General features: G+C 41.3%; 43 protein-coding genes across 43 annotated transcripts; 21 read left to right on the top strand and 22 right to left on the bottom strand.

Annotated features, from left to right (window-relative positions):
• Positions 1-22,465: 22,465 nt before the first annotated feature.
• On the top strand, positions 22,466-24,113 carry K441DRAFT_567085 (uncharacterized protein; the record flags this gene model as incomplete). Its single annotated transcript, XM_067643780.1, has 6 exons — positions 22,466-22,674; positions 22,891-23,114; positions 23,177-23,478; positions 23,531-23,693; positions 23,841-23,851; positions 23,892-24,113. 6 exons carry the CDS (start codon positions 22,466-22,468, stop codon positions 24,111-24,113), a joined length of 1,131 nt encoding a protein of 376 aa, XP_067502610.1.
• Positions 24,114-32,153: 8,040 nt separating this feature from the next.
• K441DRAFT_661864 (uncharacterized protein) lies at positions 32,154-32,768 on the bottom strand. The gene is made up of 3 exons (XM_067648950.1): positions 32,549-32,768; positions 32,286-32,500; positions 32,154-32,234 (listed from the first exon to the last, which is right to left on the bottom strand). The coding sequence occupies exons 1-3, from the start codon at positions 32,598-32,600 to the stop codon at positions 32,217-32,219; spliced, it is 285 nt and encodes a 94-aa protein (XP_067502609.1). The 5' UTR covers positions 32,601-32,768; the 3' UTR covers positions 32,154-32,216.
• Positions 32,769-33,108: 340 nt separating this feature from the next.
• K441DRAFT_147048 (kinase-like protein) lies at positions 33,109-34,547 on the bottom strand. Its single transcript, XM_067640170.1, has 3 exons — positions 34,332-34,547; positions 33,396-34,265; positions 33,109-33,335 (listed from the first exon to the last, which is right to left on the bottom strand). The coding sequence occupies exon 2, from the start codon at positions 34,196-34,198 to the stop codon at positions 33,497-33,499; it is 702 nt and encodes a 233-aa protein (XP_067502608.1). The 5' UTR covers positions 34,199-34,265; positions 34,332-34,547; the 3' UTR covers positions 33,109-33,335; positions 33,396-33,496.
• Positions 34,548-37,175: 2,628 nt separating this feature from the next.
• On the bottom strand, positions 37,176-41,343 carry K441DRAFT_661861 (P-loop containing nucleoside triphosphate hydrolase protein). Its single transcript, XM_067648949.1, has 3 exons — positions 40,979-41,343; positions 38,591-40,924; positions 37,176-38,544 (listed from the first exon to the last, which is right to left on the bottom strand). Exons 1-3 carry the CDS (start codon positions 41,309-41,311, stop codon positions 37,270-37,272), a joined length of 3,942 nt encoding a protein of 1,313 aa, XP_067502607.1. The 5' UTR covers positions 41,312-41,343; the 3' UTR covers positions 37,176-37,269.
• Positions 41,344-41,440: 97 nt separating this feature from the next.
• K441DRAFT_697296 (HIT-like protein) lies at positions 41,441-42,658 on the top strand. Its single transcript, XM_067652962.1, has 2 exons — positions 41,441-41,629; positions 41,679-42,658. The coding sequence occupies exons 1-2, from the start codon at positions 41,518-41,520 to the stop codon at positions 42,452-42,454; spliced, it is 888 nt and encodes a 295-aa protein (XP_067502606.1). The 5' UTR covers positions 41,441-41,517; the 3' UTR covers positions 42,455-42,658.
• Positions 42,659-43,088: 430 nt separating this feature from the next.
• K441DRAFT_567191 (uncharacterized protein) lies at positions 43,089-44,872 on the bottom strand (the record flags this gene model as incomplete). Its single annotated transcript, XM_067643786.1, has 5 exons — positions 43,089-43,969; positions 44,018-44,315; positions 44,458-44,505; positions 44,560-44,703; positions 44,756-44,872. The coding sequence occupies 5 exons, from the start codon at positions 44,870-44,872 to the stop codon at positions 43,089-43,091; spliced, it is 1,488 nt and encodes a 495-aa protein (XP_067502605.1).
• An 865-nt stretch (positions 44,873-45,737) lies between these two features.
• On the top strand, positions 45,738-47,362 carry K441DRAFT_661858 (uncharacterized protein). Its single transcript, XM_067648948.1, has 3 exons — positions 45,738-45,906; positions 46,005-46,441; positions 46,572-47,362. Exons 1-3 carry the CDS (start codon positions 45,835-45,837, stop codon positions 46,876-46,878), a joined length of 816 nt encoding a protein of 271 aa, XP_067502604.1. The 5' UTR covers positions 45,738-45,834; the 3' UTR covers positions 46,879-47,362.
• A 646-nt stretch (positions 47,363-48,008) lies between these two features.
• K441DRAFT_638586 (IF-2B-domain-containing protein) lies at positions 48,009-49,905 on the bottom strand. The gene is made up of 2 exons (XM_067646545.1): positions 49,170-49,905; positions 48,009-49,118 (listed from the first exon to the last, which is right to left on the bottom strand). Exons 1-2 carry the CDS (start codon positions 49,722-49,724, stop codon positions 48,168-48,170), a joined length of 1,506 nt encoding a protein of 501 aa, XP_067502603.1. The 5' UTR covers positions 49,725-49,905; the 3' UTR covers positions 48,009-48,167.
• A 123-nt stretch (positions 49,906-50,028) lies between these two features.
• Positions 50,029-52,296, top strand: K441DRAFT_567282 (uncharacterized protein; the record flags this gene model as incomplete). The annotated part of the gene is made up of 3 exons (XM_067643792.1): positions 50,029-50,459; positions 50,514-51,892; positions 52,163-52,296. 3 exons carry the CDS (start codon positions 50,029-50,031, stop codon positions 52,294-52,296), a joined length of 1,944 nt encoding a protein of 647 aa, XP_067502602.1.
• Positions 52,297-52,920: 624 nt separating this feature from the next.
• K441DRAFT_687892 (uncharacterized protein) lies at positions 52,921-55,910 on the bottom strand (the record flags this gene model as incomplete). Its single annotated transcript, XM_067652134.1, has 8 exons — positions 52,921-53,852; positions 53,911-54,287; positions 54,359-54,510; positions 54,567-54,706; positions 54,761-55,270; positions 55,325-55,652; positions 55,702-55,727; positions 55,820-55,910. The coding sequence occupies 8 exons, from the start codon at positions 55,908-55,910 to the stop codon at positions 52,921-52,923; spliced, it is 2,556 nt and encodes an 851-aa protein (XP_067502601.1).
• Positions 55,911-57,386: 1,476 nt separating this feature from the next.
• Positions 57,387-58,550, bottom strand: K441DRAFT_566618 (uncharacterized protein; the record flags this gene model as incomplete). Its single annotated transcript, XM_067643753.1, has 1 exon — positions 57,387-58,550. A coding segment is annotated over one exon (1,164 nt), but the record flags the coding sequence as incomplete, so codon positions are not given.
• Positions 58,551-59,497: 947 nt separating this feature from the next.
• On the top strand, positions 59,498-60,791 carry K441DRAFT_661853 (uracil phosphoribosyltransferase). Its single transcript, XM_067648947.1, has 2 exons — positions 59,498-59,767; positions 59,874-60,791. The coding sequence occupies exons 1-2, from the start codon at positions 59,585-59,587 to the stop codon at positions 60,384-60,386; spliced, it is 696 nt and encodes a 231-aa protein (XP_067502599.1). The 5' UTR covers positions 59,498-59,584; the 3' UTR covers positions 60,387-60,791.
• Positions 60,792-63,828: 3,037 nt separating this feature from the next.
• Positions 63,829-64,929, bottom strand: K441DRAFT_430506 (HET-domain-containing protein; the record flags this gene model as incomplete). Its single annotated transcript, XM_067641635.1, has 1 exon — positions 63,829-64,929. A coding segment is annotated over one exon (1,101 nt), but the record flags the coding sequence as incomplete, so codon positions are not given.
• Positions 64,930-65,837: 908 nt separating this feature from the next.
• On the bottom strand, positions 65,838-66,845 carry K441DRAFT_566962 (uncharacterized protein; the record flags this gene model as incomplete). The annotated part of the gene is made up of 3 exons (XM_067643774.1): positions 65,838-66,155; positions 66,209-66,555; positions 66,608-66,845. 3 exons carry the CDS (start codon positions 66,843-66,845, stop codon positions 65,838-65,840), a joined length of 903 nt encoding a protein of 300 aa, XP_067502597.1.
• Positions 66,846-67,766: 921 nt separating this feature from the next.
• On the top strand, positions 67,767-68,907 carry K441DRAFT_566615 (DOT1-domain-containing protein; the record flags this gene model as incomplete). The annotated part of the gene is made up of 2 exons (XM_067643752.1): positions 67,767-67,888; positions 67,944-68,907. The coding sequence occupies 2 exons, from the start codon at positions 67,767-67,769 to the stop codon at positions 68,905-68,907; spliced, it is 1,086 nt and encodes a 361-aa protein (XP_067502596.1).
• Positions 68,908-69,451: 544 nt separating this feature from the next.
• On the bottom strand, positions 69,452-70,941 carry K441DRAFT_661849 (uncharacterized protein). Its single transcript, XM_067648946.1, has one exon. It carries the CDS (start codon positions 70,790-70,792, stop codon positions 69,596-69,598), a length of 1,197 nt encoding a protein of 398 aa, XP_067502595.1. The 5' UTR covers positions 70,793-70,941; the 3' UTR covers positions 69,452-69,595.
• A 703-nt stretch (positions 70,942-71,644) lies between these two features.
• Positions 71,645-72,792, top strand: K441DRAFT_723745 (uncharacterized protein). Its single transcript, XM_067654099.1, has 3 exons — positions 71,645-72,181; positions 72,237-72,453; positions 72,507-72,792. The coding sequence occupies exons 1-3, from the start codon at positions 71,993-71,995 to the stop codon at positions 72,533-72,535; spliced, it is 435 nt and encodes a 144-aa protein (XP_067502594.1). The 5' UTR covers positions 71,645-71,992; the 3' UTR covers positions 72,536-72,792.
• Positions 72,793-76,226: 3,434 nt separating this feature from the next.
• K441DRAFT_146766 (HET-domain-containing protein) lies at positions 76,227-78,634 on the top strand. The gene is made up of 2 exons (XM_067640169.1): positions 76,227-76,639; positions 76,691-78,634. The coding sequence occupies exons 1-2, from the start codon at positions 76,422-76,424 to the stop codon at positions 78,372-78,374; spliced, it is 1,902 nt and encodes a 633-aa protein (XP_067502593.1). The 5' UTR covers positions 76,227-76,421; the 3' UTR covers positions 78,375-78,634.
• On the bottom strand, positions 78,468-79,021 carry K441DRAFT_430985 (uncharacterized protein; the record flags this gene model as incomplete). Its single annotated transcript, XM_067641641.1, has 2 exons — positions 78,468-78,560; positions 78,788-79,021. Coding segments are annotated over 2 exons (327 nt in total), but the record flags the coding sequence as incomplete, so codon positions are not given.
• A 499-nt stretch (positions 79,022-79,520) lies between these two features.
• On the top strand, positions 79,521-81,986 carry K441DRAFT_638561 (uncharacterized protein; the record flags this gene model as incomplete). The annotated part of the gene is made up of 3 exons (XM_067646544.1): positions 79,521-80,000; positions 80,050-80,907; positions 80,960-81,986. Coding segments are annotated over exons 1-3 (2,295 nt in total), but the record flags the coding sequence as incomplete, so codon positions are not given.
• A 36-nt stretch (positions 81,987-82,022) lies between these two features.
• K441DRAFT_484796 (ankyrin) lies at positions 82,023-82,244 on the top strand (the record flags this gene model as incomplete). The annotated part of the gene is made up of 1 exon (XM_067641918.1): positions 82,023-82,244. A coding segment is annotated over one exon (222 nt), but the record flags the coding sequence as incomplete, so codon positions are not given.
• Positions 82,245-85,992: 3,748 nt separating this feature from the next.
• Positions 85,993-88,452, bottom strand: K441DRAFT_146653 (uncharacterized protein). Its single transcript, XM_067640168.1, has 7 exons — positions 88,291-88,452; positions 88,117-88,173; positions 88,022-88,066; positions 87,962-87,967; positions 87,805-87,882; positions 87,429-87,728; positions 85,993-87,378 (listed from the first exon to the last, which is right to left on the bottom strand). The coding sequence occupies exons 1-7, from the start codon at positions 88,292-88,294 to the stop codon at positions 86,222-86,224; spliced, it is 1,647 nt and encodes a 548-aa protein (XP_067502589.1). The 5' UTR covers positions 88,295-88,452; the 3' UTR covers positions 85,993-86,221.
• Positions 88,453-88,656: 204 nt separating this feature from the next.
• On the top strand, positions 88,657-89,751 carry K441DRAFT_678349 (uncharacterized protein; the record flags this gene model as incomplete). Its single annotated transcript, XM_067651147.1, has 4 exons — positions 88,657-88,738; positions 89,043-89,156; positions 89,206-89,373; positions 89,432-89,751. The coding sequence occupies 4 exons, from the start codon at positions 88,657-88,659 to the stop codon at positions 89,749-89,751; spliced, it is 684 nt and encodes a 227-aa protein (XP_067502588.1).
• A 1,532-nt stretch (positions 89,752-91,283) lies between these two features.
• On the bottom strand, positions 91,284-93,029 carry K441DRAFT_566815 (uncharacterized protein; the record flags this gene model as incomplete). Its single annotated transcript, XM_067643768.1, has 3 exons — positions 91,284-92,485; positions 92,541-92,702; positions 92,759-93,029. 3 exons carry the CDS (start codon positions 93,027-93,029, stop codon positions 91,284-91,286), a joined length of 1,635 nt encoding a protein of 544 aa, XP_067502587.1.
• A 561-nt stretch (positions 93,030-93,590) lies between these two features.
• Positions 93,591-94,846, top strand: K441DRAFT_661840 (uncharacterized protein). Its single transcript, XM_067648945.1, has one exon. It carries the CDS (start codon positions 94,032-94,034, stop codon positions 94,494-94,496), a length of 465 nt encoding a protein of 154 aa, XP_067502586.1. The 5' UTR covers positions 93,591-94,031; the 3' UTR covers positions 94,497-94,846.
• Positions 94,847-96,912: 2,066 nt separating this feature from the next.
• K441DRAFT_661838 (AAA ATPase) lies at positions 96,913-100,102 on the bottom strand. The gene is made up of 6 exons (XM_067648944.1): positions 99,988-100,102; positions 99,902-99,929; positions 99,789-99,844; positions 99,464-99,713; positions 97,907-99,398; positions 96,913-97,851 (listed from the first exon to the last, which is right to left on the bottom strand). The coding sequence occupies exons 1-6, from the start codon at positions 100,038-100,040 to the stop codon at positions 97,265-97,267; spliced, it is 2,466 nt and encodes an 821-aa protein (XP_067502585.1). The 5' UTR covers positions 100,041-100,102; the 3' UTR covers positions 96,913-97,264.
• Positions 100,103-107,573: 7,471 nt separating this feature from the next.
• K441DRAFT_706255 (S-adenosyl-L-methionine-dependent methyltransferase) lies at positions 107,574-109,426 on the bottom strand (the record flags this gene model as incomplete). Its single annotated transcript, XM_067653647.1, has 8 exons — positions 107,574-107,844; positions 107,952-108,556; positions 108,609-108,631; positions 108,695-108,814; positions 108,870-108,888; positions 108,947-108,969; positions 109,072-109,163; positions 109,320-109,426. 8 exons carry the CDS (start codon positions 109,424-109,426, stop codon positions 107,802-107,804), a joined length of 1,032 nt encoding a protein of 343 aa, XP_067502584.1. The 3' UTR covers positions 107,574-107,801.
• A 476-nt stretch (positions 109,427-109,902) lies between these two features.
• Positions 109,903-112,304, top strand: K441DRAFT_661836 (pisatin demethylase). Its single transcript, XM_067648943.1, has 5 exons — positions 109,903-110,178; positions 110,320-110,516; positions 110,575-110,936; positions 111,011-111,644; positions 111,698-112,304. The coding sequence occupies exons 1-5, from the start codon at positions 109,971-109,973 to the stop codon at positions 111,815-111,817; spliced, it is 1,521 nt and encodes a 506-aa protein (XP_067502583.1). The 5' UTR covers positions 109,903-109,970; the 3' UTR covers positions 111,818-112,304.
• A 934-nt stretch (positions 112,305-113,238) lies between these two features.
• K441DRAFT_661835 (aldolase) lies at positions 113,239-114,404 on the bottom strand. The gene is made up of 2 exons (XM_067648942.1): positions 114,142-114,404; positions 113,239-114,060 (listed from the first exon to the last, which is right to left on the bottom strand). The coding sequence occupies exons 1-2, from the start codon at positions 114,228-114,230 to the stop codon at positions 113,619-113,621; spliced, it is 531 nt and encodes a 176-aa protein (XP_067502582.1). The 5' UTR covers positions 114,231-114,404; the 3' UTR covers positions 113,239-113,618.
• On the top strand, positions 114,356-116,119 carry K441DRAFT_723687 (NAD(P)-binding protein; the record flags this gene model as incomplete). Its single annotated transcript, XM_067654098.1, has 5 exons — positions 114,356-114,409; positions 115,310-115,405; positions 115,459-115,604; positions 115,670-115,819; positions 115,897-116,119. The coding sequence occupies 5 exons, from the start codon at positions 114,356-114,358 to the stop codon at positions 116,117-116,119; spliced, it is 669 nt and encodes a 222-aa protein (XP_067502581.1).
• Positions 116,120-116,457: 338 nt separating this feature from the next.
• On the bottom strand, positions 116,458-118,017 carry K441DRAFT_661832 (uncharacterized protein). The gene is made up of 3 exons (XM_067648941.1): positions 117,460-118,017; positions 116,821-117,392; positions 116,458-116,766 (listed from the first exon to the last, which is right to left on the bottom strand). Exons 1-3 carry the CDS (start codon positions 117,695-117,697, stop codon positions 116,578-116,580), a joined length of 999 nt encoding a protein of 332 aa, XP_067502580.1. The 5' UTR covers positions 117,698-118,017; the 3' UTR covers positions 116,458-116,577.
• An 84-nt stretch (positions 118,018-118,101) lies between these two features.
• Positions 118,102-119,436, bottom strand: K441DRAFT_678340 (uncharacterized protein; the record flags this gene model as incomplete). The annotated part of the gene is made up of 1 exon (XM_067651146.1): positions 118,102-119,436. The coding sequence occupies one exon, from the start codon at positions 119,434-119,436 to the stop codon at positions 118,102-118,104; it is 1,335 nt and encodes a 444-aa protein (XP_067502579.1).
• Positions 119,437-120,064: 628 nt separating this feature from the next.
• On the top strand, positions 120,065-121,134 carry K441DRAFT_638532 (uncharacterized protein). Its single transcript, XM_067646543.1, has 4 exons — positions 120,065-120,215; positions 120,267-120,496; positions 120,563-120,678; positions 120,750-121,134. Exons 1-4 carry the CDS (start codon positions 120,117-120,119, stop codon positions 121,022-121,024), a joined length of 720 nt encoding a protein of 239 aa, XP_067502578.1. The 5' UTR covers positions 120,065-120,116; the 3' UTR covers positions 121,025-121,134.
• Positions 121,135-126,787: 5,653 nt separating this feature from the next.
• On the top strand, positions 126,788-129,555 carry K441DRAFT_661830 (FAD-binding domain-containing protein). The gene is made up of 2 exons (XM_067648940.1): positions 126,788-129,037; positions 129,102-129,555. Exons 1-2 carry the CDS (start codon positions 127,284-127,286, stop codon positions 129,193-129,195), a joined length of 1,848 nt encoding a protein of 615 aa, XP_067502577.1. The 5' UTR covers positions 126,788-127,283; the 3' UTR covers positions 129,196-129,555.
• Positions 129,556-131,874: 2,319 nt separating this feature from the next.
• K441DRAFT_567161 (C4-dicarboxylate transporter/malic acid transport protein) lies at positions 131,875-133,193 on the top strand (the record flags this gene model as incomplete). Its single annotated transcript, XM_067643783.1, has 5 exons — positions 131,875-132,233; positions 132,301-132,594; positions 132,656-132,698; positions 132,751-132,990; positions 133,044-133,193. The coding sequence occupies 5 exons, from the start codon at positions 131,875-131,877 to the stop codon at positions 133,191-133,193; spliced, it is 1,086 nt and encodes a 361-aa protein (XP_067502576.1).
• Positions 133,048-134,947, bottom strand: K441DRAFT_661825 (uncharacterized protein). The gene has a single exon (XM_067648939.1). The coding sequence runs from the start codon at positions 134,709-134,711 to the stop codon at positions 133,350-133,352; it is 1,362 nt and encodes a 453-aa protein (XP_067502575.1). The 5' UTR covers positions 134,712-134,947; the 3' UTR covers positions 133,048-133,349.
• A 245-nt stretch (positions 134,948-135,192) lies between these two features.
• On the bottom strand, positions 135,193-135,989 carry K441DRAFT_566744 (uncharacterized protein; the record flags this gene model as incomplete). Its single annotated transcript, XM_067643764.1, has 2 exons — positions 135,193-135,834; positions 135,891-135,989. The coding sequence occupies 2 exons, from the start codon at positions 135,987-135,989 to the stop codon at positions 135,193-135,195; spliced, it is 741 nt and encodes a 246-aa protein (XP_067502574.1).
• A 1,502-nt stretch (positions 135,990-137,491) lies between these two features.
• On the bottom strand, positions 137,492-138,533 carry K441DRAFT_661823 (uncharacterized protein). Its single transcript, XM_067648938.1, has 3 exons — positions 138,351-138,533; positions 138,229-138,298; positions 137,492-138,141 (listed from the first exon to the last, which is right to left on the bottom strand). The coding sequence occupies exons 1-3, from the start codon at positions 138,356-138,358 to the stop codon at positions 137,947-137,949; spliced, it is 273 nt and encodes a 90-aa protein (XP_067502573.1). The 5' UTR covers positions 138,359-138,533; the 3' UTR covers positions 137,492-137,946.
• A 973-nt stretch (positions 138,534-139,506) lies between these two features.
• K441DRAFT_566774 (RhoGAP-domain-containing protein) lies at positions 139,507-142,249 on the top strand (the record flags this gene model as incomplete). The annotated part of the gene is made up of 3 exons (XM_067643766.1): positions 139,507-139,698; positions 139,746-140,001; positions 140,055-142,249. The coding sequence occupies 3 exons, from the start codon at positions 139,507-139,509 to the stop codon at positions 142,247-142,249; spliced, it is 2,643 nt and encodes an 880-aa protein (XP_067502572.1).
• Positions 142,250-144,009: 1,760 nt separating this feature from the next.
• On the top strand, positions 144,010-144,903 carry K441DRAFT_459921 (uncharacterized protein; the record flags this gene model as incomplete). Its single annotated transcript, XM_067641765.1, has 1 exon — positions 144,010-144,903. A coding segment is annotated over one exon (894 nt), but the record flags the coding sequence as incomplete, so codon positions are not given.
• A 71,227-nt stretch (positions 144,904-216,130) lies between these two features.
• On the bottom strand, positions 216,131-216,280 carry K441DRAFT_567257 (uncharacterized protein; the record flags this gene model as incomplete). Its single annotated transcript, XM_067643790.1, has 1 exon — positions 216,131-216,280. A coding segment is annotated over one exon (150 nt), but the record flags the coding sequence as incomplete, so codon positions are not given.
• Positions 216,281-223,555: 7,275 nt separating this feature from the next.
• Positions 223,556-223,900, top strand: K441DRAFT_566738 (uncharacterized protein; the record flags this gene model as incomplete). Its single annotated transcript, XM_067643763.1, has 1 exon — positions 223,556-223,900. A coding segment is annotated over one exon (345 nt), but the record flags the coding sequence as incomplete, so codon positions are not given.
• A 12,935-nt stretch (positions 223,901-236,835) lies between these two features.
• K441DRAFT_567445 (uncharacterized protein) lies at positions 236,836-237,060 on the top strand (the record flags this gene model as incomplete). Its single annotated transcript, XM_067643798.1, has 1 exon — positions 236,836-237,060. A coding segment is annotated over one exon (225 nt), but the record flags the coding sequence as incomplete, so codon positions are not given.
• Between the last annotated feature and the right edge of the window lie 9,172 nt (positions 237,061-246,232).

Here is a 246,232-nt window from a genome sequence, read left to right as displayed (position 1 = left end):
GGTAAAGTTGATTAGTATTATAATATGGCATAATTACGTCAATACGATATTATAAGCGCATGATTATTACTAACCGCTTATAAGCTGTTGTGCTATATATAAAGTATGACCTTTTATCTGCACAAGTAGTATTAATATACGTTACTCAGTACATAGGTAAGAACGGTCATGCCATAGAGCTTCCATATCCTTCTATAGATAGTATATAAGGATTAACTATAAGCCTGATAGTATAAGACGTTACTGCTTTAACGAATAGAGGATAAGCATGTGAAATAAGTGACTATAAATAGGAGGATTAAGCTGTATAAAGACAATAGGTATGATTAGTAGATTATAAATATATTAAGAACTTTAGAAAGTAATTGTAGTGATGAGGGGTAGGAATTTACTTTAAATGGAGAAAACTATATAATGATAGGGCAGAATAGGGTGCTTAGGATCGTGAGTCCTAGCAGAAGGCTTAGTAGAATCTTAGTAAACGTTTATGCAGAATATGGCCATGAATGCGTAGATTGGTCCGCATATATTTTTAAAGTTTGTCTAATTGGTATTTATACTCATTAGTGACTCTAATTACATAAGGTTTGTAGAAAGTGTTCAGTGTACGTTTATAGCTGGGTGTTGTAGGGGTGATCCTCTTAATTAGTGATAAGTATGCTCTTAACGAGCCGCTAATGATCTTGTAGCCTAATGAAGCCTCCCTCCAGAGTGATGCTAGCTTCTAACTAAAAAGAATGGGATAGGCTCTTGGCTATAGAGTTCATTACTGCCTAAGCTTAAGTATGTAAAGAGTTTAAACCAAGGCTATTATAGAAAGAGCCGCCTCTAGAACGAGTCTAGGGTCTTATGTGTATTTAAGTAGAACGTGATTTTAAGCCTTTTATATAGCTAGTTTATATGGTAGCTTATATGACTATAGTGCTCTATCAGATATATTCTTTTGTAGTGCCGTCTAGCTACTAAAGACCTGGTCAGCTCTTGGCGGGCCTTTCTTAGATCACTATCGGTTTGTGGACTGGCTTCCCCCTATAATTGGGATCTTCTGTTTAATTATTATACGAGGGCTTAGTAGGTTATGTTTAAGTTTTGTGGTTTATTGCTTAGTGTGGTCTTAACCTTGCCGTTTTTAGGTTCTGCTTCCGCCTATATTATTAATATAGAGGCTTCTTTAACAGGTTCCAGCTTATTTATTTCTAGTTGCTCTCTATGTCCTCTATTTATAATAATAAGGTATAGGAATTATGTATATATCATCCTAGTCAGGTATATAACGACAGCAGTCTATCTACTTTTATCGAGTAGAGTAAGGTATAGGATAAAAGTATGGGGCCTTAAAGAACGGGGGTTACGACAATAGTAAGCTAGTATATGCCTGAATATAAACGCGTAATAAATACTTAGGCGCAGTTTAAAGGTAAAGACTGTAACTAAATCTCGTGCATGACTTAGAGGCCATCTCCTAGCACGTAAGTAATTTGCCTTTTTAAGCGCCCCTTTAAATATTATAGCCGCTAGTACTTATAAATAGGGCCTTAATGTAACTAAAGTTTAACGCGTTTAAATCCGGTCCTTATTAACTGCAGATCGCTATTATAGTACTCGCTAAAGAGCTTTGCCCCCTTATAGCGGCTTACAAAGGCCTTACCTTCTTAATCTAGCTACTGTAATGGAGCTAGTAAATAAGGCGGAGACATAGCTATTTTATAACTAAGTATTGGACTATCTTTTATTAAATAGAAGCGTCTAAGGTCCTCCTCGTCCATAATCTCCTCCTTCCTCCTTTATGGCTTCCTCCCCTATAGCTGCGGCTGCCGCTATAGCTGCCTTTCCCTTAGCCGTCTTCTGCCTTTTTCTTCGCCACTTACTATCGTTTCTATATCTCTTTCCGTTTTAACTTGCGTTTTTAATAGCTAGCAGCCTATAATTCTTAGTTAATAACTTACTGCTCTAAAAATAGGCAAAGCTTATCTTCTATTACCTAGGCGCCGTCTATATTACCTTTTAGTCTTATATATTAGTCTTCCCACTCTTTCTACTTTAGCTTATACGCCCTCGTAGTATTCTTTAAGCGCTAGGCCTTATAAATATTATATAGCCGCGCCGTCTAGGCCTTAAATTCGTTCTAGAGGCTATAGAAGGAGGCTAGGGGGGCTTTATTTAACCATAAAGTAGACTATAGGGTAAGAAGATTCCTAAAAAACTCTATATCCGTAAAAGGTAAGAAGGAGACGCATAAGCGCGGCGTGGGTAAATAAAGTCACTAAATGCGTAGAACGCGTAAATATTAAAGAAGAAGAAGAAGAGGGCTCTATATTATATAATTAGAATTATAGTAGGCCTTTCTATATAAAATCAGAAGCCCTATAAGAGCCATCGCGAGCATAAGGATAGGAAAGGGTTGGAAAATAGATTGTTAAGGCGACAGTGAGGTTAAAGGCGCGCTAAGGCCCTCTATACTAACCTAGTACTAACCTAGGCCTTAAAAACGCGTCCAAAAAGTAGGGGCCACCACCAAAGGGGGGGGGTAATATTTAAACGATATGTCGCGGACCTTAGGGGGGCGTGCGTAACCCAAGGTTATACTAAGCTTAACCCGGACCTCTAATACCTAAATCTATTATTATCTCTAGTTCTTCCCCTATTCTTACTAGTTAGCTATATACCCTTTAAAAGTTGGCTATAAATATTATATTTACCGCGTTAAGTTTAATTCTTAATTATCCTAGTCTTAAGCTTACTATAGCTGTCTATAAGGGTCTTCCTATAGGGCGTTCTCTCCCTTATATCCCCTATAACCCTTATATCCCTATATAGTTTGGTAATATTACATAGCGTCGCTTCTAGCCCATTAAGGCTTGGGATAGCTAGCCTAGCCCCCTAGTATTAAAGGTAGGAAACGCTAAAAAGGCACCTGCGCCCCCCTAGCTTATCGCCTATTATTTCCATTTATATAACCTAGCGTATAGTTATTCTCGTAGCTATTAAGCCCTTACCTTCCATCTCCTGTATTTAATACAGTCTTCTCTCTCCTACGCCTTATATATACTTTAGTAGCAGTTTACGCATTTTATTTAATCTTAATTTAAGTAGTGTCTTATATTATAGGGGCCTATATAATGGCCGTAGTATACCTATACTGCATATATAAATTGGGTATATCCCTATTATATATAGCGATAGCATTATTTTAGGCGGAGTTTATAGTTATAGAGCCTTACATTATATATAAGGCCATTTATAATAATACCTTTTTAGATAAAAAGTTTTTACATTCTTAGTATATATATACTAATAATAAGGGAGCTATACGTTTAACTAATATCTCCCTAGTAAGTCTCTGGCGACCCTTATATCCTTTTATTATTCTTATTATATATTTAGTTTACATTTTCCTATTAAAGCTATTAGATTTAGGTAATCTTAAGTCCTAGTATAAGGCGTTCCGTTTATTTTACTATCTTATATATAGTTGCTGTATTATCCGCCTAGCGTCCTTTTTCTACCCTAAGGCTTAGGGGGACTACTAGGACTTTAATTAGGTAATCTTTATAAAGCACTTTTATGCTAATACGTTCTCCTAGCCTATCCCCTACCTTTATAGCTCGTTCCTTTGCCTATTAATCCCTTAGGGTAACTCTAATATCTCCGCTCCTAAGGTATTAGACTATAATAGCGTTATAAACCTCTTTATAAATCTTCATAAGGACTTCTGTTTCTAGTTATCCCCTAAGCCCCTTTACTTTTTCCGTATTTAGTTATATTATAATTATATACCCAGTTATTATCTTTAGGGGGGTAGGTACCCTATACTATAAAAGCGCAGCTACGGTAGCCTAGGTGCGGTTCGCTAATAAGAAGGGATTTTATTTATTTTTAATTTTGCTTAGCCGTTAGAGGATTTAATTAAGGGTTTACTAGAGAGGCGCCTAAGGTTTACTAAACTAGCAGAGCCATTCTACTAGCTATATTAGTTCGTTATAGCTAACGGTTACTCCCCTATAACTATAAATACTAAACGCGTCTAATAGGCTTTATATTTTATTAGATGCCTTCTTAATAAAGGTCTTCCCGCTTTATAGTGTGGTATTTACCCGTTCTTATTATAGAGGTCTATTACTAGGCGTAGTTCTAGTAGACGCGCGTAAATGCGAACCACCGTCGCTTAACGTATGCCTCCCCTGCGATGTATATATCTTAGGGGGATTCTCTAGGTGTTTTTCAGGGTTCTTTTAGTTGGTTTTGGTCTTTTTAGGCCAGGTGCAGCAAGAGCTCTAGTTTTTCTATATATTTACCCTATAGATATAATATAGACGTATAAAGCCTAAGGGCAGGCTTTTTTAAAAGGGGGGGGGTAATATTACGGCGCTAGTGGAAACTAGTAAAAACTAGTAGATTATCCCTTCGGCTGGTAAATTTAGTCCTACGGTTATCGATAAGAGCCAACTAATAGAATTAATAGGATTAAGGCTCCGTGATGAGAAATATAAGGTCGTAGAAGCTTGTTAATTTTCATATATAATTGCTATATACATTTAATCTTTAGAGTTAAGTCGCTTAAGATAAGGTAGCTAATACTCATCTCTTCTATAGAACGGAATTTAACAAATAGAGCAGCTAAATATAGTCCTTAGAGCTCTACGAGGCCTCTTCCAACTCTTACTATTACGAGATCTATAGGTCGTGTTTTCTAAGAGCTTTGAGAGAGCCTTCCTACGTCCTCTATGCTGCGTCTAAGTCTTTCTACCTACCTTAATACAAGTAGAGTAGAACTTCTGCTTTATAAATAGCTTTATAAGCTTATAATTATTGACGGGGTACCATAAAATATTACTTATAGAGTTTCTTACTGGCCTCTCTTAATTATACGGCCGTAGGTAAGTTAACTGCTTAAAGAGAGCCTACCGAAGGTCCTTCTAAAACTACTTATATATATCGCGAGTATTATTAGAGGAGGTATAGGAGGAGAGTAAAAAGCAGTTAATAAGGATAATATTAAGAAGGAAGTGCTATAAAGGCTTCTAAGTCTTTATATAAGGCCACTAAGTATTATAATAAAATCGTCTCTAGTTAGCAAGATTAACCTCTAGTATATAGCGATTATAGTTGTCTATAAAGGTTAGAATTAATAGATCTTTAATAAAATCGTTTCCGAATACTTTGCGCGTTTATTTGGCAGAGCTAGTAGTAGCAGAAGGACGCTTCTAAGGGGTAGTAATATATTTCTATCCTGGTCGCGATATATAACATTAGCGAGAAATATAACTAAAAAGAAAGGTGTAACTCCTACCGTTATTAACTATGCTTATAAAAAGGACGACTTAGGTGTTCTTTTAAGCAAATTCCATTACTTATAAGTCCTTTAAGGTAGCTCCGTATAAAACACCCCATGGTAGCTGTGCTATATAGTAAAGCTTAAGGTAAGAGAGTCTCTTATTAATCTGCTTGGTAGGAATCTTCTTTCTATTCCCTTTAGCGTTAATTAAAATATCGCCTTTAGAACTACCCAAATCCTTACGCTTTATTTTAGTTGTTTAAATAGTACCTACACCTCTAATTCCTAATTGGTAAAGTCTAGTAAGAAGCTTAACACTTATAAATAGATTATTAAGCTAAACAATATAGCGCCCGGGGGGGTAGAGAGGCTTATTAGTATCCGCATTGCGCTAGGAAAGTAGATTAAGTATAACTGCCTACGTCTTTAAAAAGCCTTCCTCCTTTATAAATATAGTATCAAAGTCTACTAAGCCCTTATTATTACCTTTGGCGTACTATAGCCAATTAAGAACGTAGCCCTTATTAGCCAGTACTTAAACCTTAAAACCTTCTGGTGTTAGCTTTAATAAAATATTACCGATTTTAGAAGCGCGTCCTATAAAGCATTATATCGTCTTATTAACTATAAGGTGAGTTCCGGGGGTATAGAGCTTGCAATATCTTAATCGGAGGTGCTTAGAGAGACCGTTAACTCTATTAAATGTAGTATAAGGAGTAGAATCGTCTTTGGCTAAGGCTCTATATATCTAAAGTAGCGATTAAGCTGCTAAAATCTTATAAGGCTTATGTAGTTTTTAACTATATAGCCTACGCCAGCTGGCTCTAAATTACCCCAGTAGTCCTTAATGGAAGATTCTATAGTAATGCCTATATAAATCAGCACACTAAAGTACGCGTATAATTCCTGCCTATTTGTCGGTTTCTACTTACAGGTAAACTTAGCTTCTTTCTCTGCAGGATAGAGCTCTGTATATTTATTTGTCTACTCCGCAAGCTTATCTATTATTTTATTAGTAAAGAACAACTTAAATATAGCTAAGGTGTTGTGTTAATCGAGGTTTAGAGGAAGATTTGGGGTGCTATAGTTGTTAAAATTCGCGACGCGTAAAGACTTAAAGGAGGGCAACGGCCACGGCTATGGGGGAGGTTCTTTTGCCTTTTAAGTTAGTGGAATTAAATATTAAGTCGGTGGAACAAAGTCTATATTATTAGAAGTACGATTAGTAGGCATGGTTAATTAATGTAATTAATTGAATCTATATAGAATATACGCGTACTTTTGGTTCTGGTGTTTTGATATTCTACGCACGGACCAATTATCGTAGGACCCTACCAGCCGAAGGGATAGCTAATGGATATCGGTAGATTATAGCGGATAGTTATAGATAGTTTTATATAGTTATAAACAATTGCCGTTACGTGACTAGAGGATTGTATATAACGTTAAGCGGCGCCGCCCTCCGTCTCCTTTCCTTTCTTTAGCTTTAGATCCTCGTTTATAGACTACTAATTATATAGGCTTGCGCGTCCCTCTTGCCGTACTCGTGCCTTAATTAACTGAGTCGCTAACACTAGTATTACTTGCTATTAGGCTAAGGCATCTATAAAGGACTATTATATTACGGTTAACTGTTCCCTAACTAGGGCTATAATACTTATAGTTAACGCGGGGTATTTAAGCCCGTTTGCTATTTTAATAGTAGTTGTTTTAATATAACGTAATATAAGGGTATAAAGAGACTTTAGGGAAGATTTAAAGGAATAATATAAATTCTATTTAAATCTAAGGGTATATAGCTCTTGCTAATAATAGGATATTATATAAAAAAGAGAAAGGAATAATAAGAGAATTATATAATTAAATAGTTAGGGGTCTTAGTGGTTAATATATGCATATATACGCACACGGTCTTTAATAGACTTTAGTAAAATTTAATTAATTTAGTAGAACTTAGTAGAAGTCGATTAAGCTGGCAGAATTTAGTAGAAATTAATTAAGCTAATAAAATTTGGCAGAATTTAGTTAAAGCGTTAGAATTTATCTGTTAAGTATTTTACTAAAACATTCCTACTATAACTGGGCTAGTCCTATTATAAGTATATAGAATATATACGGAACGCTAACCCTATTCTTTACCCTCTCTTTATAATAACCTTTTACTTCTTTAACTACTAGGGTAAAAATAGCGCTAAGAGCTTTTTATCCTTTTAGCAGTTAGAGGACTACTATAACCTATATATCTTCCTTAGTAGTATTAAAGTACTATAACAGCCGTTAAGCTATTATACGCAGTTTAAATAAAATAAAAAGATATTTTAATAGGTAGGGATCTACTTAAAGGAGAAGACCTATAGCGCTTATAAGTAAAGCGTCTAGTATATTAAGCTTAGCGGCGTTAAGGAGACCTAAATTAGATAGGTCGGACGCTAAAATATAAACGCGATAATAGGAGCCTACTTTAGCTATCTACTTATTATATCTATACGGTCAATTATTAGCTTTCTAAAGAAAGGGCTACTTTTTCTCCTATATATAAAAGGTACTAGAGAATGCCCTTTATTTAAAGATATAGCCTAAAAACTAATATTTAGCTAAAATATATAGAGACCTACTACCTAAATAGGGTAGATAATAAGGTTATACGGCTTAACTATAACGGAACCTTGTAGTAAGGACTACGGTAGGCTCGTTATTAGGCTAAGTGTATAGGAAATGCAAGTACAAAAGTCAACAACGTAATAATAACTGGTGGAGTGGTTGCCTAATAGATTAACTCCAATTGTATTCTAAGAATTACTATAAGGAAGGAACTATCTAGGTAGGGATTAAGGGTCCTTAAATACACAACCGTACTCCTATAAAATCCTTCTTATATATAATATACGTATACTCTATCTACTCTATTATAGATCCCGCAGATCCTATAAATTATATAGATTACCTTACGTAACCTTAGTTACTATTCCTCGTTATATAGTTCTATCGGCTCTATCTTAGACTGTACTTAAATTAACTAACTAGCTTCTTCTAACTCCTTTCCTAGTAGTTATAATATTGTACTTAAAGCGTCCGTAACACCATCTCTCTCCTCTTTATCTTTATTCTTAAAGATTTAAAATATCTCTAAGTTGTTTACTAGAGGTATAATATCCATCGGATTAATTTAGTTAATATTATTGCTTATTATACCTAAAGTAATTTCTTCTTCCTCAACTGCTCGTCGTGCTCGCATTATTGCTGCAATATTATCTCTTAGTAAGATTATACCGTCTCTATATTCTCGCTATTCGAAAGAGGGGTTAGTTTATATTGCGTTGGTGAACCTATCTTTATAACAACCGTCCTCTTACTTAAAGTATACTAAAGCAAATATTCGTTTATCCTGCGACGTTCGCTCCGTCTCTAATGCTAAATATATATAACCTATTACTTTTAATAGTTATCTAGTTCCCTAATTAATTAATTTTAGGGTCTTATATTTAATCTACTGCTACGCGGCTAGATAATAAACTGCCTATTACTCTAGCAGAACTACGCCGGTCTTATAACGCAGAATAGGAGGCTGCCGATACTTAGTAACGGGCCCTTAAGTCTCATCTTGCGGCGTCCGCTCGGTTAATCTGTCTTAAGAAGGTGCGTAAGAAGGTCCGTTTTAAGGAGTAGAAACTTATAAAATAAGGTTTATAGGAACTTAGTAATAAAAGAACGGATTCTCCTCTAATAGAGAAATAAATAAATCTAAGTAGTTGAGCAACTAATCTTCCTAGGTCCCCCTTAGGTAACTCGTTCTTTAGCAATTCTTTTTTTTAATACTACTTAACCTAATCTCTTTTAATACTCCTGTACCTTTTCTATAGTATTCTTTAAATTTTCTAGTGGCTTTTAGGTAGTCTTAGTATAGCCTATCTACTTAACCTTATACTATGTTTTATTATTAACGTCCTTATAACTAATAATCTTTAAAACTTGCTATTTATTTTCTTCTTATCCTTTATATGTGTCTGCTTTATAAACTAATAGCTTAACATTCCTATATACTAGCTCTAGTATTACGATATACTATATAGGGTAAATCTTTATTTTAGCTAGTAGGTTTAACTTAAACGTAACTAGTAAAATCCTTTATGTAATTTTGAAAGGTCCTAGTCTAACATAGTCTAACTTCTTACTTAGTCGTTAACTCTTAAAATTTTTGTATAGTAGCTATACTTTATCTCCCTCTTTAAGATCTAGTCCCTTAGATCTCTTAGTATTATAGTACCTTTTTATTCTCTCTTATATTTTCTTTACTAATTCCATAAAGTCTATATAAAGATTTATTAACGTCTTTATTCTTTCTTTAGCTATACTACTCGTTTTTTTTACTTATCTTAGTAACAACGATATTCTTAGCTTATATCCGTAATTTGCCTTAAATAGTAATATACCTATTCCTTCTTAAGGTATTGCATTATATGCAAACTATATAATTGGTAATAGTAATACCTAATTGTTCTGTATATAATTAATATAATACCTTAAATACTACTCTAGTGTCTAATTTAATCTTTCCATTTAACCGTCTGTCTGCGGATAATATATAGTAGAAGTTACTGCTTAAACTCCTTATTCTGCTAAAAATACCTCCTAAAATACTGCTATAAATCTTAGATCTCTATCTAATATAACCTTACTTAGTGCTCTATATCTTGCAAATACTTCTTTAATATAGATTCTAGCGACATCTTCCGCTAAGATTTCTTCTATACATGCTATAAAGTATCCCCACTTTATAAGCTTGTCTACTATTACTAAGATTGCGTTATAATCTTGTCCGGTAATAGGATCTCTTAATTTTAGTAACTTAATAATAAAGTCCTATAATATGACCTCCTATAGTCTCTCTGGTATTTTAATAGGTTGTAGCCCTCTATATAGCTTATACCTTATTAGTTTATTCCTTTAGCAATCTAGATACTTTTTTATAACCTTTTTAACTATCTTCTAGATTCCGTTAATAATATACTCCTCTTAGAGTCTTAACACTAAGCCCATAGCTCTATTGTGTCCTTAAGTTAATCCCTTATAGAATTCTTCTATAAATTGCTCTGCTATGCTTCTTAGGATATACTTTACTTCTTAGTTTTCGTATATATCTGACTATAGATCTTCTAATTATGCTTCTAGAATTCTTTATACCTAAAAGCTTTTTAGTAACTTATAAACTCTTTCTAACTTATTATTTTCCTAAGTCGCTGCAATTTTTAGATAATTATACCTAATTAATTTATCTATATCCCTTCGCAGTAAAGCCCCTAATAGCTTTTTGTTATTCTGTAGTTTAGCTTTATAGCTTAGAGCGTCTACCCGCGTATTATCTATACCCTTAGTATACTAAATCTTAAAATGGTATTCTATAAACATCTCTGCCCATCTAACCTGTCTTTAGTTAAGTTCCTTTGTTATTAAGAATCCTATTAGGTTCTTATAATCCGTCTTAACTATAAATAGTTTCTCTATACCTTATAAAAATGCTCTCTATTTCTTTAATACTATAACTATACCTAATAACTCCTTATTATAGATGTTATAGTTTAACTCTAGTAGTGTTATCTTCCGACTATAGTATACCACTAGGTGCTATCCATCTTAATATTTCTATATAAAGTATGCCCCTAGTATATAGTCTAATATATCCGTCTCTATAACCGTTTCTAGTCCTAGTTAATAGATCTTAAGAACTAGCTCCTAGGTAAATAACTCTTTAACTTTCTTAAAGAGTTCCTTCTATTCCTCTCCCTATACCTATAGTTCTTCTTTCTTTATTAATCGCGTAAATGGCTTAATATCCTTTAACCACTGCGCTATAAACCTTCTACAGTAATTGCAAAATCCTAGAAACGATCTTAACTACGTAACGTTCTCTAGTTCTTGCTAATTTACTATAGCCTTAATCTTCTTTAAATCTATATTAAGTTGGCCTAATTTAATAATAAATCTAACGAAATTGGTCTTTCTAGTAAAGAACTCGTATTTCTTGATTGCTACTAGCATCTATTCTTCTTATAGTCTCTTTAAGACCCATTTAACGTATTCCCCGTGTTCTTCCTTAGTTATTAAGTAGATAATAATATTATCGAGGTATACTATAACAAATTTATCCAAGTATTCTCCTAATATATTATTAATACGCTTCTAGAACGTTACTAGTGCGTTTATAAGCCTAAATTGTATAACTAATAGTTTATATAGTCCTTCCTTTAACCTAAAGGCTGCCTTCTATTTATCGCCTTCCTTAATTCTANTCTAATAGTACGCCTATCTTAGATCTATCTTCGTAAAGATTTACGCATTACCTATCCTGTCTTAGATCTCGCTAATTAAGGGTAAAGGATACCTATCCTTTCTAATAATGCTGTTTAACTGCCTATAGTCGATATATAGCCTTAGTTTACCATTCTTCTTTGGTACAAATAGTACTAGATAACCCACTAATGACTGCGATGGTCTAATATATCCCTTTCGTAGATTTTTTTAGATAAACTCTTTTAATGCTCTACCTTCTTCTTTGGTAAGCTTATAGATTAGAAAGAACCTTAGACTTATTCCTAGTTCTAATTCTATCTTATAGTCCTATACTATATACTTTAACAGCTTTTTACTTTCTAGTAACTATAGTTTCTTGCCGTACTTATAGTATTTCTTTAGTATATAGCCTAAGCCTTTTTCTATTTCTTTATAGGTCGCCCCTACTTAGTACTATACCATCTTAGCTTATTATTATATCTTGCGGCGTTAAGTATTTCTAATATCGACCTGACCTATAATCCAATTAATCCTTAGATTGTATTCCTATAACTAAGGTATACCTAATACTGCCTTATCCCGTCCTAATAGTAGGATATTAAAAGATATCTTAATTCGTCTTCCTTTAATGGTTATCTAAATAGGTCCTGTTTTAAGATTAATAATGCCTCCTCCGTAGGCTATTAGATCTCCTAAAATTGTTACTAATAGGTAAGGTTCCTCCTTTTGCCTATAAGGTAATCCTATTCTCTTAACTACTGCTAATAATATGTAGTTTCGCGTTGCTCTACTATCTATTAGCGCTTTAAACTGCTAATCTTACCATTTAACTCGTAAATTTAGGTGTTGTCCTTAAATTCCTTTAAGGGTCTAAGGCTTTACTACTGGCTCCCTTTAGTCCCGTGGGCCTCTACTTTTCCTAACTATTAGCTACTTAATCCTTACGCATTTAGCTCGCTCTTTAGCTAATACCTAGTTCGTTTTTTGTCTTTAATATACTATAAATACGTATTCTCTGGGTATTTCTACTACTATTATCTATCTAAGCATTCTTCTATAAGGAATCTTCCTAGTTAAAGTACTAAACTTCCTTCCTCTTAAACCTTTGCTGGATGCCATCCATGCATATATTTAGTATTCCTATACTATCGCTTATTTATTATCCAATACATCCTTATAGGGTATTTCCGATTCTTTTCCTTTAGATTCTTATGCATCTCATATATATTATCCATATATATAATCCATAATAGCGTATAGTGTACTAGGTGCTTTAGGTTAACTCTTAGCTCGTCTTTATCCCTAAGTTTAAACCTTTATCGTGCTGATCTAAACGTTATAACTTTGTTCACGGGTACTAAGATGCGTCTTTTACTTCTCTAGTCCTCTGATTATTCCTCTAGATCCTTTAACGTTATAATTAAGGCTCCTTTAATATACGTTATAGCCTTTTCTATAATTAGGTGGTCCTAGATAACTCGTTTATCTAACTATATATAGAAATCTTCCCACTTATTATTGTGCCTTTACCTATACTACTTTTAGTATAGCTACTGGAGTATATATAGCTTGTCCGTAAGGAAGTATCTTCTTATTACTATGTTATAACAGCCCTTTATATATTGTTCCTTGAACCTAGTTAGGATCCCTAAATCCTCCTTATTTTCCAGTTTAGTAAGCTACTTAGCTCTTAGTATACCTGCCCTAGGCCTATTAGTGATTCTTTATACTAGTGCTCTATCCCTTATACGTCCCAATATGCTAGATCTCTTATCTAGTTTCTGTTCTTGCTATGCGATAATTCTTTACCTAAACTCTTCTATAGTTTCTTTTAGTTTGCGTCTTACGCTTAAATCCTTAAAGTCTTCGTACTTCTTAATCTTGGTATTAACTTTTCGATCTTTAGTCCAAATACTATATTTTATTAGTAAGTCCTTTAGGTCTATATATTTGTCTTTTAGTCTAATTGCTGTTTGCGCTATAGATTCTCTAATTTATAAAGAAGCCTCTTACCTCTTATTTATAGGTGTCTTAATTTATACTCCGAATTCTTAACCTTTTTAGATTCTTAATCCTGAGCTTGCTTCTGTCTTAAGCTTTGCTCTAGCCTTAGTTTAACTAGGCTTACTTGGTGTTCTTATCTCATCTTAAGAGTCTTAAATCTCACTTATCTTATCTTAAGAGTTTTATGCCTTACTTATCTTGTCTTAAGAGTCTTGTGCTTTGAGGAAACTTCGTCCTAAGCTTATTTATATATTACTAAACTAAGCCGTTACTCTACTTTATCGGTTATCGTCCGTTATAGGTCCTTAAGCTTACCTTATCTTGTCTTAAGAATCTTAGTCATCTTATATCTTATCTTAAGAATCTTAAGCCTTTAGCCTTTTGCCTTTATTAAGTGCCGAAGTGGTTTACTATCCTACTTCTCTTGCGTCTTATAAAGCGATAGATATCGTATCTAGTGGGGTCTTAGTCCCTACTAATGTTCCCTATTCTATAGTGGAATTATCCTTTACTTCTAGTATAACATCTTTAAGGTTTACATGCTCCTAGTAAGCCGCCTTTATTACCTTATCGTTATAAAATATTTCGCCTACGTTAAATTTATTATCCTTAATGTCCGATCTACGAACTAGTTTATTAGTTCCTCTATATCCTGTAGGTAATAGCTCTTATAGCTAATAGCTTGCGCCGTACTTAGCGTCCTTATAAATTTAGCATGCGTTATTATAATAAAACGTAAAACTTTTAATTAAACACTCTTTTATTCCTTATAGCATATTGTCGTCCCTCTATACGTATATATTGTCTACTAGTCTTATACCTTTTACTACGTAATAACTCTGCCCACTTCTATAGTCTCTAACGTAATAACCCTATTTTCCGTAATTTATATAAGCTCCTTCTTTAAACCATTTTTCTTATTATGGAGTTCGCCTAAATATCTTCTGCTACTAAGATCCCTAATTTAGCCTCTGCTCCTTAGACCTTTAATCACTTAATCCTTATCCTTTAGGTTTTTATAGTTTACTCCATCTCTTATAGGCTTCTTTAGTACTACTTAGGTCTATTAGCTTTGCGCCATACTATAGTTTCTAACTTAGCTTTTATTATTACGTGCTTTGCGCCTTATATAACTATAGAACTCTATCCTAGCTTCTCTTAGCCTATTCCCTTTAGTAGATCTAATTATTAATCTTAATCGCCTAATCTATTAGTTCCCTTAGGGTGTCCGCATCTTCTATTAGGATAATTACGTCCTAGACTTTAGCCTTAAGTCCTTATTTATACTATGCTATAAGCGCCCTATTATTCTACTCTACTTACGTTACTAATGTCTAGAACTGCGTTATATACTTAATTGCTAAGGTTTGTTACATAATGTCTTAGAGTTTTCTTTCCGCCGTAGTTACTACCTCTAGGTCTCCGAATATTTGCGTAAATCGCTCTACAAATCCGTTTTAGCTTAAGAACATAAACCATACCTCTTAGTTAGTGGTTATTATACCATTTACTTATATCTCTATAAGGTAAGGCTTAAACTATTTAAGTGCCCTTCCTGTTAAGAATAGTCCTATATAGGCTATTTGATCCATAAGTATTACCAGCTTTACTCCTTCCTATACTACCTTAAAGTACATTTATATAAGGAATCCTTTAAGCTTTAATCTCTCTCCTAAGTATCTTTTAATTAATAGTAACTTAACCTTTACTGCGCCTATCCCGTTAATCCTATTTTCCAACATTACATTATTTTCTATTAACTAGTCGACTATCTCTTATAGCTATCCAACCGTTATAGGTTGCTATAAGTTAGTGTCTGCTATACTAGTGTCGTTACCTAACCTCAAAGTAGTTGCCGCCGTTAATGGCGTTATAGTGGCTGCTTTTAGTGGCATATTGTTCGACTTCTTGTATTAATACTATAACTAGGTAGTAATTGTGTAACAGAACCTTATAGTAAGGACTACGGTAGGCTTGTTATTGGGCTAGGTGTGTAGGAAATATAAGTATAAAAGTCAATAACGTAATAATAATTAGTGGAGTGGTTGCCTAATAGATTAACTCCAATTATATTCTGAGAATCACTATAAGGAAGGAACTATCTAGGTAGGGACTGAGGGTCCTTAAATACACAACTATACTCTTATAAAATCCTTCTTATACGTAATATATATGTGCTCTGTCTGCTTTATTATAGATCCCGTAAATCTTATAGATTATATAGATTACCTTACGTGACCTTAATTACCATTTCTCGTTATATAGTTCTATTGGCTCTATCCTAGACCGTGCTTAAATTAACTAACTAGCTTCTTCCGACTCCTCTCCTAGTAGTCGTAACATTGTACTTAAAGCGTCCGTAACATTAACCTTATAGGCTTAGGATTTCCACACCTTCTTTACGCGCTTAGGGTAATTCTATTATAGGACTTAGTAATCTTATATAAGTAGTTCCCGCTCTTCCCCTTATAGAAGGACTTCCTTTTTAGCTATAACGAGTATTAAAGGCTTACTACGTAGGTAGAAAGCTCGCTAGCTAGCCTAATTACGCCAAATAAGCTAATAATATAGAAATACTAGCCCGTTTATAAGGCCGCAATTTTTAGAGATAAAGGGGGTTTAATTACGTATATAGACGATTTTAAAACGCCTTAGCAAGATAGAAAAGTTATTAGTATTATTTATACCTATGTAAATCTAGTAAGGGAAGACGGGTATCTAGATAAGGCCTATAAAGTCTATATATCCGCCTCTAGACAGCCCTATATTTATATCTATGTCTATACTTATACCTACACCTATATCTGCACTTAAGACTATTTCTAAATATATTAATAGCTAAATTCTATCTTTAAATAAACCTTCTCCCGTATATCTAACTAGTCCTCTATTAAAGCCTACTATAAATAATTAACTATCTACTGCCGTGGAGCCTACTTAGCTATCTACTATAATATTTACTATATCCCCGCCATAGCTGCGGTAAACTAATACTTAACCTCTTCTATTTATCCTTACCTTATAGGCGCTGCTAAGGAAATATAAAATGCTTTAGGGCGGTAATTTAGTATTCTAGCTTTAGGCTAAGTGGACTTTAGAGCTAGGGGGCAGGCCATTAATTAAAGCTCTTAATCGTTACTAGGGGGCGCACTAGCAGGTTAATAGCGAGGCTATATTTTATAGCTATCGCTATAAAATAATTAATGATATAAAATAGCATGTAAAAGACAGTATAGTAAGAGATAAGAAATAGGTTATTAACTAGCTAGAGCAGCTATAAGGCTGGCGTTTTTTTTTTAAATTAGCTCTATAAGAATATTTAGGGTAGAAAAGGCTTCCTTTTAAGTAGTATATAATATCTATTTTATTATAGTAACCGAGGCGCCTTAATATAGGACTATACTAGTAACTAAGGCGTTTTAATATATAACTATACTATAGTAACCAAGACGTCTTAATATAGGAATAGAACGCGTTTAGGTGTTTTAAATTTAGAGAATATTACACGACTGCCTAGAAGTACCGATTAAAACTTAAATTATATACCTTTTCGTCTAAAATCGCGTGCGATAGTACTTAGGGGCGATCGCTACGTGACCTTATATAGGGTTCGGGCGCGTTATTAAGGGGGTAGCCCTAACCTCGTATTAACCTAGGTCGTAACCACGCTAAATACCCCCCCCCTCCTAATTAACAGATATCGGTCTATTGCGGCAGTAGAAAAGGAAGATACTATAATATTAAGTTAGTAAGTATACAGCCTATAAAGACTCTAGTGTCTCCCTTATATACGCGTGTAATATATACCTATTTCTAAATTTATTTTTTATTAAAAGTCATAATATTGCCTTTAGATCTTAGTATTTACCCTATTACCTTTTTAATATAGCTCTATATATAGGCGACTAGTAGTACGCCTTTATTAAAATCCTTTTTATAGCCGGCGCTAATAAGCGTAGATACGCCTACTAAGCTAATTACTCTCCTAAGGCGATTTAATATATTTAAAAGAAAATAAGGCGCTATAGAAAGATAAGGCTTAGTTATAAATATAAGTTAAAACGTATACTAAGCGACGAGATAATTCTTAATTCTTGATAAACGCCTAATGCGGTCCTATTTAAGGTCTATATAGACTAATTCCGCTAAGTTAAGTATAAAAACCTCTAAGGGAGACGTAAGTGATAATACAGCGTATACCCCTCTAAGTAGCGCGCCTATGCTACATTAATAGGAGAAAAAGTACCGTTAGGTCGCTGCTCTAAAACTCCTATAAAAGAGTGTCCTAATTACCTATTATAAGCGAGGGTATAAGTACCAGCATAGTCCCCGTCGTGGAGGTAATAAAGGGAAAGAAGCCCTATACGAAGTTAAGCTACGTTTGCGGTGCATCTACGCCCGAGGAGATAATTAAGAGGTCGACTATAGTGGTGTTTGTAATCGAGGTAATTGACGGGGTAAAGCTTAGCTTCTTACTCTCTAGGCTTTATAGTTTCTTGCCGTACTTATAGTATCTCTTTAGTACATAACTTAAGCCTTACTTAGTCTCCTCGTATATTACTCTAACTTAGTACTATACTATATTAGTAGCTATTTATATCTTATATTATTAAGTATTTCTAATATTAACCTAACCTATAACTTAATCGATCTTTAGATTATATTTCTATAACTAAGGCATTTCTAGAACTGCCTTATTTTACCCTAATAGTAAGATATTAAAAAACACTATAATTGGCCTTCTTTTAATAGTTATCTAAATAGGTCCTATTTTAAAATTAATAATACCTCCTCTATAGGCTATTAGATCTCCTAAAATTATAACTAGTAGGTATAGATACTCTTTCTACCTATATAGTAGCCCTATTTACTTAACTATTACTAATAATATATAGCTCCTTATTGCTCCACTATCTATTAGTACCTTAAACTTTTAATCTTACCAATTAACTTATAAATTTAGATGTTGTCCTTAAATTCCTTTAAGGGTCTAAGGCTCTACTACTAGCTTCCTCTAGTTCTATTAGCCTCTTCTTTTCCTAACTGCTAGCTAGATCCTAGTTATACTTAGTCCTTCTTTAACTAATACTTTATTTGTTTCTTTTCCTTAATATACTATAGATATATATTCTCTAGGCATTCTTCTATAAGAAATCTCCTTAATTAAAGTGTTAAGTTATCTAACTTTTAAACTTCTACTAGATACCAACTATATATATACTTAACGCTCTTATATTTTTGCTTATCTAGTACCCAATATATTCTTATAGGGTATTTCTTATTTTTTACCTTTAGTACTTAGTATATACTATACTAGCTATCTATATATATAATATATAATATATTAGGTGCTTTAGATTAACTTATAGCTTATCTTTAGTCCTTGGTTTAAACCTCTACTTAACTTACCTAAACGTTGTTATATCTTTAGCTAGTACTAAAATACGCTAAGTACTTTTTTAGTCTTCTATTTAGTTTTCTAAGTCTTTAAACGTTATAATTAACGCTCCCTTAATATAACTTATATATCTTTCTAAAATTACTTAATCTAGTATAACCCTCTTATCTAACTATATATAGAAATCTTCCTATATATTATTTTTACGTTTATTATACTACTTTTAGTATAGCTTATTAAGTATATACGCTCTATCTATAAGGAAGTATCTTTTTATTACTGCTTCGTAACAGCCTACCACGCCTAATTCGCGTTTATATTAGCTTACCGTTACTTTTAAATTAAGGATTAGGGAGTGTTCGGTTGCAATCTGAGGTTGCTCCGTGCTTTCACCGGCGTCAACTAGTAGATATTTAGTGGCGCTTGATCTGGTAGTCATACTCGATCTGATCTGAGGCCGAGTGTTCGGTTGAGCGCTCCAGAAAGCCTCAGATGAGAATTAAAATTAGCGAAGTCTCTGCACATTAATCGCCACTCAGCCAGACGTCGCATAGGGCCTGCAGTTGCAGCAGCAATATCGTCGGTGGGGGTGGTGGGGGCATACTGGGTAGGGTGGACGGTCGGGCGCATGCATGAGCAGAGCTCCAGATTCAATCTGGAATCTGGAGCTGGAACTGAGGGCTCCTTATTGATCTGACGCCAAGAGCTTCAGTTCAACTACTATATACGGTATGGCGTGCGAATTTGACGCGCTTGCCGATCTGGAGGAGCTTCAGATTGAAAAGTCGTCAGATACACCGAACACTCGCCTCCAGATCGCTTCTGAACCCCGAACCGAACACTTCCTTAGTAGAGAGTTATATAGATATATAAGGTAGCTATATACCGCGGTAGCTACTAGTAACCCTATATTATTAGAAAACCTAATAAATAATTTAATCCTATCTACCTTTATTCTAAATTTAGCAATATATCTTATATAATAGTATAAGCTATATTCTGCGGTATAAAAAAGGGCCCTCTACTATTCTAGAATAAGGAAGAATAGGGCAATATTACTGTTTAAGGCTTTTTATATTATATCTATCTAAAGCTTAAAGAGTTCTATAACTTCTATAACATTAAATATGCTATATATTTCCCTAATTATAAATTTAAAACTACTCTAATAATTATATAAATAGATAACGCTCCCTACTATAAAGCTTGTATTACTATTACCTAATTCCAGAAAGACAATATTAAGTTACTTAAGTAGCTAGTAAATAGCCCAGATTTTAACTTAATTAAGGGCGTTTAGAATTGGATAAAGGCTTAAATAGCTTAGTAGAAGCCTTGCCTAACCTTAAAAGAAGTAATATAGGTAGTAATTTAATCTATATAGGAGAACCTAGAGGCTTACTACTTTAAGAACCTAGTTGCTTTTATACCTATATGCCTATAGGCAGTAATTAAAGTAGAAGGTGGACCTACTAAGTAATAGAGGATAGTAGAAAGCTTAAAGGAGATATTTAGACACTCATTTAATTGCTAAGCGTTGATTTTAACACTTATTTGGCTACTGTGACTTTAGAAATATTCGTATATAGGTAATCTACCATACAATCATTGATTTTAAAAAGCTTTATATATTTTTGATATTAAGGTTTTATAAAGCTCGCTGCCAGGACGGGGAACCTCATACTAATCCGTATGAGGATCTCCGCCCGAGAGGCGTCACTAGTAAGGCGCTAACCAACGGATGCGCCTGGGTGCTGTAGATGCAAAGTAGCAACGGCAGCAGGATGAGTGGGTGGCCTAGATTCTATGGCTAATACACGAGTCAGCAATAGAGCCACCGGAGTCACCGATTGGCCTCACATCGCGCACTGATCCCCCGGCGCTCTATTCCTCCTCAGCCGCAGTTCGAATTGGGTATAGATCTGGAGCTCCAAGAGTCAAAGCAACTCCAATCCACCGATCAGAAGGCCAAATCCAGATCCAGATCAAACCTGAATCCAGCCAGGAGCTCCAAATAGACCCCGCTCCAATCCCTTCACTGTGTTGAACGATCCGATCACTTTCAAGGAGGATGGAGGAGCCAACTGGAGACTCTGGGTACCAAAGGGCCAAAAATTACTAATGAATACAACTGCTGTCGATGGCGAGAATTACTTAGGACACTTTAGTTACAAATCCTAGATCTACAGAAACGTTCTCAACAGGCAGTTTTGCGCGAACAAGAGAAAGAAAGAGAGGAGCGAGAGCAGAGGGAGAAAGAGCAGGAGCAGGAGTATGGCCGGCAGTAACAATGAAAGAAAGACAATACCACGGCACGGTGTCCGGATTGGGGGTATTCCCTTGACATGGATTATCTGCAGGCTTCTCTTTCAGGTCAAGGCTATCCCTTCCAACGGACAATTCGTCCTACGGTTATCGATAAGAGTCCCGCCAATAGAACCAATACGATTAAGTCAAGACGCCCTGTCACAATTGTGCGTGCGCACGGATCACCTAGCGGTAGGACGCTACCGTTGGAAGGGATACGGAAAGCAAGACATGTGAACTATACTTGCATAGATGGATGCGTGCTCAAGATGGAGGCCCGTGCTTAGCCAATTACTGTTCCGAAAATCCGATTAAGCGAGCCTTACCCAGCATCAAATTTAGGTGATGTAGTGCACGGGCCACAATCGCATCCACACCATCAATGCAAGGGATACTCGTCGACAACAGCTCGGCTACGAAGGAGGGAGACACTCGCTATTGGAAGAAGTCCATTGGCTGTTCGGCCTCGGCTAACGTGACGCCCATTTCTTACCTTATCGTTCAATTGCCCCGCAGGAGATAGCCATCCCTTTGTGTGGCAATTTTTTCATGGACTTTTCGTATATGCACGCCTCATAAGCCAATCTAGACGCTCTATACCGTATAGAGCTTGGTGTTAAAGCCTCTGGTTAGTGCGGTTGCTCGGCAGCAAGGGCGCTGGCGCCTTATTAACGCTTGGATATCGAATAACCGCTGGCTGAACCGTTTAACCACTTATAGCACTTAATATACCTCATTTAACGTATACAGCACGTCCTCCCTTATAACCTTAAGCTGGTCCTTTACCGGCTTATCCTTATTAACGTTAAGAATGTGTATAAAGTGGACAGGTACGGGGGAGGAATCTAATGGAAGATTTTCCTATATAATCAGCAGCTGGTTTAATGGAGGAAGGGTAGAAACCTACAGTCATGACGTCATATATCGCGACTTTTTGCTTAACTTCCTCAAAAAAATATATACATAGGTGTTTTTAATGGTGGCCTTCTGCAGCATCTCATCGGCATCGCAATATTGACGCGTTTTGGTGAGGCTTGCTAATAAAATCACGCTAGCTAGGGTGCCTGCAGCATGCTAACCCAGGCAGGAGTATCTGCTTCAGCCTTGGTAGTCCGCAGGTACGGGGTTAAGATTACAGCTATAAATTCGCTGGCTCAGCCTTTACCTAGTCCTCGGTTTTGCTCAAAGTCAGTATGGTTGAGCGCGAGTATTCCCATGAATGTTTTCGTGGATGGCAACAATTTCCAAAGAATTTGCCACTGTCTCTCCTTCATGTCGATCCTAATAGGTACTGCGAACGGCTCTCGCAAGACTCTGAAAGGCTATTCGTTCCAAATGGGAATAGCCGGGTGTGGGCATTGGTAATAGATGATACCGTAGTTAGCAAAGGTTATACAGACCGGTGCCTCTGTTGTTCAGGATAATACTATGCCTACAGGAGAATTATCAACTGACGTGAGCGAGGTTAGATGGAAAACGAAGCGTGCAGCATATCACCATCAAGGATTCTTCCCAACTTGCTTCTCGACTAGAAAATCCGCTGTCTTCAACGAGTGTTTTGTATGTAATTTCCTGAATTTTCTTGGCGTAATAAAAATTTAATAACAGTCAACCTTAGCTTTATTCGCCAAAGCTTTTCCTGGGGCCGACTTCTCATATCGGAAGAAATGTTAAGGAAGTTGTTTACAAGCCAAAAGGTGCACCCGAACTTTCTCGATGTTGTACACGTCTTCGGAGAAAAAACCGAGCCTGTCGAAGAGAGTTTTTCAACATTCTTCTACCACCCATTATCACAGTACAGAGTGGCTTTTTCGGAAAATCTATCTGAGAACGAAGGCTACGGTAGGCCGCCCAGACCCAACCTGTCTTACGAAAACCATTATTCTCACTAAAACGACTCATAGCCGTCGGATATAACATCAAATTTGTTGCAGGACATGGCAGGAAATTCCTTAAAGACCCGTATTCAGTCAGAGAAACGGGGGTATTCCAGTTGTTTGCTAATGGCTCTAGAACTACACAGCAGTGCAACTGGGTTTTTATTCACGCATCAGATGCCCTGGAGGAACGGCTAGGCGAGGTTTTTCGGAATGCGAAAGAGACAACATGTGTGCTTCAATTCCAGATTCACGCCCTTGTACTTCTCAGCGTGTCTGAAAATTGGCGACCCTACACAAACTACCTTGAGGAATCGTTCCAGAAGCTTGTAAGTATCTAGAACTCAAATACCCAGAAGGAGAATAACCAAGTATATCAAGCTGGAGCGGGGGTTTTACACCAATATCAATCGTCCAACTACAGAAGGTGGTATCGAGGCGGACTTTTCTGACATACGCAACCTGCAATTGCTGACCGATAAACTACGTCGACTGTGTCATATATTGCAGCTGAATATAAACTTAGGAATGCAGTTGAAGAGTTGTATGGGGTGTATGATACAGACAAGCTCTTCAGGAGCCTCTCTATCCACCTCGCTAGATTGGTTTAATTCTCAAATGGATCTGTACCTGTCGCAACACAAAACTCATCTTGCGAGAATCGAGTCATTGGTATCGCGAGCCCAGGGAGTGTCTTCTCTAGTAAGTCAAGCTACGTATCACTTAGCTATCCTGCTAATAGGGGTATCCACAGATACAGAATATACTGGATATTCGAACTGCCGAAAGTAATAGTCGAATCAACAGCGCAGTTCACGATATAACAGAACAGGGTATCCAGGAGAATAAGCTTATCAAACGACTTACTCACCAGTCTACTCAGGATACTCGAGTGATGAAAGTGATAGCTTTAATATCTGCAATCTTCTTGCCAGCTACTTTCGTTGCTGTAAGTAATTCCTGAGGATATATTCATTAAAGGTGTTAAAACCACGTGGTAATAGACTCTTTTTGGATCGAACTTCTTTGGTTTCAAGTCAGAAGATGGTCGTAATTTTTTAGCAGTCGCAGAGAATGTTTGGATTTATATTGTCACCGCAGTTGCAATGTCAAGTCTTGCTGTTGCTGCATGGTTCTTATGGCTGAGAAGGAGTAGGGCTGTCAGCAAAACTTCTGCCGGACTGGACGTCGAAGTATTGATTTGAAGAGCTTTGAGGAACCAAATCGGGATATGCCTGTAGGACGTCATGGAGTCTCTCAGTAAAGGACCCCCATTTAAATAATGCTCAATCTGAAGAAACATTAGATGTTTGATGCGATAGGGTGATTATTGGAGAGCTTATTATGGGCGTACATACAACCTTCTCGTCATACGATCGATGAAAGTGTGTCAAGAATCAGTCTTTCCGGATAGGATCCGGATAGTAACACTTGACAGTAACTTTGCTCTCCAAATCTTCTGCCAAGTTTAATTCTGCCGGCGTAAATCCGTGGCTTAGAGCTTATTTTTTAGTGTTCTCTATACGCCTTTACGCCTCCCTATCTCCCTGCCTCTACGCCTCCCTTCCTCTAGCCTACATATGTCTCTACGTCTCTACGTCTCTACGTTTCCGCGTTTCTATGTTTCTATGTTGCTATCTAATAAAATATATAAAGAAACGCGTAAGGAGATATAAGTAGAGGCACGAGTAGAGGCGCGGGCAGAGCTAAAAGAGAAGTAGGAAGTAGGAGGAAAAGCAGAGAAGTAGAAAAGGGGCAGTCTAGGTAGAAAGGTCGGTTTAGGTAAATGGTGCTTAAGCTTTAACGTTCCCTTTTTAGCTACCCCTTTTAACTACAACCTCTGCCTCTACACCTCTACAACTCTCTACCTCTGCCGGTGTCTCTGCCGGTGTCTTTACCGGTGTCTCCTCGTGTCTCTACTCGCGTTTCTACTCGCGTCTCCGCCCGCTTACTTGTATCTTTCTTATATAAAAGCATAAAAGCGACCAGAGACAGAGATAAAGATAGAAGTATTAGGGCTAAATTTAACTACCCATAGGCAAGGGGTAGGTGGGGAGGCTAAAATAGGTTCTAAGTAGTGCCTTAGCCTCCCTTACCAGTGATTATATTGGACTGGACTGGACTGGATTTAAGCTCAAATCCAGTCCATCCAATTCTTTTAGAATTTGGCTCCTGGAGCTCTAAAGGAATCCAATGCAAATATATACTATAAATAGTAAGTCTTGGCACGATTTTGGTGTTGATATTAAGACGGGTAGGTAAGCGAATGTACTAAATCTAATGTAAAAATAGCCTATATTACATCCAATCGAGCTTATCTACTGCATCAACCTTAGCAATATTGTCGCCGTTGCCCTTAATTAGAGCCAGGGCCTCCTTAGAGCCCTCCATACTATTATTAGGAAGTTCCGCCTATGCAGCAGTAATTACAGCGACATCTGCAGTAGCACGAGCCTTTGCAGCTTCTGTTAGTGGTATTCCTAATAAAGCCTATAGTTCGCCTTCTACCTTACTAATATCCTTATTATTAAATATATCTTTCCGCGGAGGCCTAAACAAGTACCGAAGGACCTTATTTGCCTTAATTATATCTATCTAAAGTTAAGATTGTCGGTCTTTAAGGAGGATCTTATAACTGCTAAATAGGCGTTCATATTTATCGCTTATGGGAGGCACTATAAGGATATTAAGGGCGAACTAAGCAAGGTTAGGTTGGCTAGTATAGCAATCCTACCAGTATTAAATTACGTTAAAGTCTTCGTCGTCTTTAACGACCTTAACGTTCATATTAAGGTACTCCTAGAGGTTGTTTATTTCCTTTAGTAACGCATCGTCTTCTTAATAAATAGTCTTTAAGCGTTTATAAGTCTAAGCAGATATATAGACCTTTAACTGCCTCCGCCGCGGTACCTACCTAGATAATAATTCTTAATTAAGCCCGCGCCTGCCTTTGTATTTAAGGAAGAGATCCTCTACTAGCTTCCTTACTTACGGAATCTAGTACTTCTTAACCTTATAGTTATTCCATTTCTCTTTAAACCACTATATCTTAAGTATTGGATTAAGAATAATTGCGGCGTAGTAAGCTGGCGTATTATTAGCGTACTTATAGTACTTTTCGCACTTCTCCTATGCTGTATTAGCGCAGCCAGATAAAATCTTATAGTTTTAAGCCTTAGCTTACTTTTATTTTTCAGCTGCCAGCTTAAGAAACTTCCGCTTTATTTAATTAAGCTCTATTATAAGCTAATCTAGAGTCTAAAAGTGGTTAGTAAGACCCGTACGATTACCTTCTACTATAAGAGTAGCCTTATAGAACGTCTTAAGGTAGTTATATAAATATTTAAGTTCTTTCCAGTAACGTGGTTAGAGGAAGTTATTATATATAAGCGCCTTTAAGCTAGCAGACGGCGAATAGTTGTTATAAAACTTAATAATACGCTCTTTATAGTTTAGAAAGCGACTAATAGCTATAAAGAGGGAGTTTTAACGCGTTTGGTTATTTTAAATAAGCTAGTAGATTATTAGTATAACTTTTAAATATTGCGACTATAGGCAGAATATTGTGACTATGGGCAGAATATTGCGACCGTAGAGCGGCAGATATAAAAATCCGAAGCCGCAGCCAATTAGGAAGCTAATATTATTACCTCCGGCATTCTACCGGTTAGTAAATAGCATAAATACTTAACACTATAAGTCTATTACGTACCTCTAAGCCATTAAATTTTGCTAAATTACTACTAATTTAAATCTTTTTAAAGAAGCTATAATACTAGGGAGTTATATAAATATACCAAATAATATTATAAAGCTGACTAACTACTCCGCGCTTCCTCTAAAGCTTATATACCTTCTTAAAGTCCTATTTATAATAGGTAGTTACTAGCTCCTTATAGATTTTCTTAGCATCCTTTCTAATAATAAAGGCCTGCGTATAGAGATTTATAATATAACCAAAGCAGCGTAATCGTCGTTCTTTCCGCTTCTTTACTAACATCTTTAGATAGAGGACTTAAAGGATTACGTTAATATAGGTATCGTTTAACTCAGCGTTATTGGCCATAAAATACCTAATATTGCTACTAATTTAATACTCCTTAAATAGAGTAAGTAGGGTAACCGCTATATTCTTACTACTATATTTACTAATTACCTTATAGAGGCCTAGTATTATATGCTAACGCTTGCCATACTGGTTAATAAAATAGGCAGCAATACCTAGAATTATATACCTATTTAGTAAGGTTTAAAGATTAAAGGATATTAATATAGAACTATAAGCTACGTAGAGTTCCCTCCTTAGTTCCATTTTCCTTTATTTAAAAGCTGCAATAACCTAACCGCGTATTGTCTTCCTAGTCTTTAGTAGGAACTTTACAAGCCCTGGATAAATATAGAATAGGAGCGTTCGGAAATACTCATTTTTAAATTAAAAGAAGGCGATATAGCAGCTAACAATCTATTAAATTAATAGGTGTTTAAAGGCCTTAAAGTTTCATTATAGATTAAGAGACTTTACCTACGGATATTCCTTAATCGTTAGCTAATTTAGTGAAGGCTCTTTTAGTTAAAGCTCGCCAGAAATACGGTTTATATAGTAGTTAAATTTAAGGTAATCTAGAGCAGTAGTTCTTCCAGATAACATAACCATAAACTCCTGCTAACGCTTTACCTTCTTATATAGGTAGCAATAGAAGTACTACGTCTTAGTAGTATTATCCTTCTCCTATATATCCTCCCCCTACTTCCAAATTAGTGACGATCGCGGCTTAGTATTCTTTGGTCCCTTTATTAAGGCCTTACAGCGAATATACAGCTTGCCCTGTAGCTTAAACTCTTTAACCTCCGCCTGGCCCTTAGCCTTTTCATTAAGCCATTCCGGTGTAAGGACAATGTTGTTAGATATAATAGAGGTACGGAGTTAAGGATAAAATCGCTCCATAGCGGCAGCAGGTAGGTAAGAGAAAATAAGGTTAGACAGCAGAAGCAGTAGCAACGACGCAACAATAATAAGCTGTCCTTAATTCTATACTAATAATACACGCGTTTTTTGGGGCAGACGCTTACCACTAGAGCTAATAATTGGCTCTACTAGTCCTTAATATCCGTATTAACACATTTTGGTTTTTCCTCCTTTAACCTCCTTCCAATTTAGGTATAGAACTCTTCCTATTCAGGTATAGAACTAGAGCTCCAAGAGCCCCAGTTTGACCAGATCCACTTTACTCCGGATCTAAAATCACTAGATCTAGCTCCAATACGACCCCTAGATCCACATGGAGCTTCAACATTACCCCAGTCCAATACAATCACTGTCCCTTACCGCTTATTAGGCCGCTAACTTAGTAGAACATTCGGACAGCAAAGCTACTACCAAGTATTACTATCCGGATCCTGTCCGCAGTCCTTTTATGTAGTAATCTATTTGGACTGGAGCCGATTTGCATTAGGTGTGGATCCGGTGATTTCATTAGTGGCGTGGAGTGGATTTTAAGGCTTTGGAGCTCTTGGAGCGCCAGTCGTATATCTAATTAGAAGAAGGTGGCTATAGAGGAAGGGTTAATAAGGTATTAGAGCGTAGTTGGGCCAATCGGTAGAGCCGTATAATAACTCGGTTTTCTAGAATACGAGCGTCCCTATCCCTTGACACGGTAAAATTGGGCCTTACGGTATCGATAAGAGCCCACCAATCAAACCAGCCAAATCGAGCAGCCGTTCTCAGAAATACGAAGCTTTTAATTTCATAGCTATTCGATATATAGGCTTATTCTTTNGAATTGANTCGCTCGATATAAGGTAACCAGCACTCGTCCTTTCTGCAGAGCGGTATCTTGCAGATACTACACCCAAAATTGGTCCTCGGAGCCCGTTTCCGCCTCTCCCATTCCTTACTATCGCGTGCTTGCATTATAGTATTTGGTAATAGCTCTGATAGAGCTTTCCGACGCCCTATATGCTGTACCTAAGTATACCTGCGAGCGTGTTAGCTGCCATACGCGTAGGTGTTCCTTTTCCTCATCTGGCGGGTACAACTTTGCGTGCTTATTTGTCTACTCTACAAGCTTACCCATAATCTCATCTATAAAGTATAGACTAAATAACTTAAAAGGATCGTAAGTATTAACGTTAGAGGGCAGGTTTGGTGAGCCATTCGTCCCAATTGTTAATATGGAGAGGTTCGAATTTGGGCAACGGCCGGGGCTTAGGGCAGGATTTTTTTGCGATTCTATTTGGAGGAATATTATATTAAGTCTTCTAAACAAGGCCCGCATTAATTCTAGTACGATTAGAAGGCATGGCGGTGGTGTAATTAATGATTGAATTCTATATAGATATGCGCGTTGTTTTGATCCTGGTGTTTGCGCACAGACCACATCCTCTAAGGGCCCTGCCGTTTTAAGGGATACGTTACCTCAGCGAGCTCAGACGTGATTTTTTTAGCTAGCGTCGGAATAACCTACGCCGTCTTCCGAATTGCAAAATCACGTCTGAGAGGGTTTGGCGAGTTTTGTTAAAAACGTAAGCAAAATCCGTAAAACGGATATTACGGATATCTAATTTATTCATTCACATAACGCGTTATTATTAAACCCCATAGTCACATTTTTTTTAAGACTTAGGGCTTCTAAATGGTATTAATTTTATTATACGGCTATTGCTTAGTCCTGACATTAATTTCGTCAAAGTTAAAAAACGCGTTGTTAAAAGCGTAAGCATATATTATATCTTATTAAATAGTCTACTAATATAGATAAAACTATATAGATATATAGATATCTACTACTTAAAGCTATTACAACACCTAGTAGGTGCTATAGTTGGGTCCTTCCTTAAAAATATCCTCCCTTGGCCCGGAGTGTCTCTGCTACTACTAGGGGGCAGAGCCTCGTGCAGAGCCTCGTGCAGAGCCTTAGTAGAGCTTCGTGTAGAGCTTAATGCAGGGCTTCGTGTAGAGCTTCGTGCAGAACCTTAGCAGAGCTTCGTGCAGAGCTTCGTGTGGGGCTTCGTGCAGAGCTTCGTGCAGAGCTTCGTGCAGAGCTTCGTGCAGAGCTTCGTGCAAAGCCTCGTGCAGAGCTTCGTGCAAAGCTTCGTGCAGAGCTTCGTGCAGAGCTTCGTGCAGAGCCTCGTGCAGAGCTTCGTGCAGAGCTTCGTGCAGAGCCACGTGCAGGCGTACAGACGTGTAACTGTGCAGACGTGCAGACGTTCGTACGGGCGATTAATTGCAGAGACGTTTGTAGAGACGATTGTATGGGCGCTCGTACGGGCGTTCGTACGGGCAATTGTAGAACCTTCCTAGTATATTAGCGCTGCGTGTTAGTAGAGCTTTGGAGCTCTATATAGGGCTTCGAACAGAGCCTCGAGCAGAGCCTCGGGCAGAGCTTCGAGCAGAGCTTCGAGCAGAGCTTCGAGCAGAGCCCCGAGCAGAGCTTCGAGCAGAGCTTCGTGCGGAGCCTCGTGCGGAGCTTCGTGCAGAGCTTTTGCAGAGCTCCGTGCAGGTCTCCCCCTGAGCTTCGTTCCGCAGAGCTCTCGCAAAGCTCTACGCAGAGGGCTGGCGGCGTGGGCGTAAGCGTTCAGCGTTGGTGTTTACTGCGCGGCTCGGCGGTGCAGAGGTAGAATTAGGGCCTCTACGGCGACGAATTCCTCTTAACGTCGCGCGCGTATAAGGAGCTGAAGATCTCATAGCTTTATAGAGTAGGCTTTTCTCTATAATTTGGTGTAATTTTTATGTCGACAGGTATTGTGGGAGGGTAGATCAATTTTGTCAAAGTTGATGAGGTCTTCTCATATAAACGATGTTTAGGTTTTCTACAAATCTCGCCAAAGTCCCTCAGACTAAGAAAACGATTGCCGTCCTAAATCAGCTTAGCGGACGGTGCGGATATTCCTATATCCGCACAATCGATTTCTTAGTCTGAGCTTCTGAGGTAAAGGGATACGATCTATAGAGCCTGCTTATTTCCTTTCTTTCCTAGTTAATTAATTAGCGGCTTAATTTTGCCTTCCTTAATTACTATAGAGCGATTCTTTCCTATACGCGCAGCCGCACCTACTAATAACGTTATCCTTACACTAAAGTTAATTAATCTAAAGGCCGACGACCCTAAGGAAGTTCGTAAGTTTTAGCTCTACGGTAGATAGTATATTTGGCGTAAATCTCTTATAAAGTGGCCGATGTATACTAAGCAACGAACGTTACCGAGGACGTTTGGGGCTTTGGCTTTAAGGAGGAGTTTAATATAATTAAAGAAGAAGAGACCGGCTCTAAGGAAGAGTCTATATAATAGGGTAGTGGTTATTAAAGAGGATAAGATTATAGAGGAAGGTGGTGAGGAAACTAATAAGTAAATCTGATAATCTTTCTTGGTAAGTCTAAACGCCTCTTACCCCTAAGTATGACACTAAGGTCATGCTAAGACTTACTATAAATAGTGTATATCTACACTGGAGCTCCATGGCGCTCTTGGAGTCAAATCGTCTTTTTGGTGGATGGAGTGGATTTGATCTCGGATCCACGCCACTCCAGTCCAAATAGATCACTGCTTTCGTGTGCATATTTTGTTATTTTTGCACTTTCTCATACCTTTTCGCTCTTGTTTCGTTTGTCCATTGTAGGAAATTTCATTTGTTACCCCAAGGCATCATATCACCATCTACCTTTTCATTCCTAGTGAACGGTTTTATTTCTCGGGGGTTTTTCATAATAGATTATATTAAATTTTACACCTGAGCGGCCCCAAAGGGAAAACCACGTCACACACATTTGTCCCATGCGATTCCAAAGAAATAATGCCCGTGCTAACAAAACAAACCCATTAATGGCCGAACACCCACCCATTTATAAATACAGATGACGAACTTACTAAACGCTGAACTGAAAACTTGACAAAAGCCCTCTAACGCACCACCAGAGTACTATGATGCGTGTACTGTATTTTCAAAGGAAAAAAAACCTCCGTCCACCGCCTGGAATGCTTAGGGTCATGAACTTAATCTAAGTCTTGGTTTATCTTTCTTGTCTGTTCTCTAGATGTTTTCCACTCGTCATAGACATTTATGAATTTGCTCAGGAAGTTGTGCGAATCTGGCAGTGGTAAGTTTCGTAAGGATAAATTCATGTCGTCGAGAAACGGACTTGAATGTGATAGTAGAAACATCTTGACGGTGTAGAGTCGAACTCACCATTAGTGTTACTGAACTTGAGTCTTATTTCCTGATTCGGTTTGTAGTCATATGAAGCTGAAACAGAAATGTTGGTTGGGATGCCTTGAATAAGTTCTATCTCACGGACTGAGACATTTTTTAGTGTTAGAAGTGTATCTAATATGGTATGTTCAATGTTATGGGAAACTAAGTATTCTTAGTGAAACGTCTGTAGAGCGGCCACATCCACCATACCGTAAACAAGAAAGAGCTTCGAAAGTGCTGCGGCTGTAACGGAAATCCTCATATTTAACGGCGATGGGGGACTTCTTGATGCTGGTTGTGTCCTCTGAGTAACATCTCTATCGGTCAAGATCTGAACCTGAACATTATCTATTTGAATAGGCTCTTTTCTGAAACAAAGCAGCCGACAGAAGAACCCCCCATTTCTGTCAAATTGGAGTGAACATTTATCGATACTAATCATTCCCTAGTTAGATGAAACACGTAAAGAAATATTGACGGAACAGCATTTCCTTGCAAAAGGAACTCTCAAACACGACCAGGATCGGAGTGGGGCGAGTCTAAACTTACGAGCTATGAATTGATAGGCCGGTAAGCGCAGCCTGGAGGCTGGATTTGTCTTCGGAATAATGAGCACGTTGAGTTGCTATTGTAGGGAACAGGGCTCACCCTTTGAATGCCGCAGCGAATATCTATCCTTGTGGTCGTCCCTGAATACAAGAGTAAATTCGTTTGAATTAGCGTAGGGTAGGAAGAACCCTATTATCTCGCGTCCGGGATCTCTTGTACGACAGCTGAACTTGCTACGATATACTGTCCTATAGTGAGCGGTGTACAAACCCTTGTATCTGGCCTTGTTTGATGCAGTAACTAACCGCAATATTCAAGTGCCACCTCGTTCCTTTGCTCGTCGTGGTGATATCGTTTTAGAGTGGCTCGCCCTGACTTGCCATGTTGGTAGAAAAGAAGTGCACAGCGGATCTCTGTGCTACCAGTACCCTGGATAAATGATGCGTATCTAGAATGATTTCGTTAGCCGAAACATTGCGAGAGTCGAATAGTGATATATGATGCTTACATTATCGGACAAGGCTTTGGGGAGTCTCCCGGAGTAGCCATTTCACGAATGGATCTCCATATGTCTGGTTCGCGGGTGGATTCCCCATCAGCGTCCGACGCTTATTCAATGAACCGTCTTAGATTTTTCGATACTTCAGACGCTGAAGGCCTTCCTTCCATGGAACCGAGCATTTGTTCCACAAGACCAAAAAGGTCCTTGGAATAGAATCGCTCCTGCCAAGATGACAACTTTTCACCTTTTCTGCTCTTACTCTTACATACTAGATCCAGCAAGTCATTGTGCCTCGTGCTAACACTTTGCTTTGCTTTCTTATTTATGTGAAAACACTCTGATTTGATATAGACAGCATCTTCAGATTTTCTTTCGTTTCGGTAGTTCTTGAGACCGTCCCTTTTTTGTAAATCGGAAGTGGCAATTTCCGACAAAATACAGCCGAGTGACCATATATCACATGCTGGCCTATCTAAAATAGTCTCTGGGGATGAATATACTCTCCCGGCCTGTATGTCTCGACCTTCCATGTTCTCCATATCAACTATGAGGCGGGAGCATCCGAAATCTGCGAGTTTCCATGTGCCGTTATGAATGAGAATGTTTTGTGGTTTGAGATCTGTATGGACTATGTTGTTATCTTCATGCAGACATTCAAGAGCCTCGGAGATCCCGAGGATTTGCTTCCATATGTCTTCAGGTCTAAGATCCGGAAAATCGGCCATGAGCAGCTTCTCAAGTGTGTTCTCAGCATATAGAAAAATTATCGAGAAGGAGTCTGCGTGAATGAAGGCGCCAAGTGCGCGCATGAAACGGTCGTGGCTATTCTGGTTGAATCGCAGAAGTATATCCCACTCCGCCCGCGCATAGTTGAACCTTGTGCTGTCAAAAACCTTGCGGGCAAAAACGAATTGCTGGAGAGTATTGTAAGTGCGTGCTAACCTGGGCAGAGTATTTGGGACATACTTCTTCCTCCTTCCATCCAGATCCTCGATATTCCGGATACGGGAAGGAAGATTTGTAGACTGTGCCAAATTGTCCCTCACCAACTAGGTCCTTGTTGTCGATTGGCACTATTTCCTTCGACTCATAGGCCATAAGGTCCTGCGAAATCACTAAAGCCCTGACTTGGAATCTCCACTGATCACGTAGAATATTGTCTTGAAGGAATGCCGCGCCGCTTAGTGGTAATAGAAACTCGAGATCCTTAGCTTTCAAGAAAACGTTACCATCTAACCTAACGTTTTGTGAGATGAATTTGCCAATCAAGGTGGGCCTTCTTTGGTATATTAACAGTGCGTAGATTAATAGGTAGTCGTCTAGTAGTTTGCATTCGATATCCCTAATCTGGTCGATTCGATTATCAGTCCCATACTCAGTGCGAGAGTGGCGCTTGCAATGTTCGCAGTCACAGAGGAAGATATCTCTGGCTGGAAGCTCATTAAATGCTTTGCGGATAACGCTCCGGGGAAAATAGAATTCCGGGGCGCTGGGTGGATGACTCCTGGGCACAACCCTTTTCTCGTACAGGGCCAGTGACGCCCGTACGCACCACGGTTCCTCCATAAAAATCCCGGCTCTTGAGTACAGTGGACGTAAACGACATTCTTCACCAAAGTTTGATTGTCAACAATACAGGAGAGGAGCAAGTAGGTGAGGCTAGTTGCGAGCACGGCAGTATATATTCCGGAGTTGCAGGAAGTATTATCTTCGTTCTTATTAGGTGTTGTGAACGCTCGGGTTGGTGATACGAGTTGAGGGCTGTGCTGTGGCTTGAAATTTGGGCAGCGTGCGAGGAATGTGAGCGGGTAAACCGCGGCCTGGCCCTAGTCGTGGAGCCTGAGACTGCTGATCCTTGCGTTAGAGCCTCATTAGGCGGTGGGGTATTTCAACGCCAAGCTCCGACAAGAGTGATGAATAGGACTGGCAGGAGAAAGGATCCGCTTTTTGCCTCGAAGTGTGCTCCTATGAACGTGGCTGGGCCGAGTCGGCAGCTCAAGTGTTGAAGTTGATTTGACATTTGGTCCGAGAAGAAGTTGTGCAATGAAGAAAGGTTGGATGCCATTTAGAAGAAGATTGATATCTGTCATTCCAGATTGTGAAGAGGCTTGGCCATTGCTAAGCAAGTCTAGCTACATGTCATAACCTTTCAATCGGGTGCGGGGCTGCAGACTAGTCAGAGTCTGCCTCGAATCAGACTTGCGAACGTGTCTGATCAAACGATTGTCCCTCCCGTAGTTAGTGCATGGAAATTTTTAACCCTAGGCCAACACTTTTTCCAGCCTTATACGAGGTCTCATTAGGAGCAGTGGCTTCACGCTCCTGACACAAGTCATACGAAATATGACATGGCGTTTGTTGGATGCTAGGTGACAGAAATTGAATCAGTTATGTGCTAGATGGGTATATGGTCAAATGTGTGAGAAGCTCTGTTGGGACTTGTCGCATGATGTTTTGAAGGGGATCGGCTTCTTGCATTTACTAATGTTTCAGTTAGATTGAAAGGCTTGCTATTTACCTTTGATGGCTGTTGTCGTTTTTTTCCGAGGCTTACCTTGTGTCGACCGGCGGTTACTGTCGGCTCTAGTCGGCCTGGTGTCAATCACTACTATATTAAGGATAGATAGGGGTATCAGTGACCCACCTCGTGTATAGAGGCTCCAAAAGCCTCATTTAGACAGAGTTCTCATCATTGACTTGTCCGTTCGACGCCTTGAATGCATGCTTTGCCACCGCCACTAGGCCATTCCACCTAGACTCTTCGTTATTCTTTCAGTGGTCTCTTGGGATAAACTTATAACCTTGCATTCCTTCAGTTGTCGACTTTTAATTACCGTTGGATCAAGTTTGTTCAGCCTAGCTTCCTCTTTGTCGGTCTGTTCGTTTGTTCCCCTGATTGCAGCAATTTGAGCAGAAACGATGCCACCGATACACACTCTTAAAATCATTTTTAAACCGGTTGGGCGGCCACCTTACCCGGAAGGATAAGGCAGCCCAGCTTTGAACAAGCGATCCGTTGCACTAATTACTGCATGCCTTATTGAGATGTTCGCGCTAAGTCGGGCTTTTCCGGGATGAGGTGAGCGACTATCCCTTAACCCGCTGGTGTCCAGAGCTTATCGATAAATATTTGGACCGTGCGCGAGAACCAGACCAGAACAAAGGCTACGCAGGACTCAATTTGGCTGCAGCGTATTTAAAATACCGTTCTACAGAAAGGGTAAATGCTGGCAGCCTTATATTGATCAACTTAACTCCCTTGATTAAATATACATACACGTTTTCTATAGTGATTATTGAATATCACTAGCTTCAAATATCTGAGCACTGGTAATTGATCCTAGCCGCCTAATTGGCTGGTCCTTATCGATAACTTCTGGACGAAGATCCCTTAAATCCATAAAAGAACCCCACTATTTATATTCTCCAATATATATTGTGGACCCATCGGAAACTTCTTGCAGTGATCGGAGACTTGAAATAAATAACCACCTTAGAATTTTCAACCTTATTCTAATTCTGAAAAGGTTAGATATTCAAGCCCCTACCGTCCCACTTTTGTGAACGTTTGCCTACCTATCCAAGCCGTCCAGTTCAACAAGCCGCCTCACTATATCCACCACGTCACTGTCTCCCAAATCTAATGCAGGGTCATCGATTTTTCGTGCTAGCACCTCATCAAGCATCGCGCGAAGTCGGGACACCAGCACACCAACTCTTGCCCAGCCGCGCAAGCGAAGCCATCCATCGACTACCAAGCCACGGCCTAGCGTGTCAAGACTGATTGAGCCGGAAAATAGAAGCAGAGCGTACGCGTTAAATGCTAAACCGAGAGACAGTCAGTGTATTTCTCATCACTCGCCACCCATAGGGCCCGTGATTAGTGCTTGAAAAGGTCATGAAAAGGGATACACTCACGGGTCAGATCTCGAATGAACACCTTGCTCGTCGCAATCTTGTTGAAGTAGCTCATGAATTTTGCATTATTTGGGAATGTTTGCGCATCGAAAAGTGTGGAACTTGGGTGCACAAAGACTCTGCCATTATCCTGGTTGAAATACTTGATTGTCTTCGCTTCGGGATCCAGCTCGACAGCTCCAGATACTGAAGCCGCGAATTTCTTGTCCGGAAGCTCGATACGAGAGATCTGGGGATTGAATGCACCGGCAATAAGGGCACGAAGGAGAGCATCGTTTGAGTTGTAGCGGTTGTAGTTTCCTTGGCTAGAAGCATCGATGGAGGAGTAATAGGGAGGTATAAAATCGGTCTCTTTGAGCGATGAGAGGTATTGAGACCGATTGGAGGTGATTTCATGTAGGGTTTGTGATGAAAGAAAGTTCTGGTCACACCAGGAGCGGAGATCGCGCGAGCTAATCCCTTTGCTTCGCATGCCGGACCATTGCTCATAGGCCCGCAGGTCAGAAATTAAGTCACCTTGGCCTTCTCCAAAGAATGCCCGGGCAGCCCGGGATTCTTCACGTTTGTCTCTAGGGGAGAAAAAGGGGCTACGGAGCGTGAGTACCGAGGCAATTGTGAGTGTAGCTTCGAGGCAGCCGAATGTCGCACCGTAAATAATAAGTTTACTACAGCGGAGATCTGCAGGAATCATTGAAAGATGGCGTCCAAGGGCTGTTAGTTCATCACCATCAAGTGCACTCATTCTAGTAAGAAGATCGATTGCGCCTTCCACTGCGGTGCTGTCTGGTGGTGTTAGTGCACCAGCGAGGAAGCCGGGAACGTCCCGGACTCCCATGGCTCTAACTGAGAGGCACATCTGTTCAAGCGGCACGCGGCGGATTTCGGGGTCTGGCCTTTCTAGCATCTTGATTTCTGCGTTGCGAGTGTAGAGTTTATAGCAATTGCCAGCGCGGACTCTGCCTGCTCTGCCACGGCGTTGCTTGCAAGCGGCCTTGGATGCCCAAACTTCCCCAAGCTTGACTAAATTATTTTGCGGATCAAAACTAGTCTCTTTAACGCGGCCAGTGTCTATCACAGCAACGATATCTTCAATAGTGATTGAGGTTTCTGCGACGTTCGTAGTTGCAACGACTTTCCGTTTGCCTTTTGGGGGTGGGGGAAAGACTCTCTTTTGCTCAGCGGGAAGAAGCGATGCGTGAAGAGGAAGGGCATGGAGATTCGGAATTTGGCGGAGTGCCTAGAGTATCTTAGCTCGCGTTATGACAGCGATCGTTGAAACTTACCTGTAATGTCCGATCGATTTCCATAGTACCAGGTAAGAAAATTAAAATACCACCACTTTGACCTCCAAGCTGGGTATCGATGTGTCTTACAGTCGCTGCAATCAAATCGTAATTGATTCTCATGCCAACACTATTCAACGCTCCTGCCATGGACTTCTGCACATCTGCTTCATCATCTAATTCGTCGTCTCTGTGAGCATTGAAACCTGTCATACGAATAACATCATCGACGTAAAAATCCTCAACAGGATAGGTACGCCCCTGAATCTCGACCCTGCCGACAGACCCAACGCTGCGGAAATATGCTTCGAAGACATCAGCGTTAAGAGTAGCACTCATGAGAATGACTTTTAGGTCCTTCCTCCTATGGAGAATATCCCTGAGGAGGACGAGGAGGAAGTCTGTATCTAGGCTGCGTTCATGGACTTCATCCACTACAACGTGGCTGACATCAGCAAGAGTTGCGACAACATCGTCGGGACTACCACCGGACGCCTGTAGTCGGCGAAGTAGCACACCCGTAGTGACAAAAGTAATTTTCGTGATACCGGTTTTCTGCTTAGATTCTCCCCGGATGACATAGCCGATCTCTTCACCAACGACGGAGCACCTTTCGTCCGCCACACGGTCAGCAAGCCCTAATGCTGATATTCTCCGCGGTTGAGTGCAGATAATATTTGCCGCTTCACCAAGCCTTTTCCCGATCAAATCATCTAAAATAAATTGAACAGATTGTGTTGACTTTCCTGACCCGGTCTCTCCAGAAATTATGACAACTTGGTTGCACTCCACTGCACGAACAATAGCTTCTCGGAGCTTCCAGGCCGGAAGAGCCTGACGCACTGCCAACATTCGTTGCTGAGCTGGCAAGCTCTGCCTTGCCTGCCATTGTGATAGCATTCGGAGGCTTGTATCCGTGCTAGGGTGCCAGTTCACACGCTTTCGCGACCAGTTCCTACTCTCCTTTTGGTGAAACTGTCTTGTATGAGCGCCATCATCTGCTGCCGATAACCCAGAGGACACTTCCGTGAGCCTTCCGGGACGTTCAATGATGTTTGGAATCTCCCGTTCTAGCCAGTCAACCAAGTCGAAAAGCATTTGGGTGCCCAAGAGGTTCGAAATTGCGTGCACAAGAGCTTTTCTGATTATGCTAAGACGGATATACGCTGGTAAGTCGGCGTGGACAGATATAGTAGGCGGAACGAATGGATAAGGCCCAGAAGGTTGTCGTGCATGGAGTACAAATTGCTTTCCCAGTTCCAGAGAGACATCAAGCCGTATATGACAAATACCCGGTGACGGAGATTCGTATCTATCATCGTATATGGCTGCAAGAGTTGTTTGTTCTTCTTCCCAGGAATTAGACATGCTATCTACCTTTACGTCGGGGGTAGTATTCGTATAGTCCTGAGTTATATTGCCATCCCAGTCCGTCTTTTGGAGCAAATTAGCTTGCAGGACAGCAGCAGCCTTTGATTCGTCGCCGCCTTGGGCATCTAAGGCCTCCTCACAAAGCTCGGCGGCATAGCCAGCACTAGCAAGGCGCTTGATGGTGGCTTCTCGCTTGATATTTCCACTGGCCATACTTATTCCAGCCACATATCCTTCAGGAAGGCTCCAACTAGGCAAGTCATCCTCTGGGACATGGATTAGAAGCCATTCGAGGATCTCGTCACGGTCTTTGCACAGTTCTGCCGCTTCTTCCACATGGCTTCTTCGAAAGCCTAAACCGGAGACTTCCTCGATGATGCGATTTCGGGCTTGTGGAGTAAGCTGCAAACCATGGGGATTCCACAGCGCGTCTCGCCTAATCAGTTTCTCGACCTCCATCCGAGTACGTTTGCCTAGCTCAATTCTCGGCACTCTGGTCCAACCTTTCATTCCGTTTCCTCCACTCCCAGAAGATGTGCCGGAAGCTCTTCTTGGTGCGCCAAGCTGGCTTTGCTCTTTTGCAATCTGCTTTTGGGCGTCTTCTCGTTGTTTTGCAGTAACTACTTTTGCTTGCTCCCTTTCCTTCTGCGTTAAAAATGGATCAGCTTCATACATCCAAGCTTTCCCATCTTTTGTATCCGCCTTTTTTAGGTCCTGGAAAGCTCCTTTCCATAAGTCTCGATAAGTAGGTGGCATTGCCATATGATGATTTTTCATGCTGGATACACGGAAAAGAGCGTATGCAGCGGCAAAATGGCGGGCCTCGACTGCTGTGGGTCGAAGGGCGAGATCCACATGGCTATCTGGAAGCCTGAAAGGGGGCAGAGCAACAGTTTCCTGGGTCTTAGGATTTGTCGCTTTTAGGACAACACTGGAGGAGAAAAGCCCAACTTGATTTTTATTCTATGATTGTATCTTAGCTAAATACAGAACTAAAAGTGACAGTTAATAGCAAACCATTTGATAATCTGGCTTCGCCCATTTCTGCTTCTGACAATGCTCAGACAGCAAATTAACCGGCAATTTGCCTGTCCACGAAGCACCTCCGATTAAAGTTCTGGTGTCCGGCTTTTTAGACACTTCCTCAGCCGGCCCCGCAGCGTCCTTCGGTTTCCCCTTCCCTTTGATATCTTGGCCATCTTTTGCAGCATTGTCCACTTTCTTGCCTTTCTTCGGATCGCCTTTGGCGTTCGAGAAGACTATGAAGCTCGTGTCGTCAACATTAGAAGATGAAGCAGGGGCGGGCTTTTTAGACCCGCCCCCTCGTGGAGGATGGGGATTCTTCGGCATCCTCGGGTTTGTGTAGTGCTGTTGCGATGAAGTGGCTTGTGGGTAGAAAATCTGATAGGGCTGAATTAGGCTTGCATTTAGCGAACGTCACTTTGTGGCTAATGCCGTACTGTTGACATGCGTCTCGCAGCTACCTTGAAGCTCAAGAACTGCTGTTACCCGTTACTGCCTCATACTAAAGGCTGTTAGGATATTCACACTTCAACATGACCCCGCGAGAAGAGCATGAAGATGCTATCACGGCGGAAGAAATGACTACCACAGTCGTTCCGGGTCCTACAAGCCGTCGACCGCATGGACAAAAACGCCCAAACGCCTGTATGGTTCTCTCTTCCCTTCCAAGAACCCGTGCTCATTTGATTGACAGTTACAGAGCTCATGAAACCAAAACAACCCAGAACCCCTCCCACTGCTCCACCCAACCCTCCTACCGCAAACCGACACATCTTCAAGTCTCGCAGTGGCTTAGGTGCCTATATCGACTCTCCCGCTTCCTTCCCTCCTAGCCGTGTAATCTCGCACTCAGACCAATTCGTTGTGATCCATGATCTCTACCCCAAATCTAGCGTGCACCTTCTCCTGCTCCCGCGCGACCCTTCCATCTCATCTACACACCCGCTGACCGCGTTGAGCACTCGCCCCGAGTTCCTCTCCGCTATACGCGCTGAAGTCGACAAGCTAAAAGGCCTCGTAGCCTCCGAGCTGCGGCGCCGCTATGGCGCCTTCTCCGCCTCGGACAAAGCCCGCAACGATGCGCTGGAGCAGGCCATGGAATCCGACGACCCGCCCTCCGAAGCCGAACTCGAGGCGCAGCTGCCGCCTGGCCGCAACTGGGTGGACAGCGTCATGGCGGGCGTGCATGCGCATCCCTCAATGTCCCACTTGCACATTCATATTATCTCATGCGACCGTTTCTCGCCGTGCTTAAAGAATCGGAAACACTACAATTCATTCAATACAGGCTTTTTTGTTCCCATTGAAGATTTCCCCCTCGATGACGCGGATGTGAGATGGCATCCGGGACGTGAAGGCTATTTAAGAGAGGATATGAAGTGTTGGCGGTGTGGACTAAATTTCGAAGGAAAATTTGTGAGGCTGAAAGACCATCTTGAGGAGGAATTCGAGGTGTGGAGGAGGAAGTGAGAGAGCTGATAGAGATTCAGGTTGTGGCAACAAGTATTGATGAGGCGTTGCTGCCATAATGAAGTAAAATAAGATATCCTGTAAGCTATTTCAGAGGAAGGTGGAAAAACTAGAGCAAAAATCGGATGGATATGCTTCGGTAGCTTTAGAGAGTGCCTATAAAAGCGGAGAGCCTTTGTGTCAATGATCGTGGCGTGAATACAGACGACAACTGAGGTTGATAGAACTGCTTTAGAGGACCTTTAGATCAGTAAACAATGTCTAGATTCATTTTCTAAACCGCTAGATTCGAAACTGGACTAACATGTTATTGGAAAGCGAGTATCGTATCAGTCTCATGGTCAGAATATAAACGCATATTACAGAGTACCGAGAATCTTAAATTTTAGAGGTGTTGCCACCGCGCTATCTAAAACAAGTCCCGGTATATGTTACAATTGAGCATAGAAGCACTATTCACTACCCCAGAGTAGAGGCTATCTTTCTCGTGCTATGCACACCACTCAATATCTCATTTTTACTAAACGCAAGTCAGATAGATTTAACATGTCCAAAAAGGTTGCCTGTCCATTTTGATAGCGTGTTGAAGGTACCCATGCACTACGATTGGTTTAATGCCATTTCCATAGCCTCTCTAGCCACGGATGACCGTTGTCTTCACAACGTTTGTATCCAGCGCATGCAACTCAACCGGAAATTTGCATTTATCTCCGAAAATACAGTTCTTACCACCTTTAACACCAGGTTTTGCTTCCGGGGCCGGGCAACGATGACCGTAGATGCACTTGACATCTTCGCAGGCACTGCCATTCTGGCAAGGTGCCATGCGTGCAACAAGCCGCAAGGTTGCTACTTCGGTAGGCGTTGGGTTGTATCGATGGACGTGGGTGCAGTTGTCGCCAAACGGGCATTCACCACGCAAAAAATGGACATTGCACATCTTGATATTCTTAACCCGATTCACCTCTTCTTTATCATAATTGCGGACGGGGGGGTCAACACGTTGACCTGCACGATTGCGGGATATAGTGGCTGGATTGTCATCGCGCGACAAGGCCTCATATGTAGGGGATGGTGATTGGCCTGGCGGAGGAGGCGCAGCGGCTTTTGTGGCCCAAGTGGACTGCTGAGCTGCCTGAAGCGTAGGAAATTTTTCGACTGGAGCAACTGTGGAGACTGAGGGAGTGGGTGTTTGCTGTTGAGTCGTGTTTTGTGGGGCCCCAAGGCCTAGCTGGGCCATACCTCGAAGAGGTGGTGGAAAAGGTGGTGGGAAGCCGTTGGGGACATCAAAAACGTTGATTTTGCTGCTGCGGAAAATAGTTTCGAATTTTTTGGTGTTAAATGGTAGCGCAGAAAGTTCTTTTTCGAATGGCACGCCTTCAAGTAGCGTAATCCTATCAAGGTATAATTGCTCTGTAGATAGCTCTTCAAGCACCCGAGCGTAACCATTATCGTGAGAGCAACCGAAAAAGATATGACGACAACGGACGTCGTGTATGTAAAGTTTGAAGGTTTCTGGCAAAGTTAGGTAAAGCAATCTTCAGGATGGTGTCCAACTTATACCAATCAGCTTCTCATCTGCGCGATCTTTACCAGGACCGACATCAACAAAATCAAACAAAGTTCTGCCGCGGGTGAAACCACGGACAAAATCTTCAACTTGAGTAATATTATCGACAATACCAGCCCGAACACATATATTGGCGAGCCCTTTGACATTGGCGTAGATGCGAGCCACAATTTTGACATCCGAGGGAATCGATGGCATGTAAATTTGAATATACTCGCTGAGGAGTGTTTGAAGATGGGCCGCAGCTTTCTTGCCGCCTGTTTCAGCGGCCTTGAGAAGCTCGTCTTGAAACTAATAGAGACAATTAGTATGCGTTTCGAAAAGAAGGATTGAAGACTTTGACAAAGGTATGAGAGATTTGACCACATCTCTGAAAGCACATCTCAATGGTTTGTGCAATGAGAAAAAAGCATTAAATCTCTTTGGCACTTACAATCATCCCGTCAGCATCAATTAGTACAATCACGAAGGGATCGCGCTCCTAATAAATTTGTTAGAGTTAATTCAGCTTATCGGAAAACTGGATTATATGTACCATAAAAAGTTGCATCTGACGCATTTTGTTTTCTAGTTCTTTCTTTTGGCGTTGAACAGTGCGATTATACTCGCGTTCACGATCATGATCTTCGCATTCCTTTTTATGTTGCTCACTTAAGTAGTCATAGCGATGAAGAACCTCCTGCATGCAGTCAGTTGGAGGGCTCGGTGGTGAGATAGAGGGAAGCTTTGACCGTGATCAGCTCATTTCTAGCAGCATCAACAGCAGCCAACTGCTCGAAGCGAGCCCACAAGGAGGTTGATGTGTTAGGTTCCGTCATATTACTTGGTAAGCTTGGAGCGGGCGACATCAGGAAGACTGTACTGATGGGAACACTTCACAACTAAATAGGTCGGAGTGAGTAGGAACAAAGATGGCGAGCTTTGAAATGGAGTGAGAGATGGCTGTCGTAGATAATAAAAGCGATGCGGCGAAAGAAGGTTCTAGGTAGTTAGTGAGGCAGCGTATGGCTGGCACAGCAGCGTTTCGACAGGCGCGGGCGCAAAAGGGGTTCGGTGAAGGGGCAAAGGAGTGGTGAATGGTAGCACACAAGGGTGGAATCTTCACGGGTAAGGTGGCTCTATGATTTGCTGTGGTAGGTGAATTTAACGGTGACTTGCGCCGCTTGGAGCGTATTTGTGCAGAAGGCTTGTGTGAGGCTTCAGAGAGGCTTTAAATAGACTGGGAGCACGCCTTTCCACGGCACAGGTTGCGGGCCTCCACGGACGCCTTCAGTGTGTAGCCGTGTAGCTGTGTAGCAGCAGTAGTTATGCAGCTGTACAGCTTTGGGATTGGCTTTGTCCGGTGAGGCAGTAACCGCGAGAAGGCCAGGCAGTGACTAGACTACCCGTACCGCTGTCGCAAATGCTTACCACGGGTACAGGCAGTGACTACACCACCCTGGCGCATCCGGTTAAAAAGCGCGTTTTGATCTTGGCAATCAAACGGCACAATTTTATACCTTTAAAGTAATAAGCACGACCATTTTAACGTAGTTTAACGTATTTTTGGGCATAAATCCGCGCTATTTGATCTGCGCGATCAACACGCGCTTTCAACCGGATGCGCCAAGGTGGTGTAGATGGTGAATCCTTGTCCCAGCTCCACCCTCCACCCTAGCCCTCTTTTGCACTCCCCTAAACCTTGCTACTCCCCATTGCGAGCCTAGCCTCCATCCAGGGTTAAAGCCACGTTCATCCCAATACAAATAACACCACCACGCTTTTATTGCGACTCTCCCTCAACCTCAATATTCCCCAATATCTGCCCGCAATGGTCGCCTGGAAGCTTTCCACCCTTCTTCTCCTGTCTCTCCGGGCATTCAATGCCTTTGCCCAGGTCGATGTAAGTTGTCGCACACCACACACGCACATAACCGTCGATGACATCAATTCAACCTAATCTCTCCGTATGCTCCCGCTGACGCTTATCGCTCTCTACAGGCCTCAATTGAGGAAGAGATCGATGAAGATGTGGCCCAGACGCCTAATCTCAAAGTCTCCGTCTCCGCATCCTTCCCGCAATCCGAAATCTTCGGTGTAAAGCTGATCAACGGCCACCCAACCCAAGCCGTCATCTCTATCGCCAACTCCGAGCCGGGCCCGGTTTCTGTTGCCCTTATCGGCGGTTCCCTTTATTCCATCCAAGGGATGCCGCAGATCCTCCGCAACCTCACCGCTCAGCGCTACAGTATCGAGGTTCCAGCTGGCGAGCAGGAGTCGGTCACCTACAGCTTTGCAACAGAGATGCACCCGCAAGACCTGCGTCTACAACTCGTGACAGTCCTAAAGGATGATAAGGATGCTTTCTACACGATGCAAATCTTCAACGAGACTGTCAGTGTTGTTGAGGCGCCTACCAGCATCTTCGATCCACAGATGTATGCAATAATCCGTCCCTTCCATATCCCGACCCTTCCGTGCCGCGCTATCCCCCTTTCTGTTGCCCAAACTCGTACACCGCCAATTTAACCATCTGTAACACAACCGAGATAACTTACATATTTACAGTATCTTCCTCTATGCCATCCTTCTCGCAGCCTTCGGTGGAACCGTCTACTTCATCTACAACACCTGGATCACGACCCTCTTCCCGCAGAAGCGCCGTGGTGGTAAAGGTGGCGAGCGCGCCAAAACTTCTTCCCGCGGTAGCAAGAAAGTCGACCCAGCCGACCAGGCTGGTGTTGGTGCTGATGACCCGGCTGTCACGACCGGAGCTAAGGCCTATGACGAGAGCTGGATCCCCGCGCAGCATCTGCAGCGTCCTGAGGCGAAGCGCGTCAGGAGCGGAACCCCAAAGACTAAGATCAGGGCCTAGGGGGCAAACATAACGGTGGTCGGGGAGGAGGCGAAAAGGAGAGGGAGGCAGTGTGTTTGAATAGACACAATAGACAAGCTGGGATGGGGCGAGGATTTCTAAGCTAAAGTTGTAGTAGAGGATCCAGATTTGGAGGCGAATGGCGATGATGATTCAAGAAATTGACTCATTTGGGTAGCCAGGTGACTTTTCCGCCTTGGAGCATACTTGCGTATATGCATGGCGAATTGATAGGGCAAGGTTGGTAGGTCGGATGGGAAAAATGTAGACTTCATCACGTGAGCCTCAAAAGTTGGCATTTTTGTATATTGCATGTCAGGACGGAAAAAAAGTGTATGATCTGGGATTGCAGAGTTCAATAGTCAATGCCGTTAGTCTGCGAAGCAGCTGAACTTTGAAAGGAGTGAATTGAGGGCTCGCAGCGTAATCGCTGACAATCTAGTGGCAACACCGCTTTGATTCATCGAAAAATTGAAGAATTCAGACAATTAACAGTCCGAACAAGTTATGGGCTGTTCGGTTGCAAATCGCCTCCATTTCATAATCTGCGCTTTTTAGTGTCGCCCGTTGTGTAATTAGTGGCGGCTATTACCGTGGTTCATTTGTAATTGAGTCGATCATTCGGTAAGGCTCCAAATGAGGCTCCAAATGAAGCTCCAAATGAGGCTTCGCACAATGGGTGATTGACGCCGGTGAGCGGTTCGAGTGAGCCCCTCTCTGCCACCAGGCCTCTATCGCAACTCCCTACTTTGGTTTAGTAATGGAGTCTCCTCTTCGGCCAACGCCCTCTCTGCGATCGACGTTTTCTACGCCTCGCCCACCTCCCGTACGAGCCGTAGTAGAGTTACAGTGACGCCCGCGACGCCCCAGAAACAGGCTTATCGCGATCACGAAGGTTAAGATAATGGTATTATACAAGGCTTGTAAATGCGATAGCAGTATCGCAGTCGGGGCGTGTGGAGTCGCTATATCACAAGAAGTCGTCACTTTGGCGCGTATGCGAGAGCTCTGGATTAATATAGAATATGGAACAGGAGCTCGAAGCTATATATTGAAACGATGCCATGAGCCTTATTTCAACTACTGTATACAGTATAGCTTGCAGATTTGACGCGCTTACCGATATGGAGGACTTTAGATTCAGATCTACCGAACAACCATCTTATATTTACATTTACAATATGAGCCTCCATATTGAATATGGAGGTTTCAACCGAACGGCTTCTTAATTTGCCCATCTAGGGTCATCTTACAACAGGAGCTCTCATTACCATTACAAAGCTATACAATTAAGTATTCGTGCTAATCCGGTGTACGACCGGCACTGAACTCGGTGGTAAACTCCCATATTCGGTCACAACCATCTTGATATACTCCGCTGGTGTCACATCGTACAAGATATTCAGCATCTGCAAATTAGGCTCCTCACGCCACCACTTCAATACTTCACCCTTTCCCTTCTCTCCCACCTCTCCTGCGGCATCAGCGGCGTTCTCGGAATCTGCAGACTTGCCCTTGAGACCAACCAGCGCTTCCCGCTCCGCCTCCGATAGCAATTCTTCAGCGGGGGCAACTTCGTTCCCGACAATGCTGTCTAGAGCAACCCGCTCAGTGAATTTCACACTCTCGCAACACACGATGACCGGAATGTCGCGCTCATGAGCCAGCATTGCAACGACCGCGGTCCCCACGCGTGAGTAGAGTCTCCCGTTACTCATCATAGCATGCGCGCCGAGGAAAACCTTGGTTGCTTCTTTGACTGCGTGCGCAGCTGCGCTGACAAGGCTATACTGCACTTGGAGACCATGCGCCGCAAGATTGCGGGCGAGCTTCCGACCTTCAAAGAGAGGCTTGGAATCAACGATAATTACGCGGAATGGTGTTCCCGCCTTGTGCGCCTTGATGAGTGTGCTTTGCACGATGCTGCTGGAGGCATAGGTCAGGATTACGTCACCCGCTTGGATTTTCTGGGAGGCGCTTGCGGCAATCAGCTCGTCCGCGGCGGTGATCCGTTGAAGGATAAAGTTGTCGATGGAGCTGAGGAGATGGGATTTTGCGTCTGATTCTGTCACTTGGGGGTCGATTTTGATGATGACGTCTTTGAGCCAGCGGATTGCATTGCCCATGCTTATGCTGATAGGGCGGCAAGATTTAAGGTAGTCAATTTGGGGAGAAAGATGGTGGGCTGTTAAATGTCTAGCTAGAGAGTTGCCGGGTGGTGTTGTGTACGATTCGATCACCTGGGATTATTAATAAATGAGCGGGTAGTGGGGTATAATTGACGTCCTTACACTTTTAAATGCCAATAACATCGCAACACACCGAGCAGTGCTCCCGCAGACTACATAACTGCTCATTTGGAGACCTAGAGCAAGCACAGTAGGATGAACCTCTTTTACAGCACCAGCTACAGTATGCTGCCTTGGCTGACCGTACAAGTGGCCGAATAGACCAACTTGCTTGGTATCTTTTTTTAGATCTTTTGGCGGGGTGGCAGTTTGTGACCCCCTTCTTCGAAGTGGCATAGGCCGAGATTTCTCAGACTCTTTCGGCGGTTGTTTCGACTCTTTCTGCGCTTGCTTGGACTCTTTTGGTCCCTGTTTCGATTCCTTTGCAGCAGGTTTTGGCTCTTTCGGAGGACCAGTGGCTTTTTGCTGAGCCCTTTTTGCAGCCTTTTCTGCTTTAGCTCTTTTCTTTAATTCTGCGCCTGATAGTGTAGGAGGTGCTGCCGGTTCTGGTCCGGCCGTCTTCTGATTTTCACCCTGGGACTGCTGAGGCTTTTGACCTGAGTCATTTGGTATTGATGTCGGTAACTCCTGGTTACCACCAGACGGTTGATTGCTCATACTGCTCAATGTACTTCTCTGGAATGAAGTGTCAAGAATAAATGTCAGATAAAGGCACCAAGCTGGTGCGGAAGCTTAAACCTAAAACTCTCGGTATGAGCCTTTGAAGATGTTCAACTGGGTAAATTCCCAGAAGTGGGCAGTTCATCTGATGTTCAGATCATGGGATTTTGGACGTGGGATGAATATGACTGATTCGCAAAAGAAAAATTACAGGACGGATTCCCCACGGTCTCTGACTCAGCTGTTTTTACCTATTAGCGCCGGGTAACCTTAATTCAGAGCCGCTTCATTGACTTCAACAATGGCAGATCGAATAACCTCTCTGATAGACCTTCCCCTAGACATTCTTGTTCTTATATTTCCATACCTTGATGCTAATAGCTTCCTCTCGCTCTGTAGCACCTGCAAAGCCTTGCAACAGTCTTCTATCCGCTTGGATAGTTCGTTCTGGAGCCAAGTCACCCAATGTACCTTCCGTGTTCCAAACCAACCAGTTGTGCAAGCCGATGGAGAACGATGGCAGAAAATGTACCGCAGGCTACTAACCCAAAGTCGCGTCTTCACATGGGGTAATAATACGCATCTTTGTTTGGGCCATACACCTGAGGGACACGACGCCCACATGGCACCGCAGATGCGGCGCAGGTGGACGTATCGAGATTTTCACGTATCCTTCCCAACTGAGATGGAGAGGACAAGGGAACTAGGTATCATTGCTGACATGCAGTGTGGGTATGTTACTATATCCGTGCATTTCTCAGACCGAAGGACTAATCATATATGCAGGGGCTGGTCCACCACGCTGCTAACTTCAAAAGGTTGCCTCTATACGGTTGGCGTACTAGATGGCTTGCATGTTGCCCGTGATCATAGTACAGACGGGCCTCGACCTCTGCAATACCCTCCCAGCTTCCCACAAGTCAACGAGAGATACGAGCCTTCTGTTGCCATCCGTCAATTCTCCTCAGGACGATCTCATATTCTGGGCCTCTCTGATAGTGGTAAGATTTGGTCGTGGTACGCTGCGTATCAGCCGTCGCTCCAAGTCAAATTCTTGCATGTCGATGTCAACGAGACATCGTCCAGTTCAGGCACCAGCCAATCTACGACAGAACAGAGGCGGAGCACTGGCCGCGTTAGACAGGTTATAGCTGGATGGAGTAAAAGTTCAGCATATATATATGGGACTGGAATAATACTCTGGACTCCCGTTAAGCGGAACGATGGCGAAGGGGAAGTGGACACTGTGCTCGTAATGGAGTCCGTAGTTCCAAAGACAGCATATCAGCGTCAGAGAAATTCCTCTCGCGGCTTCAAGGAAGACGAAGCTCTTGGAGAAGAAGTTGGCTCGGTCGTCAATTACATCGTGCTGGAACACTTCGTGGTGTTTGTGACCGATATTGGAAAGGTTTTCACAGCTAAGATGACCTGGGATGGCGATGACGGAAGTATTCCAGAAATCCTGGAGCTTCGAGTATTACGCAATGACGCAGGAACCACCTCGGACGTTCAGGGATCATTCCGGTCATTTGCAGTATTTAAAGGTGGCGAAGTTATTACGGCTCATCAAGATTACCTCGAAGAATGCTGGGAGCGCCGCTACAATGATTTAGATCAGAACGAGATCACGGGCCTAAAGTGGATTCCCGCGCTTCAGCATAACAATGTTATTTCAGTTGCGTTCGGCGACTACCATTTCCATGCACTTCACAGTACTGGTCGGATCACCTCATACGGTACAGAACCACAAGGTTGTGGTGCACTCGGCTTAGGCGGTGATGGCGACCCAGAAGGCAGAATCAGAGGGATTCGGTATGTAGGATTTAGCCGGGATGGCAAACTCCTTCCACATACTTACACTCATGGTCGACAAGTATGGTTCGAACCCGAGAAGAAGCAGTGGATACGATTCATGACCTCTGGAGGTAAAGATCCAGAAGAAGCAAAGGAGAGACTTCGCATGACGGTCACAGATGCGAACGTGCAGGGCGAGATTAGCGAGTGGTTTGAGCAAGAAGGCAAAGACTGGGATAAATATCCAGACTTCAAGGATGCCGACGAAGACGGACTAGGCGCCTACTTCGCTCTAAGCGTCAGTGCCGCTGGCTGGCATAGCGGTGCACTGGTCCTAGTCAACGAAAGTCTCGCAGCTAAAGTAACAGATCGTTGCATTGTAGCAGACCCAGACACAGCGGAGCTTGGCCAAGTTGAAGGCGAAACTAGTGTCCCGGGGAAGCTATCATCATCCCCTGAACCAAGTTCGTCTCAATCTTTAGGCGCTATTACTAGTACGCTTCGCTGGGTTAATAGTTGGGCTCGTTGGTTTTTAGGCTTACCTTCGTTTCCAGATAACTATAACGGGCTTCCTGCGGCAAGGCTTGCTCCACGACGGCTCTTCACCGAGCCAACGATGCACGGTGCGTCTCCGGGCAAAGGCTTTAAATACATCTGGGCGGAGCGTTCCTTTCCTAGGTTGCGGCTTGCTGATGGGACCGAAATGCCCGGGCAGGTTCCCTTCTCGGAATGGAGATTTGGGAGGCCGGACTGGCAGCTGGACGTAGATGTCTAAGCCTTCAAGTTGATCAAAGGGACCAGCACTGATTATTATTGCATTAATAATGTCATGCAGCAGTATCAGCATTGCTACGGAGCATTCATGTTGAAGATTAGTGTCTGAAATTTTATGAGCGGATGATATTTGCCTTTCTCGCATTATTTCAGTAATGGTTGAGGTTAGGAACAGCTAGGTTCATGCCTTTCAACTTCCTGAATGCCATGCCAATCATCATGAAACCAACAAGTTTGCATTCGACCGACCCTAACCAAGTTTTACCACCAAACCTTCAGCTCAGGTCATGAGATTGTAACTGTAATTGAAATATTTAGATATTATCGAATACTCCCTTTCCATAATAGAATTCTGGGGCCTAATTATACGAAACATTGGTATCCTGGTATTCCTACTATCCACTGCATTACCGCCAGTTTTGATTCTCGTGAAACGTGCACTACGCGCAATCGCAGGAGTGGTATCATGAACATACAATGACAAAAAAAACCGATCGGTTCCGTCGAGACTGAGAACCGCCCTGACCAAGTCCATATTATCTTTCCAACCTTGACAAAAGAAAAAGTTAATCTGCCTCAGTCACGGCAAATGGCACCACTTTCCTTCCACTTGTATGGAAGGGGCTTAGACGGCACCCTGCAATACCGGGTTCTCCTTCCCGAGCGTCGTATGATGCGATGTCGCGCCACCGTTGACACCTCCATTGTGCAGGGAGTAGTTCTGGTCATTCAATGCACGCTCAACCTGGTTGCTGAAGCCATTGGAGTTACCGTAGATAGGGTCCTGAGTGCCGTAACCACCAATATTTCCATNCCCGCCAGTGTTTCCATGACCGCCAGTGGTGCCTTGACCAATCTGGCCCATGGCAGTGTTATGTGGCTTCCGGGTAACAGATTCAATCTTCGGGAGGCTGGAGGTCTCCTTTGCCGAGCCAATGCTGAAAACTGGGCTCTCCCATTTACCACCCTTAGCAGCCAGTTCCTTGAACTCGGTAGCCTTTGACGAGATACCACCTGGAAGCGAGATGTTCTTGAAAATGGAGTCGTGCTGGGTAACAGCAACATTGACCCTCTTCTCCTCTGTCTTAGCCACCAACTCGTCCTTCTTCTGCTTACCTTGCGTGATCTGCTTGTTTATGGCGGTGAGATAACATTGGTAAATGTTCTGAATATTCTCGGGATCCGGGTTGCGCTTAGCATCTTCCGCTGCACGATCCGCTTCAGCCTTGACTTGGTAAAGTAGGCTGTCAAACTGGTTGACATTGTCCTTGATCTGCCTCTCCAAAATTTTCTGAAGGGCTGGTCGCATGACCTTGAGCAGAAGTGGTTTGAACAGGCTAAAGAGCAACTTGTGGTTGGATTTTTTGAGTTTGATGGATAAGTTTTTGATCTCAACGTTGACTTTTTTGACTTTGAAGAAGTGGATCTTGTCAGATGGGTCGGCTGTCTCCATCTCAACCTTAAAGCTTAAACCATTGCCGCCCATGAAGACATCACATACACCCTTATCGGTAATGGAGGGGAAGCCCTGCTTCCTCTTGACATAGTAAGACACATCTGCATAACACGTCAATTTGTGAACGAGCAGTGGTGGGACAAGTGTTCATTAACATACCTCTAAGGTCCATCTGAACACCAGAAACTGACAGCATGACCTTGCTCTTGCTCTTATTAGTAATCTGCTTACGGCCCCAACGCCAGTAGTTGTCGCTGCCAAATTCAAGAACATTGGGAGCCAAGTTGTCACTCTCAATAACCAAGTTCTCGACGATGGCATCCATAGATGGATCGGTATACTCGATACGGGGAATCGGCACATAGCGAACACTCTCGAAAATACCCGGAAGGATCACCTCAGTCAAATCCTTAATGAGATGAGGCTTAAAGGCCGCGTTGCTGTTCTCGTCATTGCCAAGGTCAGAGAACAGCTTCTGCAAGCTTTGGGTGAAAGCCTTATTTTGCGGGTCGGCATCAAATTGGTTACCAATAAATCTGAACTCGTCAACAATGCGGTCGGTATGGCCTCGGTAACGCTCCCGAAGGAGAACGTGTCCATGATAAACCCCTGCTGCTTGAGACATCTTCGGATGTAGGCGTCGATCTGTTTGAACCAGTTCTTCAACTCAGGGTCTTGGTCGGCATCACGATAAATGGCATTGATAGAGTCAAATAGATCGTCAGCAGAGGTGCTGTTGGCGAAGCGCTCGATGAGTGTCTATAATTCAATCAGCATTGACTGGTTGTTGGATGTAAAATCTGAAGAGAAAATACCTTCAGGTCAGCTTCAGCCATCTGCAAACTATCATCAGTATGAGCACCTTTAACGGCACCTTTACCATGGGCGGCTAGAGTCTTCGAATGGCCAGTATACTCCTCGGCAAGCCCAAGGAGGGTGTCAATGGCACGGAGATCTGAAAGTTGATTAGCCTTATAAATGAATAATGATTGCGTTCGTTGACACTCACAATCTTGATGACCTTGAATTTCCACAACCATCTTCTTTAGGCGCCAAATAGTCTGCTCACGACGCTCTTTAGGCACCTTGCTGCTGATGTAATTTCTGACCCTCTCACGCTGTTGCCGAGACTTGTCTTTGTGTTCCTCGGGAACGTTGTCTGAGACCTGATTCCTGAGCTCGCCAGCAGCTGCACCAGCATCGAGGCCTGAGTAGGTACCTTCCTGCTGGTCACGGAGGGCGAGGTCGGCAGCATCAGCAGGGTCGCGAGAACCAGTAGGGTGGCTAGCCTGAGTAACATCGCCAGCAACTTTCTGAGCATCTCCCTTGCCGAAAGGGACTTTGGATCTGAGCTGGTTGGTGAGCTTGTCCCTTGAAATATGCGGTACATTATGCCAGGTGTCGTCCTCTGCGGGACGATCGATCTGCGCGAGTTGCTCATCAGTAGGGTTAACGCGGTTGGCAGCGTTCTGGGCGGCGTCGCCAGCCATGTCTCGAAGGAGGATAGTCGCATCGCTCACTATGATGTCATTAGCTCGTAATCTTGAAAACCAAAGCAGTTAGTAAAACATACACAGCTTCCGGAACTGTCCATTGGATATGATAAGCGTGCCCAGTGTTCGAAGGCCCTCCAAGGCTTCATTGCCGTGTTGCTTCGCAGTTTCCTTGTCGATGGGCGCGCCAGGCTTTGTCGCGTCACCACCGCTAATCTGCTGTGTTTGCCATATGAAGTCCTGGAGGAGATTGCCCTCGTTCTTCATGAGAAGAAGGATCTTAGCTTTCTCGATAACATCTCTCAAATCACCAACGAGCTTCTGGCCTTCTGGCGAGAGCTTCTTTGACGGAGCCGAGAGCGGCTTTGATGCTAGGGCGCTGTTTAGGGCGATGTCGATTTGCTTGTTCTGGAAACATGTTAATTCAGGTCAATTGAACTCGTGAAATCTTCCTTACTGAAGGAATTTTGCCATTGGCAAATGCTATGAGATTGAATTGTTAGCTCCAGGTTCTGTAGCGAATTGGTGGCGTGACGTTAGGAATCATAACATCAAAAAAATTGAAGGGTACTGACCAGAGTAGATGCCATAGAGCTGTAGCTTATTGTTGACATCCTTCTCCTTCTGCTTAACATCGGTAGGACGGTTGACGGCCGTCGACACCATGATGAGGGTATTTGACTGGTCTGGGTATCAAGTGGTGAGTGTATGAGGAATTAAGCTGCTAGGGTATCACAAAATGCAGACACAAAACCAAATAATTGATGAATGGTTAAAGAGAAGAGGGGAAGGTGAAGATGAGCTGGAAGCTTTATTTGGACGCAGCAGGCGACACAGCAGGCGACACAGCTGCAAGCTGCAAACGTCATAGCAACTTCACCACCGAAACGGCTGCCGAGATGTCAAAGTTCCCTCAACACCTGTTTTGTCTACAACACCTGTTTTGTCTACAACCCCCTTCCCTGTACGGATTGCTAGCGGCTTGGCATATAATATATGAGAACACTCACTCCTTCCGTACAGAATGTGCCTAGACGCTAGCAATCCGTACAGGGGAAGGGGTTGTAGATCGTCCTCGAAGCTTCGTCGCCCGTTGAAGCCCCATTGAAGGCCCATTGGAGGGCCTCATCGAAAGACCCATTCAGGATTCGACAAGGGAGCTGGGGGAGCTAGACTTTGGTCGAATTCGGGAGCTATGGCCAAAAATGTGCGCTCCCTGACATGTCATGACGCATTATTGTGAAAAGCACCAACCTGGAGGATCAGCGCCATTGCTGTATCGTACTCCAGACGTCATCGTTAGCCACACCCGCCCATTTCCCGTTTCCTGCGTAACATTGCCCTTTGCTGTTCATGCCAATGCTTCCCGCCGCCGGCCACACAGTCGATCCATGCTCATTCGCTGAAGGAAGTCATTCTGATAGAAATTTGGCATCGCTGGAGATCCATCGCGTTTCAGCTGTCGTGGGAATCTTGCACGCGGTGAATTAGTCTTAGAGCTGTCGTTGCAGTAACCTGTTTGTTCACGGGCAAGCCACATGTTGTCGCGTTGCCTTGGCACCTGGGGCTGGACTGCACTTCTGCAACGCTAAAGGCGCCCTGGCCGCTGGTGGCGTTCACAATCATATGCACAGATCAAATCGTCAGCGGGGATGTTGTAACAATGACGAAAGCTATTATGGTCTTTCACATTTCTTGCAAGTCACTGTGATTTTGATACCTGATACACATAATTTTATTAGATTCCAAGGCTAGCTTCCTTTCCATAGACGAAAAGGAAATCAAAGGTGAGCGTGGTGCGCTTAATATTCAAATTCCAGTCCTCTCCCGCCATGTCCAAAGCATGCCATGGTCTAGTGTCGTGGTCTAGTGTCACGCGGGACTAATACTCATAAATGTTGAAAAAGGTCAAGTGCTTGAGATATCTGGGGATATTATGCATACCATTTAGTGCAATTAAGCATTTCTGCCAATCTACCAAAGGCCTTTTCAGTCCTCTAATTGCCTGCATGACATCCCATCTAATACTTTATATCCTCTCTAAGTAATACATCCAAGATTTCCAATCCGTCTTCTGGCGTAAAAAATCCTGCGACGACGAGGTACTCTCATAATCGTACAACTCTATATCTTTAAAATCGCTCAAGTAACGCAAGCGACCGTGTCCCAACCAACAGTCCATCTCACACTCCCCATGATGATAATTAAAATTCCTAACCCACTCAGCACACTCACTCCCCCATACACATAAGCATGTCTCCTCCCAAGCCCATTCAGCTCCGCAATCCATGTACTCACAGTCGTAAGGCAACCACAGAAACCATCCATGACACCCTCTAAGACCTGGCACCCGACCCTGCCCCCTCCCACACCGGCAGTATTATCCAAACTCACATGCTGCAAGTCGAATGCCATGCCCAGCACCGCAGTCCCGAAGATGTTCACGCCAAAGGTGCCCAGTGGGAAGGATGGCATGATACCGTTTAATTTTAAGCTAGCATAGAAGCGCAACAAGCAACCTGCAGGCGCAAATACGAGAGCAAAGACAGCTTGTCCGCGCCATGTCTCATCCGCCCAGTTGCCCTTACTATCGGGCCCAGACGGACGATCGGGGGGCCAGATGGCCATAAAGACGGCGCCCAGCCAGGCACCCCATGCCACAACAACTACGGCACGGTCAAGGATTTTGCGAAGAAGAACAAAAGGGAAGGTGGGAGTTAGCGGGTTTAGGAGGATGGCAATGTGCGCACCGAGTTTGAGGCCTGAGAGGCAGAGTGCCAGGGTCAGGATAACAACAGCGAGGAGGGCCATGAAACTATACCCACCGTTTCTCAAAATCGTCGATGTAGTAGAAATATGACCAGCAGAGGAGGGGTAGTGATGGTTTACAGGCGTTGGAAGGTTATTTGATAGTGCGAAGAAGACATCGCGCATAAAAGACGAAAAGGACGTGAAGGAGCCGCAGAAACCGGTTGCGAGGCCAACGTAAAGCGGGATTGTCTTCTTTACTTTGACGTGCGCAGCTTTTGCGGCCGCTTCACGCTCGGGAGGAGATTCTTCGTCGCTCAGACGCTGATTTTCTTCTATCCCGCCGTTGCCCCATTCATCGCGGAAAAGCCGTCGGTCCTCAGCCAGGAAGCCCATGAACAGCGTCCCAGCGAAGTTCGCCCATAGGACGCTCGTCACTACCGGAGCACCCGGGTAAAATGTCAACCACTGAAGGCCGAGTCGCGCCAATGTCCCCAATATCGAGAAAAAAACGAGATACGAGACGGTGTATAATTGGGTTGCAAATCGCGACACCTTGTGTTTCCGTGGAGATGGTTCTATTCCCCTAGGTTCCCCAGATACGGATGACCCGGATTCCTCGTCCTTTGGAAACAGCCCTGAAGAGTGCTGATCTTGAAGAGGGGGGGGAGCAGCTACTTCTGAGAGGTTCTGTTCGGGCCCGAGTCCCGTTGCCGTATTCCTACGGCTTGAAGGGGCCTGCTGCACACTGGCTCTCTTTGACTGGCGTGCATCTCTTGACTTTGATCTCTCCTGTTCCAATGAGCGATGATGATATAAACTTCCCTCCTTCGGATTTTCGACAGGTGATGGGCCCGCGAATTCATTCAAATTCTTGTAATTATCCGGGATAGTATACTCTTCCCCATCATGCTGCTCGATCCTTGACCTTGAGTGATCCGTCGTCGCAGTATTTCTCCGACTAACAGCACTTATGGCACTGCCACGCCTCTCGCGGCGAGCATCTTCCAAGTTCCTAGGACGATACGTTGTAGCTTCAGTCGGGTTCTCGATTGGCAGCGGTACATAGAGCTCGTTGAAATTGTCGTAGTTTGTCGGAAGTGTGTAGTCGTCTGCCAACGGATTCGCGCTCTGTGGACGGGATCTAGATGCGAGAGACCTGTCAGAGTGAAGTGATGACCGCTGTTGTCCGTAATGGCTCTCTCTTCTGGTCTGGAATGCCTCGTTGCCGTCATCCATGGCGCGTCCGTCAGAGCCCCACTTACGGGATCGGGATAAAGCTTAGCATGCGTTGTTGGAGTCGGACAGAAGGCTAGGGGGAATTCGATTTGAACGAAGCGCAGGAGCTCGAGAAAGGAGCGAAGTGGTAGAGGAAATAGTGGTAGTGACACGGCTTTTCCTTTGAGAGACGCATGGCGTGCAAGGGCGCTCCTTGAGCAGATCTGCTTTGTGACGGGATGACGGGCCCCACTCCTATACCCCACTTCCGACTTCTGCTACCAAAACTCTCACAGCTTGAGGGGCCCGAGATCAATATCCATATCTAATAATTTAATCTCTACAAACCGGCCTTTGCATCCTCATATTCCACAATGTCCTCACCACTTCCTCCAAATGTCCACGTCTCTAAGCATCCATGTCTGCGAGCCAAGCTCTCCCAACTACGCTCCCAATCGACCAACTCGCGCGACGTGCAGACGCTGGTCCACGAGATCGCGCTGATGGTGGGCTATGAAGCTCTTGCACAAGGCCTAGAAACGAAGGATGATGGAACCGTAAGCTTCTTTTGCTGTCCGAAACTCCCAAGCACTCATCTTCTCACCCAGTTCCAATTCTCCTCCACACCGCCTCCCAGCTCCCCAAATCTAACTCTAGACTAAGGACCACTCGCCGCTCTCGTACGAATATACCCGCGTGACTATCACACCTTCTTCGATCTCTCTCGTTCCCATCCTCCGCTCCGGCCTCAGCATGATCCCCGCTCTCTCCTCCCTCCTCCCCTTCCCCGTCCCAGTTCATCACCTAGGTCTCTACCGCGAGAAGACCACTCTGCAGCCTGTGGAATACTATAACAACTTGCCATATCACCGACCCTCAGCCTCCAATCCCTCAGCCTCAGGTCCGGCAGAGCTAGCAATTATTGTCGATCCCATCATCGCGACAGGGGCTACTGCGTGTGCGGCAATCGAAACGCTAAAGGATTGGGGCGTCAAGAAGATTATTATGTGTTCGGTCTTAGGGAGCGAGATAGGGTTGAGGAAGGCAGCGAGCGAATGGGCAGAGGGTGTGGAGATTTGGGTTGGTGGGTGTGATAAGGAGATTGACGAGAGGGGGATGATTAAGCCGGGTTTAGGAGATGTCGGAGACCGATTATATCTAACTATTGGAAAATGATAGTGGGATAAGGAGGAGAGAAGAGGGCATGGATGTTGGAGGGTGGTCTATCATGCCACGGAAGACGGATATGTAGTAAGACGGAACGGCGGAGGGAATCCTTTCGCCAGACAATTAATCTAGCCTACGTTGGATGGATCAAGTCACGGGAGAATGGAATCTCAGGATCTCGCTACGGTAATTCAAGAGCATTTGGATTGGAAAATAATTAAAGAGAGCTTAAGACGCCCGAACTTGAGAGAAGGAAGCAAAACAATATACTGTCCTTAGGACTGCGTGCTTTCTATCTACAGCCAGAGCCTATTTTCCATTCCTGATTAATCTACATTAGTTGTAATTGCAAAATGGCAGACACTTCAGTTGTGCCCTCAGGCAGTTCTCAATGGGTTTTCGATGCAAACAGGCAAAGATCACTCTTCACTAGTGCTCTAAAAATATATAAGGGAAAACCAATGGGTTGAGTGAAACAACAAACCATATCTACTTTAAAAGGGTAGAAAAGGACTGGATTGAGGTAAGGTAATGTCAAAACCTAAGCTCCTTCTATAAAATACATAACCCCAAGCCTTCTGCACATGATAAGAAAACGAACTCGTTCAACACCACTACAGTACACTTTTTCTATTTAGGTAGCAATGCCATCTGTAAGCTTTGCAGTGTGAGGAATTGAATGAACGACTTGATTGTGAATGTAGCTCTAAAACCTCTATATATACACGAAGAAGGTGGAGGTAATAAAACATAATGGGGTAATAGGTAACTGAAATGGGAACAGTGATCTGCAAGCAATATTGATCTGCAATCAATATATAGGGTGGCGTTGACGCTGTCTTGGAGCCTTCCAAGCGGTGATCTTGTGTCTCAGCACAGTGTCGGTAGTCGGTTACACCATCCCTACCTCCTGCTGCAAATAGCTCAACTTGAGCGCCCAGGCGACTGAACAACTCAAATTCCATCCTTTCGCCAGCCTTCGCTTTCAAATTTGATAATAATCTCCACCATTGAGTAGAAGTCGGCATTTGTGATGCCGTTGGTAAGAAAGAGGCCACCAAGCTCAGTAGTTGGATCGTTGGCGCCGTAGAGGCGAACGTTTCGCCCTCCTGAGCGGACTAGGAGGGGCATGATGGAGGTCTGAGGTTCTGAGACTTCAGAGGGAGGGTCGGGGACGCAAGTGAGTCAGACATGGTGGATGCAAGAAAAGGTCTGAAGACGGCAGTTCCTTGGTAGCGAAGAGTTAAAGGAAGTGACGAGATTTAGGGATCGTTCGGTTGCGCACTGACGCCAGATCAGAATCTCTGTATCAGTGCGTCTTTTAGTGTTGACCGTTTTGTAATTAGTGGCGGCTACTACCGTGGCTCAGTTGAATCTGTAATTAAGCTGATCGTTCGGTAGGCCTCCAGATTGAAGCCCAGAATCTGACGTCACACAATGCGCGATCGATCTTGATGAGCGATTTGAGTGAGCACTCTACTGCAGCCTCTATCGCGACTTTTTACTATGGCTCCTCCTTCTCAATCGACGCCCTCGACGCCCTCCCCCAGCTTTCGTAGAGGCCGAATTAGAGCTACGGCGACGCCTGCGACGCGCGGAAGCAATATCATCGCGATCGCGAGAGCTAAGATGAGGACGTCATAAAAGATATACAAGCGCGACTGAAATAGCGTCGCGATTGGGGTGGGTGGAGTCATTATTACAAGCAGTCGTCAATTGGGCTTCAGATTTGAACTGGATTTGAAATGAGGAGCTTCGAGCTCCTCATTGAACTAACGCCAAGAGCCTCAGTTCAACTACTACATACGGTATAGCTTTCAAATTTGACGCGCCTACCGATCTGGAGGAGCTTCAGATCAGAAAGTCGTCAGATCAACCGAACGATCGCGTCAGAATCTGATTTGAGCTTCAGATCAGATTCAATCTGAAGCTGCAACCGAACGACCCCTTTAGCTAAAATCTAGTTGTTAGCTTCCTCTCGGCAAGCGTTGGTGCGGAGTACCACTGAAAACTGAAACTCTGGGCAGAAGACTTCTCATTCACCAACAACCTCGCGCGCTTTCGAATGCACGCTCCACCACACCCCAAAAGCCTTCAAAAGCCTAGGAGTTTCTGAGCCACCCCTGTGAGAGTTCAGAAAATGTGCGGCCAGCGTTCCGCGCGAATTCAACTCAACTCTCCTGGTTTTCGGTACCTGAAACGCAGGCTAGGAGCGTTGCGATGGAGTTCAAAGCGAAAAGCCAATCAGGAATTGTGGAGGGACAGATTGCGACTAATGATGAGAGATACTACTACTGCCCCGTCTGCCAAGGCCGTTACGAGCGAAGCAGCTCCTTCGCATCGCATCTTTTTGTCTATGGAGCAGAAGCCCTATCGGTGCTCCACTTGCAGCTGACTTCGCCCTTGTCACGCATCTTCACCGCCATCGGCCTCATTGCCCGAGCCCTCTCCCAATCAATCAACACGCCGTCTTTCCTTGTGAGGGTTGGGGGTGCGATCAGGTGTTTGCATCTAGGAAGGCATGTAGAGAACACAGGAACGGGCTGGAGGGTGCTGATTGCCGCCAAAAATGCCAAGCGAAGGAGGCGGAGGTGTGGATCACCATTGCTGAACGACTCACATGGCTTTTGATTCTTCGAAAACCATGTTTTCCGTATTCAGGGACACCCTGAAAATAACATACAAGACGTTGAGTCTTCGCGAGGCCTTTATAAACGCCATGCGGAGCGCGGTCCAGACACTGCCAGATGGAAGGAAAATAAACGAGAGGTCACCTCCTAAATTTACGATTTTGGAATGTGATCCCAAATATAGCTTTTACGCCTAGATAGTTCTTGGCATCATTATCTCTTAACCCGCTGGCGTCCACGGAGTAAGTGGTCCGTGCAGAACGCCGAATCTAAATCATGCGAAAAGTTGATTACGTTGATTTAATTGGCTGATTCTTATCGATAATGCGTGGACGAAATTCAGCGGGTTAAGGGATATGCGGTTAGACGATCCTGATTCTTCGAGGCTTGATTCCTTCGAGTAACTTAGTGAACAACTGAACGCCCTTGGAGTGAAACCCGGTCTTTATGCCTATTCGTTCGTAGACCTGATATTTTTTATCGACGCACCGAAGTACTAGAAAAAAGTACCATCTCGGCGAAGCATCCTCTGAGACTGAACTGATGAGTAGGAGATGCACTGATGTGCCAGGTGTAAGACTAGAACAGCCATGCTGCGCGTACCAGGCTGCACTTCTATCTCTGCGGAACTGACACTTTTCGCCGTCTTCGAACTCGATATCAGAGCCGTCATCACAGGCTAAAGCCCCGGATAAAATTCGCCCAGAAATATCGATATGCCCGGAGACTAACTCTCCCAATCGATCAGAACATACCGGGACACAGGATATATCAATGATCTGAGCATCTTTCTCTGTGCTTGATTTCCAAAGCACATAATTGACAGGCCCTCCCAGGGACGCCCATGACCAAGTAGGCGCTCGCCAGTTTCCCAGCTTGTCGATTAATTCATCACCAGGTTGCCACATGAGATCTTCAACCAAACTATCTTCCCATAATCCGGCGACATACCGTGTTTTCCTTTGCTGCTGCATTACTCTAGCAGCTCCGGATAGAGCCGGAAAGATGTCCTTCGCATATGTAAGCCGGGAGCTAGAATACATTGCGACCATACTGCGCCACGTGGCCTGGATAGATAAATCGCTAGTGTTGATCGAATCAGACGGGGACCCCAGGCGTAGCCCTTGAGCGAGCGAGACCCTAGCACTCCTTGACAAGCTCGGCTTGGTGACCTTGGGTGAGCATTCACACCGTTTCATCTCCGTGCACTCCCAAACCAGCTCACTGTCGGTGTACTGGATCACCCGTGGAGACAGAAGCCACTCTTGGAAAAACCATGCGCGGTGAAAGAGAGGCGAACGATTGTCGTCATGAGGGAGAACGGGCCGTGTATGCAAAATATATTCAGAACCATTTAAATCGTCAAACTTGATCCGGCGAGATATGTATTTCTCTGCACCGACGGAGAAGCAGCCGTCGTTGTCACCAGATGCTCTTGATGCCGCGATGGTTAGAAAGCCGTTCTGATATATTGAAGCCATCTTGGAAGACTCCATTCGCCAGTCCTTATCATCATCTTGAATGATACAAAGCGAATCTATCCAGATGTGACGAATGCCCAATTTCCGGCTAATAGTAACAGCATCCTGAAAAGTCTTCGGCAGTTCATTGAACGCTATTCCTTCCTTATGTTTGTGGATATTGAGCGAGGTTGTTTTGATCAATGATGAAAGCCCCCAGCAGTGAGAAAGGCAGGTATATCGTCCCAACTCCCCATAAGACTCATATAATCTGACTTGGCCTTTTTGGTCACATTCGCCCAGGTCAAGTACTCTTTTGGGCAGACAATTGTCTGTTTGAGGTGGGCATGATGAGTGGCTGTGGCATTCCTCCAGCCATCCAACTAATTGGCGGTAACTTGACTCAGAGTTAGTGCCACCGGGTACATCAGGGCTCTGACTAAGATATCTCAGATGGTAAGGTGCATCTACATATATTCAGTAATAACTCGAGGTTAGTGGATTGGTGAATAGTTAGGATCAAGGGAGCAGAGGCTAGAGGCGACTAACTTAGCGGTTGGAAAACTTCAATAGGTTTTCCTATTATAAGGCGACTAAGAGACTCAACACTTTCAAGGCGTATCTCATGATTCAGTTGATATCGTGGGAAAGGAGTTGACCAAATCAAGCGATGTTCATGACGAGAGTTAGCGGATATTTCAGGCCAATAAACTTTTACTAGACTCCATATCAGATGACACACGCCACAGCCTCCCCTGGCGGACTCAGATATTGCGGACAATGATAACTCTAGGAAGAATTTATTAATGCCTGGATCGCCGTTGTGGCACAACTGGCATACTGGCATGGCTTATATGGGGTAAGCAATGTCCCAATAGTTGTCAAAAAGTCTGTGACGCATAGAAGTGCGGAGAAAGAGAGAAAGCTAACAAGAGGTGTCTTCTAAACACGAAATAGCGAGGGAAGTGGAACATAAAGTCTGAAGGGATGAAGAACTCAAGCTGAAGGTTTAAACTCTTGGGGCGGGGTACTGCCTTCGGGTCGCTTACTAGGGTGTCGGGCAAAGCTAACGAAGTGCCAGGGGCGTCTGAGGGTTACAGGTGTTTCATATATCCTCTCTAGCTGAGCTATCTTAGGGCTCGTGCAAAGATCACTCTTCACTAGTGCACTAAAAATATATTTAAGGGAAAACTAATGGGCTGAATGAAACAACAACAAACCATATCTACTTTAAAAGGGTAGAAAAGGATTGAATTGAGGTAAGGTAAGGTCAAAACCTAAGCTCCTTCTATAAAATACATAACCTCAAGCCTCCTGCACATGATAAGAAAATGAACTCGTTCAACACCACTACAGTACACTTTCCCTATTTAGACAGCAATGCCATCCCTACCTCCTGCTGCAAATAGCTCAACTTGAGCGCCCAGGCGACTGAACAACTCAAACTCCATCCTTTCGCCAGCCTTCGGGCCACGAAGAATGTCACCAACTATATCAGAGCCGGGCGGGAAGTCATGCTCGAAGATAGGCTCGCCAGCACCCTTCATATTGGCTATAACAGCCTGCCTGAAGTGCCAACGTAGAACCTGATCAACAGGTCGTTGAGGGTTATTAAGAAGTTCTTGATCAAGATACCTGCCGCCAAGATTTTTTGCATCCGGCATAAAGAACACGATCTTGTAATTGTCCTAAGATAATTATTAGCTACTGTATCTTTATAGGAAATATAAGGCATACACACATCAGGGTTAATTGAGAAGTCATAGTTGTCAAATTTTTTGTGTACAGAAGCGTCAAGTAAGATCCCATTCTGCACAGAGTTAATGGTTCCTCCTTTTTTCGGCGGAATCGTAATCCAGCTGCTGTAGCCATAGGTTTTCCAGAGCCCCTCATAGGCCAGCGGAAAGATATGCGCTATCTCAAAACCCGAATAGTAGGGTTTACCATCAAATATGGGCACCACATCTCCCGATACGGCGCATCGACAGTCTCGCGAACGGACAGCTTCAGAGAAATCTTTAACACGGGTTCCGCTATCAAGGGAAGTTGTACGGACCATCCAGCTTTCATCGGTGAGCTGGTAGGAACCTGTTTATAACTTAGCTACTAACCATAAAAATATGATTATGTATACGCCTACCTGTAGCAACAATGTAGTACTTCCCGGGTTGAAGCGGATGGTTATCCTTTTTAATCATAGTACCGTCTCCATCCCACAGAGAGAATTCGCTTTCAAATTTGATGATAATCTCCACCATCGAGTAGAAGTTGGCATTTGTGATGCCGTTGGTAAGAAAGAGGCCACCAAGCTCAGTAGTTGGATCGTTGGCGCCGTAGAGGCGGACGTTTCGCCCTCCTGAGCGGGATAGGCGGGGCATGGTGGGGGTCTGAGGTTCTGAGACTTCAGAGGGAGGGTCGGACGTGGTAGAGGTTGGGGACGCAGGTGAGTCAGACATGGTGGATGCGAGAAAAGGTTTGAAGACGGCAGTTTCTTGGTAGCGAAGAGTTAAAGGAAGTGACGAGATTTAGCTAAAATCTAGTTGTGGAAGGAATGGTCGAAGATGGCAAGGTTTAGCTTCCTTGGTGTCGAGCGGAGTATTACCTCAGCAAGCGTTGGTGCGGAGTCCCCTGCCCCACGCGAACCCTCGTGGCGACTTTTGGTGCCTGCGCCTTCTGCCTTACGGCTATCCCGTCGCAGCCTCCCGTTTCTTGTTTGCTCACGAGCCGCCATTCTTTCAGCTTCATCCCCCTCCATCCATCTTCGATACCCACCCCACTACACTTTGCTGAGCGCCACCATTCCTTTGGACTCTACACATACTTTTTGTAATCTCTTACCGCCTAGCCTATTATGATCCTTCCTCATGTTTAACTTTAAACCCAAAATTCGCACCGTGTCAGTCCCTGTCAAGAAGCAGCCTACCAATCCGCCAGCGCCTCAGCGCAAATCCAGTTCTACCCCGACCTCAAACCCGCCTGCTTCGACCAGTTCGCAGCCGAAGAAGCCGGCCAGGGCTCATGTCAACGAACAAACAAACGGTCACAGTGTCCCCCCTCCAAAGAAGACACCCGAGAGGCAGTCACTAGCCGTCAAAAATCCCAATCGCAAACGCAAAGCAACTACACCCTCTACTCCACAATTCGCTTCTAGTAGCAGTGAATCGGAATCAGACGATGACGACAGTATCAGGAAGAGACAGAAGACAAGCAGCTCGCTGGAACCGGACTTTAGGAAAATACTAGAGCCTGATCGGACAAGGAGTCTTCTGGATGCTTCTAACGACGGAGATAAACTGGCTATGATCCATGGCGCGGATATGACCTGTGGGGATAGCGCTAAGGATTTTGGACCTGCTTTTACAGCTTCCGAAGGAAGCTTTGTCGTTGAATTGCAGTATCCAAGCACATCGCCGCCGGAGCGGTAAGGCTAACCCTTCAATTTACCTTGTATGTTCTTGATGCTAATTCACTCTCAGCTTCGAGATAGTAACAGCGCGAGACTCTCAAGGCTGGGATCCACTTAAAGACATCGAATACACCATCGAAGAAATCTGCTTGAACTACTTCCCCCCAGAGCAGTCTCTTTCTCTTCAGGATGAAGCAAATGGGCCCGTTCGCCTTCTCAAACGAGCAGTGACTAAAAACTCTCCATCCGATTACCGTAAAGCACTCGACGACTTCAACGCCTTGGTTCGAAAGTCTCTTAGCGACGGCACTGTTTCCAACGTCCTTGACGGCATGCATGCCCTTCCTTTATCTCTAGTCAAACGCATCCTTGCACAGGTCTATTCTCGCACTGTCTCCCCGAAAGCGCATTTACTCCGCCGCGTTAAGGACAAAGGCCAAACTTACGGAGAATTACTTCCCACGTTTGTGCATACTGTATTCCAGCAAACCCACCTTAACTCGAAATCTGTCTTTGTGGATCTTGGTTCTGGCGTCGGTAATGTGGTTCTGCAGGCGGCCCTGCAAACCGGAGCCGAAAGTTGGGGCATCGAAATTATGCAGAATCCCTGCGAGTTTGCCAACGCGCAAGCAGAAGAGCTGAAGGCGCGCGCCCGTCTGTGGGGCTTGTCAATGGGACCGGTCAACCTGCTCACCGGCGACTTTCTCGAGTCCCCAGAAATCGACCGCATACTGCAACTCGCCGACGTTATCTTAGTCAACAACAAAGTTTTTCCTCAGCATCTGAACGTTCATCTCCTTGACAAATTCCTGGATCTCAAGGAAGGAGCCAAGGTCGTCAGCCTCGAGAGCTTCACTCCAGGATCCAGGCAGGGCGCTCGGAATGAACAAAACCCGTCTAGCTTATTTAGCGAAGAAAAACACGAGTCCGGCACTTACAGCGTCAGCTGGGCTGGCGAGAGTGTCGACTACTACATCGCCACCAAAGATTCCACTAGACTCCTCAAGCGTCAGAAGGGCTTACCGTTACGGTAGATGTAAAGTTGTTGTGAGAATTGGCTATAGTTTACCACCACTCTTTACTTAATTTGGCCGTCTGTCTTAAATAGAAAATTTAAGAACGATTGCAAGACTGGAGTTTCGGTCTATGGCATGTGGAAATGGGAAAGGAGTATTATCAGGCAGTGTAACTAGAAAATCGACTGGGATCTCAGGGGACCTGGTGAATCTATTCTGAGCGGTGTAGTGGGACTGGATACTCGCATCTTGGGTGGTTGGCGGCGCTATTATTATCGGTACTTTAGCATGCACACGATCATTACGATTCATGTGTACTAGTGTAGTTACACTAGAAATATTCACAGCTGCGGCACGTATAGGCACTTACTGGAGAATGGCTGCTGAATCCTATCTATCCCGTATATTCTCCTTCCCTTTGTTAGTAAATGCCTCTCTATCAAAAACCATGGCTAGTTATGATGTCTTGTACTCTCCTCGGTGGTTCCATTTTGAATAATGGTTCTAGAGCGTTATATACGCGTCCGGGCATCGCTGGATCTTGATACAGTCATATTATCAACGGGATCACAATCCATACTGCATGTATACATATATGCTACAATTCCAAGTGCCGAATACAAACATGCTCCAAGGTGGTCCCTTGAGTAATTATTCCCAACATGAAACCAAAAGCACGCTCTACGACATAAGCATCTGCACTTGCTCAGCACTCACCCCTCGTCGGCGTCGCATTCGACGTCCTCGGATTCAGAGGTGGTCTCGTAGCCGTACTCGCTGTCTTTCCCGTCCCATTTGGCCTGACGCCCGCGCCAGGACCAGCAGCCTTCTTCTGTGCGGAAATACCACTTCCTCCCGCTTTCGCCCCAGCACCTGGTGCGCTCGCCCTCCTGGGCCCCGCGACTGGCCTCTTCGCTGCACCCCTCTGCCCTGCCGTCTCCAGCGCCGCGTCCGCCTCGACGATCTTCACAGCGCGCGAGATGGACATGCTGTACGCGCCGAACCACTCGCTCCAGCTCTGGCCCTGCCCCCCACCACCACCAGCCGAGTTGCGCCGTGGCGGGCTCCGCGGGGCGTCCGCACGCCTGGCATCCAGGAAGCCCCGCGCGACAGCATGCGCGGACGCGATGCCACTTTGGATGTTGCGCACATCGGACATGCTGACGGAGGCGGGGAGCGGAATGCGATACGAGCCGCTAAGCGTGACAGCCTTGCCGTCCTTGTCCCCTTCCACGGCCGGGCCGCTGAGCCTAGGCACCTCTTCCACGTCGTCGCCACCACTGGCAGTCCGTGAAGGCCGCCGTCTGGAGGGACGAGACGCAGTCGCCAGGTCGTGTCGCGCGGAAGCCAGTTCGCCTTCGAGACGCTGCAGTTCTGCATCGTTGGCCGCTTCGGCGGCGGCGTCGGCGGCGGCGGCATTCGCGGGTGCTGGGTCGGCCGGCTGTGCCTGCTTGGATCCTTTCCGGCCTTTTCCTCGCCGTCGGGGTGAGCGGCCGGGGCTGGTTTTGTATAGTTCTTCCACCCTCGCTTCTAAGCCCCGCACACGGCTCTTCAGGGCCTCAAGCTCGTGGTTCACTGCGCCTTCCCCTTCATTATTTGCGGCGTTGCTGGGCCCGGGCCCAGCAGCACCATCGGCAGGCCGGTCTTTGTTCAGCTTTCGAGGCCGTCGTTTTCCGTTCGGGCCAGTGGTTGCGGGAGCATTAGGGTCTTTAGAAGAAGAGGGTTCTGTTTGAGAATTCTGGCTTGATGTTGCGGCTATAGAGTTTGACAGCAATACACCGCCAGCGGAGCTCTCCTCCCTTGCTGGAGCAGGTTCTCGTGCCAGTTTTCTTGGTCGCCGATGTTGTTGTGGGGTGGATGTAGTGGGGGTTGCGGGGCCTGGGTACTGAGGCTCAATAGACATTTAAAAGATAATCAAGACGACTCAATTGAAGACAGAAATGGGGTTGAAGGGGAGAGTAGGAATGGTGTGAGGTCGCTGTTCGATATGCTGATACTGGGAGCTTGACGTATTGTCGAGATGGCGAGAGTGTAGCTGAGGTGTTGGATGGAGATGGTTGTTGTAGTGGCGTTAAACCACTTGTGGCGTTCTCCAAACCGCCGTTTCCCGATGATTACCCGCAAAATGCACCTTCACGCGAGCAGGAGCATATATCTTCTGGGTCTTGTATGAAACTTTCTGACCTTGATTGATTGAGCAGTCATCTCTCCATGCTAATATTCTCTAACGGGTCATCAATCACATCTATACCTTCGTTGTCTTCTCTCATACCCAAGCAGAACTTCTCAAACCAACCCGTGAATGAATATCGTACCCAACAAGTAAGGAGTGTTCCCTGCCCTGAAGTTGTTCGACTTTCACGTTTGGCGGGGTGCACAAACGCTAAATTCGCCACATGTGGCTGGGGCTTAATCGCCGCCACATCGCTCGGCGCTATCCAACAGCAAAAACAACGCTTTCATCCAACATCTCAGTTACGCTCTCGCCATCTCCACGTATGTATGTATGTATATTCCGCCATCTCCGCAAGGGTCTGGCCGGTGCGGGTCGGCCACCCTCCCTGCTAGCACCAGTGGCGTACAAACCTTTTGCGCTGCCCAATGCAGGCTAACTCACTCATGTGACTTAGCGGGGGTGGCTGTGCCGGTAGTTTGGGCACTTCTGATCGCATGCAACACGTCAGGCTTGTTAATACTACCCATCAGAACTATCCAACTCACGCAAGATCAAATTTCTATATACGATTCTTATACTATGTCCTCGTACCGCTATTCTTCGCTTTTGCCGGGGCCTGACAGTATTCGCTTGCTTCGCCTGATGCCACATGAAGACAAAACTGCCCCTATACAATGCCAGCTCGTCAACTACTCTCTACAGGAATCGGGCGGAGGGACTCACCTGTACGAGGCTTTATCCTACGTATGGGGCGATCCAAAGGAAACTTTACCCATCTCAATAAACAAACATAACTTGCCCGTCACGGTAAACCTTTACACGGCGCTATCCCATCTTCAAGATCGCTGTTTTGAACGAATTATATAGGTAGATGCTATTTGCATCAACCAAGCAGATAAGAAAGAGAAAGGACACCAGGTTCAGTCTATGGCGAAGATCTATGGCCAAGCAAATCGTGTAATCGTTTGGCTTGGAGAGGCGGCGGACAATAGCGATCAAGCGCTTGAAGACATACGTGTTACTGCAGAAGGTGAATTTACAAACTCATTGAACAATGAAAAGAGTCAGAAAGCAATTCTCAAACTACTTAAACGACCGTGGTTTCGGCGCATCTGGGTAAGAGAGCAGATACTTAACAATATCCGCAGAGGTTATTAAAAGGTCGATCTAGGTACTTCAGGAAGTCGCCGCAGCTCGACGTGTTCTAATTATGTGTGGCCTTGCGGAGATAAACGGGTACACCTTTTACTCAGGCTTTAATAAATTAAAGCTTTCCTATGGAGCTCATCCAGGCTTGCAGGGTCTAATCCGTTCAGTAACTTACGTAATAAGGGGAGCAATCTTCCGGCCAAAATATGCAACAAGTTCGTTAGGCGGAGTCTCTCTGGGTAAGTTAATAGATATGTACCATACCCGCGAGGCTACTAAGCGCCGCGACAAGGTATATGCCTTATTTGGCATGAGCTCTGATGATCCTAGCGCAGCTGGTTTATCGCCTAACTACGAGGTCCCATAGAAGAAACTCTTGCAGCAACTTGTCGAATTCCTTCTCTATAAAGAGGTCTATATAGAAACTTAGGACGAAAAGGAGATTGCAGTGATTAAAAGCAAAGGCTGTATTCTCGGCCAGGTGTCCTCGGTAGAAAGTGACAGTGCTCGGTATAATAGACAGCACGTAACTATTATTTTCAAGAATAAACCTAGGTCGTTGGAGTATAAGAAGAAATAGGGCACTCAATAGACTCTCCAGGCCTCGGCAAAATCTATCCAGCGGGGCGACCTCGTCTGCCTTCTACAAGGGGCTTCGGAGCCGACTATTATTAGAACATGTAAGGATAATTTTACTATTATTAAGATTGCAGTTGCTCTTTAGCAGGGCGTACGAACGGAGAGTGGATATATTAAGCGTCAAGGACCCTTGCCTTCGACAAAAAGCTTCCCACGTGACTTTCTACTAGTGTGGAATTGGGAAGAGTCAGCGGGAATGCGAGATCGAGTAGGATATAAAACTCCGATAGAGGTAAATACTCCAGTGCCGGAGTATTTAATGGCAACTTCAAACAAAGCTGCTACATTATATGACGTGGCATTAATCTTAGGAGACTTGGAAGAGTATAAAGAGGCAAGAAAGAGGCTTCAAAAAGCAATAGAGAGCCATAAGGGGACGCCTATAAAAGAGCACCCATATAAACTGGCAGACATAGAAAACCTTGCATTAATATACAAGAAAGACAAGCAATGGAAGGAGGCTGAAAAGATATTATTGCAGATAATAGAGACAAGAAAGCAGGTGCATAGGATGGACCATTTAGATACCCTAAGCAGCATAGCCAACCTAGCGTCAACCTACATAGATCAAAGGGACCTGAGTGTAGTGGAGCTAGAGACGATAAAAGATCTAGTATATCGGATAAGAGACAATATCCAGATCCCAGAAGAAGAGATGGTCCGGGTTACAAGGTCATTTAATAAAGAAATACTAACACTTTTACTGGACCTAAGAAGGGACAACATTCCAATTACTAAAGAGGTGGTCAAGGCGGCGGCAGGGAATAGGGGGAGTGGCAAAGAAATAATGGCACTTCTACTTGATCGAAGATGGGGCGATGCCCCAATTACCGAAGGGGTGGTCGAGGCAGCGGTAGGGAATTGGAGGAGTGGCAAAGAAATAATGGCACTCCTACTTGATCGAAGAGGGGGCGACGTCCCGATCACTGAAGGGGTGGTTAAGGCAGCGGTAGGGAATGGGGGGAGTGGCAAAGAAATAATGGCACTTCTACGCGATCGAAGAGGCAACGTCCCAATTACCGAAGGGGTGGTGGCCCAGATTGCAATGAATTTTGACAAAGAAATGATGGCACTTCTACTCAATCAAAGAGGGGGCAACGCCCCGATCACCGAAGGGGTGGTGACCCAGATTGCAAGGAATTGGGGGAATGATAAAGAAATAATGGCACTTCTACTTGATCGAAGATGGGGCGACGCCCCGATTACCGAATGGGTGGTGGCCCAGATTGCAATGAATTTTAACAAAGAAATGATGGCACTTCTACTCGATCGAAGAGGGGGCGACGTCCCGATCACCGAAGGGGTGGTTAAGGCAGCGGCAGGAAATTGGGAGAGTGGTAAAGAAATAATGGCACTTCTACTCGATCGAAGAGGGGGTGATGCCCCAATCACTGAAGGGGTGGTCAAGGCAGCGGCAGGGAATTAGGAGAGTGGTAAAGAAATAATGGCACTTCTACTCGATCGAAGAGGGGGCGACGTCCCGATTACCGAAGGGGTGGTTGAGGTAGCGGCAGGGAATTGGAGGAGTGGCAAAGAAATAATGGCACTCCTGCTTAATCGGGGGGGGGGCGACGTCCCGATTACCGAAGAGGTGGTAGCCCAGATTCCAAGGAATTGGGGGGGTGGTAAAGAAATAATGGCACTTCTACTCGATCGAAGAGGGGGCGACGTCCCGATTACCGAAGCGGTGGTGGCCCAGATTGCAAGGAATTGGGGGAGTGACAAAGAAATAATGGCACTTCTACCCGATCGAAGAGGGGGCGACGTCCCGATCACTGAAGGGGTAACAAATCTTGCAAAAGTGCCTCAAACGTGGTTTCGGCGGAGGAGACTAAATGATGTTTAGTCAGCTCGGACCTAAAACTCCTCTCCTCTGACCGAAATCACGTCTGAGCTTGCTGAGGTAACCGTCATATAATGCACACTCTATGATTAGCTCTTATGGGCTTGTCAGGACTTCTAGCCTTAACTAGTATATTTTAACGGTATAAATAAAAGACGTTATTCTTACTCATTAAATCTCTATTTTATAATAGTGGGATGATTTGCCACTTTATAGAGAGAAGCTTCTAGAAGCTTCTAGATCTATGGCAAAATGTCTACAGTAAAATCTCTTTAGTACGATACCGTTTGTTCGGCCAAGCGTATCGTAATACCAATGGTATTGTTATATTAAGAGTCACGTGTTGGGTAAATAAGTAGGAAAAAGAGGAGCTTAATACCCAAAAAGGCTGAGGATGTCTACCTCGCGGGCTAAATAGGGCCCTCTCCCATACAAATTCTCTACTGGTTATACCGATATTGGTGGTAGGTGCTTAACGATATTGCCAAAAGTCAGATTATCGTAATATTACACCAAAAAAGGCTTGATTAAGGGGCGTAGATCGTAATGTAGAGGTTATCGTTATATACCCCATATCGTATTAAGGAGATTTTACTGTATACGTATCAGGTAGCTCTGTAGACAGCCGTAGACAGCCGCATACCTCCCCAAGGGGGTGAAAGGCGTAATGGAATCCAGCCAGCCAGCCAGCCACACCCTTGTGAGTGTCTACTTTTTGAGGATGAAGTGGAAAGTTTGGGCGGAGGCGTTTCCGCCAAGGGCGCGAGGAGAAAATCCACTCATTGACTTGCCATGGTAGATGGGAGTATGTGGCGCGTGCTCATCGGTGTATTAATGAACGCAAGGTGTTTCCGAGACACACCCTTGGGGTATGGCCGGAGCGGGTCGGCCACCCTCCCTGCTAGCACCAGTGGCGTACAAACCTTTTGCGCTGCCCAATGCAGGCTAACTCACTCATGGCACCACCGATCCAAACAAATGACGTGCTATTCCCACTTAGCTTTCTCGTCTTGTCTTCAACTTACTCCATTCACTCTTGCAGCTCTCAACGGCCTCATTCCCAGTCTAACCGCTGCACTCGGTGCTAATCGAAACAATATCCGCCATTTCGCTACAACCTATCCCTTGCAACGGTAAGGTCCCGCGCGTAGATGGCCCGTGCGCGAACAACCGTTTTCAAAGTAACGCGTATATCAATTACATCACTACCATGCCTTTTAATCGTGCTAAAGTCGATAAGGTCCTTGTTCGGAAGACTTAATATAAGGTTCCTCCTAATCGCATTGCTAAAAAATGCCCCCAAAGCCCTTAGTCCTATTGATCTAATTGGCTAGCCCTTATCGATAACGGCAGGGCCCATTTTACCGTTGCAAGGGATAGTCTTGCGAATGTTGCGATAGTCATCGATTGCTTTGAATCTAGGGGGAGATACCTCTGCATCTTCTTCGACTGCGGCTGCGACTATACTGAGGAACTGTCGAACTCACACCATTTCTATTTGAAAACGCGCTACCCTCTTCGCGCCTTGACATCACCCTCACAAGGCAACGAGGCGGCGCGGCTGTGCATTCGTGAACGGACGTTGAACTCCTTAACAATTTGGGGCTGAGTGCCTTCACCCTCATGCGAGCAATAAATGTCAGCGAAGCCTCAGGAGCTCCAAAATTGTCTCTTTCCAAATCGCGCCCGTTGTAACGAGAATGTGGGCATCCGAACAGATCAAAAATGCGGTTAATCAACGCATCCACCCGCAGAATCCACGAGTTTCTCAGCAATGACAGCGTTCCCGATTTCGCGATTCTGTCCCACACATGGGGCGGCGAAGAATGCACGCTCCAACAAATGGAAGATCCAAATGTCACGTCGCGAATAGGCTTTGCGAAAATCAAATTATCGTGTGAACAAGCTTTACGCGACGGCCTGCAATGGGTCTGGGTTGATACGTAAGTTTTGCAGGGAATTTAAGGAGGGTCAGGCTAATGGAGGTGGTCCAGCTGCTGCATCGATAAAACTAGCACGGCTGAGCTTTCAGAAGCTATTAACTCGATGTTTCGGTGGTATCGCGATGCGAAAGTGTGCTACGCTTATCTTTCCGATGTGAGGGGCATTAATGAGTTTCCTTACAGTCGATGGTTTACGAGAGGTTGGACTTTGCAAGAGCTCGTTGCGCCGCCAAATATTCAATTCTACGATTCGGATTGGCACTACATAGGCTCAAAGCTCAAGTTGCGCGGTCAGCTCTCAGAAATCAGCGGGATTGAAGAGCAAGTTTTAAGGTCCGGCAAATTCAGGCATATCAGCATAGCGAGAAAGATGTCATGGGCAGCGAAACGACGAACCACCCGGATTGAAGACGAAACCTACTGCTTGCTAGGCATATTCGGAGTTAGCATGCCTCTGCTGTACGGGGAGGGTAAGAAAGCCTTTGCAAGGCTTCAGGAAATCATGAAGATTTCAGACGACCAATCTCTCTTCGCTTGGGGACTCGCCGAGAAGCCTCGAACGATGCAACAATTCCTGCACGAGTGTGCACCGCAGGACACCAGAGATCTGCACGGTCTCTTCGCCGACTCACCCTCTGACTTCACCTTCAGTGATCGCATCAGGGTGCTAGAAAATCCGCACCCCGTCATTCCACCAACCGTTTTGGGTGATGGCGTGCGCGTAGAGCTCCAAGTGTTGCAGTTGGAAAAAGAGCCACTCCAATTCGCCGCGCTCTTTTGTACAATGGAGGGGAACTACGAATCGTATCTAGGATTCCCGCTAAAACGCTGGGGTCAACAGTGGACGACGCGTGTCAAAGAGCTATTGCTTATTCCAGCGCGAGATCTGGCGAGGGGTGGGAACCCGTATCGCCAGCCCTCAGTGTGTTTGATCAAGCAGCCCTCACCATTCTACGTTGGGCCAGTGCCGAAGACCGTCCTCAGATTTATCCGTCTTGCCGACGCTTTCCAGGACCATTACCTCTTGGAGGAAGTTGTGTGCTCAGCCCATGCAACTTACTCACCCATTGACCAGATAATTACATTATCAGCCGATCTAGACAAATTACATGCTGCAATGATCTTTACCCCGCGAAGAGACCACAAACATTTCTTTGGTCTCATCGACAAAACCGTTTCAATGAGACTTAAAAAGGCCCGAGACTTAAGTTGTCAAGGCCGTGCATGCGGCATCGAGATGTCAACCAATAAGTTTCATGGGGGGGCTAGCATCACCGTTACTCAGCCGTCGTTCGCGATCATTGTCGGCGGCACACTGACAGCTCCCTGGATAGACTGCGTCACCATCCTGAGCGATACTAATACGGACGATGATTTCCACGCTTTCCTGGATACCAACAAGAAAGAAAACCTAGCAAGAGTTTGCACGACCAGGAGCCGCTTGATATTAAAACTGAATGAGCAAGAATCAATGAGTGGGAAGCGCAAAGCACGCGTAGTGCAGGCAATCGCGCATTACAAAAGTCGGCACCGGGGAAGCTATATAAAGGATTCCGAACGAAGGCCGGGCATGGGCTGGGAATTGATATATAACGAGAGGAACATCTTTGTAGATGCAAGCCTGCAGCTAGTGAGTAAGAATCTCGTTGAGCGCAGCCTGTTCTTGTTCCTAGAGATTGCAGGGAGTAAGGAACAGTTAGGGAAGCCCCAAAACACGAATTGGTGGTTATATTGATAGAAGTTGATGGATAGCCAGAAGGAGATCATGAACAATGTCTTGCTTTCTTCGTGTCCGAACAGCTATTGCCAGTATAAAGGCCCCAAGCTTCCCGGTCTCCTCGAGCGCTTTTAAGCGTTCTATCCGTGCCATAATCTCCATGACTTCTTTTTTGACAAATTTCCACAGGATGAAATGGTCCGCCTGCTCCAATCCCATGGTGTCTTTCTTGACACCTGGCGTTTTTGTCAACCGATAGAGGCTGCGTGCTAATCGCTAGGTATCGCCTGCACCCTAAGCGCGTCCGCAACTCATCGCTTGGAGCTGACTCGACGCCTAGAACACCAAACTATATACGGTATAGAGCTTATTGACTGGCTTTTTAGGCGTACGACGGTGCGCGGGAACTAAAAGTGCATGAACCTGAAGACACAGTGGGATCTACCTTGACTTATTGTTTTAGCCTGCAACTGCCCTAACGCAAGCTTGTACTGATCAAGAGGGCCATCCTTAGTACAGAGCTTCTGGACCTCAGCATACCATGGCTCGTTGGAATTTCCTTCTTCGAGACGGTATCTTAAGGTGGTAAAAAGGGAGTAGAGGTTCGATGCTTCGATAGCACACTGAGCGCGGTCTTTTGGGGCGTCCTTAACATCGTTGAGATACTCTGCTCGTCAGCTGCAGAATGGTGGCGGTAATGCTAAGCGGATCCATAGCATTGTGAGCGGCGGCGAAGTTTATTTTTGTGGGGAGGGCTGGAGGCAATAGATGGACGCGCTGTCCACGCGCCAAGACCTGCGCCAGGACAGCGCCGCACATCCATGGTAGATGGGAGTATGTGGCGCGTGCTCATCGGTGTATTAATGAACGCAAGGTGTTTCCGAGACACACCCTTGGGGTATGGCCGGAGCGGGTCGGCCACCCTCCCTGCTAGCGCCGGCAAGGTATAAGCGCCTTAATGACTGAACTTATATCATTCTTTGTGTTAGTTTTGTATAAGCACGTGACACAATACCTGGTACGCGGATGCTTAGCGTTAATCCGTGGCGCAAGCAATGAGGCGAAGCGAACGCAGCGACACGCTATTCAGCCTTGCTTTGCTCAATGAAAATCTGCGCGATGTCGCCCTCTTCTTTCAGCAGAGCGGCTTGTCAACCGAGTCTTCTATCGTGCCTTTATTTATCGCCGCCGCGCCTCCGTACCTCCCCACCGTATCTCCGCGCCTTTCTTCCACATGGACCCGCTTGGTGTTATAGCTAGCATTGTTGCTATTCTCCAGCTCTCCAACAAGGTTCTCGGATACCTTAACGACATAAAGGATGCCTCGAAAGACCGGGCAAAATGCGCCGTCGAGGCTTCGAGCCTCAACAGTCTTCTTGTCAGTTTAAGGTTCCGACTTGAGGAGGGAAGCTCCAATGAATCGTGGTATACCGCGGTTCGAGCTCTCGGAGTCGAGAATGGGCCGCTCGATCAGTTCAAGCAAGCGCTTGAGCAGCTGCAGGCTAAGATGACTGGCGGAGGCAGACTAAAAAAGGCAGGCGACGCGCTTGTGTGGAAGTTTAGCAAAGAGGAAGTTACTAGCATATTGGCCAGGATGGAACGCCTAAAGACGCTGGTGGAGATAGCGTTACAGATGGACCACTTGTAAGTCTCCGTAATAGCGTTGCAAGACAACATTGCTCATGTGTCTAAGCAAACTATCTCAAGCAATCAAAGACGACACGGCCTTCATTCGGAACCGCGTTCCCACAATAGAATCTAGACTTGATACGATACGGCAAGACCAAGACCGTGTACGGCACAACAAGCTCATGGGATGGATATCACCAACGGATTTTCCGGCTCTGCAATCTGATTTTGTAGGCCGCAGACAAGAAGGGACAGGTCAGTGGTTTCTCGACGCCCCCGAGTTTGCGAGGTGGCTTCATGGACCAAATGAGACGCTGTTCTGTCCCGGGATCCCCGGAGCCGGTAAGACGATGATAGCAGCAATCGCAATCGATCACCTTTTAAAAGTAATACCGACCGGTGCCGTTGGAGTTGCTTATGTGTATTGTAACTACAAGGCACAGGTGGATCAGAATGCCGCTAGTCTACTAGCGGCCATCCTTAAGCAGCTAGTGCAGGTCCGACCGTCCATCGCGGAGCCTGTGGAACTTTTGCATAAGCAGCATGCCGACCGGGGGACTAAGCCATCACTTGAAGAGATCTTCAGGGCTCTTCAATCTGTTCTTGCTACTTATTCAAGTGTGTATCTCGTGGTCGATGCTCTAGACGAGTGTCTGGACAAAGACGGCAGCCGTCACCAGTTTCTTGCCAAGCTCCGAGATCTACAAGGCAGGACAGACCTACGTCTAATGGCCACTTCGAGATTTATTCTAGGGGTTGAAACTGAGTTTAAGGGGATGCCAACATTAGAAGTACGCGCAAATCATGAGGACGTAAAACGATTCGTGGCAGGCCAGACTTACCAACTTCCGAAATGTATTCAACGGGACGTTAAGCTGAAGGGCTTAGTGCAAGATAAGATTGTTGAAGCAGTAGATGGCATGTGAGTATGTCGCGCGGCTCGTGGAAGCACTTATGGCTCACAATGCTGCTAGGTTCCTTCTCGCTCGCCTCTACACCGACTCATTACTGGACAAGGATACTGTTAAGGCAGTGAAGTTGACTTTGAGGCGATTTTCTAGAAGCTCTAAAGATTCTAAAGCACTCGAGCAAGTCTATGACGAAGCGTACGACGAAGCGATTAAGAGAATAGAAAGCCAACTTCCTGGAAAGCGGGAACGAGCAAGGAATGTCTTGTCCTGGATTACATACGCACAGAGACAACCCACTACTGCAGAGCTATGCCATGCTTTGGCGGTAGAGCTAGGCGAAGAAGAGCTGGATCCGGACAACATTCCCAATGTCGAAGATATAGTCTCCGTGTGTGCCGGCCTTGTTACCGTGGACGAGGAGAGCGATATTATCCGTCTGGTACACTACACTACCCAGGAGTATTTCGAGCGGATTATAGAAGAGTGGAATCCTCGCGCACAGCTAGATATAGCCTCAACGTGTCTTACTTATCTCTCCTTCAGTACCTTTAGACGTGGCAGCTGTCCTACTAATCAAGACTTCGAGGGCAGGCTAGAGCAAAATGTATTCTTAGACTATGCTGCTCGGCATTGGGGACAGCATACACTAGCGGTTCAAGATCAGGTGTTTGAACTAGCTTGTTCTTTTCTTCGGCGCAGCAGCTCGATTTGCTGTGCTGTACAGGTTATGTCGATTTCAACTTACAAATACGGCATGTATTCTCAAAATTATCCCAGAGAAACAACAGGATTGCACTTAACGGCGCAATTTGGATTGCTTTCTCTATCAGAGAAGCTGCTATCTAAGCCGGGGAGAAATATCATTATCTCAGCAGACCCGAGAGACAGCTACGGACGGACGCCGCTGTTGCTCGCGGCAGAGTTTGGATACGGTGCGGTAGTGAAGCTACTTCTCGACAAGGGCGCCGATGTTAACGCGCAAGGTGGATACCACGGCAACGCACTCCAGGCGGCTTCATACGGAGGCCACGTGCAGGTCGTAAAGCTGCTGCTTGACGAGGGCGCCGATGTTAACGCGCAAGATGGAGAGTACAGCAACGCACTCCAGGCGGCTTCATACAGAGGCCACGTGCAGGTCGTAAAGCTGCTGCTTGACGAGGGCGCCGATGTTAACGCGCAAGGTGGAGAGTACGGCAACGCACTCCAGGCGGCTTCAGCTAGAGGCCATGAGCAGGTCGTAAAGCTGCTGCTTGACGAGGGGGCCGATGTTAACGCGCAAGGTGGAGATTACGGCAACGCACTCCAGGCGGCTTCAGCTAGAGGCCATGAGCAGGTCGTAAAGCTGCTTCGTCGACAAGGGCGCCGATGTTAACGCGCAAGGTAGAGAATATGACAACGCACTCCAGGCGGCTTCATACAGAGGCCATGAGCAGGTCGTAAAGCTGCTGCTTGACAAGGGCGCCGATGTTAACGCGCAAGGTGGAGAGTACGGCAACGCACTCCAGGCGGCTTCAGATGGAGGCCACGAGCAGGTCGTAAAGCTGTTGCTCGACAAGGGCACTGATAATTAACGCGCAAGTTGGATACTACGGCAACGCACTCCAGGCGGCTTCATATGGAAGCCACGTGGCAGGTCGTAAAGCTGCTGGCTTGACGAGGGCGCCGATGTTAACGCGCAAGGTGGAAAGTTACGGCAACGCACTCCAGGCGGCTTCAGGCGGAGGCCACGAGCCAGTCGTAAAGGCTGCTGCTCGACAAGGGGGGCCGATGTTAACGCGGAAGGTGGATACCACGGCAACGCACTCCAGGCGGCTTCAGGCGGAGGCCACGGAGGCAGGTGTAAAGCTGCTGCTCGATAAGGGGGCGATGTTAACGCGGAAGGTGGATACCACGGCAACGCACTCCAGGCGGCTTCAAGCGGAGGGCCACGAGCAGGTCGTAAAGCTGCTGCTCGACAAGGGGGCGATGTTAACACGCAAGGTGGATACCACGGCAACGCTCTCCAGGCGGCTTTAGCTAGAGGCCACGAGCAGGGTCGTAAAGCTGCTGCTTAATAAAGAGTCCGATATTAACGCGCAGGGTGGATACCACGGTAACACACTCCAGGCAGCTGCAGCTGGAGGCAACGAGCAGGTCATAAAGCTGCTGCTCGACAAGGGCACCAATGTCAACGCGCAAGGTGGAGAGTACGGGCAACGCACTCCAGGCGGCTTCAGGTGGAGGCCACGAGCAGTCGTAAAGCTGCTGCTTAATAAGGGGGCCGATGTTAACGCGGAAGGTGGATACCACGGCAACGCACTCCAGGCGGCTTCAGGCGGAGCCACGAGCAGGTCGTAAAGCTGCTGCTCGATAAGGACGCCGATGTTAACGCGCAAGGTGGATACCACGGCAACGCACTCCAGGCGGCTTCAGGCGGAGGCCACGAGCAGGTCGTAAAGCTGCTGCTCGACAAGGGGGCCGATGTTAACGCGCAAGGTGGATACCACGGCAACGCACTCCAGGCGGGTTCGGCTAGAGGCGACGAGCAGGTCATAAAGCTGCTGCTTAACAAGGGCGCCGATGTCAACGCGCAAGGTAGAGAGTACGGTAACGCACTCCAGGCGGCTTTATACAGAGGCCACGAGCAGGTTATAAAGCTGCTGCTCGACAAGGGCGCCGATGTTAACGCGCAAGGTGGAGAGTACGGCAACGCACTCCAGGCGGCTTTAGATGAAGGCCACGTGCAGGTCGTAAAGCTGCTGCTTGACAAGGGCGCCAACGTTAACTGCCTTGGTGGTTCGTACGGGTCCTTTTTGAACCTCCTTGCCTTCAAGGGGTATACACATCTACTGCGTTTGGTCTATGAGCAATACCATGCGATCCAAAACCTTGCGGATTCCCATGGCAGAACTGCTCTTCAGCTTGCTGCAAGAAGTGGACACATTAACACCTTCGAATATCTCCTCAGCTTAGGCCTTAATCCTAAAACTAAGGACGCGAAGGGAGATAGTCTGCTCCATTATGCTTCTTCGGGAAGCTCATTACAGGTTCTAAACGTAGTGCTCGGTAAGGGTCTTACGTCCTCGCCGCAGAGTGGACACTGGACTCCCCTTCACTGGGCTTGTAGGACAGGAAACCCTAATATTATTAAGCGACTAATTAAAGAAGGTTTACGCAGTGAATGTGTCACTCTCCCTCAACCAGAAGGGCAATGGAGCCCTATTTCTATTGCTATCTTCCATGGAAATGGGAAGATGCTAGGAGAATTGCCTGCATCCTGCAGATCTCTGCTAGGTGCAGGGGCTGATTCAAGCGCTGCAGATGCCGTGCAACTTAACGGCAGACGTTATAGTGGTTATTGGTGCGATGGATGCCTTTATGTAAGTAGGTAGCTGGAAGCGGTCGAAAAATTCTCATATCGAATAGGACATCTACGGGCCACGCTTCCACTGTCGCGACTGTCGCGACTGGGATTATTGTTTCATGTGTAAGCCTTTTCTCGACCACTTACATGAGAACCACTCGTGGGAATATATCGAGTCTTCTGAGGAGTCTTCTACATAGGAGCATATTAATGTATATGGGACACCAAATGGCCAAAGACTAGGAAGATGGAGTCTGCGGAGAAGCAGCCTTCTATGCTAGCCAGTTCACGTCGATATAACCACTAAAGTTAATAGGAGGAGCCTGCGCTTCCAGTAGTTAGCATTCCCTGGCATTTGTATAATATTTTAGAAGCCGTATCTATTGAGCTGTCTCGCTGTAGTGAGATCGTTGCCAGCTATCGCTATATATAGTATACTCCCAGCATGTTAACACAGGTTTTATATTTAAGGCCTTCCATCATGAGGAATCTAGAGGTCAAAATGAAGCTGCAGTCTATATTAACAAAAAGCGCATTAACAGGCCTTAGAGAATAGGAATTAAATTCAGTACTATACTAATATAAGCAACAGCACCAGAAATAAACCATGTTACGTAATAATATTGATGTCGAGTCCTTTATTAAGGTACGTATACCTTGCCGGCGCTAGTAGGGAGTGTGGCCGACCCGCTCCGACTATAATAGAATATACACCGCCCTGGCGCATCCGGTTGAAAACACGTGTTGATCTTAGCGATCAAACGGTAGAGTTTATACCTTTTGAAGTAATACGCACGACCATTTTAACGTATTTTTTACCTTTTTTAGGTATAAATATACGCATTTTGATTAGCGTAATCAACACGCGCTTTCAACCGGATGCGCCAGGGTGGTGTACACACATATAGGAGGGGCGAAATGGCAGGGTCTACAAATCAGGTAATGCTCAGCTAGTTAATATATAGTTAATACATCTTAGTATGGTTTAAAATCTGTGGGGAGAAAGGCATGCTAACATGTGGTCAACTTTAGAAAGGTCATCCCTTGTTTGGAATCCCAATAAAGGGCCTCGGATGCGAAATGCCTTTCATTTATGACATTTCGAATGTTATTGTAGAATGTCTGTAAGCCCATACCACTTGTTTGCACGTGATGACTGTTAGAGAAATATGCTAGGCAGACAAGGCAGGCTAGGCAGGCTAGGCAGGCTAGGCAGGCTAGGCAGGCTATTCCTTCCGCAGGCAGAGCAATGGCATTCCATATTAAATATACTATTGGAGTTTGTCAGGATACTGGATTGGATTCTAAACTACTTACGCGCCTGAGCAACTAGGATTCTATAGGAAGATTTCAACCTGCCCCCTCCCGAGTTTGCGCCGATACAAAAACACGACCTCCTATCGCCGCAACAGGGAGACAAACAGGTCCAATTTGTTGGCCAGGAAAAGAGACGAGATTCGGAACCCGAGGAACTTTTCGAGAGACAAGACTAAATTTGATAAACGCAGAATAAAGACCAAACATGTGTGAAATAGAGGAGATCGAGACAGGAAACCTAGAATACCTCAAGGAAGAGAAGGGGGAAGAGAAGGTACCGATTACACAGGGGCAGAAAACAGACTCCAATGTGCAAATCTGTCTTGGTCTCCGTATTCGTACTCCGTGATAACCAAGTGGAATGATGATTTTGAGTGTTCTGTCGATATATGGTCTAGTCCTCGGACGTGCGCTGCATGCAAGCCCGGCCTATTAGTCCAGCATGACGAAAACTGGAAAGGACTAGATATCATGCAACCGTGGAACCCGCCGAGAATAAATGATAATAGTGTTGAATCGGATTGACAAGCATACAAATCCTGGACGCAAACCACGCGCCGCCTATAAATACGCAAAGACGGCACAACCATCTCATGCAAAGTGGCCATGACCATGAAAAGAGGTGATAGTAAGTCCATCACGCATATTCAAGTAAAAGCAGACACCTAAGAGGCTATCGTGCGGGCACCCTGATTGCCGCCTCTTCGGTTGTTTTTTGACTTTTGAGGAACGGTGCTCCAGCCATCTTCCTCAGGACCTCCAGTGGTGGAACCAGCCGGTGCGGCAGGAGTGCCGGATTTACGTCTCCAGGCGCCCTCAGATTTATTTTGTGGGGGGTTGCGAATCACCTCCTTCGGTTTGACTGCTTTGCCCTCAACAATATTTCCGTTAGCTGGGGGGTCGACAGCATCATCTTCAGCTTCAGCGTCAGCACTTTCGTTATCAACATTTCGTAAAATTTCGTAATTCAGGCTTGCTGATTTCTCCTCTGTGCCGTTCTCTTTAGATGCTTTGGAGGGCTCTTTGGGACTCGTGGGTGTGGCTGGGGCTGCTTTTTCTTTTTCAGATTTGGTAGCAGCATCCCTTGCCTTCTTTTCTTCGCGTGCCTTATCCTCTTGCTCTTTCTTCTGTCGCAGGGCAAGTTGCCGCTTCTCCTCAACCTCTTTTTCTCTCGCAGCCGTGTCGATAGGGCGGGCAGCACCGAATGGGTTAGACTTCGAGTCAGATGACGTGGACGCAAGAGCGGGCTCTGCCTCAGAGACAGTACGCTTCGCGAGGTTAAGCCTTGGTCGGACAGCCGGGGCCGCCGGGGTTGGTGCAGGAGACGACGGCACACTGGTATCTGGAGTAGCAACAGGAGATTTAGCTGAAGCATCCGGTCTCATCTTCGACCGCCACTGATTGTCAAGCTCTGGTGCCGTAGGTTGCCGCTCGTAATGTGACTTCTCTTGGAATTCGCGGCGTGGTGGGCGTGATCCATCTTGAGATCGACCTTCACCCCATGCTGGAGATTGCTTCCGCTCACCCCGAGGAGCTTCACGCCCTCGGACCCTACCACCATCTCGCAGTGGTCCGCTTGGCGGGACTGGTGATAATGGACCCTTTCTTTCCCAGTTGCCGAAGTCTCGGACTTTGCCGTCACCTTCGAAAGGAGGCCGCCTGCGTTCACCACGTTCACCACGTTCGCTTCCGCCGTCAGATCCGGTATCAAAATTCCGGTAGCCTCCTCGGTCAGAAGCTCGACGTCCAGTGTTTGGAAGGTCGGGTAAAGGCCCTTTCCTAGTCCAGTCGTTAAGCTCACGGGCTTCAGGACGGTCCTTGGCTACAAGAGTTTAGTCAGAGCCTTCATAAATATAAGCCCATCTGACTTACGTGGCTCAGCGACGCTGACACGAATGTTCCTGCCTTGAAACTGAGTACCTCCTAAGTCTAATGCTTTCTTCAAGCCGTCTAGAGTTGCAAATTCGACATAGCCAAATCCTTTAGGCTTACGCTCCAATTTGTCCTCAACTATGCGAACGTTGGTAACCTCACAGCCACTGAAGAAGTCATTGATATCGCCTTCCGTCGCGTCAAAGGACAGATTGCCAAGATGGGCGGTGTAAGGGGGTTTTGACGGAAGAGGGAGCTGCTCTCGCACGGCATATCCACCGAGGCGGTCACCACCGCGATCTTGACATAAGGTTAGCTTATTAGACAAAAGTCAGGGTGGTGGCCCATGTGTTGAAGAAAATCAGCCACTACTAACCACCAAATCCACGATCAGAACCAAATCCGCCAGCGGAGCTGAATGCGCGTCTGTCACCTCCATAACCGGTACGGGAATCTAATATCGTAAGGTCAGCATTTTACTGGCAGCGATACTCCCACCATTGGAGGGTAAGGTAGGGTTCGAATTGAAATACCTCCGGCTGCGAAAATGTTAGTTTGGGGTAGGCCAGATAGTCACATAGAGGATAACTCACAAGCAACGGGCATATCCTCCATTTCATCAGCCCAAGAGCCTAGAGCTGAAAATTGTCAGTTGAGAACGTCTACGAGCGCGAAGGGTGGCGCATACATTGATCGCCCAGGAAGTCCCCCAGGGACATCTTCTGGGTCTTTGACTTTGCAGGAGCTATATAAGAAGAGGTCAGTTATAACTCTCAGGCCATATGTGCCGTCAGGCACGGTGCGAGGCATTTCTATGCGGCTGACGTCCGCCTGGCGAACTTCGCATGGAGGGAGTTCGTACCCATGATTGCGAGGTGCAGTCAACGCGCTGATCGAGAAGCGCGCTGGCTGAGAAAGTACTGAGAGACTAATAGGCTCTCAGTGAGGTTGTTGAATGAAGTTTTGCCGGGTGGGTTGTGTGTGTGGAGTGGCCGATACTTGACCGGGCCGTGTCTTGGCTTTGGTTGAAGTCGTGAGGAAAAAGTGTTTGTAGTTTTGTGTAGTCAGCTGCGCTTTGATGCTAGCTCGCCAATTTTACCGGCCGACACTAAAGGACCTATCTCCGGCAACCCTCACCCGTTGCACACAACCCAACTCTCCTTTGCATCACAACACGACTTATTTTTTTAGAAAAATATTAATACAGTTTTCGATTATCAGACCGATCATGGGGGGCCGGGCGACCGAGTCTCGAATTACTAGGCCAATTGATATTCTGAGTGCTGCTCTGCAAGTTGGAGCATTTACCGGTGTGTTCCATCTCTCCTTTTTCTACCATCTAATCCGGTTTGAGGCGAGTCTTATGCGTTGCTTAATACGAGAGCTATTGTGTGCATAACAAAGTATATCCCCTTTTCAGCCCAATAGTCTCTGAGCTTCTAAGCGCCGAACTTGTCACGCATATTCAATGTGATTTTATAATTTGCGATGCCATGTCACACTGCTGCCGAGACTAATTATTGGAAATGTCTTTCTTTCATGCCATTGCCACTGGCGGAATCTGATTGACTGAGTAACGCATTTGAGAAAAGAGGTGTGCTGATAGCGCTGCAGGTGGTGCCGGTTTAGTAGTTGGAGGCGTTTCGGGTGTTGTGCGCTCAACAACGCCTGTGCTTTTTGCTGCAGCTTCCGGTATTCAGTGGTTTGCTCTTGGGAGCACTTTCTGGGGTAATTTAAACTCTGTATATTCGTATACTTCCACTGACTCCTACTCAAGCTACCAGGGGCATCATCCTTCAGCGCCAAGGTATCTACGATTGGTTCGAATATAACAGAGGTGCACGACTTCAGCCTCGGGATGTCTTTCCTCCAACTCCTCAGGAAAAGGTCAATGCAAGCGCCATTGCTGGTAGCATCACGGGAGGCGTGCTTGCACCACTAATCCGTACGTGCATTTATTTAACTAGTCTATCGAGAGGTCGCGCTCTAATACACTCTTAAAGGCGGGCGACGAAACATGATCCCTGCGGTTATTATGTTTTCGGTATTCGGATATGCTGGTCAAAGCATCTACAACGCCCTCGACGCTAGAAATACCCAAGAACAGAAAGAAAAGCTGCAGAATCTGAATAAAGATGAAAAGGAAAATCTCTTGCATCGAATTGCGAAGTCCCGTTGGAGTCCGATGAAGGTCCTATCGGATGAAGAGTATGAAAACATGCTCCAAGAGAAACTTCTTCGCATTGAAGCCGACATAGCTCTCATCGACGAAAACATTGAGAAGCTAAAACAACAACGAAATCAGACTCCGAAAGATGGTTAGGCCGACCATTAAGAAATTTTCAAACGCAGCACTCTGGCAAAGTTCGAATAGCGAGTCTCTCTATCCCCAGACCTATAATCGCCAACATCGAAGAGACTTTTACTATGCTCTGGCCAACGCCTGGTTTAACCCTCGACTAATTTCCATGCAAAGCAGAATCGAGCTGTTATCCAGCCAGTGAACCCCGCGGAAGTCGAATGTCGATAGAGTAGAGTCAAAAGCAATCAAAATACGAGCCCGATAGAAGGCTCCTCCCGCTGCCTCTAAATCCTCTTCATTTGAGTGGAGAGGGTATACGCTGGATAGGGATGCGGGACTTTGATCATGCCGGTAGCTCTTTCAAGACCAGAATAAAATATTAACCTTGCTCGAAATTAATAGTAAATGGGCAAGTTCATAACTGTATCAATACCGTACGGTAGGGAAGATTTGGCTGAAACATGACGTATCTCGATAAATTTCAGATGATACGCTATCTTTAGGGCTCTTGTATTACAATGTAGAAATAGTTTTTACCCGTGTCCGAACGTGATGCTCGTAATTCCAAACCATTCCCTGTCATCACTGGAAATACGGGAGTACAAAATGACCTGTAAACTCACTTCCAGGAAGCCATCTAATCAGGTTCCACAGACCAAGTAACCCTTGTACGCCCAAAAGTCCAGATGCAAGGAACACCCGCCTCCTAGTTTCACGCACCCGACCAAACCCCACCCCCAAGTTTCAGGAACCCTAAAGAACCTCCGCTCCTTCCCGAAGAAGCTTCCACCCCACTTTCACCAGCACAGCAGCGCCCCCAAAAGCAAGCTTTGCCCGTGTTTCGGCTTCCCGGCTTGTCCCCAGCTCCAGCTTCAGCCACCAGCCTCTCTCAAGGCCACCCTAGCTCGGGGAGCTCGAAGAGCTTTCGAGAACAGCCCGCCAGACGGTCTGGCGGTTTGAGAATCCGGAGAGCAGCGGCGTCTGGGCGCCGGGGAAACTGGGGAAGACCTCGGCTAGCAGCGACAGCGATTCATTCCGCGCAGGGAGAAAAGTCGGCATGGTGAGGGGGATGGACAACCCCCAAATGGCTTTTTGTCGAGTGGGAATCCATCACGACGGGTTTCAAATATTCTCACGTCACTATCACAGGAAATGGCACTGCCGCAGTCGACGCGAATGCTCCTCGTATCAGGTCACAGTCACAATCACACGGTTTTTCTTTTTAGCCTTATCCATCAATACCGTATCCCTTTTCATTCCGATTCCCTGCCACCCACCCTATAATCCACAAACATAGTACTGCGACCTCAACACCAAAAATCCAGCGCTTCGCTAAACAGCAATCGATGCTAAAAAGCGGCAAAAGCTTTCCATCCAAAGAAGTAATAAAAGCCCAAGAAGGAAGATATAGGTCTGCTTGATTCCCTCAAATAGCTAGGCCGCCGACACCAAACATAGTCCCCATCCACCGCGAATATGAAGCCCAGTATATCCTCATCGCCCAAAAAAGCCCCCCTTCCCCACGATTCTTGAAGCTTTTAGCGTTTCGCCTGCTACAACACTCCTCCGGGCAACTGCACCGCTCCGCCTCTACTGCCCCCATCCCACCCGAAACCACCCTGGCCTCCTCCGCCAACCGCCTGCGTGGCTCCACCACCGCCGACTGTGCTTACGTGACCTTCTGCCGGCGCGGCATGCTTCCTTAGCATGAACATGGGCTTGCGGCCTTCCTTATCGAGCTGTTTGAATAGTATCAGTGGCCGCTCATTTAGCCCTAGACACCTCTCCTGATCTCCATGCACAATGTATAGAGCGTACTGCCGCCAGTCTGCCAGAATATTGTATTTTTTGAGCGCAACGGGAAGCACTTTGTGGCAGGGGTCGTCAATGGATACCCGGAATGATTTGAATATTTCGACCTGTGGGTTGCTGGAGGAAGAGCTGTTTACGGAAGCGGAAGAGGGTGTGGAGGCTTGAAGGGTTGTCGAGGAGTTCAGGGTGGTGCCTGAGCCGGCAGAAAGGGGTGCATCGCGATCGCGGTCGTTTGGTTCGTTAGGTCCTGCGGCGGAGCGTAGAGGCCGGGAAGAGAGAGGGGCGGGGGTGGCGTTGCGGATCTCGCGAGTATCGCGGTCTGGGACCGCGGTTGAAGTCGTGGACCATGTATTCGATGAGGGCCAGTTCCCATGGTCGTCCGGGTGTGCACTTCGGGGCACTTCAGGGCGGGGGAAGGAGCGGGAGGAGCTCTGGGCTTGCGAGTAAGCTGGAGAAGTAGGTGAGTGTTGAGAAAGTTGATTCGGCGACATTTGGTTTTGCGATCCGCCCGTCATGGAGGCAGTAAGGTGAGATGAGGCAGCCATAGCGGCTGCTGAAGGATCCAGGGAGGAGCTGTCGACAAGAGTCCGGCCTTCGTGGATAGTTGGAGAGGGGTTCTTCGGCGCCGATCCGAGGAAAAGCTTCTTTGTAGAAAACTTGCGCGAGAGACTACTCGCTGCTCTTTCTTGCTGAGGTTGCGGTGATGTTAGGTGGTCGTCCGGCATTGGTAATGGCTGTGACCTATCCTTTACCATCCGCACTAAAGGTAGAAACTCCTCCCTTAGCTTCCTATTCTCCTCAGCTACCCTATTTAGGTCGTCTTTTAAATGTCTCAATTCGGCTTCTGCAACGTGTATCCGCTCATCACGCGCCTGTATGATATGAATGATGCGGGCAACATCTTCCTGTGTAGGGGCGACATCCTGTACTGAGGTATCTGCGGCTGGAAGGGGATGTTAGTGTTTTGCTTCAGTTCAAATGAACCTCCATATCCTTACAGAGTGGAATATAATGATCCGGTTCTATGACGACGTTCTGTTTGACCTTGATCTCATATACCGCTTTGAGAATAGTAAGCCGGTGGCCCACGCTCGTCATGCCCATCTCTTTCAATTCGGCATGTTGGAGAGCAACCAGAGCATCGCCTGTGATTCCTTCGTCTGCCAACAGAACCGTTAGCCTCCCGAAAGCGGCCATACTTTATTTATGAACCTACCAATGAACGTCTCCGCATACTGTTCCAACCCTAAGCCTGATATGAAGTCCGCACATTGTTCCGCCGTCCACACTGTTATGAGGCCCGTAGGCGAACCATTGCTATCCCTTGAATGTGTGAAAGTTGTCGGCGTGTGCTCTGTGGAGGGAGGACCTGAGTCTGTTGGAGAGCTCTCAAAGTCCGGCGGGAGTGTCGGCGAGGTAATGACGCTGCGCTCATACTCATCGTCGGCGTCCGAATCCTCATGATATGTCGACTTGTACGCAAACATGGGCGGGCGGTCTGCGGCTTTCGGCGGCAAGGTGTAGTCGCTGCCAAGGCCAATGGTGGTGGAAGGGGAAGCTCTTCGTTATCACGGTGCTAGATCGTAGTCGGGCGGTGCAAGACCTGAATCGTAGTTGCGTCGTGATGCCGGACCCTGCTGGGGCGAAGCGAGATTGAGGCTTGTTTTGCGGCCCTGACACCGGTCGAGCTGGAACTTCTGGGCAGCGGAAAGGCGTCGATGTTCGGTGTCAGATAGAGGGGAGTCAGGTATGATGGTGGCGGGCGACGTGGGATGTGCTGTGTGGGAAGCGCCGTGGGAAGAGTTGGCAGGGCGATGGGCCGGGAGGGCGGCTAAGAGGGACGAGGAGGGGGGATTGAAGAGGTGGTAAAGGACAAGGCGGACTGAAGAAGGCGGCAGCTTGGCCAGATCGGGGGAGGGCGGCACCAGAGGGCGGATAGAGGATTGTCTGGTGTTGAGGTTACAGTAAGAGATCGCCAGTGCCCTCGTCGCCTGCGTCGCTGCGCCTCCTTGCTCTGGGCGTCTACGAAGCCAACCGCACGGCTTTCATGCTTTCACGCTTCATGCACGGGCCACCATGGAGAAAGATGCAACAATGTATCAATAGTAGCCTTCGACCACTTGCCAGGAACCGCGCATGCTCTCACTATCGCTCGCTACCTCTATCCAATTTGTGAATCGAAGGGCCCCCTACGGACACTGCAGTCAGCTTTTAGCCCTACAAGTCTTATTCAGACCTCCAAAGCCTTCGAATCAGCGACACTCCAGGAATCAGCAAACACCGCCAGACCTATCACCCGTCAGAAGTCCGGGTCCGCTGCGACATTCACCGGACCAATCCATTCACCACCTACATCCTACCCATTAACTATCCAATCCTCGCCTCCAAACCTCTCATTACACTGCCACCCGCCAAAACTCGACCCCACTAATTTTCGCTACTGCCACGACTTCACCCACCTACCATAGCTATCAAGGATCACGGCCATAATGCCCACGGACCAAAAACCCCTCACCCTCCCCTCCCACGCCGCTACGAACTCGCCGCTCAGCCCCCCCGTCCAAAATGCCCTCTATAGCGCTCTACTATCCTCCTCCGGCATCCCCACAATCCAGCAAACTCTGACCCACGAACTGCAAGCCAGTGGCTGGACTATGAACTTGCGCACGTACATCCAAGCGCTTCTGCGCTCCGGGGAATGCACAACGTACAACGAGGTCATGAAGCGGGTGCTCGAGGAGACGCGAGGGGCCGAGTCTGAAGAGAAGAGCAATGGGACGACGAACGGTATTAATGGGAATGCACATGGGAAGGAGAACGGAGTAGTCGAGGGGAAGAGCGTCGAGGAGGGCGGGATCAAGATTCCCGAGCGGGCAGTGAGAGAAGGTGTCAGAGTGGTGAGGAGGGAGTTAGAGAAGGTGTGTGATATCACTGTTGAGGGAGAGGAGAAATAGAGGACTTGGTGAAGAGATAATATCGATAGATTGGGAGGTCAAGGGGCCGGTATTTGTTTACGAAGAGGTTCTTATTAGTGCTATATAGGATCTTCGTGGGATAGGCGTTTTGTGCCTGGACGAGTTGGGAGACTAAGAGAAGGATTTAACTTTGATTGCTGCATAGCGAGGACTAGATTTTTGGCGTTTGAGGACGTACCCAGTGGGATATCCATCACTGAATACTACGGCGTTTACATATCTCATTACTAGAGAAGAAGGCCCTACAAAGAGATGCTTTACGTTTTACAATATATCAATGCTCCATCCAGTCTCAATTCATCTTTAATATCGAAAAGGCAGACTGCAGAATACTATGATAATATAGTAAGTAGTCAAATAGATGCGTTATGATTCCTTATATCAGATGCTATAATAAAATTAGAAAGCAGCTTCTTGACCAATTAGTCTACCTGCTAAGATTTTTTAAACTGAGGCGTATGAAAGTGCTCTATCCTGGTAGAACCCATTTACACACTAGAAAACAGTTCTAAGTAAAATGTAAGAAAAAATACGACCAGCCCGGAACATCATATATGGAGTTTGGAAGATGAGCTAGATTTATGAAGCACTCTACCACGAGATAGATTCTTGAACCCACATAGAACAAGCTCCATCATGCAACAATGATCAAACAGAACGAATATATATAACGAAGGTGCCGACGAAGACCTAGGCCACGACGCGTCCGAATAACCTGAATAGCAGGTAACGGCAAGTGATAACCCCTGAAGTTGCCTTGGCCGTGATAGAGACACGCCAAAAAAGGATTCCCAATTTTTGATGTAAATGGAGTATTCCACGCAACAAGGTGAAGACTACCATAAAGGAGGCCGGCGAAAGTAAACCCAATGGGGAGTTGTTTGTTGATCGCCTCTTTTAATTATAGCGAAACATAAAGTCCGAAATGCGGCCAATTTCTTACCCGGTCAGTTAAATTCTCCTCGTTGAGATAGAAAGGTATATCGGAAAATAACTTTGTGTTAACCTAGATATGCATTGCACGCAAAACCACAAAGCTTGGAAGCAGACAATAGTTTTGGTTAGGCCATCGGCTTGCTTTTATCTGTGATTTCCTCTTCAGAAGGGTCCGGAAAGTGGCTCCTTTTTGCCAGCAGCTGCAGGTCGGAAGTAGTAAGCGCAAGAAGACTTCGGTTACCAGGGAAAAGAATTTGCGGCGCTCGAGCAATATCAACAGCGTAATCTCCCATTACGGCGTAGTAGTAGCCATGAGCCATAGTCCATGCATATCTTTCTGCGGAGTCCGATGTTGGAGGCAGATGGAGAATCTTCCTTGATTTATCCCTTAGCACGTCAATTCGGGTCTAACTGTTATTGATAAGATCCAGCCAATCAATTGAGGTGCATTTAACGCCCGTACTCAGGAATACGAAGCTTTTGACAGAGGCCAAACCCCATAGTATTTTAATATATAAGCTCAGTGTTTAAAATTGAGTCGCTCAATATGAGGTTACTAGCACTTATCCTTTCTGCAGAAATTCTAGCACGATTAGAAGGCATTGCGGTAGGTATTTGGTATATAGATGTGCGTTGTTTTGAAAACGGTGTTCCCGCACGGACCACTTACTCGTTGGACCCTGCTAAGGGATAATTAGTAAAAGTGAACAAGTGTCAAGGCTGGGATTGTAAATGTCGCCCCGGACTACCCACAAGATTCTGAGACTTACTTCTGCTTCCTTGTTTTCGGTAACCCTATTCCGAAAGAGCCCCCTGAACCGAGGATACACTTCTGGAAGGACAAAGGAGGGGGGTGGTCCAAAAGCATCGTTGATACTAACATATCCCGAAGGATTCACTATGTTAATAATAGACAGTCCAAGTGATCTACAACATAGCGTCAACTATGATTGCACCGCATGGGCTAGATCATATACCATCTCTGGGGCGGATGTGCCCATTATAAGCCAATCAACCTTGCGTCATGTTTGTTGAGAGCCTTCTCGTATACAGGAATGTTCAAATGTATAGCAGTCCACGCAAAAGTATCATAGTGACCAGGGCAACTCGAGAGTAAGCCAAATATGCCGCCGTGACTAGGCTCCGGGCGCCATGGTGCGTGTGGTTAGCCGGGAGGCTTCCAAAAGGAGCGAACATCTCGCGGATAGTAGTGTTCCAGTCTAAGCGGCTCTCATGGGATGCCGGGCTACAAAAGTGTATTCGTCAATATACTACCTTTTTACCATGATATGCGTCGCGAACGACGAGCAGATACAACTACCTGCACGAAAATGGAGGTTGGCGGCACATCAGACAAGCCCCGCCTTTGTCACAACCACAAGAGAACACTTCGTTAATATATGCATCTTGTTGGTAGGGGGGGGGGCTGGGGCATCCACAGGAGCTTCCTTAGGTCACGTGATCATCGCTTAGCTAGTATATAGAGTCGTCCCGAAGGGACGACTCCACCTTATGGAGTCCACACTTTCATACACCTGCATTCCCGTGTGACACATCTCATTCCCTAGCTATCTGCCCGAAAGAGGCCTACGCACAATTCAAATGGAGATGAATCCGCAAACGAGATAACCCATCCTTACATGCATGTTACCCATTTTGAGCGGAGTAAGCGCAGGGTTTTAAGGGAGTAAAACAAGAATACGTTCAGCCCTGTCTATCATTCATGATCCCGGCCACACACCATAGAAGAAAGCAGCATACCCCATGCAAGGACATCCATTACCCAAGAGCTGAAACTTTCATAGAGGCCTTTAGTTGTAGAGATCCTCATCCTCACCAGCCGTACCGAAAGTGTTAGTGTTGCCATTCTGCACAGCATCCTCGTCGGGGAAACGGAAAAAGCTGCTGCCACCGGAATTCTTCATACTCTGAGCAAATGCCTCGTATCGGCGGATTTCAACGTCAGTGACAGAGCGACGGGCGGACCGCATCGCTTCCTCAAAATGGGCCTTGGTAAGTTCGGGAACGAGGTCTTCTCCCTCACCCTCGTCCATTTCAATGTCCTCGCCAGCTGCCTTACGTGCATTAGTGCGCTCTATTTCCATAGAAATAGATTGTTTGATGGCAAGCTTAACTGCACGCTGGGTGACGAAGCCCAAATCGGCACCGGAGAATCCGTGAGTATTAGCCGCAATGTACTCGAGGTCAACGTCATCAGCGACAGGAGTCTTGCGGAGCTGTGCCCTCAGAATGCCGACACGAGAAGCCTGATCAGGCAGAGGAACGTAGACAAGGGTGTCAAGACGTCCTGGACGGCAGAGGGCATTGTCAAGCTGCTCAGGACGATTCGTCGCGCCAATAACGAACACGTTCTTTTTTGACGTCATGCCATCCATTTCTGTGCGCACGTTAGTCTTCGACCGATCAAGATTTAATGATTCAAAGATTCTTACCAGTTAGAAGCTGATTGACAACACGGTCCGATGCACCACCAGCATCTCCAACAGATCCTCCGCGTGACTTCGCAATGGAGTCCAACTCATCAAGGAAGACAACGCAAGGCGCTGCAGCGCGAGCTTTATCGAAAATGTCTCGAATGTTTGATTCAGATTCACCGAACCACATTGACAATAGCTCGGGACCCTTGACAGAGATAAAGTTGGCAGCGCACTCGTTGGCGACGGCCTTGGCGAGCAAGGTCTTACCAGTACCTGGCGGACCATAGAATAGTACACCTCGAGACGGAGAAAGGCCGAACTTGAGGAACTTGTCTGGATGATCCACGGGATACTGAACGCTCTCGATGAGCTCGCGCTTGACATCTTCCAGGCCACCAATGTCCTCCCAACGGACGTTGGGAACCTCGACAACAGCAACTTCGCGGAGGGCTGACGGATTCGAAACACCGAGGGCAAACCGGAAATTCTCCATAGTCACACCTAGGGAGTCTAGGACCTCGGCGTCGATCGTGTCCTCATCTAGGTCAATGAGATCCATCTTCTCACGAATTTGCTGCATGGCAGCCTCAGAGCAGAGCGATGCTAAATCAGAACCGACGTAGCCGTGCGTCTCTGCAGCAATTGACTGAAGATCAACATCGTCCCCAAGTTTCATGTTCTTCGTGTGGATCTGGAGAATCTCTAGACGGCCAGTAGGATCCGGAATGCCAATGTCAACTTCACGATCAAACCTTCCAAAACGTCGGAGAGCAGGGTCGATGGAATTCGGCCTGTTTGTGGCGGCCATTACGACGACGTTGGAGCGTGCCTTCATGCCGTCCATGAGTGTGAGAAGCTGGGAAACAACACGTCGTTCAACTTCACCATTGGTCTTCTCACGCTTGGGGGCAATCGAATCGATCTCATCGATGAAAATTATGGCAGGCGAATTCTTCTCAGCCTCTTCAAAGGCCTTCCGAAGATTTGACTCAGACTCACCAGCCATTTTAGACATGATTTCCGGACCGTTGATGAGGAAGAAGAAGGCGCCGGTCTCGTTAGCGACAGCACGAGCCATCAGGGTCTTACCAGTACCAGGAGGTCCGTACATGAGGATACCTCGGGGGGGTTTGATACCGATAGACTTGAAGAGTTGTGGATGCCTTAGAGGCAGCTCAACCAACTCTCGAATCTGAGCCATCTGTTTTCGGCAACCACCAATATCGTCGTATCCCACCTCATTCAAGTTACCTTCCTCATCTTCACGCTGAATTGGCTCGCCTTCGCAGTGGATGACTGTGTCCTGTGCAACAATACCAAATTCTGGAGGATCTACCTCTACAACCTTGAATTCAACTTGTCGCATACCGCCACGAGCGGTAAAGGTGTCGCCTTGCCGCACTGGCCGGTAAGCTTCTCGGAAATATGGAGCGAGGAAAACATCAAATAACGAGCCTGTAATGCCTTCAACAGTATCTGCGATAGGAAGAACAGCGATGCGCTTGGCCTAACAACACAGTGTTATTAGTACCTGTAGCTGCATAGGATAGCGTTAGAGAATAAGGTGCATACATATTTAATATCCGGGCATGGATGAACTGAGATGATATCACCATGCTTAACCCGAAGGTTGTGGCGGACAACTCGGTTTATCCGAGCACTGCCGTCATCCAAATCATCATCCGCAAGTACAATCAAGACGGTGTCTTTCCGCTTCTTTCCCTTAACCAGTACGGTATCACCTCGGAAGAGCTGGAGGGTTTCCATGGTGTTATTTGACAGGGCAATGATAGAGTTATCGTCGTTGACGGCGTCCGTAACGCTGTAAATTGTCAGTTAACTTGGTAAAACCCAAAGATGTTCGCTCCCTTCCACAGAGCTCATTGAAAGTACTCACATCAAGGAATTTGGCTTCTTCTTCTTCTTGAGGATAGCAGTTGCCGTTTCGTCGATCTGTAAAGGATCAGTATACTCAAATCCGAGGGTTTGTATGGGCAGAGTTGAGCGTACATCTTTGTGTTCAGCTCCAGAAGGATCACTACGAGCAGTTAGTATCTGGGAGTTCAAGTTTGATGATAAGAAATGAAGCTGCTTACTTTGAAAGGTTGGGCTTTGGTTTATGAGCTGCGTGATCTGGTTCAGCCGACATGTTGGGCGAACGAATGTTTGGAGGTCGGAAAGGAAAGCGGTGACAGTGTCAGTAGGTAGAAGTGCTCTAAGGCTTAGAGGCGATGAGTTCAGAGTTACTCTGAGGCGTGCAAATGATAGGAGATCGTGGTGGAGGGAAGAAGGCCAGGTGGATTTAAGTAGAGGTGCGTCGGTGATGTCGAGGTGAAAGTCAGAGCTAGGTTGCAGTTACGCCTAAGCACGAAACGCTATGGCCACTGATTTCGCCTCAACACCAGAGAGAATCGGATCGAATCACCTGGATGTTTACCCTGCTTTGCAATCCGTGATGGCGAACACGCCTGCTGGTAACCTTCATCACACTTTTCTGATACCTGTTTTCACCTCAATGGCTAATTTACGACCACGATGCCTAGTGAATGCGGATGCGTTGTGCGGATTCGCAGACATCAGTGCCGGGGCCCTGATGCCTTGCCGTTTAGGCGTTATTGATTCTGCATATGCGATGTGTGCCTTTCGCCTATTTCATAACTCTCGATACACCCGATGGGCACTTGTTCATGAAACGCAGGCTTGGAGAGCTCCCATGCTATGGGCATTGTCGACTTCGGCTCTTTTTCCCAGCCTTATCTAAGCTCCAAACGGATACACAAAATCACAGCAAGTGAGCGGCGACCCTTAGACACACACTCATTAAGTTTTGCCTTATAGGACTTTCTAGCAGTTGAGGGTGTTGCCTCTATAGTATCGTACATTCCCTATTCCTGGCCTTAAAGCTTCTTAGAGGCTCGACTGCAGGATATAATTGGCTCGATCCATGGTACCAGAATTTAGTATATGCCCTAACGTGACACATAGGGTTTTGCTCGGTCCCTAAGTTTTACTTAGTTTAAATATTAAAATTCGCTAAAATACCAATTTAGTAGTAAATAACTAGTAAATAATTAGAGCTGATGGGAGTCCATAGTCTGCTTGGCCATTAACAGACCCGTACTAAGGATCCGTGTATAAGAGATAAGGCATATCCACCCAGGCACCCCACACACTTCTAGCCTGAAAAGGTTCGGCCCCCTTCTACTCCGTTTGTCGAGATTGCTACTTCTCGCTCTATCTAGATAGCCCTAGAATTACAAAATACCGAAGCCCTCTTTAAGACTACTTTATGCTCACGAGCACAATGTCAGCGAATTTGAGTCTGTTTAGCCGACTTAAAACTAAAGCGGTAAGTGCTGCTCCTGGCTATAGATTATACTTACCTAGGGGTAAGATAAACAGTTTAATTAACCAGGATACTGTATTTGACGAGCTGTTAAATATTACCAAGCACAATTAAAATAACATTATAGACTATATACTCAGAAAGGCAAAAGTCCTATTCGCACTTATAGTTCGAACTTATTCTATTAATCTTACTCCAAGTTTGCCTTAGTTTAAGTTAATAGATAATTATCTACTGTCGATCTAGATCGGGTTTCCTTACTACCGTCTTACTACTGTCTTACTACTGTCTTTAATGCCTAGTACCCTACGTCTTACCACCTATTTCTATTACCTATTTTGTCTTAATTACCTATAGTATTTAACTTAGTTGCCTAAACCTATCTTATGTATATAGAGAGCTTCTAAAGCCCTCTTTAATAGACAGAGTTCTTATTCTTTTCTTATAATCGGTATATGGACTACCGATCGACATCTGCTAATCCTATAGGACGGACTCTATTACCAAGCTAAGTCTCTAAGTGGTGCACCAATAGACGACTAAGTGCTTAGTTGGTTCTCTAAGAGCTTAAGGACGGATACTAGGAGGTATAAGGTGTAGATTAACTGATTTTATAATTAACAGTAGGACTTTCTAGCTCCTGTTTTTACTAACTACAAGATTGTTTATCCTCTTTATAACTAATACCCTTTGCCCTTTATAATATATAACCACCAGCTAAGTAAAGGCGCGAATAGCTTCCTTACTTAAGGACTTATCTACTCTAGTTACCGGAGGGTTATTTAGGGGCAATTAGGCAGCACTACAGGCAGTTACTTAGTCGCTATTAAGAAAATAAAAAACCAATATAAATTAATAGAGAAGTGGGTATAGGTTAAAATAGCGGCGCTCGAGTTGGTCTAATGCCTTAATTACAACCACCTTATTAACTTTATTAGCAGTTATAGCTAAGCCGGAACCCATTACTTAATATTTAAATAGGCTAATAGAGGGAATCTAAAGGACTTTTAGAAAGCTAACGGACCAATAGAGCCCTCTTAACAAAGCACTATTATATATACTTTTAAGCAGATGGTAGGTCTGGCTAGAGTACTCTATAAACTGCATTTATAGGATAAATATAGGATATACTGCCGTTACGGAGACTTAAAACCTGCAAACATTGTTTAATTAAAGATCCCAGGTGGCCATCTACTTAGACATCTTTGTATTACCAATATAGGGGTAGCTAAAGTTAATAACCGGGCTATATTTGTAAGACTAACTTCCGGTACCTTTAAATTTAAATTTTGGGTTTCTCTAGGTATACTAACTTTAAGGGCGTACGATATATGGTCTATCGGCTGTATCTTATTAGAGTTTGTTATTTGGCTGCTCTATAAACCAGACTGGCTTGTAAAATTTAACAATACGTTCTCCGGGATATTCTTTACCAGTAAATTAATAAGCGATAGCGACCTCTTAGGGGTCGTTCGGTTGCAGCTTCAGAACAGAACCGATCTGAAGCTCAAATCTAATTCTGACGCGATCGTTCGGTTAATCTAACGACTTTCTGATCTGAAGCTCCTCCAGATCGGGAAGCGCGTTAAATTTGAAAGCTATACTGTATGCAGTAGTTGAACTGAAGCTCTTGGCGTTAGTTCAATAAGGAGCTCAAAGCTCCTTATTTTAACTCCAGTTCAAATCTGAGGCCTTGTATACGCGCCTAATTGACGACTGCTTATAATATGGCGACTCCACCCACCCCAATCGCGACGCTGTTTCAGTCGCGCCTGTATATATTTTATGACGTTCTTATCTTAACTCTTGCGATCGCAATGATATTGCTTCCGCGCGTCGCAGGCGTCGCCGTAGCTCTACTTCGCCCTCTACGGAAGCTAGGGGGCGTCGATTGAGGAGGAGCCATAGCAAAAAGTCGCGATAGAGGCTGCAGTAGAGGTACTCACTCAAATCGTTCATCAAGATCAATCGCGTATTGTGCGACGTTAGATTCTAGGCTTTAATCTGGAGGCTTACCGAACGATCGGCTTATTACAGCTTCAACTGAGCCACGGTAGTAGCCGCCACTAATTACAAAACGGTCAACACTAAAAGACGCACTGATACAAGAGATTCTGATCTGGCGTCAGTTCGTGTAACCGACTACTGGTACCATGCTGTTGTTGACCCAAAATCGGACTTGCTTACTACCGTCTCACTACCTTAGCTGCTTACCCCCGTATATCTTACCATTCAGCTACTTACCCTTGTATACCTTACCCCCTTTCATCTTATTACTTACACCTTCCTCATGTATTTATACCGCTCGATTTCCATAGATTTACAATCAAGTCGCTCACTCAATTCTTCCATACTGCAAAGCTTACAGTTCGCAACCGAACGACCCCTTAAACATATTAAAGAGAACACGCTATAGAGGTTTGGCAATATATATAAGCGAAGCCCTACAAGAACTCCTTAAATTTATAAAAGGTAGGCTACTAATTCCTAATAAACGGCCAAAGTAGAAGACCCTAGACAATAATTTAGGAGGGCCCATTATAGTCGAAAAACTTAAGGGCGAAAAACCTCTAGGAACTAAGATACCACGGGCCAATTCCAAGCAACTTCTTAGGCAGCTTAAGTTAATCCAAGATAACAAGGACCTGTTGTACTTTTTTTACTACGACACTCCTAATAGTCAGGATGCCTACTTAAAGGGGCTACTACCGCAAAGACCGTTAGTATCCCCAGAAGTCAATCCTAGGGGACAGGATTCTAAACTAGGTTAGTATCTACAAGTTTATAATTACGTCTAAGAAACGGCCGAACCTTTTTGGCCTTTACTAATCTAATATATAGAACTTAATAAGGGTTAAGCTAGTACTAACTAACTAGTATATAAATTAGCGATTAAGGAAGGACTAATAGAAGAGGTAATAAGTAAACTAGCTAACTTAATTTAATAAATCTAGTATCTTATAGAGTATCTGCGCGACTCTTAGGATGCAAATCCCAGTAACGAATTTGCTCTTAAGCTATTCCCTAATATTACGTTAGCGGATGTTCTACCGCAGTAATAGAGACATCTTAAATAATCGACACTCCTAAAGTTCGACATCACCCCGAGCACTACGGCTCTCTTACAGTGACCGAGCAGCCTTGACTATTTGGGCCGTCTCTGTTACTGTAGTGACTTCTGCAGTGATAGAGACGCCCTAAATCGACACTCCTGAAGTTCGCGCGGCTCTCCTACAGTGACCGAGCAGCCTTGATTTCCTTCCAATGCTCGGCGCCGAGTCTCGTTGCATCGCCACAGAGCCTTATAAGCCCCGTTGCATCGCCGCAGAGCCAGGGGTCTTAACGATTAAATCTTATCGCGATTAGATCCGATTATGGTCTTATCAATAAGAATTCCAGAATCACGATAATTGAATCGCGATCGCGATTATTCTTAGCATTCCCACAATAAAATTCTAATTCTAATATCCTTATATTTTAAGTTCTATTCGTATAAAATGGCTTTTAACTTAAATTTATCCCTTCTTACTCCATTAATTACATCCTTAAAAACCCAACACTTTTATAAAAAGACATCTCTAGTTTATAAATATTGCTGTAACCCATATAAGGATAAACCAAAGAGAAAGAACGGGCGGTTATTATACTACTATAGGATCTATCCAGACAAAATAAAAGAGAACGGTTATCTCTTAATAACTAACCTTTAGAACCATCTTTTTAGTAAGTATTAAATTAAATATAATGCTTGGGAAAATTATATAAAAGGAGAAACATATTAACGGCTTGCTAAACTCTATACTAAAGTAATATAGTTAGATGTTTATATAACTAAGATTAAATCTATAGTCCTAAAGAAGATCCTAAATAAGGATATTCTAAACCAGGTACTTATAAATTTAATTATTATATAAAACCTCCCCTTTAGTATAGTATAATGGCCAGAATTCTATATTCTCTATAGAGCCTTAAATCCAGAATTAATTAAGCCTAGTATCCTTCTAATAGCGCCTATAACAGTTATTTTATATATTAAGGAATTATTTATAGACTAGAAGGATATTATATAAAAGAAGCTATAGTTAGCCCTTACTCGGATTTGTATCTTAATTAATATCTAAATATCTCTAAATAATTACCTCCTTCTTATAATCTGCGCTTACTTTATAGATAACTAAGAAGAGCTAAGAAAATCTCTTTTTACTCTTTATATAGTTTTAGGACATAATAGAGATAACTAATAGGATACTCTTCTTCTAGTCCTTTAGGAATACGGGATTATATATAAACTTAGAGCTCTTATTACAGATAATTCTAAAATAAATAACACTCTCTATTATACAATCTCTAATTTTATAACTCTTTAGAATATTTATTAGGATCTATCTATCTAATAAATTTGTTACTAATGGTATATTATTAACCTTACTATCTAGGACTTTCTTTTTTAAGGAGTAATTAATATTTCTATAATTAAGTTATATAAAAAAGATAAGATAAGCGGAATGGATTTTAATAAGGAGGAAAGAAAGAAAGAAGAGTAAACTTTTTGAGCTATAGGAGTACTTGGAAGGCTCTATAATATTACTATCTATAGCTATACTTCTGTGGGTCGTACGGCTAAGTTTAAGTAAATTATTAGAAGGATAATTCCACTAAATAATTATACGAGATAGAATTTCTAGTTTAGCCTTCTTAATATAACGCTTAAAGTGGAGTTAAAAGTTAATAAGTACGTAAAGAAGAACCTAAAAGCTTTTAAGGTAATGTACTTTTACTACAGAACTAGGTAAACCTTTATATAATCTACTCCTTTTTAAAACTTTTCTATTAAGCAACCCTTAAGACATAAGGTAATTTTATATAAATTAATCGAGTTTTTCTTACTATAGATATTCTTCTTATATATATTAAGCGTGCTTTTATTACCTATAAGAAGAATAAAGACTTAGTTACTTAAATTTAACATTACTAAGAAAAGTATACTTTATACTACCAGTATACGGATAATTTACCCCTCTATACTGCCGCACTTATTATTTATCTTACCTATTATATAAAATATATTAAAGTAAACTAGAAGAAGGCCTAGCAGACGCTAGCCTTATAAAAGGTTAAAGAGTTTTAGGGGTAATGTAGGGAGACTTATTAAGCCGAAATACTATATAATTATATTAAAAGCAATCTTCTCTAAAAATAGAAGCCTTTTAATAAGTATAATTAGATTCTAGAAGGGCTTAGAAATAACGTTAAAGTAAATAAAGATAAAGATAAGTATAATAATTACTATTCTAAAGTATCGTACGATATTTAAAGCCAGTTAGTACTTTAGTGGTGGTACTAGAATCAGCAACGAAAGAGATAACCCCTTCTTTCACGATTTATAATTAAAATTCTTTTAATTTTTGCTATAAGCGATAAGCTAGAGAGGGTATTTTCTAGAGGACGTTGTACTATTATATAGGAAAGAATATTACTTGGACTAGAGAATATTAAAAGAACTAAGTGTTTAAAAAGCTAGTATAGAAGTGGTATCTTAAAAGGGTAGAAATAAACCTTTATATAAGGTAATATTTAGGAAGGCTTCTAAGAATAGTTCTTGCGGCTTTAAGTTGCTAGCAGGCAACTTTTAACGCTAAGGACGGCAGAAAACGGCAGGGTAGGTGGAAACGAGGTATTACGGGTGAGCTTTGTGACAGCTGTATATATATAAATTAGTATAAATACTCAGGTAAGGGTCTTATTAATAAAATAGCTATGGCTTAACTGTGGCTTAGCTGTGTGGCTTAACGATTATCGCGATTCTACGCACGATTCTTAGCGATTACGATTATTTTATCGATAAGAATCCCGTGATCGTTAAGACCCCTGCGCAGAGCCTCATAAGCCTTATTGCATTACCGCCGGTGCCCTTGGCCTAATTAGGCAGTAGAAGGTCGCGGGTGTAGTTCCTATTAGTAGCGTGTTAAAAACATTTAAAAAAAAGGTTATTTCCTATCAAATTACGTATTAGTAGGGCTTTGAATTGATTATATTGTTCTCATCTTATTTTTAACGCTCTAAGTTATATTAAACCTATATATTTATATCATGGCTCAATGGGCCACTTAAGAACTTTGGGAAAAGTGGTGTAATTATATTAGGCTAGCTCTAAATTAAATTAAAGTAATTGCAGAACTTAGTATACCACTGCGCCGCGGAGACTTTGTATTATAATACCTGCAATTTAATTAAATTATAACCCCTTCCAACCCTTATAATTGAATATTTGCACATACAATACTACGCTAAGGCTTACGATGCAGGTGCAGATCACGACTCAAGCATGGCTTAATTATGCTGCAATTGATATACGGCTCTAAGATCAAGATCTACAACACTAAAAACAAGCTCCAAGCCACTGATTTTACACCGGCAGAATTGAATTTGGCAAAAGATTCGGACAGTAGAGTTACTGCCAAGAGTTACTCTTCGGATCCTGTCCGGTTTCCAAACTGGTTCGCTAATGCTTGAACAACCATATGTGAAACTTGGCACAGCAGTGGGGAATAGTGTGGGATTATTTTATTCAGTCTGTGCGGGCGGTCTCCTACCGTAGACAAAGCGACTGGAAAAATACGTGTCAGTCATAACACAGTCATGTTCAGAGATGACCTCGACTGGGTCACTCTTGTCAGGAGGAATATCATAAAGGAAAGCCGAATAAGCACTCACATGTTCCAATAAGCATGGATTTCCGGATTCATAACATCCTTCCTCGCTTGTGCCACCAACACCATCACCTCCTCTTTCCTCCACCCTAGAATCCGCGTCAGTGGCGCCAGCGCCAGCGCCTCTAGAGCCTCCAGCGTGTTCTCCCGACTCCACAGTCCAATCAGCTTCATCTTCTCATCCTTTGGCCAGGTATTTATAGGCCACTTATAAACCTCCTCCCGCGTATCCACGAAACGAGCATCTATCATGCACTTTTGATGATTCGGCGCAGCTAGCACTGATCTTTCGATCTTGTCGAACGCTTCGCAGACCACTGACCACCACCTCGCGAGGGCGCAGGACGGAGGGTTCATGGAGAAGGTATCATCGTCGCAGTCGAGGCTATCTACATCTTGGCACTCGAGCCATCCGCCAGGCCGTAGCCACTCGTAGGCTGTCGACATGAACTTCGGCCAGTCTTTGAAGGAGCCGACCATCATCCGTGAGTGTATGAGGTCGAATGGTTGGTGGAAATGCCATTCATCTTCTTCCATGTCATCGACGAGGAATTGTAAGTTTGGGGGAACGTCGGTAGGTTGGATGGGTGAGAGGTCGGTGCCTATGACCTGGAGGATTTTCAGCGACTGTGAATAGTTGGAGGGAAGGCTTTTAGGCTACCTGAACTTCTGGGTGTGAATCCGCTGCAGTTGAGAGCTTTAGCTATGGATGTGTGGTTTTGCAGGGGAGCGATATATTGTCCATACCATAATCAATAGCCCAAATTCCTGTGCCGGTGCCGACGTCGAGGCAGTGCTGGACATTTTTTGTCGGTGCGAGATAGAGCTTGCCGTCTAATGTTAAAGAGAAAAGAGTACTTTGCAAGTCTGCGAATTAAGTTAACAAACGAGTCCAGTGGAGATTTAAAGACAAGCAGCTTACCTAGTCTGTCTTTCTCGGACTTGGAGGCTTTGTGTTAGCGCATGCACGGTAAATTATTATTTAGGGCTAATTATTACTTCGTCATTCGGTATAGAGTATTCTGTAATAGACACATTAGCGGCCCTCGCACAAATTCGGTGTCTGCAAGTAACGAGTCTCGAATTGAGGAATTCTGAGAGAATGAGTCCAAAGGGATACTAACTGCCTTCCCGGTAAGAGTGATATGTCCTTCCATTCTCCAATTGGAAATGTTGTATGCTCGACGTTAAAGATGCTGTCCATGTAGACCCCGCGCTGGTTTTGAATTCAGCCACAAAGCAAACAAAGCTTGTACCAGTAAGGACCTACCCAGAGGCAGAATAGCCCGAGTCTCCGTCACTCTGCGTCGTCGTTAGGGCTTAATGCAACGCGATGCGTGCTAGGCGCCTGAGAGGGTTTCTTACTTCATACTCTAAATTTTGGTTGTGCTCAATTTGGGAGATTTCAGGTGTGCTCTCGATTCCTGAGTCGGCGTGCAGGTCGTCGGCGGTAGCAGTTGGGCGCGAAGACGACGCCATAACGACGACAAAATCCAGGAACCGACTTCACACAGATCAGGGCCAGGAGGCTGTGAACATCGCATCCACATATAACACGCAGCCGGACCGATTATTGTAATCGGCCATGTGCGTCAAAAGTGATCTAGCACTCAGTTGGACGTGCTACGCGCATTGCAGGGTTCAGCTTTCGTGGCCCACATCTGGGGTTCTCGGCCCGCGACACCATTCGAGCGAATAAACCCCCGCGCAGAGCTGATAGGCCCGCCAGCGCTGGGACAGCTAGCAACTAGGGATGGCATGTCACCACTAACTATCAACAGTTCGTGATCCGCGGCATGTGGCCTGTTCACTTTATAGGCGAAGCTCCTTGGCCTCTCTTCACCCCACCAGGTCCTGATATCGCTTAAGCATGGGTAGACCGGCACGGCTAAATGTTGCAGCAAGATAGTATATCGTATTTATTGCCTTCGCTCTCTGCCGACGAACCACCCCACCACGACGTGTCCCACTCCAATATCAAGAAAATACCGAAGCCATCTGCATCCCAAACCCTCGGATTACAATGTCTCAGTTCAGCATCGCGAGCTTGGAGTACTGGCACCTGGGTGTACTTGCTCTCGTAACGTATGCAGTGAGGCTGTATGGGCAATACTCCCGTTTAAAGGATTTCAAAGGACCCCGAACTACCGGGTTCTCAAGTCTATGGTTGATCAGTGCAGTCAAAGGCCATAAGACACATCTGGCGTATGCAAGCGTTAACGAGAGGTTCGGTAAGTTGCTACATCTCTGCTACTAGCGCGGTTCGGAATACGGAATCCTAGCACTGGATATAGATGATTGCATCTCCCTCCTGTACAGGGTAGCGCTTTGCAGATAAACTCTAAGAAAATGGCATTTCTCATTGTTTGCAGGCCCAGTCGCTCGAATTGGGCCCAATGATCTAATAACCAGCTCGCCGGAGCTATTATGGCGGATGAACGGTGCCCGTTCAACATATACAAAGGGTGAATGGTATTTGAGTACACGGATCCAACCTGGACATGACAGTGTCTTCAGTGGGATAGATGAGGACCACCATACGAAAAGAAGAGCTCAATTGGCCTCGGGAGTAAGTAGAAACAACTTCGCCTCTCTGCGATATTTGGGTATTGATCAGGACAATGCAGTACTCTGGAAAGGAGAACCCTGGGCTTGAAAACGACATCGATACTCAAATCCTAAATTGGATACATCTAATCAAAACGAAATACATAACTACCTCAAAATCCTTTAGACCCATGGATCTAGCTCGTAAGGCGCAATACTTCACACTGGACGTAATCACCCAGATTGCCTTTGGGGAGGCATTCGGCGACTTGGTAAACGACGAGGACATGCACAGGTATGTTCAATCGACAGAGGAAATGCTGGAAGTAATGGCTATTTCGGGCGCAATTCCCGCGTTGAGATATATGTTCACCATTGAATGGCTCGGGAATCTGGTTTTCCCATCCGATAAAGATAGCACGGGTATTGGGAGGTTGATTGGGTAGGTAGAAACGTTTATAGGTTGTGTAGTCGGGCAGATACTCATGAGTACTTTTGCTAATGCGCATGGTTTAGAATTGCCAAAGATCTCATTAGCAAACGCTTCGGTCCCAAGGCTGTCTACCGGCAAGACATGATTGACTCATTCATTCGACACGGCCTTAAACAGGACGAATTAGTGTCCGAGTCCCTCCTCCAGGTTCTTGCAGGTTCTGATACCTCCGCCACTTCCATACGCGCCACAATGTTGTACTTGATGTCTCACCCACGCATCTACCGAAAACTCCAGGCCGAGATCGACGCCGCGGTTAGGGCAGGAAAGGCACCCAGTCCAGTGATTAAAGCGTCTGAAGCGGCAGAGCTTCCATATCTCCAAGCCGTCATCAAGGAGGGTATGCGCATTTGGCCTGCAGTCACAGGAATGCTACCCAAAGTGGTTCCTCCCGGAGGGGACACTGTAGAGATTGATGGCAAACAAGTGTATCTCCCTGGAGGCACTAATGTAGGGTATTGCGCCTGGGGTATCCACCATAACAAAGATGTTTTTGGTGAAGATGCGCATGTGTTCCGTCCGGAGAGATGGCTTGAAGCTAGGGGGGAGAATCTAGCGCGTATGGCGAAAACGGCCGAACTAATATGGGGATGGGGCAAGTATCAGTGCTTGGGGAGACCGGTTGCTACAATAGAACTGAATAAGGTTTTCTTTGAGGTATGTCCACGTCTAGACGGCCATATACAAAAAAGGGTCCTGACCAAAAATAGCTACTCCGAAATTTTGACTTTTCCCTTGTCGATCCTGCGAAGCCATGGAAGAGCGCCAATGTTGGATTATGGATGCAGTCTGAATTGTGGGTGGAAGTTACAGAGCGTTCAGCAACATGACATGAAGCCGTTCCAGCACGTGAGAATTTCAGAAGCAATCAAGTATAATTTTCATCGGTTGGTCTTGTAACTGTGAACTCTTTTCCAGAAATTGCCTAGGGACTTATGAAATGTTGCCTCTCCGGCATAGTCTGAAAAGCTGGGTCATCCTTGATGTGGCTGAGAAATTCGGGTTAGTCTGGAAACGTGGTAAACCCATTGCCAGCATAGAAATCCTACGCCAAACCTGAGAGGCATCGGTCCTGATGTCTGCTGGAGAAGTAAATCGATTCCGCAGTAAAGGTGCGGTGTGTTAAAGTCCGCTTTTGAGCGGTCAACGGGCGCTCCAGGTTGCAGAAGAGCTGTCAGAGGTGGCCATGGTGGTTGAGCAGCCATCATGCGTTGGTATTGTTCGACCAGCGCAGTGATTGGATCTTGTCGAACATTGTTCGCTATAGCAAGAAGAGTGGTGTAACTGATGTCAAATATATTTGACAATAAGGCGTTCTGCACCACATCTGTCCTTAACCTATAAGCGAGTGGCCCTATGTAAATCGAGACCCAAAATACCTGAAGCCCCTGTCGTACTCGGCTTGCACAACTAGGCCTGACGTGCTAAGGCAGATCTCGAGCCTGTCACTCTCGTTGGCTCCTTTGTCGGCAAGTTTTTGGCCCGCCTCTTTGCTTTCCATGTTGAAAATACGTCTGCAGACGTAGAGGATGCTGAGACTATCCCAGCGACCAGAGCGACGACTTCGATGCCAGGCATTTGCTATATTTTGAATAAGTGACTGAACTTCAGCTGGAGGTAGTGAGCTGCATTGGGAGAACCGGAGGGAAGGTCGAAACCCGATCGTGGTTTGCATTGTTACGAGGAAACATAATCTAGGAGCTGGGAAATGTAGAGCCGCATGGCTGTGTCGAACCATTCTCACCGCGTTCCTCCATTTTCCATACAGGCATATTAGACTTCGTGGCTTACTGGGACGCGCAATCTCATGAGTGTGTGCATGTCAGGCATGCACCCTACCCCGGAAAAGGAGAAGCCACGGTGACAGTTAAGGGATGATTATACGCGAAGTACTGGTTAACGTTACTTTTTTTGGCATCAGTTTCTACACCATCTTGGCGCATCTGGTTGAAAGCGCGTGTTGATCGTGCAGATCAAACTACACGGATTTATATCCAAAAATACGTTGGAATACGTCAAAATGATCGTGCTTATTACTTTAAAGGTATAAAATTGTGCCGTTTGATTGCCAAGATCAACACGCGCTTTCAACCGGGTGCGCCAAGGTGGTGTATTGTTTGACAAATTAGTTAGTACTTTAGGTATTATATTTCCGTACGTACTTGAAGGGTTATTACAGCCAACAGTCGGAGACCGGTAATAAGAGACCGATAATGGGAAACCCGCCACCGAGCTACTTCTAAGGCGTTATGGGAAGCTTATCAATTTAGTTTATCAACATGAAATACGCCCATGCTATACTCATGCCTTGCCAACTAAATAACATACATCCATCCGCCACCCCATCAGTTTGACCACCTCCACACCTTCTTCCATTAGCGGCGTCAAGGACAACTTACTTGCTCACGCTTTCAAGTGCTCTAAATAATCATGTAACACCAACTTGTTGACATTGACCTTTGATACCCCGTGTTTAATGCACCTTCATTGCCTCCTCACTAAAATCATTCGTGCCATAGAAGACTATCCATACCTTTCCGGCTGCAAATTTCCGTGTTGATTCCAACCGCAGATAGTCTAGCTGCGGTCCTCTAGGCCCATGTTCGCCATGAATACCTTAAAATGCAGGTGCTAGAAAGCCCACACCCGTGTCCATGAACTCGCCTGCCTCTTTCGGAGTCGTAAGCATTCCTTCCAGATCCTCAGTATCAGTAAAGCTATCCTCTCCACCCCTATCCTACCCGGTTCTACTTTCGTAGCGATGCCTCTATCGTAGCAGTATTTAGCGAGCTTCTTTATCTTTGCTAGGTTCTCCGCTTTCTCGTAATGCGACATGCCGACCATGGTGGAATCAAAAGGCAGAATGCCGGCTGCGTACCGTATCATTGCTTCATCCTGGGCATAGTCGGAGTGAACAGATATAGGGACAGAGACTCGTGAAGCAGCTTCAGCCGCAGTGTGTACGAGGAGGCCATTAGAGAAGGTAATGACCCAGGGAAAGACTTGAATAATGAGGGGTGACCGCTTTTGTTCAGCTGCTTTGATGCATCCGATTATATGCTCAATGTTATAGCTAGAAAATTTCCTAGTCAACGAATCATATTGAAGGAACCACGATGCTAAGAAAGAAAAAGGGGAGGGTAGAATTCCATACACAATTGCAGCAATCACACCGTACCCGCTCTTTTCTGCATCTTCAAGAACACGAGTCGTCTTATTGCCTTTTAGGGTATTGATAGGCATCTTGAGAAACTAAACGGCAGGATTTCCTGCGTCCATTGCCCTGTCCATGGCTGTAAATACCAACTGACAGCTTCCAGGCTTACACTCAGGCCAGAACGAGAAGCTAGGGCGGCCTAGAGGGCAAAATGGCGCCGAAGCAGGTTCGCCGAAGCGTCGGCGCGCCCCGCCCCAGCCACGGTGTACCCCCCTATACAGCAACCCCGCGAATAATTCGCCCCACAAAGCTATTCTCCCCACCTCTAAGGAAAGACGGAGGAGTTCATAGGGCTTTAGCGGAGGTATGATGATGGATTGCTGAGTCGTGTGGAGTGAAGGAGCAGAGGGAATCTCTCTCGTGAGAACGTGGCGTGAAACCGCTAAGGAAAACCAGCCCAGCCTCGAGGTCGTTTTTTTCATCGCCAATTGTCGAACCCTATTGGCCCAAAAAGACCAGTCCTGTTTGAGCCGTCCTATCCNTTAACACGTCAATTCGGGTCCTCAGGTTATCGATAAGGAGTAGCCAATCAGATCACTTGAATTCGGTGCCCGTACTCAGGAATATGAGGCTGGTGATATTCGTAATATTTCATACAAAATTGATATATAAGCTTAANCTTTGGAGTTAAGTCGCTCCATATGAGGCCTCCAGCAGTCGTCCTTCCTGCAGAACGGTATTTTACATATACTGCAGCCAAAACAAGTCCTTAGAGGACGCGCACGCGTTGATTTGAAAACGGTGTTCCCGCACGGACCACCTACTCTAAGGACCCTGAGAAGATCCACAACCACACTACCTCAGTCAACCTTATCTTACCTATTCGACCGCAAGACCTCTCCACAGATTCAAACCCTTACCTAGATGGCCCCATAGGCATGCTAAGCGCCATCTAGGTAAGGGTTTGAATCTGTGGAGAGGTCTTGCGGTCGAATAGGTAAGGTATGGTTGACTGAGGTAGTGGTGTGTTTGTGGATCTTCTGACGTAGGTTCTTTAACGCCGTATGGGACGGCTCAAACAGGACTGGTCTTTTGGGCCAATACAATGGTCTTAGAAGCAATGCCCTACCTATCAACTCAGCTAGAGCCAAACTAAACCTGGCAGATCACTCTCGCCGGAAAAGTAATTGCCATCACAGGAGTAAATCAGGGCATTGGACTTGGAATCGCAGAAGTATGCCTCGCCAACTCTGCCAAAGTAGTACATTCGCTCGACCTCATGGACCCCAGCGAAAACTTCGCAGCTATACAAAGAAATACCCCAATTTCAAATACATCCAAACCAACGTGACGGAAGAGCCGAGCGTCGAGAAAGCCATCGACATGATCGTTGAGAATGAAGGCAGGATTGACGGCATGGTCGCCAACGCCGGAATGACAAAGCGTCAGCCAGCGCTGCAGTTCAAACGGAGAAGCTGTTCAACCTAAACGTGAGGCCTTCCCACCCTTCTCACTTGGACCCAAGACCTTACTCAAATATTGACATCTTCTCCCAGGTCTTCGGCGCCTTCCCCCGCGCCCAAATCGCGGCCCGCAAATTCATTGCACTTGGCATCAAAGGCTTCATCGTCTTCGCCGCATCCATGACATCCTACCGCCCAAATCGCGCCGCGCCGTCCGCACTCTATGGCGGCACCAAGGCCGCTATGCGCAACATAACGCACACATTCGCCATGGAGGGGCCAAGCATAGCATCTGGGTCAACTCCATCTCTCCGGGCTCCGTGAAGACCACTATGGCCTACTACGTCGAGAAGGCGCCCGATTGGGACCTCAAGATGAGCTACTATGGCGGTATGCCCCGGCTCGCAATGCCGCAGGAGCTCGGGGGCGCGTATGTGTATTTGTTGAGCGATACTGCTAGTTATACGACGGGCATTGATATTCCGATTGCGGGGATTGTGGGTGCATGGTAAGGGGCTTCTGTTATTGAGCGTTTTGTGGGGATTTACAGGTGTCATCTGGATGGGTATACACGAACTCATGATATCAATTCAAACTTAATTTTTGTCGAGTAAGAGGATATATTTCGTATTTTTACCTATTTCGTTCTACCAGTTTCTCAAGATGTACCCTATCCTGAGTACGTATAGATAATTCACCACGCGTCAACGCCAGATAAGAGTTCGTCAGACACATTCAGAGTTTCGTTGAATTATTATCTAGTAGTGCGAGCCTCCCCATGATTTTAAGGTACATGTAATAATGACAACACTCCCAGTGCGGCCAAAAGACGGTCAACCAAAACGAGACACCCCCCCCCCCCCGGGTTCCAAACCCCAATTATAAAGAGAAAAACAAACGATCTCAAGCGCCAAAGCCTCTCCGGTGCGACGCCCTATAAACAGATATTTCATTCGTAGCCTAGGTATGCTTAATAGCCGACAGCGCTGTAATGCGATTGGCGGTGATTGGGTTGCTGGTACAAGCTAGGAGCGTACTCCGACTCCTGGTACATAGTGTTCCTTCGCTCCTCTTCCGGGAGCAACTCTTTGACTTCCCAGTTGTTCTGCTTGATGCCGACGCTGAACTCGAGATCTTCGCGGGTGATTGAATCCCAGTACTGTATAACGCAGGTTAGAATTATACATGTGTCGGGTGAAAGGAGGCAACAAACCTTGTAAACCATCATAACACCAAGGAGATTGCAGATAGTAGCAAAGAAGATGCCGTCTAGGTAGTGTTGAACGCCATTGCAAATAGTGTCGCTAAACACGTAGAGGATGACCTGGCCGATGACGAAGAAAAAGACTCCGAATGCAATATCGCCTAGCGGCCAGCGATCTTGCAAGGTGTTTACAACGAGGATAACCTGCATGACGACGTAGATGAGAATGAATATGCCATTTAAAAGGTAGAGCACCACAAACAGCCCAACGGTGTTTGTAGGTGAAAGGCCCGCCCATCCTTTGAATGTGAGTAGAGACACTGCTCCACTAATGACGAATATGCCAAGTGAGCATAGTCGAAGAAGCCAAACAGAGAGCGGTGTACCATCTTCGTAGAGCTGGAAACCGACGAAGCCGTTGATCAACAGGCAGGTGCAGAGTGCGGAGGAGAGGCCGTTCTGAACTGCGGCGAAGTAGGGGAATACTCCAGACCCGGGAGGAACAACACCAGAGTCGAGTATTAAGGAAAACATTGTTAGGATCATGTAAATGTAGAAGAACGAGGTGATTTCTTTACGACCTATATCCGAAACTTGTCAGCAAGCTTGAAACCTTGGAATTCGAACACCTAAACAGCCTTGACGTACCAACAGCAGTGAACTTAGACCGCACATGAATAATCATGATAGAGGTCATTACAAGAGCAAGAATATGCATGAAGTCGGCAGCGCCTTGGAAGATTATGGTATTGGCTAGCTCAATCGACCGGGAGTAGCATGAGGCCTGGATCCCTGTGGTGCCTGCTATACTCGACGTCGGCCCTACGAGGGAACACAGAGGAATCGACGTCTTGTCGCATATTGTGTGGAAGTCGCCGAAGCCCATTTTCAGCGTAATAGTGTCGGCGTGTAGTGAGGAGGAAGCGGGATGGAGGCTGTGTAAGGCGCAAAACAAGGACACTCAGCGGCGGCTGAGCCCCGTATTGGTGTTGAGGACTGAATGCGTCCGAAGTGTAAATTTGCGTTGGTGGGAATAAATGGCTGTTGAAGAGCGAAAGAATGAGCGCGGGAGCGGGTGAGAGGTGGCGACAGGCTGGGTCTTGGTGAGTGTAGTGGTGATAGCGGAATGTTGTTTCACTTCTAAGGAGTGTTATGCCAAGCCGCGCTTGCAGCTCCATCGTCAAACTAGTCAGAGGTATCAACCCCCCGACTCTTTCTTCCAGAAACTTGAGATTTAGTCATTATTCCCCTTTGATTTATGACCAAACCCCTCCCCGCTAACATTGGTATTTACAGATTCCGCGCTATTATGGAAGGGAGTGACTTATAGGGGGAAGCAAGAGGAAAACCCTCGGGTGCAACCCCTGGCTCAAAATACAATGGTAGAATGGATATATAGTGCTGCCATTCTTCGGAGTATATCCGATGCGGCTTTTGTGAAACTGCAGCTTCCCACTGATTCTCAAACTCTTTGCGGGTTGAGCAGTATATCCGCTGATAGGCTTCTCGGATGCTTTCGCCATTCCTGTGGTATTCGACTCCCCGACCATTCTTAGACCTTGCAAGATGTTGCCACTTCGGGTCTTTTGGAGTTCGGCCAGATCCCAGATTCTGCCACACATTGACGCTAAGACTTGTTGTACTCTCCCAGTCTCCATTGTCGATTTTCATCTCGAATTCAGTGGGACAAAATGGGCAGCCCCCATATCCCCCACCCCCGCCATAACCTTCAAGTGCATCCATGTCATTGACATTCAAGTGGCCGCAGCAGCGGAAACCGAGCTTGCCCATGAATTTCCTGACACACACAGCGGAAACCGGGATATTGGGTAAGAACATCGTACGCTGGAACTGAAATCGGTAAGTCGCACGGAGCAGTAGCCTATCAATGACGATTCGCGGTTCGAAGGTGTAGTGAAGAATGACTTTGGTCATTGAACCGATAGAGTATGTCCGGCTGCCAGAACATTTCAGAGATTCTACGCAAATTCCGTTCAAGAATTCCTGTCTTTTGCGATGGAAGTGCCGGTCCATTACGAGCTGAACTTCGTCAAATCCAATAATGTAAATAGGATCATCCAGAGGGCCATATCGTAGCTCTCCAATTTGGCGCCTCGTCTTCCACCATCGTGCTATAAGGAGACCTTGTTGCGATGGGCCTACCCAACTTCTTCGATGGATTTTCATGCATTGATTGCAACGCCACCAGTCAACTGGTGAGAAATCTGGCAGAAGAACGTCAAGGAACTCTAGTTTTTTATACCAAGAAGCGGTCTTCCCATGATAGTTTGCCAATGCCTGGGTACCAATGGCATGGGCTATGTCATGGCAGGTAAGGGTGAAGGCAGCTTCGGCTTCTAGAGTAAGATAGCTTGCAATTTGCTGTAGTAGCTCCAGGGGTAGAGTCTGAATCTTGGATTTGCGGTAATTACGATCATCTGCAGCGGCGACTTTCCATCGAACGCGTCTACTGCGAGACCATATTGATGGAATGATCCGAGAAAATCGTAAAGTATGGGTGCTAAGAGGTCTGCTCAGGTGAAGTTGTTGCGAGCGCCAAAATTTGTGCTCATTACAGTCTTCTGAATGCGTTCTGCAAGGCAACCTTACTGATATTTGAGCCATGGCAGCTGAACTTCACACGGAGCGGTGTTCAGGGGAATGAGTTTTCACAATTTTGGGAAATGGTGAAATGATAGCCTTTTCGTTCAGCTCAAGATACGCAGCTGCCTGCTCGGGTGCACCGTGCATGGCTCTCAGGGGGCCTAATAAGTAGCCGAAATTGGCTCGTGCGGTAAAAAAGCCACGCAGGTTAATAAGAGTGTAAATAAACGAATATTTTACGGGGAAATGGACCAAAATAGTATTTAGTATATTTATTATTATTATACTAAAAGGCTATACGATGTATATAGAGCAGACGGCCAGATGACTCAATATTGAGCTTAAAATGTATACATTTTTTTGGTGGTGATGCACGAGCCAATTTCAGCCACTTATTAAGCCCCCTGAGAGCATGGTAGGACGCCTGACGCCATAAACGCCCCCACACTGAAGACCTCGCTTGTTGATTCTGGATCTAATCTAATCATTACCCCTGCCTCTCACCTTGCCATTCCGACCTCGCAAGTAGCATCCCCCCAAGTCGGCTTACTTCATCGGATCCTAGCATTGTATGCATTTAGGTAATAAAGAGCAATTCTGAGTCAGCACTAACCAAACATTATACTAATCAAGGTCTTCATATCTCATAGAACTGTCTGCCAATTTCTTTCCCCTCTCCCAGATCCTCAGACTTCACCACAATGGCCAATATATCATCTGAGGTGCTTCCCCTCTTCAAAACAATACAAGAAAAGTTTCCTTGCAAATCTCTAGGAGATGACAGATGGTATTTAGTTGCTGTGCGTTGCATGCTCTACAAACTTAAGCACACACAACTAAATTAAATTTAGCTGGCCTCCTTAACCGGGGGCGGAAAGCCAGAACTCGCTGCAGATCTCTATCTCTACCTCACCCGAGAGTCAGAGCGCGAGAGCCCAGAGTCACGGCAGGCATTAATGCGCAGGTTGAGAGAAGCACTTGTCAAATGTGTCTCAATCATCGGTGTCTGCAGGCCACTCGAAGCTATCTTCTGCATAGATAAAGTGCAGAGGCCGGAAGACATGGACTACTCGTTCTCACGGTAAGTATATAGTGCCACTGGAGCCAACATTTCTGTAATGCCTTCCAGCTAAGGTGGCTTAAAAAGTGAAAACTGGAAATGCGATGAGGCAAACCACGAGCGTGGAACGGCATGGCTCAGTCGCATATACAGCCATGACTTCGGGCTGATTGATGAGAAGTTCAAGGCTCACAAAGACTTTGGTGCGTTTCCTTCGCTCAGTACCATTGGTTTTTTTCGCGCTTTGTTATAAAATCATCTGACTCGACCATAGGCTGGATAAGCAGAGAAATTACTTACGGCCTCTACTTATCCGATCACACTATCCTTAATGATATTGAGACCGAACTTGTCGTGCTGGCGGGTATCATGATTCAGAATCTGCATCATGAAACCGCGTGGCATCTTCGCGGTTCGAGACGCGTAGGGATGAGTGCGGAAGATGTGGAAGCAGTGCAGCAGTGTGTAAGTGTCAACCCAATTCCGACTTCAATAACATGTTTATGGTCCATATTCTCTGAATTATACTTCAAGGGTAGAAGTAGCTAGAAGTTTTAACTCACTTACCTCCACAGATTGAAGCTGTTGCGGGGTTTGCAAGCATAGAGCTAAACAAGGTTCCGCGAGTTGCAGATATCGAGCACGAGGTGTAAAGATGCAATTCGATTATGGGAAATAGACACGCTGCATTGTTAAATAGATTTAGAAGTTCTTCACAGGGAAGGCTTTTTCTAGCGATAACCGCCGAGGCTGACGGCTAACTTCAACAAAACTTCATTTTCGAATGACAAAACCTTTTACATAAGTTCATTACTGACCATCAAAACCGTAATGTCTTCCTCATTTGAGGCCTTGAGAACCTTCACAATTACTCTTGCAGTTAAGCAGCAAGCGTAGTACACACGCTACCCTCCGGCTGTTTTACTCCTATAATTTTCGGTTTGGGGTTAGCTTTGTACAGCAAATCCTGCTAGTCCTCCAAGGTACACTCATGACTTCCCGGGACCGTTAGAATTTGCATGTCTAATCTCCGAACGGTCTTTGTAATTATTTTCGGGTGGAATGACGCTCTCCGCAAGCACGAACCATCCTCCTTTCTTCAACTTGCCACTCTGCAGTCGATTCTTGAGGATTTTGATGCAGTATTCATCATTCCAATTATGGAGTATGTAGTACATGAAGTAAACGCCAACAGATTCTCAGCCATCCAGGAGGGTTGCGGGGCAAAGAAGTCACCAGATTTGAAGTCGAGACGGCTGGACCACATGAAATATGAGTGATTCTCTTTGGCTTCTACCAAGCTTCGCTGAATTTGACCAGGAAGATCTTGAACGGGAAGACGTAGGTTTGGATTTTCCTGAGAAATTGCAATGCTTGTGAGCCTTTCCCGGAATATATGACCATTGAGAATAAATTAATTTCTTATCTTCAGTACATATTGACAAAGGATCGGAAAGCAGACTTACATCAACCACAACAGCATCTTTCGGCAAGCTTGCCCAGTCAAAACCATTTACGACATGGCTAATCAAGAAGTCCTCTCCGCTGCTCCAATACCTCATTGAACCGGCAAATGTTTCCATTCGCCCTTTGGCTTCGTCAATTCCAGAAGCATACCATTCAAACATACCTTTCTCTGTTCCACACGCAAGCTGGAGGCCAGTATGATTTGGGCCTTCAGCTTCAGACCATTTTCTGAGAGCCTCGACAACTTTAGCAGTACTAGGAAATACTCCGTCAGTGTTGTTGCTAGCAAACGCACGTGCTAATGGGTCCTTGAGTAATAGAAGAGAAAGTCCGGTGTGGGAAGCGTGGCCGGGGCTTGGTTCACAGAAGATATCATTTGTCATGCCATATCGTGAGAACCGTCTTCACAAATCCTACAGCGAGCGGTTTTGCTTGCAATCTCTTCGAAAGCTGCACTTCCAAACGCCGGAACATTTTCGTAGAGCTTGAAGCTAGAAATGGCACGCATTACCAGTGATGTAACTGGTCTGGTTCGCTTATTGGTTGGTTGGTTGGAAACTGCTTCAAAATCGCAACCGGTTCGGAGCTTTGATTGGCTTGCAGCTGGTTGGTTTCGAAGCTCTCTGATTAACCGGGTAACCAGCTAAACCAGTAGGGTTAGTATAGGCCTTTGGCGGTGATAATTTGGGTAAAAGCGCACGCCACATAGGGGAGCCGAAGCCACTAAATCGTTAAGATCTACCACCTTATTTCCGGATACTATTTTAAGAGTTAAGCTTTGTATTATACGTCGCCCATTTCTACGCGTTACCTCCTTCTCGTGTCGCCTTACTGCCTTATCCTTATTGCCCTTATTTCTACCTATCGCTAATTTAATGGAGGCCTTTATTGTTTTAACCAGTCGATCGTTACGTAGAGGAAGAAGCAGCCCTATCCCTTAACCCGCTAACGTCTATCTAGTCCGTGCGGAACACTAGACATTCCTAAGTACGGCAATTTGATCTTATTAATCTAATTGGCTAAATCCTTATTAATAACAGATGGACGTACATCGGCAAAATATGGTACCCTACCAATGGCCTCAATGGTTGGTGGTTGACGCAATTGGCGCGCAGTTGAGGGCATTTAGCAACTCAACCGACTAGCCTATGTCGTGTTTTTTTGACACGCAGCCTGCGCGCAGCCTGCGAGCAACCTACGCGCAACCTACGCGCAACCTGCCAGCAATCTGCGCATTTGGCAACCATAATTATATTTACCTCTTTTATACTAATAGCATATTTTAAATAAATAAAAGCTACTTTAAAGCTATTTATAAGACTAGCAAAATAAATATTATTTTAGATAATTTAATATAATATAGCGATGGTTCTCTTCTACCTATCTACCTATTGACTTACNNACCTNCCTGCATCGCCTACCTNTCTANATTACCTACCTGTCTNNATTNCCTACCTATCTANATTNCCTACCTGTCTGCATTGCCTACCTATCTACATTGCCTACCTGTCTGCATTGCCTACCTGTCTATATCGCCTACCTATTTACATCTACCTACCTATCTATATCTGCCTACCCGTTAGCATCTACCTACCTATCTGCATCTGCCTACCCATTAGCATCTCCCTACTTATGCCTACCTGTTTGTGGTACCTTAATTCAATCAATCAATCGAATCGTTTATAGCGTTCGCTAGCTAGTCGTTGTCGTCTAGCTCTTGCGACAGTCGTCTGGTTCTGGTAACGGTCGTCTAGCTCTGGCGACGGTCGTCTAGCTCTGGCGACGGTGGTCTAGTTCTGGCGACGGTCCTCTCCTACCTACCTACCTACCTACCTACCTACCTACCTACCTACCTACCTACCTGCCTGCCTGCCTGCCTGTGTCAGTGTATAATTTAATTTGGGGGAGGGGTTGGCCTAATTAAAGGCCCTAATTACATTTAAACGGGTGCCTCCCTAGGAGGCCTTAATTTAATTCGGTAACAGGCCAATATTAAAGCTCTAGTTTAATTCGATTGATCAATTAATTAAATCATTCGTGGTATTTACTAGCTGGTTATTTAAACGGTCGTCATCTAGTTCTGGTAACAGTCGTCTAGTTCTAGCGACAGTCGTCTGGCTCTAGCAACGGTCGTCTGGCTCTAGAAACGGTCGTCTGGCTCTAGCAACGGTTGTCTGGTTCTGGTAACGGTCGTCTAGTTTTGGTAACGGTTGTCTAGTTCTAGCGACGGTCGTCTAGCGACAGCGACGGTCGTCTGGTTCTGGTAACGGTCGTCTAGTTCTGGCGACGGTCGGTCTGGTTCTAACGACGGTCGTCTGGCGACGGCGACGGTCGTCTGGTTCTAGCGACGGTCATCTGGCTCTGGCGACGGTCGTCTGGTTCTGGCGACGGTCGTCTAGTTCTGGTGACGGTCCTCTGCTGGCTGCCGTTCTGGTGCCTCCCTAGGTAGGGAGGATGTAAGGAAGGAAGGATGGATAAAAAAAAATAAGGTGGCTACATAGGAGAGGCTATCGGGAATATAGCGGGGACCCGATGCAGAGCTTCGTGTAGAGCCTCCGTACGCAGAGCTTCGCGTAGAGCCTCGTGCAGAGCCTTTGTACGCAGAGCTTCGTGCAGAGCTTCGTGCAGAGCTTCGTGTAGAGCTTCGTGCAGAGCTTCGTGCAGAGCTTCGTGTAGAGCTTCGTGCAGAGCCTCATGCAGAGCCTCTGTACGCAGAGCTTCGTGCAGAGCTTCGTGCAGAGCTTCGTGCAGAGCTTCGTGCAGAGCTTCCGTGCAGAGCTTCGTGCAGAGCTTCGTGCAGAGCTTCGTGCAGAGCTTCGTGCAGAGCCTCCGTACGCAGAGCTTCGCGCAGAGCCTCGTGCAGAGCCTCTGTACGTAGAGCTTCGTGTAGAGCTTCGTGTAGAGCTTCGTGTAGAGCTTCGTGTAGAGCTTCGTGTAGAGCTTCGTGTAGAGCCTTGTGCAGAGCCTTTAAGTAATAAAACTGTGTAAAAATTCATTTGCGTAATTAGCATATAACTTTACCTTAATTACATGTTAAGGAATATATAGTTAGCTTTTAAAGTTGTTAAATAGGTTAACTGCGTGTCAAGGAATATATAGTTAGCTATTAAGTAGGTCAACTGCGTGTCAAGAAATATATAGTTAGCTTTTAAAGTTGTTAAATAGGTTAACTGCGTGTTATTTGACTTTTGGATNTGTNAAATTGGTCAATTGCGTGTNAAGTTGGTNAATTGCGTGTCGAGTTGGTTAAATTGCATGTCAATTACGCGAAACGCGAAAACCAAAGTCTACTTGAATCTCATCCTGCGAATATTTTCCCGATGTAACGTAGCGGGTTAAAGGATAAGTAGTAGTTATTCTACGGATAAGGCTCCTACCGCCTCTTAAAAAGCGCGCTAGCTAGGGCTCTAGTAGTTAACGAATAAAGTGCTAAAAGATAAAGCCGGGTAAAGCCTAGGCAGAGCTTCTTACCTATCGCAAAGTTAAGTCTAACTTAGATTCGAAGCCTCTACTAGGGCAGGCTTCTATAAAAAGTAAAACTAAGATCTATAGCTAGTGGTATAGGCATAGCGATGAGGTCGGATAGAAGGCGAAGGCCCGTAGAAAGTTGATGAGGGTAATAAGGGCGATAAGGGCGATGAGGAAGATACTCTTAGATATATCTTACAACTTAATACTATACCAAGCCTTACAATATATCAAATATTATCTGGTTGAACTGGTTGAACCGGTTCGCGAACCGGTTCGGAGCTTTAAATGGGCTATCGGTTGGTTATAGAGGTCAAATTTGTAACCAACCAGACCAGTTACATCACTGCGCATTACGGAACCCGTATGATACTATTCGACAAGGGTTATATCAGTGATGTGAGACTAAATGTTGACAAGGAAGGAAGATCCCTTGGCCCCATAACATTCTCGATCACGATTTCAGATAAATCCAAAAGCGCTTGTCGAGCGGTATGCACTCGTTTCTCGGAAGTCGGTACAGGAAATTCTGGAGCTGCATTTGCATTGATCGAGAGAGAAGGTAGTTTGTGTTCCTCGAGATATACATCAATGACCCCTAAATCTGCATTGCCAGTTTGGTAAGGGACTGAGGTGGTGGAACCATTACACGACCGCGTTGGGAATATTGAAGTCAATGGCGATTTCTCGGTCTTCGAGAAACTCTTGGCCCTACCCTAGCTTCAGCTACATGGGGTCCGTTATGTATAAGCGCTAGGAACAAAACCATGTTTCGGGCCTGAAAGATAAGTGTAGTCGTCATAATTAGCAGCAAGCTGTGCACCACAGAACAAAGGACTAGTCCTGTTGAATTTGATAGGGCTGACTTACGGCCATGTCTCACATGCGGTACAGTTGGGACCGTTCGCACTTTAATCGGGCTAATAATCACGAATCCTTTCTTCGGATCGATCCTTCGGAGCGATCCCTCGGTTACTCCACGGCTGCAGGGGCGACTGCATCCCGCGTCGTTGGGCAATGGTTCGCTAGCGTTACATCGGACCTTTATGAGAAAAGGGCCAATCGGTGGGCTGGTATGATGAAATACGCTAACCTGTATGAGGAATAAGCAGCTGCGTTCACAGCCACCACAATTCAGGGGTATGAACCACAAAACCAGTCACGGCAGCCGCAACTCCCACCAACAAAGTTATAAAAATACCCCTAGCTCTGGTCGTTCAAACGCCCACCGTATCCGAAGGCGCTCGTCTACACTATTCGGAACCTACTTAGAGGACCTTTTCCTGGATACGGAAACCACCCCGCTACACCGGAGCCCATAGCCACCGCCCGCCGCAAATTTTCGATGGCAGGACGTCCAATCTCTGAATCGCGGCATAGCAGGAGCGCCTTACGGCGCATTGCAGCGCATTGCCCCGTTAAGAGCTTCATCGCAATCGATGGCGGGGAACCCTTGAAGACCCCACCTACTTAGGCTGCAATCACAAGATAGTCAAAAATCATCAGACGTTGGGTTTAGGGACAAGGAGAGCATCTAATTTGATAATTGGACAGCCGTGAAGGCTCAGGCTGAGGGGCGAACGTTAAGCCACGGCCAAGGCATATTTTTATAACCGACTCAGGAAAACCGTTCATCTTAGCTGAAAATAAGGTTGGGGCCAAAGGTCACGCTATATAATGCTGACAAGAGGGTTGCGCCGAACTGGTTGCAGCGAATGGAGAGACAGCCCCAAGAGCGGAAAATTCCCTCTCAGCCAAAGGAATAACTGAAGTATAACCGTCGCTGCTTCTCTGCATTCTTCTGCTTCTACCTTATCTTGCGTATTTCATAACTCTCAATTATTCGCCCCTATTTCTTTTCTCGTGAGGCGAAATGAGGTCTCTTATCATATTACTGACTGTTATCGCGGCACTTCCCGCAATTGTTCTTGGCTCGGTCAACTACACCTGCTTGCCCACCCAGGACTGTTGGCCTACACCTTCTGAATGGCAAGCATTCAATCAAAGTATTGGAGGCAATCTCAAGATCACCCATCCCAGAGCGGAACCATGCTACGATGATGCCTCCAGCGAAGCGTGCAAGGATGTGGCCACAGGGTACTTGGCTTCCAAATCTCGAGCATCACAGTATGGAGCGATGGAATATCTCAACTTTGAAGTCTGTGGCTCCGATCAATGCCTACTAAATTCACTCTCCCCATTAACCGGAATCTATGGGACATGCTCGCTTGGACGCCTTTCCGCTTACTATGTCGAGGCTCACCACACAAATGACGTGAGCGAGACATTAGCCTTCGTTCAAAAACACCAAATCCGGTTATCTATTAAGAACACTGGTCATGATTCCTTTGGACGAAGTAACACGGCCAATTCCCTTGCTTTGTGGACCTACAACATGAAAGACTTGGGTTACCACAAGGAATTCACCCCATCTGGCTGCAAGACCCACTACCAGAATATTGGTGAGATCGGAGCCGGCATTAGCGCTGAAGAAGCTTACACATTCTTTGAGACGCTCGGGTTCCATGTAACCATCGGCGCCATCGGTTCGGTTGGGATTGCTGGAGGATTCGGTCAAGGCGGTGGACATGGCCCTTTGGGACCTAGTTATGGCCTTATGGTCGACCAGGCCGTGGAGTTTGAGGTTGTAACAGCGGATGGGCAACTTCGTCTCATCAACGAATGCAACGACCCGGACCTATTCTGGGCCATGCGCGGCGGAGGTGGCGGTACCTACGCCGTTCTGACACGCTATAAATTCCGGCTTCACCCTGCCGTACCCATTAATGTTTACAGCTTTGAAGCTCAAATTTTCGGGGCAAGCCTAATTCAAGATTTTACGAAATCGATGGTTCATCGCCAAGTGGTCACTGCACTGGCAAAAAACCAAACCATCTGGTCGGATAACCACATCGCTGGTTATAACTTCATACATCCTAACAGTATCATTTCACTCCAAATTCTTCCCAGCAATGACACAGAAATCCTCAAGAACTTAACCGCAGATTGGCATAATTTCCTCTCTAGCCAGCCAGGCCTCATCCCTAGCCAAAACAAATATCTCGCCTTCGACAAGTTCTCAGACTACGTTAAATTTACCCTGCGGCCCTCGATCGCTAGAAATGGGATTGTCGGCATTGGCCTCGCAGAATCAGGACGACTGATGCCTCGCGAACTCTTCTCAACAGACTCGGACATTGAGAATCTCGTCAACGCATTTCTCCAAGGCATGCAAGCCAGCTCAACTCTCGGTGCGGGACTAGGCTCAGGGACCGGCCAGATCTACGCCACTGGCCCATCAAACCAGATGGACAACAGCAAAACGGGCGTGAATCCCGCCTGGCGCAGGTCCCTCTGGGAGGTCATCTTCGGCGGCGTTTGGCTAAAGACGGACCCACAGGAGAAGCGGGACAATGTTCAACACACTGTCGGTGAGGCCATCAAACCGATGAAGAACCTAACGCCTGGCGGAGGGTGCTACATGAATGAAGGAGACTGGATGGAGCAGGACTGGCAGCAGACTTTCTTTGGCGACAACTATGCACAGCTATTGGAGGTGAAGAGGAAGTATGATCCTACCGGTTTATTCAACTGCTGGAAATGCGTTGGGTTTAATGGAGAAGATGAGTACGTGATGCTATGCCTCTTCAATACCTTAGCTTCTACTTCATGTTTTGCTAATCCCCTTTAGTCCATTCTACTCATGTTATGGCCAATCACACAACCCACCAACACCGTCAGAGCCTCTAGGAGCTCTGGAGCTGGTCCAACAAATCGAGTTGTAAGCAGGCTTGCCGCTAATGGATCTGTCAACGTAGACCGTGTATTTCTAAAGAAACTCCTGGAGAGAAAAGCCAGGTGGACGGAGTAAGGAGCAGTTCTCCAATTTTATAGGATTTGGCGCATTTGTCACAACTTTCTTCCATGTATTTCTCTTTTGTGTTTGATCGCACGGCTGCTGGATCCGCCAACGCATCTTATACCCCAGCCTTCATTATTCTCTGTACATGTACCATATTTTCTCCGCTGCTTTTATGATATCCAACATCATTCTATCACTTTTATTGTTGAGGAAGGTCGTCAAAGGTGTAAAGGTAGACCGTAGCCCCTATTTTAAACATGAAAAACTAAGACCTGTGCGTGAACACATTGGAGCAGTGAGCCGTTCTTGAAAAATGATGCAAATGACACTAACTTTGACAAAGGAAATGATCAAAGAAAGTCCAGATCAAGGGAAACGTAGCCAGCATGAAAGGCTAGAAGAGTGCAGAAAACGGTCTTCTATTCATCGTTCCCGGCCTACTGTTGTCCGTCTAAGTTCTTACTGGCTATAAGCTAACTACAGAGGCAGAAAAGCCAGCTTGGTAAGATACATTTAATAGAGCCTCCAGAGCCCTCACTAATGCCTTCTTTCCTTTCTTGCCACTAACGTCACTACCAAACGTTCTACCTTTTTAAGCCTCTGTAGGTGCGTAGGACGAATTTAGCTATATTTAAATACTATGTTAGGTGAATTGGGGTTAAATTTTAATAGGCAACGTTAATATTTGTATATAGAGAGGTGCTGCCAAAAATCCGCAATAAAACACTACGAAGTCTGTATTAATTGCCTAATCAGGACAGCTAGCTGACAGCGTGACAGACAGCGTACGTTATCTTGCAGTCAGTGGACAGCGAGCGACCCAATTGACGCAGTCAGTCAGCTGTAAAGGCTGAAGCTCGCGGCTAGCTGACTGTTGGACACACTGACTGCACGATGGAGTTCAGGCTGGGTGTTTTGGATACTCCGAGGCTGACACCGCACTCAACGCAGGGCGTACGGAAGGGCTCTACATGCTTACCTTTAGATGGGATGATGATGGGAGTAAGTGAGGACTCATTTTGGTCTACGAGCCAGAGGTAGAGGGGGTAGGGGCACCGGTTGACAACGACTGCGTTGCCCATGCCAGTTTTTCCAGATGACTGGATGAAAGGAGCCCCGGTGGCGGCCGAGGTTGGGGGAGAGTGCTTGGGATGAGCATTGTAAGTACGATGAATGGTGTGATGACAAGATTGGAAAGCATTATGGGTAAGTGAGAGTCTCTTGGTTGAATAAGCGGTATGCAGGGTTGCATATAATCAATATAATCATGATCAGGCTCCCGATTCTGATTGTTATATAATCGCTGCCTTTGGTTCTAATTGATTATATTGATTATACACTAATTATACATTTAGGAAGCTCGTAGCAGAATCTTGAGGTAGTAGAGAGGCTGCCGCCTTGATCCTCTTGTCCACCTGCTGCCTCATCTGCTTCCTTATTGTCCATCACATTACTGCCTACATCGCCCGCTCATCGTTTTATCAGTAGATTCCTCAGGATCAATGACTTCGACGGCTACATCTACCGTTGCGTCGCTTTTAGGTGGAGACTTGCCCGCGGGTGCGCGGTGAGGGAGGCATCGCTTGTAGGTAAGTTATATTAGAAATCTGAAGAGCGCGTTGATGCACACGTGTACATTAAGCTTTTCCGAAGGCCTGCACGGACGTATTTTGTACCTAATGTACAGTATCCTGGCGCATCCTGTGGTTAGCGCGGCGTAAAATCCGGTTAGGCTGACGGACGGAACCAATAAATCAAAGCCAGTCAAAGCCAGCGCCTGGAAAAAAGCTTCCAATAAGGCATTGTTCTATGCGCGGTGCCATTCGCGTAGTGCTTACCACACCATATACATTTTGGATAAATGTCTGACGCCACTCGCGGAAGTAAGATGGAGAAATAACTTGAGTGCACGCCTTGGGAGGGTAGAGGCGTTGAATAAAGCTGACTCACGAGAATTTTCTGGCCGGGAGCGTGATCAGCTAGTGCAAGCACGCGATCCAGACTCTGTCTGCGTCAGAATCTTAAAAAGAGTGATAGTTATTGAGACTTTGCGAATAATTATTTGAGGAGACCCCGAACACTTTTCACTTGGTATTCTTTGCTCTTGATCCCGTTTGTCAAGCTAATCACCACCACGCATCTCCGTTACTTGCATCTTGTATTCCTCACAATCATCTCCGAAAAGTAGAGGATTCTAAAATAATAATAAAAAATAAAAAATCATCACGCGTACAACGTAATTCGTAGTCGGAAGAGGAAAATAATCATTCCCAACCCTCGGATTTGCATCTACTTCGCCACCCAGAATGGTGCACAACCTCTCTCGAAGCTCACACGCAAGAAGCGATTCTATCAACATTACTATCTCACCAGCTGGTGCAAACGAGGCTGAAGACGAGAAAACAACCCCAGACTCCCACTCACCTCCTCCGCTACCGCTCTGGTTAATCCGCGAAGACCACGGCTGGCGGCGTTTGATCCAGAACTTCACTCCATCATGGGTACGAACTTCCCCTTCCCCAACCCACCTTAAGACGGCACCCAATGAGAATTTGCATTCTCTAGAACGAGAATCTAATCCTTATCCTAGTTCTCCATCACAATGGGCACAGGCATTGTGTCACTTCTCCTCCACGCTCTCCCTTTCCCTGCCCATGCCTCTACCCTGCACACCCTTAGTGTAATCATTTTCGTCCTCAACATCTTCCTCTTTGCTCTCATCTTCACTGTCTCGGCGCTACGCTACATCCTATACCCCGCAACGTGGGGTCTGATGATACGGCATCCCGTGCAATCACTGTTCCTAGGCACCGTGCCGATGGGCTTCGCAACCATCGTGAACATGTTCGTGCTAGTTTGCGTGCCATGGTGGGGTGGAGCTAGTGTGAATGTTGCATGGGCGATGTGGTGGGTGGATGTGGCGGCGAGTGTTGCGTGTTGTGTTGGGTTGCCATTTATGATGTTTGTATCCCTTCCCTATATCTATCTCGAATATAAGAGCTGTGAGAAGGTAGCTCACACCATTTAGGATGTACGTGCATCCGACAAGCCTGTCAACCATGACAGCAGCATGGCTTCTCCCAATTGTGGCACCCATTGTTGCGGCGGCGTCTGGAGCTGTTGTGGCGTCTGCGTTGCCGAATCCGCAGCATGCGCTTTACACGATCGTAACGAGCTATGTGCTTTGGGGGATTGGTGTGCCGATGGCGATGGTGACTTTGGTAATTTATTTCCACCGTCTAGCCATGTACAAGCTTCCGCCTAGGGAGGTGATTGTGAGCGTATTTCTGCCTTTGGGTCCAATGGGTCAGGGAGGTTATGCGTAAGTATCTGGGAATATAATGCAGTTTGTGGACGGAGAAGGGACTAACGGAAGGTACCAGGGTTATGCAACTGGGTAAAATGGCTTTGAAAACGTTTCCAGAGGTAAGCATAGAAAGTTACGGCTCTCCTGAGTACAGCACGCTGATAATATCAGACCAAAACCCTCCATCCGATTGCAGGAGAGGTTCTATACGTCCTCGGCTTCGCAGTCGCCATCGTTCTTTGGGGCTTTGGTCTCGTATGGCTGTTCTTTGCCATCGCCTCAATAAGTCGTTCAAAATTCCCATTCAATATGGGATGGTGGGGATTCACGTTCCCTATCGGGGTGTTTGCTATGTCTACGGTCACTCTTGGGGAAGAACTTCCTTCGGCATTTTTCAGGGTTTTAGGAACGGTATGCGATAGTGTCCATTCTAGGTTTGTAATGCCAAGTTAACGTTGTTTTAGATATTCTCGATTTGTGTCATGTTGCTTTGGCTTCTAGTAGCATCGAGTACCGCTAAGCAAGCTCTTTCCGGGAGGATGTTCGAGGCACCTTGTCTAAAGGATATTGAAAGATCGTGCAGAGCAACGGAGAGGCAACAACAGGGCGTGTGAGCTAAGTTATCTGTAACCAGACCAACGGATATGGTGGGGTCCTAAGCACTGGATCCAAGGGGGGAATCTCCGAAATCATCTAGGTTTGTCAAGCCAGGCGAATAATAACAGATTCCGGCGAACAGGAGAGCAAAGCAAACATTGGAAGAGAACCAATCAGTTTAACTGGAAACCATCGACGTCCAAATCAGGTTCCCTCTTCCAATTTCCTGTTCCTGTCTTTGTCCATCCGATCCCATGTTCTCGGAGACTTTCGAAATTCTCATCCACGTCTTCAGAAAGAGAGGAGTGGTGACAATCGGAGCTCACAAATTCGCCGTCATGCTGGAAGTCGTATAGCGCGAGGAAGCGGGCGATGGCTCTGTACGACTCGTTCCACTCCAGCCACAAATCGCTGAGTTGCGCTCTTCTGATCCTTTTCGGGTCTTCCAATAGCTTACTTTCTTGTCCCGGTGCAAGCTGAAAATGAAGAGACTGGAGCGTTCTCACTTTCTGGAGAGCTCGTATCATAGTGACAATATTAGTGCTGAAAGGAAATACGGCGATGAAGGAAAATGAGCGGATGTTGCAGCAATCCCGAACTTCCTTACATAACCTTACTAGTAAGAGGTACAATATCTTCGGTGACTGCTTCAGGTGGTATTCGTAGGTGCTGTATGCTGTGACGGAAGAACCTTCATTGTATCCCACATGAATCCAGGGTCGGATGTTGATCAATCCGTGACCACATTGGCGACCGCAACCTTCTGTATGTCCATGAGGTGTCTCAGTCTTGAGTTGGCGAAGCTCGAGGTAGTGACATTTCATCTCGAACGCCCAGGTATCTGCGCTTAGCATGGACGTGTCTAGAAGCCCAGCCAAAGCCGATGGTGGTGCAGCTACTATAAGCCGGACTGGATCCATACAGGAGAATATTTGATTCCAGAGGTCGGATATTGTGTAATACAAGGATGCATCTGCTCTGGCGATACGCCGCAATTCGTATTCCTTGTTTGTGTAGACCACAGCGCTTTCTATGTGCCGCTTGAGGCCATAGTCAGAAACAAATGTTGCAAATGTCTGAAAGGTTTTCGGTAGCTGGGGAAACCACTGGGTGAGTGGAGAGGAGCGCAAGAAGTGGTCATCGTCTTGGATACGGCAAAACTCCACTAAGAGATCACCGGAGCCTTCTTCAAATGCAGAGCAAGTACTGCTCTTCAGTTTACTCATCATGCTCTGATAGATTTGCATTTCATGGGCGCTCAACGTTCCAAGTTGGCTTTGCATGTTCTCGAAAAGTCTGACGTCAACTAGAACCCACTGTGGGTCGCTTTCTAGCTCAATCCGGGAGAACCGGAAGAGAATTGGGATTGTAACGTTTCTCCATCTCCAGGAGACTCGTGAAAGTGCCTTGAGGGATTGGTCCTCGGAAACAGTCAAGTTATCGGATGGTTCATGTGTGAATTTCTTGACTGAAGGAGGCTCGGAGTCTAGGTAGGACGCAATCTGGATGAGCAATTCGTTTGGAAGAGCATCCATGAGAAAATGTAAGGGCTGTTAAGTCTGGGTGTTGAGTTTGTTGATAAGCGGAGGCTTCCGAGGCTGGAAATACCAAGCTGAACGGTAGTTTTGAAGAGCCTCGGGTTACTCTACTATGATAAAATTTCGGGCATACACTGAGCGCGAGTTATTAGAAAGGAATAGAAGGAAGAATGAGAGAGCATTGATAACTAGGGACAAGAATAGATAGGTGGGTGTAGAGAAGTCATGGTTATGGAAGAGAGGGGAAGCTACGGTGGTGAGCTTTGTATGTCACAGGGCGCACTTCAATCTAGAGCTTTTGGCCACATTCGATCGCTTTATGTGTATTCTAACAACTAAAAACGGTCCGACTCAGTAATTCAAATGGCGGACAACTGTCCTGGAGTGGATAAACGTCTCATAGGTGTTTAGGAAGAGTGATATCATGGACATTGATACTTCTCATTGGTATGTTTGATGAAAACCTCCCATATATACCTCAAAACCCGGATCTGACAGCCCCTTCAAGCCATGCCACTCCCGCCTGTACCCCGTCGACAATCCTTACCCTACCCCCATCTTCCTCTCTCAATTCCTCCACACAAGCCTCCCTAACCATTTCATTCATTCCTGCCATTCCCGCACATCCCAGGCATATTGCGCCAACATTTCCTTTCCTTAAAAGCCTCTTTACTGCATCTTTCATGCGCTTCCGCACCTCTTCGGCAGGCGCATCATGCAAATCCGTCGCATTCAATCCCGTTGTCTCTACGCCTGCAAACCTTTTGCTCGCCTCGTGCCTGGTCCCAAGGAAATCTACCACGGCCTCCGACAGTATACCCTCCCATACCTTGCCCGTGCTAACAATACCAAACTTCTCATCTGGCGCGATAATCTGCAGACTAGTGCTCACGCTCGCCTCAAATATGCCCGTCACCGGTCTCCGCGCAGCCTTCACCTTATCCTGCGACTTGAGCGTCGGAACAAGCGGGTGCTTTGAATAGCAGGCGACGAGGAAGCCGTCGTGGTGGTCGAGAAGCGGAATCAGCTCCGGCAAGCATTGCTTCGCGCTTTCTGCGGCATCGTCTTCGTCGTTGATGCTCTTCGGTCCAGAAGAAGCTGTGAAAAACGTGTGTGAGGTCTACTAGATTAGTATTAGTTTGCTGTTGTGATTGTCTCGTGAAGGTGCTGCTGCACATCTTTGAACTCGAGCGAGGTGACCAAGGGCTCCAGTCCCTTGGTCATGGACTCCGTGGAATTCGGGTTTATGATGAGGATGGAGCGTTTTTCACGCATTTTGCTTTGTGGACTGGTCTACAGCGTATGGGTATGGGCGCGACGAGGGTTGGTGAGTTGCCCAGCGAAAAGTAAATTGGAGAATCTGCTTGTGTTGTGGCTGTGCAAGTGATGTCATTACAGGGTTTGGGTTGGAGATCTGAGCTTGGGGAGCTCTTCGTTATTGCAATGCTGGCGGTCTTATCACTTCTTGTGCATTTACTTGTTTATGCAATTTGAAGAGGGGTCAGGATTGAAAATAGTCAATCTATTCGTTTGAAACCATCCCTGCCATTCGCCACACTGCGCCAAAACGGCAAGGAGCTACACCTCTCAGCAAGTAGCCGATCGCCACGAATTCTTGCCATGGAGTTCAGAACCATTTACACGGTTGAGCTGTTACCGGAATAGAAAAGAAGTTATGGATGGGTGATCGTGTGCGTCGTCGCTACGGGGTATCAAGGTTCAGGAACATGTAGGTATTTCCAGGTATCTAGAGATGTGAGCTGTGTTTTCATAGATCTGAAGGCCTGCTATAGCATACAGAAATAGAGGATTCATGGAATGAAGAAGTTTTAGCGAAAGCAGCTAAATCTTCCCATACTGAAGCGGAACGGCGCGCGTCGAGCACCATGTTTATCAACGATAATTCCGCCGCCTGAGAAATAGTTAGCAGGTGCAAATCGTTTTAGATAGAGATAGCTTACCAGCATGCTTTCCACCCCAGTGCTTTGTCCACATAAGCCCCATGATTTCTGACTGGTGTATTTAAGGTTTTTTTAGCAATTTTGTGTTTGAGGTTGAAGATTTGGTGAAGGTGTTATTTAGCAATCAGATGATATGGGAGAGCTACGTGAACTGGGCGACCAGAAGCTGTATTTATTCACTTGCCAAGAGGCGTCAAGCAGGTTGCTCTTGCTCTGATGTCGTAAGGCCAAGATACCAAGGAGGCCAACGACCTTGTTAAGCATAGCACAGCCATAACGCCACCCTTCTAGAATTTGGTCGAAGAAGTCTGTTTGATGCGCAGAACTCAAGCGTGGGTATTTTATGGATTGGATTGATCATGCCGAAGCTATTTGAAGCGTGCTCAATCTCGGCTGTGGTTTTTAAACCGGAATTCGTATCGTCGAGGAATTCGGATTTCACGAGCTGTCTGATGATTTACGGCTTCTCCTTTGATTGGGCGCGAAGGAAGTTGCTCTCGTGCTGGGTTCTAACTAGGTTTCTAGCTATGGGTATTTGAGCAGCATTGCAGCATTTCTTGGAGTGGGCCAAGCACAGTACGTTTTGGGAACATGGGCTTTCGACCAGCAGTACATTTGCCTCTTCTGTCAATGCGCAAAGCACTTTAGAGTTAGCTATTTGCAGGATACGGTTGCTACTTTAATATCTCGTGTGTTTAACCGCCAGTCCCTTTCAAGGCTGCGAGTTTTATGCAATTCTTGCTGCAGGGAGCGGCACTTAGTTGAACCCAGCGGTAAGACCCCAATCCGACTACCCTACCTAATGATATGGTTGCGGTACATTGCAGAGGACTATACATCAGGAGATGATTCAGGGTTAAGTGTAGTTTTTGCAGTAGAGAAATTATTTAAGGTATGGCATGCTCGTATTAGACCGTTTGCAAGACCTGAATAGAGGTACGCGTGTCAATGCTCTATGTTTGGCGGCCATGAGAGGACAAACTCAAAGAGGAGAGTTGGAATTGGAGTGCAGGACCGAACATCCTGCTTTATACACGTAGACCCTAGATACACGGAGAAGAGAAGTATTTGGTGGTCTCCGCAGTGCGCTGAGATGAGCAATGGTAAGTTTTGAGAGAAGCTGCCAATTTGAGATGGCTTCCAAGACTCCAGACATCCCTCAATGGCCCGTATGACGCAGAGCCTTTTCGTGCGTTATTCGAGGAGACAACGTAGCGTAACGTCTGCAAAAGTGATAGGCTAGATGCAGATTGGAAGAGAGGCGCTTTGCTCTACCTTCCGGGAAGACCTCCGGTTTGTGCCATGGTAGCGTTCTGTTCCTGGAACCTATCTCCTAACCGCTGGGATCCCTTCAAATGCTTATCCACACATCGCATAACACAGCTCTCTTCCCTTGACGCAAGCGATTTGCTCTCAAACGTGTTGATGCAGTCGTCGAAACAACGTTGGACGAGGTTGGAGTACATCTGCATAGCCCAGGTGCGTCAGTGTCGTGTGCCAATCGAAGAGCATCCGCCCGAGGACATTAGCGTCCTTCAATGAAATTATCTTACGTTCATAAATTCCTTCATCTGTTTCCTCTCCATCCGGTTCTGCAGCTCGCGCTGCTCTTGTGCGTTGAGACTGCGCAAGTGGTCAATATATTTGCGGAGCGCAAGGAGAGAATTGAGGTCACCCGTCCATCCTGAGTTTGGGAGAAGATTTTTGGTGGTTAGAATATTATGTAAAGACAAACGTTCAAGCTGCAGAGAAAACGTATTCGTCGTTCGAATCGATGGGTGTGAATTGAGCTTTGTTTGGATGGTAAATGGAGGAGAGCTTTCTCATCCGAAAGCTCCTCTAAAATTCCGGTGCGAACTGACGTCTTTGCCTTGCCTGTGCTGGTCGGGCCGAAGGTAATCAAGCCACAGCAGCAACGCATCTTGGCCGCAACGCAGCTCTGGCACCACTCTCCCCGCAATAACTCATAGTGCTATTCAATTTTCAGCTTTCTCCAGCCCTCTCTAGCCCATGTATCTGTTCAGGGGTCGCACATTACTTGTACCTACGCAAGCGCTGAGTGGGAGCTCTGCGTTTCCTACCCTTGACCGCGGCCAAGCTCGTCGACTTTATTATTAGACACCAAACAGAAAAAGCAGCTTTCTTTGCTCATACTCTGCAAAAAAACAATTGCGGGCTCTCCCCCGCACAGCTCACTGGCTGCCCTCTCTCGCGCTCTTGCATCTGCACTCTTCTTACCTCTCTGGGCTGACCGTCTGCCTTGAAATTGCTCCCCTCGACCAGCCGCTGCACTGCCAAGGCTGCGGTCTCACGCTCGCACCTGCCACTGCTTTCGCTCCTACGGCCCCGATCATTGCCCTTCAGAGAACCCACCTGACCCTGCATACCTCTGCGTCAACTCGAGCCACAGCTCCCACGGTCAGTCCCTCTTCCAACTCGCACGCTCCATCAACGTCGCTGCAGCCTTTGTGTCGCATCCCTATCCCCCGCGTCTTTGCGTTTCGCACAAGCTTTCTCGACAGCCGCTGTCTTGTGCCTGTCAACCCCCCAAAACCAGAACTCTCCTCTAAAGAAACAGCCTTCCAACCTACCTTCGTCGCCAGCTTTTCGCGCCCCATCACATTTGAAAGGCCCGTTCTCGACCGCAGCGCACGTGAGAATCGCTGACAACTACTGCACGCCTGCGTTGCTGCGCTTTTCATCGCTGACGCCTGGCTATTTTCGGACCAAGCTGTACGAGAGACGATAAACCAGTTAGCGGAGGCGATTGCGCGTGTCCCGCCATATAACGACGGCCGAGGAGCTGTGACGCTTTCTCGTCACTCTCCGTTATGGCAAACAGGCCTCATGCTCTTACTTCGACGCCGCGTGCAAGAAACGTTGAGCCTCAGCCTGCCCCGATGGCACAGCCAGCCGAAACAGCTTCGACAAGACGCGACCTAACATCGTGGTGGAAACAATTTAGCAAACGTGGGAACCCTAAAAGAGAAGAAGAGAAAGGTATATACATTTCGTCTGAACGTGTTTCTAGCGATTCTGCGAGTGACATGGTGTTTGTCGGGGCTGCCAGATCATTCTGATAACGCCCGGCGCTATGCACCATTCCATGGGCACCCAGTCTCTCAATCGTCCCACCAAACATGGGCTAATCTCAAATTTCTACTCAATAGATCGTGTTATTCCGGGAATTTTTGGAGTTCCTCTTGCCACGAGTATAACATATGCAAATGTCGCTATATCTTTATTCAATGATGGAGGAGAGAGCTACATCTATGGCTATGTGCCCATTGTGGTGGCCAAGTGTGGGGTGTTTTTAAAGGAGAAAGGTTAGTCAATCAGAGTGCTACGGCGATAAATGCTAACCATGTCCGCACTTTAGCAACCGACGTCGAAGGTATATTCCGCCTTGCCGGTTCGGAAAAGCGTATCAAAGAATTGAAGCACCAGTTTGACACACCGGATCGGTTTGGTAAAGGCCTTGATTGGACTGGGTACACTGTCCATGATGCCGCCAATATTCTTCGGCGGTACTTTAATCAATTGCCGGAGCCTATAATACCCTTGGACTTCTACGAGCGCTTTCGCCAACCTCTCCGCAACCACCAGGCCGAGGCAGTAGGCCACATAGATGGCCAAGCTCCTGCGATTGGAAATTTTAACTTCAGTGCTGCTATTGGGACTTACCAGGTCCTCATCAAAGAGCTCCCACCTCTCAACCGTCAACTTCTTCTGTACATTCTTGATCTTCTCGCAGTTTTTGCCGCCAAAGCCGATATTAACAAAATGACAACGTCAAATCTGGCGGCTATCTTTCAACCGGGAATACTATCACATCCGTCACATGATATGGCACCTCAGGAGTATCGTTTGAGTCAAGACGTTTTGATATTTCTAATTGAAAATCAAGACCACTTCTTGATTGGAATGGAAGGAACTGCTGTAGATGAGAGAACAGTCAAAGAAATCGAGAGTGGCCCCTCTACACCACAAGCCAAGACACCAACAACCGCTAGCCGAAACAAGACAGCTATTGGTCGATCGGCTTCGAGTTCAAGTGTAGGAGCTGAGAGTGTTCGTAAATATGGAGATATTAGGAGGAATGTGTCTGTTTCATCCCGACGTTCTAAGCATTCAGCTGCCCCTAGCCCAGTCACGCCATCGTTCGGCACGCCTACTGGATCTGGCGTTCAAAGAAGCAATACTGTACCGTCTAAGAAGTCGCCGGCTATACCTCCGGCGAGATTCTCGCGTGAGAAGCAATCTGATCCGCCGACTCCATCCGAGCTGACGAAGCTACAGCCAGAGATGGCGCCACCACCACCTGAGTCAACAAAACCATTACCTGAGTCTCTAGGATCACCACCCGAACCCGTAAAACAAGCATCCGAGACGACAAAGCCGCCATCGGAAATGACAAAACCGCTTCCTGCCGCCCCTGCGCCTGCTTCTGAGGTAAAACAAGTGGTAGCTGCTGTCCTCCCTCCACCCCCTGAGGTAGTCTCTCCATCACCAAGTGAAGAAACCACACGTCTTGCAGCCCCCCCTGCTGTCATTCAAACTACTGGGTTGATGCCCACACCTCCAGCAGAGAATCAGGCGCAACGAACGGGTTACATCACGCCGACAAGAGAAAAGTCGGAGTTCACTGAAGGATCATTTGCAGGAGAGCCTACAACTCCGATTGGCGAGCCAATTTCAACTACTCCCCGAACGTTTACTCAGATTTTTGGCAAGCCGTCACCGCAGAGTGAGGAGAAGAAGGACGTCCGTCGACCGAATAAGCTTCAGAAGCGTCGCATGCCTAGCAGCGCGAACCCCAGTGCACATAGCTCTACGCAATCTCTGGGCGGACTTCCGACAGGACTAGAAAGTCATCCATCTCCATTACCTCCCGGACTGAGTCCTGGACTGGCTAGTAGTTCTCGAGAGCTCCATAGCGACTCGGTGCCCCTGAAGCCATCTGGAGCAACTCTGAAGCCCAGTACGTCACCATCTGCGTCCTTCAGGTCACACTCGACAGCAACTGAGTACTCTGAAGCGGAAGGGGGAGATGATGCTCAAGGGCAGTTTGATACAAGCGACAAGAAGGAAAAGAGACGACGGAGGCCGCACAGACACGAAGTGGGCAAGTTGACTCCCACCGGGAGCGAGCCGAACTTTGGATCGATTGCTGGAGCAGAGAAGAGCATGACGTCGATCGGTAGCGCAGGGCGTGGAAGGAAGAGTCTACAGCTCGACTCCACCTATGGGTCAGAGACCTCCAACCTCACACTCGTACCTAGCGAAATTGGAAACGGCAGAGAATCGGAGAAGAAGGGGCCAATCAACTGGTTCCGCGAGAAGATGCACGAAAGAAAGGAGCGCGAGGCTGAGAAGCAGAGGGCGAAGAGCCCACCGGGGAGCACTGTGGACCTGACGGGCTCGTCGCATAATCTTTCTCGGCCAATGGAAAGGCTGCCTGCTCGGGGAAAGTCAATGGACGTTCCACGGGTGACGAGGACAGAAGAAGCGGTGGAGTCGGCTCCAGGCGCAGCCATCCCCCATGCACATAATGCAAATAAAGCAAAACCGTAGGCGTTGGTCATGTTTCGATTGGAGTTCAGGGGATTGGGGGCCAGTCATGTTCGTCATGATGTGGGATACCTGTTGTGGTTGGATGAAAAGAAAGGGTTTTAAGGAAAGGTTTGGGCTTGGATATCAGGCAGTGGCGCGGGGGGTTTTTTTCCCAGCCTTTCTTGTAGATTGAATTTCTCGTGAAGAATTGGTACCTGGAAGCGTAGGACAAATACGACGTTTTTTTCTATACTTTTTCTTAGGGCATTTATAGCAGTGCGAATTTCATAAGGCTCTTATATATCTGTATCTCATTGGCTTTCTGCCCCCTTGAACCCGGATATTCGGTTTTGCGTTATCAGAAGAGCGGTGGTTCATTGGTACGTTGGGGATGGGGATGTTAGGAGTGGCCTCATAGCGGAGCAGGTGTTCTGGTCATAGGCTGCCCACCACAAAAACGAGCAGATGGGACGTTTAGGGATAGCGGCGACATAACACAATGAGCTAGTGGGCGGCGGCTCGGGATGCGACGGAAGCACGCGCCAAGCGGCTCTGGAATAATCCACTGATCCTACATCTATTCTTAGGTGAATCATCAGCCACAGAATTTTTCCCAAAGCGGCAGCACGCTCCACTCAAGAGGTCAGTCAAACCAGGCTGGACCGGCCCGCTTTGGGGATTTGTGAAGGCCCATCTGCACTAGAGCGGTCGAGCTATTGGACATGTTCTCTCCCTGCATGCTGCCTATTTGATTCGCGGTGGTGGCTTATAGGCTGTAACACTGGTGAGTTCGAGTTGTCTTGGTCGTGGGACGTTCGTGGAATGGTCTGTCCTGGACATGACCACTTACTAGCTTGAGTTGGACAGCACCCAGACATCTTGCAACCTTTCTAGGCGATAATGACTGACAACACGTCATGTGGGGATTGACGCGAATTCGGGCGAGTTTATGCGAACTAGGCCGGGTGAGGTGCTCGGCGGCAGGGTTTGCCCCTGGCGGAGGCATCAGAACACGCAAGATCGGCCGTGGGCGGGTTTCATCGCCGAGTTTCGCCTTCTTTTATGCAGCCGACGCACGAGGCTGGGGCCAACAATCCGGAACACCACTCGCCAAAGACCCAAAACCGCCCAAGCTGTTGACAGGCTTGACAGGCTTGACAGGCTCTGTGAGGCCAGTCGGGACCACTGGCACAGCCCGGTAGGCCTTGGAAGAGACCGTGGCTGCTGTGTTCCCGTCACGGGGATGGCTGATCTGACTGACGCTCGCAACACCTCGCAGCTGTGACGGCGGCTGTTGAAGGCCTTCCCAATCCGCCCGCCGTGCTGCTTCGTATTATCCCCTCAGTCCACCCTCAATCCAACCCTCCTCCCCCCTCTCACTCTTTCTCTCTTCTTATTTCTTCATTCTCGCCCTCGCACTGCCAGTTCCATCGCCCCTTGTACACTCCCATCTGCTCTTCTCTACTCTCCTCCACTCTCGTTTTTGCGCATTGAGACCAAGCCTTATTTGATGAAGAACCCCTCCAATCGCGTCAACTACATCGCCTAGGCTTTTTCCACCGAACATCCCTGCTGCAGACTCAAGCCACTGCTACCGAATTTCTGAACGTAAGCCCACTTTAACAACTCCAATTACTATTCATAAAAACACGCCGTGCTAATGACTTTATGACTTTGTTAGAGCGTTCGCTTCCTGAAAACCTGCATCCAAAACTTTTGAGTTTTCCGTTGAAGCCTGAAATCAGAATCTTCCAATCACATCACTGGATACAGCCTTGACGATGCATTCCCTCCGCAACATCCTCCTCCTTGCACTCCCACTTGCGGGTTCCGTGCTGGCTCAAAATCAACCTAAACCCAGCCAGAAGAGAGATGCCTATGTCAACCCAAACCAGGCTTTTCAGGACCTTCTGAACGCTCTGCCGGAAGAATCGTTGCACGCTGCCTTGCACAACCACCACCCAAAGTTCCAGGACGGAGTTTGGGAACACGACCGTAGTGCCGTGGAGAATGTCCATAAAGAGGATCCTCCTCTTGCTGCCAAACTTATCGCTGCCGCAAAGGTCGGGCTTATGAGAAGACAAGCAGCGAACGGGACCTCCTCAGCACCTCCAGCCGAATCTTCAAATGCCGCATCCTCGAGCGCTCAGGCTGAATCGAGTACCGCTGCTCCGGCTTCCACGTCTTCCGCTCCACCTCCCGTGGTCGTACCTGTCGAAGTCAGCACGACAGACTCAGCTGGCAAGCCCACCGTAGCCTCATCCTCCATTCTCAGTGCCGCGACTGTAAGTGTAGAAGTCGCCGTCACCACAACAAACTCCGCTGGATCCACTTATGTATCCTCGAGCAACGCCCCTGGAGTCGTCTACACAGCCACCGACTCCGCCGGCTCGGCGTTCGTGACAACATCCGCAGTAGCATTTGCTCCGACGCCAGGGCAAGTCGTGACGAAGACGGACTCCAAGGGAAGCACGTTCATCACCACGTACACTCCTGGCGGCGGAACGGTCGCTTCCATCTTCCTGATAACTACCACCAGGTCTGACGGGACGCCGGAAACACTCACGAGCTACGCATACGTCGGTGCGAGTGCCACTGACACAGAAACTGCTGGACAGCAGGCTCCAGCAACCGGAACGCAGTCGTCGAAGCCTGGGCTCCAGACAGGAGCCGCTGGCGTGTTGAGTCGGAGATGGGGTGTTGAGGCTGTGGCAGTTGTAGGAGGTGCAGTTGGCGTGGCGTGGTTTATATGAGCGGGAAATCTGGAATGCACATGTAACAGCAATTATCACGACGTCAACGAATTTCATTTTGTCAAACAACCCTCCTTCAGCCACCCTCACCCTCCTTCTGGAATCCTCGCACCGCTCCTTACCCCTGATCGCTTCCCCTCCGCAAATCCAACACCGGAAGATTATTACCATTCTGCTGTACACCATTGACTCTTTCACCACTTCCCACCTTTATCATCGCGGCTTCATCAAGCGATTCAGCGGGAGGAATATCTGATTATTGTTATTTTTGGATGAGCGTAGTACGGACTGCATTTACATGCAAGCACATCAGTTTGTCCCTTTCCAGCACAGCACAGCACAGCACAGCACAGCGCGGTTCGGCGCAAACATTTGATTTTTCGGTTCGGGTTCTAGGATCTGCATAAAAGCCATTCGAGACTTACACTCGTCACGAATAATTTGGCTTAATTGGATGGACCGGGAAGAGAGGTTTTGGGTGCGGAGATGGGGTTTAGTGGCCTTTGAGTTTGGCCAAGTTGCTAGACGGCTGAAGTGGATCTGGAGATTGAACGGGGACGTGAACGGGTTATGTGAACTAGGGGGGTAGCTTGGGTTTCAGTGTACGCTATTACCATATAACATGAAAGAAGTTCTGCATCATATCCTCTCCGTTGCCGCGCCTCAACCCAGCCCAGCCTAGCTCAAGCTGTTGGAAGCCGTCGTATTCTGCAATACGGTCTTATTTCGATCACAGGGCTTGCAGGCATGTTTTTGTTAGTAAGCTTGCTGCTTCTGTAAGGCTGGTCGCCCTGGGTTGCCCTGGTCACCCCAGATGCTCTTATCCTGACTGCTCCCCCACTGGTTGCTCGCTCGTATCCCTCCTCCGATTTCTAAGAATATCTCGAGTCGGCCCTAACTAGGTGCTTTGTAAACCCCGCCCTAACGAGGCGGAACGCCCCGCGTGCAAGAACTACTTTGCTCTCGATCGCTCAAAGCCCGCACACATGTGGACATCCAACCCCATAACAGTGGCGGATCTTGTTTTAGCTCCATTCGACAGTGAACAGCCACTTACCAGAGCCGAAGCCCGCGATCAAGTCTTTTATTACGCTGTTTTCAACGCCGGTGATTTGAGGCTAGAAATCACTTATCAGTAATGTACGAGAAATACTTTGACAGAGATCACCTTACTAGCTCGATGCGTAAATTTCCATATCCCTCTATCGTTCGTCTGTGCAAAGAAATCTTCTGCAAGCATTGCCGTGGCACTGATGACGAATTTGTACATGCGTTAGGTACTTAGCAAATCTCGAAGCGCCAAGAAGTTAGTAGTGAATGGGTACCTACCTAGTATTATAATATTAGTTAGCATCACTGCGCATTCAGATTTGATTTCAGCTGTATACTTACATGCGCAATTCTGCTATTAGTAACATGATCCAGCGTTTCCTAATTACTAAGTTCAAATCCAGTTGTTCATGTCTTGCCCGTACAAAATTCCAGCATCTGTCGAACTTGTTAACATCAAAATGCTTAGCTCGATACGTAGCAAGCTCACTATAGTCCTTATCGTCTGATTGCGATTTATATGTCGGGATATTGTCCCTTCCGGAGCAATAGTGCAATACTCGATTTTCGATCTGGACTTGAATACAATAATGTCGACTAGCTCTTTAATAGATGTCAATATCACGCAACAAGGGACTACAATCACTGGCGCAGCTATTAAGATCATAATCTTATACACAGCGCGTCTTCACAAGGTATAATAGCATTCTGAACCAATCCGTGAATAATAAAGGACGTATCAAACCACACCCTATATAGTAATTATTACATAGGAGTCATCATTTATCAATTAGATCTTTATCCCGACGTACACACCAGGCCAATCTACTTGCAAATATCAATCTCAGAGCCTCGACGCTAATAACCAAGCATGAGCCATCCGCTGCTGCAACGACATTTGTCCACGTATTTAAGAAGGCCACGGTGCATTGGAGATAGGTGGCGAGGGGTTATCTCATGAATCAGACGCTCCGCAAAAGATTTGTTCCGTGACACGGGATAGCGCATAGACCCTCCTGCTAACTTCTGGACCAATTAGAACAGCGCACTAATTCCAGCCCCCTGCGCACCCCTGTCACCTGACAAAATCCTCTGCGGAGCGTCTGAGTTGACTCAGCATGCTCAGACTAAGAAACCGATGAATATCCGCTGCGCGGATAATCGAATATCCGCAAGCTAACCTATTCGATAGATCCATCTGTTTCTTGGTCTAAGCCACTTTGGCAAGCTTTTGGAAGCTAAGCCGCTCTGTTTATATAAGGCAATCTATTAACTTTAACGAAATTAATATAAGTAACCACCACGTCTATTATCCTATAAATACCTACGTTAGAATCGCCTTAATTAGCTCTCTAATTAATGGATTTTCCAGAACCAACTGCCAGCCATAGGTGCATCCAAAAAGCGTTAAAGAAACCCCTCTACTTCGTCTAGCGGGAGCTAGTCTTCTTAAACTTTCAATAATAAACTACCCTCTCTATTAACTAACACCGCTAGAGGATTAAGAGATATAGCGGATATAGTACCCAAGGGCATTAGCGGTCTTATCCTACCCCTATTATCTCCCCTATCGTCTTCCCTATTACTCTCCTTAGCTTAAATACGGTCCTTAATAGCCCACTTACCGCTACCAAACTATATAGATCCCTAAGAGGATAAAGAAGTAGGAGTTAATGAAATACCCGTAATATCCGCAATATCCGCTAATAGGATATCCGCTGCAGAGAAGGTCCAGGTAATTATTAACCGTCTTAGGCTATGGCGGATGTCTATAGGAGACCTAGCGCTTAAATAGATTATAATGGCTGAAGGTTTACGTAAGGCACTAAAGAAAAAAAGAGTAAGAGAGCTCCTTAGTAAACTCCTAGAGGATGCTAATATCCTAGATATCTATACTAAAGAGATAGAGAAACGCGGTATAGCGGGTGCTAGTATTACTCTTATTATCTAGGGAGAGCTTAAAGAGCTAAGGGAGAAAGAGTTACTGTTTGGCAGCTTTAACCAATATACGGATATTAAGCAGCTTAACCTTAGGCAGTGCTATTAAGCTATAAAGACTTACGCACCTATACTAGAGCATATAATTATAGTATATTAAGAGGGTTAATATAAATATTCTCTGTATAAAGGCCGTGCGGTTCTAATAGCTTTTACGCTTATATTTAGCCTTTTATAAAACTCCGCAAATTATATCCTACGGCTATTAGGGATATATCTCCAAGCTAACAGCGTTAAGCGCTGTATGCTTTCTATACTCTATAGGCTTAGATTAATTAATAGTTATACTACTTTAAATTGGCAGAAGGAGCGGGTAGCCTAGGAGTTAAGGTTTAGCCTATAATCTCCGTGATATGGATATACACTAACCTATATATAGGTAAAAATCCGCTTAATAGGTGCGGCTTCTAATACGATTGTCGTCTATAATAACTTTAACTACCTCTAATAAGTTTAGTATTAAACACTTAGGGATACTAGGATATTCTATTCGCGTATAACTAGTAAGCTTATCTTTAGCGTATATATACCTAATAGTGGGCTTTAACAGAGTATACTTTGTACGGATATTTAATTAAGTTCTTAGATATTATAGAGGCTCTAGGTAATCTATAAGACGAGATATAGAAGCAGATCTTAATAGCTTTAATCTATAAAGCTATTGTAGAAGCGTACCTAGGCCTTAATATATTACTTAGCAAAAACCTACGGTTTAAACATCTATATATGCCTACTATTAATGTAATACCCGCTGCGCAGACGTCTAGGCTTAACCTAGGACCTATTATAACTGGAGAGGCCTCTATATCTAAAACCTATAAGGTACTAGATAATATCTTTCTCTATTAAATAAATCTATAACATATTAATAAAGTATTTAAAGAGCGACTGTTCCTAATCTATAGTAATTAAAAGACTATAAAGCTTATTTGGTTATATTAGGGAGAACGTACCAAGTTAATATCCGCCTATAATAGCCTGCGTTAGGCTCTACCTATTTTAGCTCTTTAGCACCTAAAGCTGAACTACCTATATATAGTTATACGGTATTACTATGGTGGCGAATAATCAGCCTAAGAGTACTGTAACGGAACCTTGTAGTAGGAACTACGATGGGTTCTGTCAATAGGCTAGGTGTATAGGAAATGCAAAGATAGTAGTTAATAATGTAATAATAACTGGTGGAGTGGTTGCCTAATAGATTAACTCTAATTATATTCTGAGAATTACTATAAGGAAGGAACTATCTAGGTAGGGACTAAGGGTCCTTAAATACACAACCGTACTCCTATGAAATCCTTCTTATACGTAATGTACGTAAGGTACGTAAGGTATGTAAGACGTTCTTTATAGATCTTATAGAGCTTATAGAGCTTATTATATGACCTTAGTTACTATTCCTCGTTATATAGTTCTACTAGCTCTATCCTAGACTGTGCCTGTATTAACCAACTAGCTTCTTCTAACTTTTCTCCAAGTAGTTATAATATTGTACTTAAAGCGTCCGTAACACTATCTCCCTCCTCTTTATCTTTATCCTTAAAGATACCTAGCATCTCTAAGTTGTTTACTAGAGGTATAATGTCCATCTAATTAATTTAGTTAATATTGTTACTTATTATACCTAAGGCCACTCCTTCTTCCTTAGCTAAGCGTTAGTCTCGTACCGTAGCTGCTATATTATTGCTAGGTGAGGTTATGCCTTCCTATTCTTATTACGCGAAAGAGGGATTAGTTTATGTTGCGATTACGTTACCTATTAGCTAATAACCGTCCTCCTGTGCTGAGTGTACGCGAGCGAACATGCGGTCCTTTTATAATGTTTATTCTGTTTCTAACGCTAAGTATACGCGTCCTATTATCCTAAATAGTCTTTAAGTACCCTTATTAATTACTGCTAGGGTTCTGGGTTTAATCCGCGGCTATAAAGCTTAATAGTGAATTGTTAGAGGCGCTGGCTAAAATCTATTAACTTTAGCACGCTAATAAGCTTTATTTAACTCGCATTCGTAATAAGGAGCGTTATGCCCTTAAGGCTTATTAAAATGCTTATGCTTGTCTTCTTCGTCTTAAGAAAGTTTGTAAAAAGGTTTATTTTAAGGAGTAAAAACTTATAAAATAAGGTCTTTAGGAGCTGGGTAATAAGAGAACCGACTCTCCTCCTATAGTAAAGGGAACAACTCCAAGTAGTTCGGCAGTCGCTCTTCCTAGGTCCCCCTTAAGTGACTTATTCTTTAATACTCCTTTCTTATTAATATTACCTAACCTATTTTCTTCCAATACTCCTATACCTTTCCTATAATATTCTTTAAATTCTCTAGTGGCTCCTAGGTAGTCTTAGTATAGCCTATCCACTTAACCTTATACTATATTTTATTGTTAATATCCTTATAACTAATAATCTTTAAAACTTACTATTTATCTTCTTTTTATCCTCTATATATATCTGCTTCGTAAACTAATAGCTTAATATTTCCGTATACTAGCTCTAGCATTATAATATGCTGTATAGGGTAGATCTTTATTTTGGCTAGTAGGTTTAACTTAAATATAACTAATAAAATCCTCTATATAATTTTAAAAGGTTCTAGTCTAACGTAGTCTAACTTCTTGCTTAGTCGTTAACTCTTAAAATTTTTATATAGTAGCTATACTTTATCTCCCTCCTTAAGATCTAGTCCCTTAAATCTCCTAGCATTGTAGTATTTTTTTATTCTTTGCTATACTACCTTAGCTATTTCCATAAGGTTTGTATAAAGATTTATTAAAGTCTCCATTCTTTACTTAGCTCTACTACTTATTTTCTTTACTTAATATAGCAATAACGATATTCTTGGTTTATACCCGTAATTTGCCTTAAATAGTGACATACCTATTCCTTCTTATAGTGTTGCATTATATATAAACTATATAACTAGTAATAGCGATACCTAATTATTCTATACGTAATTAACGTAATATCTTAGATACTGCTCTAGTGTCTAGTTTAATCTTTCTATTTAGCCGTCTATCTGCGGATAATATGCGGTAGAAGTTACTACTTAAACTCCTTACTCCGCTAAGAATACCTCCTAGAATACTGCTATAAATCTTAGATCTCTATCCGATATAATCTTACTTAGTGCTCTATATCTTATAAATACTTCTTTAATATAGATTTTAGCGACATCTTCCGCTAAGATTTCTTCNNTATATNCTATAAAGTATCCCCACTTNNTAAGCTTATCTACTATTACTAAGATTGCGTTATAATCTTATCCGGTAATAGGATCTCTTAACTTTAGTAACTTAATAATAAAGTCCTATAATATAACCTCCTATAGTCTCTCTAGTATTTTAATAGGTTATAGCCCTCCGTATAGCTTATACCTTATTAATTTATTCCTCTAGTAATTTAGATACTCCTTAGTAACCTTTTTAGCTATTCTCTAAATTCTATTAATAATATACTCCTTCTAGAGTCTTAACACTAAGCCCGTAGCTCTGTTATGTCCTTAAGTTAGTCCTTTATAGAAGTTCTCTATAAACTACTTTACTATACTTCTTAGGATATACTTTACTTCTTAGTTTTCGTATATATTTAACTGTAGATCTTTTAGCTATGCTTTTAGAATTCTTTATACCTAAAAGCTTTCTAGTGTCTTATAGACCTTTTCTAACTTATTCTCTTAAGTTGCTATAATCTTTAGATAATTGTACCTAATTAATCTATCTATATCTTTTTATAGTAAAGCCCCTAATAGCTTATTATTATTTTGTAGTTTAGTCTTTCTACTTAAAGCATCTGCTCGTGTATTCTCTATACCCTTAGTATACTAAATCTTAAAATAGTATTCTGTAAGCATCTCTGCCCATCTAACCTATCTTTAATTAAGTTCCTTTATTATTAGGAATCCTATTAGGTTCTTATAATCTATTTTAACTATAAATAGTTTCTCTATGCCTTGCAAGAATACTCTCTATTTTTTTAGTACTGTAACTATACCTAACAACTCCTTATTATAGATGTTATAGTTTAACTCTAGTGGTGTTATCTTTTAACTATAATATACTACTAGATGCTATTTATCTAAATGCTTTTATATAAAATATACTCCTAGTGCGAAGTTTAATGCATTTATTTCTATAACTATCTCTAGTCCTAGTTAATAGATCTTAAGAACTGGCTCCTAGGTAAATAACTCTTTAATTTTCTTAAAGAGTTTCTACTATTCCTCTCCCTATATCTATAGTTCTTCTTTCTTTATTAATCGCGTAAGTGGTTTAATATCTTTTAACCACTGCGCTATAAACCTCTTATAATAATTGCAAAACCCTAGGAATAATCTTAACTGCGTAACGTTCTCTAGTTCTTGCCAATTTACTATAGCCTCTATCTTCTTTAGATCTATGCTAAGTTAGCCTAGTTTAATAATAAATCCGACGAAATTGGTCTTCCTTATAAAGAACTTATATTTTTTAATTGCTATTAGCATCTGTTCTTCCTATAGTCTCCTTAAGACCTATTTAACGTGTTCTCCGTGTTCTTCCTTAGTTATTAAGTAGATAATAATATTATTGAGGTATACTATAATAAATTTATCTAAGTATTCTCTTAACACATTATTAATACGCTTTTGGAATATTGCTAGTACGTTTATAAGCCTAAATTATATAACTAATGGTTTATATAGTCCTTCCTTTAACTTAAAGGCTACCTTTTATTTATTACCTTCCTTAATTTTAATCTAATTGTTACGGACGCTTTAAGTACGATGTTACGACTACTTGGAGAGGAGTTAGAAGAAGCTAGTTAGTTGATATAGGTATGGTCTAGGATGGAGCCGGTAGAACTATGTGACGAGGAATGGTAACTGAGGTTACATAATGAGCTCTATAAGCTCTGCGAGATCTATAATAAACGTCTTATATACCTTACGTATCTTATGTATATTACGTATAAGAAGGATTTTATAGAAGTATGGTTGTGTATTTAAGGACCCTTAGTCCCTACCTAGATAGTTCCTTCCTTATAGTGATTCTTAGAATATAATTAGAGTTAATCTATTAGGTAACCACTCCACTAGTTATTATTACGTTGTTAACTATTGTCTTTGCATTTCCTATATACCTAGCCTATTAATAAAACCTATTATAGTTTCTGCTACAAGGTTCCGTTATATAATTACTACTATAGTTACGGTATTAAATATAAAGAGTTAAACAATATGCTACTAAAAGTAGCTACTATGACGCTATTGACGGCGGCAACTATGTTAAGGTTAGGGGGTGATACTAGTATAGCGGACACTGACTCGCAGTAACCTGTAACGGTAGGATAGTTATAAGAAATAGTTGACTAGTTAATAGAGAATAATGCAGTACTTAAATAAAGGATTAACGGGATAGGCGTAGTAAAGGTTAAGTTACCATCAATTAAAAGATTCTTAGGAGAGAGATTAAAGCTTAAAGGATTCCTTACGTAAATGCATTTTAAAGTTACGCAAGAGGGAGTAAAGCTAGCGATACCTATGGATTAAATAGCGTATATAGGATTATTCTTAATAGGAAGAGCACTTAAATAGTTTAAGTCTTACCTTATAGAGATATAAGCAAATAGAATAATAACTACGAACTAAGAGGTATGGTTTATGTTTTTAAGCTGGAACGGATTTGTAGAGTGACTTATATAAATATTTAGAGACCTAGAGGCAGTAACCACGGCGGAAAAAAAACTCTAAGATATTACGTAGTAAACCTTAGCAATTAAGTATATAACGCAGTTTTAAATATTGGCAATATAAGTTAAGTAGAATAATAGGGCGCTTATGGTATAGTATAAATAGGGACTTAAGGCTAAAGTCTAGGACGTAATTATTCTAATAGAAGATGCGGACACCCTAAGGAAATTAATAGATTAAGTAATAAAGATTAATAATAGGATCTACTAAAGGGAATAGACTAAGAGAGGTTAGGATAAAGTTCTATAGTTATATAAGATGTAGAGTACGTAACAACTAAAGCTAAGTTAGAAACTATGGTATGGCGCAGAGCTAATGGACCTAAGTAGTACTAAAGAAGCCTATAAGAGATAGAGTAAGAAACTATAGAAACCTAGAGGTTAAGGATCTAGTAATTATAGGACTAAGGAGTAGAGGCTAAACTAGGGATCTTAATAGCAGAAGATGTTTAGGCGGACTCTATAACAAAGTTAATGGTTTAGAGATAGAGCTTGCATAAATTGCGGAAAATAGGGTTACTTTGTAAGGGATTGTAAAGATAGTTAGAGTTACTATGCAATAAAGGGAACCAGACTAATAGTAGAAGACATATACGTATAAAGGGATGATAGTATACTGCAAGGAACAAAAGATTGTTTAATTAGAAGTTTTGCGTTTTGTTATAACAACATATACTAAATTTATAAAGATGCTAAGTATGGTGTAAGCTATTAGCTACAAGAGCCAGAGTTAAGAGGACTTAAAGGAACCATAGAGTTAGATAAAGAACAAGATCGACTCTATAAGCTAGATTAAGATATTATAGTAACATACGGACAACGATCAGCAATAATAATAATGGAGTCGGAGTACTTATTAATTAACAGCGATGAGGATAGTAAAGGAACTAACTGGGGGTATCTAAACCTTAATAACGTAATAGAAGTAGAGACTAAGACCGCTATAGAGCAAGGTTTAGTAACGGGCATTATAACACCGTTGGATACGGCATCTATTGCTTTACGAGACGGAAGGAGTAATATCTAGAGACGATTAAGTAAGTAGACGACTGCTAGTGCTAGCTTACCACTTGATAAAGGTAAAAGGCTATAGGCTTAAGATTCTTAAGACGAGATAAGAGACGACTAAGATTCTTAAAGTGAGATAAGGCATACCTAAGGACTTACGACGGACGAAAACCGATGGAGCAGGGCAGTAGCTTAGTTTAGTAACATACGAATGAGCTTAGGACGAAGTTTCCTAAAGGCATAAGACTTTTAAGATGAGATAAGTGAGATCTAGGACTCTTAAGATGAGATAAGGACACTAATAAAGCCTAGTTGGACTAAGGCAGGAGCTAAGCTTAAGTTAGAAATAAGCTTAGGATTAAAGAATCTAAGGGACTAAGAATTTGGGGAACGAATTAGGATACCCATAAGCAAGAGGCAAGGAGCTTCTTTATAGATCAGAGAATCTATAGCGTAAACCGCGATTAGACTGGGAGATAGATATATGGACCTAGAAGACTTACTAGAGGAACACAGTGTTCGGCCTAAAGATTAAAAAGTTAATACCAAGATTAAGAAGTAAAGAGACTTTAAGGATCTACTTGTAAGATATAACACAAAAGAAACCATAGAGGAATTTAGAGCAAGAATTACCTTATAGCAAGAACAGAAACTAGATAAGAGATCTAGCACATTAGGACGTACGAGGGACAGAGCGCTAGTACGAAGAGTCACTAATAGGCTTAGAGTAGGCACACTAAGAGCCAAGTGGCTTACTAAACTAGAATAAGAAGAGAATCTAGGGATTCCTACTAGGTTTAAGGAACAATATGCTAAAGGCTGTTACAATGCAGCAATAAAGAGATATTTCCTTATGGATGAGCTATATATACTTAAGCAGCTGTACTAAAAGTAGTATAGGTAGCGGCACAAGGATGAGTGGGAAGATTTCTATATATAGTTGGACGAAAGAGTTATCCAAAACCACCCGATTATAGAAAAGGCTATAACTTATATTAAGGGAGCCTTAATTATAACATTAAAGGATCTAGAGGAGCAATTAGAGGACTGGAAAAGCAAAAGACGTATCTTAGTACCTGTAAATAAAGTCGCAACGCTCGGATTAATATGAGAAAGGTTTAAACTTAAGGATAAAGATAAGCTAAGAGTTAACCTAAGACACTAAGCATATTATATACTATTGTGGATAATATACGTAGATAATACGTACAATATGCATAGAGCACTAAAGGATAAAAATTGGAAGTATCTAATAAGGATATATTGGATAACGGATAAGGCGAAGTACCAAAATGCTAAGTATATGCATGGTTGGCACCTAGTAGAAGTTTAAGAATAAGGGGACTTAATACTTTAACTAGGAAGATTCCTTACGGAAGAATGCCTAGATGGATAATAATGGTGGGAATGTCCAGAGAATACCTATCTATAGCATATTAAAGACAAAAAACGAACTAAGTATTAGCCTAAGTTAGACTAAGTATAAATAGGATCTAGTAGCTAATAGTTAGGAAAAGTAGAGGCCTATAGGACCAGAGGGAACTAGTGGTAGAGCCTCAGACCCTTAAAGGAATTTAAGGACGACACCTAAATTTATAAGTTAAATGGTAAGATTAACAGTTTAAGGTACTAATAGATAGTGGAGCAATAAGGAACCATATCTCGCTAACAGCAGTTAAAAAAATGGGGTTACTACATAAATAGAAGGAACGTCCTTACCTATTAATAACAATTTTAGGAGATCCAATAGCCTACGGAGGAGGCATTATTAATCTTAAAACAGGACCAATCTAGATAACCATTAAAGGAAGATAAATCGAGATGTCTTTTGACATATTACTATTAGGGAATAATAAGGTAGTACTAGGAATGCCTTAGTTATAGGAATACAATCTAAGGATTAATTAGATTATAGGTTAGGTTAATATTAGGGATACTTAACGCCGTAAGATATAACAACAAGCTAAGTTAGTATAGTACTAAGTAGGAGCAACCTATAAAGAAACGGAAAAAGGGCTAAGCCATATACTAAAGAGATACCACAAGTATGGTAAGAAACTATAGTCACCTAAAAGTAAAAAGCTGTTAGAGTATGCAGTATAGGACTATAAAATAGAATTAGAACTAGGAATAAGTCTAAGGTTCTTTCTAATCTATAAGCTTACTGAAGAAGAAGGTAGAGTACTAAAAGAGTTTATCTAGGAGAACTTACAAAAGGGATATATTAGACCATTGTAGTTATTAGCAGGTTATCTAGTACTGTTTATACTAAAGAAGAATAGAAAACTAAGACTATATATTAACTATAGACAGTTAAACAGNATTACTAGAAAGGATAGGTATCCTTTACCCTTAATTAGCGAGATCTAAGATAGGATTAGTAATGCGCAAATCTTTATAAAGATAGATCTGAGATAGGCGTACTATCAGATTAGGATTAAGGAAGGCGACGAATGAAAGGCAGCCTTTAGGTTAAAGGAAGGACTATATAAACCACTAGTTATGCAATTCGGGCTTACAAATATACTAGCAACGTTTTAGAAGCGTATTAATAATATATTAAGAGAACACTTAGATGAATTTATTATAGTATACCTTAATAACATTATTATCTACTTAATAAACAAGGAAGAACACGGGAAACACGTTAAATAGGTCTTAGAGAGACTACAGGAAGAATAGATGCTAGTAGTAATTAAGAAATATAAGTTCTTTACTAGGAAAACTAATTTTGTTAGATTTATTATTAAACTAGGCCAACTTAGTATAGATCTAAAGAAGATTAAGGCTATAGTGAATTGGTAAAAACTAGAGAACGTTACACAATTAAGATTATTCCTAGGGTTTTGCAATTACTGCAGAAGGTTTATAGCTCAATAGTTAAAGAACATCGAGCTATTTATAAGATTAATAAAGAAAGAAGAACTATGGGCATAGGGAAAGGAACAAAGGGAACTATTTAAGAAAGTTAAACAGTTGTTCACCTAGGAGCCAGTTCTTAAAATCTATTAGCTATAGTTAGAGATAGTAGTTAAAACGGATGCATTAGACTATACACTAGGGGCGTACTTTCTATAGAAATATAAGGACGGATAGCACCTAGTGGCATATTATAGTCGGAAGATAACACTACTAGAACTAAACTATAACATCTATAATAAGGAGTTATTAGGTATAGTTATAGCACTAAGGGAATAGAGATTATTCTTATAAGGTATAGAAAAACTATTTATAGTTAAGACGGATTATAAGAACCTAATAGGGTTCCTAATAATAAAAGAACTTAACTAAAGATAAGTTAGATAGGCAGAGATGCTTACAGAATACTATTTCAAGATTTAGTATACTAAGGGTATAGAGAATGCATAAGCAGATGCTCTAAGTAGAAAGACTAAACTATAAAATAATAATAAGCCATTAGGGGCTTTATTACGAAAAGATATAGACGGATTAATTAGGTATAATTATCCAAAAATTATAGCAACTTAAGAAAATAAGTTAGAAAAGGTCTATAAGACACTAGAAAGCTTTTAGGTATAAAAAATTCTAGAAGTATAGCTAGAAGATCTATAGTTGGATATATACGAAAATTGAGAAGTAAAGTATATCCTAAGAAGTATAGCAGAAGAGTTTATGGAAGACTTTTATAAGGGACTAACTTAAGGACACAACGGAGCCATAGGCTTAGTGTTAAGACTCTAAGAGGAGTATATTATTAACGGAATCTAGAGGATAGCTAGAAGGGTTACTAAGAAGTGTCTAAATTACTAAAGAAATAAACTAACGAGGTATAAGCTATATAAAGGGCTATAACCTATTAAAATACTAGAGAGACTATAGGAGGTTATATTATGGGACTTTATTATTAAGTTACTAAAATTAAGAGATCCTATTACCGGATAAGATTATAATATAATCTTAGTAATAGTAGATAAGCTTATAAAGTGGGGATACTTTATAGTATATACGGAAGAAATCTCAGCGGAAGATATTGCTAGAATCTATATTAAAGAAGTGTTTATAAGACACGGAGCACTAAGTAAAATCATATTAGACAGAGATCTAAGATTTATAGTAGCATTTTAGGAGGTATTCTTAGCGGAATAAGGGGTTCGAGCAGTAACTTTTACCGCATACTATCCGCAGATAGACGGTTAAATAGAAAGATTAAACTAAACACTAAAATAGTATCTAAGGCATTATATTGATCACGCGCAGAATAATTGGGTATTACTATTACTAGTTATATACTCCCATATTTGTTATACCTCCTTTAGCCACTTAATATAGGCTATTTCTTATTGTTAAAGCGGGTATACAGTACTAAGATCTTAGGCTTAGTATGTTAACGTGTTGTCTATATTAATAAGCTTATTTTCCTCCCTACCTTCTAGAAGGAGTTTAAACGCGTTTTTATATATAATAATATACTATTAAGCTTTAAAGGCGCTAGGGTAGTTTTATATAATCTAGAAGTTATAATATTATAGCTTAATATATAACTCTAGACGCCTATATTACCTATTACTAACTTACCTACTTAAAAGCTAAAAACCCTATTTAATATAAAAGAGATTATTCGTACTAATTTAATAGCACGAGTGAGTCGTGTCTAGGGGCACGAAATACGTATAGTATTGTATGCTCTTTTAGATAGTAGTAACTGTCAATTGTATAAAGTAGACTACGTAGTCTATATACTAATGCGCCTCCCCCCTAATTAGTTAGTGCTTTAGATATACACTAGACGCGTAAGTAAGTAGTCGCGCACTAAACGCGTAAACGCGTACTTGGTGTACCAAACGTATAGGCACGCGGTTAGTATAATAGGTGCTGTAATTATATACTAGCGGTACTTAAAAAATAAAACCAGCTATATATAGCCTCCGTAATTACTTTAATAAAACTATAAAACACAAAGGAAAGTATATAGGAAATCCCTTCTAAGGTGCCCTCTAGGCTGCCTTTTAAATAGTACTCCAAGCTAGTTATAAGTTAGATCTTAAGGGCCGCCAAGGCGCTAGTGCTAAGCAAACTAATGGCGATTTTCTATCCCGGGGATGGAAAATCGTAATTAGTTAATTTAACCACTATGGCAGAATAATAGGCCGTATAGGCCGTAGACGTACTATAGGTACTCTATTAGTCTCGTTCCACTATTCTATAACTTTAAGGTTAAGCTTATTTGTGTTAATTATGTAACGGCGCTATCGCACGTTACCTGCCAAATTCTGCCATATTCTGCCGACCTGCGATTGGCCCGCCCAAAGCTAGCGCCTTGGCGGCTCACCCTACATATTTGTTTACATCGGTCCTGGCGACCCCTTTTCCTTCTCTTTAGCTTAGTATCTTTGTAATATAGATTTCGTTTAAGCTTCGGTTTAGAGGCATTTGTTTAAGCCGTGACATTATACTAAGCTCTCCCTACCTTGCCTGGGAAGGCCTTAATAATATCCTACCCCAAAGAAACTTCGTCTGTAACGACGCATTAACGCGCTATACTTAGACACTAAAACAACTATACATTGCCTAGGAAGGCCTAGATAATATCCCACCTTATAAGCTAGATAGGACTGGACCTATACCCCCGGAATTAAAACCAAAGCGTACGATACTAACGAACCTTAGGAAGCTAACGATGGCACCTAAAGCAAGCTTATCTAAGAGAGCTGCCTCTACCTAAGAGGAACCTAAGATCTAATTAGGATTAGAAATTAAAGATAATAATAACGTCGTAGACGTACGCGAGCAGATTTATGCCCTCGTAGCTAGCTAGGAAGCCGATCGTCTTAAAGCGAGAAATATATAAGAGACCCTATAAGAGATCCTAGAAAGCCTTACGGCCCTATAAAATAGCCCGGCTTCCCCTTCTTAAAGCCCTAGCCAACCTATTTACTCCACTAAATACAATATACTAAGGAGTATAAATATAATAATAAAGCAATTAAAGTCCGTTAAGCTCTCTAACCCCCCACTACTATCTAACGGGATAGACCCTACCTTTAAGAATTAGAGGATTTAAGTACGAGGAAAGCTCTGCGTTAACTATAACTATTTCCTTTCTAAAGAAGCTAAAATGCTCTACCTCTTTAGTTAAACCACTGGGGACGCCTAACGGTACCTTTAAGCTAAGTTTAAGGACGACTCCCCTGTCCGATTTATATCCGTTAATAAGATAATATAGTACCTAGCGGCTATTTACGTTAACCCAAATAAAGTACGGGATGCCCGTTATAACTATAATCGCCTAATAATAAAACCGAACTAACCCTTTGCTAAATTCTAGACTTAATTCCTATACCTTATAGGAGAAGGCCAGGTCCCCCTTAAGAACTATCAATTAGACCTATATAATAAGCTAACAATCCGGCTATAAGAAAAGATCGCTGTAACCTTAGATAACCTACTAACCTATAAAAGACTTATAGCTTATTACCTATTATTAGACTTAGAACTAAAGCGGATTAACGCCCGCCCTAATTGGCAGAAGCGACTCTGTAATAATTAGAACTCACTAGCTATACCTATAGAAGCTAGAGCAGGAAGATAAGTTACAACTGCTCTTTTACTAAAGGCGGTTATAACTACGCACTAGCGAGCCTCGCCTGACTAGTTATATATTACGCCATCGACTAGTATTCACCGTAATACTCTAATTAACCCTGCCTCGGCCACGTGCTTTAACTGCAATAAGTAGGGTTACTTTGCCTTATTCTACCCAGAGCTAAAAGATATAGGCGATATTAAGGAGATAGAGGAAGGAGAAACGTTAGATAAATTAGGAAAAGAGGAACCCTAGGGAAAGACTCCCCCCTAGGGTACCCTATTAATCTTAAAGAGATTAATCTTAGTTAGTTAATGGGTAGAAAGCATTTTACGTTTCTATATATAGTATCTTAAAATAGATATAGAGTTAATACAACCGCCCTTATTAACACTAGAGCAAATGGCTTCGCCTTTATAAATACTGCCTATATAAATGATGTTGCTAAGTTTCTAAATATAGAAGCTATCTAACTAGAGAAGCCTATCTAGGTAAAAGGCTATAACGGCTAAGCCGGTTGGCCCGTTACCTACGTTTTAAAGTTGTATATCGCTCTTAACGGATAACGCTAATATGGTATCCCCTTTTGCATCCTAGACCTAGGGTCTTATAATATAATCCTTAGACAAAAATAAATGTCCTATTTTAATATCTGGTTAAACATGCGATAAAGACGGTTTATCTAGCCGGAGGATAGACTAAGGTTGCCCTCCTTTATTAGGGAGATCTAAACTAACCGCAAGACACTAGCCGTAAGGGCTAACCCTACCTACTAGTAGGATGTCCGGGCCTATGACCTAGCCTTTACCTAAGAAGACGCCCGCCGCAAAGCTGGAAAGAACTCTATATTAACAAAGATACTCTCCTAAAGCGCTACGTTTAAAGAGGACTCTATATATAGAAGTGGGACAGATAGTAACGTAGACAACGTCTAAATTGCATGGATCTAACCGGTATAGAAAAGAACATATTAATAGGATATAAGGGATAACCTTTAAAAGATGCAATAGGAGCTAAAAGGGGTAACGATAACGCTAGTACCCTAGAAGTCCCTAAAGTTATATACGCCCCTATTATTAGGCAACCCCCCTACCGTAGATATCGCCGTAATTAGCGCTATAGCGTTCCACTTTAATATATACCGGAAGGATAATAAGGTCTTTATAATAAGCCTATATAAGATTAACCAAATTATTAATAATAAAGAGGAAAGGCTAGCTGAGGAAACTAATAAGGAACTAGTTAAACGCCTCCTTCCTACCATTTATATAAACTATAAGGATGCATTCTTAAAGGCGGCCTTAAATAAGTTACCCCCCTACCAGATATACGATTATAAGATTTAATTAGAAGCCAATAACTCACTAGGCTATAGCCCCCTCTACTATTAATTAACGGATAAGCTAAAAGTAATAAAGTAGTACTTAATTAATAACCTGGATAAAGGGTTTATTAAGCTAAGTTAAGCCCCTTTTACTTCCCCTATCCTATTTATAAAAAAGCCTAATAGAGGCCTTTGTTTTTATATTAACTATTAGAAGCTAAATGCTATTACTTAAAAGGACTAGTATCCTATTCCTTTAATTAATAAGACCCTTATATATCTAAGCTAGGCAAAGATCTTTACCAAACTTAATATCCGTTAAGCTTTCTACCAAATTAGGATAAACCCTGTATTTAAAGATTTAATAACGTTCCATACCCATTATGGTTCCTATAAATATAAAGTTCTTCCTTTTAGACTAATAAACGGACTAGCTACGTACTAAAGGTATATAAATGACGTTCTTTTTAATTACCTTAATAAATTCTGCACGGTATACCTAGACGACATTCTTATATACTTAGATAACGAACTTAAGCATTAAGTTTATATTAAGAAGGTCCTAGAGAGACTATAAAACGCGGGCTTATAAGTTAATATTAAGAAATGCGAGTTTAGGGTAAAACGTATAAAATACCTTAGGTTTATTATAACTATAGAAGGAATTAAGGTTAACCCTAAAAAGGTAGAGGTAATCCGTAACTGGAAGCCCCCTTATACGGTAAAAGGAATCTAGTCCTTCCTTAGCTTCTACAACTTCTACCGCTGGTTTATCTATAACTACGGAATTGTGGTAAAACCTCTTATATAACTAACTAGGAAGGACACGCCTTTTATCTTTAATAATAGCTGTATAGAAGCCTTCGAAGAGATAAAGGATTAACTTATCTCTTCCTTAATCCTTTATTACTATAACCCGGACCTTAAATTAATGCTAGAAACGGATGCCTCTAATAGGGTCGTAGCGGGAATCCTATTACAGTTATATCTAGACGGCGAATGGTACCCTATAGCTTTCTTCTTAAAGATAATAGACCCGGCTAAGTGTAACTACGAAGTACACAATAAAGAAATGTTAGCTATTATTTAATTACTCTCCTAATGGCGCGTAGAGCTTAAAAGTATAAATTCCTAGATTAAAATATATATAGATTATAAAGCCCTAGAGTACTTTATAATTATAAAGTAGCTTACTAAATAACAGGCCTAGTAGGCCGAAATACTCTCCTAATTCTTCTTTATAATTATATATTATTCTAGCAAGTAAAACTCTAAGGCTAATACCCTAACCTAAAGAGAATAAGATGTAGGACCCTAGGATAAGCTAAAGACCCAATATTGGACGCGCGCCCTCCTCTATCTAGAACAGCTTAACCTACGGATCCTTAAGGAGCTAGACTCCTAGTAAAACGAGCTAGCACTAATAGAGGAGTTCTTAGATAAGCTAATAGGGCTAATTAACTGCCTTTTAACTGTAAACCGCATGGCTAACGCCCTAAGGGCCCTCCGCGAATAAGCTATAAAAGGAGACCCTAATTTTAAGATAGAGGAAGGATTGCTCCTATACCAGAAGCGGCTTATAGTCCCTAATATTAATAATCTATAAACTAAACTAATTCGCGAAGCTTATTGCTAAGTCTCTATAGCATACCCTGGCAAAAATAAGACCCGTAAAATTATTAACTACTGCTACTATTAGCTAAGAATAGTTATAGATATTAATTAATATATACGGAACTGTAAAGACTACTAGAGAGCTATAATCCTACGGGATAAGACCTTAGGACTACTTAAGCTACTCCTAATACTAGAGCGCCCTTAGTAGTATATTTTTATAGACTTTTACAAACTACCTAGGGACCGTAACGGATACGATATGGTTATAGTTATAGTCGACTGCTTTAGTAAACGCCCGTTTTTAATTCCCTGTTATAAGAACATTGATGCTAAAGAGGTAGCCTGGCTATATATCTATTACGTTTACCAAATCTACGGACCACTAGATACTATTGTATTTAATTATAGGCCATAGTTTATATCGGCCTTCTAAAATGAGTTTACCCGGATCTTAGGTATTAAGCTAAAGCTTTCTATGGCTTATTACCCCTAGACAGATAGTTAGATAGAGATTATAAATTAGTACCTAGACTAGAGGCTTAGGCCCTTTGTTAACTATTTCTAGGATAACTGGTCTAAACTACTACCCTTAATAGACTACGCGCAAGCAACCTTACCCTATAACTCTATAGGGTTTACCCCGATTTAGCTAGAAATGGGATACTTACCCTATATAAGCTTTAACTAGAAAAGGCTAGAAGAACCCTAAATTATATAAGAGAAGCTATTTTATACTAAGGCCTAATAGTACGCTAAATGATTAGAGGAGGCTTAGACGGTAGCCCGTAAGAACCTAAAAAAAGCTTAGAGGTTAATAGAATAGTAGGCAAACAAACACCGTTAAGAGCCCGATTTTACCCCTAGTAATATAGTCTGGGTTATAATAAGGAATTGGAAGACCAAATGACCTAGCCGTAAGCTGGACTACCAGATAGCAGGACCGTATAAGGTTTTTAAGAAGATAGGCAACTTATATAAGATAAAGCTCCTAGATTTAATTAGGGTTTACCCTATCTTTTTGCCGGATAAGTTACGGAAAGCTATAAACAACCTATTGCCTAAATAAAAGAACGAGCCTCCCCTACTAGTTTAAGTAAACGGTGATAGCGAATAGGAGGTTAATGAAATACTAGCCTATAAGATAGTATGGGGAACGCTAAAATACCGTGTCTAATAGAAGGGCTACGATCTTGACCCAACCTAGTACCCTACGTAAAACTTTATAGGCTGCCCCTAAAAGCTTAAAGAATTTAATAACTAATACCCTAATGCGCCTGGGCCCCTAAAGTACCTAGACGAATGGATGGAATACTAGTATAATAAAGATAATAAGTTACCAAAAGAATATAGGGACAAAAACGCCCCAAAGCCCTAATACAGCTATCTGCCAAATTCTGCCATATTCTGCCGTTTTCTGCCAGTACCGTAAAATATTAGATGTCTAGGAACTTTAACCGCCAGTTAAAGTTGTCTAATTAGTTAGATCCGTGCTAAGACTTTTAGCGGCTACTCTTTCTAGCCTAGTGCTTCTACTTAGCCTATAATCGCCCTTTATACTTAGTCTGGACGTACTCTTGTCCCCTTTATCTCCTTATCTTATATTTTGTAATCCCACGTTTATAAGCCTAGTGCTACCCTATTTCTAACTAAGCCTAAGGGTAGGCTTTCTTCAAAGAGGGGGGTGATGTAACGGCGCTATCGCACGTTACCTGCCAAATTCTGCCATATTCTGCCGACCTGCGATTGGCCCGCCCAAAGCTAGCGCCTTGGCGGCTCACCCTATATATTTGTTTACATCGGTCCTGGCGACCCCTTTTCCTTCTCTTTAGCTTAGTATCTTCGTAATACAGCATTCGTTCAAGCTTCGGTTCAGAGGCATTTGTTCAAGCCGTAACAAATTAGGGTTTTAAGGGCTTAATACGGCTTTGCCTTAGTTATAGCGTCTACTAAGTTATCTCCGCTACTAATCCATTTGACCTTCGTAATCTTACGTCGTTTATAGGCCTAATATAAGCATATTAGGTCGACTATAAGCCTCTTCTCCTATATTATACCTAGTTTGACTAGGCAGTTATAGAGGGACTTTAAATCGGTGTATAACACTAGGGGTAGCTACTTTAATTATAGGATCTTCTAGATCGTCGATTTAATTACGGCTATTATATTAAAGCTATAGGCTAATATATATAGTTTAGAAGCTAGTATACTACGGGTTACTTATTTACATTTAATTAAAGACTAATATAGTATATTTACGTCTTAATTATAGTCTATAAGTATAATTATAAAGCCGATTTGCGATAATAGGTCCCTATTATTAGCGAAGGAGGCGTCTATAAATACTATTACGCTAATAGAATTTAGGTCTAGCGGTATAAAAGTAAGTCCTCTTATCGTGTTATTAATTTGCCATTAAATGCGCTTATTAAGCTGCTTAATATTTTCTTCTTATAGATCTACTACCTAGGCTATAAAGGATAAGTTATAGGCAGATTTAGGTTGGCAGACTATAGCAATATAGGCGCCTCTTGCACGCTATATAGCGTATTAGTCCTTTATATTTATAGTCTTATAGGTCTCTCTATAGGAACTAGTAAGGTCTATAGGCTTTACTATAATAAGCTTTAGGTTTTAAGCTTAGCGTTCCTAGGTTAGCTAGATTAAGTTGCCCTTTTATATAATTAAGCCTCCGTTAAACTTAATTGGAGTTTACTTAGTTAACTACTCTTACGTCTTTGCTAGGAACTTAGCTTCTTATAGTTTAGTCTCCTCTACGTCTATAAAAGTCTAGTCCGCTAAAAAGAGAGTATTATCTATTTAGAGTCCAATAATACTAAGGCCGTTTAATAGGGTATATAGGAGGCAAGGGTTATAGGTTAACCACTCTATCTTAAGTTTACTAATATAGTATTAGTAGTATATCTTAAACTAATAGTTTCTAGCTTCTAGTACTCTATAAAGTAGTTTTATAACCAATAAAATTATTCCTAGTTATAAATTAAGCTTAAGCGGTGGTTATATAAAGATATCCCTACTTAGGTAGGTATTAGATTATACGTAGGCTTATAAGATATCCTATAAGTAGAGGGCTATAGGTTTTATTTGCTGTAGTCTAGGCGTAAGCGTAAGTATAATCCGTTAACTAACCCGTTAAATTATAGGCGATTGTATAAGGACTAAGTCCTTTCCCTAGTCGTTATAAGCTTATATAATAAGTCTTAACTTTTTAAAGGCTTTATTAGTACTAAGGTGCTTAATTTTATTAACAAAGCGTAAGTTAAATATATAGACGCCTTGCGGAACGTCTCTCTCTATTATAACTATAAAGACACCCTTTTTAAGTAGTCCGTTAATCTCTTTATATTATAAGTCTATAAAGGGAGTTTCCTATACTAGAACTAATATATCCACAGGCGGAGATTGCCTTGCGGATATTCCTGCAGAGGTTAGGTAAATCTTTATTATAGTATTCTTAGTTATAGGGTGCTTTTAGGGGCGTTCTTAACCACGCTTTATAATAGGTATAGCGGGTTTAGTAGGTTTCTAGGGGACTTCTAGAGTAGGTAAGGGTGCTTCTAGTTTATCTAATTTAGCAATCACTTCTAGTTTATCTAGTTTAGCGGTTACTTCTAGTTTATCTAGCTTAACGTTATAGGTATCTTTAGGCCGAAAGTAGGGTTTTACAGACGTGCTTCTAAAGCTAGTTAGCCCGCTAGGAAGTTATATATAGCACGTCTCGTTTTCTACGGCTAGTAGACAGTAGGGTCTATTCTAACTACTGCTTTTACGCTATATAAGGACTTTAGAGTTAAGCGGGAGGTCGTGTACTAGGGTTATATTAGGTCTGTTACAGTAGTATAGGGCGTTATTAATAGTTTATTTAGCCCGTAGCTTAACTATCTCGGCTATTACCTTCTATATTATAGCTGCTCGCTCTATAATAAACGGGGCAGGAGGGTCTAGATTACTTATCCTTAGGTAGGCTCTATAGACTAAGAGGGTAGGTACTAGTCCATCTGGGCCAGCGGTATTATTAATAGCTTTTACGGCCATCTATAGAGCCAGTTCCTTTTAGATGTCCTTATATTCGTCTATAATAATCTAATAAGCTCTCTATAAGGCTAGGTAAGCTTACTTAATAAGCCTAATAGACTAATACGCCTTAACTAGAATAGCTTTTGTTAATATAGCTATAGCCGTAGTATACTACTAGAATTCCTTACTAATAAAGTTCCTACCGGCGTTGTGGATAATATACCACGGGAGTTTAACGTATATGTTAATCTAGCAGGTCCGTAAAATATCCTAGGTATACTTTACGGATATATTTTATAACTAACAGGCGGCTTAATAGCGGGTTGCCTTATTAATTATACATAATACTAGACTGCCGTTAATATATATAATATCCACGTATACTAAGTAGTTAAAGTTAAGGTCCTTATAAAGGGTAAACTTAAATCTACCTAGGGAACGTCCGTATTTCTGGCAAAAGGAGTAGTATTTAATTAGGTGGTCGATTGCCTTCCTATTAACGTTGTCGTGTCCAAAGCGTTTAAGGACTCTATATAGCTTTTTAGCTAATAAGTGGCCGAAACGGCGGTATAGGCGGTGGATTTTAGTACTAGTAAGGTAGTATAGGTTATAGTTAAAAGATTCCTAAATATAGGTCTATAAAGTCTCTCCCTATATAAGGAACGGGTATCTAAAACGGTATACAATTAGTAGGGTAATATACTTACTTCCTAGGGTAGTTACGGGGCCAATTACAGTATCCATAACGTTATTATAGTAGACCTATAGTCTATCTATATCCGCAAGACAGAGTAGAAAAGGGGTGTCCGCTCTTACTATATAGAAGTTAACTAGGCTAATTAGGGTCTTAACTATAACTAATTTAATTAATATGGTTAAGCCAATGCCAAATTAGACGTTTACAGCCCCAGTTTACGTAGTATTAATATCCGTATTATTATTTATAGTGGTCTTATATATAAGGTATTGTCTATAACCTATAGTAGACTTCTTAGAGGCACCTATATTAATTATTACGCTATAGAATTCTTTAGGGGTATAGCGTTCTATAGTAATATATGCAAATAGGTCCTATGTACGGTCTGTAACGTCCATAATAGGTCTAACGGGTATGCTTACCGGCCGGTTTTTGGGTGTAATTAAGTGTATAAAGGAACGGTTGGCTAGTACGGTCGTAATATTAAAGGCTTAGCTGTCCGTAAAAGGTCTAAAAGTGGTTTGGAACGTCTCTAAGGTCCCTTATTCCTAAGTATCTATGTTAAAGTTAATTATAAGGGCTTCTATTAACTTACTAAGAGACTCCTCTACTTTCTTTCCTTCGTACTCTAAGATAAACTAGTTAATCCGTTTATTAAATCTCTTCTTAGACCTGTTATATTCTTCCTAGGTATACCTTATAGACTAATATCCTTCCTTACTACACATAAAGCACTTTTAACTAGTTTATCTATAGGGGTATACTTTCGTACGGGAGTTGCTATAGGGGTTACGGGTAGGACCTAATCGATACGGGTGCTGCTGGCGGTAGCGGCGGTCCGTAAAGTAGGCATCTAAGTTAGTTTATAGATTTTATAGGTCCGTAATAAAGGCTTAAGTACTACCTAGCGGGTTTAAGGCTTTATACGTTGCAATAGAGGACCGTAAATTGTTAATAAGGCTAGCTATAGTGTCTGCGGGCTTATAATAGGCGTATTTATAGGGTTCTATTTCCTAGTAAGCCGTAATAAGTTTATTATATAGGAAGTTATCCGTTTAAAGCTTAATATTAAGACCGTGATATAGGTGGCGGAGGTCTTTAATAAGGATTTATAGGCACTCTATAGTTGATTTTTTAGTATTCTTATCTATTACAGTCCGTAACTTAGTCATATTCCATTGGGTAAGGATATTACGCTTATATTCTAGTCCTTTAAAGTAGTTATATATGGCTTTATATAGCTTATTAAAGGGGACACTAAGGGGGTTACTCTTAAGGTTAATATAGTAGTAGTTAAGTGCTAGGCCATATAGTATAGTAGAGTAGGCTTGGCTAAACTTCTATTTAGGAATATTAGCCTTCTAATAAAGGTCCGTAAAGATAGTTAGTTTAAAGTTAAAATTATTATTTTTACCGCTATACTTAGATTCGTTAGTATAGAGCTTGGCTAGGTTGGCTATCTCCTTACCGTAGGTCTTTACTTAGGTAGGTTACAGATCTATAACTTGCGGATCTGTGGCTTATAGATATGTGGTTTGCGGATATATAGCTTATAGATCTGTAACTTAAATAATAGGGGTAATCTAGTCCGTATTTTGGTTTATAGGGGTATTATAGTCCGTAACTTAAGAGTAGGGTATATTTTAGCCAATAAGGTTAAGTCTAAAGCCACTTGGGTTTATAGGACGAATTTAGTTAAGTGGGTTAAGTATAAGGCTAGTAATTATATTAAGTTTAGAAGAAGTAAAGAGTTCCTTAGTTTCTTGGAACTGGTCTAGGATTTCCTCTTTAGTCCATTCCGTTTAGTCCTTCTTATGTATTATATTATATAAGGACTATATAATAGTGACTCGTTTATTCCTTTTAACCTATACGCCTTAGTTACGTAAAAGGGTTCGTAGTTTACGGATAGTAGTAGGGTTATAGGCTTTAAAAATAGCTTCCGTAAAGTCCGCAAAGTCTTCCTAGTATTGCTCCTATAGGTCGTCGTTTATAAGCTTAAAGTATCTATATTTAAGGATTTTAAAACTTATATAGTTGTTAACGTCATTTGTAGATGTAACGTTAACTCCTTGTCTCTACTTCTTTTAACCTTCGCTGACTTGCTTACTAATATCTGCTATGCTATATAGTGTAGTACGTAGCGGGTAGAAGGGTCTTATAGTGGTCCGTAAGGGCGATTAATGTCCGTAGCGGTTTGTAGGAGGGTAGGGGTTTCTATAAGGTCTTGTAATGGTCTATAAAGGCAATTAATAGGTCCATAGTGGTTTATAGAGGGGTAAGGGGTCTCTATAAGGGGTTTAGGAGAGGTCGGGGTATTAGAGGAGGGTGTAGTAGGAATAGGGGTTCGAGGTTTAGAGGAGGGTAGGGGTTTCCGTATGGGTCTGTATTCGCGTCTATAACTTTTAGTAACCGTACTAAGACTTAAATAAGTATACAGGGTTGGAGATAAGTCCGTAATCCCCGACTTCCGACCTTTTAGCAGGTCGTACTAGGAGTCTAAACGGGTGGTCGCTGTCGTATATATCGCTCGGTGGGAGGTGTCAAGTAATTGCTAATCTGTGCGCGCTCACTAATCAGTATTCGTATTAATTTAATAGCATGAGTAAGTTGTGTCCAGGGGCACGAAATACGTATAGTATTGTATGCTCTTTTAGACGGTGGTGACTGTTAATTGTATAAAGCAGACTACGTAGTCTATATACTAATGCGCATCCCCCCTAATTAGTCAGTGCTTTAGACGTACACTAGACGCGTAAGCGAGTGGTCGCGCACCGAACGTGTAAACGCGTACTTAGTGTACCGAACGCGTAGGCACGCGGTTAGTATAATAGGTGCTGTAATTATACAGAGATAGAGGCTTAATTAACAATAATTTAAGAGAAGATACATTAGTATTAAGATTCTTTACTAGCTAGTATTTTTAATACACTTAATTAGTTTAAGAAAGGTTACTAGTTAATAACTTATATTAGGGTACTTATACGCTAATAAGTTACTACTCTTTAATACTAACTTAAGGAGGCTACTAAGCGTAAAAGTTAAAAAAGAAAGTATATACCTAATAAAGTTTTAATAATAGCGCGTAAGGTATAAGAGTTAGTTAACCGTAAGCCTATTAGGGGGTAGGAGGAAAGTAAAAGTATTACTAAGAGGGCTTATATAGGTAGAATATAGAAGAAGTATAGTAATTATAGAGAGCTAGGGTATAATTATATAACATGTTTTATATATAGTCTTCCTTTAACTAATAGTTCTAATTCTAAATAATACTATAAAGTCTAAGACTTAATAGTAACCTATTATAATGTATAATAATTTATAATGGATAATAGGTAGTTATAATTTATTAAAACTATAACGCGCCTATTAAACTATTACTAGTAATATATTAGGGGTTCTTGAAATACTATTTTTAATACCCTTATATAGCTAACTATATATATAATCTTATTTATGGCTTATAACGGGCTCTTTATATTATTAGCGTATATAATAGGATAAGAGGTATTTAGAGAGGTGTTACTTAAGGTAGGTAACGACGACTTCATAGCGCCGTAGTACTCGCTATAAGGTAATACACGATATATAACCTAGTATAATAAAATTATATAGTATTATAAAGTATAGTATAATACTATAGCTTATAGTACTATTATAATATATAAGAGTTTTATATTTAAAGTTATAGAGTAGTAATAGGGCTAGCGACTTAGTAGTGTTAGTGACTTAGTAGTAAAATACATTACTACTTTTATATAAACTAATAATAAAAATAGTATTTAATAAATATATTAAAGAGATAGTAGTAATAATTAAAAATATTACTAATAAAGTAGTACTATAGATATAGCCCTTAAGTTATAATAAAAAAAGTTAGTTAAAAAAATAAAGTAACGTTAACTAAAGTAAAATAACTAAAAAGAATATATAGTTAATATAATATAAGATTTAATTTACTGTCTGACCTGGTCCCCCTATGGGGACACGCAGACTAATTCCTATAGGAAAAAACCTCCTTATTTATAGAGAAAAACCCTATTTTTTAGATGTACAAAAAACCTCTAAGGGAGACATAAGAGGTAATACTTTTAGGTAGTATCCGTATTACATCAATAGGAGGACAAACACCATTAGGTTACTGCTTTAAGACTCTCCCCTTGCGTGGGAAAGTGTCTAAAATACCTGTCTTGCCCCGTCTGCCATGAACCATTTTTGCCACGTCTGTGTATTGCCTATATAAAGTCGTGTGCTTGTCCCTAGCTCCTTTTTTAAGTCTCCTATAAATATCTCCTAATAATAATAACATTTGCGTTTACGCTCCGCCTAGGCCTGTATACTAAGGTCTTTTATCTATTCCTTTATTAAAAGGTTTCTATAATGGGGTATATATAACTTAGTATTGCTTTTGCCCTAGGGCCTAAACCTAGGCCTTTATACCTATTTATAAGGTATAAAAGGACACTCTAGTATTTAATAGGGGTGACCAGTCCCTATAACTAGATATTTAAATTGCCAAGTAATATTAAAATAGGGGGCCTCTGCTACGCTTAGGGCGCGGATTGCTTATATATGTATATATAGGTACTATGCAATGTATATAGTATTTGTAGGAGGGAGGGGGTACGCCAAAGGGATGATTGCTTGTTAATTTAAATGACTGAATGTGTATAATAGACATAGTAGCTATGTTTAAACTTTTTGCTAGGGCTTACCCCCCAGTGAAAATTTTTCATACTACTACCACTATGTCGCTGCGCAGGCGCTGCGCAGCCGTACACACGTGTTTGCGTTTGCTTTGGTAGTCTATTGACACGATCTAAATAGAACATCAATAGTAGCTGCTAGGTTCCTGGGCTCCACCGCATAGGGGTGCAAAGACCAATTTTATTAAGCCCTAGTTAATATAATATAAATAAATTAAAAAAATAAGAATAATTAAAAAAGTACTAAAAAATAACTATAGAAATTAAGTAAAGTAAGTTACTAAGTCGTCTAAAGTATTATAAAGACTTGTTAATTAGATAAGAATAAAAGAAAACTAGCTTTTAATAATTATACTAGTTATATACTACTTAGAAATATAATAAAAGATTATAAATCTAGTTAAAAAAAGTAAGCTTTTTTTCCAATACCTTTTTTTTTTTTAACTATTTAAAATAGACTTAAAAAATATTTAGGTAGTTAAATATAATAATTAAATAAATTTACTACCAACAATAGAAAAAAAACTAAAGATATTATATATATAGTATTACTTTTTAAATACCTAGTTTAAATAATATTATTAATAAAGCTTTATAAGTAAAAATAGTTTAGCTAATAGTCTACTTAATAAATTTTTTTAATTAAAGTCTATATTTTAAATATTACTTAGCTTATTTTTATAAGTTAACTATAGTTATACTATATAATACTAATAAATACTAATAGTAAAATTATAAATATAGTTATAGCTTAATAGCTTAGTTACTTAACTAAAACATACTAGGTTTTACTACTAACACATATAGGGAGTAAGAAAATGTACTTTACTAAGTATACTTTTTATTATTACTAAGAAGATTTATAAAATATAAAACTATAAGACTAGTTAAGTAACTAGCTTTTTAATATTAAACATCTTTAGTACTTTTAATAACATCTTATACGTATATTTACTATATAACTTATAAAAGAAATAAGCTAATAAAAAGACAGCAAGGTAAATTATAAGCTTTTTTAATAATAAATATATAAATGTTACTATTAATAGTTTTTACTTAATAGAATATTAAATAAACATAAGTATACTTTAGAGTTTACTACTATTACTTATTTTTTACTTTTTTTATAATATTAACTTAATAGATAAGTATATTAATAATAATAATAAATTCAATTTACCGCTTGTCCCAGTCCCCTTAATGGGTCCACGCAGGCTAATACTTTTTATAGGAAAAACTCTATTTAAGAGAAAACCCGATTACGGGCCGTGTTAGAGAGATGATAGTGTTCCAACATCGGGACGCTGGCGACTTGCCTTTTACCTAGCTAGAAATCTGCATTTTAAGCCTACTGGCCGCGCTTTACAGACAATCTTATACTACCCCTTTTTCCCTTATCTCTCTACCCTTACTTTTACTAGTTATTTAAGCTTTAAAATGGCTAATATCCACTTATATCCTTTGCATTTATTACCTTTATAGCCTAGAACTGACTTAAAGCACCTAACTGTATTAGCCATTTTACAACTATTTAGACGTTTCTTTTATTGCTTAAGACCTTTATAGGTGTTTTAAGGCACATTATAATTATAAAGTCTGCCCTTTAATATTATAGACATTGAAACAATATATAATGTACTGTCTACTTTGTCTAGCCACATTTATACTATAGGAGAATTTCCAGTACTCTAATAGATACAAGCCATATATTAAGCCCTATTACTTCTATATAAAAAAAATAATGCTATAGCTTTTGCTTTTATTAGATCTTTATATAATAAAATTGTTAGTTTCCCCTATAGGGTCTTCCACGTAATTTTAATGCGATTTTTAACCTTTACTTGCCATTTTTAGCGCTATTTTAGGTTTGCCCATTTTGCAATAAAAGTAATTTCCTACCAGTGGTGTTGGTGACCTCCTATGCGGTGGCGGCGTTTTATCTACGCTTTGTTAACACTTTACTAACTACACTTACAGGGTTTCCTTGCAGCTTCCTGCTCCATATAGTCCTTTTAATATATAAAGAACCCCTATATCTCATTTTCATAGTCCTTTATATAGTCCCTAAGCGCTTTTAATAGTACTAATAGCTATCTTATTTTCTACTAGCTCTTTATTAGTATTTTCTATATACCCTTAAGTGCCTTTACTAATTCCTTTTTTACCCTATTAAAAGCTATTTTAACAGCTCTTTAGAGGGCTGTTATTTCAATATAAAATTAGATTGGGGGAATAGCCGCTTCCTTCTCAATTATAGCTCTTAATGTTTATTAATATACCCCTATAATCTTATAGAGGCATTAGTTCTAGACTTTTTATAACGGTTTAAGCAAGCTTTTTACTGGCATTTTATTATTGTCTTATACTCCCTATACTTAGGCATTATATAATATTATTGGTTGAATGGTGGCTATATATAGGAGGCGCGAGCGGCGCATTAATGGGCCCTATATAAATATAATAATCCTTAATATTACTTTAAAGGCTATTAAGCCTTTAATTGCCACCTTCTTAGTCCATTTTTTTAATTAAAGCTTAGGGTCTACCTAAATCCCTAGGATTTATATATTAGTTTTCTTAGGAGCTGTCTTATAGCTAGCAATATACACTAAAGATATAAGGTCTGCAATGGCGTGGCGCTGTTGCCTTATAAAGTATATAAACTAGTACTTTTTAAGGGCAAACGTCGCGCCATATTGGTTTACCTATTTAACACAGCAGTTATAGGCGGCCTTTAATTGTCAACAGTTCTTAACCGCAAAGTCCTCCTATATAATAAGGTTTATATTATCTATAAAGCCAAACCCCAATATACTATTATTAAAGCTTTAGAATTTTTTTAAAAGTTTTAATATAAAGAAAAGAAATAAAATTAATAATAGGGGAAAACCTTAGGGGATGCCTATCTATATCTAGATCTAATTACTTTTATATCCTATAAACTTAATATAGGTTTTGTATACTATTAAGAAACTTTATATAAAGTTTGTAAATTACTTTAAAAAGCCTTTTCTCTTTAAGATGTAAAGAAGCCTTTTATAGGATATATAATCATATACCACTACTATATCTAGGCTTAATATTAACACAACGCACCCATAGTATATTTGCCACGTTGTTTGTATATAAGAGCTAAGCAGTCCTACTACTGACAGTGTAGATTGCTTATACCTTCCTCCCATTTAATTCTAAGGGAATAATTTATACATTTTTACTGCTTTTAATATAATATTGGCTACATGCTTTTTTAGAACTTTTGCTAGCATATTTTCAAAGGTAACTAGTCTATAACTACTTAGGAGGGAATAGTCTTTTTTTCCTTCTTTGTGTAATACCACTATTATAATTTTTTTAAGGCTTTCTAGTATTATCCCATTAATAAAACAATAACTAGTTATTTTTACTAAGTCCTTTATAATTACTAAAGCAATTACTTTAAAAACCTCATTTAATATATTATTTAGTCTTAAAGCTTTTCTATTTGGAAAGCTTTTAATTAGCCTATTAATTTTTTCTTTTAGAATAATAGGACTAATATTAAATTCTCTTTGTTTTATTAGTGCCTTAATTTTAATATTACTAGAATCTACTATATCAGTCTTAAGAAAAAACTTTACTGCAAAAATATTAATTTTTATAATATTATTGTCTACAAAAGGGTCCTTAATAGACCTCCTAAGGTCTAATAATTAAAGGTCCACTTTTACTTTATTTATTTTTTTACTCCATTTTAATAAAATCCATAGACCTTTATTATGGGGTTTTAACTAGTCATTAATAAATTCTTAAATAAAGCGCCTCTAGTTATTATGATTAATTCTCTTAGTTTCTTTCTAAAGTTTATTACTTAGTATTAAGTATCTTTACAAGTCCTGGGGGTTATTATAGTTTTAATATTATTATTACGCCTAACAGGCACTGGCATAAAGTTGTGTAGTATATGGCAATTATTCTCAACAGGCTTACTGGCTAAATTATATTTATAAACAATATTCTTAAAGTATTTATTTAATCCCTTCCTGAAGGGCTTTAAGGAGGTCTTTAGATATAGTTTAATTAAGCTCTTAGATGCTTTAAAGGAAGCCCTATAAGTCTAGTTTTTTTTTAAAAATAAAACATTAATATTCCACTAGTAAATAGCTAGCATTATTAATTTGGATATAGATGGGTATATAGTCTCTTATAAGGGCCTATTCCTTAACTATACTATAAAAGTTGACTTTTCTATATAAATTTGGGGATATAAACGTGAGGTCAATTATATTCTCCTATTGCCCTCTTTTCTATATAGGCTCTCCTCTTAGTATAATAAGTATAAAACCTTTAGCATCAGTTTCAGCTAATAAGCATTTTGCTTGTTTTTCACTAGCTGTATATTTTTTACTTCATATTAGGTGGTGGGCATTAAAGTCGCCTAGGAGTATGATTTCTCCCTTGGCCTCTTTAATAGCCATTTTAATCTTTAGCCATATCCTAATCTAAAGGCCGTTTTTGCATAGGTTATAAACATTAATAATTATTATTTTTAGCTCCTTTAGGCGCACCCAAAGGGCTATAATAAAAAGGCCATATTATTTATATTTCTAATGCGCAGTATTAATATCCCAGCTAATTATAAAGCAGACCTTTGTTATAAAAAGGGCATTATATATAAATATAAATCCCTTAGAGCAGTATGTTGATTTAGTATATTTATTATATACTAGCTCCTAGACTATAAAAACTTAATAATTTATTAGCATGATACTATTAAAGAAGGGGCAATATGCTCCTTGGTTTATATTTCTATAGTTATACTAAATAATTATATATTTACTCATTTAGGGTGGGTATAGGTTTATTTATGTCTGTATCTTATTCCTCTTTATTCTCGCTAGTAATTATTATTATTTTATTAGCTTGTAGTTAAAGCCTTACTTATAAACTATTTTTTACTTACTTTATTAATAAAAGATGGTTTACTTAGTCTTTATTTAAATGGTTAATCTTAAGTCCCTAACAATTCCCATCCTTTTTTCTTATTAGTGATAATTATAAAATTTCCTAATATTAGGGGTAGGTGTATTATTATTTCTGTGGCTTTTTATATATAGAGCAACTATATAAAAAAAGCTATCCTTTTTAATTAAATGCCCTTAAAATAACTCTAGAAAATCTTGCACTCCTTTCTTTGTTATATTTTATATACTTTACCATAATTAATATAGAAGTCCCGTCTTAATGGTAGGATATTAAAAGACATCTACGCGGAGGAGCTCTTGCTACACCCGGCCCAAAAAGACCAAAACCAACCAAAAGAACCCTGAAAAACACCCAGAGAATCCCCCTAAGATGCATGCATCGCAGGGGAGGCACACGTCGAACAACGGTGGCTCGCACTCGCGCGCGACCGCTAGAACTACGCCTAGCAATGGCCCTCCATAATAAAGATGGGCGAATACCACACTATAAAGTAGAAATACCTCTATTAAAAAGGCATCTAACAAAATATAAAGCCTATTAGACGCATCTAGTATCTAGAATTACAGGGGAGTAACCGTTAGCTATAACGAACTAATATAGCTAGCAGAATAGCTCTGCCAGTCCAGCGAACCTTAGGCGCCCCTCCAGTAAACCCTTAATTAAATCCTCTAACGGCTAAGCAAAATTAAAAACAAGTATAACCCCCCTTTACCAGCAAACCGCACCTGGGCCGCTATAGCTGTGCTTTTATAGCACAGGGAACCTACCCCCCTTAAGTTAATAACCGGGTATATAATTACAATATAACTAAACATAGAATAAGCAGAGGGGCTTAGGGGATAATTAGAAATAAAAGTCCTTATAAAGATACGCAAAGAGGTCTATAACGCTATTATAGTCTAATACCTTAAGAGTGGAGATATTAGAGTTACCTTAAAGAACTAATAGGTAAAGAAACAAGCCGTAAGGGCAGAAGATAGGCTAGGAGAACGTATTAGCATAAAAGTACTCTATAAGGATTACTTAGTCAAAGTCCTAGCAGTTCCTATAAGCCTTAAGGTAAAAAAGGGACGCTAGGCGGACAATACAGTAATTATATAGGAAATAGTAAGATAAACGGAACGCCTTATACCAGGACTTAAAATCACCCAAATCTAATAGCTTTAATAGGAAAATATAAACTAAGTATATAATAAGAATAATAAGAGGATATAAGGGTCGCTGGAGACTCGCTAGGGAGACGCTGGACGAACGCATAGCTCCCTTATTGTTAGCATACATACACCAGGAATGCAAAAACTCCTTATCTAAAAAGAAATAATTATAAATGGCCTTATATACAACACAAGGCTCTACAACCACAGACTACGCCTAGAATAATGCTATCGCTATATATAATAGGGACACACCTAATCTATATACGCAGTATAGGTGTGCTGCGGCCACTATACAGGCCCCCACGATATAAGATATTACTTAAATTAAGACTAAATAAAATGCACGAACTGCTACTAAAGCACACATAAGGCGTAGAAGAGAGAAGACTGCATTAAATACAGGAGACGGAAGGTAAGGGCTTAACAGCTACGGGAATAACTATACGTTAGGTCATACGAATAGAAACAACAGGCAATAAGCTAGGGGGATGCAGGCGCCTTCCTAGCGTTTCCTACCTTTAACACTAGAGGGCTAGGCCAGCCATCCCAAGCCTTAACGGGCCAGAAGCGACGCCGCGCGACATTACCAGACTAATTAGGGATATAAGGGCCACAGGGGACACAAGGGAGAGGACGCCCCGTAGGAAGACCCCTATAGACAGCAACAGTAGGCTTAAGACTAGGATAATTAAAAATTAGACTTAATATGGCAAATATAATATTTACAGCCAACCTATAAAGGGTATATAGCCAACCAGTAAGAATAGGGGAAGAACCGGTAATAATAACAGATTTAAATATAGAAGCGCTAACAGGAATATAAAACATGGGAATAAAAAGCTCTATATAAAATAAGTAGTAACTAGGGTATAGACACAAGAGATAGAAGCTCTAAATATCCTAGAGAAAGTAAAAATAGAAAAAGCGAAGAATGAAGGAGAGTTGAAGGACCCTTGCCGGGGGTCCGCCACCTATCCATTATATAGTATAACTACGGCAACACAAACCACCGCCTCGCAAGGCCCCTACTAGACAGTCTAGACCTAGAGAAACACTATATCCTTACTATACAAGAACCGTATTACAATACCTTTATATAATTAACATACTGCCCCTAAGGATTCCAGCTCCTATATAAACCAAAAGCAGCTATATACATATACTTTATAATTAGTAAGGCTATCAGCCTATCCTTATAGTTATAGCAGGCAGTTAACCCAGATATTATAGTTATAATAATCTAAACATATAGGGGACCGGTACAAATTATTAATGTGTATAACCCTAGGGTCGAAGGGGTCCCATAAACAGAGAATATTATATTGGTAATAAGCTTACTAGAAACCGAAGGTACAGAGTCTATCCTACTAGGAGACATAAACCTCCACCACCCGCGGTAGGGGGGTATCCATATTGCTATAGATTAACAGTTAGAGTGCCTACTAAGAGCTATAGATATCTAGGGCCTTAAGCTAGCTACCCCCCTAGGAGCAATTATATGGCAATAAGGCACTACTAGAAGTACAATTAACCTTATATTTATAGACGAAGGCCTATACTAAAGACTCAAAAGGTATAACCCTAAAGAAGAATAGGCACTTACCCTAGACTATATCCCTATCCAGATATAGCTAGACCTAGATACTAAAGCGCAATTAAATAGAAAAAGATACGCAATAAAGAAGCTTAAGATAGATAGTTTCCTTAATACAGTTAAATAACAACTCTAAGACCTAGAAGAAATCCACCCAATACCAAACGAGTAAGGCTTATTAGCTACCCCTAAGGAAATCAACCGAAGACTAAAAAGGATCCAGGCAGCGATTAAAAATAGGCTAGAAGAGCACTGCCCGATCTCAAAACCGGGCCCCTACGCGCGACACGTATGGTCTATATAATACGCAGTTCTAGTTGCCAGCCAATAATAAGCAAGAAGGAAATATATAAGCAGCCACAACCTTAAAGACAAGAGACGATATAAAGACACAAGAAACTAGCTAAAGAATACCCTAAAAAAAGAAGTAAGGAATAACTGGAGACGGTTTATAAATAAGCATACTTTTAACCCAAGCCTCCCCCATAATAAGGGCCTTTAGGCTATAGCAAAATGGGCAAAAAAAAAGGCAGGGCGCCTAGCAGAAGACCCACACCTACCACCCCTACAAAGAGTAGGAGAATTATAGGCTATAAACGACAACGATAAGAAGGCAAAGATCCTTATAAAAAGGTTCTTCCCCTAACCGGCTCTAGCAGACCTTAGTAATATCACGGGCGAAACACTAGTAACTTGCCTACGGGTTGACAGCGACATAATAATAGAGGAAATGGCTAGAACTATTAGCCGCCTTTTAAACAATATAGTACTAGAACTAGATAGGATTCTAAATAAGGCCCTAAAAACCTATAGGCCACTTATAATACCTTAGCTTATAGATATAGCTAGAGTATGCTTTGCTATAGGCTACTACCCACGACTCGGAAGATCTATAACGACGGTTGTCCTACGAAAAGAAGGCAAAGCAGATTACTCAATCCCAGAAAGCTACCGCCCTATTACCTTAGAAAACACCCTTAGTAAGATCTTAGAAAGGGTAATAGCGGAATATATAGTAGACACGGTAGAGAAATACGCCCTACTACCATAAAGCCAAATAGGGGCAAGAAAGAACCGCTTAACACTATTAGCACTTACGCTACTTGCTACTACCATTAAATCTATATAAGCGATGTAAAAGGACTTCGTAGTATTAATGCTTAGCCTAGATATTAGTGGTGCCTACAACAATGTACCTCACGAGCGTCTTCTATATATCCTTAGGGCAAAGGGCTTTCTAGAATAGATTATACAATTTATCTAAGGGTTTATAGGCCAGAAAGAAACATTACTAGTCTTTAGCGGATACTAGAGCCCCCCTATCGCAGTTACAATAGGAATACTACAAGGATTACCCCTCTTACCTATACTCTTCCTTTTCTTTATAAGTAACCTACTTGACTCCTTTAAGGAAGGGGCAACCTAGGGGATAGGCTTTATTAACGATATAAACCTAATTATATACGGGCCAACAGCCGTAAAGAATTGCAGAACACTAGAGAAAGCCTATAATACTTATATAGAATAGGCAAAACGTTATAGAGTCCAATTCTTACTAGAGAAATACCAGCTAATCCATTTTATAAGAAAACGCAACTAATCTGCAGATCTTTAGCATATAATTCGCATTTAAGGCTTTAGGGGTTAACCAGTTTAGGGCCTAAGGGTATTAGGAGTATAGGTAGATAGTAAGCTCTAGTAGAGCGTATATACGGCATAAGCGGCCTATAAAGGCCAAGCACAGTTTATCGCTTTATCTAGGATTGTTAATTCTATATAGGGTCTATACTTCCAGAGGTCACGCCTACTATATATAGCAGTTGTCCGGCTAACCATAATATATAGATCCAGTATTTAGGCCATTAGAGAAACTAAAAAGGGCCCCCCTAAATTACTCCTTAAACCACTTTAAAAGGTCTAAACAGCCTACCTTTAAAGTATTACAGGCGGGTATAAGCAAACGGCCACAGTACTACTTAAGAAGGAATCCAATATTCCCCCCCTACAGTTACATATTAAAGCCGCTATAATATAAAAAACGCAAAATAAACGCAACTCTAATATTATAAAGTATATTAAGACACACCTAAGTAAACTATAGAGGGACCCTAGGGTGCCCCGTAGGAGAACAAACCAATAACCCTAAAGTAGGGAAGAGATATTAGAGAAACAGGTAAAGAAAGCAGAAGAAGAATAATACCGCTTTAGGGCCCAGGCCTATATAGAGGAGGAAGGGAAACGTATAAGAGGTCAGTAAAGATAACAGCAAGATAGAGAAAGGAGCTAAAGTAGAACACGTAAGAACGCCAGGAAACTATCTACCGTAATACAATACTAGTTGGACCAACGCTAGAGAGGTAAATAGGAGTTAAAGGTATAGAGGCTAACTCAGGCAAGACGAACCTAAGCCATAGCATAGTTAACGCCATAGGGGGTAAATACCTAAGGGCTCCAAGAAGGCCTAACAAAGGCAGAAAATATAATAGCAACACTCTTAAGAACAGGAATAATAGGACTAAAAGATTGGCTTTACTGGGTGGGTGTCCTAGTAGGTAGCCTAAGATGCGAATGTGGCTGGCTAAGACAGACACCAAAACACGTAATACTGCTATGCCCCCTACGCACTAATTAAGAAATAATGCTCTTAGTAGCTGGCATAGAGAACTATAATATACTACTCTTAATATAAAAAGGCCTTAAGGCGGTTACCCAGTGGCTTATTAGTTAAAATGTGCTAAATCAGTTCCGGGTTGCAAGGGAAATAGTAATAAAAGGCAAGGGGGCGAGCAGTAGGTGCCCCCTAGTAACTCTACAGTAGTAGAGTAATAGTTTGTGATACTAGCGCGTCCGTAGGCTTGTTANGGCAGCAGTNGTTCCNAANGAGGTNAAANAGTAAGGTAGTANAGCACNATAGGCGACTCGNAGGCGCTAAGTAGGCGAGTCCCAAAAGGCGGGGAGATAAATCATAGGGTTTTCTCATTTTTCTTAAATAGAGTTTTCTCCCCACATGTAAATAAGGAGTAGTCCGCGTGGGCCTAATAGGGATCCAAATCGGACGTTAAGCAATGAATTATTATTAATTATTAATTAATATAGGAAACCCTTTCCTTAGGACAATCTATAGTGCTATATAATCTTACACATTGTCCGCATTTTATTTGCTTTCTATATATAATTTACATATATCCCCATTAATTATATTAATAATATTACTTTACTATTAAATTGTTTTTAAATAGCCTAGTCTTAAAAAACTGGAATTTAATGACTATCCTACTTTTTATAATTTTTTACTAGATTACCTAGGTTAAAACACTAATTATAAGTGTTCCTTTAGTCTTCTTAGGTTCTCTTTAAACACTATTAGGGTTTACCTAGCATTTTTCCTGCGCTTTAAAGGCGTATAGCCATTAAATCCAACTAATGGCTATTTTAAGTATAAAGTATTTTATAGCTTTACAGATGGATTAAATTAATTCTAAGTTATTTATATTCCTTTTATTATTAATTGGGGTCTTAAATAGAACCCTAGGTACTTTTAAGAGGTAGTCTTTCCTTAATATTTTAAGTCCTGGCGCATTTAGTCTATTTAATATTTAATCCTTTATTGTTTGGGAGGGGATATAGATATTAACATCCCCGCTATTAAGGGTGCGTATAGTATATATACTTGGTATTATTCTCTAAATGGTCTTAAGGAGCTCCCTTAGTTCTTAGCCCTAAGGCTCCTTAAACCAGACCCATACAGTTACTCTCTATAGTACTATAACTGTATTTACTATATAGGCCGCCTATATAGTAATAGTTGCCTAGGTCTAGCCCTATACTGGGGGGGGTTTTAGGCCTAGTGGTCCTCCTTTATATATTTCCTTTTAGATTTTTATAATACTAGTTTTAATCTAATTAAATTAGGCCTTAGTTTCCTTCTCTTAGGTTATTTATAATGCTAGACGCGTTAAGAGGGCTTTAATATATCATATTACCTCTTAAACTGTACTTAATATCTAGTATTGTGGGGTTTTATCCTCCTCTTTTATAAGATTATCTTTAATTTATCCAAGTATTTCCTTTAATTTTTGCTATTGCTAGTTAAATTAGCAACTGTCCTTTTCATGTTATTGCCCGCCTAGTTCGTGGTTCAGCTCCTTTATGTTGTGACTTTTGTGGCTCCAATAGGACACTTATGTTCCTTTATTGTCCTTTATGCTTTGTAAATAAAAGTGATATAGTTTTATAGGTTTCTTAGTGTGGGGAATAGGATTCCAATATTGGATTGCTTTATTAGGTGGTTTTAGGCTAGTTTCGCTGCTAATGCAGCTTTTTTTTAATATTAATATTTATAAGTATATTAATAAGATAAAAACTATGTTAATAAGTTATATAAATAATATAAATATTTTAGTATAGAGTAGAATAATAAAAAAGACGTATAAAATACTAAGTAAAATTCTTTAAAAAGTATAATAATAGACTAGTACTTATATATTAGTTTTTATATTAAATAAGTTTTAACTAATTTATTTTATATAAACTTATAAGTATATTAAAACCTAATAACTAATTTAAACTAAATAATTTTTTTTATAGTAACTTATAAGTACTTTAAGTTAATAATAGATTTTAAGTTATATTTAAAAAAAACTATATAAAAGAAATATAATAAAAGATAATAAAGATAGTAACTATACTTAGCTACTTTAAAAGCTCTACTTAAAGTATAAACCTTACTAATATATAGATAATTTATAAAAGTACTAACGTATTCTACTATTAAGCTAGCTACCCTATTAAGCTAGCTAGAATTTTTTAATAACTATTATTAATATAAATTTTTATTACTATTATAAAGAGAATTTATATAAATTATACTTACCTTAGATTTAGAAGACTCTTATATATCCTTTTTATACATTCGCGCATTATACCTAGTCCTCCTATAGTTTCTATAGTAATATATACCTAGCTAAGCCCTTTAGTAACTATTACTACTATAAGCCTTCTTTAATAACTAAAGCGCTATAGATGCCTTAGTAGCTACCTACGCTACCCCCTTACTATACTCTATTATACCGCCCTATTAAATCTACTTCCTTTTATATAATTTCCGCTTAGTAAATACCTTTACTTACTCTTTAAGCTTAGTAATACGGGAGCTTATAAACGCGTTTTAGTATAATATTAATTTAGCTCCTTTAATAAGTTACGTAAACCTACTCTAAGTTATTATAGATAACCTACTAAAAGAGGCATGTATAAGCTTTAATTATAATGTAAATTTAAGTATCTTACTTAGAGTCTTTAATACTTATAGTGTCTAGGGTATATAGTTATCTAGTAGGGTATATAACTATACTTTAAAGTAACTAAGAACCTCTATAGCGTCTAAAAATATAAGTCTATATGCCTAAAAGGCCTTTTTATAACCCTCCTCTATAAATATATTAAAAAACGCGTCTTTAAAAGCTAGTAAGAAGCCTTCCTTGGTAATAAAAAAGACATAGTAATGCACTAAGTCCTAAATACATTAGGAGTACTTTAGCTTTAATAATAAAAAGTAAACTATATTTAGTAGCTATAATATTATTATTCTTTACTTAATGTCCGATTTGGATTCCTACTAGGCCCACGCGGACTACTCCTTATATATATATAGGGAGAAAACTCTGTTTCAGAGAAAACCCTATAAACCATCTCCCCACCTTTGGGACCTGCCTACTTAATACCCGCTTAGCACCTACGGGTCGCCTGTAGTACTCTATATTCTTACTTTCTAATCACCTTAGGAACCACTGCTGCCGTAACAAGCCTATAGACGCGCTAATATTATAGACTTGCTTTATTACTGTAGAGTTATTAAAGGGCATCTGTTGCCTGCCCTGTTACCCTTTGCCGCCATTTCCTTCGCGACTTAAAACTAATCTAATACATTTTGGCTAATAAGCCATTTAGTAGCTATTTTAAAACCTCTTTATATTAAAAGTAATATATTATAATTCTTTATATTAGCTGTTAAAAGTATTGTTTTTTAGTTAATACACAGGGGGTATAACAAAATGACATGCTTTGATGTTTGTCTTGGTTAGCTATATTTACACCTTAGGCTACCTATTAAAACATTTACCTAATAAAGCTAGTCTTTTAGCCCTATTATCCTTATCCTTAAAAATATTGCCATTATATTTTCTGCTTTTGTTAGGCCTTTTTAAAGCCCTTAAGTTTTTACCCCCTATAGCGTTAATTATGCTATAGCTTAGATGCCTCTTATCTGCGACTGTTTTTGTACCTTTGACCCTTATATACCTCACTAATATTTATCTAGCTAATATTATATTGCCATAAATGGTTTCCTAATGCTCTTTTATACTTTACTTTAACTCCTTTTTCTTTCTTACTATTATCTTTATTACGCCTAGGCCCTAACCTAGTGCCTTTTTTTTAATTACTTTTTTTACCTATTTTGTTAAAATATTTTCCCTATTTTAGGGTTACTGGTTTATTCTTCTCTAGGGCGCCCTAAAGTCCCTCTATAGCTTATTTAAGCATACCTTAATATATTTTATAATATTTAAATTATATTCCTTTTATATCCTTTATATTATAATAGTTTTAATATATAAATATAAGGGGGGAATATTGGCTTCTTTTTTAAGTAGCGCTGTGGCCATTTACTTGTACTTACTTGTTATATTTTAAAAATAAGCTGTTTAAACCTTTTAAAGTAGTTTAAAGAGAAACTAAAGGGAATTTTTTCAGTTTCTTTAATAGCCCATATACTGGATCTGTATATTATAGTTGGCTAGACAACTGCTATATATAATAAGTATGACCTTTAGAAATAGGGACCCTATATAGAGTTAATAATTTTAGATATTGCTATATACTATACATAGCCCTTATAGGCCATTTGTGTTGCATATTTACTCCACTAAAGCTTACTGTTTACCCACACTTTTAGTACCTTTAGGCCTTTGACTAGTTAACCTCCAAAGCCTTACATATAGATTATATACTAAAAATTTGCAGTTTAGTTATATTTTCTTGTAAAGTAAATTAGCTAGTATTTTTTTGATAAGAACTGGACTTTATACTACTTTGCTCTTTTTATATAGGTGTTATAGGCTTTCTTTAATGACTTGCAGTTCTCTATAGCTATTAGCTTATATATAATTAAATTTATATTGTTGACAAATTTTATCCCTTAGGTCGCCCCTTCCTTAAAAGTGTTAAATAAATTATTTATAAAGAAAAGGAAAAGTATAGGTGAAAGGGGTTTTTTTTATGGGATTTTTGTTGTAATTATAATAGGGGGGCTTTGGTAGCCATTAAATACTAATAAAGTTTTTTTTTAATTTATAAAGCTTTATATAATTTATATAATTTATTTTAAAAAGCCCTTTGTCTTAAAAATATATATAAAGCGCTTATAGGGTATATTATTATAGACGCCATTAATATTATAAAGTCCTTTTAAATAGTCTATATGGTTTTAATGGTGCTAATAAGTAAAATAAATACTAATAGTATTAAGCGCTTCTTTCTTGCCCTTATTTGGCTTTATAGTAATAAAATATATTCTTTAGCTATATCTGTTATATATTTTACTATTACCTTTTTTAGGATTTTATTAAAGGTGTTTTTTAAAGTAATAAGTTGGTAGCTCCCTAGGAGTGAATAATCTACTTTGCCTTCTTTACGCAGGATAATTATTATTATAGCTCTTTTAAGTCTTGGGTAGTAGCTTATTACAAAATATGCTCTAGTTATATCTGCAAGCTAGGGTGTTATTAATGGTCCACAGGTTTTTAGGACTTTGTTTAGGATTTTATTTAGTCTTAATACTATATTATTTAAAAGGCGGCTAATGGTTCTAGCCATTTCTTTAGTTATTATATCGCTATTAACCCTTAGGCAAATCACCAGTGTTTTATCTATAATATTACTAAGGTTTACTAAGGCCAGTTAGGGGGAAAATCTTTTTATAAGGATTTTTGCTTTTTTATTATTATTGCTTATAACTAGTGATTTACTTATTCTTTGTATAGGCAAAAGGTGGAAGTCTTTTACTAGACGTCCCACCTTTTTTTTAATACCTATTTTGTTATTGTCTAAAGGCCTTTATTATAAGGGAGGCTTAGGTTAGTAATATATTTATTTATAAATTATCTTTAGCTATTCCTTACTTCTTTTTTTAGGGTATTCTTTAGCTAGTTTTTTATGTCTTTATATTGCCTCTTGTTTTTAAGATTATAACTACTTATATATTTCCTTTTACTTGTCATTAACTGGCTACTAAATCCGCACACTGTATAGACTATATATATTGTATATAGGGGCCTGGTTTTAAGACTAGGCAATGCTCTTTTAGCCCATTTTTAATTACTACCTAAATTCTTTTTAGTCTTTAGTCAATTTCCTTAAGGGTAACCAATAAGCCTTACTTATTTAGTACTGAGTGGATTTCTTTTAAATTTTAAAGATATTGTTTAATTATATTAAAAAAACCATTTAAATTAAGCTTCCTTATTGCATATCTATTATTATTTTGTTATATTTTAATATCTAGATTTAATTAAATTAAAATAAGGATGTGGTTTAAGGAGAGTGCCTATTTTTTTTAGGGGTATACTTTTTAAGTCCCTAGTATAGGCTCTTGTCTATAAATATAAGGTCTGTTATACTTTTGGTGGTACTTTGTTGCCATATAATTGCTTTTAGGGGGGTAGCCAGCTTAAGGCCCTTATTGTCTATAGCTTTTAATAGGCATTTTGCTTAACACTTAGCAGTTATATAAATGCCCCCCTATTATAGGTAGTAAAGGTTTATATCTCCTAAAAGGATAAACTTAGCATTTTTAGTTTTTAATAGACTTATTACAAATATAATATTGGTTATCTGTAGTACCCCTATAATATTAAGGTTATATATATTAATAATTTATATCGGTCCCCTATATGTCTAGATTGTTATAACTATAATGTCTAAGTTAATTGACTGCCATAACTATAAGGCAAGGCTGATTTATTTACTGACTATAAAGTATATATAAGTAGCCACTTTTAAATTATATAAGAGCTGGAATCCTTTAGGGCAATATGTCGATTATATATAGGTATTGTAGTATAGCTCTTATAAAGTGAGGATATAGTGTTTTTTTAGGTCTAGGCTGTCCAATAGGGGCCTAGTAAGATAGTAGTTTGCATTACTATAGTTATATTATATAATGGTTAGGTAGCGGACCCCCGTTAAGAGTCTTTTGCCTTTCCTTTTACATTTAAAACTTTTGTTTTTACTTTTTCTAAAGTATTTAAAGTTTCTATTTTTTATATTTATTCCCTAAATACTACTTATTTTATATAAAATTTTCCATTCCCATGTCTTGTGTTCTTATTAGTCCTTTTATATTTAAATCTATTATTACCTTTAACTTTTTCTTTGTTCTTGCTAAGTGGCTATATACCTTTTATAAGTCGGCTTTATATATTATACTTGCCGCATTAAATTTAATTTTTAATTATCTTGGCCTTAAGCTTGCTGTGGCTGTCTATAGAGGCCTTTTAACTAAGTGACCTTTATATCCCTTGCATTCCTTAGGTACCTTATGTCCCTATTTAGTCTGGTAATATTATATAATATTGCTTTTGGCCTGTTAAGGCTTAAAATAGTTTAATATTAAAAGTAGGAAACACTATAAAGGCACCTGCGTCCCCCTAGTTTATTACCTATTATTTTTATTTATATAATTTAGTATACAGTTATTCCCGCAGCTGTTAAGCCCTTGCCTTTTATCCTTTATATTTAATATAGTCTCCTTTCTTTTACACCTTATATATACTTTACTAGTAATTTACACATTTTATTTAGTTTTGGTTTTTATAATATTTTGTGTTATAGGGGCTTGCATAGTGGCCATGCCATAGTACACTTATACTGTGTATGTAGATTAGGTATGTCCCTATTATAAGCAGCGATAGTATTAATTTATATATAGGTTATAGTTATAAAGCCTTATATTGTATATAAAGTTATTTATAATTATTCCTTTTTAGATTAGGAGCTTTTGTATTTTTAGTGTATAAATACTGACAATAAGGCAGCTATATATTTGTTTGGCGTTTCCTTAGTAAGTCTTTAGCAACCCTTATAACCCCTTATTGTTTTTATTATATACTTGGCTTATGTTTTCCTATTGGAGCTATTAAATCTAGGTGATTTCAAGACCTAGTATAAGGCGTTCTGTTTGTTTTACTATTTCCTATATAGTTACTATATTATCTATTTAATAACCCTTTTTTATTTTAAAGCTAATGGGGACCACTAAAACCTTAACTGGGTGGTCTTTATGGAGTATTTTTATGCTAATATGTTCTCTTAACTTATCCCCTGCCCTTATAATATATTCCTTTGCCTATTAATCCTTTAAAGTAACTTTAATGTCTTTATTCCTAAAATAATGGACTACCACAGCATTATAAACCTCTTTATATATTTTTATAAAGACTTTTATCTTTAATTGGCCCCTAAATCCCTTTGCTTTCTTTATATTTAGTTATATTATAATTATATACCTAGCTATTGTCTTAAGGGGGGTGGGTTCCCTCTATTATAAAAGCGTAGCTATAAAAACCTAGGTATAATTTGCCTGTGTAGTAGGGGTATAATTATTTTTAATTTTATTTAGCCAATAGAGGATTTAATTAAGGGTTTGCTAAAAGGGCACTTAAGGTTTATTAGACCTATAAAGCCATTCTATAAGCTGCGTTAGCTTATTATAGCTAATAGTTAATTCCCTATTATTCTAGATACTAGACATATCTAATAGGCTTTATATTTTGTCTGATGCCTTCTTAATAAAGGTCCTTCCGCTTTATAATGTGATATTCGCCCGATCTTGTTATGGCTAGCCATTATTAGGCGTGGTTCTGACGGGCGCGTGCGACTACGTGCTGCCGTCGTATAACGTGCGACTCCCTTGCGATGCGTGTATCTTAGGGGAATCCTCTGGGTGTTTTTAGGGGTCTTTTTATTAGATTAGTCTTTTGGGCTAGGTACAGCAAGAGCTCCCAAATTTTGTCTTATAATTTTTAGTAGCTATAATATATATAATAAGTAGGTAGGTATATAGAGCGTAATAATTTTATTTTTAAGGTAGTAATCCTTAAAATCCTAGTTAAGGTAGCTCTTATAGCTATCTAGAATAAATAGCTAATAAGCCCCTACCTAACGCGCCTTTATATATATATTAAAGTACTTTAACTATATAAGACTAAGCGCGTTATTTATCTAGCCGTTCTCTAAGACTAAGAGCTTCTAATTACGTAGTATATTAGTCTCCTTATACTATATAGAGATGTAAACACGCCCTTTATAAATAATAAAGGGCGGAATCGCGTAGCCTATAGCGTAGATACCTTAGATAACGGTAACCTACTTATAATTACCTAGTTAAATAAGATCTAGCCTTCTATATCTCTCTAAACTAGTAATAACTTTTATAGACCTATTATACCTATTTAGAAGCTAGTCTTATTAAAGTTATATATATCCTTATTATAGACGCTATAATTTGTCTTAATCTTATTAATAAGCTTAAACTACACGCTAATTACTTTAGGATCCTCCTAGAGTATTCTCTAGCGGTTCTTTACTTAGTTATATACTATTTTAAGCTTATTTATATACTTTACAAATCTCCCTAACTAGTTCTTACCTATTAGCTCTCTACTACGTATAGCTAATAGTTTATCTGCTATATTTTTTACTTTATATAGCTAGAGCGCGAATCCTTGTAAATCTAGGTTAAGAATATATTAGATAATTATCTACTCTTTAGTTATAGTAAGCTTCTAGCAGTTTAGTTAGTAATTAGCTTATATAAGGATTCCGTTATATCTTATTTAGAGAGTTATTTAGGGTACGTTAAACGCGTTAGCGGCGTAGCGTAAGCTTTTAAATTACCTATCTTTATAAGCCTAGAGTATAAGCTCTATCTTACCTTCTTTCTAAGCTTTATCTATTTATAAGTATTAAAATATTAGTAGTAGTTCTTTAATTAACGTCTGATATAGATCCTATCTAGGCCCACGCAGGCTACTCTGTCATAGGGAGAAAACTTATAATTTACAGGAAGAAAACCCTATAAGTCACCTTAGTAGGATAAAAAACCCCGATTTGCCATATCTGTCCGTAGCAGCGGCCCTGTAGGCCTATGTACTACGTCCTGCCTCCTTGGATGTTTTAGCCTCCTTAGGAACCACTGCTTCCTTAACTAGGACATGCAGTCCTTACTTAATTAATTGCCGTATTTTATCGTTTCCTGTATCTTGACCATCCCTTGTGTGCTATCTCTTGTTTGACCATTGCTATATACGCTATGCCTCTACCCCCCTAGGGCTACTAAAGGCATAAGGGGGATTTATCCGTTCTAACTATTGTCCTAATACCAAAAGTAAGCGGGATATATATGTGTATATGTACTCTGGGTATCTTTTATGCCTAGGCCCTAGTCGCTAGGCCCTCTTTAAGGGAAGTATTAAAATATTACGCGTTATAGTAGTTAATAATAGTTACTAAGAAATTCTAGCTAGCTTAATAGGGTGACTAGCTTAATAGTAGAATATATTATACTTTTATAGATAATATATACCTACTTTATTTAATTAAATGCTAGTATAAAAAAGAAACTATATAATAAAAAAAATACTTGATATTTTATAAAGTATTTAGGTAAAAGTAGTAAAAACTATTTATAAAGCCTTTAAAGCTATATTAAAAGTAGTACTAAATATTAAAATTTTTTTTTATAAAATAGTAGATATAGAAACGTAATATAGACATTATTATATAGCTTTTTTTTGTAAAAATATTATAAGTACTATAGGCTTTTAATTAAACGTAGTATAATATATAATAGCTAACGTTATTAGAAGATATATTAGTTTATAGTAAAAGATTTATAATAATATATAAAGTAAGTAAGGCTAAAGTTTTAATACGTAAGAGTAAATTTCTTACTTTATTACTCTACTATAAAGGCTAGGCCTAAAAACCTATATTAACCTAATAGCTAAAAAGATATAAGAGAAACAAAATAGAAAAATTATAAAGAATAACACTTTTAGTATCTATATAGATAATAGTAGTATTAATAGTAAAATTAGCTTTATAGTAGTGTATTTATTTATATAGTAGACCCTTACTCTATTATTAAAATTAGTTTTATTATTAATAGTCTATAAAGTAGAGTTATAAAGTATTAGCCTAGTATTATAAATTACTTAAAAATATATAAAATAGGGTAGTAAGTAAAAAAAGATTACTATATATATAGATAACTAGACTATTACCTAGTCTATAACTAAGTTTAAGGGATAATTAGGTATCTATATTTTTAAAGATATTATAAGATAAGTTTAGGAGTTTTAAAAATTAGACTAGCTAGTAACTATCTAGTAAATACTAGCCTATATAGGTGTTTTAAAAAATAAAGTAGTAAATAAAGCTATTAAAAAAACTACTAAGTAGAAAGGAAATAACTATAGAGGCCTACTAGTAAACGTACTTTTTAAACTATATTTACTTAGGTTAGTACTTAAAAGATAGTGTAAGATATAGGTAGAACTAGTATAAGAAGATAAGTAAAAAAAAGGAGTTTAAAGGTTAAGTAGTCTATAGGTATATTCTAGTACTTATAAAGAAGGTGTTTAAAACGTACTAAGGCCTTAGTAAACGGGAAAGTATACTACTAGCATAGATATAAATAGAAAAGATTAGACTTAAGGACTCTCTCTTTAATAGAAGAGTATTAGGTGTTATAAGCTCGCGATATAAATGTAGAGAGAAGTAGTAAACTATTATTTATGTTTTTTTTTTAACTGTAGAGCTTATAGGGACTTTTAGAACTGGATTTTCAACTATATACTAAGACGATAAAACCTCTAGGCTATCCTAAATAAGCTATAGTTAGCTACTAAGGCTATTAAGTATATAGAACAGACGCAGATTCTTAGGTAAGTGGGGATTAGAAACGTATAGACGATACTAAGCACTAGGAGGAGACTGTAGGTATAGTAGACGTAATATGTAAGGTAAAGGCCTCTACAAGCCTAGAAATATAGTATATAGTTAGTAGAACTATTGTCTAGATAAGCGTGCGAGGTAAATGTAGATAGTGGTTAAAGGGAAACGGCCGGCCTCTAGGGTTACCTTAGCGAGCTTAAACGCGATTTTTTAGCTAGTATTGGAATAACCTATGCCGTCTTCCGAATTGCAAAATTACATCTAAGGCAGTTTGGCGAGTTTTGTTAAAATTATAACTAAAATCTACTAAGTAGATATTGCGGATATCTAATTTATTTATTTATATAACGCGTTATTATTATAAAAAGTTTATATATTATTTTTAAGACTTAGGACTTCTAAATAGTATGAATTTTATAATATGGCTATTACTTAGTCCTAATATTAATTTCGTTAAAGTTAAAAAACGCGTTGTTAAAATTATTATTATATATTATATTTTATTAAATAGTCTGTTAATATAGATAAAACTATATAGATATGTAGATATCTACTACCTAAAGCTATTACAACACCTAGGAGGTGCTATAGTTGGGTCCTTCCTTAAAAATATCCTCCCTTAGCCTAGAGTACCTCTACTACTACTAGGGGGCAGAGCCTCGTGTAGAGCCTTAGTAGAGCTTTATATAGAGCCTTAGTAGAGCTTTATATAGAGCCTTAGTAGAGCTTTATATAGAGCCTTAGTAGAGCTTTATATAAAGCCTTAGTAGAGCTTTATATAGAGCCTATGTAGAGCTATATTGTCACAGTACTGCAATAAAGTAGACTAAATAACTACGTTGTGGTATAAAGAGGAGAAGAGGGTGGAAATAGGGTATTGTATATAAATAGTAGGGCCAGCTACTAAGGTACTAGTGGTGGACTAGCTAATAGTAGAAAATAGTATAAGATAGTATAAAACAGTATGTGTTAGGTTAGTGCCGTAACAGTACTCCTCTCCCTTAGATGGTTTAGTCGCTAAACTAAATAGATAACTCTAAAATAGGCAGTGTTTAGGGTCGCCTGTTTTTTATCGCAAAGATATTAGTTTCGCTTACCGCCCTTAACCAAGCCAATAGTAATTTTCCGTGCTAGGCATAGAAAATCTTAATTGGTTAATTTAGTAAGTAAGGTTAGCAGAACTCCACACCGCCACCCAAATCGATCTATATGGCGTTTCTTAGCAAGAATCTAGCCAATTAAACAACTTTAACCGCCGGTTAAAGTTCTATAACATCTTAACTACTACAAATTTTAACACGGTGGTCAGCTATAACCTCGGCGTGACTTTTCCTTATCTTATACCCAGTCTGGGGGTCCTAGCTTCTTAGAGTATTGCTTATAGAAGCGCTATACAGCCTATTTGCAACCCTTTAGGTCTTCTTTTAGCTGCCAGATTATATCCTTATAATATTTCCATTTAATCTTATAAGTTAGGCCTTAGGGGTCTTCGTTATATACATTAAGGATTTTCTTAAACTCCCATTTATCTTCTATGTTACCGTTATTATCTCTCTCTACCACTCGTCCTTATATATTGCGGCGTTCTATAATATTAATATTTACTTAGCCTGGGATCTCTTTAGTAGCCTAGAGGCGGACCTTAAATATATAGAAGGATTTATTTACTCGGATGTGGTCCGGGAGGTCTACTATAACTACCCCTTAATATACTGCAAGTACGGGGTACGGGCCGTCCTATTTATTATTCCATTTCTTCTTAGGTCTATTTATCTTTATATTTTCTAAGCTAACTATAACTATATCGCCTTCGTAGAATAACGCGCTCTCATCCCTACGGGTATTAGTATTATCTTTATAGCGTTACTATAAAATCCGAGCTAGGGCCTTAAGCTATGTTAATATTCGCTTAAAGCGGTTAGCTATAGAGTCTGCGCGGAAGAACTCCTTCTTTACTTATACTGATAGTGTTAGTAGGCAGGGGCTAGCAGGCTTAATTCTGAGGCGAGGGTTAAAGCTATAGTTTGCAAAAAATAGGGAGATACCTATGCTCTTATTAACTTGGTTATTTGTAGCAAACTTGGCAAGCGGTAGGTAGTTAACCTAGTTGTCCTATATAAAGCTAACAAAAGCACAAAGGTACTTATTTATAGCAGCGTTAATAATTTCGGTTTGGCCGTCTATTTCTAGGTGCTAGGCTAAGCTTAGTCTTAGGGTTGTCTTAAGGCGTTTACTTAGTCGTCGCTAGAGGTCGCTAATAAATTATATACCGCGATCGGAGATAATTATACTTAGTATACCGTAAAGCTTATACACATTATTAATAAAGCCATTAACTAGCTCCTCTATTAAGAGTCCTATTACTAAAACAAGGTGTTATATTTTAGTTAGGCGGTCTATAATAATAAGGATATGTTTATATGCCTTGCCGTGGCGTTAGTATACCGGTAGCGTTATAATATAGTTAATTAAAATATCGGTCTATAGGCGAGCGGGTAGTTCTAGTAGCTTTAGGAAACCGGGTGGGGCAGAACGGAGGGTCTTAGTGCGAAAGTATAGGGCATAGTCTTTAATAAAGGTAGCCGTAAATTGGGAGATTCCTAGCTATTAGTATGTTCGGTTTAAAAGGTTAAGGGTCTTAACCCGGCTAGGGTAACTAGTGGGGCCACTGCTATAAAAGTAATAGATAACTTCTAGGCAGAGGTCTAGGGCTTTAGGGATGAAGAGGCGTTAGTGGAAGTAGATCTGTTTGTTAACAATACTATATTTTAACTTATCGCAATAAAGTAATTTCCTAATTTTCTTTAGCTAACGGCGAGCTTTCTAATTACGTAGGGCCGCTACTATATCTCTTACGAGTTTATTCTCCTAGTATCCTAACCAGATTAACTTATTTAGTAACTTTTTGGCTATTTTAGGGTCTAGAGCGGCTATAAACTCTATATCTTTAGAGTTACAGGACTCGTATAGCAATTCTTCTAAGATTATAGGGTTAATTTTCTGGGGCGGTATAACGACTTGGGCTTAGTAGCGGAGGTATTTATTATTAGTGTCCTTAGGCCTTATTCCTGGTAGCCGGCTTAAGGCGTTAGGGAGTATAGCTTTGCTGCTAGGTCTATATATAATTATAAAGTTAAACTATAAAAGGAACTCTGCCTACTAGACTTAGCGNTANTTTAGCTNCTTANTAGTTATAAACNTCTANAGGTTNTTATANTNGGTAATAATTTTAAACAGCTCCTTAGTCCCTTATAGCTTAGGACGCTATTCCTCTAAAGCCTTAATAATAGCTAAGAGTTCTTTATTATAGATCTTATAGTTATACTCTAGCGCAGAGTGCTTTACGGAGAAGAATACAACCGGTTTTAATTTACCGTTATTATTATACTAGGAAAGGACTCCGCCAGAAGCCTAATTTAATACATCTATCTCTGCCACTGTCTTCTTTGTGTAGTTATAGTATGCTAGTACTAGTGCTAAGGTAAAGGCTCCCTTAAGGGCCTTAAACGATTTGGCTTATTTTAGTCCCTATAGCCATCTAATGTCCTTTTTTAGGAGTTTTGTCATAGGTATGGCAATAGTAGAGTAGCCTTAGATAAATTATTAGTAGAAGTTCGCGAAGCTAAGAAATTATTATAGTTCTTTAATTAATATTGGGTCCTTCTATTCCTATAAGGCCTATACCTTCTTAGGGTCCATAGTTATGCTATTAGTTAAGATAATTAAGCCGAGGTATTTCGTTTTAGTAGAGTAGAACTTAGACTTATTAATATTAATTTAAAGTCTAGCATTACCGAGTCTTCGGATGACTTTATTTATATACTTAGTATACTTAGTGCGTGTTTTAGAAAAGATAAGGATATCGTTAAGGTAGGTAGTATAGTAGTTGTTAAGGGCGTTATATAAGATATAATTAATATAGTTCTAGAACGTGGCGGGTGCATTATAGAGGCCGAATAGTATAACTAGTATCTTATAGAGTCCGAACCGGGTAATAAATGCTATAAGCTACTTATGGCCCTCTGTAATCCGGATTCGGTTAAACGTAGCGATTATGTTAAGTTTAGTAAAGTACTTAGCACTATAAAGTGCGTTAAGTGTCTTATGGATTAGTAGCAGTGGGTACCAATTCTTAATAGTGACTGTGTTTAGGCCTTAGTAGTTATAGTAGATTTATATACCGCTACCGGGCTTAGCAGTAAGGAGGAGTAGTACGGTAGCTAGTAAGGTTAATTCGCGGATAAAACCCTTATTTAGCATCTTATTAATCCACTTTTTTATATACCTAAGTTTAGCAGGTAAGAGTAGTCTATTTTTATAGTATGGGGCCTAGTTTCTGGGGATAATCTTAATTTTATGGTCCTATGGTCGGTAAGGGGGTAGCTTATCTATATTTTTAGGGAGAAAGTGCTTAATATATTCGCGGAACTCCTTTAGTAAGCGTTATAAAATGTCTTCTTAAGTTAATCCTAGTTTGCCTTTTAGGAATTTTTTAACATTAGTGTTGACTATCTTCCGGCGTAGAGACTTAGGCTTAGTTTTTAGGTTTATCTTAAGGAAATTATAAAAATAAGGGGGTAGCGCTTTACGGGCTTCTTCTATTATATAGTCGCCCTCTACTAACTAGCAGAAAGACTTTTCTAATAGGTTCAGTACTTCTATTAGGCCTATAGGCAGCTCTTTAAGTAGCTATTAGTATTCTTCTTATTTAACTAGTTCTACTAGCTCTACTATATAGATCCTTATTACCTTTACGCCTTTTTATTTATAGAACTGGGTAAAATTAACGGCATAAGTATATCTAATGTTGTCCAGTTTGGGGCGTGTTTGGTTCTCTAGTACTATAGCTAGGCTAGCGCGGCTCGGTCGGCCCTAGGGGGCGGAAACGCGGCGGCGGCCCTATACGGTATGCGCGGGAGACGGATATAAGGTTAGGCGTTATGGGGGGGAGGTCTTAATTGCTCTGGTTTTAGTCTTAGCTATAACGCCTTTAGCTGTTATACGCGTGGTTATATATGCGTATAGCAAATAACTTAGAGTTAGGTGTCTTATTAGCTGGCCTAGGTTAAGCGGGTATATATAGGGGACTTATAGTTCTAGTAGTATTTATATTCTTAGGGGCGGGGCGGTATTTTTTAGGGGTAAGGTAGTGGTTTAGTCTTCCAGAATCTCTGTTTTGTTTACTATGTATATTAGCTTACTAGTATTAGGTACCTCTTCTACTATTAGCTAACGGTATCTAAGCGTTAGCCGTGTAATACGTCTATATAGTGCTACTTGGTTATAATTAGGGATATACTATAGGAGACAGTTATAGGTATAGTAATTAGAGTTAAACTTAAGCCTTAGAACGGGGAAGTTTATACTTAGGTTATACTTTTTAAGCTAAGGCATTTTAAGAATTACTGGTATTAAGGGTAATAACTTTATAATATAGAAAAGCATAGATTCTATATAGTGGCCGATTATCATTTTTACTATAAAGTAATAGGTAATAAAGCTGGATTGGAGTCCGTTGGCAAGGCGGAGTGGTTTTAGGACTAGGAGTCTTTTTATTATAATATTATGCTTCTTTATAAGCGAGTCTTCGTCTATAAACGCTGGTGCTATACTACCACTATTAATAAGGCTTACTGTTTTAATAAGAACTTCTAGGAGTAGGTTACGCAGTAAGGAGAGGTAAGTTTAAATAAGGATAGAATTTCTATCATTATTTGCTGTTCTAAGATTAAATGGCAGCCAGCTTAGAATAAGGTTTAACTAATCTAGTAGTATAGATCTAATCCTTTTATCCTCCTCCCCGTATGGTTTTAACTCTTAAAGGCAACTTAGTCTAAGGGTTGGCCTTTTAATGGCTGCGTTATAGGGCTTGGCTATTAGCTGTAGTTTTAGCTAATATATCCTAACGTATTAGTCTCTAACGGTGTATATATACTAGGGGGTACTTCGCTAATAATATAGCCGGTCTTGCGGTTGGTAGTAATATAGAGTACTTATCTATAGTTCGCGTACGGGACTATTGGCTAGGGCTACGTTGGGGAAGGGAATTGCGGGGGTGGGTTTTTGTATCCAAACCTACGTCCTTATCCGCGGTTACCGCCTTAATTACTATCCCCTCTATTAAAGAATCCGCCGTGGCTAGGGGGGGGTTAGCGTGGTGGCATTAGAAGGGGATTTAGGTTTTATTAGGGGTTATAAGTATTTTTCTAGTGGCTAGGTTGGCCACACGCTATACAAAGTCTATTATTTATATAATATCTTCGGATATTATTAGGGAGGCTATTACTACTATTACCGAACTTAACGGCGTCTAGGTTTATTAGGTCATTCTATAGTAATATAAGTTAATAGCCGCTAGCGGCACTTAGCTTAGCGGTATTTAACTTAGTATAGTAAGTATGGTTTTATAGGTTATAAGCGAATATATCCATCTACTTACTCCAGCCTTTATAGTTAGCATCGCCAATCTTATGGCTAAGGGTAAAGGCTAAGTCCTTTATCTTAGAGGAAATATTCTTCTTAAGCAAATCCACTTTTTGTTCCTCAGTTTTGTTTACTTTAATTATTAACTTATTAAGCTTTACTTTCCAGGACTAGTAGTTACGCTCGCCTTAGCTTAAGGTATCTAACTTATTTTTAGCCGCTTGGGTTATATCTATAGTCTTATAGTGTCCTCTTATATATATAAACATAGACTCTTAGTTAGAAAAGGTCTATTTGCTTAGGTCATTTGGGTATATATATAGCGTATTAAGGCTATATTTAACATAATTATAAGCCTTATTTATTAGTATGTCTAATATATAGAGGATTTCGTCTATTAGGGTCTTAAAGCACTTTACATCCCTCCAGAAAACGCCTTAGATTTTTATTTCCCATATTTTAAAATTTTCTTACTTTTTAATTAGTGATCCCTTGCTATTAAACGGGGTTGAATTTTTTACTTTACGCTTTTTTCTATAGGGCTTAGTTAAGAGAGGGAAGCTAGTAGTAGGGTTCTTATTAGCAATAGTCTTAGTAAGTATAGTAATTTAGGAGCTTAAGTTTTATATAGTCTCGGTGTATGCGAGGGCTTACTATTTGTATTACTTAATATATGGTTTAAGTATCTTAAGGGAGTTAATTCTGTGTTGAGCTTTTTTAAGTTGGAACTTTATAGCTTAGCCTTCGCTATAGACGGCTTAAAGGCCGTTCTTAATACTAGTTAAGAAAGCTGCACATATAGAGAGTTGCTGAAAGGTTCCTACTACATTAAGGTTCTTTAAGTATTTAGGACCGTTTCTAATTGCCTAGGCAATATTAGTATAGGAGGTGTTAAGGAGGCGGGTAAGCGCTTCGCGAGGGTTTGTCGGCGGGACGTCGTCTATATTATAGTCGCCCATTTTAGGAGATCTAGGTAAGGCAATCGGAATCTTATAAGGCTAACTGTGATACTAAGGTTGCTGAGACTGTACTAAGGCTATACTAAGACTGTGCTAAGATTATCTAGGACTATGGTATAGTATTATTAGTTGCGCCGGGTCGCGATTATACTAGGAAAATAGAGATAGTAGATTGGGAAAAATAAAGATCGTAATAGGGTGCAATTAGAGATACTATAAACTGTTATAGTGCTGTAATAAAGTAGACTAAATAACTACGTTATGGTATAAAGAGAAGAAGAGGGTAGAAATGGGGTATTGTATATAAATAGTAGGGCCGGCTGCTAAGGTACTAGTGGTAGACCAGCCAATAGTAGGAAACAGTACGAGACAGTATGAAACAGTATACGTCAGGTCAGTGCCGTGACATATATATAGAGCTATGTGTAGGCGTATAGGTATATAGCTGTGTAAACGTGCAGATATTTATACGGGTGATTAATTATAAATCCGTCTCTAGAGTTATAAACATTCTACTAAGCTACTACTTAGAATCTACGTTTTTCTATAGCCTTTGCGGAAAACTAACTGTTTTGTTTAGTAATTTATTTTCTTTTCCTAACCCCACCTTTTGTTCTTTTTAAAGTTCCGCGCCTCCATTAAAAACGCTATCTAGTTTTTTAACCTTACCGCCTCTCTCTTTCTTGCTTGCTCTTCCCTCCCTTTCCTCCTTCCCCCTTTTAACCTCCGCGCAAGCGCTTCTAATTATGCGCCCGTGCCGTGCCGCCTTCTTCCTTTTGCCTCCTTTATGTTCTTAGCCCGCTGTAAAAATACAGGCCTATCTTTCCCGTACTACACTGCCCTTAACGCCTAGTTTAACCGCTAGGGGTTCTATTTTGGGCCCCCCCTAAGATAGATAGAGATATATATATCCTTTACCCGCTATTCTACCTATAGTCTTTAGTAGTCTTATTTCCTTTTTTATTCCTAACCTTAAATTCTAACCGCTTCTTTTACTTATTCGCTATCGCGATTTCTAACTAGTTAGCCCACCTACTATCCTTCTAATTCCTCTGTCCGCGTTTGTCCCTTACTGCTTCCGTTCTTCTATACCCTAAAGATAGCTTCCCTTTAGTAGTAATAGGCACCGTATAATACGGCAACGGCCGTTCTATAACGGTCTCTATATCCGTCCCTATATCCGTTTCTATATCCGTCCTTATATCCCTTATTAATCTATATTTGCTAGAGAAGGTAGATATAGGGCCCTTTAAAGCTAAGCGCTGCTTTCCTAACGACCTAGAGTTGTAGAGGTAGAGGGCCTTATTAGCCTTAAAATTATATACCTTTTAGCCGCTAGATGACCGCCTAGTGATTGCAGACGTAATGGGCCACTATTATGATCGTATTATGGTGGTCTAGAGATTGTAAGTAAGTACGCCCTTGCCTATTCGTCCAACGTCTTTTACTACCCTTCCCTCCTCCGCCTTTCCCCTCGTTTTTAGCCGCCTTTTTCTCGCTAACCCACGCGCCTCTTTATATAGATTTATTAGAGACGTCTTATAAGTAGACCTGGATAGTATCTAGCTTAACTTATACCTCGCGTTTAAAACGGCTAAGGATTATTGCTAAGTATTTCTTTAGGCGTATATTAAGAACATAGAGCGAAGATATCCGGTCCTTAAACCGTAAGAGTATAAATATAGGCGGATGGTGAATACGGCTTCTTCTGTTACGTAGTTCTAGAGGGCGCTTATCGCTTAAGCCGACTCTATAATCCTGCTAGAAAAAAGGCGGTAAGATTTTAAGAATAAGGCTCTCTGGAGACTGAAGTTTATTAACTATATTAAGCAGTATGCGTAAGGGCCGATCTTTAAGATATCTAAGGTCGGTTGCACTGACGAACCCCACGCCCCTCCTCCCTATCCCCCTTCCCCTTCCTCTTATTCCCCTCTACAGATCCTCTGCGTAGGTGCGCAAAAAGGTTAAAATATCTATTCTAACCCCCCCCCCCTCTTTTAGTGGATCTACGATGGCCTTATAGATAAGCTTGATCTTATGGTTAATTAGACCTTTAAAAAGGTTAAGGCGATAGCTAAAGATATTATTATCGTCCTTAATACGCTATAGGAGTGTGCTAGGGATATTAATTGCGAGCCTGACACCTAGCTCGCGTTTTACGCCATCCTCCTAACGGTGGGTATTAGCGGCTTTAGGCTAGCCTCTATAATGCGCCTCCTATACTAGTAAGTTAGTTTAGTGGTTATATAAGACCTAAACAACCAAACGAGGATAAGGCTTATCGCTATAATTGTAGTTAAGAAGAATAAGAAAAAGTGGGCTAGCTGTAGCTCTAGAGCTAACGCGTAAGCCCGACCCTATCCTTACTCTATATCTTTAGGAACTCCTTGCCCTACCCTAGTTACTTTTCCTTACTTACCTTCTCTATTCTAACAGGATATTCTTTTCTATTACCTTTGTCCCGTATTTAAATATATGCCTTATTAGCCTTATCGCCACGCGCGCGATTATAGATAACACCTTTAAGCCTAGCTTTAAGTCTATTAACGCGCTACTCTATTAACCCGCCCTTAAAGGAGTAGACTTCCTCCCGCTAAAGTAGAAGAAAGAGATACTAAACTGGCCTATTTTTCTACTTACTTACTTAAGTTTTAACTATTTATGGCACCAAATATACCTTATAGCCGGTTTTTAGGAGGACTTACGCCTCTATACGCTATAGGTTGGCGTAGGAGCTAGACTTAATAGTAAGAGAATTTAAGGTAAATATATGTATATGTATATGCATATATTAAGCAGTATATTTCCCCGCCGCTTTCTTTCTTAACTCCGCGAATAGTAGGGATGGCTACTAACTTCTTTAAACCGCTAGGCGTTCTCTCTAATACGCTATATAACTATATTTTATTTAATATAACCTAAGTATTTTAAGGTAGCTATTAGACTAAATACGTCCGCGAGGATTTTATAGGGTTAGCCTTTAGATCTATAGCCGGATGGAATAATGCCCTCTTTTAGCGCCTCCGCAATATATCCCTATAGAGGGACGTAAATACTCCTATTAGCCTAAGTAAGGAGGACTTATAGGAGTTTAAATAGTGTAAGGATATATGCGATCTTTATGGAAGCTTAGAAGCGGTAAAGTAAGCAAGAGATTATAAAGCAGCAACGGCGCTTAACGGGCAGCTCCGCTATATTATTAAGATTTTATTGTCTCTAAAGGTATAGGAGAAGAGGGCGGAATACTTTAGTTGTGTTAATAGATTAAGAGCCCTAGGTTTACTAACTATAGGTATACCTACTATATAAGCCGCTAGATCTACTCTTAGCGAAGGCGCTCTAGGTAAAGGCGCTTTAGGTAAAGTCGCTTTAAGGAAGCGCTTTTATAACGCGGCGGCTGCGGTTACTTAGTTTCTATAGAGTTATACTTAGGACGTTAATAAACACTAGCCCTTTAAACAGTGTTTAGAACGGTTTATAAACCTATTTATTAGATACTTAACTTACTAGCTAAAAGCGGACCCGTCTTTAGATGTAGAAACTTTAGAGCATAAGGCAGATAATATAGGTTAGGTAATACGCGAAGAGGATAAAGAGGACGAAAAGGACAAAGCGGGCAACGTAGAGGGTAAGTAGGGTATGCTTTTATTCTTAACTGGAATAAAGGGAATAAGGGGTTATAAGGAATAGCCTAGGTGCCTTCTTAGCTATAGCGTCTATTGCCGCCGTAGTAAACTTATAAAGCACTATAAAAAGATTTATATTAAAAACGGGACATTTAAGCAGCCCTTTTAGTGCCCTAAATACTGCCGCTTAGAGATAGGGGATTCTTAGATTAGCGGGGGCGAGTCTATATAGAGCAACTATATTAAAACGGTTTATAACAAGATTTACGCGCCTTATTTCCCCTCCTATTTAACCCTAGCTAAGGACCTATCTAGATATCTTATCTATTTTAGCTCCTTTTTTCCTAGGTAAGGTTTTATAAGGCATTTTAGACTAATTTATATCCGGAAAGAAGGTATATTTAAGCAGCCCTTCTTATATCCTAAATGCCGCCACTAGGAAAAGGAGGATATTTAGATTAATGGACTCTTTATATAGCCTGGTTATGTGGAATTGGTATATAGTAAGGTCTACGTGCCTAATTTTCCGTCCGGTCCGTCTGGTCCGTCCTATTTGCCTAGCTCGCCCTTAAATAATAGAACTTGGAAGACGTTTAGTAGGAAGAAGTAAAAGAGGGATAAGGGCGGCGCTAGTGGCAGCTTAGCGGAAGCGATGATAGATATAATAACAGATACGGCGATAGATATAACAATATCTGGTACCTAAACTCTAGCGTCTTCCGTAGACTTTAATATTCTTTTAAGAATTAATCCTTGCCTACTAATAGGTGAGATAGAGGTAGAGAAACGGGAGAGAAAAATAAAGAGGTACGTACCGGCGCCTGCCTTACCGTCTATATTAAAATAGTCCCACCGTATAAGTCCTTTAGCGTAGAGACTAAGCTTAATTAGGACGATTTAGCCCTAAGATACTAGGTAGTTAATATGTTATATAGCACTAAAATTAATCTAAACTAATACTATAAAATACTTCCGGCGGAAGCATTTCTCTAATATTAAGTAGGGTGAATAGATTAAATGTAAAGTCTATAAAAACTATGCTCTTAGTATATACGGGACTATTTCCTAATTTATCCTTTAAAAGCTTACTAGTAGCTATTAAAGCTAGTAAAGGGCTTTTCCTTTAACTAGATACTAGTCGTTACGTTAATCGGAGTTTACGTAATAAGTAGCCTATATAAGTAAGATTTAAGAAGGAGAATAAACTGGCCTTAAATTGCAGTGAGCGGTTAGACCCGCAATGTATAGCGGCTATATTTAGGTATAGGAGCGGTAGTAAAACTTAATAGAGACGTTTTGAGACCTTATAGAGCCTCTTTAAATCCGCCCTGTTTGCGACCTATACCGATTAGCGCCGAAGCTTAAAGTGTGCAAGAATTGGCCGTACCTTGCTGACGATTAGCAGGAGTACCTCTGTGGAAAGTTTATCGAGTATCTTTGCTGATAACCACCCTAAGTTACTGATAGGGTAAAGGGTAACGTCCGTCCCTGCGTTGTGGAAAACTCACCGTACTGGAAAATATAAGGGGTACTTTGACTTTATATAACTATAACTCTACGTATACGTCGTGCTTTACTATATATAAGTCGTATACTATAGCTATTTTGCAATATTTGAGACCCCTTATATCTATAAGTTACGCTTATATTGTCGCCTTTGCGCCTTATTTGCAGAGAGCCTCCTTTTAGGGCGTAATAATGTCCCTTTACTATAGCACTACTATTAAGCTTTTACTACTTATAAAACTTATAATAGGGGTCTTATCCGAGCCTAAGAACTTTGTTACGATGTTAAGAAGTTATTATCAGCCTTATATCTACTATAGTACGCAAATTTATATAAGGTCGCCACGCTAGTCACTACCTTTAATTAACGCGATTACTAATTCCGGCTAGTGTAAAACGACCCTATATATTCTACGTGATGTCTAGAAAGTAATTTACTTATATTAATTAAGCAAGTTTAAGCCTGTGGCTATGCGGAGTGGGCCAACCTTAGCCCTATAGCCTTGCGATCTAACTTAACCTTAATTATGCATCTGGTTAACTAACTTAACTCTCTAAAAATGGCTATAGAATTCGCTACCTTATAAGGGTCTGGTCGGTGCGGCTTGGCTACCCTCCCTGCTAGTGGGGACGAGCTTAAAGTATTTTACTGCACGCATTAATTACCTGCTATAAATACCGCTAATTGTGCTGCCGCTAGATGGGTCCTATGCTAAGATAAAGTGCGGGCGTTAGTAGAAGGTAGCTTTGTAGGCGAGTGCGTAGTAAACCCACTCTAACTTACCTTAGGCAACAGTCTTGGTAGTGAGCTTTACCTAAAATAGTTAAACGCTATACTTAAACGGCTATATAAGGAGAGTGTGCTATTGTAGCCTACTATAATATTCCGTATAGTAAAGTATCTCGTATAGATTGGTTTATCTCTTTAGTCACTCTCTCTAACTAAGCACCTCTACTATAGTAAGAAGCGCTAAACTATTAATAATATTATAAGTAGATGAAGCCTATATAGACTATACCTTATAATTTGAAATTAAATCGATATATGCGTCGGTTACTCCGCTAGATTTTTTAATACAAAGTTACTTATATAACTTGCACGTTAAACCTCTGTCTTACTACGTAGTTACTTTAAATTAACCCAACTCTAACCCTTTTGCACTTGCTATCTATACTAGTCGGCCTAATAACTAATATATAGTACTCCTTAATATCCAATCTATCCCTATACTTGTTAGACTTCTTCCTAACAATAATATATTATTCCTTAAAAAGATCCTTATTCTCCTTAATATTATATTATATCCATCCTCTTTTTGTTTTGCTAAAATCTAAAATAGTATAATCTTTCCTATCTAGTTCCATTGTATAATCCCAAAACTCCCCTATATTGGTAATTAGTATAAGTTTGTGCCCCTTATTAAACCGGAGGTTATTAATTTAATTAACTTTGCTAAAAGGGATGTCTGTAAACTAAATGCCTCTATTATATGCTATTTATAACTATAATGGCATATTCTAGTTTTTGTATATAATCCGCTCTATTTTATTATTAGACGTCTGCCATAGGAGATTCCTATAAAGGTACTGCTAAAAGATACCGTATCTGCTTTAATACCTTAAAGCGTCTATAATGCGGGCTTCTAACCTAGATATTATAATAGCTCTATTAGTCTTCTCTAAGAGGTCGCGCTTTAAGTAGTCCTTAAAAAAAAGTGAATAAATTCTATAGTACGTTGGTAGCCTGACTTAAGAAGCCGGTTTGGGAAGTTTGGGTTAAGTATAAAGAACTTCCTTTAAAATAAGCTAAGGAGCAAAATATCTATATTAGGAAGATGTTGGTATATTAGATATTGCTTAAGCTCTTACCTATTTAGTTTAGTAAGGTTTTTGTAGTAAACCCCTTTACCATATTCCTAGTATGTCTAATTATTACTAAAATAGATAGTTCGTTATAATAAAACCCTTTCTTACATTACCTATGCTTATGTGTTAAGCTGAGCCTTCTCTATATTATTGTTAAAATAATCTATACTAGTGTAGATATAGAATTGCCTGCCTAAGGCATCTTAAATAAAGATATACTTAGTGCTTACGTTCCGCTTAAGGAATTCCGCTTTTGAATTAATAGCTAAAGTTATAGCAATTGTGCAGTAAGCCAAAGAGTAGACTTTTTGTATACGTCCATATTCGCGTTTCTAATATTCTTTATTGTTCTGGATTACGCAAAGTGAGTTAATCTAGAGGTATAGTACGCGAAGTTCTTAGGTCACTTTAACAGCGTCCTGGAAAGTTTTTGGCAGGTTAGAGATATTAAATCCTCTCTGCCATTAGATAATGTTATTCTAAGTTGTGCAAAATTGTTTCTTATCTTTAATTGGAAGTTTGCCCTAGTAATGGGATAAAGCAATATATTTTCTTTTGTCTATTTACGTAGTATAATTAAGACGCAAGATATTAGGATTATAATCTAGATTATCTATATTACTAACGTAGAGGAGTCTTGTTGGCAATTCTGTGTTAGATTTAATATAATACTTGTTATAATTATGGGATTTATTATACTAACAAAGCCATATGTAAAGTAGTGCAAATTATATAGGACTTTTAGCTTTGGGTAAGACTAGGAAGCTAATCTAGATGCCGTTATTAAGATTAACCAAATATTCTATATGCAAAGATATATAGTAAGTAATAGCCCTGCCTAGCGTATATAAGGAGTTAAAGACACTAATTTAAATTAGAACACAACTGGAGAATGCGTAGCCCCCCCTCTTCTATTTTTAATACTAACTATTCTCTAACTATTTGAATATATGGTTCGTTATTATTGTAATAGCGTTTAAGTATACGGAGGAGTAGAGCGCAGAGCTAATAACTTTTTTTAGCAGCACGGACTTTAGAAAGATTAACGTTACGGCCAGCAGCTATAATGGTACTATAGTAGGTATAATACTAGACCGGAGCAAGCTAGCTTAGTAGTATACTAGATAGCAAGCTTTTAACGAAATCCTAAGTAAATATATTGTTAAAGGTATAGAACCAGTCGTTAGGCTATATCTATATTAGTACTAGTTTAAGCAATTATATATAAGGGGCATTCGCAGATCTATATATATGCTACACTAATAAATAGAATAAGGTTAGTAGTAGCCGTATATCTTAGTATTCGCAGGTCTACTTATAAGCTATACTAATAAATAGGACAAGATTAGCAGTAGCCATATATCTTAGTATTTATAGGTCTACTTATAACCTATACTAATAAACAAAATAAGGTTAGCAGCAGCCGTATATCTTAGTATTTATAGGTCTATTTATACCCTATACTAATAAATAGGATAAGGTTAGCAGTAGCTGTATATCTTAGTATTCGCAGGTTTACTTATATGCTATACTAATAAATAGGACAAAGTTAGTAGTAGCCGTATATTTTAGTATTCGTAGGTCTATTTATACGCTATACTAATAAATAGAATAAGGTTAGTAGTAGCCGTATATTTTAGTATTTGTAAGTCTACTTATAAACTACACTAATAAATAGGACAAGGTTAGTAGTAGCTGTATATCTTAGTATTTACAGGTCTACTTATATCCTACACTAATAAATAAAATAAGGTTAGCAGTAGCCGTATATCTTAGTATTTATAGGTCTACTTATACCCTATACTAATAAATAGGACAAGGTTAGCAGTAGCCGTACATCTTGGTATTTATAGGTCTATTTATATCCTATACTAATAAATAGGATAAGATTAGCAGCAGCCGTATATTTTAGTATTTATAGGTCTACTTATACGCTACACTAATAAATAGGATAAGGTTAGCAGTAGCTATATATCTCAGTATTTGTAGGTCTACTTACTTCCTATACTAATAAACAGGATAAAGTTAGCAGCAGCTATATATCTTAGTATTTATAGGTCTACTTATACGCTATACTAATAAATAGGATAAAGTTAGCAGTAGCCATATATCTTAGTATTTATAGGTCTACTTATACCCTATACTAATAAATAGGACAAGGTTAGTAGTAGCCGTATATCTTAGTATTCGCAGGTTTACTTATATCCTATACTAATAAACAGGACAAGGTTAGCAGCAGCCGTATATCTTAGTATTCGTAGGTCTATTTATATACTACACTAATAAACAGGACAAGGTTAGTAGTAGCTGTATATCTCGGTATTTATAGGTCTACTTACTTCCTATAACTAAGTATATTAGTAAAATATCTAAAATATACTCTAGGAATATTTACACTCTATCCCTACACTATTAGCTAAAATAATATTGTCTAGTTGCTATTAAACCCTACTATAAATAATTTATCCTCCTATGTATTTTGACCCATATTGTCCTCTAAAGCTTTAATTAAATCTGCGGGATGAGCTACATTTATTACAGTGGCCGTAACTTAAGCGCCTTTATCGGGCGCTAAGGATGACGGCTCTATCTATACGGCTTCCTTTATTAGTTAATTTTGTTTTTTAGATTTTTTAAGCCCAAAAAGGTTCTGGAGATATTGACGATAAGTTATAGGCCCCTCTCTTGCTGTTAATACCTCTGCCGATGGCCCGGAAGGTGTTAAGTCACTAAAAGAGTTAGTTTTGCCCTTTAATGCCTTTCTATATCTAAATAGTTTAGATATTTTAATATTTGCTTACTTATAACTGTTGGTCCGTAGTTATTAGGGCCCTATAGCTGGGCATTATTTCTAGACAATAAGTGTATAGGATGTATTGGATTGTACTTAGCAGAAACTAGTATTGCGTAGGCATATAGAGAAAGCCGAGTGTATAAGTTTGTTATAATATACGGTAACATAATATACGGGGTTTTGCTCGAGCCCTAGGTTTACTTACGCTAGTAAACTGCCTACTTTTTCCTAGTTATTTACTACGTTAAGGTTACAACGGGGTGTTATTATATTGGGCTATTAGGGCCACGTTAGACTAAATTTGTATATAAATACCGGGGAATGGCGTTTTGGCGGTACTGATGCTGGCCTATATGTGCATTACTAAGCTCTGCACTTTAACGTGTTCTACTAGTTATTTAGCTATACTAGTTATTTAGCCACCCCACCAGCACTAAGACGCGTCTTTGTTATATATAAAGCCATATAATTTATTAATGTTCTAAGATTTAGAGAGTAGTTAGATAGATCTTTTAATTAAATTTAAGGCGTTATAGTAGAATAACTATATAAAGACGCGTCTTAGTGCTAGTAGGGTGGCTAGATAACTAGTGTAGCTAAATAACTGGTGGAATACGTGCCTTTGAAATTTTTGCTTATTAAAAATAAGGTAATTTAAAGATTAGAATCCGTAGTAGGTTTGGCCTAATTTTTCTCCTTACTTCCGGTCCTTAGCGCTTTTTTATATTATATATATAAACACCTTACGTATAACGGTGCGCCTATTACTAGCGCCTTTATTAGCTTATATAGGTATATATTAGACCTAAAACTTTGTCAATTTTACTGACTATACTCTTATTAATAGTTTATTCTAAAACCTCTCTTTTTAAAATTCTAATACTTTTTAGTGGATTTTAAAGGCTTTATATAAGCTGTAGGCTAGTACCTATATTAGAGGTGCTGCTTATATATATTAGCCCCGCAATTATTCCGGACTTAGATTAGCTAACCGTTTTCACTATATAAATATATATTTAAGCGCTAAGCTAAGCTAAATATATATAAAGGCTTAGGACGGGCAGTATAATTAGCAGTATTTATAGCAGGTAATTAAAGCGTAAAATACTTTAAGCTCGCCCCCGCTAGTAGGGAGGGTGGCTAAGCCGCACCAATTAAACCCTTGTAAGGTGGCGAATTCCGTAGGTGTTTTTATAGAGTTTAAGTTAGTAATTAGAGGTTAAATTATAAGGCTCTAAGGCTGAGGCTGGCGCGCTTATTAAGACTTTATACAGCTATAAGTATAGCAGCTACTATAAGTAAATTACGCTATAATCTATTTACTCGCTCGTAGAGATATATTTTAAATAATATATTTGTATTATATTAGGGGGTATAGGCCTAAGGAGAGGGTAATCTCGTCTAGCCTGCTATATTGCATAGTAGGTTCCCTACTACTTAAGCAGTGGTAGATAATTACATACTTATTGCCCCAAATAACGCGTACTATTAGAACCTAATAGTATGAGGCCTACGCCTAATAACTAATATAAATGTAGGAATATATGTCGTCTCTTTACGCCCGTAGGGTATTGTTAATAAACTGTTTAAGTAACCTAGAATCTCTAGGTAATATTAAAGGCTATTAACAACGACGACGTAGTAGGAAGGAAGGGAGGAAGCTGGAAAGCGTTAATTTAAAACCTATTAAAAACCCTGTGGGAAAAATTGTTAGGAAAGACTACTTATTAATAGCTGTAAAAAGACGCGACGCGTAACTTGTTCGCGATCCTCTAAGGGGTAAGACGTTTTATCGCGACGATAATATAACGCCGTACGGCATAGCATTATTAAGGCTATAAGATAAATGAATAACAAATTCTCTATTAAATAAGCCTTATTTTAAAGCGAAAAGCTAAAAGGCTGATTGTAATAGATATTGATGTTACTGTTTAGAGGAGGCGTGACTTCGCTTTAAATAGACATCTTTATAATTAGGTAACTATTTGCACTAACTAGGATTGTAAATCGCTTTAGCTAGAGGTAGTGACCAGGGTAGCGACTATGTATGAATTTGCGCGCTATAGCAGATATAAGGCTAATAATGACTTTCTACTATTGTAATAAGGCTCTAAGGTTTAGATACAACTCTTATATATATATAGTAAGTGGTAAGAGCTTAATAGTGGTGCTATAGTAAAGGGATATTAGTACGCTATAAAAGAAGGCTCTCTATAAATTAGATAAGGAGGTGATAATGCGAACGTAATTTATAGAGTAGGAAGGGTCTTAAGTGTTATAAAGTAGCTATAGTATATAACATATATATAATTATAGTGAAGCGCGATATATACGCAGAGTTATAGTCGCTTAAAGTTAAAGTACCCCTTATATTTTCCGGTACGGTGGGTTTTCTACAACGTAGGGACGGACGTTAATAGATAAAGTAGTGAAGTGTAGGCCAGATAGATTCACTCCGAGAAAGACTAGGTAATGGCTAGAGTGGGTATAAATATAGAAGTATAAACGCCAGTACTATAGGTGACAATGTTAGGTAATAAGTATTGAAATCGTAAAGGGAGGAGTTAGATAGATGGATTCTTACGCTCTATACGCGCTAACGTGTATTTTCGGATAAAGATACTTCGGCAGCATAAAAGGACTTAAAAGTTAGTTTACTTAGATGCTGCGTAGCCGAGGATCTGAAAAGTCATTTGGATTATTAGGAATATTAAGAGGACAAATAGTTAGGATATATTGAACTAGTAATTTAGAATAAGAACTCTGTTTATTAAGGAGGGCTCTAGAAGCTCTCTATATACCTAAGATAGGTAGTAAAATAAAATGATAACGACGTCGTCATTTAGTAGGTCATAGTTAATGGAAATAGGTAATAAGACTTTTAATAAGATATTTAGTTATAAGTTAAGGGATAATTGAGATAAAGCTTGTATAGACGATCTAGGCTAATAGATAGTAGTAGATAGTGGTAAGGAACCTCGATTTAGGTTGACAGGATGCCCCTACTAAGCCTATAGCAGAATAGCTCAATCTTAGTAATTACCTGTTTTAAAGGGTTTATGATTTCTACTCGCACAATTATAAGCTTATATGATTATTCTCTAGTTTATTTATGACTGGTAAGTATAGATCTTCTCCCGCTAGACTATGTGTCTAATTAGTTAGATAAATTGGCTAACTATTATAGGCCTAGATAGAGCTAAAGATAACCTTATATACATTTCCTTAATAAGTGCGTAATACTATAGAGTAGTACTAAAGTCGCCTCTAGTTTAAAAAATAGGCAATCCATCTATATAGGACACCCTAGCTATACGCGTAAGTACCTCACTTAATAAATAATTGGTAGGCTCTTTGGGAAAATAGTCGCTTCTCCTTAGCTTTTTAGGTTCTGGTATTAATCTATACTACTTGCATTTACCCTTACTCTTAGGGTAGCTAGGCTGGTGCTTGATATTCTTAATGCTAAATATATATTCCTACTCCTTGTGTGCCTTATTGTAGTTTATATAATAATTAACGTTAAATGCGCGGCCTTAATAATCGAACTAGCCCTTAATTGCCTTGTGGAATCTTTTAATCTTAATAGCGTTTCTTAGCCTAGAGGGTGTAATACCTCCTTCTATTTTTAAGTGGCCAGTCTTAATTAAAGTGGGGAGGTTACTAAAGATATATTTGATGCAGGAGATATAGTAGTATTAATTCGGGTTTAGACGGTACGTGCTAGGTTAGTAGATTTGCATACTTTGTTTTATAGGGGAAGCGCCTTAGCTTTACTATAATGCCGACCTGTAAAGTCCTTTAAATTAAAACGAAAGTAAGATATAATATTAGGCCTGCCGGTTAGCCGCTATGGCAGACAATCTACAGCCTAATAGTGACTTCTTTTATTAGGGACATCTTTAAGGACTAGGAGGTCCCTAATTTTAGCTAATCTTTAATTACCTCTTTTATAAAGGATACTTGCTCTATAAATTTCGGCTAAAGTAGTTATAATAAATTTAAGGCGACACGCTTAAATGCTAAGTTACTCCGTAAGTTCTTGCTAAGAAGGGCTTATGTGTTTTTACGTGCTATACCGTAAGGTTATGCGTATTGGATTATTGCAATACCGGCTTGCCGAGGAATTGATTGTCTAAGAATGCGCTTTTTTATACACGCTTTTACCTTATCGCTTCTATTTTATATCCTAATATGGCTTTATACATCCGTAGCTTCTACCTTCTTTATAATTGCGACGTTTATATATAACGCTGTCTTTAATCTTATATATGTAGTCGCGATATCTTTATAGCTTGCACCGCGTCTACTTGCGGTTATAGATACTAAAATTACTATTAGTTAGGACTAAAAGCAAGGATACTAGTGCCTTTTAGGGTGGTTAGTTGTTTATTATACTTAACTATATGCCTTATAAGTTTAGGATACGCCTGGGATAGTATGTTGTCTAAAGCGCAAGAAGTAGCCCGGCCGCAATGATCTAATTTTAATATTTGCTTTTTATTCCGCCGACGTCTGGTCTACTAGACTAGTTAAAGCCGGTAATTCTATTCTAGCTATATGCGAGCTTCTACTAATCTAATTAGGTGGAATCGCTTTATAATAAAAGCTGTAGTAAGTGAGACATCTAATTAATCTAGAGACTCTATGTTTGTAGATACTGTGTTATTAGAAGAAAGAGTTTTTGAAAGTTAAATAGCTGTCAAGCTGCTCCTAATTAATAATAGTAGGAAGATGATTTTAAATATTTAGGCGATCGTAACTATTTTTCCGGAAGAAAGTCTTAAGTCTTGCTATATTTCCCTTGTCCTTTTTATATGCTAAATGCAGTACTTTAAGATTAACACTAGCAGTACCTCTATACTTAATCCTCCTCTTTACTATAAATCTTCGTTCGTGCTTGAGGAATTGTGCCTTTTATATATCTATATGGCCTATTCGATAATATTTGCTACGGGAGAACAGGTTATTTATTATAACTTGTATAAGTTTTCACTAGGCTTTAAATATTATCCTTAGAACCTAATTCTAGGACCCTCTATTTTTAGCTAACCATAGTTAGGGGATCCTAGTTATATCTAAAGAACAGCTACGTCTGGAGAATTATTGGATATTTAATTGGCCCAAAATGACTGGTCCTCTTGGCAGCGCTAAATAGGAGAACTATATTTAGAGAATAGCTATGTCTGGAGAATAGCTACGTCTAGAGAATAGCCACGTGAAGGGTAGCCATGTAAAGGGTAGCTATGTTTGGAGAATAGCTACGTAAAGGGCAGCTATGTTGGAGAACAGCTACTAGAGAACAGCTATGTTTGGAGAATAGCTACGTCTAAAGAATAGCCACGTCTGGAGAATAGCCACGTCTAGAGAATAGCTATATTTGGAGAATAGTTATATCTAGAGAGTAAGAACGCTATGTTTAATATGTCTAAAACAGTTATATTTAGAGAATAACTAGTCTAATAAATGGTTATATTTAGAGAATAATAGTCTGTAGAAAGTTATAACTAGTTTAAATCTTACCTATTTTGCCTTCTTTCCACCGCGCCTAATATATCTCATTACCATAGATTTAAACGCGGTACTTTTGTTAATATAGCCTTAAGAAGAAGTTTGTAAAGCGCCTCTAAAGGCAAGTATAATATGAAATCTATAATCTAATATAATTAAAATAGTAGAGGTTTTGTATAGAATATAATTAGTAATTTAAAACGCCTGTAGATAAAACCTTTATAGTATCTAGAGTTGCTTTAGCACTCTCTTTTATAGTTAAGCTCTATTAAGAAGTAAGTGTAAGAATACTTTATATGTGAGATATAAGGGCGTTACTTGCGAGATATAATCTATAGTTTAGCGCTAGACTTCTGGAGGAAGGACTTCTGCGGCTGCTGGGACTTAGTGTCTTTTGTTCTAAATGGGAAATTGGCCGGAAAATCTAGCTCTAGGTAACTATTACGTGGATCTAATAGCTTACCTTAGTAAGCTTAGACCGTAGAATTAATTAGCGGATATTGCTAACCTTTTTAGTCAAAAAGTTAATTCTATAGTGTGGGAACTATAAAGCTTATTAACCCGAGTTTATAAGTAGTTTATTACTTTTAGGTCCTAAATTTTTAAACTTTAATTACAATTAACTACTCTATTGTATTTTAAGTAGAGGGCTCTATATTAAAGCTCTGCAGTCTAAGTATATACTATTTATAACTAATATAATCTTAATTGCGAACTATAAAAGCTATATTAAAAGTCTTTAACCTAAAAGCCTCTATATTAAAAGCCTCTAAGTAAAGGCCTATTAAGTATAAACTTGGGTTAAAATTTTCGTTAGCGGACCCCCGACGATCTATATATTGCTTTTAGTTTACCCTATATAAAAAATAATATGGAGACCACGTATTAGGAAATGGAGGTTCCTTTATAGGTAAGGTACGCTTGCTTTTTTACCCTAGTTTGGCTAAGACCTAACCTTAACCTCGACTATAAAAGGCCTTCTCCCTCGCTGCTTTTACTTTTATGCTCTATCTCCTCTTTTCTTTTCTGCTACCGTGCTACCTTAGACTCTAGCTGTTAGCTGTAAGGTATTTTCTATCCCCTTAGCGTCTATATAGGTACTCTACCCGTCTTCCCTAATCTCTGCATGTTTTATACTAATGATTACCCACTACTGTAACTCTTTGGCCCTTTTTATGGGATATATTTATACTCTCTCCTAGTATTAACGCATGCTTCGGTCCTACTATATTCCTCCTTTCTTCTCTCTTCTCTCCTCTCCTTCTGCCTATGTTTTCTACTAATTAATGCACCGGAATAACATTTCTATTTATCCTTTTCTTTACCTCTACCTCTAGCAGTGTCTTAGGCGTAACTATAATGTGTGACTTAATCCCTGTCGGAATAGCTATAAATAGCTATAAGGCTGTGCCAAGAACCGCCTAGTAATGGATTATATGGGTTATAGCTACTGCGAGCTGTGGGACGCGTTAGGTAGTGTTATATTATAGCGTTATAATAAAGGCGAAGCTAGACGCTAAAGTGGGTCCTTAGCGAAACTATAGGCTGATGCTAGTTACTTAGCTTAGTTAAAGCTGCGCCGCTAGAAGCTAGAAGCCTTTGCCCTTTTTAGCGCCTTCTTAACTTAGACCTAGACCTTACTCTTCCCTAATAATTAGAGGATTGTATTGCGATTAGAGAAGCCGCTAGGCTTTAGTCTAATCTAGCCCCCTATTTAGCTAAGGAGGTATAGGTTATATAGAAATATCCTTTATATAGACCTAAGACTTATAAGGCGGAATCTGGGGGTAAACGGCCTATTTAGTAGTATAGCCTAGCTTCTAGTAGAGCTAGTGTTATAATCTTGCTCTTAGCTAACAAATACTAAAGAAAAATTCGCGTATTTGATCTCCTAATGGAGACGGACTTTATATAGTAGCTGTATTAGCTAAAAAGGCGTAGTGAGATAGATACGGGCGTGATTGCCTAATCTACTCGCGCTATCTGCCCCCTTATGTTATTTATAATATTTGGCTATAGGCAAGGGTGAAAGCGAGGCTTTTGCGTATATTTGGGGGGCTAAGTAGCGGCTGTAAGCTCTATAGAGTGTGACTAAGGAAGTTCTTTGGATCTAGGGAAGAGATTTAAGGATACCCTTATTATTTGGAGTGTCTTTTAATGCTTATAGTAGAATTACGGCACGCCCTTTTTATCTAACCCTAGGAATTATGGTCTCGCAAAGGATCTAGCGCGAAAGATCTAGCTCGCTGGTATAATTAGGTTAGAAAACGGATATATTAGCGTTAGCCCTAACTCTAAGGAATAAGGGTAGAGGAGGCGCTTTGCCACCAACCTCCTTAATAAGGAGGCTTAGTACGATGCCCCTGTTAGAGGCTAAATATGCTAGCTTAGTTAGTTAGGTCTTAATTGCAGTTTCCTAATAGGCGTTAATCTTATAATAGAGTTTAAGCCCGTATAAGCCTTTATATATTATAAATGGTAATTGCTAACAGAGTGTAGATTACACGTTTTGATTTGCTATTAGGCTAGTAGGGTTATTTTAGTATAGATGCTGCGGATATAAGCTAGTGGCGAAGAGGGGACTAGCGTAGACTTAAAAGCCTAGCGTGACCCGTCCTTTAGGGCCATTAGAAAGGTATAAGGCAATAATAACTCTAATAATAGTAGCAGTAGTAACTGTGGCATCTTTTTAACCCCTTCGTTTTTATTTAGAAATTTCACTTAATAATATCAATTTCTATACTGCACCCCCTAAAAAACTGAGGACTTTTTAGTATTATGCAATTATAGCTTTTAAGGCAAATGTAAGCAACACACCTAAAAAGAGGAGGATAAAAAAGGGGAGAGTACCTCGCTTCCCTCTAAGAGATAATTTTATAAAATATTTGGGCTGGTTGCGCTTAGGTAAGTTCTTTTATATTGCCTTTTTTAAATATTTTACCTAATAAGGCACCCGTAGATCTTAAGGCTTTTAATAAGTATGAAGATATTTACAAGAATGAAAGTAATAGCTAAGACGCTGGAGGAAGTAATTAAGGTAATTTAGCAATTATCCCCTCCCTCTTTTTTTAATAACTATAAATATATTTAACGGCTAGTAGCGAATCTAATATTTATTAAAGATAATATAGCTAACCTAGACTTAAAACCTAAAGGTAATGGAGCCGGTAATATTAGTAATAAAGCTGATAAGGTTAGTAATTAACTAGCACCTTATAAGCTGGGTATGCACTTCCCCCCTATATAACGGCCTTACTTAATAATTATTAGGTAATGGAAATGACCGCAGCGATAAGGATGATAAGGATGAGGAGCTACCTTCTTTAGAGGAGCTGGAAGATCTCTTTAGCGCATCTATATATAACCATCTTAAACCTATAGTAGAAGACGTTAATGAAATGGATAGCCTAGCTGAGGGAATTAATATTATAACTGTCCCCTAGGCTAGATAGAAGTTGGAGACCTATATAGCGACTAACTAAGACTCCTTAATAGCCAATAATGTAGATAATATTGGTAAGTTATAGATATTAAAAATATTATTACTATAACCTAATAACCATTATATGTAGATAATCCGCCTATTAGGGAGGAGGGTAATTATAAGAAAGGGAATGCGGGAGGCGAATTATCCTTTATACTAAAGAAGCGGAAGCTTAATTAGCTTAAGCGGGACGACGTTACCAATTATAATTCTAATAACTCTATTAAAGAGAGTAGCGGGGGTGGTGAGGGCGGCGAGGGTGGTGATAGTTTACGTCCCTAGAAGTAATAAAGGCTACCTACCTATTACGAAGACCTGCCTTCTAGCCCTCCTATCCCTGTCCTTAACCTCGACTCTTAATACCCGTAAGTTAACTAGTAAGTGGTATCTACTCCGCGGCCCGCTAGCCCTTTGCTTTAGGAGCCTACCCTTCTCTATAGCATTAAACCGCCGTATAACGAGGCTAGCAATTGTACTTATAACGAGGACGAGGACGAGGATGGTAATAGTGGTGGCGTTACTAATAACCGGAGCGACGTTTTAAACCTAGAGCCTGCTATAAAGCGTTGTACTAGGACTAAAAAAGATAGAATTAACAAAATGAGCTTAGATGATAAATGGGAGATTGACGGTATTTTAGGGGAAAGAATGACTAAGTTAGGGCGTAAATATAAAGTGGCTTGGAAGCCTACCTAGGTTTATAAGAGCGGGCTTTCGAATTTTAAAGATGCCCTTAAGTCTTACTAAAGACGCGTTCGGCAAGCCAAAGCTGGATTGTTATAAGTGCACTCTTTTTCCAAAGTTGCGAAAGTGAAGGGCAGAGTTGCCGTGTAGAAGGGATGGGGTTAGTAGCTTGGGCGTATTTTTGTGTTAATGATAGTTCTAAAAGAGTCCTCTATATTTGTTTCCTGCTTATATAAGCAGATTCCCTTTAATTCCTTTTTAGACGACGTCCGTAAGTAATTACTTATAACTTTGTAGGTATAGGCCTATATAAAGGCCTATATTCGTTATAGATAGATTTTATAGCTTTATTCATTTATTCATTTATTATTTAGTTTATTAAGTGTTTCGGTTAGTAGTGATTCTTTTACTAGTTGAGGTGATAATTAGCGATACTACCCTTTATATGCTAGAAAATAAACGAAACCGGGTTTATTAGGCTATTATATTAATGGGTAGTATCTATATAGTTATAGTATCTGCATTTTCTTTTGCTTTAGTTATATTTATACGCTATATTATAGCAAGCCTACCGCCTCTAAGGACTCCCTTATAGGTAATGATCTAACTACTTCCTTACTGGGCCTAGCGTTAATATATAAGGCGACGCGCTAAGCTTAGATCCGAGCCACGCTCCTAAATCATTTTAAGATACTTCTTTAACTCTTCCTTAACCCTTCTTTATGCCTTTGGTTTCCTTTATATATCCCTATATTAATAATCTACGGGCTCCTTAATCTAATATTGTTAATCCCCTTTAGCAAAATTTAGAAACGATTTAGCCCGCCTACTGGGTCCCTTACGCTCCCTAGAGACGCTCTACTCTCTTAGCGGCTTTATTAATAGAGTAATAAACACGATCCTATAGTATATACACCCCTTTTATTTTTTAATACTGTGGGTATAGGTACTATAACTATTATAGATGCCTCTAACAGAGTGTACTGTTTGTTACCTATATAGTTTAAATGGCTAAGATATAGTAGGCTATGGCATTACGGGACTAGTTATTTATCTTAATACCATTATAAAGTTTGTCTGGCCTTCTAAGCTATAATTTATTAAGAGAGAAAAGCGTGTCTACTAACGCCTTGGATATAATTATAATGGGGTTCTTTAATATTATAGGAGCCTAGAGGACGCTTTTATCCTATAATATGCTTGTAACGGTTCTATAAGACAGTACTTTACAAGATAAAATAAACCCGTTCCGCTTCCGTAATAACTCTATTAGGTTGAATAGATTACGGCCTTAATTACTTTTATTTATTCTAGAAATGTAATATATAGGGATATCTCCTATAATAACGTCTTCCTTAATAAAGACCTTAACGCAAAGCTTGGCAACTTTGCTGGATCTTTAATTAATGATAAAGCCCCTCTTATCTGTTATAAGACTAGTTATAAGTATCCTAATAACAAAGGTATCTTAATAAGGAGTAAGGTGTTTACTTTTAGTTCTACCTTTTATAAAGTAATAATAGGATCTAAACTATATAAAGAGCTTTTAAACAAAGTGATATATGACGTATATGCCTGGGGGGAATATCTAAGCCTAGCTTCCCTAGCCGCGTTTAGGGACATTATTGCTAAGTACTAGGCTTAAGGCTATATAAGTGCAGATAAATTACTAGAGGATGTGAAGGCCGAAGGTATATTTTTTATTTAGTAGGATGTTTAGCACTAATAATCTTCTAGTTACTGCAGAGTCTAAACACGCCGCGTAGGTTGAGCTATCTACAATCCTTTATAATACCGCATTTCCTATAACCCTTACTCTTATATTTCTACTGCCTATTACGTTCTAGGTAAGAAATCGGTTTTTTTTTATTTATTTTTTTTATCCGTTATATTATACTACGTACAATACTACGCATGCAGCCTTTTGGCTATGGCGCTATAGTTCTATATACATAAATCCTTTTCTTAGGCAGCTTAATATGTACTAGTAGCTATGTCCTAGTAGTTTATAAACCCCTAAATTAGGAGTTTATAGTTTCCTAGTAAAATACTAAGATACTACAACTACTAGGGAATGAGAAAATGGTAAGAAAAACTGTAAGAAATCCTAACCCCTATCCCTATCCTTTTGCAATTTATTTCTGTCCTTTTGCTCTCTACTACCTTTTACCCAGAAGCTTAGTAGGAGTTACCTCCTTCTAGACTCCTATTAATTTTATTCTTCCATAGAATCTTCTATACTAGTACTATGTACTAGTTTAGCTGCTCTAAGATTCTCGCAGTCTTTACTATTAGCAAAGTGTTTTTCTTTACAATTAATGCAAAGAGGGGTGGTATGCTTGCAAGGCCTGCCGCTTATTAAGCAGGTAGGACAGCAGTGGTCTTTAAATAGATGTGCAGCCGCACAATATCTACAGGCCCTATTAGAGCATCTGTCTCCTATATAGCCAAATTTTTGGCAGCTATTACACTGCGTAGTAGGAGAGACTTCGAGGTATTTTACTACCTTAGTAGCTGTACCTGCAATTGATATCTCTTTTTGCTTAAGGATTTCTTGTCTTTTTTCTTCGTTCTCTATAGTAAAAACTATAGAGCCAAATCTGGTCTATAGATCGTGTCTTTTTACACTAGATAAGATCCATCTAGGTAGTCCTTATATCCTTATAGGATTAAAAGTCTCAATTTCTTCTTTTAGAAGCTTAGAGCCTCCTTCTCCTAAGAAAGGTAGGGTAGGAACCCCATGGGCTATAATTTGAACCCATGGTTCTAGTTTTTGTTCTCTTTAAAAGGTAAAGCAGTTATGCCAAATTTCCTTATATTTGACTAGGAAATCTGCATTATACTCTTCCGTAGTCGTAAGGAGAATATTTTGTTTTCCTTTAGTTTTAGCAATAGATGCTAAAACCGGTTTTTCTACTTGCAGTTTTGATGCAAATAGTTAATTGACTTTGTTTCGTATAGAGAAGGTATCTAAAGGTTGATCCTTTTGGTCTGTAATTAGGACTAGCTTTCTTTCTTATAGCTGCTTTTTCTTACTTCTAGTAGAAGTAGAAGGAGTAGGAAATNGTAGTAACGAGTAGGGTAGAGAGGACGAAGTAGGGAGGTCCTTCTTTAGCCTCTCTNCGTATGTTTCTTTAGTAGGGGCTACCTCCTTACGGAGAGCTCGTACTTCTTCAACTAGTCCTTTTAGGACATCTTTTGTCTTTTCTTTTCCTTTTATAAAGGGGTTTTCTCCTGCTAGAACACTACGTGTATAGTCCTCTAGCTATTTAACTTGTTCCTTTTTGTCTTCTTCTTCTTCTTCTTCTTCTTCTAGCCCTTTATAGGCCTGGGTTAGGCTATCTAAAGCCTTTTATAGGTGTTATTCTGGAGAAAGGGTAGAGAAAGATATACTAGGTATACCAGCCGTAAAAGTCATCAGTTTGGTTGTCTTTTTTGCAGGTTTTTAGTTTTCTTTTTTGGTAGAAGACTGAGGATGTCCTCTTTTTTCTCCTGTCCCAAATAGGCCAGGAGAAGGAAAAGGGCCAGAAAAAGTGAATGTAGATGTAGACTCATTATCACTTATTTCTATAGGAGGTTTCTTTTTAGGCCTACCGGGCCTTGGCATTTTGTGTCTTATAGGGGGGTTTTCCTAGTTTTTACTATCCTTATACCCTTTTCTCCTTACTAATCCTACTAGAAGATTTCTGGGGAGATTAGGCTAAGAGGTAGTAGAGAAACTAGCCCCTATTTTGTAGTTTTGGTATTGGTGGTATTGGTAGTAGTAGTAGTAGTTTTGGTGTTCCTGTCCGTGCCTCGCTTATAAGCTAGGGCCACCCTTAGAGAAATTTTTCTGTTAGGAGAAAGTGGGTAAAACAACAAATAAATCCACCTCTAGCTCGCTAGGCAGTAGGAATTAGGTCTTGAAAGTTAGAAAATTGATTGTTTTTGATGGTAAGATGGGTATGCGTAAGTTTTGGAGTGTGGCGCTACCTTTTGGTAAGGTTGCATGTGTGGTGAAGGTTGGGGTTCTATATATAGAAGCTTAAGAAATCGTAGATAATAGGGCTAGGTGGCTAAGTTTTTATTTTTTTAGTAGATATCTAAGTTTTTATTATTTACCTATACCTTTTAAGGCGGATACTAAGGATAGTCGCCCACAGTCTTTAATGACCCTATTACTAGCACTTTACCATTTAGACCTTTGGCTAGTGACGTATTGGTACAATAGTGCCTATTGGCTTAGGCTTTCGTATATTTATCCTAGCTACATTCTAACTAAATATGGCGAGGCTAAGCCCTATATTTAGTGTAGTAAAACGATTAGTTAAAGTAGTAATATATTATGCGGTTAACGCCAAGCAGCTAAAATTAGCAAGAGGCTCTCGTTTTAGTAGGGGAAAATAAAGTGTATAAGAAAATAGGTAATAGGGAAATATATTCTTTTATATACCTTTTATAGCATTTTAATATGGCCACTATAGGACTATTCTAGGCAGTAGGTCTGCTGGATAAAAGTATATAATTTTACCCTCCCTAAAAGACGTAAGAAGTAATCCTAAATTGGCCGTATATAGGTATTCGTTGCCTATTAATCTATACTATTAAATAAGGGCTAACCACGATAACAACTATATTAATGCTTAGAGTATCTATAAAGGTTAGAAGAGCTAAGTGAAAGCTATTATCTATAGGCTATAAGCCGAAGCCCGCATATATCTATTAACTCTAATCCTATAGAATAGGGCGAATGTATAGTTAAATACGCATTATCGCGGGCGCCTTACCTGTTCTACTGCTTAGCACATTATACATATGATCTTATTACGCTAAAAAGCTAAAGTTAAAAGTTGTTATAAGTGGGCAAGAATTTTAAGGTAAGGTAAAACCGGCCATAACTTAGCTAAAAGGATAGCGGCCTAGTAATTTATATCAATTTCCCGTCGGGTACTAACGCTTAAAAAGTAGCTATACCCTTTATTAACTTAGCAATATATTTATATTCCTATAAGCCCTTCCTTTAATTCCACTTCGCTAAGCACCCGTAGCGTAGTTCTTTAAAGTCGCCCGATATATAAGCCTATAATCCACCTCTTTACCCTTCTTACGCCCTAGCTAACTGGTACGTCTCTACTAGAACTTTCTATGCTCCATTTTTATACTAACTTTAATACTATTACCCTAATACTTTTGCTATCTTTTCTATAATTTGGGACTTTTTAAACCTTACAAACCTTTATAAACAAAAAGGACCCGCCTTTAGTATTTTGCTATTAGGACTAGCGCTGCCAGAGGATTGAGGACTAAAATACCTTATAGCTAAAGTGTATGTAATATAAGCCATTTCTATAGTCTATATAGCTGACTTATATAAAATAGTTACGCCACTTATACTTATATTGTTTAGCTTTCGCCAGGCGCCGTCTTTATACTTATATACGACCTCTTTTAGTCTGCACTCTAGTAGCCGCATTTATCGCGATACCTATCTCCTTTATCCGAACAATTTAGGAGAGAGTTCGCGTTATAAGCTAGTCCTACTAGTAAATACTTTATAAGGATCTATTTTAGGGCCTAAAGAGGAATGCTAATAATATGGGATAGATTTTCTCTTACTATAGGTGCCTCCGCAAAACCTTATTACTAATTAATTATATTTAAAAAGGTATATTAAGATTATTTAAACCCCTTAAAGTATATTTAAAGCTAACTTAGAATTTATATTTAGGGAAAGTAATAAGAATATATAACCGCTAGTATATTTAACCTAGAAGATTATAATAGAAAAATAGAATGCAGTAAAGGTACCTTAGTCACTATTTATAACCTAAAAGTAGTGAAAGGCACTAAGCCGTACTAGAGATAAAGAAATATTATATAAAATATAGAATATTTTGTTCCCGCTAGGTATAAGGTTAAAGTAATAGATAGCTAGGTAAAGCTAACTAGGTTAGCTACATCTTAAAAGACTTAATTATTTAAACTCCCTCTTTATAACTAGCCTAGAAGGTAATAGAGATATCTTTACTCTGCCCCTTAGTAACCACCGCTAATATATATACTGTTTCCATTTCTCCTAGCCTATTTTCTATTTCCTATTAATTACTAGCTTTAATTACATTGGAAAGGGGGCTTTCTAAGTTGCGTATAAGACTCTTAGGTGCTCTTAAGAATATATATTGAATTTCTATAGTAAATATTGTTAGTAGTGCCTTATATATAATATAAGGAACCCTACTTACGCCTTTCTATCTACATATCTCCTATAGTAAGTTTTTTTTATCTACGCTATCTCTAATTACTAAGTCTCTATTCCTCCTATCTGTACCACCGGCGATTACTTAGTATTTTTAGGTTCGCCTTTAACACGCTTCCGTTTCTTTAGTTATTTAGCGTTTAATAGTGACGCCGCCTTTTTATTAATAACTAATTACCAGTTAGTTACTTCTCTAAAGATATTATTTAACTATACCTAACCTTTAACTAAGTTCTAATACTTATGGTACTAATTTAATAGTTTTTTAGCTCCTAGGGTATATAGAACACTATAAATATCTAATAGTAATATGTATATCTCTTTAGACTCTAACTCCTTAACAAGATAGTTAAAAGTATCTTAAGATATAGTACCTAGTGCCTATATAGAAGGTGAAAAATTTCTTGCCTACCTAACTATAGTTTTAGGACGCAGATAATAGATTGTACTATATCTCTTCTAAAGAGCTTTCTTTCTTACCTTAACTTGGCTTAAATTAAGGGCTAAGTCTTTTAGGCCTTTAAAAATTAGAGTGAGGTTTCTCTTTAATATAGTTATGTTTAGTTAGCCTCCTAACTCGTATTCCTGAACTTTAGCTAAAAATTTGCTGCCGTCTTTAGTAGGGCGCTTTCTGCGTAATTCTGTCGATGCTTAGATTACTTTAGATAGCTCCGTCGCCGCTTTAGTAATTTTGCTAGCGAAGCTACAAAATGCCTTGATCTGGCTCTTTGTAGGGCGCATCTTAGTAGCTTAGAATTTATCGTATATTGTTTTGACGTATCCGTATAAAACCTCTATCTGCGCAATAAGGGTGATAGCTGTTATAGCGTCGCTCTAGGTGGAGAAAAGGGACTCGTTAAGTGAATTAAAGTAATATATGGAACTTATAAGAGTCTAAAAGTCCTATAGACTGTTTATTAGACTAGGGCAAACTCTACTATATTTGTTAGCAATTATAATAAGTAGGTATTAAGATAACATATACCTTTTTTATAAGAAATGGCTATACGAGAAAATATTAAAAAGTAGACTTTAGAGTTAGGCGGCTAGGGGTATTTATATAATATCTGCCGAAGTTAGGCACCTCTAAATGTATTTAGTAGGGGAAGGAGTTAGGTAAGTAAAGATTTATAAGCCGATTCGCTAATACTTAGGAGTAGCCTCTATTATAATATAAGCCGGCGTAATAAGACTTACTTTTATATTTAGTAAAACACGACGCTTAATATCCAATTAAGGTTTAATATCTTTTACCTTTACCTTCCTATATACAAGTTATATTTATACGGGTCTAGGTAAAACTACTTACTAAAAGAAGTCCTTCTGCATCGCCCTTACCTTTTATTAATTAAAGACATCCATCTGGCTCCTATATATTAACTAAGACTAAAACTAAGATCCCGCCACACTCTATTTTTATAGCTATAGTAGGAGCGTGCCTTAAGCCTACTACTAGGCTTAGTCTCTACAATGCTGTGAGGATATTAGTATTATCTAGCGTTTACTCTAATGTTTACTACTAAGACTTTGCATAACCGTACTAAGTAGAGCCTTTTACCCTGTTAAAATGATGCTAATATCTATTTAGCGTTTTCTAGGATTAATAAAGGAAAGCCGTATCGCTAGAGGGGTATAGTAAATAATTGTGGCATAGCTATAGCTTCTGTCGCATTGCTAGGTATAAAGAGGGTTAGTTTCTCTTAAAAAACGATACTATTAGCCTCCTCTATAAACTTAGCTTATTTATACTTTAACCCAGTACTACGTTACTAAAGCTTTATAAAGTAATAATATTAAACTAGCCTAAGGTTATAAAGCCATATAAGGTGTCTCTAGATACCCCTCCTAGCTGTAAAAGTCCGTAAACGCCTCTTTTTAGCCTAGTTATACTACCCTTAGACCTAGTTACCATTCTTTACCTCGCGGAGCTGCTTAAGGACGTATTAAAGGTAGTAAAAGTAATACCTAGCGCTATAGACACTCCTAAGGCTACTAAGCCTTAAGCTATAGATAGCTTCTAACCTAAAGAAGCGAGAGCTTAAGCTTTAAAGGTAGAGTATAAGACAGTTAATAAAATATATATCCCTACTAAACTAAAAGTATAACCCTAGTTAATTTACTATATATAGCTAGGATAATGTAACCTTAAAGTATAAGATAGTTAAATCCTCTACAGTACCTTCTAAAGTAGACGCATATAACGAATATATATTTGTTATTTGTATATATATTAGTAAGCACGAAAATAGCTACCGGATTTATGTTACTAACGGCGAAATAATAAATAAGAAGACTAAACGCATAACGCACCTTGTTAATGTCAAGTTTAAAGGCCTATAGGATATACTTAGGTCTGTTCTATAAGGTATAGATAAAACTTTCCTTAAGGAAGATAAACCTACGGTATGAAACCCTATCCATTAGGCCCTAGATTGGCTGCTAACTTAAGACTAGGTAGAGCGGAATATATTATACTACTTCCTTTCTAAGCTAAAAGCTTATAAAAGAGCCCTAGAGAATAGTATTTACCTTGACCTCTTAGTGAACTATATTAGGGATATATATACTTTAATAAAACAGCGCCTTAAATCGCTATAAGATAGTGAAGAAATTACATTTAATCTACTTTGGACTCTTTTTAAGTTAAATAAATTGGTGTATAGGAAATGCTATGGCACTAAGAAGCATAGATATACAAGATTTAACTTAGGCGAGGTGAAAGAGGACGATAAAGGAGATAAATATTTCCGTATTTAAGGTTAGTATCTAGATTTTAATAGTAAAAAATTTGGTAACATCGGGAAAATATTCGCAGGATAAGATTTAAGTAGACTTTGGTTTTCGCGTTTCGCGTAATTGACATGTAATTTGACCAACTCGACACGTAATTAACCAACTTGACACGCAATTAACCAATTTAATACATCTAAAAGTTAAATAACACGCAGTTAACCTATTTAATAACTTTAAAAGCTAACTATATATTTCTTGATACGCAGTTAACCTACTTAATAGCTAACTGTATAAACCTTTCACCACACATGCAACCTTACCAAAAGGTAGCGCCGCACTTCAAAACTTACGCATACCCATCTTACCATCAAAAACAATCGATTTCCTAACTTTTAAGACCTAATTCTCACTGCCTAGCGAGCTAGAGGTGGATTTATTTGTCGTTTTACCCCCTTTTCCCTAGCAGAAAATTCTTCTTAGGGGTGGTCCTAGCTTATAAGCGAGGCACGGACAGGAACACCAAAACTACAACTACTACTACGAATACTAATAGGGGCTAGTCTTTCTACTACCTTTTAGCCTAATCTCCCCAGAAATCTTCTAGTAGGATTAGTAAGGAGAAAGGGTATAAAGATAGTAAAAACTAGAAACCCCCCTATAAGATATAAAATGCCAAGGCCTAATAGGTCTAAAAAAAAACCTCCTATAGAAATAAGTAATGAAGGTTCTACATCTACTTTTTCTCCCCCTTCTCCTTCTCCTGGCCCGTTTAGGACAGGAAAAAAAAGAGGACATCCTTAGTCTTCTCCTAAAAAAGAAAACTAAAAACCTACAAAAAAGAAAGACAATAAAACTAACAACTACTACGGATAGTATACCTAGTATACCTCCGTCTTCCCTTTCTCCGGAAGAACATCTATATAAGGCTTTAAGAAGCCTAATCCAGGCCTATAGAGGGCTAGAAGGAGAAGAATAAGAAGAACAAGTTAGATAGCTAGTGGACTATACACACAATATCCTAATAGGAAAAAACCCCTTTGCAAAAGAAGAAGAAGAAGAAGAGNCAAAAGAGGTCCTAGAAGGACTAGTANAAGAAGTAAAAGCTCTCCNTAAGGAGGTAGCTTCTACTAAAAATACTTACGCAGAGAGACTNAAGAAGGACCTCCCTTCTTTTTCGTCCTCCCCACCCTCCTTACCATCACCACCACTACCTTCTGCCCCTTCTTCTTCTAGTAGGGGTTCTACTTCTACTAGAAGTAAGAAAAAGCAGCTATAAAAAAGGAAACTAGTCCTAATTACAGACGAAAAGGACTAACCTCTAGATACCTTCTCTATACAAAATAAAGTCAATCAACTATTTATATTAAAACTGTAAGTAAAAAAGCCAGTTCTAGCGTCTATAGCTAGAACTAAAGGAAAATAAAATATTCTCCTTACGACTACAGAAGAGTATAATGCAGATTTCCTAGTCAAATATAAGGAGATCTGGCATAACTGCTTTACCTTTTAAAGAGAATAAAAACTAGAACTATGGGTTTAAATTATAGCCCATAGGGTTCCTACCCTACCTTTCCTAGGAGAAGGAGGCTCTAAGCTTCTAAAAGAAGAGATTGAGACCTTTAATCCTATAAGGATACAAGGACTACCTAGATGGATCTTATCTAGTGAAAAAAGACACAATCTACAGACCAGATTTAGCTCTATAGTTTTTACTATAGAGAACGAAGAAAAAAGACAAGAAATCCTTAAGCAAAAAGAGATATTAATTGCAGGTACAGCTACTAAGGTAGTAAAGTACCTTAAAGTCTCTCCTACTACGCAGTGTANTAGCTGCCAAAAATTTGGCNATANAGGAGACAGATGCTCTANTAGGGCCTNTAGATATTNTGCGGCTNNANATCTATCTAAAGACNACTGCTGTCCTACNTGCTTAATAAGCGGNAGGCCTTNCAAGCATACCACCCCTCTTTGCATTAATTGTAAAGAAAAACACTTTGCTAATAGTAGAGACTGCGAGAATCTTAGAGCAGCTAAATTAGTACATAGTACTAGCGTAGAAGACTCTATAGAAGAATAAAATTAATAGAAGTCTAGAAGGAGGTAACTCCTACTAGGCTTTTAGGTTAAAAGACAGTAGAGAGTAAAAGGACAGAAATAAATTGCAAAAGGACAGGGACAGGGGTTAGGATTTCTTACAGTTTTTCTTACCATTTTCTCATTCCCTAGTAGTTGTAGTATCTTAGTATTTTTACTAGGAAACTATAAACCCCTAATTTAGGGGTTTATAAATACTAGGATATAGCTACTAGTACATATTAAGCTGCCCCAAAAGAATTTATATATATAGAACTATAGCGCCATAGCCCAGAGGCGCATGCGCAGTATTGTACGTAGTATAATACAATGGATAAAAAAAAAAAAAAAAAAAAAAACTAACTGTATATTCCTTAACACGTAGTTAACCTATTTAACAACTTTAAAGCTAACTATATATTTCTTAACATGTAATTAAGGTAAAGGTTATATGCTAATTTACGCAAATGAATTTTACACAGTTTTATTACTTAAAGGCTCTGCACAAGGCTCTACACGAAGCTTCTACACGAAGCTCTACGTACAGAGGCTCTGCACGAGGCTCTGCGCGAAGCTCTGCGTACGGAGGCTCTGCACGAAGCTCTGCACGAAGCTCTGCACGAAGCTCTGCGTACAGAGGCTCTGCACGAAGCTCTACACAGAAGCTCTGCACGAAGCTCTGCACGAAGCTCTGCGTACAGAGGCTCTTGCATGAAGCTCTACACGAAGCTCTGCACGAAGCTCTACACGAAGCTCTCCACGAAGCTCTATACGAAGCTCTGCACGAAGCTCTACACGAAGCTCTGCACGAAGCTCTACACGAAGCTCTACACGAAGCTCTGCACGAGGCTCTGCACGAAGCTCTGCACGAAGCTCTGCACGAAGCTCTGCACGAAGCTCTGCACGAAGCTCTGCGTACAGAGGCTCTGTATGAGGCTCTGCACGAAGCTCTACATGAAGCTCTGCACGAAGCTCTGTACGAAGCTCTGCGTATAAAGGCTCTGCACGAGGCTCTGCGCGAAGCTCTGCGTACGGAGGCTCTACACGAAGCTCTGCATCGGGTCCCCGCTATATTCCCGATAGCCTCTCCTATGTAGCCACCTTATTTTTTTTTATCTATCCTTCCTTCCTTATATCTTCCCTACCTAGGGAGGTACCAGAACGGCAGCTAGCAGAGGACCGTCACCAGAACTAGACGACCGTCGCCAGAACCAGACGACTGTCGCTAGAGCTAGATGACTGTCGCCAGAGCTAGATGACCGTCGCTAGAACCAGACGACCGTCGCCGTCGCTAGACGACCGTCGTTAGAACCAGACGACTGTCGCCAGAACTAGACAACCGTTACTAGAACCAGACGACCGTCGCCGTCGCTAGACGACCGTCGCTAGAACTAGACAACCGTTACTAAAACCAAACGACCGTTACCAGAACTAGACGACCGTTGCCAGAGCTAGACAACCGTTTCCAGAGCTAGACGACCGTCGCCGTCGCCAGACAACTGTCGCCAGAACTAGACGACCGTTGCCAGAACCAGACGACGACCGTTTAAATAACCAGCCAGTAAACACCACAAATGATTTAATTAATCGATTAATCAAATTAAACTAGAGCTTTAATATTGGCCTATTACCGAATTAAATTAAGGCCTCCTAGGGAGGTACCCGTTTAAATGTAATCAGGGCCTTTAATCAGGCCGACCCCTCCCCTAAATTAAATTATACACTAATATAGGCAGGCAGGTAGGTAGGTAGGTAGGTAGGTAGGTAGGCAGGTAGGTAGGAGAGGACTGTTACTAGAACTAGACCACCGTCGCTAGAGCTAAACGACCGTCGCTAGAGCTAGACGACCGTTACCAGAACTAGACGACCGTCGCAAGAGCTAGACGACAACGACTAGCCAGCGAACGCTATAAACGATTTAATTGATTAATTAAATTAAGGTACTATAAACAAGTAGGCATAAGTAGGGAGATACTAACAAGTAGGCAGATACAGATAGGTAGGCAAATACTAACAGGTAGGCAGATATAGATAGGTAGGTAGATATAAATAGGTAGGCGATATAGACAGGTAGGCAATATAGACANGTAGGCAATGCAGATAGGTAGGTAATGCAGACAGGTAGGTAATGTAGATAGGTAGGCAATGCAGATAGGTAGGTAATATAGATAGGTAGGCAATATAGATAGGTAGGTAATATAGACAGGTAGGCGATGCAGGCAGGTTAGTAAGTTAATAGGTAGATAGGTAGAAGAGAACCATTACTATATTATATTAAATTATCTAAAATAATATTTATTTTGCTAGTCTTATAAATAGCTTTAAAGTAGCTTTTATTTATTTAAAATATGCTATTAGTATAAAAGAGGTAAATATAATTATGGTTGCCAAATGCGCAGATTGCTGGCAGGTTACGCGTAGGTTGCGCGCAGGTTGCTCGCAGGCTGCGCGTAGGCTGCGTGTTAAAAAAATACGATATAGGCTAGTCGGTCAAGTTGCTAAATGCCCTCAACTGCGCGCCAATTACGTTAACCACTAACCATTGAGGCCATTAGTAGGGTACCATATTTTGCCGATAAAGGCTATAACCGTAATTGCTATTTAGAAGTTCTAGGGATTAAAGCCAATATATAGCCTTATATGTTTTCCCCTTAAATATTACCCTAACGTAGAGGAGGAGAAGCGAGAACTTGCTAATAGCGGTCGTAAATTCATTTTATTAATGGGGACGCACCACCAATAGTATAAAGGTGAAGCCTTTTATATAGAGAAAGGAAAGCCCTCCAGATTGTCCGTTAATAGTTGGATTATAGTTAACCCGGTACTTTTCTAAGAGAATAATCTAAACTATGCTGAACCTAGCATTAATAAGCAGCGAAAATACTAAACTAATAACATTTGGACGATTTATTTTGGCAAACTAGCTAAAAAAAACTTAATAAAGTTAAGAGTAATAGTAAGGAGCCTACCGAGTTAAAATATAAGGACTTGCTTATTTGCAGCCTAACTATATTAGGGTTTAGTCTTAATAATAAGCTCTAGTATAAGTTCCTAGATTTACGAGCTAAAAAGACTGTAAAGCTAATTTAATATCCCGTAGTGGAGTTTGCTGTTGACAATATTAGTAATATTAAGTAGAATGCCCTCTCCTTTTAGAACCTTGCTATCCTAGAGGACCGGAAAAAGCTTATTTAGGCTTTTATAGCTTCTTACGCAAATAGGGCTTAGTTTAATAATTTTGTGCTAGGTAAAGGACGTGGTTTAATTATACTACTATAGTACGAGCTCCGTTCTATTTATACTTAAAGAAAACTAATATAGAGTATTAGTAGTCCTCCTAGAGTTGGAAAGACCTTAACTATAAAAGGACTTTTAGAAGAGCTATAAAAGCCGCTTTATACAGTATGCCCTACTTATTTAAACTGCTACTATTTGTCTAACTCTTCTAGTTATTTAGTGGGGACCTAGCCACTAACGTAAAGGAGGTTAAAATTTAGCTTTTTTGCGCTTTCCGGCTAGCTAGCTATTAGAATGCTATACTTTTATTAAATAAAGCTAATGTATTTATAAAGCAACGATTATTAAATCATGTAGGCAATAATCTAACTTTAATTTTTTTACGGAAACTTAAATACTATAAAGGAATTATAATCCTTACTACTAATTATATAAAAGACTTTAATGACGTAATGCGAAGCAGAATATGTATAGCTATAAAATACCCTCCCTTAGGCGCTAATACGAGACGGGGCCTTTAGGCCAGTTTCCTAGTAAAGGTAGTTACTAGTAGGGCAAGATTCAGTTATAAAGAGCTTAAGGAATTAGCACGACGGGAGCTTAACGGCCGATAGGTAGGAATACTAAAGTCCTAGTAGAGAATTTTTATGCTAAATTATTTATATTTCGCAGATTAAAAATGCTATAGGAGTAGCCCTTGCCTTAGCGTATAAGGGGAAAAAATCGTTATTTTATTGGTATCTAGAAATAGTTCTGTAACTAGGTAATAAGTTTAACTATAACTATAAGGGTCTAGGCCAAGTTGGTAATCTAAACGCTTACTACTAAGTATTTCCCACTTTTTAAGACTTTTAGGCGGCTGCGATTTTAGATATAGATATAATCGGGTAGTTATATATTAAATCCCTAGTTATAGGCCTAGGTTCTAATAAATATAACTAGATAACTTAAAGTACCTACTACCCTTCTAAAACCTTAATTGCGAGTAGCTAGTGTGTAAATAGCTCCCATTCCTATACGGGATATAAGCCTATATACTTCCTTACTCCTATAATAATAAGGCCTATATAATAGGCTATAACGTAGGCGAATTTAGGAACGGGAGAACGGGAGCCATAGGGTAGTAGTTCCTATAGAGGAGTAAAAGACGTAGGTATTAGTTCCCGTAAAGAACTAAAAGCTATAAAGGGATAGAGGACGCCAGTATTGATTTCCGTAGAGAACTAAAAGCTATAAGAGATTAGTTTCTATAAGGGAGTGGAAGTTATCGCTACTAATTTCTATAGAGGAGTAAAAGCCGTATAGGAATAAAAGCTATAGGGTACGGTTCTTATAGGGCAGTAGAAGATATAGTTACTATATATAGGAACGGAATTTATAGAGGATTTGTTTCCATAGGGGAGTAGAAGAAGTAACTAACAGTTTCTATAAGGGAGTAAAAGCTGTATAGGAATACAAGCTATAGGGGATTAATTCCCATAGGGCGGTAGAATACGTAGGCGTTGGCGCCTAGAGGGGATTTATTAGAGTAAGGGATTTATTAGAGTAGGGGATTTATTAATGTAGGGGATTTATCGGCGTAGGGGATTTATTAAAGTAGGGGACTAAATCCTATAGGGGATTTATTAGAGTAGGGGACTGGTTTCTATAGGGCGGCAAAATATATAAGCGTTAGCTCCTATAGGGGATTTATTTAAATAGGGGATTAGTTAAAGGAAGGAATTAATTCTCTTATAGCCTTTATTTAGGCGGTGTAAGGCGGCTTCTAATAGGCTAGGGAGTAGATTATATATTTTATAAAAATATAAAGCCTATATGGGATAGTAGGGTATAGGGACCTAATAATCTGGCGAAAGATTAGGTTATCCGCTTTCCTAGGTTTATTCAGCCTACCCTATACTATTTTATATACATTTTAACTAAGGCTATTGCCTAGCCTTAGCTGCCCAAATCTTTATAAACCTTTAACTCGTATAGTAAAAGAGCATAGGGAAATAAAATGTTATTCTATCTACTCTACTAACACCTCTAGATCCTTCTATGCTTACTAAATAATCTCTTTTATCTAGGAATAAAGCGCCCTATCTTCCTTCTCCTACTTCCTATCTATTAGGAAAACTACCTTCTGCAGCCTATTAACCTATAGCTTTAGCGGTTGGTAGTAGGGTGTAAATACCTTAGCTATACGGTTAAGAAAATGGCCTTCTCTACCCACTAGCCCCGATTTTAACTTAGCTAGCTTTATAGTATTCTTATAGTTCTAACACTTAAACTTAGTTAGACCAATATCTTTACCTAACCTATTATAATATACGTATATCCAGAAAAGTACCTAGAAGAACAATTCTAGATTATGCCTAAAGAAGTATTTCTCGCCTAGAAGCACTCCTCTAGCTATAAACGCTCTTATACTAGTCTTACCCCGTACTCCTAAAAGTCCTTTTTACTTCTCTTTAATCGCAAGATTAAAGTTAATTAAGAATGCCGGCCAAAAAGGATTGTTATCTTCCTCGTTTATTATAAGGTTACCCATTAAAATATTACATTAAATAATGCCGGCCTACGTGTATAAAGACTTATATCCTTTAATGCTACCCTTTAGTGCAGTAAGTATTGCAGCCCAAGAGCTTGCCTTATAAAGAGGCTTCCTATAGTCACTAGTAATAACGCATTAGTATACGCGATTCTATATAATAGGGCACTTAGTTAAAGAGGTTGAATATAAGCGCTTACCAGGCGGTAATAGGGCGCTATAGCTAGAAGACCTCTTTCTGCTAGAACTTTAACCTTTTCTTATACTTCCTTGCACTTTAGCCAGTCTTAGAGGCATTATTAAGCCCTCTAGCTTATAGTTTGTCGCTTTTATAATATCCAGCCCTTTGCGGATATTAAAGATGTTATTATTTTATCCACTTACGCAAATAGTCTTATGGTAATAGTACCTGGCTATATTAACTACTCCCTTCTCTAATATCTTATATAGCAGTTTGCCTTCTTTCTCACGCTCTAGGTACTGCCACAAGTCTTTAATAATAAGGGATATCTTAGGTGTCCCCTTACAGTATACTTTTTAGCAAGTAGTCGCTTAACCAGTGATATAGCGTGCCCGCTTTATAAGTTTATTAAGGATAAGACGCTCGGTCTGGTCGTTACGTATAATTTTAATATACCGTTCGCCGTTGTCCAATGTTAGAATAGTAGGGTTAAACCTAAGCTGCTCCTTATTTATTTAGAGAAATCCTAATATCGCTAAGGTAAATTATAGTCCGTCTTTATTAATATTAAATAGTAATAATACAATACCTCCTACCCGGTTATACTCCTATAACCATATAATAGATTTATAAAGGGTAAAGCCTAGAATAAAGTAACAACTATCCTAAGCGGCAAATACTTCCCTTATATATTTCCCCAAATCAAACCATGCTTTTAAGGCTATATTAGTATTTAGATTACTCTTTAGCTCTCCTAGTATAAGTATATGCAACCAATAGCATTAGGAGCTTTCGTTAGCTATTAGATTATCTATAAAGCCAATATCTAGCTTTTAGTCGGCCGTAGATCCTTATAAGGGCTGCTAAGTATACTCTACTAGTCTTTATCGCGCCTTTAGAACAAACCCGTGCCCCCTTACAAAGTCCAAAAATAATATAATTAGCTTATTAAACTACTTTAGGACTCTACGTTCTTTTACGCCTTTAGGCCAGTTACGCCAGCCGCCCTCGGCGTATAGTAGATTGTCCCCTTCCTTACATTTCTTAAAAACGGCGGCGTTTGCTTCTTTAAGACCTTCCACTCCCCTAAAGAATGCTTTATATAAGCCAGGAATCCCCACGTAAAGAGGGCCTAGCTCCTCCTTTAGAATATTATCTACGTATTTCCTATATTTAGACAAGTTAGCAAAGCTGCTTATATTATATTAATATAGGGTTTAAACGTAAAAGAGTAGCGGTTAGGGGGGAGGCGTAGACTCTATAATAGTAGCGTATACCTTTTCCTAGATAACCTTATTAGGTTTAATCCGAAGGATCGCATTTAGAAAAGGCAGGAACCGCTTAATATTAAAGTCGTCGGAACCGACCGCTAAATTAAGTCTTAATAGATTAACAAGAAGGCTTTTGTTGCCGCTATTAGATGGCAATAAATAAGAAGCGGGAAGGCTCTATAGAGCTAGTATTAAATTAAGTAAAATATCCTTTAGTTTTACGAGCGTTAGATAGAGCTTATACTAGGTAAATTAACGGTTACCTTTATTGTTTATCTAATATAACGTGTTTAAAGAGCTAGAGATATCTAGATCCTAATAAGTTAAGTTAAATAAATCGCGAAAACTATTTAGTCCTTCCCTAATAGATTTCGTTTTAATTATCTCTAATCTAAAGAGATTCGCTATTATAGATAAACGCGCCAAGAGTTATATCGGGATGGCCGACGTAGTAGACAGGTAGGCGGGGAGGGGAGATTAAAGAGGCTAGTATATAAAGATGGTATAATAGTAGATAAGTATAGGGAGGTTAAGAATACGTCGGGCACGTTTTGCAATGAGGAAATAACTAGGGAGAAAAGTGTAAGGAAGGAAGTAAGGTGCGAGAGAGGATTAAAGATTAGGCGCGAAAAAGTTATGCTAATCTAACGTGGCTTAAACTAAGGCTTTGTAGGGCTTAGTTAAATACTAAGCCACAATGACCTAAAATGCGACGTTTTCCGGTCTATAACTAATTACACTTATCCGTTTTAGTTTATTCCGCGACGCTTAAGGCTCTAATACAGTGGGGCTCTTATATAGCGAGGCTAAAGAGCACTAGGTAAGGCGCGGGTAAAGAGAGCGGGTTAATTATAGGGTTGATCCTATAAGCGCCTATAAACGATTACGTGGCTAGTTTTAAAATGAGCTAAACCCAATATACTAATTACAGATATAGTTAGCCCCTTTTTATAGCGGTTAATCGACCTAGTTCCCGAAATTAGGATCTAGTTCCTAAAACCAGGTCCGGTTTTTAGCATCGCGCCCTTTTTATAGTAGTTAATTGGCCTATCTCCTAAAACCTAAATTAGGATCTTTTAGCTTAGCACTAGTTAACTGGCTCGTTTCCCGAAAATAGAATTGGGATATAGTCTCTAGAATTAGAATACAGTCTTTAGAATTGGATATAGTTCTTAGAATAAGACCCCGTTTTTAGCAACTTAAGTTAATATTAAAGGATATATCCTATTTATTCTCAACATTCTCACCTTATTAATATAAAATTTAAAGTTACCCTATACCCTAATTACCCTATAAAACGCCAGAGAGCTACTAGGCTATTAATTATCTAGTACTATAGTTATGTATTAAAAGCAAAGGTCACTACTAAGGTTAAAGCGAGCTATAAATGAGAATTTTCGAAAGTAAAAGGAGACCTTTTTATAAAAGGCTAATAGATTAAAGCGGGACTATGACGCAGATTGCTATATTCTAATATAGCGCAACGGTCGATTTTATACCTATATGTCTATAGATTAACCTTTATAGCCTCTAAATCTACAAGACCTAGTAGGCCCTCTTCCCTCTATAGCTATAGGACTACTAACTGCTTTTAAAGGAAAAGTTCTATCCTATATTAGTTAAGAAGACGCTAGCATATTTTTACTATATTAAAGAGGGTAGACCGATAAAGGCTAATTCTAAGACATCCGGATTGAAAAGTAACGAGTCTCTTCTTTATGGAGGACCAAACTTATCTTAAATACTAGATAGCAGCTTATAATTAGATAAACGTCTAGTAGCGAGGTAAGACTAAACGAGTCATAGGCCGGCTAATATATTGCTGCTAAGCATATAAAGGTAAAGAACTTAACTTTAGTCTAATATATAAAAACTTATTCCTTTATTACACGTAAATAATAACGAGATATCCTTAATATAGAAGCAACTAGATAAAAACAAAATACCAAGCTAAGGAAATCCTAATTAACGCCTTAATTCTTAATAAATGCCAAAATAGATAAATGTAATTGTGAAAATGTTTCCTTATAAGATATTTCTCATTTCTTTGGCTTCTTAGAGGCTCTATCTACGGTGCGATCTACCTTTATCTTGCGCGTCCCTCTCCTTGATAAATCTTCTAATTAATCGTCTAGCGCCTCTCCTAGTTGGTCTCTTTGTTTATATAGTTTACCCCTCTAAGCTATCTCTATTATAATATCTTTAAGCGGTTTATATATCCTTACATAACGATAAAAGTAATATAGATTCTTAGTATAGTATAATACAAGTCTCTTATATAGTATACCCGTGGGTAAAACCTAGGTAGGATACCAGTATACTACTACGATAGGACTATATATAGATACAATTAATCTATATCTAGGGTTTTGGAGACGCTTTAAGTCCTTTATTATATAGCAAGTTAGCAACTATAATAAGAGATACTTTAGTTGTCCGTCTAAAATTGTAGCATTAGAAATTATTAATACTTTAGTTAGGGGAGGTAAATCTCTAAGGAAGTTTGTAGGATTGGCTAAACTATTCTTTGCTTAATTATTAGTATTACTAAATAATATATAGGTGCTTTATAAATATACCTAGAGGTACCAGCAAACCTTTAATATAGTCCTCTTTTAGTTAAGGCGAGTCTGTCTTAGCCTCGCTATAGCTCTTTATTAGCTTAGGTAAGTTAGCTTTGCTGTGGCCTTATAGGTTCTTAAGGTAATTGGCGTATATTTCCGTATCCTCTTATATATTACCCTTTATATTATTGTCGTTTTCGTAAGAATTAACCTTATTAGGTGTTTAAGCAGGCGTATAAGGCATCTATTTCTGCATAGGGTTAGAAAGCTATAATATTTTCTTCTCCCTACTAGTAGATACCATGTCTTTATTATTAGTGCGATTTTAGAATAATTTAAGGTTTCTAGTAGATTGATAATTAGGTATATTATCTTTAGGGCGGTAGCATATAGTAATATCTCTATAAGCACTAATTAAGGACCTATAGGTTATATTAGTAATATATCTAAGCTTAGTTAAGGTAATATATATAATATCTGGTATTTTTATAAAGATAGTAAGGGATATATAGTTAAGAGGTTAGATTTAAAGGTAAGTTAATTTAATAGTATATAAGAACTAGGAGCACAACGTTTATATCCTATTTCTTTTTTAGGGCAGAGTTAGAATAGAAGGTAGAAGGGATAGATAAAGTATACTAGCCGTCCTTTTTTACTTTATGTAGTGTCTGTAATACAATATTTAGTGGCTGTAATTACTCTTAGCTTATATATTGTTTGCGCCTAAGACTATAGGCGCCTAAAGTAATTTATAAGTAAGGCATTGTTAGGAAGTAGCTATTAGCTAAGCTGTTACTAAATATAAGTGGCTGACGATCCCTAATGGACGCCGCGTGCCTTAATAGGGTTTAGAGGAATTTGCATAAAGAACTAGAAGGCAATAATAACCCCCTAATAACGCCTCCCTTAGTAGGAATAGCATTATATAATTTACTTCTAACGCTCGTCCTTTATGGGGCAAGATACTACTTAAGTAGTAGACGTATCCTAGCTAGTTAATCTTATATATTAACTCCCTATCTATAGTAAAGGAGCTATTAATGTGCTGCTAGGAGGTTTAATTAGTATTTTAGCTAAGCCCTTTATAAGTACTTCGCCTTATATAGGCGGTATAATAACTCCTACTAATCTACCTTGCGCTAAGGGGGGACTTATATTTAAGGCGCTAAGCAGCTAGTACTTAGAGGTCTATAGGCTTGTTTTATATCCTAATAACACCAACTACAATTTCTCCTTAAGTGATATCCTATAACCCTAAGTACCTATAAAAGTAGCGTCCCTAAATTATTAGCTAGTAAGCGGGCGTTTATAGATAGAGAAACCAACTTTAGAGATGGCGACGGCAACGTAGAGACGTTAACTGGTTGGGAAAGTAACTTTAGTAATAAGGATTAAGAATGGGACGCAGAGATATTATATGGCGGAGAAAATCGTTTTAGCACTAAAGATTAAGAAATAGGGGTAGATAGTAATAAAGAGATATTAAGCGACAAGGCTATATTAGCGACGATTAAATATAGTGGCCTTAACTTTATAGTCTTAAATCTGTAAGTATAGGATATAAATATAAAGAAGAGTTCTAATAAAAGCTAGTAAAAGGGTTAAAACTTTGGCCTCTCTTTGTTTAGCCTATCGCGAAATAAAATAATATTTTACTATTCCTACCAGAGTCTCTACCCGCTTAACTTATAGCGAGCTATAAAGCATTTATAACGACCTATGCCTTCCCTTAGATGAATTTATTTACTACCTTAAAAGCGATAATAGAAGGTAAATCTATGCTAACGACCTAGGATTTTTTGAATTTCTTATAGACCTGGAACGCATACCACCTTAGCAACTATTAGTTGTGTTTAAGACTACAGTACTTATGGATTTATACCTTAAGGATATAAATATATTATTTTATAGTATTTTCTTTTTATTTAAATTATTTCTCTGCTTATTGTACACAGCGGTTGTTTAACTATTTAGGTATAGTGGGGAGGGGTAGTTGGGTTATGCGAGGGGGCTTAGACTTATGGCTACGCTTATAGGGCTGTTCACGTATATGTGTGTATTTAAGCCTTATTTGGTAACTTTTTTCTACCTATAAGATTCCACTGTTTTGACTATCAAAAATTCAAAATGGAATAAATAGGTTAAATAAATCGAATAGGTTAAAAATTGAATAGGTTTAGGCCTTTTGTTTAATAAATCAACCTGTTTAAATAGCTTGGTAGCTGAAATTGAGGCTTAAAACGGCCGTTTTGACTTTATCACGTTTACCGCGATTCTGCGGCCTAAAGTAGTATAAAGTACGCGATATCTAGGTCTTGGCCGCGAAAAGGTTGTCAAATAGGTCAAAATCGAAAAGTACCTCTTAAGGTACTTTTTAACACCTACCTAGCCGTTTCGACGCTTATCTGTGCACTATCCTGCCCGATTTATAATTGTATACATTAACCTTTACCTTATATACAATGAACCCGCCTATTGCTGCCGCTATATCTGCAGGCCTATATGCCCTATTAATACTATTTTATATACTTATAGAGTGCGCTAAGCAACTTCCTAGCAGCGGTAGACGGCGTTAGCAAATTGTTGATCCTCTATATGGTGAAAGGAAGACGATTAAGTTGTTATATGGGCCTCCGCAGGCAATTAAGACGGTAACGCGGCTTAATTAATGGTTGTTTAAATTGCTACTAAATCGGCTTGTAAATAAATATAGTCTATGCCCGCAGGCAGGCCTCTCTGCTACTTAAAAGTTGATAATATTTATGTCGATCTGCGGTAGGGGACTCGGCATGCGATATGTAGCCTATAAGTAGCAGCACTTAACGTATATAATAAGCCTATAAGTAGTTAATATTTAAGGCGGTAGAGGACTAGAACTTACTAGTATTAGCGTATTCTATAAAGTTCTTAATGTATGCTATAAGCTGTATAAGGATATTATCATTCTTCCTAATGAAATAACGCCCAATTAAGTCGAATCTAATAATAAGATATGGCCCTTTTTTGCTGATTGTATTGGCGCACTCGACAGCTCGCATGTCCTAATATTAGTCCCTTTATATAAGTAATCGGCTTAGAGGAATAGAAAGGGCTGGCTCTTATAGAACGTTCTTACGGTATGCGATTTTAATATAAACTTCGTAT

Source organism: Cenococcum geophilum (assembly GCF_001692895.1).
Source record: "Cenococcum geophilum 1.58 unplaced genomic scaffold K441scaffold_28, whole genome shotgun sequence".
Classification (NCBI taxonomy): Eukaryota; Fungi; Ascomycota; class Dothideomycetes; order Gloniales; family Gloniaceae; genus Cenococcum; species Cenococcum geophilum.
The sequence above is the reverse complement of the archived record's forward strand: the minus strand, read 5'-3'. Positions and strand labels throughout refer to the sequence as shown.

Coding starts and splice junctions, on each gene's coding strand:
- K441DRAFT_661864 (XM_067648950.1), bottom strand. CDS start 32,600: ATGAGGATTTCCGTTACAGCCGCAGCACTTTCGAAGCTCTTTCTTGTT. Junction 32,501..32,548: donor GAAGCTCTTTCTTGTTTACG/GTATGGTGGATG, acceptor AAGAATACTTAG/TTTCCCATAACATTGAACAT.
- K441DRAFT_147048 (XM_067640170.1), bottom strand. CDS start 34,198: ATGCGCGCACTTGGCGCCTTCATTCACGCAGACTCCTTCTCGATAATT.
- K441DRAFT_661861 (XM_067648949.1), bottom strand. CDS start 41,311: ATGCCGAAGAATCCCCATCCTCCACGAGGGGGCGGGTCTAAAAAGCCC. Junction 40,925..40,978: donor CGAAGCCAGATTATCAAATG/GTTTGCTATTAA, acceptor ATACAATCATAG/AATAAAAATCAAGTTGGGCT. Junction 38,545..38,590: donor AAATCGATCGGACATTACAG/GTAAGTTTCAAC, acceptor AAGATACTCTAG/GCACTCCGCCAAATTCCGAA.
- K441DRAFT_697296 (XM_067652962.1), top strand. CDS start 41,518: ATGACCCCGCGAGAAGAGCATGAAGATGCTATCACGGCGGAAGAAATG. Junction 41,630..41,678: donor ACAAAAACGCCCAAACGCCT/GTATGGTTCTCT, acceptor TTTGATTGACAG/TTACAGAGCTCATGAAACCA.
- K441DRAFT_661858 (XM_067648948.1), top strand. CDS start 45,835: ATGGTCGCCTGGAAGCTTTCCACCCTTCTTCTCCTGTCTCTCCGGGCA. Junction 45,907..46,004: donor ATGCCTTTGCCCAGGTCGAT/GTAAGTTGTCGC, acceptor CGCTCTCTACAG/GCCTCAATTGAGGAAGAGAT. Junction 46,442..46,571: donor AGCATCTTCGATCCACAGAT/GTATGCAATAAT, acceptor ACATATTTACAG/TATCTTCCTCTATGCCATCC.
- K441DRAFT_638586 (XM_067646545.1), bottom strand. CDS start 49,724: ATGAGCAATCAACCGTCTGGTGGTAACCAGGAGTTACCGACATCAATA. Junction 49,119..49,169: donor TGTTATTGGCATTTAAAAGT/GTAAGGACGTCA, acceptor TAATAATCCCAG/GTGATCGAATCGTACACAAC.
- K441DRAFT_661853 (XM_067648947.1), top strand. CDS start 59,585: ATGTCCTCACCACTTCCTCCAAATGTCCACGTCTCTAAGCATCCATGT. Junction 59,768..59,873: donor AAACGAAGGATGATGGAACC/GTAAGCTTCTTT, acceptor CTCTAGACTAAG/GACCACTCGCCGCTCTCGTA.
- K441DRAFT_661849 (XM_067648946.1), bottom strand. CDS start 70,792: ATGTCTATTGAGCCTCAGTACCCAGGCCCCGCAACCCCCACTACATCC.
- K441DRAFT_723745 (XM_067654099.1), top strand. CDS start 71,993: ATGGCGAAGATCTATGGCCAAGCAAATCGTGTAATCGTTTGGCTTGGA. Junction 72,182..72,236: donor CGTGGTTTCGGCGCATCTGG/GTAAGAGAGCAG, acceptor AGGTCGATCTAG/GTACTTCAGGAAGTCGCCGC. Junction 72,454..72,506: donor GTTAGGCGGAGTCTCTCTGG/GTAAGTTAATAG, acceptor CGCCGCGACAAG/GTATATGCCTTATTTGGCAT.
- K441DRAFT_146766 (XM_067640169.1), top strand. CDS start 76,422: ATGCGGTTAATCAACGCATCCACCCGCAGAATCCACGAGTTTCTCAGC. Junction 76,640..76,690: donor CAATGGGTCTGGGTTGATAC/GTAAGTTTTGCA, acceptor GAGGTGGTCCAG/CTGCTGCATCGATAAAACTA.
- K441DRAFT_146653 (XM_067640168.1), bottom strand. Junction 87,729..87,804: donor TTCTGATCGTGGATTTGGTG/GTTAGTAGTGGC, acceptor CCTTATGTCAAG/ATCGCGGTGGTGACCGCCTC. Junction 87,379..87,428: donor TGTCAGCGTCGCTGAGCCAC/GTAAGTCAGATG, acceptor AAACTCTTGTAG/CCAAGGACCGTCCTGAAGCC.
- K441DRAFT_661840 (XM_067648945.1), top strand. CDS start 94,032: ATGCCCACGGACCAAAAACCCCTCACCCTCCCCTCCCACGCCGCTACG.
- K441DRAFT_661838 (XM_067648944.1), bottom strand. CDS start 100,040: ATGTCGGCTGAACCAGATCACGCAGCTCATAAACCAAAGCCCAACCTT. Junction 99,930..99,987: donor CCAAAGCCCAACCTTTCAAA/GTAAGCAGCTTC, acceptor AACTGCTCGTAG/TGATCCTTCTGGAGCTGAAC. Junction 99,714..99,788: donor AAGAAGCCAAATTCCTTGAT/GTGAGTACTTTC, acceptor GACAATTTACAG/CGTTACGGACGCCGTCAACG.
- K441DRAFT_661836 (XM_067648943.1), top strand. CDS start 109,971: ATGTCTCAGTTCAGCATCGCGAGCTTGGAGTACTGGCACCTGGGTGTA. Junction 110,179..110,319: donor AAGCGTTAACGAGAGGTTCG/GTAAGTTGCTAC, acceptor CATTGTTTGCAG/GCCCAGTCGCTCGAATTGGG. Junction 110,937..111,010: donor GGTATTGGGAGGTTGATTGG/GTAGGTAGAAAC, acceptor CGCATGGTTTAG/AATTGCCAAAGATCTCATTA.
- K441DRAFT_661835 (XM_067648942.1), bottom strand. CDS start 114,230: ATGCCTATCAATACCCTAAAAGGCAATAAGACGACTCGTGTTCTTGAA. Junction 114,061..114,141: donor GGTGTGATTGCTGCAATTGT/GTATGGAATTCT, acceptor GAAATTTTCTAG/CTATAACATTGAGCATATAA.
- K441DRAFT_661832 (XM_067648941.1), bottom strand. CDS start 117,697: ATGGGCTTCGGCGACTTCCACACAATATGCGACAAGACGTCGATTCCT. Junction 117,393..117,459: donor GTCTAAGTTCACTGCTGTTG/GTACGTCAAGGC, acceptor TTTCGGATATAG/GTCGTAAAGAAATCACCTCG. Junction 116,767..116,820: donor GTGTTATGATGGTTTACAAG/GTTTGTTGCCTC, acceptor TGCGTTATACAG/TACTGGGATTCAATCACCCG.
- K441DRAFT_638532 (XM_067646543.1), top strand. CDS start 120,117: ATGGCCAATATATCATCTGAGGTGCTTCCCCTCTTCAAAACAATACAA. Junction 120,497..120,562: donor ATGGACTACTCGTTCTCACG/GTAAGTATATAG, acceptor TGGCTTAAAAAG/TGAAAACTGGAAATGCGATG. Junction 120,679..120,749: donor CAAGGCTCACAAAGACTTTG/GTGCGTTTCCTT, acceptor ACTCGACCATAG/GCTGGATAAGCAGAGAAATT.
- K441DRAFT_661830 (XM_067648940.1), top strand. CDS start 127,284: ATGAGGTCTCTTATCATATTACTGACTGTTATCGCGGCACTTCCCGCA. Junction 129,038..129,101: donor GGGTTTAATGGAGAAGATGA/GTACGTGATGCT, acceptor AATCCCCTTTAG/TCCATTCTACTCATGTTATG.
- K441DRAFT_661825 (XM_067648939.1), bottom strand. CDS start 134,711: ATGGATGCTCTTCCAAACGAATTGCTCATCCAGATTGCGTCCTACCTA.
- K441DRAFT_661823 (XM_067648938.1), bottom strand. Junction 138,142..138,228: donor AGATGAAGGAATTTATGAAC/GTAAGATAATTT, acceptor TGGGCTATGCAG/ATGTACTCCAACCTCGTCCA.